At 44.5% G+C, this 288,358-nt stretch overlaps 1 protein-coding gene across 2 annotated transcripts; it reads right to left on the bottom strand.

Moving 5' to 3' along the window:
* Positions 1 to 85,926: 85,926 nt before the first annotated feature.
* Positions 85,927 to 284,631, bottom strand: YTHDC2 (YTH N6-methyladenosine RNA binding protein C2). 2 transcript variants are annotated; one of them, XM_077290493.1, is made up of 31 exons: positions 284,504 to 284,631; positions 241,139 to 241,285; positions 231,413 to 231,503; positions 230,466 to 230,662; positions 229,975 to 230,174; positions 225,285 to 225,451; positions 202,808 to 202,910; positions 196,240 to 196,396; positions 194,949 to 195,056; positions 193,817 to 193,965; positions 193,066 to 193,201; positions 192,552 to 192,678; positions 189,789 to 189,854; positions 188,712 to 188,890; positions 181,952 to 182,048; positions 180,397 to 180,484; positions 180,229 to 180,309; positions 172,678 to 172,760; positions 160,535 to 160,640; positions 151,711 to 151,830; positions 139,790 to 140,062; positions 139,083 to 139,209; positions 138,802 to 139,007; positions 131,817 to 132,012; positions 126,577 to 126,683; positions 107,201 to 107,493; positions 106,913 to 107,090; positions 105,347 to 105,550; positions 103,218 to 103,400; positions 91,563 to 91,676; positions 85,927 to 88,606 (listed from the first exon to the last, which is right to left on the bottom strand). In XM_077290493.1, the coding sequence occupies exons 2-30, from the start codon at positions 241,278 to 241,280 to the stop codon at positions 91,596 to 91,598; spliced, it is 4,245 nt and encodes a 1,414-aa protein (XP_077146608.1). In that variant the 5' UTR covers positions 241,281 to 241,285; positions 284,504 to 284,631; the 3' UTR covers positions 85,927 to 88,606; positions 91,563 to 91,595. The 2 variants fall into 2 exon arrangements, with proteins under 2 accessions (XP_077146608.1, XP_077146618.1); XM_077290503.1 differs by lacking the exon at positions 284,504 to 284,631 and adding an exon at positions 278,789 to 278,811.
* Between the last annotated feature and the right edge of the window lie 3,727 nt (positions 284,632 to 288,358).

Genomic DNA, 288,358 nt, shown 5'->3' with positions numbered 1-288,358 from the left:
CATTTAACTTAATACCATTATCCAACAGAGGAACTGCACAAAAGAGTCCACCATAGTCATTAGGTCGTTGTGCTATGTCAGCAATACATATTGTTCTCAACAGAAATCTCTGATATCAGCCTGTGTGTCCTATCTGTAATAGTTTAGTCAAACAAAAAAGGAGACTTTGGGCGCCCACACAGAACCGACATGATTCTCAGTCAGAGAGGAACCTAAACCCGGACTCATCACTACATGTATATATAGAGAAATGACAGTGGTCACCACTGCCCGGACTATTAGGTCCATTGCTAGAATAACCAGAGCTCTGGAATCATGGACGAACCTTCAGGAGATGTTCCACAGAGCAGACATTCTAGCTGAGGTGTGATAATGTGAGGGGCGATAACTGCAGAACATACAGATGCTGGGTACCAGAGTGCACAGCGGCCATCTGCACTGATAGCATCACATACACCAGCACCGCCTGCACCCCAGCACATTACTGGACAGGACTCCGGATACTCAGGGGAGAGCACATCACGTACACCAGCACCGCACTGCTGCACCCCAGCACATTACTGGACAGGACTCCGGATACTCAGGGGAGCGCACATCACGTACACCAGCACCGCACTGCCTGCACCCCAGCACATTACTGAAGAAGACTCCGGATACTCAGGGGAGCGCACATCACATACACCAGCACCGCCTGCACCCCAGCACATTACTGGACAGGACTCTGGATACTCAGGGGAGCGCACATCACATACACCAGCACCGCACTGCCTGCACCCCAACACATTACTGGACAGGACTCCGGATACTCAGGGGAGCGCACATCACATACACCAGCATCACGCCGCCTGCACCCCAGCACATTACTGGTCAGGACTCCGGATACTCAGGGGAGCGCACATCACATACACCAGCACCGCACTGCCTGCACCCCAGCACAGTACTGGACAGGACTCCGGATACTCAGGGGAGCGCACATCACATACACCAGCACCGCACTGCCTGCACCCCAGCACATTACTGGACAGGACTCCGGATACTCAGGGGAGCGCACATCACATACACCAGCACCGCACTGCCTGCACCCCAGCACATTACTGGACAGGACTCCGGATACTCAGGGGAGCGCACATCACATACACCAGCACCGCACTGCTGCACCCCAGCACATTACTGGACAGGACACCGGATACTCAGGGGAGCGCACATCACGTACACCAGCACCGCACTGCTGCACCCCAGCACATTACTGGACAGGACTCCGGATACTCAGGGGAGCGCACATCACATACACCAGCACCGCACTGCCTGCACCCCAGCACATTACTGGACAGGACTCCGGATACTCGGGAGGGCACAGGTTACACTGTGCTGGATATATGCAAAGGATTGTTATTTGGGGGAATTTATTATGTGGGATCCTGCCAAGCAGAAACAATTGTGGGTTCAGGCCTGATCATACTCAAGAATCACAGGCCATATAGCCAAATACACTCATTTATAAACAGAGACACACATACTGTACACTACACACACTATTACATACACAAGAAACCTCTGCATTCGTTCACACACAGAAAAGCAGACACTATACACACTATTACATACCCTATAAATGACATTCCATATACTCACGTGCTGCAGCAGAGCCGTCACTGCTCGCCCCATCCCAGGTCACCAGGGGCAGAGGACACAGGAGGACACAGGGAGCTGCTGCCTCCTCTAGGAGTCTGTGCGGGCAGGATCTCCCCCTCCTCCTCTGGTCCGACTGCATCCTGTGATCTCAGAGGAACTAGGAAGGAGTTATGGCGGGGACAGTGTACAGAGGCACCAGCAGGCAGCGTCAGCAGCTAGTCTCAGGAATGGTGGGGGCTGGGGGAGGGAGCAGCCCTACATCTGGAGCCAGGAGGGGGCAGCATCAATTTGTGACGCTGCCACCTACTGGCCACTGCAATTGTCACACACTGAGATTTCTGGCTCCGTGCTCCTCCCGCATTTTTTGTGCAAATGCTGCATTTTTTTCGGCAAAAAAATCGCATCGCGGAAAAAAAAGCAACATGTTCATTAAATTTGCGGAATTGCGGGAATTCCGCACACCTAGGAATGCATTGATCTGCTTACTTTCCGCACGGGGCTGTGCACACCATGCGGGAAGTAAGCAGATTATGTGCGGTTGGTACCCAGGGTGACTCTCCTCCACGGACTGGGCACCATATAATTGGTAAAAAAAAAAAGAATTAAAATAAAAAATAGTCATATACTCACCTTCAATGGCCCCCGCAGTGTTCCCGCCTCTCCGGTGCATGCTCTCTCTTCCGTTCCTATAGATGCTCTGTGTGAAGGACCTGCGATGACGTCGCTGTCTTGTGATTGGTCGCATGACCGCTCATGTGACCGCTCACGTGACCGCGACATCATCGAAGGTCCTGCACACACACACCATCTATAGGAACGGACGCCGCTGAGGAGATCGGCTGTCTGCAGGTGAGTATAACCATTTTTTTTTTTTTTTTTTAATTATTTTTAACATGATATCTTTTTACTATTGATGCTACATAAGCAGCATCTATAGTTAAAAGTTGGTCACACTTGTCAAACACTATGTTTGACAAGTGTGACCAACCTGTCAGTCAGTTTTCCAAGCGATGCTACAGATCGCTTGGAAAACTTTAGCATTCTGCAAGCTAATTACGCTTGCAAAATGCTAAAAAAACGGGAAAAAAATGCAAAAAAAAAAATGCGGATTTCTTGCAGAAAATTTCCGGTTTTCTTCAGGAAATTTCTGCAAGAAATCCTGACGTGTGCACATACCCTAAGGGTTACCCTGATCGGGTGCTGAGGAAGGTCTTTCATCATTCAGAAAAACAAGAGACGGAGGGACTCCTGGTGTCTCGAGATAAAACAGTTATCAAGGATAAATAAGTAATTTATAAGTAATAAATAATACCAATAAGGAAAAACATTATGGAAATATATAGCAATCAGTATTGTAAAATCAAGTCCTGTCTATAATTCAAGCCATGCGGTATTCTTGTGCCAAGTGAGAAGATCCTTTTGGATGTCTGTCAATGTTCTTTCTGCACATGTAATGTTGATGTTCACCGAATATATTTTTTATGGTACACCTATGGAACATTTTTAATCATGGATAAATAAATTCTATTTTTTATACAAGTACCTGCACTCTGCTGGATTATTCCCCATGTGTGCAATGATCAAAAACACACCAGCAAGTCCACCTCTGAATGGCTTAAAGCGAGCCTGTCACAAAGTTTGACCAATAGGAGCTAAGGCCACCACCTTTCAGGCCTGACATACAGCATTCTATAATGCTGTATATTTGCCCCTAAACCAACCTGAAAGAGAAGAAAGAGTTTTCATTACACTCACCTGCAGGGCGGTTCAATCCAAGGGGTGTCAATGTTCTTGGTCCGGCATCTCACATCTTCTTTCAATGCCGCCGTACTTCTTGGTTCACCCCTCCCATTATCATGTGCAGTCTTCCCAGCATCTTGCTCCTGCACAGGTGTACTTCTCTGCCCTGTTGAGGACAGACAACAGTACTGCAGTGGGCAGGCTCCAGGAAAGGTCAAAGAGCCCTGGTGTATGCCCTCACAGTGACATGAGAAAGTTGAGCGGTGTTCATACCCAGTGTCTTTATATCAAATAAAGGACTTTATTCGGGGTGTTTTTATTTACAATATAACTATGGGGTTAGTAATGGGGAAGTCTTTTCAGGGCTTGATGTCAGCTGCCAATACAAAACTGACATCAACCCCAATACTATTACCCCACCTGCCAATGCACCAGGGTAACTGGGAAGAGCGAGGCTAAGCGCCAGAATTGTCAACACAAGAGAAAAGAGTATGTATACCACCAACACAGTAGTTTAAATAGAACAACTTTTATTAGACATCTATTGTAATTACATATAACATGCTATAATAAATAAGTAGATAGAGGAAGGGACAACAACTGACACTCAAAAGGAGGAACACTGCTCCATTATAAGACCTGGGGGAGCATATATACACTCACTGGCCACTTTATTAGGTACACCTGTCCAACTTCTTGTTAACACTTAATTTCTAATCAGCCAATCACATGGCGGCAACTCAGTGCATTTAGGCATGTAGACATGGTCAAGACAATCTCCTGCAGTTCAAACCGAGCATCAGTATGGGGAAGAAAGGTGATTTGAGTGCCTTTGAACGTGGCATGGTTGTTGGTGCCAGAAGGGCTGGTCTGAGTATTTCAGAAACTGCTGATCTACTGGGATTTTCACGCACAACCATCTCTAGGGTTTACAGAGAATGGTCCGAAAAAGAAAAAAAATCCAGTGAGCGGCAGTTCTGTGGGCGGAAATGCCTTGTTGATGCCAGAGGTCAGAGGAGAATGGGCAGACTGGTTCGAGCTGATAGAAAGGCAACAGTGACTCAAATCTCCACCCGTTACAACCAAGGTAGGCCTAAGAGCATCTCTGAACGCACAGTGCGTCGAACTTTGAGGCAGATGGGCTACAGTAGCAGAAGACCACACCGGGTACCACTCCTTTCAGCTAAGAACAGGAAACTGAGGCTACAATTTGTACAAGCTCATCGAAATTGGACAGTAGAAGATTGGAAAAACGTTGCTTGGTCTGATGAGTCTCGATTTCTGCTGCGACATTCGGATGGTAGGGTCAGAATTTGGCGTAAACAACATGAAAGCATGGATCCATCCTGCCTTGTATGGAGCATCTTTGGGATGTGCAGCCGACAAATCTGCGGCAACTGTGTGATGCCATCATGTCAATATGGACCAAAATCTCTGAGGAATGCTTCCAGCACCTTGTTGAATCTATGCCACGAAGAATTGAGGCAGTTCTGAAGGCAAAAGGGGGTCCAACCCGTTACTAGCATGGTGTACCTAATAAAGTGGCCGGTGAGTATATATATATATATATATATATATATATATATACAAAAAGAGGGCCCCAGCAGATGGGAGATCTAAACTAAGTGCAAGGAAAGTTCAGAATAAGAATAATCTTATGTTTTCTGGGGTGGCTGATAGCTGATGTTTTAAGTCTGGGAGGGGGTCAATATACATGGCCCCTTCTTTGGCTGTTAATAGCAGCTCGCAGGTGTCTGTCTAGCCTTGTCTGGCTATTAATTATAGGGGGACCCTAAGTCATTTTTTGAGGGGGTCTCCCATCTTTATGACCAGTAAAAGAAGCTGTGAGCTATTAATAGCCTGGGAATCTCCATGTGTATTACCCACTTCCCTGGCTATAAACATCAGCCCCCAGCTGTCCTCTTTCCCTCTGCTGGTTAATAAAATTTCAGGGGATCCCATGCCATTCTTTTTAGAAATGTATTTATTTATTAATTAAATACATTTACAGTTAGCTACACATGAACTGGACTAATTAAATGTTACTCACATCTTTATCTATTCTATTCTCACTTGTTACGCTGTGATTTTACTGTACGCAGCTGATGAAATGTCGAGTTTTCAAGGAGATGGGTGCATAACAAATGGATAGCAAATGCATGGTCCCAGTGCCGTGCAAATTTTCTTCTCGCATACATTGACTTCTATTGATGATTGTGAGCAGAAATTCGCATCCACTCACAGAATGCTGCAATTTTCTATCAATCCGATCACAATCCTATCCGAACTGATAAAAAAATTGCAGATAAGCACTGAATTAATTAATAACATTGATCTGAAAGGAATCCGATTTTTTATTGGATTTAATTCTTCCGATTTAATCGCAAGTGGGAGCGAGCCCTTATACAAGCTTTATACGGACTACTTTACATTGTGTCAAAGTGTGATATCTTCAGTGTTGTACCATGTGAAGATATAACAAAATATTTAAAAAAATGTGAGAGGTGAATTCACTTTTGTGACATACTGTAGATTAGACCTTCACAGAGTCAACTTCTTTTGTGTGAGCTTGAAGTCACTTTTTTAATACATTCATATGAGAGCCTCGATGTATGTTCACACTGCATTTGAAGTGTATTTTGGAATAGTTAGATATAGAGTCAGAGTTTGGAAACCATTTACACAATACCAGGGGCAATTAGTGATATTTGTCCCTGACACCCCATGCTATATTTAAATGTCAGGCTTAAGTGCGATCAAGGAAACTAATTTGACAGGTGTCCAGCATTTCTCGGATACCGTAATAGAAACTAAACAGACCCTATTATAGATAAAGGGATACTTACGATGGTTTTTACATCTGTCATGTGAGAAATACAGTTTACAACAACACTGATGGTGGTTCTGGTGCTGTATTCCAGTTCTGATGGTGGTTCTGGTGCCATATTCCTGTACTGACATTGGTTCTGGGGCTGTGGATCATGCACTGATGGTGGTTCTTGAGTCATATTCCTGGTTGTTTTGGTGATGCATTTGTGTAGTGATGGTTTGTATTGGTGCTGTATTCATATAGTACTGATGGCTCTCGTGATGTATTTATATACTGATAATGATTCTGGTGCTGTATTCATCACCAGAACCATCATCAGTACAAGGATGCAAAACCAAAATCATCATCAGTATATAAATAGAACAACAGAGCCATCGATAGTACATAAATGCAGCACCAGAACTATAATCAGTACATAAATATGTCACTATAACCACCATCAATACATGTATACTGCACCAGAAGAACGATTAGTACATGAATACATCATCAGGACTACCATTAGTACATTAATGAGTGACCAGGATCAATCAGTACATGAATACATCACGAGAACCACAGTCAATAAATACAAGAGTACATGTATTTGTCACCAGAACCACCATCAGTACATGAATACATCACCAAGCTTAGTATAGCAATCAATTATACTATCACGTTAGGCCCATATACATTTGTATCTCATGAACCTATAACTCAAAGCATGTCCTTAACAAGGGTAAGAAGAGTATGGGAGTTATTTTCAGTTTTTTCAGACTGCAGACCATACAGGAACCACAGTACTGAAATGAAGTCTGTATTATATTAGCAAATAAACATTTACATCAGGTACCTTATAGATGACATCTTCTCTGATTGAGTCCTTTCTTTCTGTCTCCATCTTATCATGATGTTATGATGACTTTTCATATCAACTGCTCTTCTCCCAAGATTCCCGCTTCTCCAGTCTTCTGCGGCACATTCTGACACAGAGCCCTCAAAAATAAGAATGTCATTATAATGTCCTCCACATATTTGTCCATACTATGCCCTAAATAAGCCTCCAATGGTATATGACTTCCATATCCTCAATGGTCTATAACCACCCGACTGTGTGCCATTATCAGATATAACTGTCACACAGTCTGCCCTCATGAACCATGGCCTACAGCATGGCTGTCCCCTCTCCACTATTTTCCCTTACACTCTCTAGATCTCCACTCTGTCTCCCAGTAATGCTAACCTCTCTCCATACTGTGCCCCTATTTCACAGTGCCTGCTCTCCATATCCATTCTGTTCTTCCTTTTCACACCATACCACCACACTGTCCTCTCCAAACCCCCCTCCACACACTGTTCCCCTACACAGTATGATGGTCACCACAGCAGCCCAAACAGTAGGATATCCAAAACAGCCCACTAATATAAACTATGATATATACCACAGACCCCCATGCAGTATAATATCTACCACAGCCCCCAATATACAACATGATGTCCACCACAGCCTCTAATAAAATATGGTCACCACATATCCCTATACAGTATGATGTCCTCAACAGCTCCCTATATAGTGTAATCACCACAGCCCTATTTACGCTATGTTGTTGCCACAGCCTTCAATATAATGTCCCCCACAAATCCCTATACATTATGAGGTCCCCCACAGCCCTTATGTAGTATGATAACCCCACAGTCCCATATACAGTATGATGTCCTCCACAGCCCGCATAATAATGTTCCCCACAGCTCACTATACAAGTAGACACAAAAACCTCAGTGACATATTAAATGTCATAGAATAGGGCTATAAGTAGCCCATCCAAAAAAAAACAGAACAAGTACCCACTGGTACTACATGGTATAGAACCGGGTGTAAGGCCCCTAGAGCCAAAAGGATGATTGAGGGTGGGAATGTAGTGACTGCTCAGCAAAAGATTGTTAAGGTTTTTGGACCTCCTAGCAGTCATTGAGGGACAATCGCCAAAAATTGTTCCCAGGGAGGGCTCGGCACTCAAAATAGACCAATGTTTTTTTAAGGATTTGCCTCATATCCTCCCATCCATGGTTAAAAGTGGAAATTAATCTTATGGGCCCATCATTGGTAGTACGTGGTCGGGCCTTGGAAGGTTTGAGAAGGTCGCTGCGTGGAGTAGCCCTAGCTCTTTGATACCCCTTCCTAATGCTCACTATACAATATCATGCTGTTATCATAGATTAGCAACTCACTCGGGAAAATAGATAAACAAAAAAACTGTAACTGAGCCTGCGGCTTCCTGTTCAGACTACAGATCCTGAACCGATGTCCCTAATCGTTTCTGCATGAGCATAGATAACCCTAACCACAGACAAGAAGATGGCCATCGAGCGCTTCATGTTCCTCCTAAAGAACCATAGGGCAGAGAAGAGTGTGGATTACCTCCAAAATGAAATGTTTGCTGAGTGAGTAAAGTAAACCACAACATACAAAACAAAAAAGTATCAAGTACGTACTGTTAGATTATAAGCTGCCTTCTTCCTAAATAGAAACAGAAGGTAGGTGCAGTAAAGGACAGAAAACAGCAAGTAGATAAACCCTAGCTGGAGTTTCACTGTCTGGCTTTCAGCTACCAACAAATGATATGCAATATGTAGTGCTATAGCATGCAAACATGAAGTACATTAAATTTGAATTGCATTACTGCTCTAAATAATAGATCAAAACGAAGAAATTTAGCTCATAATTTAGCCAATTCATGCATGCCCAACAGCCACAGCAAGATGACCTTCTTTGCTGGGAATCTATCCTAATGTGCTTCCTCTTCTGGGCTGAAGTCTACATTTACATCGGCAGGTAAGATCCTGCTGTTATTAAAACTGCCAGAGGCTGATGGGTGGAGTGCTTCATGCTCAGAGCTCTGTTTTTGGGAGCTCCAGCAGTTGTACTCCAGTGATCAGCAAATTTTCCCTTATGAAAGGGAGAGGAAATAGCCCATAGCCCTTTAACACTGAATAACAAAAAAAAATCTTTTTCACACTGCCCATAATCGTCACCACTCCCGTGCACAAATTGTTCGGATACGTCAAAGCAAATGTTTATACTCCTGTGTGCTGACCATCATGTGACCATAGTGTTGTCACTACAGGAAGTGGTAATTGGACATAGTGACAAGTCATCATAGAGACAGATAAGCAAAATTCTAGAGGTAAGTAGGTATATTGAGAAACTTATCTAAACATTAGACATTAAAATCAATTTCTTTTATTACAAATTGGATCATTCTGAAGATAGTTAGAAATAAATGTAATATGTAACGAATGAATAAGGAAGCAACACTGCCATCTAGCAGCAAACATGCGATTTTCAGATTCATAGGTCCTTTTAGCTGATACTGCTTCAACACATTACAACAACATCAAATGTATCGTTAGGTTTTCTTGCTATGTTACCTTTTTTTTAATGTGTTATAACCTTGTATCACCACTGCATTTCATATACAACAAAATATTGAGAAAGGCTGTTAGCACAAAGTGGTTTCCTACAAAGCAAAAAAAAACCATCACTTTTCTGCAAAGCAGAAAAAAAGGTTGATGTGGAACCTGTGACAACAAATTTGGTGGAATTTCCCATGACCTTCCATTGTATACACACATCAGAGCCATGGCAATCCCATGAAGGGTTCTCTCCACTGATGTCTATGAGAGCAAAGAAGACAGTTAATTCAGCAATTGCTGCAGACTTCAATGTGGACTGAAGCCTAAGTCTAGGTTCACATTAGCGTTTATGTGCGCAGCGTATCATCTGCATACGCAAACACATAAAAACACAACAAAATTCACCCTAGTGAATTCATGTCCACAAATAACCATATAACCAATGTCAAAAGTGAACATATATCAAATAATCACATGAAAGATATATATATGTTAAAAAATGATTTTATTACCAAAATTTATTACAAAAAAGAAGAAAAGACAACAAATAATACTACAGTATTTTACAAAATGTATAATTAATGAGGAGACCAGATCCATATGATAAAAAAGATACTAGAAAAATATATAATTCATATACATATATGTGACCTTCCAGAGTGCAAAAACAAAAAACAATAGATGGTGCTACAATAGGCCTTCTATCCCAATAAAGTGCATATGCATCAATAATAGTAGTCTAACCCAGACAATAAAGTGCATAAATCTCTGAAAAAATACTAGTACCAGTGTGAAGATGATCTGTGGCCCTCCAGGACTCCGACCCCAACGTACGTTTCACCTGAGTGGCTTTTTCAATGAGTGAAGACAAAGTGAAAGTGTGGTGTTACTTATACATAGCCCCCACCAATCAAATGGAATCAGGGGAATCATGTGAGCTAGATAAATAACTTAACCCTGCTAAAATATATATATATATATATATATATCTCCATATATGGAATAACAAGTTTCACTCATTAAAATACATCCTAAAGCAAAAAACATCCAATAATTGGTAAGATAAAATATATAAAACACAGATTGCTGGCGAGACAGGAAGTGACATATCCCCATATGAATTAACATAAATAAACAAAGAAACATGAACCTCATATAAAAGAGATCGATACATACTTGACAATGACCGATCACATACATATACAGCAGTGAATTTAATGTGAACATTAAGTGTATATATACGTGTATACATACGGCGAAACCAGAAGTGGCAGATCATATACATAAATACACACAAATATACATACAATTACCCCATAAACAAAGGGAATACACTGCAGAGGTGACCGATCTTGTTAAAAGGAGTGAAATCATGGAACACTATGTGAAGCACAGACCCAGAGCGGTCACCGCCAGACCAGAAGTGACGTTACGGAGCCTGCACAAACACTCTGGAAACCAAGGTAACGTATTGCCACCGTAATTAGTGTTCCACATCTGAATAAAAACACCATAAATCCGGCCTATCTAAAGTGACATAGTGCTATATACAATATAACATGATATGACCCTGAAAAAAGTGCCCTAATAAAATTAAATAAATAAATAAAGCCCCTAAATATAAAAAGAGGCAAATTACTGCACTGAGTGAATTTAATCGTGCACACAAGCGGAACCATAAGACCGCTGGTGAACAGATAAAATAAAAATATAAATATTAAAAAAGCAAACATTTACATTTGGCCCTGTAATATGTATGAAAGAGAAGTGTACAGGCTGTTGAAGGACGTGAAGTGCTACAAAAGATTGACCTTTAACCCTCTGTCATCCTTCTGTATACAACTTAAAGATATTCTTATGAAAGCAGTGGGTGATTCTATAATTAGTAAGAAGCAGATGGATTATTTACTTGTAGAATATCCTACCATCGCTACTTTCTATGCACTCCCTAAAGTGCACAAAAATGCGTCATGTCCACCAGGTCGTCCAATTGTGGCAGGGAACAATAGCTTCATTGAACCCATTTGCAAATTGATTGACTTTGTTCTTCATCCTATGGTAGAGACCTTACCGTCATATCTTAAGGATACGAATTATGTACTTCGGAAAATGGATGGTCTACAACTTGAGGACGACATGATTTTAGTTACCTGTGACATTGAGTCCTTATATACGTCTATAATACATGAGGATGGGATCACGGCTGTTCAACAATTTTTGAGGATGTCCAGTGAGGATGGTGAGTTTTCTTCATTTATCGTGGATCTTCTCCAGTTTGCACTCACCCACAATTTTTTTATTTTTAATGAAAATTTTTTCCTACAGCTCCAGGGAACAGCAATGGGGGCGGCTTTTGCGCCCTCATATGCTAATTTGTTCCTGGGGCTGTGGGAGAGAAAGATCTTTACCACTGAACCTTTACCTTTGGTGGATAGAGTGCAAAACTGGGGAAGATACATTGATGATATTTTGTTCATTTGGCAGGGCTCTCTGGATGAACTACAGATTTTTATGGGACATCTGAATAATAATAATCTGAACTTACGTCTGACATATAAAGCAGGAAGATCAAATGTGGAATTCCTGGACATCCTGTTGGAAGTGGATGAACTTGGTTTCATACACACAGATGTTTTCCGGAAACCTACCTCAACAAATAGTCTTCTCCATTTTTCTTCATCACATCAACAGAGCCTTATTAAAGGCATACCGGTGGGACAGTTTTTACGGATGCGACGCATTTGTTCTGATGAGTCGTCTTTTGAAAAACAAAGTAGGGATTTAAGTGCAAGATTTGCTGAGAGGGGATATTCTTCACAGTGTATTAGACGAGCATATTGGCGAGCAAAACGGACTGACCGTTCTCAAGCACTGAATAAACAGAGACTTGAAGATGGGAATAGTGACAAGGTACGGTATATTCAAACCTTTAACTGCAGATGGTATGAGGTGAGGGATATATTATCCAAGCATTGGAAGGTTTTACAACTGGATCCAATTTTGACACAATACCTCCCATCAAAACCATCCATCACGTATAGGAGGTCACCAAATATACGAGACTCGCTGATACACAGCCATTATGTGAATAAAAAGAATGATAATCCATTTGGCTCGCAGGGCCCCAAATGGGGATGTCGCCCTTGTGGCTCCTGTGTAGCGTGCCCGAATATTGAGAGGTGTGCAGTATTCTCCAGTGCTGATGGCAATAAAACATATAACATCCTCTACCCTATTACATGTAAGACCACTGCGGTTATTTACTGCGCTAGCTGTCCATGTGGTCTTAAGTACATCGGTTTAACCTCAAGGGAATTAAGACGGAGAGTGAGGGAGCATGTTCTAGATATTCAAGCAGCTTGTACTGCTATAGACATTGAATCCCTTAAAACTCTGCCCAAACATTTTAAGCTCTTTCATCGGTGTGATGATTCCTTGTTGAGGGTAAGAGGGATTGACCATATTGTACTAAACATGAGAGGTGGGGATATGAAGAAAAGACTGGCCCAAATTGAGGCCAAGTGGATTTATAGACTGGATACTTTGGCACCCAATGGCCTGAATGAGCAGATGTCTTTTAGTGCTTATTTGTAGGTTTTTATTAATATTTATTCTTTTTCTTTCCCTGTTTTTTTCTTCTTGTTTTTATCTCATTTTATTTTTTAGGTCCTTGTTGATATTCATGTCTGGCGGTGATATTGGATTGAATTTCCTGTGTTCCGGCATATCTGAAAAATTTATTATATAAAAAATCCATTTATTATTTATTATTTTTTCACTCGTTCGCACGTGTGTTTCACTGCACTTTTTTGTTTTTTGTATATTATTATTATTATTATTATTTAAATGTTTGCTTTTTTAATATTTATATTTTTATTTTATCTGTTCACCAGCGGTCTTATGGTTCCGCTTGTGTGCACGATTAAATTCACTCAGTGCAGTAATTTGCCTCTTTTTATATTTAGGGGCTTTATTTATTTATTTATTTATTTAATTTTATTAGGGCACTTTTTTCAGGGTCATATCATATTATATTGTATATAGCACTATGTCACTTTAGATAGGCCGGATTTATGGTGTTTTTATTCAGATGTGGAACACTAATTACGGTGGCAATACGTTACCTTGGTTTCCAGAGTGTTTGTGCAGGCTCCGTAACGTCACTTCCGGTCTGGCGGTGACCGCTCTGGGTCTGTGCTTCACATAGTGTTCCATGATTTCACTCCTTTTAACAAGATCGGTCACCTCTGCAGTGTATTCCCTTTGTTTATGGGGTAATTGTATGTATATTTGTGTGTATTTATGTATATGATCTGCCACTTCTGGTTTCGCCGTATGTATACACGTATATATACACTTAATGTTCACATTAAATTCACTGCTGTATATGTATGTGATCGGTCATTGTCAAGTATGTATCGATCTCTTTTATATGAGGTTCATGTTCTTTGTTTATTTATGTTAATTCATATGGGGATATGTCACTTCCTGTCTCGCCAGCAATCTGTGTTTTATATATTTTATCTTACCAATTATTGGATGTTTTTTGCTTTAGGATGTATTTTAATGAGTGAAACTTGTTATTCCATATATGGAGATATATATATTTTTTAGCAGGGTTAAGTTATTTATCTAGCTCACATGATTCCCCTGATTCCATTTGATTGGTGGGGGCTACGTATAAGTAACACCACACTTTCACTTTGTCTTCACTCATTGAAAAAGCCACTCAGGTGAAACGTACGTTGGGGTCGGAGTCCTGGAGGGCCACAGATCATCTTCACACTGGTACTAGTATTTTTTCAGAGATTTATGCACTTTATTGTCTGGGTTAGACTACTATTATTGATGCATATGCACTTTATTGGGATAGAAGGCCTATTGTAGCACCATCTATTGTTTTTTGTTTTTGCACTCTGGAAGGTCACATATATGTATATGAATTATATATTTTTCTAGTATCTTTTTTATTATATGGATCTGGTCTCCTCATTAATTATACATTTTGTAAAATACTGTAGTATTATTTGTTGTCTTTTCTTCTTTTTTGTAATAAATTTTGGTAATAAAATCATTTTTTAACATATATATATCTTTCATGTGATTATTTGATATATGTTCACTTTTGACATTGGTTATATACGCAAACACATGCCAAAGCGCATGCAAAACGCATGTTTACGCTGTATTTTTTATCCACATAATCTTAAGCATGACGGCACAAAAACGCTGCATGTGCATGCATTTGCGTTGTTTATGCGCATGCGTACGGTATTTCCCAATGGGCATGGCTTATGGGATTTCTATATATAGACCGTGCACAGATGAAATCCTCTTCTTTTGATGCTGTATCCTACTGCAAGATTGATCTTTGCATGGAGAGCTTTAATGTGAATCTGGATTTATCATTGAAATTGGCTTTTGCTGTGGCTTGTCAGGAAGAAAGGAGAAGAGAAAGATGGAGAAGACGTCGTCATCGCTATTGGCAACATCCCATTGTTGAAGACCTAGAGAGCCGTGGAGCCTACCACTCATTGTACACCGAGCTTCGTGAAACCCGCAGAGGTTTTTTGAATACACGAGGATGTCTGAACACAGCTTCAATGAATTGCTGCATCGTGTGCGAGGATCCATCACCAGGCAGGACACGCAACTAAGTAGAGCAATTCCTGCTGAGGAACCTCTGTTGGTGGTACGTAATTTTGAAAAAGAAACACCTGTAATTAATATTCTTCTTATAAAAGCCATGTACTGACTTTTTTCCCCCATTTTCTTTACCACAGATTCCTGGCTACCGGAGAGACCTTAAGATCTTTACATTTTCAATTTAAGATTGGACTGTCCACCCTTTCTGGGATTTTTGGAGACACCTGCTGTGCATTGTGTGACATTCTGAGTGCATAATTCCTCCCTCAACCCACAACTGAACTCTGGCTGAAAAATGAAGAAAAATTCAAGGAAATTTGTAATTTTCCCAACTGTGTGGGGGCTGTGGACGGCAAACACATTTGGATTCTTAGACCTGCTGGAAGTGGATCCGAGTACTTCAATTATAAAAAAAATACTTTTCCATTGTTCTCATGGCGATTGCGGATGCTGAGTGTAAATTTGTCGCCATTGAAGTTGGCTCACTTGGATGAGGAAATTACTCAGACTTTCAAAAACTCTGACATGGTACGTTTGTTTGCTAATAATTTCAATTTTTCAAAGCCACAACCTCTTCCGAACACTGAAGGACTGCCAATGCCATTTGTTGTTGTTGGGGATGAGGCGTTTCAAATGTGTGCCAACCTCATAAAACCATACTCAAGTCGAGACTTGAATCACACCAAAAGTGTTTTCAACTACAGACTGACAAGGGCACAAAAGACTATGGAGTGTGCCTTTAGTTTGCTGGCAGCTAAATGGCTCATTTTGGGAACACCAATCAATCTTAAAATAGAGACAATTGATGAGGTTGTGAAAGCATGTGTTGTTCTGCATAATTACATCCTGGCAAAAGTGCAACCCCATTTCAAACTTGAGGAACCTGTTAACCCCCTGATTATTACAGCTGACATCCGGCACTATGTGCCAGGAGCGGTCCGTGACCGCTCCTGACACATTAACCCCCAGAAAACTGCGATCAAACATGATCGCAGCGTTCCGGCGGCATAGGGAAGCATTGCGCAGGGAGGGGGCTCCCTGCGTGCTTCCCTGAGACCCTCCTGCAGGCCCCGGATCCAAAATGGCTGCGGGGCTCCTGGGTCCTGCAGGGAGGTGGCTTGCAAGCACCTGCTCTGAGCAGGCATCGGCAAGCCTGGAGCACTGCCTGTCAGATCACTGATCTGACACAGTGCTTTGCAAAGTGTCTATACACTATACTGTGATGTCCCACACTGGGACAAAGTAAAAAAGTAAAAAAAAAAAATATTTGCATGTGTAAAAAAAAAAAAAAAAATTCCTAAATAAAGAAAAAAATATATTGTTCCAATAAATACATTTCTTTATCTAAATAAAAAAAAACAATAAAAGTACACATATTTAGTATCGCCGCGTCCATAACAACCCAACCTATAAAACTGTCCCACTAGTTAACCCCTTCAGTGAAAAAAAAAAAAAGGAGGCAAAAAACAACGCTTTATTATCATACCACCGAACAAAAAGTGGAATAACACGCGATCAAAAAGACGGATATAAATAACCATGGTACCGCTGAAAACATCATTTTGTCCCACAAAAACGAGCTGCGATACAGCATCATCAGCGAAAAAATAAAAAAGTTATAGAAATCAGAATAAAGAGATGCAAAAATAATTATTAATTAATTAATAGTTTTTATCGTATAAAAGCACCAAAACATAAAAAAATGATATAAATGAGGTATCGCTGTAATCATACTTACCCGGAGAATAAAACTGCTTTATCAATTTTACCAAACGTGGAATGGTATAAACGCCCCCCCCCCCCCAAAAGAAATTCATGAATAGCTGTTTTTTTGTTATTCTGCCTCACAAAAATCGAAATAAATGCGATCAAAAAATGTCATGTGCCCGAAAATGGTACCAATAAAATCGTCAACTCATCCTGCAAAAAACAAGACCTCTGTGGACCAAAATATGGAAAAATTATAGCTCTCAAAATATGGAGACGCAAAAACTATTTTTTGCAATAAAAAGCGTCTTTTAGTGTGTGACAGCTGCCAATCATAAAAATCTGCTAAAAAACCCGCTATGGCTACGTTCACATTTGCGTTGTGCGCCGCAGCGTCGGCGCCGCAACGCACAACGCAAATAAAAACGCAGCAAAACGCATGCACAACGCTGCGTTTTGCGCCGCATGCGTAGTTTTTTTCATTGAATTTGGACGCAGCAAAAATGCAACTTGCTGCGTCCTCTGCGCACCGACGCGGGCGCCGCAGCGACGCATGCGGCGCAAAACGCAAGTGCGCCGCATGTCCATGCGCCCCCATGTTAAATATAGGGGCGCATGACGCATGCGGCGCCGCTGCGGCGAGGACCGCAAATGTGAACGTAGCCTAAAAAAGTAAATCAAACCCCCCTTCATCACCCCCTTAATTAGGGAAAAATAATAAAATAAAAAAATGTATTTATTTCCATTTTCCCATTAGGGTTAGGGCTAAAGTTAGGGTTCAGGCTACATTTAGGGTTGGGGCTAAAGTTAGGGTTAGGTTTGGTGCTAAAGTTAGGGTTGGGGCTAAAGTTAGGGTTAGGGTTGGGGCTAAAGTTAGGGCTACAGTTAGGGTTGAGGCTAAAGTTAGGGTTAGGGTTGGGGCTAAAATTAGGGTCAGGATTTCGATTACATTTATGGTTGGGATTAGGGTTAGGGGTGTGTCAGGGATAGTTGTGTGGTTAGGATTGTGTCAGGGTTAGGGGTGTGGTTAGGGTTATGGTAGGGATTAGAGTTAGGTGTGTGGTAAGGGTTAGGATTAGGGGTGTGTTGGGGTTAGGGGTGTGTTGGGGTTAGGGTTAGGGGCATGTTCAGGTTAGGGGTGTGGTTAGGGTTATGGTTAGGGTTGGGATTAGGGGTGTGTTTGGGTTAGGGTTTCAGTTAGAATTGGGGGTTTCCACTGTTTAGGCACATCACGGGCTCTCCAAACGCGACATGGCATCAAATCTGAATTCCAGCCAATTCTGCGATGAAAAAGTAAAACAGTGCTCCTTCCCTTCCGGACTCTCCCATGCACCCTAACAGGGGTTTACCCCAACATATGGGGTATCAGCGTACTCAGGAGAAATTGGACAACTTTTGGGGTCCAATTTCTCTTGTTACCCTGGGAAAAATACAAAACTGGGGCTAAAAAATAATTTTTGTGGAAAAAAAATATTTTTTATTTTCACGGCATGCGTTATAAACTGTAGTGAAACACTTGGGGGTTCAAAGTTCTTACAACATATCTAGATAAGTTCCTTGGGGGGGATGTCATGAATCCCAATGGCTAGGGATAGCAAGGGACAAGCAAAGTAATACAAAATATCGGACGAGCTCTAGGGTGATGGAACCTGGGCTGACCGCTGCCCTACGCCTGACAAACGCAACTAGAGATAGCCAGGGAGCGTGCCTACGTTGGTTCTAGACGCCACGCACCAGCCTAAGAGCTAACTAGTACTGCAGAGAAAATAAGACCTCACTTGCCTCCAGAGGAATGAACCCCAAAAGGTATAGTTGCCCCCCACATGTATTGACGGTGAAATGAGAGGAAGGCACACACATAGAGATGATATATATAGGTTCAGCAAATTGAGGCCCGCTGTAAACTAGAAAGCAGAACGATACAAAAGGGGTCTGAGCGGTCAGCAAAAAACCCTAATCAAAAAACCATCCTGAGATTACAAGAACCCATGTGCCAACTCATGGCACATGGGGAGAACCTCAGTCCACTAGAGCTACCAGCTAGCATAGAGACATAATAAGCAAGCTGGACAAAAAACCAAACAACTGAAAATCAGCACTTAGCTTATCCTGAAAGATCTGGGAGCAGGTAGGCAGGAACCAAACAGAGCACATCTGAATACATTGATAGCCGGCAAGGGAATGACAGAAAGGCCAGGTAAAATAGGAAACACCCAGCCTCTGATGGACAGGTGGAAACCAAAGGCCGCAACCCACCAAAGTCACCCAGTACCAGCAGTAACCACCAGAGGGAGCCCACAAACAGAATCCAGAACAGTACCCCCCCCTTGAGGAGGGGTCACCGAACCCTCACGAGAACCCCCAGGGCGATCAGGGTGAGCTCTATGGAAGGCGCGGACCAAATCAGTCGCATGAACATCGGAGGCGACCACCCAGGAATTGTCCTCCTGACCATAACCCTTCCACTTAACCAAATACTGGAGTTTGCGTCTGGAAACACGAGAATCCAAGATCTTCTCAACAACATACTCCAATTCTCCCTCCACCAGCACCGGAGCAGGAGGCTCAACCGAAGGAACAACGGGCACCTCATACCTCCGCAACAACGACCGATGGAACACATTATGAATAGCAAACGATGCTGGGAGATCCAAACGAAAAGATACAGGGTTAAGAATCTCCGAGATCCTATAAGGACCGATGAACCGAGGCTTGAACTTAGGAGAAGAGACCTTCATAGGGACAAAACGAGAAGACAACCACACCAAATCCCCAACAAGAAGTCGGGGACCCACGCGGCGACGGCGATTAGCAAACTGCTGAGTCTTCTCCTGAGAACTTCAAATTGTCCACCACCTGATTCCAAATCTGATGTAGCCTGTCCACCACCACGTCCACTCCAGGACAATCCGAAGACTCCACCTGACCAGAGGAAAAACGAGGATGAAACCCCGAATTACAAAAAAAAGGAGAGACCAACGTGGCAGAACTAGCCCGATTATTAAGAGCAAATTCGGCCAGCGGCAAAAAAGCAACCCAGTCATCTTGATCAGCAGAAACAAAACACCTCAAATAAGTTTCCAAGGTCTGATTAGTTCGCTCCGTCTGGCCATTCGTCTGAGGATGGAATGCAGACGAGAAAGACAAATCAATGCCCATCTTGGCACAAAACGTCCGCCAAAATCTAGACACAAACTGGGATCCCCTGTCAGAAACGATATTCTCCGGAATCCCATGCAAACGAACCACGTTCTGAAAAAATAAAGGGACCAACTCAGAGGAGGAAGGCAACTTAGGCAAGGGCACCAAATGAACCATCTTAGAAAAGCGGTCACACACCACCCAGATACCGGACATTTTCTGTGAAACCGGGAGATCAGAAATAAAATCCATGGAAATGTGCGTCCAAGGCCTCTTCGGGATGGGCAAGGATAACAACAACCCACTGGCCCGAGAACAGCAAGGCTTAGCTCGAGCACACACTTCACAAGACTGCACAAAGGTACGCACATCCCTAGACAAGGAAGGCCACCAAAAAGACCTGGCCACCAAGTCTCTAGTACCAAATATTCCAGGATGACCAGCCAACACAGAAGAATGGACCTCGGAGATGACTCTACTGGTCCAATCATCCGGAACAAACAGTCTTTCTGGTGGACAACGATCCGGTTTATCCACCTGAAACTCCTGCAATGCACGTCGCAAGTCTGGGGATACGGCGGACAATATTACCCCATCCCTAAGGATACCAGTAGGCCCAGAGTCTCCAGGAGAGTCAGGCACAAAACTCCTGGAAAGAGCATCTGCCTTCACATTCTTTGAACCTGGCAGGTATGAAACCACGAAATTGAAACGAGAAAAAAACAACGACCAACGAGCCTGTCTAGAATTCAAACGCCTGGCAGACTCAAGGTAAATGAGATTCTTGTGATCAGTCAAGACCACCACACGATGTTTAGCACCCTCAAGCCAATGACGCCACTCCTCAAATGCCCACTTCATGGCCAAAAGCTCCCGATTACCCACATCATAATTGCGCTCGGCGGGCGAGAATTTTCTAGAGAAGAATGCACATGGCTTCATCACCGAGCCATTAGAACTTCTCTGTGACAAAACCGCCCCCGCTCCAATCTCGGAAGCATCAACCTCAACCTGAAAAGGAAGTGAAACATCTGGTTGACAACACAGGAGCAGAAGAAAACCGGCGCTTAAGTTCCTGAAAGGCCTCCACGGCCGCAGGAGACCAATCAGCAACATCAGCACCCTTTTTAGTCAAATCAGTCAAAGGTTTAACAATACTGGAAAAATTAGCAATGAACTGACGATAAAAATTAGCAAACCCCAAGAACTTCTGAAGGCTCTTAACAGATGTAGGTTGTGTCCAGTCACAAATCGCCTGAACCTTGACGGGATCCATCTCAATAGTAGAAGGAGAAAAAATGTACCCCAAAAAAGAAATCTTCTGGACTCCGAAGAGACACTTTGAGCCCTTCACAAACAGAGAATTGGCCCGCAGAACCTGAAACACCTTCCTGACCTGTAAAACATGAGACTCCCAGTCATCAGAAAACACCAAAATATCATCCAAATACACAATCATAAACTTATCCAGATATTCACGGAAAATATTGTGCATAAAGGACTGAAAGACTGACGGAGCATTGGAGAGTCCGAAAGGCATTACCAAATACTCAAAATGGCCCTCAGGCGTATTAAATGCGGTTTTCCACTCGTCACCCTGTTTTATCCGCACCAGATTATACGCACCGCGAAGATCTATCTTAGTGAACCACCTAGCCCCCTTAATGCGAGCAAACAAATCAGTCAATAATGGCAGTGGATACTGATATTTGACTGTAATCTTATTCAGAAGGCGATAATCTATACAAGGCCTCAGGGAACCATCTTTTTTTGCCACGAAAAAAAAACCTGCTCCCAGAGGGGACGAAGATGGACGAATATGTCCCTTTTCCAAGGACTCCTTAATATAATTCCGCATAGCAGTATGCTCTGGCAGTGACAGATTAAATAAACGACCCTTAGGGAACTTACTGCCAGGAATCAATTCTATAGCACAGTCACAATCTCTATGAGGAGGGAGCGAATTGAGCTTAGGCTCCTCAAAAACATCCCTATAGTCAGACAAAAACGCAGGGATCTCAGAAGGAGTAGATGAAGCGATTGAAATCGGAGGTGCATAATCATGAACCCCCTGACATCCCCAGCTTAACACAGACATTGTTTTCCAGTCCAGGACAGGATTATGAGTTTGTAACCATGGCAGACCAAGCACTAGTACATCATGTAAATTATACAGTACAAGGAAGCGAATCACCTCCTGATGAACGGGAGTCATGCGCATGGTCACTTGTGTCCAATACTGCGGCTTATTCATAGCCAATGGTGTAGAGTCAATTCCCTTCAGAGGGATAGGAACTTCCAGAGGCTCCAGACTAAAACCGCAGCGTTTAGCAAATGACCAATCCATAAGACTCAGGGCAGCGCCTGAATCCACATAGGCATCGACGGAAATGGAAGACAGTGAAAAAATCAGAGTCACAGACAAAATGAACTTAGGCTGCAGAGTACCAATGGCAAAAGATTTATCAACCCTTTTAGTGCGTTTAGAGCATGCTGATATAACATGAGCTGAATCACCACAATAAAAACACAATCCATTTTTCCGCCTATAATTTTGCCGTTCACTTCTGGACTGAATTCTATCACATTGCATAGTCTCAGGTGCCTGTTCAGAAGACACCGCCAACTGGTGCACGGGTTTGCGCTCCCGTAAACGCCGATCAATCTGAATGGCCATAGCCATCGACTCATTCAGACCTGTAGGCGTAGGGAACCCCACCATAATATCCTTAATGGCCTCGGAAAGACCATTTCTGAAGTTAGCAGCCAGGGTGCACTCATTCCACTGAGTAAGCACCGACCATTTCCGAAATTTTTGACAATATATTTCCGCTTCATCATGCCCCTGAGAGAGGGCTAATAAAGCCTTTTCAGCCTGAATCTCCAGGTTGGGTTCCTCATAGAGCAATCCCAATGCCAGAAAAAACGCATCCACACTGAGCAATGCAGGATCCCCTGGTGCCAATGCAAATGCCCAATTCTGAGGGTCGCCCCGCAGGAAAGATATTACAATCTTGACCTGTTGAGCAGGGTCTCCAGAGGAGCGAGATTTTAAAGAAAGAAACAATTTACAATTGTTCCTGAAATTCAGGAAGGTAGATCTATCTCCAGAAAAGAACTCTGGAATAGGAATTCTAGGTTCAGACATGGGAGTGTGAACAACAAAATCCTGTATGTTTTGAACTTTTGCCGCGAGATTACTCAGGCTGGAAGCCAAACTCTGGACATCCATGTTAAACAGCTAATATCAGAGCCATTCAAGGGTTAAGAGGAGGTAAGAAGCAGCTAGACAGCAATTAAGGGCTAGGCAGCAAAACTCTGAAGGAAAAAAAAAAAAAAAAAATTTCCCTTAAACACTTCTTTTTCTCCTGCTTCAGCCCAAACAATTAACACTTTGTGGGCCGGCTATACTGTCATGAATCCCAATGGCTAGGGATAGCAAGGGACAAGCAAAGTAATACAAAATATCGGATGAGCTCTAGGGTGATGGAACCTGGGCTGACCGCTGCCCTACGCCTGACAAACGCAACTAGAGATAGCCAGGGAGCGTGCCTACGTTGGTTCTAGACGCCACGCACCAGCCTAAGAGCTAACTAGTACTGCAGAGAAAATAAGACCTCACTTGCCTCCAGAGGAATGAACCCCAAAAGGTATAGTTGCCCCCCACATGTATTGACGGTGAAATGAGAGGAAGGCACACACATAGAGATGATATATATAGGTTCAGCAAATTGAGGCCCGCTGTAAACTAGAAAGCAGAACGATACAAAAGGGGTCTGAGCGGTCAGCAAAAAACCCTAATCAAAAAACCATCCTGAGATTACAAGAACCCATGTGCCAACTCATGGCACAAGGGGAGAACCTCAGTCCACTAGAGCTACCAGCTAGCATAGAGACATAATAAGCAAGCTGGACAAAAAACCAAACAACTGAAAATCAGCACTTAGCTTATCCTGAAAGATCTGGGAGCAGGTAGGCAGGAACCAAACAGAGCACATCTGAATACATTGATAGCCGGCAAGGGAATGACAGAAAGGCCAGGTAAAATAGGAAACACCCAGCCTCTGATGGACAGGTGGAAACCAAAGGCCGCAACCCACCAAAGTCACCCAGTACCAGCAGTAACCACCAGAGGGAGCCCACAAACAGAATCCACAACAGGGGGAGTAGTTTTCAATATGGGGTCACTTGTGGGGGGTTTCTACTGTTTAGGTACATCAGGGGCTCTGCAAACGCAATGTGATGCCTGCAGACCATTCCATCTAAATCTGCATTCTAAACGGCGCTCCTTCCCTTCCAAGCTCTGCCATGCGCCCAAACAGTGGTTCCCCCCCACATATGGGGTATCCACATACTCAGGACAAATTGGACAACAACGTTTGGGGACCAATTTCTCCTGTTACCCTTGGGAAAATACAAAACTGGGGGCTAAAAAATAATTTTTGTGGAAAAATTTATTTTTACTTTCACGGCTCTGCGTTATAAACTGTAGTGAAACACTTGGGGGTTCAAAGTGCTCACCACACATTTAGATAAGTTCCTTAGGGCGTCTACTTTCCAAAATGGTGTCACTTGTGGGGGTTTCAATCTTTAGGCACATTAGGGGCTCTCCAAACACGACATGGCATCCCATCTCAATTCCAGTAAATATTGCATTGAAAAGTCAAACGACGCTCCTTCCCTTCCGAGCTCTGCCATGCGCCCAAACAGTGGTTTACCCCCACATATGGGGTATCAGCATATTCAGGACAAATTGCACAACAACTTTTCGAGTCTAATGTCTTCCGTTACCCTTGGGAAAATAAAAAATTGGGGGAGAATAGATAATTTTTGTGAAAAAATATGATTTTTTATTGTTACGGCTCTACATTATAAACTTCTGTGAAGCACTTGGTGGTCAAAGTGCTCACCACACATCTAGATACGTTCCTTAGGGGGTCTACCTTCCAAAATGGTGTCACTTATGGGGGGTTTCAATGTTTAGGCACATCAGGGGCTCTCCAAACGCGACATGGCGTTCCATCTAAAAATGAGAAATTTCTGGTCAACTGTTAACCCTTATAACTCCCTAACAAAACAAAATTTGGTTACAAAATTGTGCTGATGTAAAGTAGACATGTGGGAAATGTTATTTATTAAGTATTTTGTGTGACATAGCTCTGTGATTTAAGGGCATAAAAATTAAAACTTGGAAAATTGCAAAATTTTCAAAATGTTCGCCAAATTTCTGTTTTTTTAACAAATGCAGGTAATATCAAAGACATTTTACCACTATCATGAAGTACAATATGTCACGAGAAAACATTCTCAGAATCATAAGGATCCGTTAAAGCGTTCCAGAGTTATAACCTCATAAAGGGACAGTGGTCAGAATTGTAAAAATTGGCCCGTTCATTAACGTGCAAAGCACCCTTGGGGGTTAATGTCACATTGCTGGATTATCATGATCACCCTCTGAGGACTACAGTGAAAGTTGCCCAAATGAGTGATAAATTGGCTGCCTACTTTGTCTCTGATATTGGACGTGTGTTGTGAAATTGGATTCTGGGCTCCCCCGGTGGCCACTTGTGGAATTGAACTTGTGTGCATTATCCCCTCTGTTCACCTGCTCCTATCAGGATGTGGGAGTCGCTATATAACCTTGCTCCTCTGTCAGTTTCTTGCCGGTCAACAATGTTATCAGAAGCCTTCTGTGCTTGTTCCTGCTACTAGACTACTCCCAGCTAAGTTGGACTTTTGTCCTTGTGTGTTTTTGCATTTTGTTCCTGTTCACAGCTGCTGTTTCGTTACTGTGTCTGGAAAGCTCTTGTGATCAGAAATTGCCACTCTGGTGTTATGAGTTAATGCTAGAGTCTTAAAGGAATTTCTGGATGGTGTTTTGATAGGGTTTTCTGCTGACCATGAAAGTGTCCTTTCTGTCTTCCTGCTATCTAGAAAGCGGACCTCGATTTTGCTAAACCTATTTTCATACTACGTTTGTCATTTCATCTAAAATCACCGCCAATATATGTGGGGGCCTCTGTCTGCCTTTTGGGAAAATTTCTCTAGAGGTGAGCCAGGACTGTCTTTTCCTCTGCTAGGATTAGGTAGTTCTCCGGCTGGCGCTGGGCATCTAGGGTTAAAAAAACGTAGGCATGCTACCCGGCCACTTCTAGTTGTGCGGCAGGTTTAGTTCATGGTCAGTATAGTTTCCATCTTCCAAGAGCTAGTTCTCATATATGCTGGGCTATGTTCTCTCGCCATTGAGAATCATGACAGACGTGTGTCATGGCAAGATGAAATGGTTTAAAATGTACCTGTAATGTTATGAACCTGTACTTTTTGCTGACTGTAATATTGACACCTTGAATGTTACTTTAATAATAAACACCTTAACTGTAACACCTGTTAATACTTCACTTAACAATACACCCAACAATACAAATGTTTAAATAAAGAGCTAAAGAAAACACAGTGAGAGAGTTATTGTGAATCAAAATAATTTTTATTAACAAAAATAAAAACTATTTTAATTAAAAAAAAAAAAATGTCATTACTTTCAGGTTCTGTGGGACGGAGTGACATGGTGGACCCTGGATGTGTCGGGCTGTGATGGTAGGCTTGGAGTGGTTGGGGAAGTAGGGGGAAGTGGAAGTGGCAGACAATTGGAGGATTGGGTCAAAAACATTGGCGGAGGACACATTGGGGAAGGAGGACACATTAGGAGTGGAAAACAAGTTGGAAGGGATTGACACATTGGAAGGGAAAGAACCAAGGGAAGGTGTGGACAGACTTAAAAATAAAAAGACACATTCGGAGGTGAGGGTGGAGGGGTGGGGTTAATGTTTTTTTACATTTTTAAGTTTCCTGGATTTGGCTTTGCTGCTTCCTCTGCCTTTTCCCTTCTTTTGATGCGTGGTGGGAGTGGAAGTATGGGCTGCTGCACTTAGCTGCATGGTAGAAGTGGAAGGCTAGGCTGCTGCACTTGGCTTTGTGGTGGAAGGGGAAGGCTGGGCTGCTGGGTAGTGTTGGAACAGTCCAAAAAACCATTACACAGGCAGAGATGCTTACCTGTCTGAGGCCTCCAACCAATTACACTAACCAAAGTGCAGCGGACCCAAGTTAAGATGGTGGATGACAAATGCACAGGTGCAATAATACCAATACTGCAAGCCAGCCTACAATCAGGATTTGGCCGCCTGGCACACCTGAGCAAAAATGATCTGTATGTGGCATGTTCACACAGAAATACAAAGCATATGGCTCAGGCCTATTAGTAACGCCATATAGCGGGCCAGCCATTGCTATCATGCATCCTGTGTGAACAGAGGCCACAGTATACAGAGCCATCTAGGGCCCAGCTGCACCCTGAAAAAATGACGTGTCCAAAAACATAACAATGTATGTAAGGTATTAGTTGGTATTATGGCCACAATACTTAAGCCGGCAACCCGCGTCAAGGGTCCTCACTTATTGCCGGTCCTAACGCTAACAACAAGAAAAAAAACCCATAAGAGGAAAAAAAAAATCAAGACAAAAAACCATTACACAGGCAGAGATGCTTACCTGTTGCCGGCTTAAGTATTGTTTTACTCTCTTCACTGTGAAGGGGGAAGAAAAGAAAAATTATTGTAAAAAGACACCAACATTTACAGCAAAAAAAAAAAAAGATCACATTGCAATACTTACAAAAATCCTTTCTGACTTTTGGTCTTGCATGGTCCCAATCATCCAACAGCGATCTGGCCACTTCTTCCCAGAGACGTTGGATCAAGGCTGAGTGGAAATGATTCCGATCACGGAGGTCCCACAACGCTGCTTGCTCTTGCACAGCTTGAATAAGGACTTCGTTCTCGATATCCGGTTGTCCTTCCTCACATTGTGGAACCTATAGATTAAATAAGAAAAAAAAAATTGTAAGTAAAACTGAAAACAAATTCAGTTACAACTCTGATAAAGGCTACTTACATCCTGTCTTTCCTCCTCAGCAACTTGAGGCCGACGACCCTGGGAAGAATCATTTCCACTAGACTGCTCCTGCTCTTCTGCACTGTCAGGTACCTGTAAAGAAAATACATGATTTAACATGTCTAGTATTGACAGTCAATACATACCAATCAGTAACTCAAATGTGATTACATGATCTGTGTCATGTCCACTTTCGGAACCTTCAGTGAAGGACATGTTGGAAGAGCAGGCAGCAGCAGTCAAGTGAAACATTAGAGAAAAAAAAAAAGAAAAATGTAACTTGGTAAAAGCCAAACACAATGTAGCACAAAAAAAGGACACCGATACTTACATTACAGGCAGTAGTCCAACAACACAGCAGTCAGGCAGCACCAGGACGGCAGCAGCAATCTACAAGGAAAAGAAAAAAATTAGTACAGAGTTCACAGGACGGCAGCAACAGGACTGGAGCGCAGGAGAACGGGGTTTTTGGCAGGTACCCAGCATGTGCAGAAAGAGAAGGTTGACTCCCTCTCCGCTGACGGATGCCAATTGACAAGGCCGCGTGATTCGACTACGGTCCCCGCTCAGACAGACCTTGTTTCAGAAAGGAACATTTCTATGCCACCCTCTGACCCCGAGAGTGCTTACTGGACTGTTCCTCTGGCAACCGCAGACGTACCGCGCAGTACTGACCTCACGGTGCACGCCGAGTACAGGAGTGAGATTGCAGCCTACTCTCCTGGACTGTGCACTTCACCAGTGGTGCTACAAACTTGCTCGCGGACAGCACCCCTTTGCAAAATCAGGAGACCACGTGCTGGAAGAACCGGATACTTCGCCACCGTGCAGAGACTGCTTCACCAGGACCGGATCAGACACTTTTCCCGCCACCTACGGTGCCATTGTGGGATTTTCCAGCCTTCACCGTCCAGGAACCAGAGACTTGTAAGTTAACTTGTTACTTGACCCTCTACTATTACCCTGTTGCCGTTACCGTTTTTGTGTTGTTTACATACAGTATTGTCCCCCCATTCTCCCTGTGTGGAGAGTAACTGCTGAATTGGTTAATTATAAAGAACCTGTTAACTCTTGCTCTTTCTCCTGCCTGTCACTGCATCCCTTGTTCCTGCTACAACCTTACAAAACAACCATCAATGAATCCTGTCTTCCTGTTAAAGGGTACCTGTCACCCCCCCAGGAGTTTGAAACTAAATCAGCCACCTTGTGCAGCAGTAATGCTGCATTCTGACAAGGTGGCTCTTTTAGTTATTGGTGCTGTAACTGCAGAAATAATCTGTTTTGTAATTTGTCCCAAATACCTTTCTTCAGTCAAGGAGGCAGGCCTTTCCCCCCCTGCTGCAGATGCCACACAGCCGTCACTCAAATCCTCTTGGCACCGCCTCCTCATCGCTGTTTTGAAATGAGCCGGTGCCTGCGCTCTTTTCTCCTGCCTTGGGCAGGCACAGTGAGCGCTGCCCATCCTCTGAGCTCATATGCAGTCTAGCTGACTGCGCCCGTGCAGCCGCCCTGCCTGTGAATCCCCGCCCCGCAGTGTCTTCTGATTTATTCTCGCTGCGGGGCTGGGATTCACAGGCATGGCGGCCGCACAGGCACAGTCAGCTAGACTGCATATGAGCACAGAGGACGGGCAGCGCTCACTGTGCCTGCCCAAGGCAGGAGAAAAAAGCGCAGGCGCCGGCTCATTTCAAAACAGAGCTGAGGAGGCGGTGCCCAGCGTCAAGAGGATTTGAGTGACGGCTGTGTGGCGTCTGCAGCAGGGGGGAAAGGCCTGCCTTCTTGACTGAAGAAAGGTATTTGGGACAAATTACAAAACTGATTATTTCTGCAGTTACAGCACCAATAACTAAGTTTTAAACATCTTTGACAGGTTCCCTTTAAGTGGGGTAACCAGAGGTCAGCATTGCATACACTGCTCTCACTGCCAAGGGCAGAGGCAATGATTTGGATAAATAGTACTATTTTTTTCACAATTTTACATGTTAATTCTCCTAAAAATGAATTACAAAGTGCACGGACTGGCAATCACTTCTCCGACAGAAGCATGATAGCTTTGTGTATTTCTAGGAGGCTGTCACACTCGGGATAGGAGACCCACGACCAGCATGTTTATTAGCAGTCCATGCTCAAACTGATTTGCATGGACATGTGAATAAAATGAATGCCATGTTACTGTTTTACGCAAGGGGCTACATAGTCCCACAATACCTCTAAAAACAGTACATGGATCTTGATGTAACCAGTGCAAACTATTCTCAGAAGCAGCATTGACTTTTGTTTAGGTGCCCCATACAGAGTTCATTGGGAATATTTATAAAAAAGAATTTGAGGCTCATGCTTCGTTACCACCATGATTAAATAGTCTTTCAGGCACAAGACATAATATCCTATAATTTTAGCATTGTTCCAAGTTTCATTGATCCATCATTCTGCCAAGTGCACAACCCCTACAGTCATTCCAGATTACAGTAATTATTTCCCTGACTTTTTTCACATTTCTCATGTCAGCAAGAAGGTTAATTATTGTGATTCTCATAACAGTGTGGTGCATATACTTTGATATTAAGCAGGTTTTATATTCCCAATATTCCACATTGTGATCTATGTATGGAGAGCGGGTAGTAACATACTGCATCTATGCAAGAGATCTAGCAGATCTAATACAGACTATATTAACACTGAATACATGGGTGGCAAGATAGGTACAAAAGTATGTATAAAGTAGGTATTTATTATGTACGGTACAGAAAACTCTAGAGACAGCAGAAAACTAACTGTAACTGAAATGGGATTTTTCATCAGACTGCTTAACCCTCCATCAGGAGCACCTCTGCCACTCCCGAGATCAGGGCGCCTCACAGGCACAGGTTATAAAATCACCTATAATATGTAATTATCTCAATTTCAGGACTCTAAAAGTAATCAGGGACCTTCATAGGGATGTGTTAAAAGAGACTACAGTGGGGAAAAAAAGAATTTAGTCAGCGACCAATTGTGCAAGTTCTCCCACTTAAAAAGATGAGAGAGGTCTGTAATTGACATCATAGGTAGACCACAACTATGAGTCAAAATGAGAAAACAAATCCAGAAGATCACCTTGTCTAATTTGGCAAGATTTATTTTGCAAAATATGGTGGAAAATGAGTATTTGGTCATTAACAAAGTTCATCTCAATATTTTGTTATATATCTTTTGTTGGCAATGACAGTGGTCAAATGTTTTCTGTAAGTCTTCACAAGGTTGGCACACACTGTTGGTGGTATGTTGGCCCATTCCTCCATGCAGATCTCCTCTAGAGCAGTGATGTTTTGGGTCTGTTGCTGGGCAACATGGACTTTCAACTCCTTCCAAAGGTTTTCTATGGGGTTGAGATCAGGAGACTGGCTTCATATGCTTCTTACGAAGCCACTCGTTCATTACCCTGGTGGTGTGCTTGGGATCATTATCATGCTGAAAGACCCATCCACATTTCATCTTCGATGCCTTTGCTGATGGAAGGAGGTTTGCACTCAAAATCTCACAATACATGGCCCCATTCATTCTTTCATGTACAAGGATCGGTCGTCCTCGTCCCTTTGCAGAGAAACAAACCCAAAGCATGATGTTGCCACCCCCATGCTTCACAGTAGGTATGGTGTTCTTTGTTTCTACCAAACAGTTCTACTTTGGTTTCATCAGACCATATGACATTCTCCCAATACTCTTCTGGATAAATTAAAACCACTCTAGTAAACTTCAGATGGGCCTGGAGATGTACTGGCTTAAGCAGGGGGACAAGTCTGGCACTGCAGGATATGAGTCACTGGTGGCGTAGTGTGTTACTGATGGTAGCCTTTGTTACGATGGTCCCAACTCTATGCAGGTCATTCACTAGGTCCACCCTTGTAGGGTTCGGGGATTTTTGCACACTATTCTTGTGATCATTTTGACCCCATGGGGTGAGATCTTGCGTGGAGCCCTAGAACGAGGGAAATTATCAGTGGTCTTGTATGTCTTCCATTTTCCTATTATTGCTCCCACAGTTGATTGCAGCTTGTCTATTGCAGATTCAGTCTTCCCAGTCTGGTGCAGGGCTACAATTTTGTTTATGGTATCCGTCGACAGCTCTTTGGTCTTCACCATAGTGGAGGTTCGAGTGTGACTGTTTGAGGTTGTGGACAGGTGTCTTTTATACTGATAAGTTCAAACAGGTGCCATTACTACAGGTGAGTGGAGGACAGATGAGCCTCTTAAAGTAGAAGTTACAGGTCTGTGAAAGCCAGAAATCTTGCATGTTTTAGGTGACCAAATACTTATTTTCCACCATACTTTGCAAAATAAATCTTGTTAAATCAGACAAGGTGATTTTCTGGATTTGTTTTCTCATTTTGACTCTCATAGTTGTGGTCTACCTATGATGTCAATTACAGGCCTCTTTCATCTTTTTAAGTGGCAGAACTTGCACAATTGGCCGCTGAATAAATACTTTTTTCCCCACTGTACATAAAATCAGATAAGTAAATACTCCATAAACATATTAACCTCTTAACGAATGCCAATACGCCTTTTATAGGTGGCAGTTAGGGGGTACTTAAGCCCTTTAACGGCGCTGAGAAATAAGAGTGTAGTGACCCCCCAGAGTCAGAATTTCTCCAGGGTCTTGGTTACCGGGGGTAGCTGAGACCCCAGAGAACATTAATTGGGTCGTCTATTACCGACCCCAGTGTTGGGATTGCCGAAAACAGAATATCGGCGACCGCAAAAAAGTTAGATTTCCCATTTAATTTCTCTCTCTTCTGATGTGATCGCACATCAGAGAAGAGAGAAATGGGGTCCCCCGATCACCCTCCGGTACCTCCGGTGTCCCTGCATCACCCATGAAGTCCCCTGGGCTGCCGGCATCTTCTTCCAGGAAAATGGCAGGCGCATGCGCAGTAAGCTCACCGAGATCTGCCAGCCAGCACCCGGCAACAATAGGAAATTTTTCCTCTTGTTTCATTTTGATCACTGTGATAGACCTTATCTCAGGGATCAAAATAAAAAATATAATAAAAACCCCTTTATAATCCCCTTAGTTATGGAAAAATATAATTAAAAAAAGTATTTATTTCAATTTTTCCATTAGGGTTAGAGTTGGGCTAAAGTTAGAGTTGGGCTAAAGATAGGGTTGGGATTAGGGTTAGGGGTGTGTTAGGTTTGAGGTTAGGGTTATGGTTGGGATTAGGGGTGTGTTGGGGTTAGAGTTGTGGTTGGGGTTATTGTTAGGGGTGTGTTGGGGTTAGGGTTTGAGTTAGAATTCGGGGAGATCCACTGTTTAGGTACATCATGGGGTCTCCAAACACAACATGGTGCTACCATTGATTCCAGCCAATTTTGCATTCAAAGAGTCAAACGGTGCTACTCCCTGAGCCCTGCCATGCGCCCAAACAGTGGCTTTTCCCCTACATACGGTGTATTGGCGTACTCAGAAGACACTGCACAACATATTTTGTGGTCCATTTTCTTCTGATACCCTTGTGAAAATAAAAACAATTTGTTCCAAAGTACATTTTTTGTGAAAAAAGTAAAAAGTTCATTTTTCCTTCCACATTGCTTTAGTTCTCATGAAGCACCTGAAGGGTTAACAAACTTCTTGAATGTGGTTTTGGGCACCTTGAGGGGTGCAGTTTTTAGAATGGTGTCACTTTTGTGTATTTTCTGTTCTATTGACCACCCAAACTCAACTCAAATGTGAGGTGGTCCCTAAAAAAATGATTTTGTAAATTTTGTTGGAAAAATTAGAAATCGCGGATCAACTTTTAACCCTTATAACTTCGTAGCAAAAAAAATTATGTTTCCAAAGTTGTACTGATGTAAATTGGACATTTGGGAAATGTTATTAACCATTTTGTGTGACACCACTGTCTGATTTAAGGGTACAAAAATTAAAAGTGTGAAAATTGCAAAATTTTCAAAATTTTTGCCAAATTTCCATGTTTTTCATAATCAAAAGCAAGTTACATCGAAGAATTTTTACCACTTACATGAAGTACAATATGCCACAAAAAAAACCTCTCAGAATCAGTGGGATATGTTGAAGCGTTACAGAGCTATAACGTCATAAAGTGACAGTTGTCAGAATTTAAAAAATTGGCTTGGTCATTAAGTACCAAATTGGCTCTGTCACTATGGGGTTAAAACAAAAAGAACCACATTTTCACAACTGCCACCAAACATTAAAATTAGGGAAAAAACATAATGGTAATGCACATAGATCCTAGAATAATTTGTGTAGCTGTCTTTTTTTGAGGCATGGGATACTGGCATTATGACATTCTAACACAATAAGTTTTTTTATCTTTTTTGATGGTGTGTCTTTTTGACCTGTATATAATAGTACCTATGTTGTCTACACTAGGGTTATATTTTCATCTGTATGTCTAGCAAGGACAACTAGGTCAAGTTAGGGCGAGCCACCGTGCAGCGGGGGAGCCAAATCCAGCATTATTAGGGTTCCAACCTCTGCTGCTAGGCAGGTACAATCCAGTATTGATCTCAGGGATAAATAGGCCTTATATTTGTGATGAGACCTTTAATACAGATTATCTTGTTTATCCCTTCAATGGTGATAGCAATTTCCTAATACCTTGGCATCTTTATATCATTATAATCTGTGCGTATAGTGGCTTAATTGGTACCCAAACGCTGTTTTACCTTAGTGTTTATTATCACTTTGCTAGGGGATGGGTGCTCTTTTTTTATTAAATGCTTGAATAAATTAATGTTTTAAAATGTTAAAAGGTTTTTAATGTACACTAATGATTTTTCAATTTCCTTATATTATATACCCATAAATAACCTGTCTTTATACAAAAGTTTAATTGAAATATTATGACAAATGTTATTTTCTTTATTTCTTCCAAATGTTTTATGTTCATGTCACAATTGTCTTTGTCCTTATTCTTTGTTTCTGATATAATGTGATGATGTGAAAATGCTAGGATATATTCTATTGTGATCCCAAAACAATAAATGTCCTTATTTCCTGACTATGTTAAACTATAATTAATGACAATGGGAGAAGCAAAAATTCAGCAAGAGGATTTTTAAAAACATATTTATTTTAACATGAAAATTCATGAAGAAAAAAACAACATTCAACATCAAAGGAAAATCAGATGCATTTCAGACATAGTCTTTAATCATGGTCTTTGCCTCTCCTCAGGTCTTGCAGTACAACATGTCTCAGTACAAATGGATTCCGTTATTATTCAGTTGAGCAGAACTTCCTTTTTGCTTCGTATGTCAATGAGAATTTTTCTTAAATGTTCTTTTCTGATGACCTCATAAAAGTCTTTGTAGAATTAAAATAACACCTGCCATTATTATACCTGACCGAAATAATAATGGCCACGCGGTCTTGAAGGTAAAACAGCTATTTCGCTGCAAGATTAAATGATTGTGCAGTAGCAGAGGGCTGCTGTAAATAAAAGCTACAGCATGATTGCTGCATGTGAACAAAGTCTATACAGGCTGCCGATCACCAAACAAGCAAAACACTAGTTTGTTAGGTGAAATGATCTTTTTTAAAGGGAGGGTGCCGTGATTTTAGTTTTTGTATTAATAATTATTGATTATATAATCAATTATTTTCAATACAAAAGTAAATGTACCTCTTTCATACTTTTTTATTTATTCACTTTTACTTTCACCACTGGAGGCCGCCATTTTCATTAGTGTGGGTGTAAGTGTCTGGGCACGACACTTGCACACCTCACTTACGGCAGCCATGGACATAGGAGACTGCAGTCGGGCCCGACCGCATCTCTTTCATTGAGGCCGCTCCTCCTGCCTCTCAGCTGTGACTTGGGCACGCCCACTGAGCTGCCGCATCACAGCTGTGAGAGGAGATTGCGGCCATTTTGTTTTTCCCTCTGCCATCGCACACACAGCTCAGTGCGTGCGATGGCAGAAGCTGCTGCTGGGAAGCGAGGGTCCGAGGTGAGTATCTGCAGCAAGGAGCTGTGATTGCAGCCTGTACTTAGTATTACAGTACAGGCTGCAATCACTGCTCACTACCGACCTGTTCAGAGCAGAGCAGGGAGATCGTCGCACTGCTCTGCCCTGAACATGACTCAGCATTTCCTTAGAGAGGATGGAAGGTAAGTACAGGGTTTTTATTTTCTTATGCATCTACCACTGCTACCAGCCCCTATATATCACCTAGCACTGCCTGCCCCTATATACCACTGCCTGCCTGCCCCTATATACCACTGCCTGCCTGCCTCTGTATACCACTGCCTGCCTCCGTATACCACTGCCTGCCTGCCCCTATATACCACTGCCTGCCTGCCTCTGTATACCACTGCCTGCCTGCCTCTGTATGCCATTGCCTGCCTGCCTCTGTATACCACTGCCTGCCTGCCTCTGTATACCACTGCCTGCCTGCCTCTGTATACCACTGCCTGCCTCTGTATACCACTGCCTGCCTGCCTCTGTATACCACTGCCTGCCTGCCTCTGTATACCACTGCCTGCCTGCCTCTGTATACCACTGCCTGCCTCTGTATACCACTGCTACCTCTGTCCTGTGTATACCACTGCCTGCCTCTGTATACCACTGCTACCTCTGTCCTGTGTAGCTAATCTAGTCCTGGGTAGCTAATCCTGTCCCGTGTACTGTGTCCTCAGCAGTCAGTATCACACAAGACAGGATTAGATACACGGCTCAGCAGTCGGTATCATACAGGACAGGATTAGATACACGGCTCAGCAGTTGGTATCACACAGGACAGGATTAGATACATGGCTCAGCTGTCGGTATCACACAGGCCAGGATTAGATACACGGCTCAGCAGTCAGTATCTAATCCTCTCCTATGCACTCTCCCCCCTGCGTGTCTTTTCCCATTGTGGTTTATTATTTTTGTTGTGGGAGATGTGGGAGTCGAGGATTATGCGTTCGGTATGGTTTAAAAAAGATTAATAAAGGACTTTATTCTGGCCGAGTCTTTATTTACAATACAACTATAGGATTAGTAATGGATGGGTGCCTTATAGACGCCTCTCCATTACTAAGCCGTGGGCTTGATGTCACCGGACAATATGAAGGTGACATTAACCCCACAAATATGAACCCCACTTGCTACCGCTACAGGGCAAGTGGAAATTGCCAGGCAAAGCGCCAGAAAAGGCGCATGTAAAAGGCGTCTGAGAGCTGATGTTTTTAGCCTGGGGGGACAGTATCCATGGCCCCTTCCTAGGCTATTAATGTCAGCCCGCAGCTGTCTGCATAATATTTAATGGTTATTAATTATAGGGGGCCCCACGTCTTTTTTGGGGGGCTGTCCCCCATTTTAATAGCCAGTAAAGGCTATAAGTATACAGTTGCGAGCGTGTGAGTGTGAGCACACCCTCCCACCCACAGACCAGTACACTGCTGTCCTGAAATACTGTACTCCTGTCACCCTGCTCCTTCCACCATACGTCTCTCACCTCCCTAGAGCAGCACAATACCATATGGATCACGTATAATGCCGATATATAATCACATAATACTCCCATAAAGACCACACATTATGCCGGGATATTATAATATATATATAATATCGCACATTATGCCACCAAGTATTGTGTGATCTATGTGACGGTATTATATGTGATCTATATGGCAATATTATGTTTGATCAGTGTTGTGGAATGATGTAAAAACTATATGACGGTGGTATATGAGAACTATATTGTGGGATTATGTGTGATCTATGTGGAAGTACTAGGTGAGAATTATATGGCGGTATTATGTGTGATCTATATGGTGGTATGTGAGAACTGTATGACAGTATTGTGTGATCTATTTGATAGTATTGTGTGTGATGTATATGGCGGTATTATGTGTGATCTATATAGCGGTATTATGTGAGAACACTATGGCAGTATTATCTTCAGAAAGTGGACCCATTCTATGGTGGTTCTGGCTGAGCACCTGCACGCGGGTCTGGGGTAATAGAGGGGGCAGCATGACCTTCAGTTAGGTGCAGTCAGGGGAGAGCTGGTGAGGCAGCTGAAGAGAGGGGTCTCATTTTTATCGTTACTATATGGCTACATTTCCTTCCCAGCGTCACCCCGTACTTCGCCTGACGTCTCACTTTCACACATCGCCAGGACAGGATGGAGAAGACAGGATCTGAGGAGGGGAATGGGGTCTGCATGCAAAGTCTGCATCAGAACAGGCCATCAATCCGCAGAAATGTTTCCTGGATTTCTGTGGAGCAGACGGTCCATCCATGTGTATAAAAGACTCTATGTACAATCCCTGGCTGCTCCGCGCACTGAACATGGTGCCCCCCATAGACCAGCACACTGCTCTCCTGAAATACTCTGTGCTGCTGTCACCCTGCTCCCTCCACCACATATCTCCCAGAATCCTTGCTGCCTGCCATCCTCGGTGACTGTCTACTTGTCAGTACAAGGCTGCTGTCACCCTAGCAGTATTTGGTCAGTATTTTACCTCAGTATTTGTAAGCAAAAACCAGGAGTGGGTGATAAATGCAGAAGTGGTGCATATGTTTCTATTATACTTTTCCTCTATTTGTTCCACTCCTGGTTTTGGCTTACATATACTGATGTAAAATACTGACCAAATACTGCTAGTGTGACGGCAGCCTTACTCTGCAGTCACCAACAAAATGGCTGCTCACTGGGTTCCTGAATATCATCCTCTTATCCCTTAGCAAACACATAGAAGGGAAGGTGTCATGATTCTCAATGGCGAGAGAACATAGCCCAGCATATATGAGAACTAGCTCTTGGAAGATGGAAACTATACTGACCATGAACTAAACCTGCCGCACAACTAGAAGTGGCCGGGTAGCATGCCTACGTTTTTTTATCCCTAGATGCCCAGCGCCAGCCGGAGAACTACCTAATCCTAGCAGAGGAAAAGACAGTCCTGGCTCACCTCTAGAGAAATTTTCCCAAAAGGCAGACAGAGGCCCCCACATATATTGGCGGTGATTTTAGATGAAATGACAAACGTAGTATGAAAATAGGTTTAGCAAAAATCGAGGTCCGCTTACTAGATAGCAAGAAGACAGAAAGGGCACTTTCATGGTCAGCAGAAAACCCTATCAAAACACCATCCAGAAATTACTTTAAGACTCTAGCATTAACTCATAACACCAGAGTGGCAATTTCCGCTCACAAGAGCTTTCCAGACACAGTAACGAAACAGCAGCTGTGAACAGGAACAAAATGCAAAAACACACAAGGACAAAAGTCCAACTTAGCTGGGAGTTGTCTAGTAGCAGGAACATGCACAGAAAGGCTTCTGATTACATTGTTGACCGGCATGAAACTGACAGAGGAGCAAGGTTATATAGCGACTCCCACATCCTGATAGGAGCAGGTGAACAGAGGGGATGATGCACACAAGTACAATTCCACAAGTGGCCACCGGGGGAGCCCAGAATCCAATTTCACAACAGGAAGGAGGAGTGACATCACACACGTCAGCAGACTCCGCCCATAATTACTGCAGTGCAGTAATGTGAGCTAGTTGTACACGAGGTTTTTCTGAAATTTCAGCAGCTGCTCCCCCTAGTGTTTTAAAGTGGAAATTCCAAAACTTTTCTAATTATTTTTCATATTTTACTAAATTATAAACAAATGAAAATATTTTTTAAGAAAATTTAAACATTAATTCTTTACATTTTTACAATTGCTGTAAAAAAAATTTTTTTTATGGCACCTTCCCTTTAAGCAGCATTTCTGAGGGTATTCCTCATGGGCAATCCCTTCCAATATACACCCTGTCTACAGCTTAAGGGGTTGTCCCACGAACAAAGAAGATTTTAATCAATATCATAAAAGTAGGTTCCACAATTGGAACTTATTTCTGTGAGGCAAAACAGTCAGGAACATGTTTCACCTCACAGAAAGCAGCAGCTGTGATCCCCTGCTGTGATGTCTGTATACTTTCTTTTGCTTCCTTCCCTGCCCAGGAACTATTGTACGATCAAACATGGCCATTACACAGTACAAAGCAGGTGCACATATACAAGATTACCTCAGCACTGGAACATTGTTTTAACACATACAATTGTGGAATTTATTTTTAATCCAAGATCTATTGATTAAAATGTATTTTGTTCATGGGACAACCCCTTTAAATTCAATGAGGTTTATGGGCCTTAGTTTATACACAGCTCTTTTAAAGGAACCTGTCACCAGGTTGGTCTCATGTGAGAAAAGACCACCACCTTTCAGGCTTGATATACAGTATTCTAATACGCTGTATATAAAGCCAGAAAGTTGCCATTTGAAATCATTTTAGTTTTGTGCCATGTCTGTGATCTGCTTTTTTTCTACAAAATTAAACAACTGAATGAACATCTCCCAAGGCCGGTGATTCCATAATTTATGCCAGGGGTTGTACATTGCCCACAATCCTTCCTGCAAGAGAAGAAAAACATCTTGTATTAATACTCACCTATGGGGCGGTCAGGTCGGAAGGGTGTCACTGTCTTGGTTTAATGCATCTTCTCTTCTTGCGACGCCGTCCTTAGTCTTGCTTCGTGTGGATGACGCGTACTATGTCATCCACACAGTGTCCTCCAGCACCAAGCTCCCGTGCAGGCATGCTTTTCTATGCCCTATTGAAGGCAGGGCAAAATACTGCAATGCGCATGAACCAGGAAAGGTCAAAGAGCCCAAGTACATTCACACTGTAGTACTTTACTCTGCCCTGGTCAGGGCTGTGAAATACGCCTGTGCAGGAGCGTGATGCCGCTGACACGGTGTGCATGACGTAGGACGCGTCATTCACACGAAGGAGAAATGAGGAGGACAGCATCACAAGAAGGGATGCACCTGACAGAAACAGCAATGTCCATCAGACCCGACCGCCACGTAGGTGAGATTTATAAAAGGTCTTTTTCTTGTATTGCAGGCCGGATTGGGGGCATAAGTACAGCATATTAGAATGCTGTATATCAGGGTTGAAAGTTGGTGGCCTTATCTCACATGAGACAAATATGGAGACATGTTCCCTTCCCTTTACGTTCCCATCACAGTACTTCAAGTAACTTGAAGTCTGGATTTTTACTCAGTCATTGCAAACACATTGATTCTCTTTCAACCATTCTATAATTTGCTAGTGTTCCATTGCTAATTGGCTGCAATTAGTCAATACAGTTAGGTCCAGAATATTCATCATTTGGACTCTGCTTGCCACTATTTATTTAAAATTAAACAACTGACATGCAATTGAGGTGCAGACTAGGTTTGTTTAATTAAAGTTGTTAAACAAAAATATCCTGTGAAACATTAAAGAATTGAAACCATTTTTTGCAAAGCCTCCCCATTTCAGGGGCTCAAAAGTAATTAGACAAATTAACTTAACCATAAATAAAAAGATTGTTTAATACTTTGTAGAGAATCTTTTGCAGGCAATGACTGCCTGAAGTCTGCAAACCGTGGATGTCACCAGACACTGGGTTTTCTCCTTTGTGATGCTTTAAAGGAAGCTAGTGCAGTACAGTAAATGGTCAGCACAGCCCAATGGTAGAGGTGCCTAATAGTAGGTGCCCAGACCATAAAATGTGATACAAGATATACTTAGGCACACTCTGGGGAGTCTGATGCAACAAAAGTGTTTAATACATACAGTATTCACAATGTTCACAAACGTTTCGGTCTGCAAGGACCTTCATCAGTGTGCTCTTGGAACAAACAAATAAAGTGCATAGACATAATATAAAGGAAAAAATAAACCAAAACAAAGTATATACAGGTAAATACATATGGTCAAAATAATTTAAACCAAATGGAGACCAGAGGTGACCATCCAAACAACATAGCTAGTATGGGTCATGCATGTGATACCCAGGGCGGGTATGAGGAGAGTTATACTATGTGGAAGTAGTGGGTACAGGGACCAGATATATAGAAAAAGACTACAGTATATAGAGTGCTTGTGAGACACGATAGGAATGGGGGGTACATATCTATAGCTAAGCGGAGAAGGGTGTATGATATAAACCCTTGAGAGAAGGATATTGCATCTGTAGTGAGGAAAAATTATATGTATATATGCATATAAGCTCGTGGAGTAATATAGTGACTGGGGAATATAAACAGACATACCAAAAAAATGTGGATATACAGGAGATCCTGTAGGTAGAGGGCTAAGCCAGCCGGTCTATAGGGAAATATTATTGTTGTTATGGCAGCGCCAAAGAGTTAGTATGCATGACATATCAGCGCTTCATGTGGATGGCACTTACCAAGTTGGAAAAAGCTGCAGAGCAGGAGAAGGACACGGTATCCACCGCAAGTCTGGTATCGGTAATGGCATGTCCAGAGTGCCTTAGTTTTATAGCCGAGTGCGCGCACAACAGCCGGAGTGCGGACCGGAAGTGACGCGCATGGCATATGTAAAGTGAAAATGCTCTGTGCAGCGTGTGTTCCACAGGGAGGGGGCGGTAACTAGTGCGTTCCAGGAAGAGTGGATACTGCGGAGCGCTGAAGATGAGGATTGAGTGAAGTGAAGAATTGTCACAATTAATTCAATATGGACGGCTCTGTAAACAGAAATAAAGGATTAATATCAGGCGTATAACAGTATGATAATATAGACATGGGAGAGAAAATAATGATTAAGAGTACTGTGAGGATTTAAGGGAAACAGCATGATAGTTACAGTACTCCATAGACTGGCACACATGTGCAGCATATAAGGTGCAATGACCTTCTTAACCCAAAAGAACGCGGCGCCATATACACAAAAAGGAGCAGAATAATAAATATGATACCTCATTGACTAGTACATATGTGCAGTGTATAGGATGGGGTGACTTTGTGTCCTAAAAGAGCGCGGCACCATACAGACCATAATGGTGGTTAATATACAATGAAACATATGGAGACAGGCCATACAGCAGAAAAACACATCACATAAAAGATTGTAAGTCATAATCTCTGTTAAGCCCCTTAGGGCTCAAAGTGTTCAGTTCATGGATCCAAAAGGCTTCCCTGCGTTTAAGGATAGCAATACGATCCCCACCGTGGCGTGGAGGGGTGACCTGTTCAATTATTTGGAAACGTAGTTGTGCTACGCTATGTCCTTTGGAGATAAAATGATGTGGTATGGGGAGCAGTAGGTTTTTACACCTGATAGTGGACTTATGTTTTGATATTCTGTCCTTTATCGCTTGGGTGGTTTCTCCCACGTACAATAGACCGCAAGGGCACTTGATCAAGTAAACAACATAATTTGAGTCACTGGTGAAGAAGTTGTCAATGTTGTACCGTTTGCCTGTGTGTGGATGATATATGATATCACCTTTTAGAACATTACTGCATTGGTTGCAGTTTAGACAGGGAAAAGTATCCTCCTTGGGATTACGTAGAAAGCGTTGGGTGGAAGGGACCCGAAAGGGCCAATGTCGGCGCAAACTAGAGTATCTCTTATGTTGTGAGGTCTGCGGAAGCAAAGGAGGAAAGGGTGCTTAAACTCTTCAATAGTGGGGTACGCCGTGCTTAGAATATGCCAATATTGGTGAAAGGATCTATGAATTCTGTATGCTGCAGGGTGGTATTGGTGTACAAATGGGATTCGATGTCCCATGGAATTAACTTATCTGCTGGTGGCTTGCTGTATGGTATTGAGAACCTGTACCAGAATGATGGTAAGAAGAAAATATGGAGTGGGCTTCGAATGGTTCATGATCTAAAGCACATCACATCCTCCACAGGTGGACCTTAGTTTTATCTGTCTAATGAATGCTTTTCCAGAACTGGGCTTGTTTCTTTAGATATTTTTTGGCAAAGTCTAATCTAATCTTTCATTTCTATTTTTAAGGCTAATGGTTTGCATTCTGTGGTGAACCCTCTATATTTGCTTCCATTAAGTTTTTTCGGTAGACTAGGATACTATACTGAAACACCTACTTCCTGGAGAGTGTTCTTTACTTAGGGGGGATGTTGTGACAGGGTTTTTCTTCACCATGAAATGGCAAGGCGGCGCCCTGTCTAGAGTGCGCGACCTCTTTCCATACAAGTGTATGGAGTGAGGCCATGCCCAATGGACGGGCTCTGGCCGAGAGTATGTATAACTCAAACTCCTGTCCAGGTTCACAATCCTTGCAGAATACAGAGCATGCGCTGGAGGATTCATAAGTCTGCAGTCACACAGAGTGACTGCAGACTTATCGATTTGGACTGAACAATTCCTTTAATTTCTCCAACTTCTTCATTGTCTGTGTCCGCGTAAATCAGACTTCACGCTAATGACATCTGAGTGCAGTGTGATGTTTTACATGCACACAAGGTTTGGATGGGTGCACATGATCCGATTTGCCGAATTGGAATAAGACAAAAAAAGTCCACTGCCCCATAATATAATATTGGTCCGAGTGCTATCCAATAAAATATCAGATGGCATTAGTCTGAGTCGTTGATTATATAAATGTATCTTGAACATGTTTTTGTAAAAAGCTAAAATGACAAATCTTGTGTCACTGTATATTCCACTGTATAAAGTCTTCTATATGAATAGTGTTTAAAAATTTGATAAAGTTTGGAGAAAATGGTTGTAACACCATTAAAGGGAACCTGTCACCAGTTTTGTGACATAAAAGCTAAAAATATCACATTATTCAGCATTTGCTATGCATTCCCTAAATCCTTATATAACCCAACTCCCCTTATATACTACCGAAAAACCTTTTTCATTTCTCCCGCGCTGTATGGTAATCATCTCGGTCGGTCCGATGGGCGTGGTTTCGGGCCTCTACATCACTCCCATCAGCTGTTGTTCGCCATCCTACTTCAAGGATGATGATGATTTAGGGAATGCATAGCAGACGCTGAATAAGGTGATATTTTTAGCTGCTATGTCACAAAACTTCTGACAGGTTCCCTTTAAGCAAGAGGAACCACTAATCAAATATCATGAAGACCAAGGAGATCTCCAAACAAGTAAGGGGCAAAGTTGTTGAGAACTACAAGTCAGGGTTGAGTTATACAAAAAATATCCCAATCTCTGATGATCCCCTCCCGGGAGCACCATCACATCCATTATGATCAAAAAGAAAATGGTATCACAACAAAAATGTCAACAGAGGGCTACCCAAAAAGCTCTCAGCCCAGGCAAGGAGGGAATTAATCAGAGATCCAGCACTTAAACCAAAGTTAACCCTAAAGGAGCTGAAGAGTTCCCATGTAGAGCCTGGAGTTTTTGTACTTACACACAAAAACTGTAAGACTCGTTTTGAGTTTGCCAAAAGACACGTGGGAGACACCCCAAATGTATGGAGGAAGAGGCTATGGTCAGATGAGACCAAAATTTAACTTTTTAGCCACGAAGGTAAATGCTAGGGTCTGGCACCAGACTAACACTGCTCATCACCCAAAGAACACCATCCCCACAGTGAAATATGGTGGTGACAGCATCATGCAGAAGCAGGGGCCAGAAAAATGGTCAGAGACGAGGGGAAGATGGATGGTGCAATATACAGGGATATTCTTAAGCAAAGCCTGTTTCGGTCTGTCAGTGATGAGACTGGGACGGAGGGGGGTGTTGTGAAATTGGATTCTGGGCTCCCACGGTGGCCACTTGTGGAATTGTACTTGTGTGCATCATCCCCTCTGTTCACCTGCTCCTATCAGGATGTGGGAGTCGCTATATAACCTTGCTCCTCTGTCAGTTTCATGCCGGTCAACAATGTTATCAGAAGCCTTCTGTGCATGTTCCTGCTACTAGACAACTCCTAGCTAAGTTGGACTTTTGTCCTTGTGTGTTTTTGCATTTTGTTCCTGTTCACAGCTGCTGTTTCGTTACTGTGTCTGGAAAGCTCTTGTGAGCGGAAATTGCCACTCTGGTGTTATGAGTTAATGCTAGAGTCTTAAAGTAATTTCTGGATGGTGTTTTGATAGGGTTTTCTGCTGACCATGAAAGTGCCCTTTCTGTCTTCATGCTATCTAGTAAGCGGACCTCGATTTTGCTAAACCTATTTTCATACTACGTTTGTCATTTCATCTAAAATCACCGCCAATATATGTGGGGGCCTCTGTCTGCCTTTTGGGAAAATTTCTCTAGAGGTGAGCCAGGACTGTCTTTTCCTCTGCTAGGATTAGGTAGTTCTCCGGCTGGCGCTGGGCATCTAGGGATAAAAAACGTAGGCATGCTACCCGGCCACTTCTAGTTGTGCGGCAGGTTTAGTTCATGGTCAGTATAGTTTCCATCTTCCAAGAGCTAGTTCTCATATATGCTGGGCTATGTTCTCTCGCCATTGAGAATCATGACAGTTTGACCGGCCCAAAAAAGGGTTAAATTACTGGCTGAGAAAGGAGAGAAAAAAGAAGTCTGCTACAATTTTTTTTTTTTTTTTTTTTCCTCTAGTTCTGAGTGTGCTCTTAATTGAATCACTTGCTAGTTTGCCTATGCTGCAGCCTTCCTCTCTTTCTCTCCTTCTAATCCTTGAATGGCTCTGTGTTCACCTGTTTCAAATGGATCTTCAGAGTGTAGCTACAGGTTTGAATAATCTCGCCACAAAGGTACAAAATTTGCAAGATTTTGTTGTTCATGCACCTATGTCTGAGCCTAGAATTCCTTTGCCTGAATTCTTCTCGGGGAATAGATCTCACTTTCAAAATTTTAAAAATAATTGCAAATTGTTTTTGTCCCTGAAGTCTCGCTCTGCCGGAGACCCTGCACAGCAGGTCAGGATTGTAATTTCCTTGCTCCGGGGCGACCCTCAGGACTGGGCTTTTGCATTGGCACCAGGGGATCCTGCGTTGCTCAATGTGGATGCGTTTTTTCTGGCCTTGGGGTTGCTTTATGAGGAACCTCATTTAGAGCTTCAGGCGGAAAAGGCCTTGATGTCCTTGTCTCAGGGGCAAGATGAAGCTGAAATATACTGCCAAAAATTCCGCAAATGGTCTGTGCTTACTCAGTGGAATGAGTGCGCCCTGGCGGCGATTTTCAGAGAAGGTCTCTCTGATGCCATTAAGGATGTTATGGTGGGGTTCCCTGTGCCTGCGAGTCTGAATGAGTCCATGACGATGGCTATTCAGATCGATAGGCGTCTGCGGGAGCGCAAACCTGTGCACCATTTGGCGGTGTCTACTGAGAAAACGCCAGAAAATATGCAATGTGATAGGATTCTGTCCAGAAGCGAGCGGCAGAATTTTAGACGAAAAAATGGGTTGTGCTTCTATTGTGGTGATTCAACTCATGTTATATCAGCATGCTTTAAGCGTACTAAGAAGCCTGACAAGTCTGTTTCAATTAGCACTTTACAGTCTAAGTTTATTCTATCTGTGACCCTGATTTGTTCTTTGTCATCTATTACCGCGGACGCCTATGTCGACTCTGGCGCTGCTTTGAGTCTTATGGATTGGTCCTTTGCCAAACGCTGTGGGTATGATTTGGAGCCATTGGAGGCTCCGATACCTCTGAAAGGGATTGACTCCACCCCATTGGCTAGTAATAAACCACAATACTGGACACAAGTGACTATGCGTGTTAATCCGGATCACCAGGAGGTTATTCGCTTTCTGGTGCTGTATAATCTACATGATGTTTTGGTGCTGGGATTGCCATGGCTGCAATCTCATAACCCAGTCCTCGACTGGAGAGCTATGTCTGTGTTAAGCTGGGGATGTAAAGGAACTCATGGGGACGTACCTTTGGTTTCCATTTCATCATCTATTCCCTCTGAGATTCCTGAATTCTTGTCTGACTTTCGTGACGTTTTTGAAGAACCCAAGGTTGGTTCACTACCTCCGCACCGGGAGTGCGATTGTGCCATAGACTTGATCCCGGGTAGTAAATACCCTAAGGGTCGTTTATTTAATCTGTCTGTGCCTGAACACGCGGCTATGCGAGAATATATAAAGGAGTCCTTGGAAAAGGGACATATTCGTCCTTCGTCATCTCCCTTAGGAGCCGGTTTTTTCTTTGTGTCTAAGAAAGACGGCTCTTTGAGGCCGTGTATTGATTATCGACTTTTGAATAAAATCACGGTTAAATATCAATATCCGTTACCACTGCTTACTGATTTGTTTGCTCGTATAAAGGGGGCCAAGTGGTTCTCTAAGATTGATCTCCGTGGGGCGTATAATTTGGTGCGAATCAAGCAGGGGGATGAGTGGAAAACCGCATTTAATACGCCCGAGGGCCATTTTGAGTATTTGGTGATGCCTTTTGGTCTTTCAAATGCCCCTTCAGTCTTCCAGTCCTTTATGCATGACATTTTCCGCGATTATTTGGATAAATTTATGATTGTGTATCTGGATGATATTCTGATTTTTTCGGATGACTGGGACTCTCATGTCCAGCAGGTCAGGAGGGTTTTTCAGGTTTTGCGGTCTAATTCCTTGTGTGTGAAGGGTTCTAAGTGTGTTTTTGGGGTTCAAAAGATTTCCTTCTTGGGATACATTTTTTCCCCCTCTTCCATCGAGATGGATCCTGTCAAGGTTCAGGCTATTGGTGATTGGACGCAACCCTCTTCTCTTAAGAGTCTTCAGAAATTTTTGGGCTTTGCTAACTTTTATCGTCGATTTATTGCTGGTTTTTCTGATGTTGTAAAACCATTGACTGATTTGACTAAGAAGGGTGCTGATGTTGCTGATTGGTCCCCTGATGCTGTGGAGGCCTTTCGGGAGCTCAAGCGCCGCTTTTCTTCCGCCCCAGTGTTGCGTCAGCCTGATGTTGCTCTTCCTTTTCAGGTTGAGGTCGACGCTTCTGAAATCGGAGCTGGGGCGGTGTTGTCGCAGAGAAGTTCCGACTGCTCCGTGATGAGACCTTGTGCCTTTTTTTCCCGTAAATTTTCGCCCGCCGAGCGGAATTATGATATTGGGAATCGGGAGCTTTTGGCCATGAAGTGGGCTTTTGAGGAGTGGCGTCACTGGCTTGAGGGGGCCAGACATCAGGTGGTGGTATTGACTGACCACAAAAATTTAATTTACCTTGAGTCTGCCAGGCGCCTGAATCCTAGACAGGCGCGCTGGTCGTTGTTTTTCTCTCAGTTTAATTTTGTGGTGTCTTACCTACCGGGTTCTAAGAATGTTAAGGCGGATGCCCTTTCTAGGAGTTTTGAGCCTGACTCCCCTGGTAATTCTGAGCCCACAGGTATCCTTAAAGATGGAGTGATATTGTCTGCCGTTTCTCCAGACCTGCGGCGGGCCTTGCAGGAGTTTCAGGCGGATAGACCTGATCGTTGCCCACCTGGTAGACTGTTTGTTCCTGATGATTGGACCAGTAGAGTCATCTCTGAGGTTCATTCTTCTGCGTTGGCAGGTCATCCTGGAATCTTTGGTACCAGGGATTTGGTGGCAAGGTCCTTCTGGTGGCCTTCCCTGTCACGAGATGTGCGAGGCTTTGTGCAGTCTTGTGACGTTTGTGCTCGGGCCAAGCCTTGTTGTTCTCGGGCTAGTGGATTGTTGTTACCCTTGCCTATCCCGAAGAGGCCTTGGACGCACATCTCGATGGATTTTATTTCGGATCTGCCTGTTTCTCAGAAGATGTCTGTCATCTGGGTGGTGTGTGACCGTTTCTCTAAGATGGTCCATCTGGTTCCCTTGCCTAAGTTGCCTTCTTCTTCCGAGTTGGTTCCTCTGTTTTTTCAAAATGTTGTTCGTTTGCATGGTATTCCGGAGAATATCGTTTCTGACAGAGGGACCCAATTCGTGTCTAGATTTTGGCGGGCATTCTGTGCTAGGATGGGCATAGATTTGTCTTTTTCGTCTGCTTTCCATCCTCAGACTAATGGCCAGACCGAGCGGACTAATCAGACCTTGGAGACATATTTGAGGTGTTTTGTGTCTGCGGATCAGGATGATTGGGTTGCTTTTTTGCCTTTGGCGGAGTTCGCCCTCAATAATCGGGCCAGCTCTGCCACCTTGGTGTCCCCGTTTTTCTGTAATTCGGGGTTTCATCCTCGATTTTCCTCCGGTCAAGTGGAATCTTCGGATTGTCCTGGAGTGGATGCTGTGGTGGAGAGGTTGCATCAGATTTGGGGGCAGGTGGTGGACAATTTGAAGTTGTCCCAGGAGAAGACTCAGCTTTTTGCCAACCGCCGTCGTCGTGTTGGTCCTCGGCTTTGTGTTGGGGACTTGGTGTGGTTGTCTTCTCGTTTTGTCCCTATGAGGGTTTCTTCTCCTAAGTTTAAGCCTCGGTTCATCGGCCCGTACAAGATATTGGAGATTCTTAACCCTGTGTCCTTCCGTTTGGACCTCCCTGCATCCTTTTCGATTCATAATGTTTTTCATCGGTCATTGTTGCGCAGGTATGAGGTACCGGCTGTGCCTTCCGTTGAGCCTCCTGCTCCGGTGTTGGTTGAGGGTGAGTTGGAGTACGTTGTGGAAAAGATCTTAGACTCTCGTGTTTCCAGACGGAAACTCCAGTATCTGGTCAAATGGAAGGGATACGGTCAGGAGGATAATTCTTGGGTCACTGCCTCTGATGTTCATGCCTCCGATCTTGTCCGTGCCTTTCATAGGGCTCATCCTGATCGCCCTGGTGGTTCTGGTGAGGGTTCGGTGCCCCCTCCTTGAGGGGGGGGTACTGTTGTGAAATTGGATTCTGGGCTCCCACGGTGGCCACTTGTGGAATTGTACTTGTGTGCATCATCCCCTCTGTTCACCTGCTCCTATCAGGATGTGGGAGTCGCTATATAACCTTGCTCCTCTGTCAGTTTCATGCCGGTCAACAATGTTATCAGAAGCCTTCTGTGCATGTTCCTGCTACTAGACAACTCCTAGCTAAGTTGGACTTTTGTCCTTGTGTGTTTTTGCATTTTGTTCCTGTTCACAGCTGCTGTTTCGTTACTGTGTCTGGAAAGCTCTTGTGAGCGGAAATTGCCACTCTGGTGTTATGAGTTAATGCTAGAGTCTTAAAGTAATTTCTGGATGGTGTTTTGATAGGGTTTTCTGCTGACCATGAAAGTGCCCTTTCTGTCTTCATGCTATCTAGTAAGCGGACCTCGATTTTGCTAAACCTATTTTCATACTACGTTTGTCATTTCATCTAAAATCACCGCCAATATATGTGGGGGCCTCTGTCTGCCTTTTGGGAAAATTTCTCTAGAGGTGAGCCAGGACTGTCTTTTCCTCTGCTAGGATTAGGTAGTTCTCCGGCTGGCGCTGGGCATCTAGGGATAAAAAACGTAGGCATGCTACCCGGCCACTTCTAGTTGTGCGGCAGGTTTAGTTCATGGTCAGTATAGTTTCCATCTTCCAAGAGCTAGTTCTCATATATGCTGGACTATGTTCTCTCGCCATTGAGAATCATGACAGGGGGGATACTTTCGCAAGCCACTGTAGCTATGTTTTTGATAATAATTATCTTTAATGAGGGATATATACCAATTCTTGAAAGTAATGGATGTGATGAGAATGACTATTGGAAGCAAGCAGAGATGTACACGCACACTCGGGACGAGGCTCATTTAAGTCACTCGGAACGGTGTTCATCTGGATGCATCAGAGACAACGAATCTCATCATGTAAAAGAGAGCAGCTCTGCAGGATTTTTATGATCACAAGGAAGGATCAGTCTATTATCATGGAATACCGAATTGATCATAAGTAAAAGTGTCTCTATGTAATTAGTATGAAAAATAGAATTAATCTTACCGTTAATTTGGTTTCTAGGAACCTTCCACGACAGCATCATTGGGGGATGTCTTCCCGCCCTAATGGGGGACAGGAAACAGAAGAGGTTAAATACCCCTCCCCTTCTTACAACCTTCAGTGTTTTTTTCTGGATACCCCAGCATGTACAGTTAGGTCCATATATATTTGGACAGAGACAACATTTTTCTAATTTTGATTATAGACATTACCACAATGAATTTTAAACAAAACAATTCAGATGCAGTTGAAGTTCAGACTTTCAGCTTTTATTTGAGGGTATCCACATTAAAATTGGATGAAGATTTTAGGAGTTTCAGCTCCTTAACATGTGCCACCCTGTTTTTAAAGGGACCAAAAGTAATTGGACAGATTCAATAATTAAAAATAAAATGTTCATTTTTAGTACTTGGTTGAAAATCCTTTGTTGGCAATGACTGCCTGAAGTCTTGAACTCATGGACATCACCAGACGCTGTGTTTCCTCCTTTTTGATGCCCTGCCAGGCCTTCACTGCGGTGGTTTTCAGTTGCTGTTTGTTTGTGGGCCTTTCTGTCTGAAGTTTAGTCTTTAACAAGTAAAATGCATGCTCAATTGGGTTGAGATCAAGTGACTGACTTGGCCATTCAAGAATATTCCACTTCTTTGCTTTAATAAACTCCTGGGTTGCTTTGGCTTTATGTTTTGGGTCATTGTCCATCTGTAGTATGAAACGACGACCAATCAGTTTGACTGCATTTGGCTGGATCTGAGCACACAGTATGGCTCTGAATATCTCAGAATTCATTCGGCTGCTTCTGTCCTGTGTCACATCATCAATAAACACTAGTGACCCAGTGCCACTGGCAGCCATGCATGCCCAAGCCATCACACTGCCTCCGCCGTGTTTTACAGATGATGTGGTATGCTTTGGATCATGAGCTGTACCACGCCTTCGCCATACTTTTCTCTTTCCATCATTCTGGTAGAGGTTGATCTTGGTTTCATCTGTCCAAAGAATGTTCTTCCAGAACTGTGCTGGCTTTTTTAGATGTTTTTTAGCAAAGTCCAGTCTAGCCTTTTTATTGTTGATGCTTACGAGTGGCTTGCACCGTGCAGTGAACCCTCTGTATTTACTTTCATGTAGTCTTCTCTTTATGGTAGATTTGGATATTGATACGCCGACCTCCTGGAGAGTGTTCTTCACTTGGTTGGCTGTTGTGAAGGGGTTTCTCTTCACCATGGAGATTATTCTGCGATCATCCCCCACTGTTGTCTTCCGTGGGCGCCCAGGTCTTTTTGCATTGATGAGTTCACCAGTGCTTTCTTTCTTTCTTTCTCAGGATGTACCAAACTGTAGATTTTGCCACTCCTAATATGGTAGCAATTTCTCGGATGGGTTTTTCTGTTTTCGCAGCTTAAGGATGGCTTGTTTCACCTGCACGGAGAGCTCCTTTGACTGCATGTTTACTTCACAGCAAAACCTTCCAAATGCAAGCACCACACCTCAAATCAACTCCAGGCCTTTTATCTGCTTAATTGAGAATTACATAACAAAGGGATTGCCCACAACTGTCCATGAAATAGCCTTGGAGTCAATTGTCCAATTACTTTTGGTCCCTTTAAAAACAGGGTGGCACATGTTAAAGAGCTGAAACTCCTAATCCCTTCATCCAATTTTAATGTGGATACCCTCAAATGAAAGCTGAAAGTCTGAACTTCAACTGCATCTGAACTGTTTTACTTAAAATTCATTGTGGTAATGTCTATAACCAAAATTAGAAAAATGTTGTCTCTGTCCAAATATATATGGACCTAACTGTATAGTTACCATCAAGGTGCAGGAATAATCCAATAGGTACATCCCGCTCAGGTCATCCCCACTTTCCACACTTATAGAAACATACAGGCCATTAACACCCAGAAACTTATGAAGAACTTGCAGTCTTCATTGGCCCCAATCTCCTCCATCTCTTGTCCTGATTCTGCTCTGAAGCATTACAATGAAACCCTGCAAAGTGCCCTGGAAGAAGCTGCACCTCCTATACATAGAACAACTCGGCACAGACGGCGACAACCGTGGCACACGCTGCAAACACGTTTCCTGCAGCGGTGCTCCAGGTGCGCCGAACGTCTGTGGAGAAAATCTAATCTGCCCGAAGATTTCATCCATTATAAGTTCATGTTAAAAACATACAACTCTGCCCTTCACCTCTCCAAACAAACCTATTTCAACACCCTCATCACCTCGCTGTCCAATAACCCTAAACGTCTCTTTGACACTTTCCGGTCCCTACTCAACCCAAGAGAGCAGGCCCCAACCACAGATCTCCACGCTGACGATCTGGCCAATTACTTCAAAGAAAAAATTGACCACATTCGACAGGAAATCATTTCCCAATCTCTTCATACCAAGCACTGTCCTCCCTCCCCCACTGCATCTAGTTCACTCTCTGACTTTGAACCAGTTACAGAAGAAGAAGTAAGCAGGCTCCTTGCATCTTCTCGCCCGACCACTTGCACCAGCGACCCCATTCCGTCGCATCTCCTCCAGTCCCTTTCCCCGGCTGTCACCTCTCACCTAACAAAAATATTCAACCTTTCCCTCACTTCCGGTATTTTTCCCTCCTCATTTAAGCATGCCATCATACATCCACTACTTAAAAAGCCCTCCCTCGATCAAAATTGTGCCGCTAATTATAGACCTGTCTCTAATCTTCCCTTCATCTCTAAACTCCTGGAACGCCTGGTCCACTCCCGTCTTACCCGCTATCTCTCAGATAATTCTCTTCTCGACCCTCTTCAATCTGGTTTCCGCTCTTTACACTCTACTGAAACTGCCCTCACTAAAGTCTCTAATGACCTACTAACAGCTAAATCTAATGGTCACTATTCCATGCTAATTCTCTTGGATCTCTCCGCAGCATTCGACACTGTGGATCATCAGCTCCTCCTCACTATGCTCCGCTCCATCGGCCTCAAGGACACCGTTCTCTCTTGGTTCTCCTCCTATCTCTCTGGCCGATCCTTCACTGTTTGTTTTGCTGGTTCCTCCTCCTCTCACCTTCCCCTTACTGTTGGGGTTCCTCAAGGATCAGTCCTAGGCCCCCTCCTCTTCTCTTTGTATACTGCCCCTATTGGACAAACAATCAGTAGATTTGGTTTCCAGTACCATCTCTATGCTGACGACACCCAATTATATACCTCTTCTCCTGTTATCACGCCGACCTTTTTAGAAAACACCAGTGATTGTCTTACCGCTGTCTCTAACATCATGTCCTCCCTCTATCTGAAACTGAACCTGTCAAAAACTGAACTCCTCGTGTTCTCTCCCTCTACAAACCTACCTTTGCCCGACATTGCCATCTCTGTGTGCGGTTCCACCATTACTCCAAAGCAACATGCCCGCTGCCTTGGAGTCATCCTTGATTCCGAGCTTTCATTCACCCCCCACATCCGATCACTGGCTCGCTCTTCTTATCTGCATCTCAAAAACATTTCCAGAATTCGCCCTTTTCTTACTTTTGACTCTGCAAAAACTCTTACTGTCTCACTTATTCATTCTCGTCTGGACTATTGTAACTCTCTACTAATTGGCCTACCTTTTACCAGACTCTCCCCGCTCCAATCTGTCCTGAATGCTGCTGCCAGGATCATATTCCTCGCCAACCGTTACACCGATGCCTCTACCTTGTGCCAGTCATTACACTGGCTACCCATCCAATCCAGAATCCAGTACAAAACTACTACCCTCATCCACAAAGCACTCCATGGCTCAGCACCACCCTACATCTCCTCTCTGGTCTCAGTCTACCAACCTACCCGTGCCCTCCGCTCTGCTAATGACCTCAGGTTAGCATCCTCAATAATCAGAACCTCCCACTCCCGTCTCCAAGACTTTACACGTGCGGCGCCGATTCTTTGGAATGCACTACCTAGGTTAATACAATTAATCCCCAATCCCCACAGTTTTAAGCGTGCACTAAAAACTCATTTGTTCAGATTGGCCTACCGCCTCAACGCATTAACCTAATTATCCCTGTGTGGCCTATTAATAAAAAACAACAACATAATCACGTTCCTCCATCATGTTCTCATACACTTTATGCAGTTAATAGCCTCTGTGTCTGTACTGTTACATACTTAGGCAGTTAACTGGTTCATGCAGCTTTACATGAACACCCGAGCCTTACACTATGGCTGGTCCAAATAACTAAAGCAATTGTTACCATCCACCTCTTGTGTCTCCCCTTTTCCTCATAGATTGTAAGCTTGCGAGCAGCAGGGCCCTCATTCCTCCTGGTATCTGTTTTGAACTGTGATTTCTGTTATGCTGTAATGTCTGTTGTCTGTATAAGTCCCCTCTATAAGTTGTAAAGCGCTGCGGAATATGTTGGCGCTATATAAATAAAATTATTATTATTATTATTATTATTATTATCAAATAGGGAGGGAAATTAGTGCTGTTGTGGAAGGTTCCTAGAAACCAAATTACCGGTAAGACTTATTCTATTTTCTCCAGTCACCTTCCACAACAGCATCATCGGAGTAATACCAACAACTAATTTCTTTAGGGAGGGATCACAGCCTGCAGAACTCGTCTGCCAAATGTTAAATCCCTATTGAAATTTAGTCTATAGTGTCTGGTGAACATGTGGACAGACGACCAAGTAGCGGCTCTGCATATCTGCTTGGAGGATGTGTTCCCTCTCTGCCCATGATGCAGATACTGCACACGTAGAAAGAGACTTTAGTGGAGCAGGAGGAGAAAGATTCTGCAATGAATACGCCAGACAGATAGCTTGCTTGATCTAGTTAGCAATTGTATTCTTTGCCACCTTGTTGCCCTAGTTCCGTCCCGCGAACTGGATGAATAGGTTTTGGTCAATCCTCCAATTGGTCAATCCTCCAATTTTCAGTTTGTTGGAGGTAATATAGGACCACCCTGTGGATATCAAGGGTGTGAAGGATTTCCTCCTTCGTGTTGGAAGGATTTGGGCAGAATGAGGGTAGCACAATATCCTGACATTTGTGAAAGTCTGAGACTACCTTAGGCATAAAGGAGGGATCTAACCTAAGGATAATACTGTCTGTAGTGATAGTTAGATAAGGTTCCTGCATCGACAGGGCTTGTAACTCTCCTATGAGCCTAGCGGTAGTAATCACAACTAAGAAGATGGTTTTGAGGGTCAGGTTCTTTAAGGTCATGGATGAAAGAGGTTGAAATGGATCTCGGGTTAGACTGTTCGGTACTATATTCAAATCCCAAGGGGGGATCTGACTACGAATTCTAGTTGCAGAGGTCATGAAACGTTTAACCCAGCGGTGGCCAGCTAGGTCTTGATCAAAGAAAGAGTTAAGAGATGATACCTGCACTTTTAGTGTACTGAGTGTAAGTCCTAGCTCCATCCCCTTCTGCAGAAAGTCTAAAATGTAGAAAGAGGAAGACAAGGAGCATACACAGGGAATATAAATGTAAAAGGGTAACTTTATTAATCCAAGTACAAAAGTTAAAAAATCTTTCAGTAACATGTCACATTATACAATCTTTCCAATCCAATGCAGAAAAAAACATCCACCCTTATCACCCCAAATAGCGGCTGAGAGATGAAAGAATGTGTCCACAGAGTATACACCAAGTAAGCCTATATATAGAATATAATACAATGACGCTGCCCCAAATTCCTATGTAGGGATAAATATGTCCATCATCCTGGGTGCGACAGCATATTATAAAAAATAGGCTTACTGGAAAATGGGTGGAAATGGATGAAGCCGGATAGGAACCAGACACGTGTTTCGCGGCACCGCCACGCCGCTTTCTCAAGGGGATAACAATTGGATAACACATGACCTTCAAATACCCCAGCGACCCCGGTCACATGTTCGCCCACAGACAACCAGGGTGGCACATTCGGCGTGTGCGCATTGTGATGGCCAGGTTCTTTGGTGTCAGCAGGGCATCAGGCCAAGCGCGCACGCGCCAGGGAAATTCCCCAGGGCAGACGCACAGAGCACAGAGACGCCCGCCCACAAGCTGGAGCTGGCCATTCACAACGCGACGTGCATGGCCACAACAGGAGGAACGCAATAGTATGAATATCATAATTACACAAAAAGAGGAAAAAAAAGAGAAAAAAGTAGAAAAAAGTGCACCATGAGAATTATATATCTATACATTTTAACAAATAATCCTTTTCACCCGTTAAAGCAGGAAGAAAATTAAATATACAAATACAACACCAATCAAAAAAGAGGGGCTCTGGTGCATAGCAGTACATTAATTCTGTGCAGACTGTCCTCCATCATAGAGCGAAATATGGTACATTCTTATCCATAGTCTGTGACTGTGATCCCACATGATAAGGATGATAATTTATTTCATAAGTCCGCTAAGGGCAGATGAAGGCCATGTTAGGACCGAAAGTCAAGAAGTTACTGATAATAAAGAAGGAATAAAAAAACAAATTAAAAACAGAATAAAAGCAAAAACAAATTAAATCTGCCGTGGAACAATGGAGCTCAAAGTAATGAAAACAAAAAAATAACAAGAGGAAAAGATCCTCATTAAGGAGATATTAAAGATATGGGGCAAAACTCAAAGATTCATTAAGGCCCTTCGGAGTCATAGTGTCCAACAGAACAATCCACTTGGTTTCAATCTGTGCCAAAAGTTTTTTATTGCCACCTTCCCTAATGCCCATATGAAGTGCATCAATCCCCCTTTTCCGGAGCAACCTTTCATCACAATTGTGGTACAGCCTAAAATGGCGGGGAATCATTTTGAAATCAACAGTGTCTGACGCTGTCCTGGCCGCACCAATGTCCCGTACACGAACTCTAAGTTCTCGAGTAGTAAGTTCAACGTACACCTTATGGCATGGACATGTAGCAAAATATATCACGTTCATAGTGCCACAGGTTATACGTTGTCTTATTTGGAATTCTTTAGAGCCATCGGTAGAAACAAAATTGGAGCAGCGCAGAACATTGGCGCAGGCAAGACAGTGCCCACACGGGAAGGACCCAGGTCAAGGATAGAGATGAGCCACCTCCCTAGTGTTCGGGTTCGGTTCGGTTCGTCGAACAGGGACGTGTTCCATGAACTGTTCGTCGAACCCCATTGAAACCAATGGCAGGCATACACAAACACATACAAACACATGGAAAGCACATAGAAAACACCTTAAAAGGTGTCCAAAAGCTGACAAACTGCTCAGAAGACACAACAAACACATGGAAAAGTCACAACTACACATAGTCATGCGAAAAGAGGTGGAGGAGTAAAAGGAGGAGGAGACACAGATATAGGCATGTCATGCCCTTCTAAAGTTAAGAAAGGCTGGAGTTAAAATCTAAACTCACTCTACCAACACCCAGACGTCTTGACAAAAAAAAAAAGAAAAGAAATATCTTTAGGTAGAATGGTGGCGGGTCCATTCAGAACACTTTCCTTAGAAGACGTAGTGGTACCCCCGTTGGGAGTTGTGCCAAAAAATGAACCCAATACATTCAGACTAATCCACCATTTGTCATATCCAAGGGGCAGGTCAGTAAACGACAACATTGATGCGGAACCAAGTACAGTACTATGTACTGTACCCTCCTTTGACGAGGCAATCAGGCGGGTCAAGAAGTTGGTAAGGGGCACCCTAATGGCCAAAACAGACATTGAGGGATCGTTCCGGTTACTACCTGTGCCTCCGAATAGTGTCCTCCCATTGGGCTGCTTCTGTGAAGGAGCATACTACATAGATCGCTGTTTGCCCATGGGGTGCTCCATATCCTGCTCACTATTTGAAGCTTTTAGTTGCTTCCTCGAATGTGTCGTCAAGGACGTTTGTAAGGCGGCACATATTATCCATTACCTCGATGACGTCTTATGCCTGGGCCCAAAAGATTCGCCACAGTGTAAAAACAGGCAGTAGTCCACCTGTGAGAAGGAGAGAGCTGGAGGGAGAGTGGATACCCCAGAGCCGAGGGGTTAGATTGAGTAAGAAAGAAGGCGGTGTAGCTTGCTTCATGGGTGGGGTACTCTGCTGAGTAGCAGAAATTGCTACTAGGCCCAAAAGGATTTCCTGGGCCAGATGCCGTTACAAAATAGTAGTTAGGTAAACAGGCGGTGTAGCTTGCTTCATGGGTGGGGTACGCTGCTGAGTATCACTAAATTCTACTAGGCCCAAAAGGATTTCCTGGGCCAGATGCCGTTACAAAATAGTAGTTAGGTAAACAGGCGGTGTTAGCTTGCTTCATGGGTGGGGTACGCTGCTGAGTATCACTAAATTCTACCAGGCCCAAAAAGATTTCCTGGGCTAGATGCCGTTAAAAAATAGTACTTAGGTATAGAGGCGGTGTAGCTTGCTTCATGGGTGGGGTACGCTGCCGAGTAGCACTAAATTCTACTAGGCCCAAAAGGATTTCCTGGGCTAGATGCCATTACAAAATAGTAGTTAGGTAAACAGGCGGTGTAGCTTGCTTCATGGGTGGGGTACGCTGCTGAGTATCACTAAATTCTACTAGGCCCAAAAGGATTTCCTGGGCTAGATGCCGTTAAAAAATAGTACTTAGGTAAACAGGCGGTGTAGCTTGCTTCATGGGTGGGGTACGCTGCTGAGTAGCACTAAATTCTACTAGGCCCAAAAGGATGTCCTGGGCTAGATGCCATTACAAAATAGTAGTTAGGTAAACAGGCGGTGTAGCTTGCTTCATGGGTGAAGTACGCTGCTGAGTAGCACCAAATTCTACTAGGACCAAAAGGATTTCCTGGGCCAGATGCCATTAAAAAATAGTACTTAGGTAAACAGGCGGTGTAGCTTGCTTCATGGGTGGGGTACTGTGCTGAGTAGCACAAAATGCTATTAGGTACAAAACGATTTCCTGGGCTAGATGCAGTTAAAAATTAGTAATTAGATCAACAGGCGGTGTAGCTTGCTTCATGGGTGGGGTACGCTGCTGAGTAGCACTAAATTCTACTAGGCCCAAAAGGATTTCCTGGGCTAGATGCCGTTACAAAATAGTAGTTAGGTAAACAGGCGGTGTAGCTTGCTTCATGGGTGGGGTACTGTGCTGAGTAGCACAAAATGCTATTAGGTACAAAACGATTTCCTGGGCTAGATGCAGTTAAAAATTAGTAATTAGATCAACAGGCGGTGTAGCTTGCTTCATGGGTGGGGTACGCTGCTGAGTAGCACTAAATTCTACTAGGCCCAAAAGGATTTCCCGGGCTAGATGCTGTTACAAAACAGTAGTTAGGTAAAAAGGTGGTGTAGCTTGCTTCATGGGTGGGGTACGCTGCTGAGTAGCACCAAATTCTACTAGGCCCAAAAGGATTTCCTGGGCCAGATGTCGTTAAAAATAGTACTTAGGTAAACAGGCGGTGGGTGGCTGGGCTACTCTGCTGACTAGCAGACACTGAAGCTTTGGAGCAGACCTCTGAATCCCAGGCCATAGTATGAGTAAACAACTCTGCAGACGACCCCACCCACCTGGAATTGACAATGGCAACGTCATATAAAACTCAACAAGGAGATTAAACTTAAGTGGCATCAATTTCGCCAGAGTTTTTTAAAACGGTTGGTGAGGTGATTTTCAAAAATCATCAAGCTTTTAGTCTCCCCAAGATGACACAGGGGTAGAAAAGTCCTTGCGGATCCAGGATTTGTTCATCTTGATGAACATTAGTCTGTCTACATTGTCACTGGACAGCCGCATGCGCTTATCTGTCAGCACACCACCAGCAGCGCTGAACACACGTTCAGAGAGAACGCTGGCTGCGGGGCATGACAAGATCTCCAAGGTGTGAGTGGCGAGCTCAGGCCATTTTTCAAGATTGGAAGCCCAAAATGAGCAAGGGTCCAGTTCCACAGTCATGGCATCAATGTTAACTTGGAGATACTCTTGTACCATCCTCTCTAGGCGTTGGCTGTGCGTCAGACTTCTTGTCTCGTGTGGCGTTGCAAAGGATGGTCTAAACAAATCTTGAAACAATTGGAAAAAATTTCTGTTACCACCAGATACGATGTTACTGTTACGGTTAGAGTGATGACTCGATAGTCCCACGGTTGGCAAGTTAGAACTCAGAGATTGACTACGTGCACCACTGGTGTTTTGTGGAAAAGCAGATGTTAGATTCTGTAACAGTCTCTGCTGATACTCCTGCATGCGTGAATCCCTTTCTATGGCAGGAATTATTTCGCCAAATTTGCTTTTGTACCGGGGATCTAAGAGTGTGGCAACCCAGTAGTCGGCATTACTTCGGATTCTGACAATCCAAGGGTCATGTTGCAGGTAGTGCAGCAAGAAGGCACTCATGTGTCTTGCGCATCCAGGAGGACCAAGTCCTTGTTGTCTTGGTGGTGGCGAGGTGAGAATCATGCTTCCTTCAAATGCCCTCTCCCCCCAACCTCGCACAACAGAAATTTGATCAAGGTCTCCCTCATCTGATGAGTCTTCCATGCCCAGCACCAGTTCGTCCTCCACTTCATCCTCGCCTCCGGCACCTTGTCAGCTCTTTCGGAACTCCTAAGGTGAACACACAGAACCACAACAACAAACCTCACATGGGTGAGCTGGCCAGGTAGACCTCCCCCAATACAGGGAGCGTTAGGGGCAGGCCCGAGGGAGACTATTGCCGCAGAAGCTGATACCCGGGGACAGGAAGTAGGAGCAGAAAAGACGCAGAACTGGCTATAACGGAGACACAGGACTGACTGGCAATGACCAAGACAAAGAATAGGCAGGGTATGACGGACGCCCAGGACAGACTGGATATGGCGGGAACACAGGACAGACAGCGTACGGTGGAAACACAGGGTAGGCAGGGTATGGTGGAAACACAGGGCAGGCAGGGTATGGTGGAAACACAGGACAGGCAGGGTATGGTGAATGCACAGGACAGAGCAAGGAATGGCGAATGCACAGGACAAAGCAAGGTATGGCAAACGCACAGGACAGAGCAAGGTATAGAGGGACCTGGGTCAAATGAGGACAAATGACAATCAGGCATGGAGCAAAGGAAGGAGTTACCTTAAATAGGAGAGACGCAGAAGGACTTCCGGGTCAGGATCATCCAGGGTCAGAGAGAGGAGGAAGGGAGTGTCTGTAGAGCAGAGGAAGGAAGTACGCGTGCGCAGAAGGAGTTGGAGAGAGGAGTGCGCACGCGCACCCGATGGGGGCCAGGGACCAGCGGCGAGACTGGAGAAGAGACCGGAAGGAGCGTGCACACCGCAGGAGTGCGCCGGGTCGGGTAAGTATGCTGGCGAACAGGGGGCGGAGCGGCAGGCGGGGCAGCAGGTGCAGCGGTGCTGAGTGGCGCCGTGACAGTACCCCTCTCCTTACTCACCCTCTTTCTAAGACCAGAAAGGAATCTGGCTAAAATACGAGGAGCCTGTATGTTTTCACGGGGTTCCCAAGACCTCTCCTCGGGACCAAAACCCTTCCAATCAACCAAAAAGAGAGTTTTACCTCTAGACCTTTTCATGGCAAGAATATCTTTAACCTCAAAAACATCCGGGTCAGAAACCGGCAAAGGAGTTTGAGCAGGAGAAGCATGGAACTGATTGAAAACGAAAAAGAGTTGGGTATGAGAAGTGAAGCAGGCAATTTCAATTTGTAGGCAACGTCGTTAATACGAGCAGAAATCTCGAAAGGACCAATGTACCGAAGACCCAATTTATACAAAGAAATTTTAAGACGAATGAACCTGGAAGACAACCAGACCTTATCTCCTGGCTGATATGACGGAGGATCCAGGCGTCTCTTATCGGCATGTCTCTTAATCCTGACCTGAGCCTGTTCAAGAGCAATTTTGGTCTCCTGCCAGACCCTGGAGAACTTCTCGGACAGAAGATCGGCCGCTGGCACAGCTGAGACAGGAAACACCGGCAGAGGAACTCCAGGATGTTGTCCATAAACGATGAAGAAGGGAGATTTGGACGAAGAGTCATTGATATGGTTATTGTACGTGCACTCGGCCCATGGAAGCAAATCAGACCAGTTATTATGATGACTGTTGGAAAAATGACGGAGATAAGTCATTAGAATTTGGTTAGTGCGCTCAGCTTGTCCGTTGGGACTGTGGATGGTAAGCAGTAGAGAAATCCAAAGTAACATTCATCAGCTTGCATAGAGCGCGCCAGAATCGAGAGGTGAACAGGACTCCTCTATCAGAGACTATGTGTAGAGGAAAACCGTGAATCCGGAAGATATGGGCTATGAAGATTCTTGCCAACTCTGGAGCGGAAGGTAAACCAGGCAAAGGGACAAAATGAGCCATCTTGGAAAATCGATCCACGACTACAAAAATGACCGAATGTCCAGAAGAGCGAGGAAGATCCGTAATAAAATCCATGGCGATGTGTTGCCAGGGAGCCGAAGGAACTGGAAGCGGATGCAAGAGACCGGAGGGTAAATGTCTAGGAACCTTGTTCCTTGCACAAGAAGGACAAGAGGCGACAAAACTTCGGACGTCTTATAGAAGAGACGGCCACCAATAATAGCGTGTGATGAGAGCGAGTGTCTTCTTGTACCCTACATGGCCTGCTAATTTGGAGGCATGACCCCAACGTAGAAATCGAGACCTCTTGTTAGCCTGGACAAAAGTCTTACCTGGAGGTAAAGAAGACATGCTGATCGGAGATACAAGAATGATCTTGCTGGGATCCATGATATGTGAAGGTTCTTCTACATCGGATGCAAGAAAAGAACTGGACAAGGCATCAGCTTTAAAGTTTTTATTGCCAGGACGGAAATGTAATTCAAAGTCAAAGCGGGCAAAGAATAATGACCATCTGGCCTGCTGGGGATTTAGTCTCTGGGCAGAACGGATGTATTCCAGATTCTTGTGGTCAGTATAGATCTTGAAAGGGTGAACAGCTCCCTCCAGCAAATACCGCCACTCCTCCAGCGCCAACTTGATGGCCAATAGTTCTTTGTCACCAATGGCGTAGTTTCTCTCTGAGACAGAGATTTTGGAAAAGAAACCACAAGTAGCTAATTGTCCGGAAGATGATCTCTGGGAAAGTACTGCGCCAGCGCCAATGGCAGAAGCATCAACCTCAAGGATGAAAGGCTTGTTGACCTGAGGACGACAAAGTACAGGAGCGGAAGCAAAGGCTTGCTTTAGAGACGGAAATGCTTCTTCAGCTTCCGAAGGCCAGATGTGACTATTAGACCCTTTGCGAGTCAAGGTAGAAATTGAGGAGACCAGAGGAGAGAAATGTGGAATAAACTGCCGGTAGTAGTTTGCGAACACGAGAAAGCGTTGAATTGCCTTTACCCCTTGAGGATGTGGCCAGTTAAGAACGGCAGACACTTTATCCGATCCATCCATAAGCCTGAGTCAGAGATGACATAGCCGAGAAACGGTAATGAAGATTGTTCAAAGACACACTTCTCGAGTTTGGCATAAAGATGATTCTGTCTAAGACGAGATAGGACTTGGTGGACATCTCTCCTGTGGGAAGCAAGATCCGAGAAAAACACAAGAATGTCGTCTAAATACACCACCACGCAGGTGTAGAGTAGATCCCGGAAGACATCATTCACAAATTCCTGGAACACCGCTGGAGCATTACACAGGCCGAAAGGCATTACAAGATACTCATAGTGGCCGTCTTGGGTATTAAAGGCAGTTTTCCACTCGTCTCCAGAACAAATACGGATTAGGTTGTAAGCTCCGTGAAGGTCTAATTTCGTGAAAATTCGTGCTCCCCTAATGCGATCGAACAGCTCTGGAATAAGAGGTAGAGGATACTTGTTTTTGATCGTGAGATTGTTGAGGCCTCGGTAGTCAATACATGGATGGAGGGATCCATCCTTCTTCTTTACGAAGAAAAAACCTGCACCAGCAGGAGAGGACTTGCGAATAAAGCCTTTAGCCAAATTCTCCTGGACATATTCAGTCATGCCTGGGTTTCGGTTGGAGACAACGGATAGATACGACCCCGGGGTGGAGTGGAGCCAGGTACAAGATCAATTGGGCAGTCGTATGGCCGATGTGGAGGCAGGATCTCTGCTTCTTTCTTGTCGAAGACATCCAAGAAAGACAAGTATGAGGAAGGTAAATTTGCAGGCACAGAACTTGGACAGGGTGGTTTTCGTGGCTGAACAGGAAGCAGGCAGTTACTCTGACAGAAGAGTCCCCAAGCGCAGGATTTCACCAGACCGCCAGTCAAGACAAGGCTCGTGTGTCCTCAACCAAGGAAGACCAAGCAAAATAGTATGGGACAAGGAGGGCAGCACATAGAAGACGATCCTCTCCCGATGCAGGATTCCAATTTGGAGTTCCAACTCTTCTGTAACCAACGTAATGGACTCCCGCAGAGGTTGACCATCGACCGACGCAATCTGTCGAGGAGTCTCCAGGGATCTGACCGGAATCCGCAACCTCCTAACTGCTTCGAGTTGGATGAAATTCCCAGCCGCCCCGGAATCTATGTAAGCAAAATCAGAAAAATGCTTATTACCCAGATGCAAAAGAACTGAAAGAGTGAGGGGTTGAGAGGGTTCAGGGATACCTAGGGAGACCTCTCTTACCTGTCCTAGGTTGAAGCGTTTCCCGGCCTCAAAATGACAGGAACGCAAAAGATGAGCCGCTCTGCTACAATAGAAGCAGAGACCTTGAGCCAGTCTATTTCCGGCGCTGTTCCGCCGGTTTGAGACGATCCACCTGCATGGGCTCTGGGACAGAAACAGCAGAAGTCGTCACAGGAGATGGACGGGAAGGACACAGAGTAGCCGAAGGAAGATGAGGAACTCTCCTTTCCCTAGCGGATTCTCGGGTACGCTCTTGGAAGCGTAAATCTATGCTGGTTGCCAGGGATATTAGATCTTCCAAGGTAGTCGGAGTATCCCGACCCCCCAATTCGTCCTTAATTCGAGACGAGAGACCTCGCCAAAAGGCTCCCACCAATGCCTCGTTGTCCCATCCTAACTCAGATGAAAGTGTGCGAAACCGAATGGCATATTGACCCACAGACAAAGAACCCTGATGAAGGTTAAAAAGAGACTCGGTGGTAGAGGCCAAACGACCCAGTTCGTCGAATACTTTATGAAAAGTATCTAAAAAGATGGATAATTGAGAGACAAGAGGGTCACCTCGCTCCCAGAGGGGGTTTACCCAAGCTAAAGCCCCTCCCTCTAAGTGGGAAATTACAAAGGCCACCTTTGCTCGATCAGTAGGGTACTGCATAGGGAGAAACTCAAAATGGAGTTGGCACTGGTTCAGAAACCCCGTACATAATTTTGGATCCCCACTGTAACGAGGTGGTTTAGCCAGGCGAGGCGGTGGGTGAGGGACCGAGGACTGAGAGGAGACAGGAGCAGGAGACTGGACGACACGAAGGCGATCATCCACGGAAGCCATAAAATTAAGGATGTGAGTTTGGGTGTCACGCTGCTGAGCAAGCTCCTGTTGGAGACCTGCCAGCTGCGGAGCACTCCCAGGGTCGGAGGCCTGCAGAGACGAGAGACGGGACTCCATGTATTTTAAGAAGGACATGATCCTAGACTGGTTCTCTCAGAGAAACAGTAGTTCCTTTTGGGTTAGAGTCGGGGTACCAGCGGGGTCCATGGCCTGATTGTACTGTCAGCTCTTTCGGGAACTCCTAAGGTGAACCCACAGAACCACGACAACGAACCTCCCAAGGGTGAGCTGGCCAGGTAGACCACCCCCAATACAGGGAGCGTTAGGGGCAGGCCCAAGGGAGACTATTGCCGCAGAAGCTGATACCCGGGGACAGGAAGTAGGAGCGGAAGACGCAGAACTGGCTATAACGGAGACACAGGACTGACTGGCGATGACCGAGACAAAGAATAGGCAGGGTATGGCGTACGCCCAGGACAGACTGGATATGGTGGGAACATGGGACAGGCAGCATATGGCAGAAACACAGGGCAGGCAGGGTATGGTGGAAACACAGGGCAGGCAGGGTATGGCGGAAACAGGACAGGCAGGGTATGGCGAATGCACAGGACAGAGCAAGGAATGGTGAACGCACAGGACAAAGCAAGGTATGGCGAACGCACAGGACAGAGAAAGGTACAGAGGGACCTGGGTCAAATGAGGAGAAATGACAATCAGGCATGGAGCAAAGGAAGGAGTTACCTTAAATAGGAGAGACGCAGAAGGACTTCCAGGTCAGGATCCTCCAGGGACAGAGAGGAGGAAGGGAGCGTCTGTAGAGCAGAGGAAGGAAGTGCGCGTGCGTGGAAGGAGTTGGAGAGAGGAGTGCGCACGCGCACCTGATGGGGGCCAGGGACCAGCGGCGAGACAGGAGAAGAGACCGGAAGGTGCGCGCACACCGCAGAAGCGCGCTGGGTCGGGTATGTATGCCGGCGAACAGGGGGCGGCAGGAGCGGCGGCGCTGAATGGCGCCATGACACCTTCCTCAACAGTTTGGCTGCTACCATGCGCCTTCGGTAATCTCTCTCCCCCAGCCTCCAATGCCAGCCGCCTTGGTGCTGCCAACCTTCTTGACCTTGGAGATATGATCCCTTCCGCATACGACTCCTCTTGTTGTTCCTCCTCCTCTTGTTCCACCACCTGACTCCAGACACTGTGTAGGGTGTGCTCTAGCATGTAAATCACCGGAATGGTCATGCTAATGGCATCGTCAGCACTAAACATCTTCGTTGCTATTTCAAAACTGTGCAGAAGGGTGCATAGGTCCCTGATCTGAGACCACTCCTGCAGCGTGATTTGCCCCACCTCTTGATCTCGTTGGCCCAGGCTATACGTCATAACGTATTGCACCAGGGCTCGTCGGTGCTGCCATAGTCGTTGCAACATGTGCAGAGTTGAATTCCACCGTGTGGGCATATCGCATTTCAGCCGGTGAACTGGCAGGCCCGACTTCTGTAGAGATGCAAGTCGTTGAGCTGCGGGATGCAAACGGCGGAAGTGAGCACACAGCGACCGTGCCCTCTGCAGAAGCCCATCTAGTCCGGGATAGTGGGATAAAAATTGCTGGACAACCAGGTTCAAAACGTGAGCCATACAAGGCACGTGTGTGACATTGCCCCGGTGAAGGGCCGCACCCAGGTTTGCAGCATTGTCGCACACCAGCCTTCCCTGGCTGCAGGTTGAGTGGAGACAACCATTGATGGAACTCGGTCTCCAGAGCTGACCACAACTCCTCAGCTGTGTGACTCACATTTCCCAGACATTTGAATGTAAACACTGCCTGATGCCGTTGAGCCCTGGTGACAGCATAGTGAGGAGGTGTGCAGGATTCCTTCTGCGCAGTTACAACGCGGGTGGCATTACCAGACAGGCTTTGGGTGCAGGTGGAGGACCGAGAGGAGGTTGAGGAGGCAGAAGCAGTGGAGGAACTTCTAGATGTAGAGGATCGACGAGCAACTCGTGGGGACGGCAAGGCTTGGACAGCAGCCCCTTCTCCTGATGTCGCCGTAGTTACTCGTCCAAGTGTCTGTGGTGAAATGCACCCTGTCACACACAGCTTCTCAAGAAAGTGGTGATGTTGTGTGTGACATGCTAGTGTAGCGCAGGCACAGCTTTCTTTGAGAAGTAGTGGCGACTGAGCATCTGGTACTGGGGCATTGCGACGGACATAAGGTCTCGAAAATCCTCTGTGTCCACCAGGCGAAAAGGCAGCATTTCTGTAGCCAACAGCTTGCAGATGGAGAAATTCAACCTCTTAGCTTTGTCATGGCTAGGAGGAAATGGTCTTTTACTTGTCCACATCTGAGGGACTGAGGGCTGGCTGTCGTGCTTAGACGGAGTTGAGTAGGGTGTCCCCAGCAAACTGCTGGTCTGTGAGGAAGGTGCAGGTGGAGATGTTATGTTGCCTTGATCAAAATGTGGTGTCGATGTCAGAGAGCGCTCAACACCAGCAGGTGTTTCCACTTGCAAATGTTCTGATGACCTGCCAATCAAACTGGCTGTTGCGGGTAAAGAGGTGGAAGGTCTGCATCCAAAACCATGTGCGACTGCTGTCCCCACAGTCACAGAGGATGAAGAGGACGCGGATGCACTTGATGGGGCAGATGGTGGTTGACCCGGCCCACTAGGCCGCATTGTAGAACAGTGAGCTTCCCTCTGCAACTTATGCCTCATATCCATGTGACGGTTCATGCATGAAGTACTCAAGCTAGTCATTTTTTGGCCTCTACTGAGATTTTGTTGACAAATCTTACAGACAACATGAGTTGGGTCATCCTTTGCAATGTCAAAAAATGCCCAGGCTATGCAAGGCTTAGAGCCCGTGCGACCTGAAGAGCCACCACGACTTCTGGTCTGAGGCACAGTTGGGGTTGAGGATGCAGTTTGTTGACGTGCTTCCAGTACTCCATCTCTGTCCAGGAAGGCGCACCGTTACCTCGTCGTAAGACTCGTCACTAGCATCCTCCTCCACCTCCTCTGCTGACCTCATGGACTGGCAGACTGGGGGTTGAGAGTAAGTGGGGTCTACAACCTCTTCATCATCATCCTGTGTGTTCTCACACCCGTCGTCCTCAGAGCCAACCTCTTCCTGCCCCGACCGAAAAGTCAAGTTTTCATTCTAATCAGGTATCTCAGTCTCATCCTCATCTTCCTCAATGTCCTCCACCAACAGGAGTTACAGTTTGGGAACGAGGGTCTACATTGTGCTCAGAACCTTCTTCATCTGGGCCTGGATCCGACTCACAAAGATTCTGGGCATCAGTGCAGATCATTTCCTCATCTGGATTCACAGAAGCTCTGGAGCAGACCTCTGATTCCCAGGCTATAGTATGCGTAAACAGTTCTACAGACTCAACCATTTGTGTTACCCCATGCTCAGACGGGCAGCTGGAGACTTGGGAGCTGTGAGGAAGCAAGTGCGATTGGGGTGACAACTCTGAGGACTGGAGTAGTTGTGATGTTGAAGTTGACATGGAGGAAAGCCCACTTGAACGAGCACTTGATATCCGTTCAAGCACTTGCTGTTTTTGTGCCTCATCTGGAATATTTGGCGATGCTTGTAGCGATGGTTGTAAGAAAGGGATCATATCAGATTGTCCACGAAAAGAAGTAGACATCTTACTTTGGCTGGAAGATGGTCTTTCTTCTGCAGATGTTACTGTTGCTTTACCACCTACACCACGGACACAACCTTTTTTTCCCTTTCCAACACGCCTATTCCCAATTCCACCAGCAGCAGGCCTTTTGCCACTCATTTTAGTGCTTAACTAATTGGCAACTCTGTATCTGTAGATGGATGAAAACCGAGCAGAACTGAGTGGCCAAACTGTGGTACTAGGCCCAAAACTATTAACTGGATTAGATGCAGTGGAAATTGAGATACACAGGCGGGCTACTCTGCTGACGTGCAGACACTGCTCCTAGGCCCAAAACTATTAACTGGATTAGATGCAGTGAAAATTGAGATACACAGGCGGTATAGTTTGCTTCACACGCAGGCTACTCTGCTGACGTGCAGACACTGCTCCTAGGCCCAAAACTGTTAACTGGATTAGATGCAGTGAAAATAGAGATACACAGGCGGTATAGTTAGTTTCACAGGCGGGCTACTCTGCTGACGTGCAGACACTGCTCTTAGGCCCAAAACTATTAAATGGATTACATGCAGTGAAAATAGAGATACATAGGCTGTGTAGTAAGTTTCACAGACGGGCTACTCTGCTGACGTGCAGACACTGCTCCTTGGCCCAAAACTATTAACTGGATTAGGTTCAGTGAAAATAGAGATACACAGGCGATGTAGTTAGTTTCACAGGCGGGCTACTCTGCTGACGTGCAGACACTGCTCCTAGGCCCAAAACTTTTAACTGGAATAGATGCATCGAAAATAGAGATACACAGGCGGTGCAGTTAGTTTCACAGGCGGACTACTCTGCTGACGTGCAAACACTGCTACTAAGCCCAAAACCCCAAAACGATTTACTGGGTTAGATGCAGTAAAAATTGAGATACACGGGCGGTGTAGCTAGCTTCACAGGAGGGCTACTCTGCTGACGTGCACACACTGCTACTAAGCCCAAAACGATTTACTGGGTTAGATGCAGTAAAAATTGAGATACACAGGCGGTGTAGCTAGCATCATAGGTGGGCTATTTAGATGACTATCAGACAATGCTACTAGCCCAAAAGGATTGGCTGAGCTAGATTACACCAAATGCTGCGACTAACACTTGCACAGCACTGGCTCTGACCTGCCTGGCAAACAGTGCTATGAACTGCTGTAACCTACCCTGAAAAGGGCTGATATTACAACTAGTCCCGACTCCCTAAACCTATCTCTCTGACAATTCGCTCCAAAAAAACACTCTTAGTCTGTATAGCGCCCACAGCAGCAGTGGTGCCGTCTAACACTAAGCTGCAGCAGTGAGGAAATGGTGGCGACGGGGCAAATGGCTGGTTCTTATAGGGCAAGGACATGTGACATACACAGCCAATGACACATGCCCTTGCTTGTGTGCATCACATGCACATTGCTGTGTGTGTGTGCACTGCTGATAGGCTGAGAGACTGCACCGCCCCTCTGTTAATGCAGGAAAGAAAAAAAAATGGAGATCGGCGTTATTTCAGCACAGATCTATCCCCTGCCCCCCCCCCACCCACTATACACTGAAATAGTCCATTAACAATGATAAGCAGTTTTAATGTGCAAATCAAGCTAGGCTTTTGGTGAACGAAGTTATCGAACACAAACTCGAACAGCCGAATTTTAAGCAAATTGTTCGGGTTCATCGAATGACTCGAACACCGCCCAAAACAGCTCAAATTTGAAATTGGCTAACAGTTCGACTCGAACACCGCTCATCTCTAGTCAAGGACCACTTGTGCCGAAAAAATTTTTGGGAGCGGCAATATAATGGCTCCTAACCAATAGATCATTAAGATTCTTACATCTCCTAGGAGTCAAATACACCAACAAATAAGGCTCCACACAAGAGCAATATAATGATAAAAAAATATATATTTATTTATAACGAGATAAAACAAGACCAAGCATGGTCATAAGAGAACCAAATACATAGCAGGTGAGATACACAAAAACACAGAAAAACAGATGGACAGACCTGGAAAATAACAATGCAAATACCAGTGTATGTATATCCCTCTTAGGCCATGAATGATCAATATAGTATATCAAAAGACAGAGAATGGCACTTTTTATTCATTATTAGTCAATACTACACCATTTACACAAGTAGATAGAAATATACAAAAGTAAAATTGACATATAAAGTACGTTTAGGTGTATGTACTAATATAAAGAGAGCACACATGTATTAGGTATTGAAATACTGTATAAGGCTAAATATAAAGCCAGTAAAAAAATACACGAAGTTTTAACTCGGCCATCTCAAAAACATGTCTAGTAAAATAAACACTACACCATTCAGCACCAGGAGGGATAGTAGAAATCCAGATGTCCACCACACCCGACGCGCGTTTCGCACTGAAATGCTTCGTCCAAGGGTGGATAGACGCTGGTAAGGTACCTTTTTATATTGCAAATGGCCAATCAGTAAACCCACAGATGTATAGTTCAAAAGCGCATGCGCCAAAAAGACAGGAAGTGATGTTAACGCCGTTGTCATGGAGATGACATTATCGCAAAGGATACATCAAGAATCAAAAAACACCCGCATAGAAAGAAAAACGCAGAGAATAAGCGCGGAGAAACAAGGAAAGTCCCCGCGTAGATCTGTCAAACGGAATACCAAATGGATCACACAGTGAAAACACCGAGGAACCACTTCCGGGTGACTGGCCGTAAGTCAGTCTAATGACGTGTAATAGCCGTACTATACATTGAGGTGCAGAATCACGGGTGCAGTAAGTATCCAAGCAACACAGACGCCATCTCCACGAATTGCCGCAAAAGACAAAGAAGAAAAAAAAAAACGGAATATGTTCCATAAAGAAAAACGAAGTATGTTCCATAGAGTAAAAACAGGGAAACAGCGTGATACAGATAGTGCAAAACAATAAAGAGAACTAATATTAACCACAATGGTCTGTAATATATGGCTGACAAAGGTGTTGAACGGAACATATAAGCATAAAAAATGTGAAAATATATATATATGCATATTATAATGATAAAATCACTAAAGTGAAAAAGTGCATGAATCGAAGCCCCACAAAGTCTAGTGTTGGGATAAATAGTGAATATATATTATACAAATACTCAAAAATTTATATAAGAAAAAAAAAATAAAAATAAAAAAAATATATATGTATATATATATATATATATATATATATATATATAAAAAAAGTGCAAAGTGTTTCTTGCTTGAAGAGGGACATCATCCTTCGTGCTCTATAAATATACTATACATAAGGTGCAAAGTGCTTCGTGCTTGAAGAAGGACATCATCCTGGAGAAGAAAAGGACAATAAGGCAACGTGGGTTGAGGCCAACACCTAAATAAATAAAGAGGTTACGAAAAAAGGACAACAATTATAAAAACACATTAAAAAGAACCAATGACTAGAAACAGCTCACAAAAAGCGGGTTAAAATTAAATACCAATCAAATCAATTCATATTATGGAGGAAACAGGAGAGATTGGCCATATCAAATTGATATGTATTTAGACAAAGAAAAATCTAATAAGGAGAGCCACTTATAGGAATGGTTGGAAGCTATTATGATCATTCAGTCCAGATGGAGATATTGTATTTAATTTGAAAATTCATTTAGTCTCCTTCTGTGCCAGAAGACGCTTCCAATTCCCACCCCGTGGTCCAATAAAGACCCTATCAATGCCTTTAAACTGCAAATCAGTTGGATCACAGTTATGTATTTCCCTAAAATGGCGTGGAATGGGTTTCAACATTGAAATATCAGTCGTATTTTTTGCACTTTCAATATCCAGTACATGCTCGCGGATACGTCTCCGGAATTCTCGAGTTGTTATTCCTACGTATAAGAGTCCGCACGAGCATGTAGCATGGTAACGGATGGCTCTAGTCCTACAGTTGATGTTGTACGTAGTGGTGTATTTTTTGTTCGAATCTGAATTGACAAATTCTTTGGTCCTATCAACATTTTTACAGGCCACGCACTTGCCGCACAGAGAACATCCCCAAGGTGGGCCTTTGGAGCCAAAGATGAATTTTGTTGTCTCCCCTTTGTGATAGCTATGTACCAATTGATCATGCCAATTGCGTGCTCTTCTATATGTCACAGAAGGGGTATTGCCAATAAAACAAGATAGTTTTATCAAGTGACAGGACTGACCAATGTCTCTGTAATATTTTGTAAAGTTCATCACTACGTGAGTTAAAGTCCAGAATACACCGTACCTTAGATTCAAATGCTTTATCAGGTTATTCTTCAAAAGATCGCTACGATTACTCATCCGTGCCCTTGTATATGCTTGGCAAATTGATTTTCTACCATAACTGCGTTCTTCAAATCTCACACAGAGGTCTTCAGCCTGTTTGTCGAAAAGAGTCATTAGAACATATTCTCCTTGCTCTTAGGAATTGTCCTGTTGGAATATTCCTTATCAAATGTCTTGGGTGTTGGGAGGTGGCATGCAATAAGGTATTTGCTGCAGTCTTTTTACGAAAAAGATCAGCCTGGATATCCCCAAACTCATCAACTTGGATGGAAATATCCAAATACTCAATCCTCTGTCTACTACTCTGGTAAGTTTGATATTGCGATCGTTCATATTAAGATAGTCAAAGAAGGAATGCAGGTCTGCTAGAGACCCCTGCCAGGAGATTTTTGGAGCAGCAATATAATGGCTCCTAACCAATAGATCATTAAGATTCTTACATCTCCTAGGAGTCATAAGAGAACTGCCTAGAATGGTCGCCAGGGAGGGCTCCGTTTCGAGAACAGACCAATGGTTTCTCAAAATGGAGCGCATATTGTTCCATTCATGATTGTAGGTGATGAACCGTATGGGTCCATCGCCACCTACAGTACGGCGTCTTGTAGTTGAGTGTAACAAGTCATTGCGCGAGGTTTTCCTAGCGCGATCATACCCAGCCTTTATGGATCTACGGCTATAGCCACAAGCCATGAATCTATTTTTTAAATCAGTTGCCTGTAGTTCAAATTTTGCATCGGAGGAGCAGATTCGTCGCATCCTGCGGAACTGTCCGACCGGGACAGCCCTAATAGTGGCTGGGTCATGAGCTGAAAAAGCATGCAATAGAGAATTGACAGAAGTAGGCTTCCTAAAAACGTCCGTCTGGATGCGCCGGCCAGAATCGACCTCCAGGCGCACATCCAGAAAGTCAACTGTCCTGTTGTTAGAAGTGTATGTAAGCCGGATGTTAAAGGTATTGTCATTAGGAGTTCCCATAAAATCCTCAAGCTGGTGGGCCGCCCCACCTCACAAAAAGATGTCATCAATATAGTGATATCAGGACAGCACATGGGAGGCGGCCGGTGAGCCCTCATCGCCAAAAATGAATCTCTCCCAGGCGCAAAGGAAGAGATTGGCGTACGAGGGCGCAAGGCCGCGCTCATGGCTGTGTCACGCTTTTGTAAGTGAAAAATTGTCTTTGAAAACATTCCACCCATTTTCCGGTAAGCCTATTTTTTAAAATATGCTGTGGCACCCAGGATGATGGACATATTTATCCCTACATAGGAATTTGGGGCAGCGTCATTGTATTATATTCTGCATATAGGTTTACTTGGTGTATACTCTGTGGACATTCTTTCATCAGCTGCTATTTGGGGTGATAAGGGTGGATGTTTTTTTCTACATTGGATTGGAAAGATTGTATATTGTGACATGTTACTGAAAGATATTTTAACTTTTGTACTTGGATTAATAAAGTTGCCATTTTACATTTATATTTCCGGTGTATGCTCCTTGTCCTCCTCTTTCTACATGAATTTCATGGAGCGGGTATAGGCAGTCCGGGGGTACATGACATACATGTTAATTCCCTGGTCTATCAATATGCATTTGGGATTCCTGTTATTCCAGAAAGTCTAAAATCTGCGCTATATTGGGATGGAAGGGATCAGGAGTGTTTGGGAAACACCAGGATGAGAATCGTTTCCAGACCTTGCCATAGATGGCATTAGTTACTGGCTTTCTACTTTTTTGTAGAGTTTGGATTACTTTATCCGAGAGTCCTTTAGTCTTTCAGTGTTTGGCTTCAGTAGCCAGGCCGCAAGGTTCAATTTGCCTAGATCTGGATATAGAAGGGGACCCTGATGAAGGTCGATCTTCTGAGGCAGGAGCAAAGGACCCTCCTGAACCATGTCCAGCAAGGCATCGTACCAGCTTCTCCCTGGCCACATGTATTGTTCTCACCAGCATCGGTATTGGTGGGAAGGCGTACGCCAGGCTATAAGAATGGAAGAATGGGAGACGGCGTCTATTTCCCATGCTCTGCTTGCAGGACAGAGGGAAAAGAACGTCTTCACTTTCGCATTTTGGCCATTGGCAAACAGGTCTACGTTGGGACTCCCCCATCTCAAAGTCAGGGCCAAGAAGACCGCTTGGTTCAGGCACCACTCTCCGGGATGGACATCTTTCCTGCTGAGGAAGTCTGCCTGAATATTGTCTGATCCTTTTAGATGTACTGCCGATATGGACAATAGATGTTTTTCTGCCCAAGAAAAAATCCTTGCCGCGATTGATTTTAGAATGGCATATTATGTGCTCCCTTGGTGTCGGATGTAGGCCACTGTGGTCATGTTGTCTGAATAGACACGCACATGGTGATCTTGAATCAGGGCTGTTGAGGCTTTTAATGCTTCCACCACTGCTTTCAGCTCTCTCAAATTTGAGGAGCTGGAGCTGATGTTTAGGGGCCACAATCCGTGAAAGATGCTTCTACTACTGCACCCCAGCCTCTCTGACTAGCATCCGAAAGGAGTTTCTTCAGGGGAAGCTGATCCCAGCTGACCCCCTGCTGAAGGTTTTGGTAGTCCAGTCACAACAGGGCTGATTTCACATGACCGGGAAGTGGAATTCTCCTGTTCAGTGGACCATGATGTCTTCATGAATATAGAAGTATGTGAGATTGTAGGACTCGTGTGAGCTTCAGCCCAGAATACCGCCTGGATACACACAGTCAGGGATCCCAGGACGGAGATTGAATCCCTTAAGGTAGGTGACCTCTGGTCCTTGAATCTGGAAATTGTCTGGACGAGGTCGAGTTGACAATCCCTGGGTAAGAAGGATGTCCTCATCTCTGAATCTAGGATTCCTAAAAACGTCTTCCTTGTGGAAGGATGAAGATCCGATTTTTCTAAATTCAGGATCCAGCCTAGGGATTTCCAGGGTCTTTGCCACATCTAGGTTCACACGAGATAGACGGTGCAACTATAAGAAAGCCATCTAGATACGGGATAATGCACACTCCCTGGCATCGGATGAAGATCACTGCCTCCGCCATGATCTTGGTAAACATCCGTGGTGCTGATGAGATGCCGAAGGGTAGGACGTTGAACTGGAAATGGCTGACCCGCTGACTGTGGGAAACTGCAAATCTGAGGAACTTTCTGTGGTCCGGATGGATCAGCACGTGATAGTATGCATCACTCAGATCTAATGTAGCCATCACCCCAATCCGTCCGATGAGCGGGTTTGCTGACCTGATTGATCCATTTTGATTAGTCTGTATCTGACCACTTGATTCAAGGGTTTCATATTTATAACCCGATGTTTCCTCGAGGGTTTCATTATGAAAAACAGACAAGAATGGCCTCTGCCTATCTCCTGCTGTGAAACTTGGGAGACTACCTCTACTGAAGGAGATCCTGCAAATCAGACAGCAAGGATTCTTGGAGATGTAGGTAATCCCTAGGCAGTGAGGGGGAGGACTTTCGAATTCTAACCTCAGTCTGTCCCGTATGGTACAGAGAACCCATTGGTTTGTGGAGATGAATTGCCACTGGGTGAGGAAATGCGAGTCAACCCCTGACCGGAGAGCAATCATTGTTTGTCCGGAGTTTGGTGGTAGTGCGGCACCAGAATGTTCTTGCCCTTGCCACCCTTGGGGTAACTCCATCGCGGTTTTCCTTTTCCCACTGAACTCCCTCTGCGAGGGTTGGTCCCAGGGAGGCAAAAAGATGCTTCCTAGAACTTTTCTGCTCGGGAAGGGATTTCTTTTTATCCGTAGCCTTATCTAGGATCTCGTCCAGGACTGGGCCGAACACATAGTGGCCTTGAAAAGGAATAGCGCAGTTTAGATTTGGAAGTAAAGTCGCCACCCCCCAAGACTTTAGCCATAGTGCTCTCCTGGGTCAATTGGAGAGGACGGCAGATCTCGCCACCACCCGGACGGAGTCAGCAGAAGCGTGAGCCAGGAACCCCGTCGCCTTCTGTAGGAGGGGGGAGTCCAGTATCTCCTCTCTAGAAGTACCTTGGAGTAAGGTGAAGTTCCAATGCTTGTAGCCAGAGGAAGAGATCTGGCGACGCATGTTGAGGCCACCTTAGTTTTAAGCAGATTGGTGGAGGTGTCCCAGGATCTCCATAACAAGCTCTCGATTTTCTAGTCCATAGGATCTTTGAGCTGGGAAGAATCCTCAAAGGAAAGAGCCGTGTTTTTGGAAACCCTAGACACTTGCACATCCACCTTTGGGATTTCCCATAAGGAACCATCCCCGTCCAGGGGAAAATGATTTTTTTTAGCTCCGAAGGGACACTAAGACCTTTTGTCAGGGAGGCCCCACTCCTGAAGGATAAGGTTCTGCACATTCTCATGTATAGGAAACCCTTTCTGATCTCTGGGTTTCAGCCCCCCCAAACATCTCGTCTTGTACAGTGTCTTACTTGCTCCTCCTCAACCCCCATATCACCATACTAATCAGTTCTTTCACATCTTTAGAAGAAAAGTGGGGTGGAAGTGGAACCCTCATTCTCCCAAAAATCGTCTGAACCAGAGGTACGGATTTCGCCCGAGTCTGATTCCACAGGTGCCATCTTCCTTTTTTTTAGGAGGGGGTTGTGGTACTGGGACCTGGGAAAAAGTAGCCATAGAGGATTGGACCTCCTGTTTTATGAGGTTCTTGATGCTATGCAGGAGGGATGGCTGCTCCGTACGTAACACCTCATCCGTGTACGGCTGGCCAAGCTTTTTTTTTATGTGTGGAAGGGAGCCTGGAGGCGCATATTCCACACTTGGGGCTCGCCTTATCCTTCTTCATGGCAAGGACCTTTTCTCTCCCTAACAAGAAAGAGAGAAGGTATACTAAGTAACCAATGGGTTACAAGTACCTAGATAGCAGGGAACCATCGCCCACTACTTACAGTAGGAGGGGGAATGCTGGGCTCTGCAGTCGCAGATATGGAGGGTTTATCGCCGTCCATGTCAGTGTGTCCACAGTCACAGGGGAACATAGACAATGAGTCTTACCTGGCGGAATCCTCGACCAGGACTTTAAGCAAAACTGAGGTCCCAGCGTAATTCTGTGCTCCTCCCCCCAGGTCCAATGGGGGAAACGCAAAGAGTATGCCCCACATGGCCACTGATTCCAAGGACCCAGACCCTGCCGGCGTGCGCGTGTGTTCCAGTGCGAAACGCACATGAAGTGGACCGGAAGTTTGTGCCAAAGTCACTTCCGCTGCAGGCGAACCCACGGAATCAGCAGCAAGGAGGAGGAAGCCGGGGAGCTACAGGAGGACCCTGGCCACACATCACCGCCCCGCTTTACCCCATGAGGGAGAGGAGGGGCGGGAAGGTCCCGAGTCACACGGACATGTGGAGAAGCCACTGGAGAGCAGAGCCCCCGACCTCAGCTGCCCGGCATTGAAAGGTAACGTGGGGTGCTCCAGATCGCCGGCCACGGCAGCACCATCGAAAACCTCTTAATGCCCCATAGGGGACAGGAAAAACATTGGAGGATGTTGGAAGGGGAGGGGTATTTAACCACTTCTGTTTCCTGTCCCCTATTAGGGTAGGGAGAAAGCCGATGATGCTGTCGTGGAAGGTGACTGGAGAAAATTTTAACAAGTTTTTCTCTAAGCTACTATTTTCAATTCGTTGGCCACGATATCCGCGGAACAAATTGTTCAAATGAGTAGGGTTTGTGCACATATTTTCAGTATATAAATGCCTATCATCTGTAAGAGAATCAATTTGAAATCTTTTTTTTTGTGTAATTTTGACAGATCTCCAAGTGTGCCAAAAATCGATACTCAATTTTTAGCATGACATTTTTTTTAATTTTCAAGTTTTTTTTTTAAATTCTGCTAAGATAGATGGCAACAATAATAGGAATTAAGAATCTATTTGTTTTTTTTTTTGCTTTCAGACAAGTACAACAGATGGGATTGTGGCCACTGCTCACCACCACGGTTTGTTTTCCTTGCCCACTTCACTGCTTTTTTTTACAGTATTTATACTCTTTTCATTATATGAATATTCGTAAGCATACTTCAAACATATAAATATATTGTAAAAAACCCTATCCCAAAAATCCTTGCAATTTTTTTTTTACATTTTTTGGGAAAAAAGTATAAAAATAGCATAAAAACTGGGAATTTAAACTAGAAAACCCCCTTAATCACATATAGTAGGAAGTCAGGTGGGCATGGGGTCCTGTATTGATTAGGTGCTGTGTATTAGGCCTCTTTCACACGTCAGTGTCTCCGGTACGTGTAGTGACAGTTTTCTCACGTACCGGAGACACTGACACACGTAGACACATTTAAATGAATGGGTCTATGCACATGTGCGTGTTTTCACACAGACCGTATGTCCGTGCTGAAAACACGTCGACATGTCCGTTTTCTACCGGCAGCACGGACCACAATACGGACAGCACACGTGCACACGGAGAACAGTGTGCGCTCTCCTCCGTGTGCACGTACCGCCCGCAGGAGAGACAGCGCTACAGTAAGCGCTGTCCCCCCGCTGTGGTGCTGAAGGCGGAATTCATCTCTTCTCCCCCGCGGGAGAGAAGAGATGAAAGATCAAGTTTTTTTGTGAAAAATAAAGTTTGCATGTGCCCCCGCCTCCCCCCTCAGTGCGCCGCCTGGCCCCTTGCCGCAGAAATACTCACCTAGCTCCCGCGATGTCTCCTCTGTCCTCTCCGCGCTGGCAGCTTCTCCTGTGTGAGCAGTCACGTGGGACCGCTCATTACAGTCAGGGAATATTCCCTGACTGTAATGAGCGCTCCCACGTGACCGCTCACATAGGAGAAGCTGCCGGCGCTGAGAGGACAGAGGATACATCGCAGGAGCTAGGTGAGTATTTCTGCGGCAAGGGGCCAGGCGGCGCACTGAGGGGGGGGGGGGACGCGGACGCACATGCAAACTTTATTCCCCCCCCCCCCCCCCCCCAAAAAAAAAAAAAAAAAAGATCTTTCATCTCTTCTCTCCAACGAACGCTGGGGGAGAAGAGATGAATTCTGCCTTCAGCACCACATGCGGGGGGGACAGCGCTTAGTGTAGCGCTGTCTCTCCTGCACGGTCCGTGTGGTCCTCAGGCGGCACACGGATGCCGCACGTATGTGCCACTTGAGCACACGGACATACGGACACGGATATTCCGGTACCGTTTTTTTCCGGTACCGGAAATATCAGGACGTGTGAAAGAGCCCTTAGGTTGTATATGTTGCATGTATGAATATGATTCTTTAGTTGCTGATTATTCTTTTTTTATGCTACTACATAATATCAATCTAGAATAAGAAGTATGCTATTGACATTATTATTATACTCAGGTCTTGAAAGGTTTAAATATTCTCCGATCTTCTTACTGAACTGGCTTCACTGGACATTGAGGATACTTATAACATCATTTGTAAGATTCAAATTGTTGCTTTTGTTAATATTTAATGCAAACCAAAGGAGGCAGTGTATATACCACCACCTAAATGAATTGAACCATAAGAAAAATAAAAATTAACTTTATTAGAAACAATCGGAAAAATATTAAAAAGGCCACATATCCATAGTATACGTATGCTGATGACACTCAGATCTACCTCTCTGGCCCAGACGTCACCTCTCTGCTGTCCAGAATCCCAGAGTGTCTATCAGCCATATCCTCCTTCTCCTCTCGCTTCCTCAAACTCAATGTGTACAAATCTGAACTCATTATCTTTCCTCCATCTCATAGATCTTCCTTACCTGACCTATCGCAATAAACGACATCACGCTTTCCCCGTACTGGAAGTCCGCTGCCTCGGAATAACCCCTGACTCTGCCTTGTACTTCAGACCGCACATCCAAGCTCTTTCCATCTTCTGTCACCTCCAGTTTAAAAATATTTCCAGAATCCGTCCTTTCCTCAACCGTCAATCTACTAAAATGCTTGTGCATGCCCTCATCATCGCCCGCCTCGACTACTGCAACATCCTTTACTGTGGCCTCCCTGCTAACACCCTTGCACCTCTCCAGTCCATCCTTAACTCTGCTGCCCGTCTAATTCATCTCTCTTCTCGCTACTCCTGCGCTTCCCCCTCTTCAAAATTTCTTCACTGGCTCCCATTCCCTCAGCGTATCTAGTTCAAATTACTAATACTGACCTACAAAGCCATCCATAACCTGTCTCCTCCATATATCTCTGAACTAATCTCCCGATATCTTCCCTCACGTAATCTCCGGTCCTCCCAAGACCTCCTTCTCTCCTCCACACTTATTCGCTCCTCATCCAACCACCTCCAAGACTTCTCCCGAATATCCCCCATCCTCTGGAATTCTTTGCCCCAACACGTCCGACTATCAACCACATTTGGATCCTTCAGACGGAACCTGAAAACCCACCTCTTCAAAAAAGCTTACAGCCTGCACTGACCCCGCTGCCTCCTCACCACTACCAGAGCTACAGCCTCACCAACATCAGAGCTCCTGCAACCCTCGACCTACTGTCTAATTCCCCACCATCCTGTAGAATGTAAGCCCGCAAGAGCAGGGTCCTCGCCCCTCTGTATCAGTATGTAGTTGTTAGTTTGCTTACTGTAAATAAATAATAATAATATGCGTAAGCATACCCCAAGGAGGAACAACCATATAATAAACAGACCAAAATTTAGGGCACAATATGAAACTTGTAAAAGCAGATCACAATTAAAAAAGCGGAACAAAATACAAAGAATGAAAAAATGAAAACTCACAATGGGAAGTATCTATCACTAACCAAGTGCTCACAGCATCCCTTCAAGTAATCTTCCCATGAGAGATATATATCAATATACCAATATAATTAAACCCGCCTAAGTGTGACCGCCAAAATATAAACAATGTAATCATAGCCCCAAATAGAAAACATATTCAAGGTGCAAATACCATTACCTATAAGCAGATGGAAAGCGATGAAAGCTCGTGGTCTGTGACCCAAAGTGCCCTGATTTGCGTTTTGCCCTTCAGCTTCTTCCGGGGGCCCCCTTGGGGTATGATTACGTATACTATGGATATGTGGCCTTTTTAATATTTTCACAATTGTTTCTAATAAAGTTAATTTTTATTTTTCTCATGGTTCGATTCACTTAGGTGGCCGTATACACACTGCCTCCTTTGGTTTGCATTTAATGTTTTGGAAGTGCCATTATTTCTAATTTGGACATTTATTTGAGTTTTGTTAATATTTGTATTTTGTTAAGCACTTTTGACACACTGGCCTTATGCAAATGAACATAAGCTTAATCATACTAAAAAAAATTGTTGAAAAAAAAAAGATAAACTCTGAAAATCAAACTTTATTGCAATTATAAACAGGTGCAGGAGATGTCCAAATAATATACATGTAATATGTACAGAAACTGTAAAAGAAGTGATAACATAATGATATAATGTGATAATATAATCTGACATCTTCTAAGCATACCTATAAATGTAAAGTTCATCAAAGACCAAGATCTGAAGGAGCTATAAAGTAAAGTATCTAGCTCTATGCTTAAAAAACACTCCTATGAAAATGTTTATCTTTTTAATATATTGCAATCATATTTAATGGCATTGTGTACTTATAATGGCGCATTTTGCCCTTCTACTCAGCTAATTCTTCTCTTTTCTATTAGGTCTATGACAGCACAGGATTATAAACTGATTAGCTGAATCTTTCGACGTTTCATGTAGAAAAAGGAGGTCAATTTCCGTGCATGAGTCATAAGTCAGTGCAAAAGTCCTTTATGGGGGGAGGAGCAGAGCAGCTGAGTCAGGAGTTGAAGAAAGGAATGATAAATGGAAGGACAAGAGACTTACTATTTCTACACAGAAAAAAAAGAAGAATTATTGGGGTAGAAAGGCAAAATGAGCAATTGTAAGTACACAGTGCTATATAATAAAATAATTGCAATATATTAAGAGGACAAAAATTTGGATGAGAGTGCTTCTTTAACTTTCTAGACCCTATTCAGGACCTCTGTTTAGCTTCAGAAATAAAATATACACCATTTCAGGAGTAGCATAACTTGGAAGTATGCTATGTTCTGGAGTAGCACCAACAGTAGAGAATAAAGTCTTGGTGTCAAAAGAAATCATTTTAACCAGCAGCTAAAGTACTAATTTTAAATTAATTTAGTTATCTTTCATTACTGAAAATGCTCAATGTCAGAAACAGAGCAGTACAGACTTCTGAGGTGGTGATTTGCAAAGCTCTCATAAATCTACATTTGGAGGACACTTAGCCAACTACACATTTCTGTAATATGCAGCAGCAGTCTGCAGATAAAGGGGCATGGGAGGAAATAAAAACCTCTAAAGTCAAGCTGTACATTAATAACGGCACAGTTCAGCACACTAGGTAAACAGTGAAACATGGTAGTTAAAAAAGCAACGTGTGCAATATGAACTGTACGCGATTACAGTCTTGGCTGCTAAATTTATAGCATCGGTCAACACATGAAGTAGAAGCAGAAACCATACGTGTACATTATTCTTTTATGGCAGGGACAAAACTTTACTGGCATGTGGGAGCTTCAAATAAAGTGGCTAACATGGGAAACCCCTTAAGTGGATAGAAAATAAAACTTTTAATGTATATAGTTCAAAAAGACAAAAACAACAACAAACACCATACACATAAAAAGTGCTCTCTAAGTACACCGTAAGATAAGCACCCTTGTCTAAGCATCTCAGCACCCTATATACATAATGGTGTCCCCGCTCCTCGGCAGCTGTCCCTCAATGCCGTAGATATCTCTATTGTAGTGAACCAATCACCCACTCATATATTTTGGGTGGAAAAAGGAAGAAGTACCAGGGCAGCCGCTGGACATGTGGATGTAGGTGCACAAATGTCAGAGAGATAAATGGATGAGTGAACTGACAGTCATCACTAAGATAACATTTACTGTAGATGATCATCTAAATGTTATCTTAGTGTTGCCTGTCAGTTCACTCGCAGGAAGAGCTGCTAGCGCCGGAACGAGATGCAGCGAGGGCACACAGGGAAGGTAAGTAGGATGTGTTTTTTTTTTTTTTTTATTGGGACCATGCATACAGGGATAGGGGATAAGGAGCCATGCATACAAGGACAGGGATAAGGAGCCATGCATGCAGGGACGGGGAGCCATGCATACAAGGATGGGGATAAGGAGCCATGCATACAAGGATGAGGATAAGGAGCCATACATATAGGGACGGGGATCAGGAGCCATACATACAGGGAGCCATGCATACAAGGATAGGGGATGAGGAGCCATGCATACAAGGATGGGGATAAGGAGCCATGCATACAAGGATGGGGATAAGGAGCCATACATACAAGGATGGGGATAAGGAGCCATGCATACAAGGATGGGGATGAGGAGCCATATTATACAGGGACGGGGATAAGAAGCCATGCATACAAGGACAGGCATGGAGAGCCGCCATGCATGCCAGGATAGGGATAAGGGGACAATTCATACCCAGCTTATACTCGAGTCAATAAGCTTACCCAGTTTTTCGTGGCAAATTTAGGTGCCTCGGCTTATACTCGAGTATCTTAGGTATATAAGGTGCCAACCTCCACTGATAGGCAGCTGCGGAGACAAGGGTACTGATCGCAGGGTGTACTTAGCACTTTTTATGTGTATGGTGTTTGATGTTGTTTTTGTCTTTTTTAACTATTTACATTAAAAGTTATATTTTATATTAACTAAGGGGTTTCCCATGTTAGGCACATACATATTTTTTTGGCCTTAGTATTCAAATACAAGTGAAAGTTGTATTTTTATACAATTTGGAATATTTCTTCTACTTAAATAACTACTCTGGGACAAAGTTCATCACATTAAGATACACCCAGCCATACAGATGCACCTCGTGTCAATAGATAAGTAAGTAAGCAGTACTCCCTACCTTATACCAGCAATGGTCCATTTATCAATCCTAGAGGACCGCAGTTAATCAAGTTATTGTAAAACATCGAGGTTGGAAACAGATGGGACTGATCCAATGCAGACTCTTCACAGATATTGTATTGTGCTGGGTAAAACCTAATCTACAGCAAGGATAATAAACACGAATCTGTGTATCCACCCTGTGTGCATGTACCATTTGTTCCCATTTATAGTTTCCTAAATAAATGCTACTATATTTAAGTGTTTACATCTTACTATAGCATGTAGGATCACTATCCCTATAGTGTTTCTCTGGTTGTGTTTATATAATAATGTGCCAGAAGCAAATATTCTATAACAGATCAGCTGCATCTACAACGTGGTAGATATACCTTGTACAGCAGTGTAACAAATACATGCATGGACTATGGTCCAAATAATAATATTACTATTTAATACTATAACACTTCTATGATCAACTACCTAACAATGTATTGACATATCAAATAAAGGGATGATATATCTCTAATCTTTGATGTTATTGGTCTATGCTGAAAAAACTATTAAAAGGAAACCAGGGAACCTTAACTAACGCAGCACAATTCACATACTGGTTGTGTTATCGCAGCTGTATATGTTTTACTCTGAAACTCTGCGGCGTTTCAGAGAAACAACACTTTTAAAAGCTGGCCAGCCATCCTGCGTCTTGGATGACAAGTCCAAGAGGTATGTCCCTGGTGGCTACTCCCTGCATCCTTAGAATGACAGGTGTCTACCTATTCACAAAAATAGGTAAGGAAAGACTTGTCAGTCAAGGGCTGTAGAGTGGAGAGAAGTCACTGATGACTTACCTCTTGGATTAGTCAATCGAGATGCATCATTCACAGCCGGCTCTTAAAAGAATGTTTTCCCTAAAACGCTGCAGCATTTCAAAGTTAATCACATGACTGCAATAATGCAGCCAGTGGCTAATTCATGTTGCCCATGGCTTAGGCAGTCTGAATCTGCTGTTAGGTTCCCATTAAACCTATGAAGGCAACAGAGTGCTACAACAATGTTTCATTCTGATCGGTTCCCAGTCACTAGACCCTATGAAGTGTATAGGTACCAGCTGCAGTTCCCTACACAGTCGGCAGGGGGTATCACAACTTTTACAGAAACAATAAGGCCGCGCGGTGCTACAATAGCACTGAATCGTCATCATTCAACACAGAGTCCAAAAGATGAGAAGGCATATCCTTGTAATATGCTATTATTAAAAGGATGTGTCCGAGGTTTGGAGTGTGCCGAAGCCCAAAAGCGTCGGCTGAGCCCCAGGAGACCTGGCACCAACATAGCTGTGCCAGTATTAGAGGTGATTGTTATTTTTACTTTATAAGGGAGACTACTTTATTTGAAGGGAGTTTTCCCATTTAATTCATAACCCTTTTAATAAAATAGGAATACCTCTTAAAACCAAGGCTGAATACAACAGACTTCCCCTAACTTCTGCAATTTTATCCCCCATAACATTCAATAAAAAAAATAATTAATAAACATTGAACATTATTGTTCAATGCAATTTGCTTTACAACAGTAAAAACCAATAAAGTATATTTTGTTCTGAAACCCTGGCTGGGCAACCATTCATAACTTATCACTACATCTCCTATTATGCTTCACTAGAACTATATCAATCCTGTCTCGGTCCAGTGTGTTCTTCATAAACCTTCTGATGACGTCGGCCTTTTAGAAATGAGCTGCCTGTAAACAATTAAGTGCAATTAACGGAAACCACAGATAAATTATCTTTTCTAAAAATGGTGTAATTCCAAATATTCATCGCCATTTCTGGATATCAAACCTGTTCAAAAGAGGAAAGGAGAATGGGTTACTTCAGCAATGAACACAAGAAAAGCTTTCATTTCTATGGTTCTTCATTGTTAAGTGACAAATCTAACATGCCTTCTACACTGGGCGTTGACTGCCCCAACGTACTAGTATGCGCATTTGAACTTGAGGAGATGTGCTGCTGACAATAGTGGAAAGAATCTTGCGCAAATATTCTTGGAAAACCATTGTGATAATTGCAGAATTTAAAATAGAATGAAATAAGTTAGTCTTTCGGCACAAGATGTGGGCAATTTGTCCGACCATGTACTACTAATGTTCTCTTAAAGGGGTTATCCAGCCTTAGAGCACAAGTCTGCAGTCACTCTATGGGACTGTGAAACTTTGCATCACGAGCACTGCGCACTGTGTAGATTCTCCAGTTCCGGAAGAGGCAGGCACGTGACCGCAAGTATGAGATTTGTACACATGCGGTCACGTGAGTACTGGATGTGGCAGCATTGCTTAATGCAAGTGCACTCATCGAGGCTGGTCACATCTAGTCGAATGCAGTCAGAAGTATGGAAATTGCACACTTGTGGTCACATGACTGCCATCTACCTGCAGTGGCATCGGAGAATTCTCACTTTGCGCCTGCAGACTTGTAGCCTAAAACCAGACAACCCCTTTAATGCCCATCAGTTAAAATCCATAGCTTCTAATACAAAAAAGAATAGCTATCAAAATTGTTTTTCTGGTAACAATCCTTTATTGATCTGATGAAACATAAGCACAGCTTGAAAATAAAGTGTGCATACATATTAGTACCAGTACACATGGATTACCATAGAAGCAAATAATGGCCACCTTACACTTAGACTAAATTACTTACATATTCTAATGAAGAAACTTAATTAAAAAAGCATAAAACGTAGAAAAAAACAGCCATGGATGGGGTTAAAGCACAACACTAGCCTCTCATCTCTACCTATTGATTTCACACACCAAGAAATGTCAGGGGACATGGAAAAAGATCATTACTGTGAACAGACTGGAGGAAAATCTGTTCATTTCCCCACGAGGATGCTGTTCCTGTCATTTCAGCTGTCAATGGATGCTATAATTGAGGAGTAAAGCCTTTTCGAGACTATCTGGATAAAGCCTCGTGTTGTAGATTGATTTGTCAATACTAATAACAAGACTTGTGTTCCTGTATTAATTACTTGATGAGAGCCTGTAAAGATTGTGCCAATAGCGTCCTGCCAGATGCTGCGTACGGGGGCTGCATATTTTTGCCAGAAAGCAATATAATTTTTTTTTTTTAAACTGGCTTCAAAACTTGTTCTCAAAGATCATAAAATCTGGCCTTAATGAAGTTGTCCAGGATTGTGATAATGATGAACTATCCTTAGTATAGGTCATCAATATCTGATCATTTGGTGTTATGACACCCGTCACCCTAATTATCATCTTCTAGAACCTCTGCTATCAGCTGCATGTAAAAAGTAGGATGACAGCGCCAAACACTGTAGTGTCCGTTCCTGGGTACTGCAGTTCAGCTCCTATTCAATAGGAGCTGCACTGTTTATTCTTCATATCCCTCACATGATCAGAACGCCCTCTGTGTGCAATTCATTTGAAAAATGTATATGTAAAGTCAATCATTATTCTGGGGAATGTATCAACCAGGCAAAAAATGTAACCTTTCTGGCAGACCTTAAGGTATAATATCATACCCGTCCTTCATATCCACTGGAAACGGTTCGTACGAAATGACAGCAGAAAACACCTTAGGAAAAAAAGGCTGACTAGAGACCGAGTAATCCACTCAAAGGCTTCAATTGTATACAAAAGTAGAAGATAAGCTCCCCTGAATTCTGGGGTGCACTTTGGACTAGTGGGTGTTATCAGAGTTTTCACTGAATCGGTGTGGGATGAGGGCCAGTGCAGCTGAGTTTAGCTGTGTCACAGTGAAAACACCCTCAGTGAATAACACCCACTTAAAAGAAAAAAAAAAAGAGGGTGTTAGGCTACGTTCACATTTGCGTTGTGCGCCGCAGTGTCGGCGCCGCAACGCACAACGCAAACAAAAACGCAGCAAAACGCATGCACAACACTGCGTTTTGCACCGCATGCGTCCTTTTTTTCATTGATTTTGGACGCAGCAAAAATGCAACTTGCTGCGTCCTCTGCGCCCGGACGCGGGCGCCGCAGGGACGCATGCGGCGCAAAACGCAAGTGCGACGCATGTCCATGCGCCCCCATGTTAAATATAGGGGCGCATGACGCATGCGGCGACGCTGCGGCGCCCAACGCTGCGGCGCCCAACGCTGCGGCGCAGGCCGCAAATGTGAACGTAGACTTATTCACTGAGGGTGTTTTCACTGTGACACAGCTAAACTCAGCTGCACTGGCCCTCATGCTACACTGACTCATACAGGAGGTTAGACCAAGAGACCAGGGTTGTTTGTCATACATCTCACACACTTAGAAACCAGCTCTATGCTATTGGAGGGGTGTGTTATTCTTTCCTTTGATTGTTGCTTCCTGCTTATGATTGGTCAGTATCCAACAAAAAGGAAAAAAAAAAGGACGTGACAAAGGCAAATTAATAATACAAGGAAAACGTTTTATTCTTTCTTGCAGACATTATTACATTGTGTGTCCACTTCATAATGAAAAATTTGGTGAGGCCCTCTTAAATACGAGAGGCATTTTCCTCCCTACCCTGAAAAGGGTTTAATACCTGTTTTTGTGTGTTCTTTTTTTTTATAGTTTGGCGATTTATATACTATTAAAGGGCTCCCACTCATCAGTTTTCTGGCATAAAACTGCTAAAATTTGTTACATAATTTTGGTGCAATTTTACACCAATGTCAGCCAGCTCCGCCCATGTTTTATAACCAAGTCAAGAGAGGCATGTACATGTGCCACCTAAACATCAATAATCCTGGTGGTCAACAAGTGGCGCATTATGGGAACATACTCACTTAAATAAAATGGCACACGAGATGAGAATCCAATCAATGAGACACACTTCGATCACCCAGCAGAACTCTGTCCCACTGAAGCAGCAGCTGTTCTCCAACCTGAGGCTCCAGTTCCTAAAAATAAGAATAAAATTAAACTTGCACAAGAGGTGCAAGAGAAGGTGTCACAGACATCACAGATGTCCTTATCACAGAGAGGACAAATAAAGGTCACAATCCCTGAAATCAGTGATTTGTGAAAAACATAAGGGTACTGTCACACAGTGCAATTTTGATCGCTACGACGGTACGATTCGTGACGTTCTAGCGATATCCATACGATATCGCAGTGTCTGACACGCAGCAGCGATCAGGGACCCTGCTGAGAATCGTACGTCGTAGCAGATCGTTTGGAACTTTCTTTCGACGCTTAATCACCCGCTGACATCGCTGGATCGTTGTGTGTGACAGCGATCCAGCGATGTGTTCGCTTGTAACCAGGGTAAACATCGGGTAACTAAGCGCAGGGCCGCGCTTAGTAACCCGATGTTTACCCTGGTTACCAGCGTAAACGTAAAAAAAACAAACAGTACATACTCACATTCCGGTGTCTGTCCTCCGGCGTCTCAGCTTCTCTGCACTGTGAGCGCCTGCCTGCCGGAAAGCGAGCACAGCGGTGACGCGGTGACGTCACCGCTGTGCTTTCCGGCTATGGTGCTTACACAGTGGAGAGAAGCAGAACGCCGGGGGACAGACACCGGAATGTAAGTATGTACTGTTTGTTTTTTTTAGGTTTACGCTGGTAACCAGGGTAAACATCGGGTTACTAAGCGCGGCCCTGCGCTTAGTAACCCGATGTTTACCCTGGTTACCCGGGGACTTCGGCATCGCTCCAGCGCCGTGATTGCAACGTATGACCGCTGGAGCGATAATCATACGACGCTGCGACGTCACGGATCGTGCCGTCGTAGCGATGAAAATGGTACTGTGTGACAGTACCCTAAGAGTAGAACTACAGCTGGATCTGTAATACGTGAATGATCTATATAATGCGTAAAAAAGACCCAGTGAAAGTCTACAACAGTATTTTTGACATTTGTATAAACGTATACAATTCATACCATTATGAGTTTTTTTAATTTTGTTTTGCCATTTCCTATTTTGTCCTAACATATATTTTTAAAGGGGTTCTCCAAGACTAAGATATCTTGTGGATATGTTGTTAGTATCTGGTCATAAAGATAATGTGCTATGCATACAAATGCCGGTATGGGGGGAAAGTTACCCCAAGTGTATCGCCATTTTAAGACGCCTTCCTCGGGGCTAATACCAAGTTACCTATTGCCTTCTTACATACCTGCAAATAATTAAGGTTCATCATCCATGTCTAGGATTAGTACAAATATATGTAAGAGATGTGAAAAAAGTACTTTGGTACTCACCTTAAGTTCTGTTTCTCATAGTCTTCATTGGTTTTGCAGCTTTGTAAAGCAGCTACTTGGGCATCGGTACATACATTTTCCAGGTTTTACAGGGTGCACCCTTTTACCTCGGCAGATGCAAGTCTTGGTAGGAAGATAATGCAGGTGGCAGTCCAGACTACCGCTTGAGTTACAGCAGAAGACTAGGTGGTAACGGTAATATTTCATTCTTACCCACCCTAAAGACAACTTTAGGACGTCCCAAGGTTCTGTGTGCCTCAATGAGACGAACAAAAAAATAGATTTTTGATACCTTAAAGGGCCACTGTCACCCCCCTCCAGCCGTTATAAACTAAAAGAGCCACCTTGTGCAGCAGTAATGCTGCATTTCTAACAAGGTGGCTCTTTTAGTTTTAGGTTCAAGTATACCCCAAATAAAGCGTTTTTATACTTAGCCACAATTCCTGTCTCTAGCCAGGTAGGCGGGTCCTCGCTCCCCAGCTTGGCCAGCTCCTCTGCCGTCACTCCAATCTTCCTGCGCTTTCGGCGCCGCCCCCTCAGCGCTGTTATCGTTTCAAAACCGGCGCCTGCGCTGTGTACTGGTGTCCTGCGCAGACGCAGTAAGCTCTGGCCGTCTGATGTCCCAGCCAGGCTTGCACACTGCGCCTGCGCGGGCACTGCGGCCAGCCACCTTTGGAATCCCCGCCCCGCACTGTGTTATGCATTATGCACAGTGCGGGGCAGGGATTCCAAAGGTTCCACCTATACAGAATATTCCCTAATCACATGGCAGTGACGTCATCGCAGGTCCTACAGCTATTTGCTGTGCAGCAGATCCATCCTGGTGTTCTGTGGATGTCTTTTGTTCTCTGGTATCAGCCATTACACGGAATATTCTGTATAGGTGAAACATAAATATATACTGATAAGAAGACGTTTTCCGGGGATTCCAAAGGTGGCTGGCCGGCGGCCGCAATGCCCGCGCAGGCGCAGTGTGCAAGCCTGGCTGGGACATCAGATGGCCAGAGCTTACTGCGTCTGCGCAGGACACCAGTACACAGCGCAGGCGCCGGTTTTGAAACGATAACAGCGCTGAGGGGGCGGCACCGAAAGCGCAGGAAGATGTGAGTGACGGCAGAGGAGCTGGCCAAGCTGGGGAGTCAGGACCCGCCTACCTGGCTAGAGACAGGAATTGTGGCTAAGTATAAAAACGCTTTATTTGGGGTATACTTGAACCTAAAAACTAAAAGAGCCACCTTGTTAGAATGCAGCATTACTGCTGCACAAGGTGGCTCTGTTAGTTTATAACGGCTGGAGGGGGGTGACAGTGGCCCTTTAAAATCTGTTTCTCATAATCTTCATTGGTGGACACAGCTCCCTTCCATGGTTTCCCGGTTGGGCGTGCATTTATGTTTCTTCTTACCTTAATTCTTTTCTCCTTCTACTACATTCTCACAAAACTGAGGAAGCCTGACTCCAACAGGCGAGGTATAGTCTGCAGAGGAGACAATTTTATTTAAATGCAACAATAATGTCAGCCTCTAGGTGGCAGCAGACTATCCCATGGTTCTGTGTCCTTCCATGAGACGAATGAGAAAATGGAATAGGTGTAGCACCAGATGTCCTATTGATCCACTCCAGAGATTCAAGCAATCCCCAAATAAGAGCACCAAATCAGGTGCAATATATTATAGGTAATATTGTACTGCAAGTAGTTGCCTCGCCAAACATGGCAGAGGTCCATTACTCAGAGTGAACCCCTATGGACTTTTTACTACCTATCTTTGCGGTAGCCCAGGATATTTTGGCGGATTGTGCTTTAAAATCCCTCCTTTACTATAAGGATATACACCAAAAATAGCTTGTTAGACTGTAAACAACTGTTTACTTATGTCTTTTCATCACAGCCTGTGATTCTTCTATTTGACCGATCCGCTGATGACATTCTCGCTCTGGTGAAATGTTGTGTTTTTACATAGACCTTTTTATTGTGTTCATTTTATTTTATATATTAAATTTTGTGTTCACCGATTTTGTATTATATTCTTTTGTTCCAATTTGTGTGCCTTATCGTTCACATATATATGAGAATTAAATGGTCTGGAACGGAGTTGTTTTGCAAATTAGTATGCCCACTATAGAAACCTGTTTGGCACATTATACACTCATCTTCTGACTGTTATTTTTACATACTATTTTTTTTTTTAATTTAGTAATTTTTTTCGTGATTTCTTACAAATGTTCTTTTTTATGTTATTTTATTATATTTATCTTTATGTATATGCATTGATTTATTAGACCTTTTCTTCACCATTAAATATAGAAGTATTTCCTTTCATTATAGGTCATTGGACTTTTTTTTTTTCTTCTTTAAACGTCTATATCTATATGTAATCACTCGTTTGTTATCCTTACAACAGTGATTCCGGCACTACCACCCTAATATCAGCACTTCTGCTGCAGCTTGCGGCAAGAAATTTACTATCTTCCTGTCTGTAATAGTTTAAAAAGGTAAAACAAGTTATGTGGCAAACTATGCTGTAGCGCATAAGACAGGCTACCACACAGTAAATTTACTGCTGCAGTACTACTGCATGACGTGCTGCATGATAACTTGGATGGCTGAAAATCCACATCCAGAGATGCCTACAAGCTGACTCGCCCCGAGCGACTAGCATCACCGGCGGATCATTAAGTGGACATCACCTATCCCTTTCTCTGGAGCTACTATTTGACCATAACAGTTGGACTTATCAGAGACAGAGTGCAGGGTTCGCAACTACTGTATATACATAGGATCTACGTTTATTGCGCAGCAGTATGCACTAGCAACTTTCAGCTTTCAGGCTCACTGCTACTTGCATGCACTTAGCACATGATTTTCATTTCATCTGTGTAGGCCACTTTCAGCCATGTTTGATGGGGTAGCAGGGGTATTCGTGCAATCACGGATCTCTATCTGGAGTACAAGTGCGTGTGTTCTCCATATTCATCTGCAATGTTTGGCGCGGCAATTACTTGTGGTAAGACATTACCTTATTATATTACACCAGTTTTGGCGTTTTTATGTTATTTCCTCTTCTTTGGAGATTACTTGAATATTTGGGGTAAATCAATTGCTATACTTAAGTATGTATTTCATTTCGTCTTGTGTCTCCATATTTCGACACTAATCCTATACATGGGGGGTGAACCTACAGTAATTTATTTGCAGGCAGCAATAGGTCACTTGGAATACCCCTGATGAAGCAGTCTTAGAATGGCAATACACTTGAGTTAACTTCTCCCCAATAGTGGTGTTTAGTGCTTAATACATACTACCTTTTTCACTTACCATTTATTGCATGAGAATATTTTTATAGAAATTTTTTGATAGTAGTGCTTTCATGAAGACTTGTACATGATATTCTATTGTTACTTATTAACTTATCATTACATTCTATGATTTTTGCATTGCTCCTTCGGATGTCCGAGTTTCCAGTATGTATTTTTCATGGATCCCACATGTACCCATTATAGCCTATGGTGCTTTGCACATGTCCGTGTTTTTACAAGGAACGTATGTCCGTGCAAAATACAAGGAAACATGTCCGTTTTTTCCCCAGAAGCACAGATAACAAGGGCCAATACAAGTATATGGGTGAGTGAAAAACACATTCAGCTCACTGATGGCATCCATGTGCTGCCCCTGTTTAACATTGCAAAGTATATAGAAAAAGCTTTGTAATTTATTTATTTCTTTATCCACACTGGAAAAACACTGATGGCACACTGATGGAAAACACTGATGACACCATCACCCATTTTTCACATAGGTGTTGTATACGGACATGTGAAGGAGGCCTTACTATGCATGTGATGAGACCCTTGTAGGTCTTGGACCAAAGGGTTAAGTCTTTTGCAGTTTTTGTTTTTATATGTTTTTGGATTACGTTGTCTTCAAATACATCCATCTGCTTTCTTAATTTCTGATGGATGTGCAGCTTTCTAAGTGGGTGCTTCTTTCCCTACACTACCCAAGAGTTGCAGAGACCAAGGAGGAGAGCAGGACTGCTATTATAGGTCTCATAGAAAAAAGCTGGGTCTAAGCTTCTTTGTGGCGGTGTTCCTTTAGTTTTTTTTTCTCTGATTGGGCAATATCATGAAGGGGAAAAAGTAACCATCCCTATAGACAAATTTCTGTTAACATCCCTTGGTTAAAGAGAAAAGTAGGAGCTAAACTTTACACGATAATATCTTCACAATGTTGATGAGAAATTAAAAAAATAATAATAATAATTTTGGGGGGACACAGATAACCGTGGGTGTATGCTGCTGCTGCTAGGAGGCTGACACTATGCAAAAAAGGAAAAGAACAATAGCTCCTCCCCGGCAGTATACACCCACGACAGGCACTGAGCACCTCAGTTGGTGAAAAAAGCAGTAGGAGAAACAACCATAACTGAGAACACACGAGTACCAACTCAATCAGGACTTGTAGGCCCAAACACGGTACCAGGAACGAATAACCAGGGAGGGTGCTGTGTCCCCCAGAGAAGGCTCCAAGAAAGAGATTTTACGGTAAGTACCAGAAAATCCCTCTTTCTTTATCGCTTCATTGGGGGACACAGATAACCGTGGGACGTCCAAAAGCAGTCCCAGAAAAGGGTGGGTAGAAAGGAAACGAGAAAAGGGCTCAGGTCGGCCGATGTGCGACCGCCGCCTGCAGTACCTTCCTACCAAAACCTGCATCTGACGAGGCCTGGGTATGAACCCTGTAGAACCTCGTGAATGTATGCAAAGACGACCAGGTTGCAGCCTTGCAAACCTGCAAAGCGGAGGCTTGGTGACAAACAGCCCAGGAAGCACCGACAGCTCTGGTGGAGTGGGCCCGTACCCCAGGAGGGGGCTGTGTCTCTCGAGGACGGTAGGATTCCGTTATAGCAGAATGAATCCAGCGAGAAATCGTGGATTTGGACGCTTGAAGGCCTTTCCGGCGACCCTCAGCAATGACAAACAGAGAGTCGGATTTGCGAAAATGGGCAGTTCTAGAAAGATAGATCCGAACGGCCCTGACAACGTCAAGTTTGTGAAGAGACTTCTCCAAAGGATGAACATGAGAAGGGCAAAAAGAAGGAAGAATGATATCCTCATTCATGTGGAAAGTGGAAACCACCTTGGGAAGAAACTCAGGGACAGGTCTGAGAACGACCTTGTCCTGATGAAGAATCAGGAACGGGGAGCGGCAGGATAATGCTGCCAACTTGGAAACCCTTCTAATTGAAGTGATGGCAATGAGGAAGGCCACCTTCCAGGAAAGAAAGGAAAGGGAGACGTCCTGAAGAGGTTCAAAAGGAACGGTCTGAAGGGCACTGAGAACCAAATTGAGGTCCCAAGGTTCCAGCGGAGGACGAAAAGGAGGAGCAAGATGAGCAACTCCTTGCAGAAAGGTCTTTACTTGAGAGATGAAGCCAAGTCCCTTTGGAAAAGAATGGACAAGGCGGAAACTTGACCCTTTAGGGTACTGAGGGCCAAACCCGAGTCGAGACTCGACTGCAGGAGATCCAGAAAGTCCGGAAGGGAAAAAATCATCGGAAAGACGTCCTGTGTCTTGCACCACCGGAAGAAAGCCTTCCAGTACCTGTGGTAAATACGAGAAGGTGGCGGCTTCCTGGCTCTGATCATAGTCTGTATGACCTGATGAGAAAAACCAGACTCCCTCAGAACCGCGGCCTCAACAGCCATGCCGTTAAATGCAGGGACTGAGAACTCTGGTGGAAGAGTCGGCCCTGTGAGAGTAGATCTGGGCGGTCTGGGAGTCTCCAAGGGGTATATGCGAGCATGTTGACGAGCTCCGCGTACCAGGGGCTCCTTGGCCAGCTGTGAGTATGACCGGAATCCCCTCTAACTTTATCTTTTTTACTACCCTTGGGATCAAGGTGAGAGGGGGAAACAAGTAAGGAAACTGAAACTGCGGCCATGGGATTACCAGGGCGTCGTGGTCAATGGCCAGAGGGTCCCAGGATCTGGCCACGAATAGAGGAACCTTGTGGTTCATCCGAGACGCCATGAGGTCGACGTCTGGGGTGCCCCAACGAAGAAAAATCTGGTCGCAGACTGAGGGATGGAGAGACCACTCGCCCGCCACCAGGCCCTGGCGGCTGAAGAAGTCGGCTGCCCAATTTTCGACCCCCGGAATGTGGACGGCTGAAATGGCCGGAACGTGATGTTCCACCCAACGAAGTATCTTTGCTGCTTCTGCTATTACCTGACTGCTGAGCGTCCCATCCTGGTGGTTTAAGTACGCCACGGCCGTGGCGTTGTAAGACTGGATGCGGACGGGACGACCCGCCAGGAGTGATTGCCAGTCGAGTAGGGCAAGGAAGATTGCTCTGATCTCCAGTAAGTTTCTGGGAAGAAGAGCCTCCTGGGGGGTTCAGCGACCCTGCGCTGTGAGATGTCAGAAGACCGCTCCCCAACCGAGCAGGCTGGCATCTGTGGTGATGACCTGCCACTGAAGCGGAAGGAAAGACCTCCCTCTGAGGAGCGATGAAGACAGGGTCCACCAAGTCAGGGACTGCCGAACTTGCCGAGGCGGACGAACAGGGCGGTCCAGTGAGGTCGTGGATCTGTTCCAAGTGGAGAGAAGAAACAGTTGGAGGGGACGGGTGTGGAACTGGGCAAAGGGAACGGCCTCCATGGAGGCAACCATCTTTCCCAGGACTGCCATGCAGAACCGAAGTGAGTGAGGAGCTGGGTGTTTGAGAGATCGGGCTGCCTTGCGGAGACCGGAGAACTTGTCCAGCGGGAGGAAGACCCGAGCCAAGTTCATGTTGAATTCCATGCCCAGGAAGGACAGGCGCTGGGAGGGAATCAGAGAGGATTTGTCCAGGTTGATGATCCAGCCGAGGAGAGTCTGAGTGTCCAGAGAGATCTGGAGGCTTCGCGCACAGTCTCGATGATGAACCCTTGATCAAAAGATCGTCCAGGTAATCCTCCTGGAACAAAGGATGGCCACGACCGCCGCCATGATCTTGGTGAAGACCCTGGGTGCCGACGCCAGGCCGAACGGAAGGGTCGTGAATTGGTAGTGCTCTTCCTGGATAGCAAACCGAAGGTACCACTGGTGCCGTACGCAGATAGGAACATGAAGGTACGCATCTTGAATGTCCACAGAGCACAGAAACTCCCCGGGCTCCATGGCGGCAATCACAGACCGCAAGGACTCCATCCTGAAGTGGCGGAGCCGAACATGGCGGTTCAAAAACTTGAGATCCAGAATTGGACGAAGGGAACTGTCCTTCTTGGGGAGGTTCGAGTAGAACCCCGAAAAACGCTCGTTTGAAGGGACAGGAAAGACTATGCCAGCTGCGACCAGGGAAGAGACGGCCTGAAGAAAACTGGGCAGTTGGGACGGTTGCTTTGGTGGACGAGAGAGGAAGAAAAGATTTTCTGGAAGGGAAGAAAATTCGATCTTGTAACCGGAGGTAACGATCTCTCTGAGCCAGGCGTCGCTGAATACCGACAACCAGGCGTCCTGGAAGGAAAGAAGTCTGCCTCCCACCCTGGAAAGGATTCCAGGTGGGGGCGACCCGTCACTTGGAACAAAATCTATCGGAACGGGAGCCAGAGGACCTGAAAGGTTGGCTCTTAGGCTACGTTCACATTTGCGGTCAGCGCCGCAGCGTCGGGCGCCGCAGCGTCGCCGCATGCGTCATGCGCCCCTATATTTAACATGGGGGCGCATGGACATGCGTTGTGCTGCGTTTTGCGCCGCATGGCCGCAAGCGTTGGACGCAAGAAATGCTTCAAGTTGCATTTTTTTTGCGTCCAACTTTCGGCCAAAAAGGACGCATGCGGCGCAAAACGCAGCGTTTTAGCGTGCGTTTTGCCGCGTTTTTGTTTGCGTTGTGCGCTGCGGCGCCGACGCTGCGGCGCACAACGCAAATGTGAACGTAGCCTTAGTTCTCCATCTGGGGGCTGGCTTGTAAGAGGGTCTACTCCGCTCACCTGAAGCAGAGGGTCGCTCCTGCTGGGAAGAGGAGTCAGAGGTCCGAAATTGGCGAAAGTGCCTAAAAGACCTAGGGCCCTTTTTGATGAAGAAACGTCTTGGTCTAGGCTGAGGGAGGGAAGTACTTTTTCCTCCCGTGGCATCAGAAATGATCTGGTCTAACCGAGAGCCAAAGAGTCTGGAACCCTGAAAGGCTAGGTTGGTGAGACTTCTTAGAAGTTGTATCTGCGCTCCATGCTTTGAGCCAAAGAATGCGGCGTATAGCAATGATGTTGCTACTTGCCCTTGAGGAGCAGGCCGCTGCATCCAATGGGGCAGCCAAAACGTATTTGCCCGTGTGAGCAATCTGGTCCGCCAAATCAGCCAGTTCCTGTGCGGAAGCCGAAGACAAAATGCCTCGTCGAAGAATCTTGGCCCAGGCGGAAATGGCCTTTGCCACCCAGGTGGAGGCGAAACTTGTGCAGAGAGAAGCACCTGATGCCTCGAAAGCTGACTTGGCTAGTCTCAATTTGTCTGTCAGTAGTGTCTTTAAGAGACGCACCGTCTGGTAAGGATAAGACCGTCTTGGATGAAAGACGGGAAACCGGCGGGTCCACCTTTGGAGATTCTGCCCATTTGGCAAGAAGGTCGGCACTAAAAGGGTATAATACGTCCAGGTGTTTTCTACCTGGGAAGCGCTTCTCAGGATGTTCCCAGTGCTTAAGACAGGGTAGACTCAAATTCCTCGTGATTTGGAAAGGCGCGAGAAGGACGCTTGACTCGTTTGAAGGAGACAGAAGGATCCTGTAAGTACATGGTAGGCGGACTGCAGGATTGGCAGAAGGGTGACGACTGACCTGCTGACCACTTTTTCTTGCAGCGTGAGCAAGCGTAATGAATGATGGTGGGTTTGGAAACAGAAGCCCCAATAGAGTTGGACATATGTAGGCTGTGAGCTTATAGTAAGAAAAAAAGGTTGGAAAGCACTGCCTGTGGAAGTCTAAACTACTGCAGCACTGCCTCCGGAGAATGATATACTGCAGGGGAGGCTGCTAGGGTACGGTTGAAAGCCTACCGTACAGGAAGGAAAGAGCTGCAGCCGAACCGGTATTTGTGTCCCCCAAGCGGTGTAGCGTCCGGATAGGAAGCAGAATCCAAGATGGAGGAATAGAGGCCTAGTGGGGAAGGGGGGAGTGGTTAAGCGCACAGCCAATGACCGGGAAGAGAGAGAAACCCCTGATAGGTCAAGCAGCAGAAGGGGGCGTGTGAGCTGTATTAAAATATTGCTGGGGGCCAAGAAAGCGCGGGCGATAAGGAGGCGTGGCCGACCGGCCCGAACTGAGGGAAGGTGAAAGTAAAAAGGGAAGCCGCGGCGCTGAATGGAGGCAAGTGGATACTGATTCGCTAGAGCTTGTGCACGAGGACAACGCATGGAATAGACGGCAGGGCAGCGCAGACAGGTCCAGGGGAGGGAAGGGAGCCAGCGTGGAAATTGCGCGTAATACAAGCACAATCCCCTTCCCCCCGGTATATCTTCATTACCTTGATCTTCAGCACTGTATGGTGAGGGTTGTCCAGGGGCCCAAGGGAAGGCAGGGACGCTGGAGAGTAGAACCCTCTTCCAGGAGACGGCATCAACCCTTAGGGAAAAGGGGGGGAGGTCACCGCTGGTGACTACCGTCTCCCTCTCAGCCCTCTCCGAGGAGAGGGGAGAGGAGGAAATTCGGCAAGGACCGGCCACCAAACTCACCCTGAGGCACCAATGAAGGCGCATGGGAGAAATGTCCTGCCAGCAGGCCTGAGTGTTGCGATGTGGGTGACACCACACTGCTCGCTCAGCCGCTAATAATGGAAAGGCAGAGTGAATTAACACTCTGATTCCCTAAAAGTTGAACATGAAAAACAAAATAAATAATTAGTAAAACACAACAAACCTGCAAAAGCAAAAAATGGTTAGCTGCAGATCTGGGAGATCCAGATCCGCCTCCTACAGACACTAAGCACAAACTGAGGTGCTCAGTGTCTGTCGGTGGGTGTATACTGCCGGGGAGGAGCTATTGTTCTTTTCCTTTTTTGCATAGTGTCAGCCTCCTAGCAGAAGCAGCATACACCCACGGTTATCTATGTCCCCCAATGAAGCGATAAAGAAAATACATTACAAACAATGTATAAAATACATCCAAACAATGTATTCCCAAGAGCTGTTCAGCTACAGCAAAACTAACTCGTGCTGTATTCATTATATACACAGAAAGGTTCTCTGCAAAGTCTCTCAGGAAACCTTACCTGTCCATCACGACTTATCTGGACCTTCTTGTTTTCATTCCAAGGGTTCAGTAAATGATGTGTACTCTGAAAAGGAACACTCTCCTTTCGTATCCATTCCACTTTAAAGACTCCGCCAAGAGTGATGGACCCCCAATCTTTACTCTTCTCCTGCCCGATCTCGGAACACATTCTAGCAAAGCCCTACACAAAAAATACAAAACAAAGAGACAAAATAAAATGATACAAGCATATTATGTGTTACTTCAGTAATTTAATGGAGATCAATTATATGAAGAACAGATTATTTAAAGGGAACCTGTCACCAGCAAAAACCATAATCTGCAGGTTAATAGTGTTACTAAGTTGCCCGATGCCCACATGTAGCTGAACGCTCTGGAGAGAAAATTAACTTTATTCTCCCCGGCAGCATTCAGTTTCAGTCCAGGGGTGGCACTGGCATTGGTTCAGTCACCGCTCTGGCAGCTGTATCCGCGCCCCTGGCACTGAATGACATCCGGCCCCAAAGCAGAGGAAGTGTCAGTAAGGGCCAGGGCACGGCTACAGCCCCCGCTCTGTGTTCTCAGAGTGGTGTCTGAACCCGCGACGGCGCCACCCCCGTGACTGGAACCCGAATGCTGCTGGGGGTAGAGGGGGATAAAAGTACATTTTCTCCCAGGAGCAAATTAATAGCCCTCCCTCAATTGAATATATAGGCATGCAGGTCTTGGAAATCAATGAAGCTAAATGCCCACAGCACTTAATGACTTTTTTGCGTATGAATGAAAATGTCCATTGTTTAAGAAGGTGATGATGGATTTACATTTCAAAGACAAGCATGCCCAAAAAAGCAGTTTGGGTAGGAGTTGATCTTACTGATAATTCCCTTTAAGAGAAGCATATTATGATATTATGACAGTCTGTTGTACTATTACTAAATGCAGCACAAAAAATACTTGATCTCAGTTTAATAGAGCCCTGTTAGCCTCAGTAATGAGTCCGCTGAATTCACAAAAGGCCATTCTCCTGCATCATCCACCCTTCTCATCAGTGAATATTGGCCGCTATGTAAACTTTACCTTTTGTAAAATGTTACAGTTTGCTAGATAGTGTCAGTGAGTGTGATTAGCTTTTCTAAATACTTTATTAAACCCTCCTACATCTTCATTTAGAAAAGCCCAAAACATTTCTCCCTTTAGAGGTCTCTTTTCAGGACTGAATAAATATTAGCATTTACTTATTTTTCCTAATAACTTCATATCAGTTTTGTTTAAAAGGAACCGCCCTGACCATAATCTCATGAAACAGCAACAGGCTCCCTTTTTACAGAGAATAATGGGGAGCCATATATAAGACTGCCAGCTTAGATGTCAGTCTCAAACCCATATATTTTCTTAAGGTAAACAACTGGCCTAAAGGGAATCTATCAACCCCCGCCCCACGGGACGTATATGACCTATTAATATGGGCACCCAGGTAATAGAAAGAGAAATCGGGTCCCCCGATTCTCCCCCAGGTACCTCTGGTGTCCCTGCCTCCCCCATGAAGTCCCCCGGCAACAATAGCAAATTTTTCCTATTGGTTCATTTTGATCACTGTGATAGATCCTAAAAAGAGAAAACACAGTAGTCTGTCAATAAATGGCTTCACCCAACCACTAACCTTGAGTGGAGAAAAAGTTTTGGTGCTATCTGCCGGGGTATGTAAACTTTTGAGCACAACTGCCATTGTTCTCGGTAGTGCAAGTCCTGTTTACAAAAGACAATGTGCTGCCGAGAACAAGGATCTTTTGTGCAGCACAAAAGATCATTACACAGGATGAACAAGCTTTTTCCTGGGAACACTTGTTCAAGATAATCGTGCAGTGTAAATGGACCTTTAATGTAGAACCTGCAGTCCGTACAGTCTTTCAAGAATCCTGCACTACCTTTTAAACCAATTTTTGAGACATTTGATAAGTAATGTAAATATAATATAATGCATTTATGTGTAGTCCATCAATCAAGTTAAACTATTGCAAAATAACCTGGGGGTCACCCATCTTACTTTTACCCCTTATAGAACATAAACATAAAATAAGCATAATCATCTTTTTCTGCATACATTTGACACTAAATAATTCTATTATAAGCAATATTGTATATTTTTACCTGAAAATGGCCAGATCCTTGAACAGAAAATACCAGATAAACGGTGCTGCTCTCCCAGAATGCTCTATTCAGCTTACACTCATTGCTTGGAGTTGTGGACCAGATTCCTTTTTGCTGGGAAATGTCAAGGTTTCTCAGGTTGCTACTCTTCATTATAAAATACCTGACAGGTAAATTTGGTTGTGGTGATGGAGATTTTGGGTTCTGCGAGGCATAAACAATATTTGTACTTTGTTAATTTCCTCTCATCAGCATGGAGTAGCTAATAAAAGGGTTTCCAAACTCTGCTTATTATTTTGTGCTGTTAACAACTACATGTCTGATTTCCCAGTGCCGATATTTGCCGGCTCAGAGTGTTCATGCACTACGGCAGGAGATTCCCGTGCTTCTACTGACGTCACGTTGACAGAGCAGTGTCTTCTCTTCTGCTCTGCTCTGTTTAAGGGTCATCATGGTCAATGTCATGCCGATTGCCAAAAAGACATCTGCAGTGACGACTTGTCAACATAGAATACCAGAAGATGAAGATCTGCTTTGCTGGCAAGGGATGAAATGAAGATGGGGTATTGCCAACTGAGCCGGCAGAGATCGTCCCCATGCAGAACAGGCAGGTAATTAGCAATCCTCTGCCTGTTTGCTCTTAGCCCCATACAGGAAAATAATAAAAGGCCTGGATAACCCCTTAAAGAGCAAGTGCAATGGTTTTATAAATTACATTTGCTAACTTTAGGGTTCTTACTGTTCATACTAGCGATTTTTTTATGCTTATTGTCAGGCTGTATTGTCACTCCATCTCCTGAAAGAAATCTAAAATTCCCAATTATAGATCACAAGGGTTTTTTAAGGATATAGTTGACGGTGAATGTAGATGTTAATGGAAACCCTAAGGTTTAAGACGCTATCAAGCCTTTTAAAACTGATTCCCTAAAATACATCAATATAAGATACAGTAGGTGGAGATCCGAATTTCACCCACCACACACAAGACTAGCTGTTTAAATGTGAAGTGACATTATTGCAAGAGAGACAGCTCCTTCAATGTTTACACCAGTTGCAGTTTGGTTTGAACTTTTAGTAGCCATACAGCAAGGTATTGCACCAATGCCTTATTTAAGTGAATGGTGAAAGATGCAAAACCTTGTACCTCTGCTTCCAAAAGTACAGCATTTACAAGTATGAACTGGCCTGAAAAAGATGCAGAAATTCAGATGATTGTTAAGAATCAGACCCACCCCATCGCTGTTGATAGCTTATGCTATCATCAATTTTAAAAGAACGGATACCAACTTAAATATGAATACAGATTTGTCTATAACGTCAGGTAAGACAATACATGTCTCTTCACGGACATTTATGGCATGTTCACAGCGGCTGTGACACCAGTTGGTGGCTCAGGATTGGGGACCCTATTCAAGAGATAGATGTAGTTCGCAGAAGTGAGACCTACAACTATCATAAATTTGTACATTTTTTTTACAGTTTGTACAACTTTGCATGACATTCTCAGTGTAAAAGTTGCTACCCAATCTGTGGGTCTGGCTGATTTCAGTTACTTAAAAACACTACCTTAATAGAAGCAGGTAGAGAAGGGCTTGCACAAGGGCTGGAGTAGCTACTGCCTTCAGGAAATTTTGCAGACATCTGTTGTATTTTGTCTTCGAGTCGTTTTGGATGCTGTAAAACCCTCTCTTTAAGTTTGGGTTGTTGAGAAAAAGTCATAGGTGGAGACTTTATAGTTCTGCCGCTATAAAAAAACAAAGGGAAATGCTCATATTTACAATGGATCACACAACTCTGGTCAATTTTCTTCTTATGCCTTAGTTTTCCAGAGTTTTGGGAATAAGAACAAAATACCTGTCCAAACTATACAAATCATCGGAGAAGTCTATTTCTGCTGAACTCCTATGACTTGGATTGGTCCTCCAAGAAGACGATGCTGGGAGCTCTTCAGAAGACATTGGCCTTGGTCTTTGTCCGATTCCAGAAGGCTGCTGTAGACATGCTGACTGCTCTTCATTAGTTAACACAGTTATCACTGCTCGGATGGTGGCCTCATCCACTTGAGACCAAGGTTTTGAGGGTGACTTCATCCTTCTTAGAAATAAACTGTACCACTTTTGCCTCAGATGTACTAACAAATTAGCAGACTAGAAAATAAAGCAGATCAGTCACCCACCAACAGCCATGTGACACTTAGCATTAATACTTCATAGGTAAAGACAAATCCACTTTAATGTTTCACCAAGAAGAAAAAGAAGCCCAGAATGTAGTGTCATTATTCCTAAACAAGTTTTTCAATTCATGCCCTCCCCAAAACACATATGAAGATCAATTCCCTAACGTTTTAGTCCAATAATTTCTGGGATAGGATCTTTAACTGAACGTCTGAGTAGTCAGATACTTTACTACACCCCCTGGTGACACATACACTGGCTTTATTAAAAATACCAAAATTGATTCAAAATATAAGAGTGGTGGTGCAAATTGTCACCGTTATTCCCAGTACCTGCTGCAATACCAACAAACCTCCACCTAGGTTTGTAAGAATAAAAACAAAGCAGATATATGTATATATATATACACAGAGTATATATAGGTATGCGCTGGTAAAGGTAGCGGAACAGATAATCGAGACTTAAATAGTGCTATTAAAAGGGCTGAAGGACCTTTAAAAAACAACTTAAAATTATGAATAACCCTGAATAAAGGTCTGACATTCAAGTGGGTGCTACTAAGAACCAGGTGTCTTCACGGAGCAAAGAGCGTAATAGAAGCTTTCAGAAAAAGTTCTTTCCTACCTCCGTTGCTGGCTGACAGTCTTAGACTTTGATTCTGTTCCAGAAGCTTTCCGACAAGTAAAATGTGAGATGTGAGCGGGTGGCTGCCCCGGCCGGCGGCAAGCCACCACCAGAAGTCTTCCGGGTGGGAACGGGATCCTGCAGAGCCACCGCTGTGTGCAGTGGCAGCGGTGAGTAACTTACCAGCGCATACCTATATATACTCTGTGTATATATATACATATATCTGCTTTGTTAAAAATACCAAAAAGTTGCTAATATAAGAACTCGTGGTTTGTATCCTGCTTTTTTCCATATTGATTATTTACTTTAATAACGATGGACACAATTACATACCTGTGAATGCAAATAACCGTATTTGACTTGCTCATAGCAGTTTATGGACATTGGATAGGAGTAGGATAGGGCTGGAAAGGGGGTGGTGGGGAGGGATTTGTGTGGGGTCTAACTGTTTGTAATATGACTTTTTCTAAAATGTTTAAAAAAGGCATCTAACAAAAAAAATAAAGATATCCAAAGTCACTAAAAAAAAAAAATCTAAAAAACTTCAGTTAGGAAGATAACTTCTACTGGATTCTCTGCGATATTGTTTCTTTGAAAAAAATACATATGGTACCTCATTCTGGAGCATTACGAGCCCTATCTTAACCATGTCATTAAATAAAGTAATTATTCGTCTGAACTTTGAGAATATTTTATATCAGTTACTGAGTTTTTATTAACCCATTTTTTCTATTTTATTTATTTTATTTAAACCCTTAACGACCGCCGATCTGCCTTTTATCGGCGGCAGTTAAGGGCACTTATGCCTCAGCGCCGCTTTTTAATGGCGCTGAGAAATAACTGTATAGTGCTCCCCTGAGCCGGAATTTACCCAGGGCCGCCGACATCTTCTTCCGGGAAGAAAATAGCGGGCGCATGCGCAGTGAAGGGCAAGAAGGAAGGGTACAGTCTGAGAACCACTTTGTCCTGGTGGAAAATTAGGAAAGAGGCTCGACAGGACAGGGTGGCTAGCTCCAAGACCCGCCTGATTGACATCACAGCGACAAGAAAGGCGACCTTCCAAGAAAGTTAGGTCAGCGAGACGTCCTGTAGCAGTTCGAAAGGAGTCTTCTGTCGAACACCCAGGACTAAGTTCAGGTCTCAGGCCTCCAGCAGCACTCTATAGGGGGGTACCACATGGGAGACCCCCTGAATGAAAGTCCCCACTTGCAGTTTGGATGCAATCCTGCGCTGGAACAAAACCGATAAGGCAGCCATCTGACCCTTGAGGGAGCTAAGCGCCAGGCCTGAATCCATGCTGGTCTGGAGGAACTCCAAAATGGTGGGGACGGAGAAGACGAGAGGAGGACACCCGCGGTCTCTGCACCATGCAAAAAAGACTTTCCAGTTGCGGTGATAGATGCGCACTGATGTAGACTTCAAGGCGCTAATCATGGTGGAAACCACCTGTTGGGAGAACCCAGCTTGGGTTAGAACCCAGAATTCAACAGCCAAGCCGTTAAACACAGGGCCCCCAATTTCTGGTGGCAAATCTGGCCCTGGGAGATCAGATCTGGTCAATCCGGTAGTCGTCAGGGAACATCAACGACGCGCTGCACCAACTCCGCATATCACGCTCGGTGTGGCCAGTCCAGAGCGACTAGGATCACTGGAACACCCTCCGCCTTGATCTTCCTGATGACCCTTGGAAGTAACAGAAGCAGGGGGAACACTTACATAAGGCTTCTTTCACACTTCAGTTGTTTGGCGTCAGTCTGCTCCGACATAGTGACGGATCGACGGATCCGTCACAATTGTTAAGAAAATGATTCCAACGGATCCGTTGTTTTGACGGATCCGTTACTTGGGGGTTGTCTGGGAAAAGTATTTACTTTTTGGAGCATGCGCAATTGAAAAGCGGATTGGGGCGATGGATCCGCCGAAATGACGGTCGCGACGGATCCGTCGACCATAGGCGGTCATTCTATGGAATGGCGGACGCGACGGATCCGTCGCGAACCGCCATTTCGGCGCAGACAAAAAACGTTATAATGTCCGTCTATGTCTAGATGACGTCCGTCAAATTTTGACGGATCCTTCACATGGCGGATGGAACGGACGACCATCCGTCACAATCAGTCGCTAATGCAAGTCTATGGGAAAATAGCGGATCCGCCAAAAAAAAAAGGCGGATCCGTTATTTGTTGAAAACGGCGGATTCAAACTGACGCCAAAAGACTGAAGTGTGAAAGAGGCCTAAGACGAAACTGGCGCCACAGAAGGACAAGTGCATTCACCCCAATGGCTTCTGGATCTCGAGACCGAGCTATGACTTCAGCCACCTTTAATTGTGAAGCCATCAGATGCACGTTCGGAGTCCCCCAGCAAAGACAGATCTGTTGGAAGAGCTCTGGATGAAGTACCCACTCTCCCGATGTGAGACCCTGACGGCTGAGGAAGTCTGCTGCCCAGTTTTCTACGCCCGGGATGTGAACTGCTGAAATGACCAAATGGTTCTTCTCGGCCCAGCAAAGAATGCGAAACACCTCGCGCATTGCCGCCCTGCTGCGGGTGCCCCTTTGATGGTTTATATATGCCACGGCCATGGCATTGTCCAACTGTATTCGGATGGGACGACCCGCCAGAAGATGATGGAACCGCCGCAGGCATAATCGAATTGCCCAAATCTCCTGGACGTTGATTGAAAGGCATGACTCCCGAGGTGACCAGCGTCCCTGGGCAGTGTGGAGATGGAAGATATCCCCTCAGCCGAGAAGACTGGCGTCGGTGGTGACCACCAGCCATTGAACCGGAAGAAAGGTTGAGGGAAGACCACAACGTCCACCACCTGAGTGGCTGCTTGACCCGCGGAGACAAGCGGCACAGCCAGTGGATGTAGAACGGGTTCCTGTCCCAGGCCGTCAGAAGCGCATGCTGCAGTAGAACCCCTCGAACCTCTCGTTTTCTGGGACCAGAATAATGACTCCGTTTTGGTGTAGCGAATCGATGGCTCAGTAAAAAAACCATGCCTGCGCCTCTGTTTTGGGGGAATTAGAGGGGAAGAACCGTGCCGGAGGACGAGAAGAAAATTCTATTTTGTATCGGGAGGACACCAGGTCCCTCTGTCCCATTCATCGTGAACGACAGAGTCAGGCATGACGAAACAGAAATAGGCGACCGCCTACTCTGCAGGTGTCGACCGGATAATGCCACGAGTCATTGAGTCGAGAATCTATGGGACCTGTATCCTTTAGATCTGGACTGGTTGGGTTTGGCTCTTCCACGACTGATTGGACTTATACGAAACCTGGAGAGTGCCCCGATCTGGAAGAGGCAGTTGTAGTGGACCAACCAGGATTACTAGGACTGGAAACGAGTCTGTTGCTGATGGCGAAAGGGTCGCCTGGTCTTTTGCTGGGGAAGGAATTTACTTTTCCTTCCTGTAGCATCAGAGATAAGCTGATCCAGCTTCTCTCCAAATAAACAACTGCTCTGGTATGGCAGAGAGATTAGGAACTTTTTGGATGCAGAGTCTGTTAGCCATTCCCTGAGCCACAGTGCCCTTCTAATGGTGATGGCGTTTGATGCTGCCAGTGCAGCGCAGTTAGCCGCATCCAGGGAAGCGTGCATCAAATAGTCCCCGACCAGGGAGATCTGATTGGCCAGATCCGCTGCCTCCGGGGGGAAGGTTACTGTCTTGAATGTTTTGGTCAGGGTATCCGCCCAGGAGACCATCGCTTTAGCAACCCATGCAGAGGTAAAAGAGGGGGAGAGTGCAGAGCCAGAGGCTTCAAACACTGAGAAAGCAAGATTCTCTATCTGGCGGTCCGAGGGATTTTTAATTGAGGATCCATCTGGTAAAGATAGGAAGGTTTTGGAGGCCAGGCGAGATATAGGTGGATTCAGCCCATTCCTTCCGCATATCCAATGAAAAAGGTTATCTCGCCTCAAGAGGTTTCTGTCCTGTGAAGCGTTTGTCCGCCGCTCCATATGCAGCTGAACTATGTCCTGAAATTTGGGATGGTTGGCAAACACCCTGTGAGGACGTTTGGTCCCCTTGAAGGACACAGCATGGTCCGGGACAGAGGTAGAGTCCTCGTCAACCTTCAAAGTCTGGTTGACGGCCTCAATGAGAGTATCCACCGTCACCTGATACTCCGGTGAGTCCAGGTCGAGAGACCAGTCAGACTCGTACTCAAGAGCTCTAGTCGCTGCAGACTCCTGGCTAGCGGGAGCGAGAAACGGAGCTCATGGATGCCGGGGCACGAGAGGGCCCGGGAGACGTGCTATGGGTCAGTTTTCTAGATGCCTGTGTATTTTGTGACTGAGAGCGGCCCCTGCTGGCCGAGGGTTCCCTTGTAGTAGAGGAACCTTCTAAGACAGGCAGACGAATGCCCCGACCCGTGGAGGGATCTTGGAGGGACTCAATCGCTTTAGCCAATGAAGCCATGGACTGCAACAGTGACGAAGCCCACTCAGTAGGGCAAGGGAGGGCTCCTGAGCGCATTCAGGATCACAGGCCTTGCAGACTCTGTACTCTGTCTCCATGGCAACGAAGTCTGGCAGGTGGTACATGAGGAGAAAAACACATGGTGTACCTCAGTATATCTCCCTACAAATATGTCTTAATAGGAAGGATCGTGCTAATAACCCAGGGAATTACTGCAGAAAAGGGCCAAAGGGTGTATTGCAGCTGAAATCTTACCCAGGTCCTGTGGCCCTTTGATGACGACCCTCCCGATCCTCTGCACTTCTGAACAGTCCACTCAAGTAAAAAAGACGGATGGAAGATAAACATGTCCGCCGAGAGTAGCTCAGGGAGAAAGCACCGTGAGCAGTCACGTCCAGAGTCCCCCACAAGTGTAGAAAAGGCAGCTGGTATGAAAAAAAAATGGCAGCCGGGAATACCAGAGGGCGGTCTCATCCTGAACGAGAAGCGCCAAGTGCGTAGGCAGAGCCACCGATGTGACACAAGCAGGTGGGTGAGGCTTCCAGGTTACAGCCTGGCATGGCCCGAAGTCGGGGGGGGGGGGGGGGGGTGGGGGTGGGGGGGGGGGTGGCTAAATTTTCAGCCCCGGTCGGAACGCACCCGGAGGAGAGGAAAAGCCAAGAAACGGAGAGCAGGGCACCATCAAGAAGGTTATTGACAGGCAAGGACTGCTTACCGCGATACAGGAGCCCTGCTGCCGAAGCTGACTCGGGTACTTACCCATAGTGAAGCGCAGAGTTGCTCTGCCTGCAGGTCAGCCGCTGCATTGTGGACGGTGTAGGGAGCCCTCCATCAATCATCCCGTTGTCCGCGAGTTGGAGAGGGACTATCTGCCTCCTTTCATCACCGGTGTTTGTCAGTGGTGATGCAGTGGAGGCCGCACGGATGCCATAAGAGCCTCTGGACATCTTAAGGGTTAGCTCCCCTAGGATGGAGCAGTGCTGGTGGTCCAGCTGTAATAAGCCTGGCTGCAGAACGGGGGTACATGGAGGCAACACTTTATGTTGCTGTCTGTTGTTGATGTGGGGAGATCGGTGCCCTGAAGAGACCCGTTGCCCCTAAAGAGAGCTCAGGCATACCTTTCAACTGTGCAGGAGGGGGTACGTGGAGGCAACACTCCACGTTCCCGCCTATTTTTGGTTTGGGGAGATAGGAACTGTGAAGAGGATCTGTCGCCCCCTGTAATCCATGAAAAGGAATAAGAAAAATAAGAATAAAAAGTAAAAATAAAAATTAAGATAAAAAATTTTGGTCTGAAGACCAGACCCATGTGCCTCCTACAGACACTAAGCATCAACTGGTTCAGCTGGAGCCAGCATGTGGGTGTATACCGCAGAGGAGGAGCTAATCTTTTTGTATTCACTTAGTGTCAGCCTACTAGTGGCAGAATAACACCCATGGTCCTGTGTCCCCCAATGAGGCGAAGTAGAAAAATGGTTTTGTAAATTTTTGTTGTAAAAACGAGGAATTGCTGGTCAACTTTTAACCCTTATTACTTCCTAACAAAAAAAAGAGGGATTTTTGGTTCTTACCGTAAAATCTCTTTCTTGGAGCCTTCATTGGGCTGCTGCTGTCACTAGGAGGCTGACACTATGCAAATAAAGAAGGAGTAACTCCTCCCCGGCAGTATTACACCCTCCGACAGGCACCAGGCAACTCAGTTGGTGCAAAAGCAGTAGTAGGAACAGGTAATATAAAACTCAACCTATGTACCAACCCACAACAATGGCCCGTTGGCCAACACGGTACAACTTAAAGGGAGGGTGCTGTGTCCCCCAATGAAGGCTCCAAGAAAGAGATTTTACGGTAAGAACCAAAAAACCCTCTTTCTTTCTCGCCTCATTGGGGGACACAGGTAACCATGGGACGTCCAAAAGCAGTCCCTAGGGCGGGATATTCTGCAGAAAAAGAGGAGTTGAGAAACCGCCGCCTGCAGTATCCTCCTACCCAGGCTCGCGTCCGCGGAAGCCTGAGTATGCACCTTGTAGAATTTGACAAAGGTGTGAATGGATGACCACGTTGCAGCCTTGCAAACCTGCGAGGCCGAAGCTTGGTGATGAACTGCCCAGGAAGCTCCCACAGCCCGGGTAGAGTGAGCCTTCACCCCCGAAGGAGGCTGTTTGTCTTGGACACGGTATGCCTCCAGAACCCCCGAACGGATCCAACGAGCAACTGTGGACTTGGAGGCGGGGAGCCCCTTTCGACGCCCTTCCGAGACGACGAACAGAGGATCGGCCTGACGAAAAGAGGCAGTTCTGGCGAGGTAAATCCGGATAGCCCTGACCACATCCAACTTGTGAAGAGATTTCTCCAAGGGATGAACAGGGGAAGGGCACAAGGAAGGGAGGACAATGTCCTTATTGATGTGAAAAGCCTAAACTACCTTTGGTAGGAAAGAAGGAACCGGACGAAGAACCACTTTGTCCTGATGCAGGACTAGAAAGGGAGAACGACAGGATAATGCCACCAGCTCCGACACCCTTCTAATGGAGGTGATGGCGACCAAAAAGGCTACCTTCCAGGATAGAAGTGAGAAGGAAATGTCTCGAATCGGTTCAAAGGGCGCACGCTGGAGAGCGTCTAAGACGAGGTTGAGATCCCAAGGCTCGACAGGAGAAAGATAAGGGGGAGCTATATGAGCGACCCCCTGGATGAAGGTCCTCACCTGAGGCAGGGAGGCCAGGTCTCTTTGAAAAAGAATTGATAGAGCGGAGATCTCACCCTTCAAGGTGCTAAGGGACAGATCCGAATCTAGGCCCGCTTGAAGGAAGTTGAGAAGGGAAGGAAGGGAAAAGGTCATAGGAAACAGATTGCTGTCCTGACACCACCGGAAAAAGGCCTTCCAACATCTGTGGTAAATACGCGAGGAAGCCGGTTTTCTCGCTCTTATCATAGTCTGGATGACGCTATGAGAAAAACCCGCGTTCTTCAGGACCGCGGCCTCAACGGCCATACCGTTAAATTCAGAGACCAAGAATTCGGGTGGAAGAGGGGCCCCTGCGAAAGAAGGTCCGGAAGATCCGGAAGTCTCCACGGAACGTCCGATAGCATGTTCACCAGTTCCGCATACCAGGCCCAGCGAGGCCAATCTGGAGCTACCAAGAGCACAGGGACCCCTTCTGTCGTGATCTTTTTTACGACCCTTGGGAGCAAGGGGAGGGGTGGGAATAGATAGGGCATCTGGAACTGGGCCCACGAGATCACGAGAGCGTCGCATCCGACGGCCCTCGGATCCCGAGATCTGGAGACGTACTGGGGAACCTTGTGGTTTGCCCGGGAGGCCATTAAGTCGACGTCTGGGACGCCCCACCGCTGGCAAATCTGGCTGAAGATTGCGGGAAGAAGAGACCACTCGCCAGCCACGATGCCCTGGCGACTTAGAAAGTCGGCTTCCCAATTGTCCACCCCTGGGATGTGGACGGCTGACAGAGAGGGAACGTGACCCTCCGCCCAACGGAGAATTTTTGCCACTTCCATCAGCACGGTGGCGCAGTGGTTAGCACAGCAGCCTTGCAGCGCTGGAGTCCTGGGTTCTAATCCCACCTTGGACAACATCTGCAAAGAGTTTGTATGTTCTCTCTGTGTTTGCGTGGGTTTCCTCCGGGCACTCCGGTTTCCTCCCACATTCCAAAGACATACTGATAGGGAATTTAGATTGTGAGCCCCATCGGGGACAGCGATGATAATGTGTACAAACTGTAAAGCGCTGCGTAATATGTTAGCGCTATATAAAAATAAAGATTATTATTATTATGACTTGACTGCTGCGAGTCCCTTCCTGATGGTATATGTATGCCACGGCTGTGGCGTTGTCCGACTGAATGCGGACCGGCTTTCCCGAGAGGAGGGACTCCCAGCGGATGAGGGCCAGGAAGATGGCTCTGATTTCCAAGAGGTTGATAGGGAGGCATGCCTCCTGAGCAGTCCAGCGGCCCTGGGCCGTGAGGTGGAGAAAGACCGCTCCCCAACCCTGGCGACGGTGGTGATCACCTGCCAGCGGGGAGGGAGAAATGACCTCCCGCACAGAATGGAGGTGGACAGCATCCACCAAGAGAGAGACTGCTTCACCTTGGGAGAGAGGCGAAACGGATGGTCCAGGGAAAGCGGGTTCCTGTCCCAGGCAGTCAGAAGGGCCAGCTGGAGGGGACGAGAGTGGAACTGAGCATAGGGGACCGCTTCCATAGAAGCGACCATTTTCCCCAGAACCCTCATGGCGAGGCGGAGGCACAGAGGGTTCGGGCCCTTTAGCACTCTGACACCCCGACGAAGAGAAAGGAACTTCTCCTTGGGGAGGAAGACCTGAGCCCGAGAGGTGTCGAATTTCATGCCCAGGAACTCCAGATGCTGGATTGGAATCAAGGAAGACTTCTGGTAGTCGATTATCCAGCCGAGGCGAACCAGCATGTCCAGAGTAAGCTGGAGGCTCTGGCTGCAGTCCCGACAGGATCAGCCCTTGATCAAGAGGTCGTCGAGGTATGGGATTACCAGAATCCCTTTCGAACGCAGAATGGCCATGACAGCTGCCATGACCTTCGTAAAGACCCTGGGCGCAGACGCCAGACCGAAAGGGAGGGCCGTGAACTGGTAATGATGCCCTTGGATAGCGAACCGGAGGAACCTCTGATGCTGTACGCAAATCGGAACATGAAGGTACGCATCCCGAATGTCCACGGAGCACAGAAACTCTCCCGGTTCCATGGACGTGACCACCGAGGGTAGAGATTCCATTCTGAAGTGACGAATCTGTAGATTGCGGTTCAACCGCTTGAGATCCAAAATTGGACGGAGAGAGACGTCCTTTTTTGGAACCACGAACAGGTTTGAGTAAAAACCCGAAAACCGCTCGCGATAAGGCACCGGCACTACGACTCCTGAGGCGAGGAGCGAATTGACGGCCTGGAGAAGCCCTGTGAGATGAGAGGGCTGTTTGGGAGGACGAGAGAGCAGGAAACGACTTCCTGGGGGCGAAGAAAATTCTATTTTGTAGCCTGACGTGACGATCTCCCTGACCCAGGCGTCGTCGACTACTGATAGCCAAACCTCTGAGAACAGAAGAAGCCGGCCTCCCACCCTGGAGGGATTTCCAGGTGGGGGCGACCCGTCATTTATTAGAAGACCTGTGGCCCCGAGATCCAGATGATTTTGTGGGGTGGCTCTTAGCTCTCCAGCGCGGTGGAGGCCTGAAAGAAGGTTTTCTTCGGTCCCCTTGTGAGGAGGAACGGTCCTGGTTGGGGTTTCCTGAGGGGGCGAAAGACCGAAAGGGACGAAAGGACTGGGGGCCCCTCCTGTTGAAGGGACGTTTCGGTTTGGACTGGGGTAAGGAGGTACTCTTACCACCCGTAGCGTCCGAGATCATTTGATCCAGCTGCGTGCCGAAGAGTCTAGAACCCTGGAAGGGCAGACCAGTGGGAGATTTTTTAGAAGCGGGGTCAGCGTTCCTCGCCTTTAGCCAGAGAATCCGGCGAATGGCCACAATGTTGCTGTTAGCGCTGGTGGAGCAGGCCGCTGCATCAAGGGAGGCATTCATGAGGTATTTTCCTGCAAGAGAAATCTGATTCGCCAAATCAGACAGTTCCTCAGCAGGAGCAGAGGCCAAAATGCCCCTGCGCAGGGTCTTGGCCCCGGCTGACACAGCCTTGGCTACCCATGATAAGGCGAAACTAGGGCAAAGGGAGGCTCCGGAAGCCTCAAATGCCGATTTTGCTAGTGCCTCGATCTGTCTGTCCGTGGGGTCCTTAAGGTAAGCCGCGTCCGGGATAGACAGAACCGTCTGTGAGGATAGCCTGGACATGGGCGGGTCGACCTTAGGAGACTCGGACCATTTGGAGGCAAGGTCGGAGTGAAAAGGGTATAACACGTCTAGCCGTTTTCTGCCAGGGAAACGCTTACCAGGGTTTTCCCAGTGAGTGGAGGTAGTGTTGTCAAACTCCTTGTGATTAGGAAAAACCCTAGAGGGACGTTTAATCTGTTTAAATGCAACGGAGACGTCCTGAGAGCTTGCCTCATCCTCTAGTTCAAGCGTCTGAATGATAGCAGAAATAAGGCTATCGACCATCTCCTGTGTTCTGGAAGTCTGATCTGCATCTGAGTCAGATTCCGACTGAGAGGTTAGGTCAGACCCGACGTCCGCCTGCGAGGAGGGGAAACGGGCAGATAGGGGAATCCCGATGTGGTCCAGGGAACTGGAAGAGGATCTAGATAAGGCCCTTTTTCTGTCTCTTTTGTCCGGTCTGCCTCTGTGAGGATCTAGGACAGGTGCGAGTGAATCGCCGTGTGAGGCGTTCGTGGCACTGGTGGCGTTAGAGAGAAGCGGGATACGTTCAAGTGCCTGGACCAGGGACTGAGAAACCTTAGTCAGGTCAGACACTGATTGAGACATTGCAACAGCCCACTCCGGGAGAGGGGAGGTGCACTCATCCCGGGAACTAGGAGCTTCCAGAGGAGCTGACATGGTGGGAGGAACGCAGGACGGGCAAAAAGGAGGAGGCTGACCTGAGGCCCACTTTTTCTTGCAGTGAGCACAGGCGTAATGGATGGAAGTAGTGGCAAAGGCCGGAGTGGGGTCGGACATAGGTGGATATTACCTTGTCCAGGAGCAGAGAAATACTGCCGAGAGGAGTAGAGCCCGAGAGAGCAGTAGCGGTGAGCCTGCTGAAGGACAGCGACAGTGGTAGCCGCAGGAGTCTGTGCCTGTGTTCCCCCGAGAATCCTGTGTCCCACGCGGTGAGCAGACGCTGACAGGGAGCAGGAAGTCGCAGAAAGAGCGCGGAGACAGCGCGACGCTGCGGGCGTGCACAAGCACCGAAGGGGGGATGCATAAGAAACGCCCCCAAGAGCGCTGAACTCCCGGCCGCAGTAATGCAGGCCGCCACAAGGGGGCGCGTAAGCGCCGAACGAAGGAGAAGAAAAAAGCTGGGAGAGAGAAAAAAAGGCGGACGCGCGCGCCCGCAGGTTTGAATAAAAAGGAGGGAGAACAAAGGAAGTGCCAGCGTGTGTTCCCCCGCGGCGATAGCGCATCTAGGTTTCCCCGAAAAAACTGCAGCCCACTCCCCTATTAAAAAGAGGCCCTGGTAAGATCTAGGAGATCGCTTGCCGGACAGGGGGGATGGGGGGGGGGGGGGGGGGGGGAGGGGGGCGTACTGTTGCTTGAAGACTCCCTACCTGGAGATGAGGAACGCATCAGGATCCCTGAAAGAGTAGAGGGTCCTGGAAGAAGTCCTCCTTCCCGCGCCACGAGCTCCGGCACAGAAGATGGCGTCGACCCCTAACCAGGGGGAGAGGGTCACTGGAAGTGACCGCTGTCTTCCTCTCAGCCCTTTCCGAGGAGAGGGATGAGGAGGGGAAACGGGCAGGACTGGCCACCGAAGAAGAAAGTCACCCTGAACACCCGAATGGGTGACAGGGGACAAAGTCCTGCCCAGCGGGTCCGAGAGGGTGCAATGTGGGTGATACCACACTGCTCTCTTGGTCGCTCAAAGAGGGGAAAACAGGGTGAGACGAACTGCACCCTGTTACCCTGAAGAAAAAGTCTGAAAAAGAAAGGGGAAAAGGTTAATAAAACACAACAAACCCCTGTAAAAGAAATGCGGATCTGGTGTTAGATCCAGGTCCGCCTCCTACAGACACTAAGCAAAATCTGAGTTGCCTGGTGCCTGTCGGAGGGTGTATACTGCCGGAGAAGAGTTACTTCTTCTTTATTTGCATAGTGTCAGCCTCCTAGTGACAGCAGCATACACCCATGGTTACCTGTGTCCCCTAATGAGGCGAGAAAGAAGTTATGTTTCCAAAATTGTGCTGATGTAAAGCAGGCATGTGGAAATGTTATTTATTAACTCTTTTGTGTGACACCACTCTCTGATTTAAGTATTCAAAAAATAAAACTTTGAAAATTGCAAAATTTTTGCCAAATTTCCGTTTTTTTCATAAATAAAACGAAAGCCATATCCAATAAATTTTACCAGTAACATGAAGTACAATATGTCATAAACAATATTTTCAAACTTTGAATTTTTATGTCCTTAAAATACGGGGATATGTCACACAAGAAAATTAATAAATAACATTTCCCATGCCTACTTTACATCAGCACAATTTTTCTCATTTTTACAACAAAATTTACAAAACCATTTTTTTAGGGACCACATTCCATTTGAAGTCACTTTGAGGGGTGCACATGACAGAAAATACCCAAAAGTGACACCATTCTAAAAACTGAACCCCTCAATGTGCTCAAAACCACATTCAAGAAGTTTATTAACCCTTTACGTGCTTCAAAGGAACTGAAGCAATCTGGAAGGAAAAAATGAACATTTAACTTTTTTTCAGAAACATTTTACTTCAGAACCAATTTTTTTATTTTAACAAGTGTAAAAAGAGAAAATGAACCACAAAAGTTGTTGTGCAATTTCTCCTGAATACGCCGTTATCCTCCATATGTGAGGGGGTAAACCACTGTTTTGGCGCATGGCAGAGCACGGAAGGGAAGAAGTGCCGTTTGACTTTTTCAACGTAGAATTGGCTGGAATTGAGATCGACGCCATGTTGCGTTTGGAGAGCCCCTGATGTGCCCAAACAGTGAAAACCTCACACGTGACATTTTGGAAACTTGACCCCCTAAGGAACATATCTAGATGTGTGGTGAGCACTTTGATCTCCCAAGTGCTTCACAGAAGTTTATAATGTAGAGCCGTGAAAATAAAAAAAATCATATTTTTCCACAAAAATGATCTTTTCGACCCTAAATATTTATTTATATAGGAGAAATTAGACCCCCAAAGTTGTTGTCCAATTTGTCCCGAGTATGCCGTTACCCCATATGTGGGGATAAACCACTGTTTGGGTGCATGGCAGGGCTCAGAAGGGAGGGAGCACCGTTTGACTTTTTGAACGCAAAATTGGCTGGAATGAATGGTGGTGCCATGTCGCGTTTGGAGAACTCCTGATGTACCTAAACAGTGGAAACCCCCCCAATTCTAACTCCAACCCTAACTCCAACACACCCCTAACCCTATTCCCAACCCTAACCCCAACACACCTCTAACCCTAATCCCAGCCCTAACCATAACCCTAACCACAGACCTAACCTATTTTTGGAATGTTTAAAAAAGTGAACATTTAACTTTTTCACAAAAAATTTACTTCAGCTCCAATTTGTTTTATTTTACCAAGGGTAACAGGAGAAAATGGACCACAAACGTTGTTGTACAATTTGTCCTAAGTACGCCGATACCCCATATGTGGGGGTAAACCACTGTTTGGGCGCATGGCAGAGCTCGGAAGGGAAGGAGCGCCATTTGACATTTCAATGCAAAATTGCATTGGAGAGCCCCTGATGTGCCTAAACATTGAAACCCCCCAAAAGTGACACCATTTTGGAAAGTAGACCCCCTAAGGAACTTATCTAGATGTGTGGTGAGCACTTTGACCAACCAAGTGCTTCACAGAAGTTTATAATGCAGAGCCGTAAAAATAAAAAATCATTTTTTCACAAAAATGTTTTTTTTCTCCCCCAAATTTTTATTTTTCCAAGGGTAAGAGAAGAAATTGGACCCCAAAAGTTGTTGTACAATTTGTCCTGAGTACGCTGATACCCCATATGTGGGGGTAAACCACTGTTTGGGTGCAAGGGAGAGCTCGGAAGGAAGGAGCGCCGTTTGACTTTTCAATGCAAAATTGACAGGAATTGAGATGGGACGCCATGTTGCGTTTGGAGAGCCACTGATGTGCCTAAACATTGAAACCCCCCACAAGTGACACCATTTTGGAAAGTAGACCCCCTAAGGAACTTATCTAGATGTGTGGTGAGAGCACTTTGACCCACCAAGTGCTTCACAGAAGTTTATAATGTAGAGCCGTAAAAATAATTTAAAAAAATGTTCCCACAAAAATTATTTTTTAGCCCCCAGTTTTGTATTTTCCCAAGGGTAACAGGAGAAAATGGACCCCAAAAGTTGTTGTCCAGTCTGTCCTGAGTACGCTAATACCCCATATGTGGGGGGAACCACCGTGTGGGCGCATGGGAGAGCTCTGAAGGGAAGGAGCGCCATTTGGAATGCAGACTTTGATGGAATGGTCTGCAGGCATCACATTGCGTTTGCAGAGCCCCTAATGTACCTAAACAGTAGAAACCCCCCACAAGTGACCCCATATTGGAAACTAGACCCCCCAAGGAACTTATCTAGATGTGTTGTGAGAACTCTGAACCCCCAAGTGTTTCACTACAAGTTAATAACGCAGAGCCGTGAAAATAAAAAATCTTTTTTTTTCCACAAAAATTATTTTTTATCCCCCAGTTTTGTATTTTTCCAAGGGTAACAGTTGAAATTGAACCCCAAAAGTTGTTGTCCAATTTGTCCTGAGTACGCTGACACCCAATATGTGGGTGGAAACCACTGTTTGGGCGCATGGCAGAGCTCGGAAGGGAAGGAGCGCCATTTGGAATGCAGACTTAGATGGATTGGTCTGCAGGCGTCACGTTGCATTCGCAGAGCCCCTGATGTAACTAAACAGTAGAAACCCCCCACAAGTGACCCCATATTGGAAACTAGACCCCCCAAGGAACTAATCTAGATGTATTGTGAGAACTTTGAACCCCCAGGTGTTTCACTACAGTTTATAATGCAGAGCCGTGAAAATAAAAAAAATAAAAAATTCCACAAAAATTATTTTTTAGCCCCCAGTTTTGTGTTTTCCCAAGGGTAACAGGAGAAATTGGACCCCAAAAGTTGTTGTCCAATGTGTCCTGAGTACGCCGATACCCCATATGTTGGGGTAAACCCCTGTTTGGGCACATGTGAGAGATCGGAAGGGAAGGAGCACTGTTTTACTTTTTCAATGCAGAATTGGCAGGAATTGAAATCGGACGCCATGTCGCGTTTGGAGAGCCCCTGATGTGCCTAAACAGTGGAAACCCCCCAATTATAACTGAAACCCTAATCCAAACACACCCCTAACCCTAATCTCAACGGTAACCCTAACCACACCCCTAACCCTAATCCCAACCCAATCCCCAACCATAAATGTAATCCAAACCCTAACTTTAGCCCCAACCCTAACTGTAGCCCTAACCCTAGCCCCAACCCTAACTCTAGCCCTAACCCTAGCCCTAATGGGAAAATGGAAATAAATACATTTTTTTAATTTTTTAATTTTTCCCTAACTAAGGGGGTGATGAAGGGGGGTTTGATTTACTTTTATAGCGGGTTTTTTAGCGAATTTTTATGATTGGCAGCCGTCACACACTAAAAGACGCTTTTTATTGCAAAAAATATTTTTTGCGTTACCACATTTTGAGAGCTATAATTTTTTCATATTTTGGTCCACAGAGTCATGTGAGGTCTTGTTTTTGCGGGACGAGTTGACGTTTTTATTTTCGGGCACGTGACATTTTTTGATCGCTTTGTATTCCGATTTTTGTGAGGCAGAATGACCAAAAACCAGCTATTTATGAATTTCTTTTGGGGGGGCGTTTATACCGTTCTGTGTTTGGTAAAATGGATAAAGCAGTTTTATTCTTCGGGTCAGTACGATTACAGCGATACCTCACTTATATCATTTTCTTATGTTTTGGCGCTTTTATATGACAAAAACTATTTTATAGAAAAAATAATTATTTTTGCATCGCTTTATTCTGAGGACTATAACTTTTTTATTTTTTCATGATGACGCTGTATGGCGGCTCGTTTTTTGCGGGACAAGATGACGTTTTCAGTGGTACCATGGTTATTTATATCCGTCTTCTTGATCGCGTGTTATTCCACTTTTTGTTCGGCGGTATGATAATAAAGCGTTGTTTTTTGCCTGTTTTTTTTTTTTTTTTTTTTTACAGTATTCACTGAAGGGGTTAACTAGTGGGACAGTTGTATAGGTCGGATCGTTACGGACGCGGCGATGCTAAATGTGTGTACTTTTATTGTTTGTTTTTTTATTTAGATAAAGGAATGTATTTATTGGAACAATATATATTTTTTTATTATTATTTATTTAGGGGTTTGTTTTTTTTTCACACATGTATTTTTTTTTTTTTTTACTTTGCTCCAGGGGGGGACATCACAGTAAAGTGACAGATCGCTGATCTGACACTTTGCTGTGTACTGTGTCAGATCAGCGATCTGACATGCACAGCAGGGAGGCTTCCCGGCGCCTGCTCTGAGCAGGCGCTGGTAAGCCACCTCCCTGCAGGACCCGGATGCAGCCTCGCGGCCATTTTGGATCCGGGCCTGCAGGGAGGAGGAGGTAAGAGACCCTCGCAGCAACGCTATCACACCGCGTTGCTCCGAGGGTCTCAGGGAAGTACACAGGGAGCCCCCTTCTCTGTGCGATGCTTCCCTGTACCGCCGGAACACTGCGATCAAACATGATCGGGGGTTAATGTGCCGGGGGCGGTCCGTGACTGCTCCTGGCACATAGTGCCGGATGTCAGCTGCAATAGTCAGCTGACACCCGGCCGCGATCGGCCGCGCTCCCCCCGTGAGCGCGGCCGATCGCTGTGGACGTACTATTCCGTCCTTGGGAAGTAAGGCCCACCCCACATGGACAGAATAATATGTCCAATGGCAGAAAGGGGTTAATAACGGCGATCGCAACACCGAGGTAATAAAAAAAGACCCGAATCATGTTCTCTGGGGTCTCAGCTACCCCCAGTAGCCGAGACCCCGGAGAAATTCCAACTCGGGGGCGCTATACACAAACCTCAGCGCTGTTAAAAAGCGGCGCTGTGGTTTAAGTACCCTTAACTGGCACCGTTAAAAGGCGTATTGGCGGTCGTTAAAGGGTTAAGTATCAAATTGTCTCTGTCACCAAGGGGATAATAATTGTGACAAGACTGACAACATGGTGAACATAACTTTTGTTTACCCCATGCAATGAAGATTTTTATCAAATTTCCAGTATCTTTAGGAAATATCTAACTATACTTTATCAAAATGAATCTCTCTCTTGCATAATTGAAAATGGAGTTAACTTTGTAGCACGTAGATTGCGTACTATATGCAACATAATCCCACCCAAATATTGCTCTATTATTGACAAATATACTAGTAACAAAAATAATTGGTTGAGCACACAAGGTTGCTATAATGTGCAAAGTAGGTTTACACTTTGCCCCCAGTTATTTGTAACAAAGCTATCTTTTTTCCCAACATTATCTATAATTTATCCCTATCGCATGTGGTCCGTTCACTACAACACCACGTACGTAGCTTACATTATAGAATAAACCCAGTGGAAGCTCCAATGTGTGGGATGTACATCCTGCAAAATGAAAATTTGAATAGTAGAACATGTTGATAGATCCATTACCAAGATGTCTGATGACATTAATACACAAATTTTAAAACGTAACATCTCAGGTGCATGCAAACATTTTTTTGAGAAACAATCAGGTGATAAGGGTTTTCAGGATCGAAAGAGCACATAAACCAAGTAGGAGGAGGGAATTGGCTGGGAACATTAAAAGCACAAGAGGCTTTTTGGATTTGTAAATCAAATACCAATTCACCCAATGGTCTTAATTACAGAGATGAACTTAAGGATTTTTTCTTTACTAATTATTGCAACTAAAATTCATTATTTTGTGACTATTTAAATACACCTTTATGGAACACATTTGTATCGGTGAATAAATTTTCCTTATTTATCCCACCCATATTTACGATTTAATGAAGCACCCCACATGGGGTTGTGAGCTTTGATTACAGGTTTTTCTACCCAAAATGCATAAGCATAATGTTTTGGGTCATTTTTAATATGTGCACATTCTAACAATGCTTTTATTCTGTATGATTAAAGGCCAAGTTTTAACCTAGTGTTCTATTGGTTCTGGAGAACATCCTATTTCAGACCGTTGAGATTCATAAATAGGACTAAATCCACTGCCCCTTGGGTTTTTCAATTTCCTATAGTAAAGAGAAAGTGCCAACTTATTAGCCAGAAGTCAGTACATGTGTTATTTTTACTATTACCTCCTGATCAAACTTAAAATGTAACCACTCGTCCAGCTTTAATGTAGCTAACGTAGCCGTGCTTCTGTCCTCCATCTCACTGTCACTGCTCTCATTATCATCCAGCGCTGCGGAAATAAAGATACAAGAAAAATAAACCTCTCTATACCAAATCCTAACAGTTGTCACAAGCAGGAAAAAGCCTGTATGAAAAGCAACATACACCAATCATCAATTAATACCAGATGTCAAAAAAGACAGGCAGAAAATGTGTTGGCAGGGAAATATGACTTGCCATTATGTCATAATTGTCATTAATTTAGAACTCTGGCGTGGCCATCAAGAGGTTATTAAAAAGGCAAAAAAAAAATATATTAAATAGAGAAAGTCTGGGCGCAAATGTATAAGTAGTTTAGAAAGGCTTACTCTACAAATTGCATGTGCAATAGCTGTGGATGGTATGATGAAGCATTAAACTTTCTGCTGGGAAACTAAAGAAATCCTATGAAGTGAATTAAGCCAAATTCATTAATATTATTATTTAGTTTTAGAGTACCATTGATTCCATGGTGCTGCACATGAGAAGGGGTTACATACAGGATACAAGTATAAAACACAGTGTACAATTACAGACTGTCACAGAAAGAAGAGGGCCCTGCCCTTGCAGACTTACAGTCTACAGGATAATTGGGGAGGAGACAGTAGGGTAAGGGGTTGAAACAGCTTCGGTGGCAGCAGGGTCATTGCAGCCTGTAAGCCTTCCTCAAGAGAAGGGTTTTCAAATTCCGCCTGAAGGTTCCAATTGTGAATCAAGTGACCCACCTATCCCTGCTACATTATAGCTATACAGTGCGCCAAGAGCCGAGACCTGTACTCTAAGAGTGTCAACAGATGAACCTCAACTCTCAGCCTTTCTGCAAAAATTACAGAATTGCCGGAACCAGAACATGGTCCCATCGAGGTGGCCTCGCAACTTCCTCTCTGCCTCGAGCACCTCGTTCTGTAGTGCCCTGGTGTGAAATTGGGCCCACTGTACAGCTGGTATACAAGACGTCATAGTACCTAGCAGGGACATTGCATCTCTCAAAGATAGCTCTGGATTGTCCATTATCTTCCTGATTTTGCCAATGATGCCTAGCTTTTGGTCTTCTGGAAGAAAGCAATGTTGATCTACTGAATCCAAAATGAGGCCGAGGAACCTTTGAAGGGTCGAGGGAACTAGCCTTGATTTATTGAGATTGACAAACCAACCCAAATCCTGTAGGGACGATTTTATATGGTTCAGCCATATGCTACACTGGACGGCCGACCTCTCCACTATAAGGAAATCATCCAAGTACGGAATAACCAGGGTATCTTGTTCCCTCACAGGTGCCATCACCTACGCAATCACCTTGGTGAACACACGTGGTGCCATGGACAGACCAAATGGTATAGTAGTGAACTGAAAGTGTCTAACCTGATCGCCCAGGCATACAGCCACTCTGAGATATTGTTGGTGGTCCTGGTATATAGGCAGGTGGTAATAGGCGTCCTTTAGGTTCAGGACTGTCATGAAATAACTGGCAAACAGAAGTTTGGTTACAGACTTAATTGACTCCATTTTAAAGGTACGAGACTGCAGGAATGAATTCAGCTTCCACAAATTAATAATGGTTCTGAAAGAACCATGTGGCTTGGAGATCAAGAACAGAGGTGAATAAAACCCCCTCCCCTCTTGGACCTTAGGAACCTCAATTAGGACCCGTTTCTCTATCAACTGTACAATTTCCAATTCCAGGGCCCGTTACCGATCGGGGGAGTCTCTTAAGGTTGTTAATAGGAAGGAGTCCGTAGTACTCCGGAACTCTAATTTCAGCCGGGGTGATATTACATCGAGGATCCAGGTGCTGGACGTTATACGGACTCTGACTATAAAAATATCTTAATCTACCGCCCACCGGGAGATCAGGGCTAACGATACTTGCGCCTATAATAGGAGGATGAGGCCCCACCGAAGTAGGCACCTTTTCTTTTTGACTCTGCTGGCCCCGTCTCGGTCTCTATACTTCCTCTGGAAAGATGACTGTCTCCTAAAGGTGTTCCTGCAAGTAGGGGTAAATAGTTTAGGGAACCCTTTTTTCCTGTCACCTGACTTTGTGAGGATTTCATCTAGCACAGGGCCAAACAAGTACTCACCCCGGTATGGAATAGCACATAAAGTGGTCTTAGCGTGCGCATACCCCTTCCAGCTCTTTAACCAGCGGGCCCGGCTGGCAGCATTGGACAGGCCAGCAGACCTGGCAGCTAAACGCAATGAGTCGACTGAAGCATCTGCCAGATAGGCTGCCCCTCCACGGATCTGTGAAAAGGAGACCAGTAACTTATCCCTAGGTGTTCCAGACAATATTTGGTCTTTCAGTTGGTCCAAGCAGACCATGATCGATTTGGCGGTACAGGTACTTGCAATAGCCGGTTTGAATGCCCCGGCCGATGACTCCCAGGCCCGCTTCAGAAACATCTCTCCTTTTCTATCGGATGGATCCTTTAGAAGACCTCCTTCTTCTAGGGGCAGGGCTGACTGTTTTGAAGAAGAGGCTACCGCCGCATCGATTTTGGGAACTTTAACCCATTCTGCTAGCAGGTCATCATCAAACTTCCGGCTGTCCTACGTCTCCCACTCCCTACTAACAAGGCTTTAAGGGACCTTCTAATCGCTCTGATGAATGACCTAAGATCAGACATACGTACAGGAGCTTACTCCTCCAAGGTCTGACATATACATGACTGAGAGAGCCTTTTAAGATAAGCGTCAAGCAGGGGCTCTGTGCACAAAGCACACTGATTGTGCTTGGTTTTAACGGATTTCTTTACCTGGTAACACACAGAACAGAAAGGGGGTTTCAGCTTACCTGGTGATCATTGTACGCACTCAGTATATGAAGCTTGTTAGCAGGGTACCGGTTTAGGAGGTGGAGAAACATTGCACGATTTGGAGGCCATAGGTTTTTGCTAACCACGTTCCTTTCTGACCTCAGTGGTGTCACTCCCTCTAGAGCGACCTCTGTTGCTGCCTTTGCTTCTGCGCTCCCTCTGCAGGCGGTGGGTGCTCCTCAGCATCTCTTGGGGAAGACATCTCTCAAGCACACTGCTGCTGCACGGTGCCGGCCACGCCCCTTCACATCCTCATCCACGATGCACATCCCCGGTCCCCCCAGAAGTCAAGAGGAGGCACTTCAAGCGCACATACCTGGATGCCGACCGGAAATGGCCCGCATGCGTCCCGGATGAACACGGGGAGCCTCATCTCCACCTGTGCCACGCCCAAGCAACCCAGGGCAGCACCACCCAGACACTGGGATTGCACCATCCATGCCAGATGAGGAGGGGCCTGAACAGGCAGGGCACCCCCGACGCTGCTGCTTCTGGGATCCCAGGCTCTGCCGTTCCCAAAGACAACGCGCAGAGGCTAATTGGACCCAGGTAAGATTCTCTCTGCAGGTTCCCATCAGGACAGGAACCCAACTGAGAAGGTGAGGGGGATCGCCCCCTTTATAACATGTAGGTTCCTGTCCTGGTGGGTGGATCCCCTCTCTCAGTGGGATGCTGTCGTGTCGAAAGGAAAAATGTTGTAAAAACGCTGAAAGAAGTGACATGCTGCAATTTTTAAACATGCAGCAATTTTCCAATTCAGTTAGGAAAAAAAAGTCTCATAGCTTTTACTAGCACTATAAAAAGGAGCTTTTCAATTTGCATAAATGTGCATAAAAAAGCAGTAAAAAAAAACCTGCAGCAGAAATGCAACGTTTGAACATAGCCTTAATTTGTTTTCAATAAAGAAGTATCACCATCTTCTAAAGTGATGACATATTACAAAGATGTATCATTATTTTACGATTGGTAGGCTTCTGACCTCTGGGACTCCCACAGTGTGGAGAATGAAGGGGATGCAGAATTGCATTAACAGGTGCTCTCATTCACCCAGGTGCGCAGGGAACTGCAGCCGGCACCATTCAGTTGAATAAAATCATGCTGCAGTTTCCATGCACAGCTGAGGTGCCGCATTGCACAGAAATACTGTTAAGGGAATGTAGAGGTGATCTAACACTGTGACCCCTTCATTTTTAGGACCAGTGGATTTCTCAAAGTCCTTTGCCAATATTAAAGAAGCACTCCCTTAGATTTTTTTACTTGCTTACCCAGTGTAAACATGGGTGTTGATTACTTTAAGTGCAATCCAATATTTAAAGATAGCCATCTTCCCATTTCCACCATCATTCTGGTCCTCTTATTACTCACATGACTACAATTTCGACTAGCTGGTCTATGTGTGATCTGGGATTCGCTTTAACAATGTAAGTCTGTGCAGTGTGCGAATCGCAGTCACGCAAGCGAAAAGAAAACCGGAGCGGCGCTGAAACATGGAGAAGACGACGATCAGTAAGTATTTGATTATACTTACAGTACACACATTTCCACAAGTTTAACAAATAAATAAAATCATGGGAGTGAGTCTTAAAGCACCACTCCAGCATTTTTTTTTTTATTTCAGAGCTGGACTGGTGACACGAATGTTTATACTTGCCAGCCGCTGTCTTCAGATATTCTCGATGCCACTCCAGTTCCGATCTGCCATCTCATGACAACAACTTCTGACTGAACGGAAGTCGGAGGTAAAAGTTACAAGCTCTCAATGCAAGTCTATGAGAGCCTTTTCAATGCTTACATTGACTTCCGGCTCATCCAGACAATACTCGAGCAATCCAGCAGGTCACTACCTGCAGAATAAGACAGATGCAGCGCCGATAATAGATGTGAAGATGGCGGCTGTTGAGTATAACACTAGAGATAGGGATCTTACATTACTGATACCACTGCAGCAGTAAAATAAAAAATGTAAAAAAAAAACTGAAAATGTGCTTTAAGCGATGGCATATCGAGGCAGCATGCCATCAGGTTAAGATACAGGAATACGCCATACTCACATCTGTTTTGATTAGTACAGGCTTGATTTTTATAGGCTAATTTTTCTAGAGGTCCCACAATATATGATCATAGAAAACGTTAAAGTAAATTAAAATGGAAGAAATTAAATAATTAAATGATAACTAACTTCCAGCATGCAGCCAGACAGACAACATTGCAAAGAGGGAAAGAAAGGGACAAGATGTGATATCTGGTGCTTATTCTCCGCTGCTTCCATCCATAATACAATGTGTTTAAAGTTTCATATATTTACATGCATTACGTCCCTTATTAATTCATACCTGATATTTCCTCACCTCTACATGATGATGGCTCTTGCAGAGCATTACTCGGCAGTCTCGCAGGTCCTGAGAAGATGGCTATGGCAGCAGGTGTAACCACTGAACAGCATCTAATATTAGAAATCCTGTGAGATCGGGTCATCTCATCATAGATCAGCCAGTCTGTAGGCAACACTTGGATAGCAGCAGCCTGTCCATTTTCAGATGGAATCTGATTGGATAAAAGAAAGTTTATGGTAATTATATATGTATGAAATCACAGGAGCGGAAGGTAGACACACCGCATGTGCAGCTGCACCTGCAGGGCGGCAGACACTGAGGACAATCTGGCCCGAGGGGGGCCCCTGGACAGATTGCCCTCATGTGCGACGGGCAGGGAGCGATCCCTGCAGCTCCGCTACCTACAAAATGGCAGTGGAGCGGAGCTACACGGATCTGTCCTGCTTCCTGTCTGATACAGCAGCGGGCCGGATGACGTCAGCATTCAGCGCGCGGCTGTGCCAAAGAGAAAGGTGCCGGCAACGAAGATGCTGCGGCTGCCAGGGAACGCCTAACATCATAGCTTGACATTTCAGGTAGAATATGAATGTACTAGTCCAATTACAAATACAGGGACGGGCAGGGACGGCCCGAGAGATTACGGCGCCCTAGGCGAAACTATTTTGTTGCGCCCCTACTACTTTTAATATACCTCCCAACTTCTGAAGATGGGAAAGAGGGACAAAGTTTGCGGCGCACGAAGCGCGCTGCGGCAAATTTTAGGCCACGCCTCTGACCACACCCATTCATAACTAGCCACACCCATATCCACATCCCAACCACACCCATTTAGCACTGCTGATCACACTGTTTCATAAAGAATAACTATAAACAAAAAAATATGGCCACACAGTGCTCCATACTGTATAATGGCCACACATGGTGCTCCATACTGTATAATGGCCACACATGATGCTCCATACTGTATAATGGCCACACATGATGCTCCATACTGTATAATGACCGCACATGATTCTCCATACTGTATATTTGCCGCACATGATACTTCATACCGTATAATGGCCACACATAGCTACTCCTACACATGCGGCTGCGCTCCGTACACACGCGCTCCGCTCCATACACCTCGTACACACGCGGCTCCGCTCCGTACACCTCGTACACATTTAGCTCCGCTCCATACACCTCATACACACACGACTCCGCTCCGTACACCTCATACACACGGCTCCTCTCCGTACACCTCATACACACACAGCTCCGCTCCATACACCTCATACACATTCAGCTCTGCTCCATACACCTTTTGCCTTTTGAAAAGATTTTTTATAATTTTTTCTATTTTTTCTCTGGCGCCCCCTTAGGGTCGGCGCCCTAGGCGGCCGCCTAGTTCGCCTATACGTTCGGGCCGGCCCTGGGGACGGGGCTATACTGCAGTGGTGTGATAGAGCCTTAACACGACTCGGCACCTCGGGTAGATTGTAAATATTATTCCCATTCAAATGAAAGAATAGCATGTGCATGAGAGGTGACATCCATGGACTGATTACACTGGTTTACAAAAAAAAATAAAAAAATTCTGGCATGGACTTTAAGAACAGTTTTACACAAATTTGAGGGTGCTGAATTCAAATCTGATCTTATAATTTCTCTATCACATCACGTTTTTGCGCTAGAGGTATATAGCCCATTTTCAAGAATTCCATGATAAATATAAGTAAGTGTATGAAAAGTGCCGGTTTATACGGTTCACTAAGGTAAATTTAGTCTCCCAATAAATGTGAGAATATCTTTGTTTTCTTTGAACATGCATAATTCCCATTTGTTATGATAACACCCTTGTTTTCTGTGCTACTGGACAGTAGAGCTACAGCAGAGCATTGGTTGAAAACTGGATGGCCTCAGCGACAGAGTTTGGCATCTGGCGATAAGAATGTCATCCATGATCCTCTAGTGGATAGGAAGGACACGGTCTTTCCTCCCTTACACATAAAACTTGGATTGATGAAGCAGTTCATCAAAGCTCTCTATCACAGTGGAGAATATATATGTTCAACTTTTCCTGGTCTTAGTGAAGAGAAGAAAAAGGCTGGAATATTTGATGGACCAAATTTTATCACATCAATGAATGAGACAGAAGAAAGAGCTTGGAATGCATTTTGTAATGTGGTGCAGAATTTTCTAGGGAATAAGAAAGCAGACAACTATGAAGAGATTGTGGAAGAGCTACTAATGAGTCTGCGAAATCTTGGATGTAGAATGAGTATCAAGATTCACTATTTACACAGCCATTTGGACTTTTTTCCAGAGAACCTTGGGGATGTGAGCGAGGAACAAGGGGAGCGTTTTCATCAGGACATTAAAACAATGGAAGAACGGTATCAAGGCCGGTGGGACTCACATATGATGGCTGACTATTGCTGGAGCTTGATGAGAGACAACCCAGAAGCTGTACATCACAGATCAGCCAAGAAAAGAAAGTTAACCCCTTCATGACCCTGGGATTTTCCGTTTTTCCGTGTTCGTTTTCACTCCCCTCCTTCCCAGAGCCATAACTTTTTTATTTTTCTGTCAATTTGGCCATGTGAGGGCTTATTTTTTGCGGGACGAGTTGTACTTTTGAATGACATCATTGGTTTTACCATGTCGTGTACTAGAAAACGGGAAAAAAATTCCAAGTGCGGTGAAATTGCAAAAAAAGGGCAGTCCCACACTTGTTTTTTGTTTGCCTTTTTTGCCAGGTTCACTAAATGCTAAAACCGACCTGCCATTATGATTCTCCAGGTCAGTACGAGTTCATAGACACCTAACATGACTAGGTTATTTTTTATCTAAGTGGTGAAAAAAATTCCAAAGTTTGCTAAAAAAAAAAAAAAAATTGCGCCATTTTCCGATACTCGTAGCGTCTCAATTTTTCATGATCTGGGGTCGGTTGAGGGCTCATTTTTTGCGTGCCGAGCTGGCATTTTTAATGATACCATTTCGGTGCAGATACGTTCTTTTGATCGCCCGTTATTGCATTTTAATTCAATGTTGCGGCGACCAAAAGAACGTAATTCTGGCGTTTCGAATTTTTTTCTCGCTACGCCGTTTAGCGATCAGGTTAATGCTTTTTTTTTATTGATAGATCAGGCGATTCTGAACGCGGCGATACCAAATATGTGTAGGTTTGATTTTTTTAATGTATTTATTTTGATTGGGGCGAAAGGGGGGTGATTCAAACTTTAATATTTTTTTTTTATTTTTTTCACTTTTTTTTAATTTTTTTTTTTACTTTTGCCATGCTTCTTTAGCCTCCATGGGAGGCTACAAGCTGGCACCACTCGATCGGCTCTGCTACATAGCAGTGATCTGATGTTCGCTGCTATGTAGCAGAAATGCAGGTGTGCTGTGAGCGCCGGCCACAGGGTGGCGCTCACAGCTGCCGGGGATCAGTAACCATAGAGGTCTCAAGGACCTCTATAGATGCAATGCTGAAGCATCGCCGACCTCCGATCATGTGACGGGGGTCGGCGATGCGATCATTTCCGGCCGCCCGGCCGGAAACGGTAGTTAAATGCCGCTGTCTGCGTTTGACAGCGACATTTAACTAGTTAATAGGCGCGGGCCGATCACGATTCTGCCCGCGCCTATTACGGGCACATGTCAGCTGTTCAAAACAGTGTAAAAAATGAGAGCGTGTGCACAACTGATGGTGGTGCAAAGGTAGGTTCCCACACCATATAAATCAGAAAAGAAAAACCTTGCACTCAACGTAATGCTCTTGTGATTTTTTAATGTAGTACCAAAACGTTTCGGTCCAAAACCAGGACCTTCATCAGTTACGTACTAACAGTGAAATTGTGGTATAGGAGACACTAGTGTCTCCAGGCAGGCACACAATGGTCAGCGTCTGTATAATACGCTGGACAGGAATAGGAACACACTTTTGTTATAAGGAGAAACGATGTGTGCCGGCATCAGATGCGGATTCCCCCGCTGATCTGTTCAAAACAGCTGACATGTCCCGGCTCTGATGCGGGCTCACCGCCGGAGCCCGCATCAAAGTGGGGCTTCTGACCTCGGACGTACTATCCCGTCCGAGGTCAGAAAGGGGTTAAAATAACTGACATTTGTCATTCATCTGTGTGCCATATATATGTGTTTGTATATTTTGTAGTTTTTTATAGTAAGTATATTTGATTTGCTGTACATAGAATTGTAATCTTGGTTATTCCTTGATTAAAAATATACAATGTAGTATCAAAAATCATGTGTTTTTATCATAAAACATCAGATAGGAGTAATTTTCATCAAAAATTGAAAATCTCAAAATCCTGATGTGATAGCCAAAAACGGAGTTCATATTCGTAATCAGCAGCCAAAATTGACTTAAAATATGTTTTAAAACCTTTTGCCAGAAAAATTGCGTTGACCAGTGTTATATGAGTGTATCCATTTCAGTCACTGGATGTCATTCGATTATATCTAACAGGCATTGGAGCCTTTGTGTGATTAATGAATTAACACTGTATGAGGGAGAACTACACATGCGCTGGGGACAATGTGCAATGGCATAAGCACTTTAGTCTACTGACAGTTTGTCTTGAATATGCTGTTTAGTTAATAGGAGTGATGCGATGTTATATCTTCAGCACAAGGGTATAGTGAAATAATTACTGAGCACTTCCCTTGAGAAATGGTACTTTGTGATGTTTCCCTATGAATTGAAAGGGATGTCCATGAATCTGTAAATACAGTGCTATTTATTTATATACTAGTGTCCTTTGTGACCCCCTTTTGATAGGAGTCTTATCGGACAGACTGCACACAAGCACGGTGGATTAATTGTTTCATTATTTAATCACGATTTATTAAAAATTAAGTTTTAGATTTTATCCACTACAGTCAGTGATTTATCAGATACAGGGATGTAGCCTTATTATGTATAGCACAGTCCCTTAGCATACAGTGTACTCACTTAATATGTATAACAGTGTCCTTAGTTACATAGTTTCCTCTTTTATTATGTGTCACACCGTCCCTTATTGCATACCATCCTCTCTAGTTATATATTGTACTGTCCCTTTTTATATAGCTTCGCCTGCATTTATGTACAGTGCTGTCTCTTACATAGTGTATTCTTCTTATTGTTGTTATTCACAGCGCCTTCTCTTATTGCATAGTCCCCTCTCTTGTTAGGATATAAATTGACAGCTGATGGAGCAGCCGGTGACCAGACGACCAGTCCATCAGCTCCTCCATTAGAAAAGAAGCTTCCCCATGCTCTATCAGCCGTCATTGCATTATAAATCTAACAAGACAGGACGGTATGTAATAAAGACAGGGTTCTATATAATCCGATATGTAAGGGACAGTGCTGTACATAATAAGAGGGGGCACTGTGTAATAAGTGACGGTAATATATATAAAGCAGACTATGTAATATATATACACATGTATGTGTGTGTGTGGAGATAGATGAGATATATATATATATATATATATATATATATATAATTTTATTTATTTATTTATTTATAAAAGTGGGGGGCCCAGACACATTTCTTGCACAGGGGCCCGAAGCTTTCAGTGTCTGCACCTGAGGAGCGGACAATGGATTGCTTATATATGGTATATAATAAATATAATAGCTGAGCTAGCGCACAATGTCCAACATTCTGTGACTGGACAATCTATGATAATAGCTGAACTAGAGCACAAGGTTCAACATTCTGTGACTGGACAATCTATGATAATAGCTGAATTAGTGCACAAGGTAGAACGTTCTGTGACTGGACAATCTATGATAATAGCTGAATTAGTGCACAAGGTAGAACGTTCTGTGACTGGACAATCTATGATAATAGCTGAACTAGCGCACAAGATAGAACGTTCTGTGACTGGATAATCTATGATAATAGCTGAACTAGCGCACAAGGTAGAACATTCTATGACTGGACAATGTATGATAATAGCTGAACTAGTGCACAAGGTAGAACGTTCTGTGACTGGACAACCTATGATAATATCTGAACTAGCGCACAAGGTAGAACGTTCTGTGACTGGACAATCTATGATAATAGCTGAACTAGCGCACAAGATAGAACGTTCCGTGACTGGACAATCTATGATAATAGCTGAACTAGCGCACAAGGTAGAACATTCTATGACTGGACAATCTATGATAATAGCTGAACTAGTGCACAAGGTAGAACGTTCTGTGACTGGACAATCTATGATAATAGCTGAACTAGCGCACAAGGTAGAACGTTCTGTGACTGGACAATCTATGATAATAGCTGAACTAGCGCACAAGATAGAACGTTCCGTGACTGGACAATCTATGATAATAGCTGAACTAGCGCACAAGGTAGAACATTCTATGACTGGACAATCTATGATAATAGCTGAACTAGTGCACAAGGTAGAACGTTCTGTGACTGGACAATCTATGATAATAGATGAAGTAGTGCACAAGGTAGAACGTTCTATGACTGGACAATCTATGATAATAGCTGAACTAGCGCACAAGGTAGAACATTCTATGACTGGACAATGTATGATAATAGCTGAACTAGTGCACAAGGTAGAACATTCTGTGACTGGACAACCTATGATAATATCTGAACTAGCGCACAAGGTAGAACGTTCTGTGACTGGACAATCTATGATAATAGCTGAACTAGTGCACAAGGTAGAACATTCTATGACTGGACAATGTATGATAATAGCTGAACTAGTGCACAAGGTAGAACGTTCTGTGACTGGACAATCTATGATAATAGCTGAACTAGTGCACAAGGTAGAACGTTCTGGGACTGGACAATCTATGATAATAGATGAAGTAGTGCACAAGGTAGAACGTTCTGGGACTGGACAATCTATGATAATAGATGAAGTAGTGCACAAGGTAGAACATTCTGTGACTGGACAATCTATGTAATAGAAAATGTGAACAACATTCAAGAGCAAATAAATAAAACAATTCTATGATATCTGTGTGAAGAAACAACTTTACCTTCTTGTATTGTGGCAGGCTGAGGACTGAGGTAGGATGGAAGCGCACGCGCTTCTCTTTATGGCTAGTAAGCAGCATATTCTCCCGGTCTACATGGATCAGATTTGGATACATGCCAGCAACAAGGGCAGCTTTTACCACGGCCCAATTCTCAGAATTTGTATTCACGTCCCTTATGTCACCAGGTCCACGAGCCCTAACAAACCCTGCAAGACACAAGCCACGTATTCAGAGCAGCTGCGGTGACATTATTCTTAATGTTAGACTTATCATATGACTACCTGAAGCCCTGAGCTGCCCAAGAAGTTGAGTTCTCATGCCAATGATAATTTCCATTGTAGCCTGAGACAGAAAATTCTTCTCACAAAAAGCTCTCTCCCATCCATCACTTCGAGCCTTCTGCCAGGCCTGTAAGACATTACTAAGCGTATTAACTTTTAGTATGTGACACTGACATCTAAAAAGGGTAGTAACTTACTTTATAATTTTAAAGGAATCACTTATCAGGTTTTTCCAAGTATAATGTAGAGACAGAAATCCTGATTCAAGTGATGTGTCACTTAGTGCGCCGCTTCCTCTAGTTTTCATACAACCACTGTTGTATCAGCAGGAGTCATCACTTAAGAACTAGTAAACCTGCTGCCAGGTAGTCCTCCATATTCATGAGCTCTGAATAATTCCGTGCCCACCACTAATTTGCAGCTTTCTGCCTATGTACAGTGTACACAGCTTTCAATCAGTGGTTTGGGTGGGGTTATACAGAGTTCAGCAATCACACAACTGATAGATCTGAAGCAGAGAAAACAGTTTTTCATCAAAGCTTGAAGCCACCAGCAAAGTAAGTGCCACTTCACTGCAACCAGGTTCTCTGTCTCTACATTATGCTGCTCCTAGTAGGGTTAACAAAAACCCAGGGACATATTCCATTTAAACAAAACAAGGTTACGATAAAAAAAATAAATGAAAGAAAACTGAGGCAGTTCTGTACCTGAAAAGCCCGAAGCAAGGCCATATGATCACTAAAAGTCGCTGCGGTAAACCGCTTTCTGCATAGCATAGCAGCACGTTTTTGGGAAGCCTGAGTTGGTAAGACAAATGGATCTCGATATGCTAAAGCACAAGCAATAGTAAGGATTGGGTCCAAGCACTTTAACACCACTGCACAGAGCACCATTTTTCCAAGATGAGGTTCCACTGGTAAGTCAGCCAGGTGATAACCAACTTCAGTCAGATCCTCCCAGGAGTCCATGGCATCAATTGTCTGCAAACAAAAATCAAGCCAAACAATTAAATCTAAAACAATATACACAAAGAAAACAGATATAAAAGTAATGTCTAAAGGTGCCGTTACACTAAGCAACTTACCAGCGATCGCGACCAGCGACGTGATCGCTGGTAAGTTGCTGTGTGGTCGCTGGGGAGCTGTCACACAGACCGCTCTCTCCAGCGACCAAGCGACTTCGGCATCGCTGAAACTGTCTTCAGCGATGCCGAAGTCCCCATGTAAAAAAAAAAAAAAAAACACTACATACGCACCTTCTGTCGTCCTTCATGTCCCTCGGCGCTTGCCGCACTGACTGTGTCTCAGCGCCGGCCGGCCGTAACAGCGGTGCCCAGCGGTGAACCGCTGTTACTGCAGGTTCACCGCTGGGCTCTGCTTTACGGCCGGACGGCGCTGAGACAGTCAGTACGGCAAGCTCCAGGGGACGTGACGGACAACAGACGGTGAGTATGTAGTGGTTTTTTTTTTACTTTTACCATGGTATCCATGGTAAATATCGGGTTACTAAGCGCGGCCCTTCGCTTAGTAACCCGATGTTTACCATGGATACCAGTGAAGACATCGCTGGATCGGCGTCACACACGGCGATCCAGCGGTGTCAGCGGGAGAGTTGCGACGAAAGAAAGTTCGTCCACTCTCCCTGCAACCAGCGATATCCCAGCAGGATCCAGATCGCTGCTGCGTGCCAAACATAGCGATATCGCTATGCAGGACGCTGCAACGTCACGGATCGCTGGCGATATCGCTGCAACCTCGCCTAGTGTGACGGTACCTTAAGGGTATGTGCACACATGAGTATTTGCTTACAGAAATTCCTGCAAGGTTTCTGCATCACTTGGCAGCAAAAACGCACGTTTTGCTGCAATTTTTGCAGAGGTTTTGTATGCATTTTTTGCATACTTTTTTGTATGTGTTTTTGTACAGCAACCAAGGCTTTTTTGAGCTAAATAAAGATATTTTTTTAAAAAAGTTTTGGAATGTAATTTCTTGGTTCAACACCATCTTTTTCATTCTGATGCAGTAACATCAGAGTAATGTGGATAGGACGTGGTGCCAGTAGCTGTGGTTGACACCAAGCCCTAGGCTTAGTAATGAAATGGTGTCAGCCAGACACCCTCATTACTAAGTCAGTAAGTAAACACAAACACACACATTGCCATCAACCTACAGCATTAACCTACATAGGCTGTAACCAAACCACAACTCTTCATTTAAAAACGAAAAATGAAATAAAAAAAAATAAAAAAAATGTGCGTGGGCTCCTGCGTAATTTTCATACCCAGCAGAGGGCGAGCCGATGAATGAGATCCGATGTTAATATTCTGGGAAGGAGCCAATTAAGGTTCCCAGGCTATTAATATCAGCTCACAGCTGTCGGTTTAGCTTTTACAGGCTAGTTTACAAGGAAACCCCAGAAAAAAATTAACATAGGGTCCCCCTATAAAATCTAACCAGCAGAGGCTAGGCAGACACAGTGGCGTATCCAGGGGGGGGCAGCCGGGTCATGTGCCCCGGGCGCAGCCGACAGGGGGGCGCCAGCGGGCCGCCTGATGATGCGGCGGTCCAAGGAGGCTCCTCGTCGGCGGCATTCTGCCGCCCCCACACTGAGATAGTCCCGTTCTCTGAGCCGGCTGTCAAATTGACAGCCGGCTCAGAGAAAGTGCTGCGCGTGGAATCCCAAGTGTCAGCAGCGTAACTACCGCGGTCGCAGATGGGACTGCACTTGTCCCGAAGCAGAGCCCCTCCACCGCAGAGAGCCGCACACCACAACTATGGCTGCTGATGCTCTGTGCGCACAGGACCTAGGATGAGGTCACAGGAGGGGAGGAGTCAGAGTCACATGATCGGGACGGGAGGACCTCTGTGTAGTGCAGGACTCTGCTGGTTTTCATGGTGCTGGACGAGAGTAAGGTGGATGTAGCAGAGCCGTGTGTATGAGGTGTGCGGAGCGAAAGCCATGTGTGCAAGGTGTATGGAGCGGAGCTGGGTGTGTACGGAGCGGAGCCGTGTGTGTACGAGGTGTACAGAGCGGAGCCGTGTGTGCAAGGTGTATGGAGCGGAGCTGGGTGTGTACGGAGCGGAGCTGTGTGTGTACGAGGTGTACAGAGCGGAGCCGTGTGTGCAAGGTGTATGGAGCGGAGCTGGGTGTGTACGAGGTGTACAGAGCGGAGCCGTGTGTGCAAGGTGTATGGAGCGGAGCTGGGTGTGCACGGAGCGGAGCCGTGTGTACGAGGTGTACAGAGCGAAGCCGTGTGTGCAAGGTGTATGGAGCGGAGCCGTGTGTGCAAGGTGTATGGAGCGGAGCTGGGTGTGTACGAGGTGTGCGGAGGGAAGCCGTGTGTGCAAGGTGTATGGAGCGGAGCTGGGTGTGTACGAGGTGTACGGAGCGGAGCCGTGTGTGCAAGGTGTACGGAGCTCAGCCGCGTGTGTAGGAGTAACTAGGTGTGGCCATTATACTGTACGCAATATGTGCGCGTGTGTTTGTGCGTGCATGCGTAGCGCTGCGGGTGAATGTGCAGAGAGGTAAATGGTTTTGCATGAGTGTGTACGGGGAGGAGAGGCGAGGGCAATGATGGGGCTGACGGGGAGAGTGCAATAATTGGGATGAGGAAGAGGAGGAAATGATGGATGTGGTGGAATGGGCAATGATGGAGGTGGAATAGGCAATGATGGGGGGAGGAAATGATGGAGGTGGTGGAATGGGCAATGATGGAGGTGGAAATTGGAATGGTCGATGGTGGTGGGGGGAGAATGCAATGATGGTGGGAGGAGGAAATCATGGAGGTCAATAATGAGGGGGGGAAGAAATTATGGACGTGGTAGAATGGACAAGGATGGTGGTGGTGGAAACCACACTGATGATTGAGGTGGTGGAATGGGAAATTATGGGGTGGTGGGGGAGAAAGCAATGATAGTGGTGGTGGAGAAGGCGAAGATGGAGGTGGTGAAGAGAGCAATGATGGGGTGGGGTAGAGGAAAATAATAGGCATATATGAGGAAACAGTACAGGAGAATGGGGGGCATGTATGGGCAATGGGGGGCATGTATGAGGAAACAGTACGGGGGGATGGGTGCAGACAGTATGGGGAGCGAATGGGGGAATGTATGCGGGCACAGTATGAGTAGCGATGTGAAAAATGCATGTTTACAGAGTACGGGGAGTAAGGGTGATGGGATGTGTGCAGACACAATGGGGAGTCAGGTGAGCAGGCAGTATAGAAAGTGAGGGGGTAAATATATGAGGAGACAGTATGGTGAACAGGAGGGATGTGAGAGGAGACAGTATGAGGAGGGAGGGGAATAGTGTGAGGAGACAGTATGGGGGGAGAAAAGTGATTGGGCATAGAATAGAAACTGAGTAGTGGGGGCGTAGCATGGAGGGACAGTGTAAGGGCACAGCCAGGAGGGGACAGTATACCAAGGAGGGGGAGTGTGATGAGAGAGTACAGCATAAATACTGGGCCCTATAGGGGGACACAGTGTGAGAGGACAGTGTGAAGAGCATGTACCATAAGAGGGACAGTGTGGGGGTCATATTTTGTGCAGACAATATAGTGAGGGGCAATTTTTTATTCAGGAGCATTATAATGACACTTGTATCTTTAAGGGCGTCATGTGGAGATTTTCTGCAAAAGAGCAGAGAAGATGGAAGTCTGCAGAGACGGCTGTGGATGAGAAAACTCATCATGGGATCTGGACAAGATGAAGAAAAGAAGGAGAACGGCTCCAAAGACGACGTCATCTATAAGGTACCTGGATGTAAATGTTATTTGTGATACTGACTAATTCTCATGTTTTTTTTTATTTATATTAGGAGCATTAAAGGGGATGTCCAGGTTTGTAATGAGTCTGCAGTCATTCTTTGTGACTGCAGAGTGAGCACTGCACGCTGTCAGGATTCTCTGGTGCTGGTGATTTACATACATGCGGTCACGTGCTGACTAGACATGTGTGGCCTCACTCTATGAAAATGAACTGAGTGAGGCCGGGCACGTCTGGTCGGAATGTGTGGTCAGAAGTATACAAATCACATACTTGTGCTGACATGACCGTCCACCGGCAAAGGAGAATCCTAAAAGTGTGCAGTGCATGCGTTGTGAGAATTCAGAAGCTGCGATGTCAGGATTCAGCTCTGCAGGTTCCAGTAGTCGTCACATGGACACTTCACTCATATGTGATTTTCATACTTATGGTCCTGTGACAACGAGCTTCTCTTCTGCTTCTCTCAGTTTTTCACTGAATATTGAGAACATTAAGGAGAGCGGCTCGTGGGTACATGACTAAGTGTGCAAATCGCATATGTCCTGGGGGGGGGCGCCAAAATGAATTCTTGCCCCGGGTGACAGAAACCCTAGATACGCCTCTGGGCAGACAGCTGAGGACTGATATTAATAGCCTAGGAAGGGGCCATGGATATTGGCACCCTCCCAGACTAAAAACATCAGATCTCAGCCACCCCAGTAAAGGCGCCTCTATAAGAAGCACCAAATCTTGGAGAAGCGTCTATAAGATGCCCCCATTACTAACCCCATAGTGATATTATGAAAACACACACAGAATAAAGTCCTATATTTGAAATAATGACACCGACTCCTTTGTCACAGTGCAATTACCTCCTGTCAGTGTATCGCCGGCGGCCGGGTAGAGCAGTCACATCTCCCGATGTGACTGTTCTACAGATGAGATTGCCATGGGACACTCTGGATTACTTGGAATACGGAGGACAGGTGAGTATATGGTGGTTTATTATTTTTGATTTTTTTTCTAGGAGACATGGGCATCGGGGATTTGGTGTTAGGCGAGTATAATGTGTTTTTTATTTATATTTGAATATGCATGTAATTACCGTTTATACTCGAGTATAAGCCGACCCGAGTATAAGCCGACCCCCCTAATTTTGCCACAAAAAAACAGGGAAAACTTAATGACTCGAGTATAAGCCTAGGGTGGAAAATGCAGCAGCTACCGGTAAATGTCAAAAATAAAAATTAGGTACCAATAAAAGTAAAATTAATTGAGATATCAGTAGGTTAAGTGTTTTTGAATATCCATATTGAATCAGGAGCCCCATATAATGCTCCATACAGTTCAAGATGGGCCCCATAAGATGCTCCATATTAACCCCTTCATGACCCAGCCTATTTTGGCCTTAATGACCTTGCCGTTTTTTGAAATTCTGACCAGTGTCCCTTTATGAGGTAATAACTCAGGAACGCTTCAACGGATCCTAGCGATTCTGAGATTGTTTTTTCGTGACATATTGGGCTTCATGTTAGTGGTAAATTTAGGTCGATAATTTCTGAGTTTATTTGTGAAAAAAATGGAAATTTGGCAAAAAATTTGAAAATTTCGCAATTTTCACATTTTGAATTTTTATTCTGTTAAACCAGAGAGTTATGTGACACAAAATAGTTAATAAATAACGTTTCCCACATGTCTACTTTACATCAGCACAATTTTGGAAACAATTTTTTTTTTTTGCTAGGAAGTTATAAGGGTTAAAATTTGACCAGTGATTTCTCATTTTTACAACAAAATTTACAAAACCATTTTTTTTAGGGACCACCTCACATTTGAAGTCATTTTGAGGGTTCTATATGGCTGAAAATACCCAAAAGTGACACCATTCTAAAAACTGCACCCCTCAAGGTGCTCAAAACCACATTCAAGAAGATTATTAACCCTTCAGGTGTTTCACAGCAGCAGAAGCAACATGGAAGTAAAAAATGAACATTTAACTTTTTAGTCACAAAAATGATCTTTTAGCAACAATTTTTTTATTTTCCCAGCGGTATAAGGAGAAACTGGACCACGGACGTTGTTGTCCAATTTGTCCTGAGTACGCTGATACCTCATATGTGGGGGTAAACCACTGTTTGGGAGAACGGCAGGGCTCGGAAGGGAAGGAGCGCCATTTGACTTTTTGAATGAAAAATTGGCTCCAATCTTTAGCGGACACCATGTCACGTTTGGAGAGCCCCCGTGTGCCTAAACATTGGAGCTCCCCCACAAGTGACCCCATTTTGGAAACTAGACCCCCCAAGGAACTTATCTAGAAGCATAGTGAGCACTTTAAACCCCCAGGTGCTTCACAAATTGATCCGTAAAAATGAAAAAGTACTTTTTTTTCACAAAAAAATTATTTTAGCCTCAATTTTTTCATTTTCACATGGGCAACAGGATAAAATGGATCCTAAATTTTGTTGGGCAATTTCTCCTGAGTACACCAATACCTCACATGTGGGGGTAAACCACTGTTTGGGCACATGGTAAGGCTCGGAAGGGAAGGAGCGCCATTTGACTTTTTCAATGAAAAATTATCTCCATCGTTAGCGGACACCATGTCGCGTTTGGAGAGCCCCTGTGTGCCTAAACATTGAAGCTCCTCCACAAGTGACCCCATTTTGGAAACTAGACCCCCCAAGGAACTCATCTAGAGGCATAGTGAGCACTTTAAACCCCCAGGTGCTTCACAAATTGATCCGCAAATATGAAAAAGTACTTTTTTTTCACACAAAATTTCTTTTAGCCTCAATTCTTTCATTTTCACATGGGCAACAGGATAAAATGGATCCTAAAATTTGTTGGGCAATTTCTCCTGAGTATGCCGATACCTCATATGTGGGGGTAAACCACTGTTTGGGTGCACGGCAAGGCTCGGAAGGGGAGGCGTGCCATTTGACTTTTTGAATGGAAAATTAGCTCCAATCGTTAGCGGACACCATGTCGCGTTTGGAGAGCCCCTGTGTGCCTAAACATTGGAGCTCCCCTACAAGTGACCACATTTTGGAAACTAGACCCCCCAAGGAACTTATCTAGATGCATAGTGAGCACTTATAACCCCCAGGTGCTTCACAGAAGTTTATAACGCAGAGCCGTGAAAATAAAAAAATAATTTTTCTTTCCTCAAAAATGATTTTTAGCCCAGAATTTTTTATTTTCCCAAGGGTAATAGGAGAAATTGGATCCCAAATGTTGTTGTCCAGTTTGTCCTGAGTACGATGATACCCCATATGTGGGGGTAAACCACTGTTTGGGCGCACGGCAGGGCTCGGAAGGGAAGGCACGCCATTTGGCTTTTTGAATGGAAAATTAGCTCCAATCATTAGCGGACACCATGTCGCGTTTGGAGAGCCCCTGTGTGCCTAAACATTGGAGCTCCCGCACAAGTGACCCCATTTTGGAAACTAGACCTCCCAAGGAACTAATCTAGATGTGTGGTGAGCACTTTGAACCCCCAAGTGCTTCACAGAAGTTTATAACGCAGAGCCGTGAAAATAAAAAATGTGTTTCCTTTCCTCAAAAATATTTTTTTAGCCCAGAATTTTTTTATTTTTGCAAGAGTAACAGGAGAAATTGGACCCCAAAAGTTGTTGTCCAGTTTCTCCTGAGTACGCTGATACCCCATATGTGGGGTTAAACCACTGTTTTGGCACACGTCGGGGTTCGGAAGGGAAGTAGTGACGTTTTGAAATGCAGACTTTGATGGAATGCTCTGCGGGCATCAGGTTGCGTTTGCAGAGCCCCTGATGTGCCTAAACAGTAGGAACTCCCCACAAGTGACTCCATTTTGGAAACTAGACCCCCAAGGGAACTTATCTAGATGTGTGGTGAGCACTTTGAACCCCCAAGTGCTTCACAGAAGTTTATAACGCAGAGCCGTGAAAATAATAAATGTGTTTCCTTTCCTCAAAAATATTTTTTTAGCCCAGAATTTTTTATTTTTGCAAGAGTAACAGGAGAAATTGGACCCCAACAGTTGTTGTCCAGTTTCTCCTGAGTACGCTGGTACCCCAAATGTGGGGGTAAACCACTGTTTGGGCGCACGTCGGGGCTTGGAAGGGCGGGAGCACCATTTGACTTTTTGAACGCAAGATTGGCTGGAATCAATGGTGGCGCCATGTTGCGTTTGGAGACCCCTGATGTGCCTAAACAGTGGAAACCCCTCAATTCTAACTTCAACACTAACCCCAACACACCCCTAATCCTAACTGTAGCCATAACCCTAATCACAACCCTAACCCCAACACACCCCTAACCACAACCCTAACCGCAACACACCCGTAACCCTAATTCCAACCCTAATCCTAACCCTAATCCCAACCGTAACCCTAATCCCAACCCTAACCACAACTGTAACCCCAACACACTCCTAACCCTATCCGTAACCCTAACCACAAGCCTAATCTTAACCCTATTTCAAACCCTAGCCCTAATTCCAACCCTAACTCTAATTCCAACCCTAACCCTAAGGCTATGTGCCCACGTTGCGGATTCGTGTGAGATTTTTCCGCACGATTTTTGAAAAATCTGCAGGTAAAAGGCACTGCGTTTTACCTGCGGATTTACAGCAGATTTCCAGTGTTTTTTTGTGCGGATTTCACCTGCGGATTCCTATTGAGGAACAGGTGTAAAACGCTGCGGAATCCGCACAAAGAATTGACATGCTGCGGAAAATACAACGCAGCGTTTCTGCACGGAATTTTCCGCACCATGGGCACAGCGGATTTGGTTTTCCTTAGGTGTACATGGTACTGTAAACCTGATGGAAAACTGCTTCGAATTCGCAGCGGCCAATCCGCTGCGGATCCGCGGCCAATCCGCTACCGATCCGCTGCGGATCCGCGGCCAATCCGCTGCGGATCCGCGGCCAATCCGCTGCCAATCCGCTGCGGATCCGCGGCCAATCCGCTACCGATCCGCGGCCAATCCGCTGCGGATACGCTGCCAATCCGCTGCGAATCCGCGGCCAATCCGCTGCCAATCCGCTGCGGATCCGCTGCCGATCCGCTGCGGATCCGCTGCCGATCCGTGGCCGATCCGCTGCGGATCCGCGGCCGATCCGCTACCGATCCGCGGCCAATCCGCTGCGGATACGCTGCCAATCCGCTGCGGATCCGCGGCCAATCCGCTGCGGATCCGCTGCGGATCCGCTGCCGATCCGTTGCGGATCCGCGGCCGATCCGCTGCGGATCCGCGGCCGATCCGCTGCGGATCCGCGGCCGATCCGCTCTGTGTGCACATGCCATAACCCTACCCCTAACCCTACCCGTAACCCTAACCCTACCCCTAACCCTACCCCTAGTTCTAACCCTAGTTCTAACCCTAGTGGAAAAAAAAAAAAAAAAAAATTATTTATTTTATTATTGTCCCTATGGGGGTGATAAAGAGGGGGGGGGTTATTTATTATTTTTTTTATTTTGATCGCTGTGATAGAACCTACCACAGCGATCAAAATGTACTTGTAAGGAATCTGCCGACTGGCAGATTCGGCGGGCGCACTGAGCATGCGCCCGCCATTTTCCAAGATGGCGGCGCCCAGCGAGGAGACGGCCGGACACCGGGAGGATCGGTAAGTATGAAGGGGTGGTGGGGGGGTGGATCGGAGCACAGGGGGGGTGATCGGAGCACAGGGGGGGGGGATCTGAGCAAGGAGGGAGCGGACAGGAGGACGGGGGAGCCGGCAGGCGGACGGAGGGGACCGGACCCCATAACGGAGGACTGGGGGGGCGATCGGTGGGTGTGGGGGGGTCACTTTAGTATTTCCAGCCATGGCCGATGATATTGCAGCATCGGCCATGGCTGGATTGTAATATTTCACCAGTTTTTTAGGTGAAATATTACAAATCGCTCTGATTGGCAGTTTCACTTTCAACAGCCAATCAGAGCGATCGTAGCCACGGGGGGGTGAAGCCACCCCCCCTGGGCTGAAGCACCACTCCCCCTGTCTCTGCAGATCGGGTAAAATGGGAGTTAACCCCTTCACCCGATCTGCAGGGACGCGATCCCTCCATGACGCATACGCTGCGTCACAGGTCGGGAAGGCACAGACTTTCATGACGCAGCGTATGCGTCAAAGGTCGGGAAGGGGTTAAAATATGCCCCATATAATGCTGCACAAAGGTTAATAAGGCCCCATAAGATGCTCCATAAACACATTTGCTCCATACAGTACTGCATAAAGGTTAATAAGGGCCCCATAAGATGCTCCATAGAGACATTTGCCCAATATAATGCTGCACAAATGTTGATTATGGCCCTATAAGATGATCCATAGATATTTGCCCCATATAGTGCGGAACAAACGTTGATTATGGCCCCATAAGATGCTCCATAAAGATATTTGCCCCATATAGTGCTGCACAAACGTTGAATATGGCCCCATAAGATGCTCCATAAAGATATTTGCCCCATATAGTCATGCACAAACGTTGAATATGGCCCCATAAGATGCTCCATAGAGATATTTGCCCCATATAGTGCTGCACAAACGTTGATTATGGCCCCATAAGATGCTCCATAGGGATATTTGACCCATATAGTGCTGCACAAACGTTGAATATGGCCCCTTAAGATGCTCCACAGAGATATTTGCCCCATGTGCTGTTACTACGATTAAAAAAAAAAAAAAAAAAAAAGACATACTCACCTCTCATCGCTCAGGCCCCGACACTTGCAATACTCACCGGTCCTCGTTCCGGCGCCGCTGTGTCTTCCGTGTCCTCTGCACTGACGCTCAGGCACAGAGGGCGAAGACTAACCACGTTATTGCGCCCTCTGATCTGAGCGTCACTGCAGAGGACGCGGAAGACGGAGCGGCGCCCGGAACTCGGACAGGTGTATATTGCGCAGTGCTCCCCCTCTCCGTTATACTCACCTGCTCCTGGCGCGGTCTCTGCATCTCCGGTCGCTGACAGCTTCTTCCAGCGTTGAGCGGTCACCATTACCGCTCATTACAGTAATGAATATGTGGCTCCACCCCTATGGGAGTGGAGTCGTGTCCATGTTCATTACTGTAATGAGCGGTACCATGTGACAGCTCAACGCTGGAAGAAGCCGTCAGCGCCCGGAGATGCAGGGACCTCGCCAGGTGAGTATGTCACAGCCGCCGCTCCCCCTCCCCTGCCGACCCCCCTGGGACAATGACTCAAGTATAAGCCGGGAGGGGCACTTTCAGCCTAAAAAAATGGGCTGAAAATCTCGGCTTATACTTGAGTATATACAGTATTTTACATATATAGTTTTTATTTCCTTTAGAAGTGAGCTACACTTCGAAACGTGTACATTTTTTACATTATCTCCAGGATTTCATGTTTCTTCATCACCTGGCAGTGTGGATACAGACCACAAACTTTCCATTTTTTACATATCTCTCTGGTGAAATCACCAGTGGATCTGCGGCAGCTATACAACCTGGGATCAGGTCAGCATATATTGATACAATTTTTAGTAATTACTATTGGAGAAGAGCCTATTTTGCGCTATTTTTTCTCCTAAGCCGTTTATATCTCTGCACATCATATAGGATACACTGAGACTGCTGTATATACATCACATAGGAGACACTGAGACTGCTGTATATACATCATATACGGGACGTTGAGACTGCTGTATATACATCATAGACGGGATACTGAGACATGGCTGTATACATGAGGGAACAGCAGCTTTATGTCACTGATCTATCACTGGCTGCCATTAGACAGACGGAAGATTATTATTATTATTATTATTATTATTATTATTATTATTATAATGAGATTCTGGCATCAAGGAAAATAGAGTCTATATAAAGGGCACAACATTACAATATACACCTACATCATACTCATACATATTTTACTCACCTTTAGCATCTGCACTGCGTTGCGAACGATTAAAGCTGGTGGTGGCTCGGGAGCTTTCATTAAGAAATCAGCAATCGGACAGTTTACTGGCGCCAGCAATTTTGTATGCAAGCAAAGCTCCTTTGAATAAAAAAAAATGTACATAGTTTGAATGGCCTTCTAATATAGAAAACCTATTCAAAGTATTTGACACAATTTTACAGAATAATCTATAGATTCTACATTAAAAGCAGAGCAGCAATTTATATGACCTATCCTGCATTCAGTTAATGTCTGTGTTGTTACCCAGAGCTGCATTCACAGTTCGCCTTCTCATTGTCATAAATAACCATAAACAAACTTGTTAACAAACATTCCTAACAGACTAGCTAAGGCTTCTTTCACACTTCAGTTTTATGCGTCAGTCACTTCCGACATAATGACGGATCGACGGATCCGTCACAATAGTTGAAAATACGGATGTAACGGATCCGTTTTTTTGACGGATCCGTTACTCGGAGGTTGTATATACTTTTTGGAGCATGCGCAATTGAAAAAAATAGAAAAAACGGATTGGGGCGACGGATCCGCCGAAATGACGGTCGCGACGGATCCGTCGCCCATAGGTGGCCATTCTATGAAATGACGGACGCGACGAATCCGTCGCGATCCGCCATTTCAACGCAGACAAAAAACGTTGCAATGACCGTCAATGTCTAGATGACGTCCGCCAAATTTTGACGGATCCGTCGCATGACGGATGGAACGGACGACCATCCGTCACAATCCGTCGCTAATGCAAGTCTATGGGGAAAAAAACGGATCCGTCGAAAAAAAAAAACGGATCCGTTTTTTGAGGAAAATGGCGGATTTAGACTGACGCCAAACAACTGAAGTGTGAAAGAGGCCTAAGCCTCGATAATGCCGTGCTGAGCTAGCTTCATCATCTACCTATAAGAGTATGATCCCATGAAGAAATTCTGTTGGGTAAAATGCTGCAATGAAACTCACAGCTACTGAAGTTACAGTGTTGATGCAGTCGATGGAGTGTGTGTAAGATCTCTATAATAGTCATACTCAGTATTGTAAACCACAGAGGGAGAACCGGACGAAAAATCTGCTGCGTTTACACCCTACGCCTGGTGTAAGAACTATGGCCCCAATTCATTAAGACTTGTGTTTGTGCAGGAATAAGATGCGCCAAACTCATTAAGAGACGAATGCCACTTCATGGAACTGGAGTAATATTTCTGGAGTATAAAACGGAAGCACTTTTACTGCTGCTCCATCCTACCCCAGCCAATCCCCAGCTCCATCAGCTTCACATTGACGTAAAACTACTAAAAGTCACTAAATTTGTTGCACAACACTTTTGCGACTTTTCAAAGGGATTTATGTTTTCTAGTGTAAATGCTATGATGAATCGGGACCTATATTTCCCAGACTGCAATAAATCACCAAGAAAGCTCAGTGTAAACAAGGAGAAGGATATTCAGCATTGAACCCTGCAGTACTACATATGCTTCTCAGGAATATACTACAAGGGTCAAGATGGGCAAAATAGTCCAGTCAAAATACGAAAAAAAAAATACTTTACCCTGAACAAATTCCAAGAAAGCGTTTTATTGGTTTTTTTGGTAGTATTACATGTAGGGAAAAACATACTAAAAGTTTACCAAGATAGGGTTACCACAAAGGGTCCAAATGTGACGTCAAAGAATATGGCCGCCAAAGCTGTAAAATGTTAAATGCGACTCGCCTTTCAGTGTCTATCATATTTCTTTTACAATTACTACTATTATTATATTTATTATTTAACGATTTATTTATCTTCTTTTACAGAGCTGAGAATGATGGAAAGTCAAGAAACTTGCCCCTTATGCAGCCATGAAGTAGAAGATGACAGAGAAAGAGTGGTGATTGGTGCGAAAGGAGCTGAAGGGATCAATATAGCCAGTAATGAGAGGGGCGTTAGCACTGTGGTAGCTTCTGGAGCAGTGGTGCACAAGAGATGTTGTATGAACATAAACAAAAAGCAAATAGACTTGCATAAGAAAGCTACTTCCGTTCCTCGTTCACCTGCCAAGAGAGGTACACGGGTGTCTACTGGATCCTATGATAGCACGACGCAGTGTTTGTTCTGTGGACATGACGTGGTGAAGACAAGATCTAGTAGTGATTTCGATGACTATAGCTTTGTTAAAACGGATGGATTTGTAAGGTCCATCATGCCACATTGCAAACAGCGTAATGATGACTGGGCAATCACCATTCAAGGGAGAATCGCGTACTTTGGGAAGGACTTACATGCTGCAGACTGTATCATCGTTCACGTGACATTAACTTTCGGACAAATTACGGAATTCCTATGCGTCATGGTGGTGGATCTACTACAAAGAAACCGCGGAAGGCAGGGAGGCCGATGAACATGGACCAAGAGCAAGCGTTCTTGAGAATGTGTGCATTTCTCGAGGACAACGATGAAGAGCCACTGACTGTCACAGATCTTGCAAAGAAAATTAAGGAGTATCTTGTAGAAGGAGACAGTGCTGCCTATAGTAATAAATGGCTGAGGAATAGGCTGGAGGAGAGGTATGGCGATTCGCTATTCATAGCAGAGTGTGAAGGGTTGCCTAACATTGTAACGTTCCGTGAAAAGACCAGAATAATCCTGAGGGACTATTTCCGTAGTCAGGAAACGGATGAAGAAGCCCAGAAGAGAGCCATCATAGAGACTACAGCTAAACTAATCAAGAGCGATATCAAGTCTAAGATCCCATTTTCAACCGATGAATATCCGAAGACTTCTTCGCTTGAATGTCAGTCTGCCTTAGATTATCTCCCCGAGTTTGCTTTGCTTGCTTGAAACCCTCTTCATTGGAAAGGACATTCACAGGAAGGTCGAAAGCATTGGACAATCAGTTGTTCAGGCTGTATGTCCCAGGGCTGTAGTAGCTCAATTGCAGCTTGGGTTAGCAGTCATGCTCCATCATCATTTCAGGTCTCGATTTCTTGTAGACAGTCTCTCAGTCATGGGATATTGTTCATCAAATTCAGAAGTTCAGCGATTCAAGGAAAACGCTGCCGCTTCTGTTGGCCAAGATGTACTCGATGGTACCATAGACAGACTGGATAAGGCACTGCTGTTCGCTGCGGACAACGTAGATCATAATATTATCACGTTAGATGGGAAGGGGACTTTCCACGGCATTGGGATGGTAGCTACTGTGACTCCAGGAAGGAAGGTCAGTCGCACTGTTCTCAGACGGAAGACTGCGGACTTGGAGATAGTTGAACAAAGCAGAGTTGATGTAAGGGAATACCGTTTCGCAAAACACACTCGCCGAAACATAAAATTCAAGCCCTTGCCATTTCTCGACGCCATTGACCATCGTGTTGATATATTGTGGGAGATGTCTTTACGATTCAAACAGCCTGCACCGAGCTGGAATGGAATGATGCACATGCTACATAAAGACTGTGATCATCCGGGGTCGTCTTCGAAAATCTTCCTGCCCATCACTGACATGTATTCCGGAGACAAGTGATGCATCTTCTCTACTCTTGAGTATCTGTGCAACATTGCGGATAAACACCGATCCGCTGCAGTTGTTACATTCGATCAGCCACTCTACTGGAAAGCATCAGAAATCAAACACGAGGTGCCTGAAGACAGCCCGGTTCGAGATGTTTTCCTGATGCTCGGGAGCTTCCACACATTGATGAATCTTATGGGTGCCATAGGAACGTTGATGGATGGGAGTGGAATCAAAGAGATCTTGGGAACAATTTATGGTGACAATGCTGTGCAACACATCATGACTGGAAAGGCAGTTCAGCGTGCAGTTCGTGGCCATCTCCTCCTTGATCAGTGTCTTACTCAGCAAGTTGCAGACAAAGTACTTTGCGACCATCCCGGTTTTGAAGACCTGTTGCAAGAACTTGAGCAGTTGTATGCTCGGACACTGACAGGGAAGAGTGACTTGAATTCGGTCATCACTTCTACCTGCCTTAATGAAATTGTCCACCTCTTGTCCACCAAAAGAAACGGATTATCCGCTCACACTCACACCAGTAAACTATGGCTGAATTACCAACAGATGGTTGGAATTGCAAGGGAGCTTATCAGGGCCGATCGTACAGGATCCTGGCTGATGCACCTTCATGCTGTAGCTGAATGTTTGCCTATTCTTGCAGCTGCTGGGCATGGGAACTATGTGAAGGCCGCCTACCACCTCCAGTCTATGACCACTCTGGAAGATGATATGCCATCAGTCTTCCATAGATTTATGAATGGCTTGCATGTTGTAAGGCGGACTGATCAGTACTGGGCAGGCCTGGGTTGCGACCTAGTCATCGAGCAACCTCTGATACGCTCCCTAAAAACTGCAGGACTCACCAGAAGAAGTGGAATGTCCAAACATCAGAAGGCTTTGTGGACTCTGTCTGTGCCAGTGTCCTCTTCCAACAGTGATGCAATGCAGGGTTTCACTCACCAGAGCTTTGTCACCAGTGAACAACACAAGGAGGCAAAAACGTCAAGGACGAGAAGAGATTGTGAAGACCTGGAGAAAATTGCAGATAAACTCAAGACCTTTTCACCTTTCTCTGATGAAGTGTCTCTTCGCAACATTATCACCGGTGTCAATGCAAATAAGGATGTGAATGTCCATAACCTGTTCACCATTGGCAGAGAAATAGTGGCAACAATGGAGGGTCAATCACTGTTTTCAGTTAAAGGTACCTTCACACTAAGCGACTTTACAACGATACCGCTAGCGATCCGTGACGATGCAGCGTCCTGGCTAGCGATATCGTTGTGTTTGACAGGCAGCAGCGATCAGGATCCCGCTGTGAGATCGCTGGTCGTTGCTGAAAGTCCAGAACTTTATTTCGTCGCTGGATCTCCCGCTGACATCGCTGAATCGGTGTGTGTGACACCGATCCAGCGATGTCTTCACTGGTAACCAGGGTAAACATCGGGTTACTAAGCGCAGGGCCGCACTTAGTAACCCGATGTTTACCCTGGTTACCATTGTAAATGTAAAAAAAAAAAACACATACTCACATTCCGGTGCCCGGCGTCCGCTTCCCTGCACTCCTCCTGCATCCTGTGTAAGTGCCGGCCGTAAAGCAGAGCGGTGATGTCACCGCTCTGCTCTGTGGGAGATGCCGGAGATGTTCGGCGCTGACACAGGATGCAGGAGGAGTGCAGGGAAGCGGACGCCGGGCACCGGAATGTGAATATGTGTTTTTTTTTTTCAATTACGCTGGTAACCAGGGTAAACATCGGGTTACTAAGCGCGGCCCTGCGCTTAGTAACCCGATATTTACCCTAGTTACCAGGGGACTTCGGCATCGTTGGTCGCTGGAGCGCCGTCTGTGTGACAGCTCTCCAGCGACCACACAGCGACTAAACAGCGACGCTGCAGCGATCGGCATCGTTGTCTGTATCGCTGCAGCGTCGCTTAGTGTGAAGGTACCTTAAGTACAAGCGGTCAATGAAAGCCAAGACCCTGGCATCCAGTGAGGTTATTGACATTGCTAAGGACAAAACAATAGACCCCGCTCTTTTGTTCCAAAGGTTTCTTGTGGTGTCTCAAACTGCTGATCTTTCCGTTGATGAGGTGATGGCCTATGAACTTTCACCACACCCACCATCCCTCTTTGAGGCAAAACATCTCTTACGCAAATCAAACAAAGCACAACTGATAACTGCTATAAAAGAACAGAGTTCAGATGACGCAGTACTCAAGGATGTACCAGAAGTGGAACATTATGTTCTTGACGGAGGTTCTCTTCTCCATCGACTGAAGTGGTCAGAAGGAAAGACATATTGTTCAATCGCTGAAGACTATGCATCTTTCACACTAAAGCACTATGGTAAGGCTACGATAGTATTTGATGGTTACATTGGAGGACCAAACACATTACCCATCAGTGACGACGCAAAAAACGAAAAAGTAACAAAGTGAACATTGCTGAAGGAACGAAATTTGTCGGGAAAAAGGAGGACTTCCTTTCGAATGTGGAGAACAAACAGTCTCTTATCAATCTCGTTTCATAGCGCATGAATGACAGAGGTTGCCACGTAATACAATCAGAGGGGGATGCAGATGTGGAGATTGTTAAGGCAGCAGTGTCAATGTCATCCAACAAAAGTACTAGTCTCATTGGCGAAGATTCAGATCTTCTGGTGTTGTTACTTCATCACGCGTCAACCAGCGATGGCAACAAGCTATATTTCTACTCGGATAAAGGGAGTCCTGCAACAGTATACAACATTAAGGTTATGACGAAGTTCCTGGGAAACCATGTCTGCAGCAGTCTTCTGTTCCTTCATGCATTTACGGGTTGCGATACCACTTCCGCGGTTTTTGGAATCAGAAAAAAACTCGGTCTACACAAGGTTTTGAATGGAGACTCGGTCTTAAATAGCTGTGCTAAAATCTTTTCCACACCTAACAAAAATAGAGCTGAGATTGAAGACGCTGGGTGTAAAGCGATGGTGGCATTGTTCGGGGGCAAACCTGGAGACAATCTGTCTGCAATGAGGTATTCTACTCTCTGCAAAAAAGTTGGTTCAGCCAAAATCTTTGTTACACCTGAACGACTGCCACCGACCTCCTCTGCAATGAAGTATCATGCCCTTCGGAGTTACCTCCAAGTGATGCTTTGGATGGACAATGGTGAGGCAATGGACACTACTAAATGGGGATGGGAATTGCAGAACAACAGCCTAGTTCCAGTGATGATGAATACTTCACCCACGCCAGAAACACTTCTGAAAATAATTCACTGCAATTGTTCTCGTGGTTGTAGTAAACAAGAAAAGAGACTATGCATATAGGGCGCACACCCAGAATATAATTAAGTTGAAAAAATACAAAAAACTATTTATTAATGAGGAAGACAGAAAACACCAATAAAAACATATTAAAATACAACCAACACACCAATGGTCCTATACAGAGTATAGAGTTTTCCCTCTTTTTTTTTTTTTTTGAGGGGATTTACACTTATCTCCTCTTGCTGCAATTTAGTAGGCTTATTGAGGCCCCCTTGCTAGCATTAGCCTTTTCAATTATATAGGGGCACTCCTGCACTATATGATACTCTGCGGACGCCCAGAGTTTACCTGCTACCTTGCTCTGTGCACATAAGCCATTGTGCACATAAGTCACCGTTTGTGCATATGTGTTGTGCTATTTATGCTACATCTTTGTATCTTACATTTACGAAAGTATATCAAGGAAAAACTACCAATCCAATAGTTAGCAGTAGCAGCAGGGTAGTAGTGTTAAATAAAAAATAACTTTTAATAAATATCTTAAAAGAGGACTCAAGCCCCAAGCAACACCAAAAGCAAAATAACAAAACAATAAACCACACACAGTATCACGTATAAAGCCAGACGCTCCTGTCTAGCGCTGTAGTCCTTATAGCATGGTGACAAGCATTTTCTTATTACACCATAATGGCAATACCCTATCAAAATCTTGCACAATTACTTGTGCCTAACATACTATTTGTGCGCAAAAAACAGCATGTTTTTAATAGTCAAGGGTATAAGCAGGAATGGTCTTACCAAACTTCAGGGACCTTCCTTACAGCGTCATTCCATGCGTCCGATGCATAAAAAACCGGGGGAGGATTTTCCACGGATCCTACTTACAACCCCTTTTCTCTCTGATGCAAACGGACCCTATGGGAAGCCTCCTTGTTAATCGATCTCCCAGAGACAAGTAATTGTGCAAGATTTTGATAGGGTCTCTTTTAAGATATTTATTAAAAGTTATTTTTTATTTAACACTACTACCCTGCTGCTACTGCTACATTTACGAAAGTACCAGCAGTGTGTTGGTGGCGTGACTCACCATATATTATTGTGTCTTTAGCTGTCTCCATATATTTACTCTGTATAGGACCATTGGTGTGTTGGTTGTATTTTAATATGTTTTTATGGGTGTTTTCTGTCTTCCTCATTAATAAATAATTTTTTGTATTTTTTCAACTTAATTGTATTCTGGGTGTGCGCCCTATATGCATAGTCTCTTTTCTTGTTTGTTTGGTATATGCTGCTGCTATGCATTGAGCTGCACCCCTTATTATACTTACCTTATAGGTCGCAATTGGCTCCTCGCCCATTGGTAGTGCTCCCTAGCTCTCCCTCTTCCTTTGCTCGTGGTTATAGTACACTTCGGTGCACTTGCAAAAGACACAGACTTACCTGTTCACGGGTATGTGGACCATCTCAAGAAGGGCACTGTGACAATATGAGTGAGGAAGCAGTGTCTGATGATGAAAATAGTGACTATTGACCTGACACGCTTATTCAGTGATGAAGTAGGTCTTAAAATGCACTGTGTATTACTTCTATAATTTCTAGAAATGTACATATATGTAATGAAGTCATTGATGACGTCATGACCTCGCCTGTCCATGTAGTTAGTATAAACCTTTGTATAAAAATTGTTAGATGAAAATATATAGTATACAAAATGCAAACTCTTCTGTAACCTAAAGCTACAGCTTTGAAATAGGGAAATATTCGTTATTTTTAGTGCAATGGCTGTAATCGTCTTATGACGTCATAGTTAGGACCTTTGTGGTGATAAATTTTTGGAAAACTTTTAATATGTTGTTCCCCACATATAATAGTAATCAAAAAAATCATAAAACGCTTTCTTGGAATTTGTTCCGGGTCAAACCGTATTTTGACTGGACTAAAAAGTAAACCATTGTGTTTATAAAGTTTCAACATATTTAGGCAGATTCATTCTACAAGAAAACTGTAGTGTTTTATTAGGACATGTCTCCATGACTTGTGTACAGTGACTCTTACGTGAAGCGGCATTCGCAGTAGTTCAGGGGTCTGGAACTCCAACATATTCTGAAAGCGAAGTCTGCTGAAAAGGCGGAAACAGACGCCAGGACGGCAGCGACCAGCCCTGAAACACATTGGATCATAAACTGATCAGCATACATAGTAGAAAAGTCATGACTTACAGCCCGGTCAAGTTATAATCTATCCTGCAAGAGGAAGCATCCACCAGATTCTAACCCAATAGATCACACATACAATCCATACCTCCGCAGGCTTGTCTGACATTCACAGCTGCCTTGGGTATAAACGCGTCAATTGATTTCTACACATTCTCAGATGTATGAAAAGAGATTAGCTTCCATGTCTACCAGCAGGGAATAGGGGGAACGTGATCACATAATGGAGATAACACAACGGTCCTTTAGACCAGAGGTGTCAAACTGCATTCCTTGAGGGCCGCCAACAGGTCATGTTTTCAGGATTTCCTTAGCATTCCACAAGGTGCTGGAATCATTCTGTGCAGGTGATTAAATTATCACCTGTGCAATACAAGGAAATCCTGAAAACATGACCTGTTGGCGGCCCTCGAGGAATGCAGTTTGACACCTCTGCTTTATACAACCTATTACATCTCCCACAATTGTCAGCTGGTATCGTGGTGATAGGTAGACCCTGAATTACACACCCAGCTTCTGTAATATAACCATCCATACAATCACTTACAGTAATAGTTGCTAGTATGTACAAAACCCAGAGCAATTTAGCATTTCTGCCAGCTGTAACGTGGACATTGGAACTTTCCATTCTAGTAGACCACGTACATTTTGTATAATCTGTTTCAACGGCATACATTATAGGAGTTGGTCACTTATCAGCCACATTTCTACAATTACCTAAACAGTTGTGTTTTAACCTCAGAAATCATAAAAATCATCACAGCATTTTGCTGCCTTTGTTGCATTTTACAAATGGTGCAGCAACATAAGCAATGGATGGTGACACTGCCACATCAATACCGATAAGGGGGCCGTAAATCACAGACAAGGGTTGAGAAATAAGGGGAGTATGACTGTTTAGGTCAAAACACAACAGTTTAGCGCAAAGTAAAAATCTGACAAAGTTGATAAAACCTTTAATATTTAGAGATCGGCAGGGGTCACATCATTCACCAGCATAAACAGCAGCAGAGCAAGAAGTGGAAAAAATGTGTACATTTGTTAAAAAATAAACACACAAACTAATATATTTCAGTGTGGCCATTTTCTGAAACCCGTAACCTTTTATTTTTAGTTTAATGGAGATGTAGGAGGGCTTGTTTTTATGTCGGGAAAGCTGACCATTATATTTGTACCATTTTGGGATAAATAGGATGTTTTGAAAACCTCCTAGTACATTTATTTCGGCGACACAAAATAAAGCAATTTTGGAGTTTTTAAAATTTCCCTGTTTACAGTGTTTACCGATCGAGTCAATTATTTTTATATTATGATAGATCGGACATATTCTGGACGTGGTTAGACCACGTGTGTTTTTTATTATTAGCAGGGTTGTAGAGTCGGTAAGCCAAAGCTCCAACTCCTCAATTTCCCTGACTATACAGCTCTGCCTCACTACTGAGCATGTACATAAAGTGGAGCACAGATTCATCTCCGCTAAAACCTGATCCTTAGATCAGGGGCAGAACAGACATTTATAGGACATTTTATAACTTTCCTAAATTCTTATGAAAAAAATATTCAGCACATCCTGGATTGTACTACTGTATCCAATTTATACAGTGAGTATGGAAAGTATTCAGACTCCTTTAAATTTTTCACTCTTTCTTTCATTGCACCCATTTGGTAAGTTCAAAAGGTTCATTATTTTCACATTAATGTACACTCTGCACCCCATATTGACTGAAAACATTTTTGCAAATTTAATAAAAAAGAAAAACTGAAATATCACACGGTCATAAGCATTTACACCCTTTGCTCAGACACTCATATTTAAGTCACATGCTGTCCATTTCCTTGTGATCCTCCTTCAGATGGTTCTACTCCTTCATTGGAGTCCAGCTATGTTTAAATAAACTGATAGGACTTGATTTGGAAAGGCACACATCTGTGTATATAAGATCTCACAGCTCACAGTGCATGTCAGACCAAATGAGAATCATGAGGTAAAAGGAACTGGTCAAGGAGCTCAGAGACGAAGGTCGTGTCCTAGCTGGCCATGTGAGCGGACGCAGAGAAGAGCGCTCCCGCTGCTAAAAGGACAAATATCCTGTGTAAACGTTGATTACCGGACTTTTTTGCCACAAACCGGTTAGCTGAAGGTCTGGGGAGCAAAGCGGTGCTGAGTGGTGGGACCGGCATCAGAGGCAATGACCAGACGGCGGCCGAAGGACGCAGGTGCTGGCGATGCAGGAGCCAGCCAAGATGGCGCCGAGGTCAGAGAAGACACTGACAGGGAGAACGCCGCATGTCAACGGCGTATGGAGGTGGCGGCGAAGCTTCAGTAGTATGCCAGAGTGGAGGCTGTGGAGGAGGCAGAGCAAGGAACCGGAGCTGGAGCTGATAAGGAGGAGGAGGATACAGTCCTGGATGCAAAGCATGAGGTACAGAGGGGGAAGGAGAGAGGAAGCATGGCGGGGGCAAGAGGGGGACCTGAAGGTTTAATGCAGGAAGAGGAGCCGACCCTTAGAGATGTTGTTGTGTTGATATCCCCGTGCCAGCAATCCTTGAATTCCCTGGCCCTGCAGATGCAGGAGGTAAAAGGGGACGCAGCACAAATTAATGCAGCCCTACAAAAGATGGACAGACGTATGGGAGCAGTGGAGGAGAGGGTGAGCACGGCAGAAGATCATATAGTTAAATTGCAAAAAGCTGAGAAAAAAATTCGCCCAAGCAATATCAGAGCTCGCTGCCAAAAATGAGGATCTGAAAAATAGATCCAGAAGGAATAATATACAGTCATATGAAAAAGTTTGGGCACCCCTATTAATCTTAAGCTTAATGTTTTATAAAAATGGTTTTTTTTGCAACAGCTATTTCAGTTTCATATATCTAATAACTGTTGGACACAGTAATGTTTCTGCCTTCAAATGAGGTTTATTGTACTAACAGAAAATGTGCAATCTGCATTCAAACAAAATTTGACAGGTGCATAAGTATGGGCACCCTTATCATTTTCTTGTTTTAAATACTCCTACCTACTTTTTACTGACTTACTAAAGCACTTTTTTTGGTTTTGTAACCTCATTGAGCTTTGAACTTCATAGCTAGGTGTATGCAATCATGAGAAAAGCTACTTAAAGTGGCCACTTGCAAGTTGTTCTCCTGTTTGAATCTCCTCCGAAGAGTGGCATCATGGGCTCCTCAAAACAACTGTCAAATGATCTGAAAACAAAGATTAATCAATATAGTTGTTCAGGGGAAGGATACAAAAAGCTGTCTCAGAGATTTAACCTGTCAATTTCCACTGTGAGGAACATAGTAAGGAAATGGAGGAACACAGGTACAGTTCTTGTTAAGGCCAGAAGTGGCAGGCCAAGAAAAACATCAGAAAGGCAAAGAAGAAGAATGGTGAGATCAGTCAAGGACAATCCTCAGGCCACCTCCAGAGATCTGCAGCATCAACTTGCTGCAGATGGTGTCACTGTGCATCGGTCAACTATACAACGCACTTTGCACAAGGAGAAGCTGTATGGGAGAGTGATGCGAAAGAAGCCGTTTCTGCAAGCACGCCACAAACAGAGTCGGCTGAGGTATGCAAAAGCACATTTGGAGAATCCAATTTCTTTTTGGAAGAAGGTCCTGAGGACTCATGAAACCAAGATTGAGTTGTTTGGTAATACAAAAAGGCGTTATGCATGGCGGCAAAAAAACACACTGCGCTGTATAGTTGACCGATGCACAGTGACACCATCTGCAGCAAGTTGATGCTGCAGATCTCTGGAGATGGTCTGAGGATTGTCCTTGACTGATCTCACCATTCTTCTTCTCTGCCTTTCTGATGTTTTTCTTGGCCTGCCACTTCTGGCCTTAACAAGAACTGTACCTGTGTTCTTCCATTTCCTTACTATGTTCCTCACAGTGGAAATTGACAGGTTAAATCTCTGAGACAGCTTTTTGTATCCTTCCCCTGAACAACTATATTGAATAATCTTTGTTTTCAGATCATTTGACAGTTGTTTTGAGGAGCCCATGATGCCACTCTTCGGAGGAGATTCAAACAGGAGAACAACTTGCAAGTGGCCACTTTAAGTAGCTTTTCTCATGATTGCATACACCTAGCTATGAAGTTCAAAGCTCAATGAGGTTACAAAACCAAAAAAAGTGCTTTAGTAAGTCAGAAAAAAGTAGGTAGGAGTATTTAAAACAAGAAAATGATAAGGGTGCCCATACTTATGCACCTGTCAAATTTTGTTTGAATGCAGATTGCACATTTTCTGTTAGTACAATAAACCTCATTTCAAGGCAGAAACATTACCGTGTCCAATAGTTATTAGATATATGAAACTGAAATAGCTGTTGCAAAATAAACCATTTTTATAAAACATTAAGCTTAAGATTAATAGGGGTGCCCAAACTTTTTCATATGACTGTACATATAGTGGGGCTGCCTGAAAAGACTGAGGGGAGAAACCCCACAGAGTTTGTTGAAAGCTGGCTGCTGGAGAAAATTGGGGGCACAGTGCTGACAAAAGTTTTTGCTGTTGAAAGAGCTCATAGGGTCCTGCCGCAGCCGCCTGCCCCAGGAGCGAATCCCCGTACCATGCTTGCCAAAATACTGAACTACAGGGACAGAGATATTATCCTCAGAAAGGCTAGAGAAATGGAGGATCTGACGGCTGGAGGTCAAAAGATTGCCATCTACCCGGATTATTCTGCTGCAGTTCAGAAACAACGGATGAAGTTCACTGGGGTCAAGAGACGGTTGAGGGAGCTGGGAGTGCAATACTCTGTGTTGTTCCCCGCAAAGTTGAGACTGGTGGCTTTTGATAAGACCCACTTCTTCCTGACACCAGAGGACGCTACCCAGTGGATTGATACTAATGCAAAAAAACTTAAAGGAAAGGGCGATTGACATTTCGGCAAGATCCGGACGGGAGTTGTTTCTCTGATGCTGAAGGAGGGATCTGCGTTTAATAGCACATTGGTTAAAGGGTTGAGCAGCTGTTGAGGGTTTAGCTGGGCCATATTGAGTGATTGGCCGGATGGGCCGGATGGGGCAGTAACGATTAATAAGTATGGGGGAGGTGGGTTATGCCGGGTACTGCAAAATGGTTTGGTAATTTTTCTACATGTTTATTTAAGTTGGAATGTTGGAAAAACAAAAATTGTGGGAAATTCGGAATGTTACGGCAGCGGGAGGCGAATGGAGAGGGCTAAGTAAGGGAGAGTGTTCGCAATGGGCAGTGGAGCCCCACTCTTGATAAGAGGTAGAATGTGTTGTATTGGGTGGGTTAGGGGGGGCAAGTTGGGGGTTGGCAGGGGGGTGGGATGGATTAGACAGCTCATACTTGGAAAAGTGGATACTATGAAGGATGATGAGCCACATGATGGGGGACCGCATTAAAATATTGAGTTGGAATGTAAGAGGCCTAGCGGATAAAACCCGGCGGGCGGCAAGTCTGCAGTATGTTCGAGAACAGAGGGTCTCAATGATATGCCTGCTGGAGACACATTTGGTGCGGGAAAAGGTGGATGTATTGAATAGGCGCTGGATACAGAGGGCATACCATTCTACCTTCTCTACGTACTCTAGGGGTGTGTCGGTGTTGGTACCTTTGGGAGTGCAGTATGAAGAGGTGATGGTGCAGGAGGATGTGGATGGTCAGTATGTGGTGGTGCAATGCAAAATAAATGGAGTGTTGATGTGTATAACGGCAATGTATATTCCGCCCCCATACTCAAGTAAGAAAATTAGAGAGGTGCTGGAGAGGGTGGAACGCTGGGGCCCGATACCATTTCTAATTATTGGGGATCTTAATAATATATGTGATGACTTTTGGGATAAAAATAAAAACTCCCAGAATAGGACAGTGGGACACATTACTACGTTTGGAACTTATATTCGTGTAGTAGGTATGACTGATCTATGGAGAGTTAGACATGTTGGGGAAAGGGGGTACTCATGTTATTCACCGGCTCATGGTACTCTATCCAGAATTGATTTGGCACTGGGCAACCGTCTATTGGACACGATGGTAGGGGATGTGAGATATTTGCCTAGGGCCCTCTCGGACCATAGTCCAATTGAGGTGGAGTTTCGACTGATGGGGACACGGGCCGTGAACAGGAGAGAGTGGAAGATTCACCCTAACTGGCTGCACAGTATAGATTTAGATAAGATAAAACAGGAGTTGGCGGAATTTTTTGAGCTGAATGATGGGAGTGTAGATGCTCTTACTGTATGGGAAGCCATGAAGGCGTACTTAAGAGAGCTGTTGTTTAGAGATATTAGTAGATGTAAGCGGAAGTCGAGAGAGGCAGAGAAGGAAGCGATTGATGGGTTGAGGACAGCGGAGGATGAGATGGTAACACTGGGTACTCCGGAAGCTGGGAAGAGATTAAAGGCAGCTCAAAGTCATCTGGAAGAAATTTTGTTGGGTAAGGCTGAAAGGAAGCGGGAATTCATGAAGCTGGCTTATTATCAGGAGGGTGAAACTGTAGGTCGCATGCTGTCGCTGGTTGCTTCTGCCCAGAGAAATACTTAGTTTGTTCATTCTCTGGTTTCCGGGAGTGGTACGCGTGTCTCTGAGACTCCAGAGATTTTGGAGGTTTTTGCAGATTTTTATGCGGACCTATACTCCTCTCGGGTAGATGGGTAGGTGGGAGACACAGTGGTGTTCCTTGAGGGACTGGAGCTCCCGAGGCTGAGTGACACAGATAGAGAGGGCTTAGAGGCTCCCATCACAGAGGAGGAACTGAGTCGGGCATTGCAGTCTATGGCTAATGGAAAGGCGCCTGGAGTGGATGGGTTTCCTGCTGAGATTTATATGCATATGGGGGAGGTGCTAATTCCCAGATTAAAGGCGGTCCTAGAGGAGGCTAAGAGTAGAGGGTGTCTGCCTACATCCATGAGAGAAGCCATAATAGCGGTGATTCCTAAGGATGGGAAAGACTTGGGGCAACCTGAGTCTTACCGGCCAATCTCCTTGCTCACTGTAGATGTCAAGCTTCTAGCCAAGGTGTTGGCGACGAGGTTGACGAGTGTCATCTCTGGCCTGGTGCACCCAGACCAATCTGGCTTTACGCCTGATAGATCCACGGCGGTCAACCTATGGAGGCTGTTTATGAATCTGCAGCTTAGGTCCGACAACTGTGGCCAGAGAGTTATTGCATCTTTAGACGCCCATAAGGCGTTCGACAGTGTGGAATGGGGATATCTCTGGCAGGTGTTGCAGTATATGGGGTTTGGTTCGCGGTTCGTGTCCTGGATTCGGCTGCTGTACTCGAGGCCAATGGCCAGGGTCCGGGTGAATGGGGAGTTATCACGGACTATACAATTAGCTAGAGGGACAAGGCAGGGGTGTCCGCTCTCTCCTCTTTTGTTTGCTCTGGCTGTGGAGCCATTGGCTGCTAAACTTCGACAGTCTAACGAGGTGTCTGGGTTTAAATATGGGATGATTGAAGAGAGGGTGGCGTTGTATGTGGACGATATTCTACTGTTTCTAGCTGACCCGGTTGCTTCCTTGGGGGGACCATTGGGCTTATTGAAAGAATTGGCTCATTGTCAGGACTGACGATAAACTGGAGTAAGTCTATTTTGTTTAAAGTGGATGGTGTAGGGGAGGAGGGGAGTGAGCCGCTGGAGGATGGGCGACTGAAGGTGGAAAGTCAATTTAAATATCCTGGGATATGGGTTTCTGTGCCTGTTACGGATTACATACATAGGAATCTGACTCCGATCTTAAGTGTTCTTAAGGCAAAAGTGGATGCTTGGATTAAGCTGCATTTATCTGTGGTGGGCAGGGTGAATCTTATCAAAATGATTTTGATGCCGAAAGTTCTGTAAGTTCTTCATAATGCGCCAGTTTGGATACCGCGCGGGAAATTTAGGTAGATTAACTCCCTGTTCAGGAATTTGGTATGGGGGAGACAACATCCACGTATCAGACTGGAGACACTTCAGCGACCCAAGGAAGATGGGGGCTTGGCATTGCCTAACCCTGAAGTATATTTTCTTGCAGCCCAGAGTCAGCACTTAAAGGGCTGGGCGCATGAAGGGTCGTCCGGGGCGGTACAGAAATTAATGGAAAAGGTGACAAAAAAAAGGCCAGCAATACAATGTCTGGAGGATGGCTCCCTGGGGGCTTTGGGGAAATGGTATCCGACTAAGTTATTGATATGTAAGCTGTGGGGTAGATTGAAACATATACGTGGGATTACGGGTCTGACCACATTCTCCCCGTTATGGCATAATAATAATTTAAAGGAGTTTGTGGCACTGGGGGTACTACCAGAATGGCAGGCCAAGGGGATTCAATATGTGTATCAGATAATTGAGCAGGGAGAGTTGAAATCCTTTTCCCAATTGCAGGTGGAATTTGATCTCGGGCCTGCGGGGGAATATCAGTATTTGCGGATGAGACACGCATTTGGAGCTCAGAATAGGGACGGAGGCATCAGAATTCAAATTGATATAGTGTTAGAGTATGTGTGTAATGAAGGGACTACTGGGGGGGTTATTTCCACTCTTTATAAAGACTTGCTGCATACTTTCCTATTAAGGTTTCCAATACTGGCGAGAGCTAAGTGGGAGAGGGATCTGGGCCCAATGGAGAATGAAACTTGGGAGTCGGTGCTGGAGTGGGTTCCACGGCTGTCACTGAGCGAACCGTATAGGCTGTCACAGCTTTATGTAATACACAAGAGTTTACAAATCTCCGAAGGTGTTATATAAGGCAGGTTTGCGTGATGATTCTGAGTGCCCGAGGTGTAGGTCTACAGATGCTGATATATTTCATATGATGTGGACGTGTCCGAGACTGGCTGCTTTTTGGTTGGTAGTTTTGAGTCGTGTGGAAGGAACATACAGATGCACGGTGCCAAGGGACCCGATGGTGTGCTTGTTGGGGTGCGTGGATGAGATTGAAGTGGATAACAACCTGAAGACAGCTATTGCCAGATTGCTGTACATGGCCCGGAAGGTAATAGCGCGAAATTGGATTAAGGACGAGCCGCCTTCAAGGAGAGAGTTCCTCCAATATGTGAAGCAGGGCCTGATACTGGAAAAGGGGTTTTATCAGAAAAGAGGGAAAATTGAAATGTTCGATAAATTGTGGTCTCCGTGGCTTGCCATGGGATAGGTTTGTTATAGAGGACGGGCGAATCAAGGCCCTGAATTGATGAAAACATAACATGTGGCCTACAGTCCTAACTGAGGGGATAGTCATCCTATAGATTTGATTGTGGAGCTATCAAACAAGGTGGGCTGTCTTACTGGGAGGGGGCGGGATAAGTTGGAATTGCGGGGGTTCATTGGGGGAAAAACTTTGTATTGAAAACAAGAATGTAACATGTCAATTGTAATGTTATTCTTAATAAAAATTTATTTGAGTAAAAAAAAAGGAGCTCAGAGACAAAATTGTGGCAAGACACAGATCTGGCCAAGTAACAACAGAATTTCTGCAGTAATCAATGGTCCTAAGAGCACAGTGGCCTCCATAATCCTTAAATGAAAGAAGCTTGGGACCACCAGAAGTCTTCCTAGACCTGGCCGTCCAGCCAAACTGAGCAATTTTGGGAGAAGAGCCTTGGTGAGAGAGGTAAAGAAGAACCCCAAGATCACTGTGGTTGAGCTCTAGAGATGCAGTAGGGAGATGGGAGAAAGTTCCGCAAAGTCAACTATCACTGCAGCCCTCCACCAGTCGGGCCTTTATGGTAGAGTGGCCGGACGGAAGCCTCTCCTCAGTGCAAGACATATGAAAGCCCGCATAGAGTTTGCTAAAAAAACATATGAAGGACTCCCAGACTTTAAGAAATAAGGTTCTCTGGTCTGATGAGACGAAGATAGACCTTTTTGGTGATAATTCTAAGTGGTATGTGTGGAGAAAACAAGGCACTGCTCATCATCTGCCCAATACAATCCCAACAGTGAAACATGCTATGGGGGTGTTTTTCAGCTGCAAGGACAGGATGACTGGTTGTCATTGTCACTGAAGGAAACATGAAGGCGGCCAAGTACAGAGGTGTCCTGGATGAAAACCTCTTCCAGAGTGCTCTGGACTTCAGACTTGGCCGAAGGTTCACCTTCCAACAAGACAATTACCCTAAGCACACAGCTAAAATAACAAAGGCGTGGCTTCAGAACAACTCTATGACCATTCTTGACTGGTCCAGCCAGAGACCTGACCTAAACCCAATTGAGCATCTCTGGAGAGACCTGAAAATGGCTGTCCACCAACGTTCACCATCCAACCTGACGGAACTGGAAAGGATCAGCAAGGAAGAATGGCAGAGGATCCCTAAATCCAGGTGTGAAAAACTTGTTGCATCATTCCCAAGAAGACTCATGGCTGTACTAGCTCAAATGGGTGCTTCTACCCAATACTGAGCTAAGGGTCTGAATACTTATGACCATGTGATATTTCAGTTTTTCTTTTTTAAATAAATTTGCAAAAATTACTACAGTTGTTTTTTTCAGTCAAGATGGGGTGCAGTGTACATTAATGAGAAAAAATATGAAGTTTTTTTAATTTACCAAATGGCTGCAATGAAACAGAGTGAAAAATTTAAAAGGGGTCTGAATATTTTCCGTACCCACTGTATATTTTAAGAGATAGTCCATTTTATATCAACTCCAACAAAATGGACACTGGTTACGACTCAGACTCCAAAGTCCTGATTATTACTATTATTATCATCATCTTTACTTATAATAGAGGATAAAAGGAGGGTGATTTGAAATTCATTTTTTTTACTTATATATGTTCATATTTTTAAAAACTTATTTTTTTTTTTTTTTACTTTTCACTGTATTTATTAGTTCCATAGGAGAATTGAACAGGCAATTGTCTGATCACTTGTGCTATATACAGCAATATAACACAGTTACTTTCCTAGCCATTATCAGCCTGGTATGGGGAGGGCTCCATACAACTGCTACTGACTTGCACCATAACTGTACAGTGAATGTCAGTAAGGTGTTAATATCTATTTTTAATTTTTCAATTTTTTTTTTAAATTATTTTAATATTTTTTTTGTTCCTTAGGAACCTGTGATTGCCTGATTAGTTTTACAATATACAGCAATACTTCAGTATGAATGTACACAGTCTCCTTTGAAGTCCAGCTACAGGTTTGGTTTCAACGGAGAACTATAATAGCAGACACATATCATAGCCATTCCATGTGTCATTGTAACCCATTGGCACCCAGTGACTACGTCGCGGTGGTCATGATGCCCACATAGAATGGTGCGCACCTTATTCATGCGCTTTAAATGCCTCTGTCATATATTGTGGGATCTCTGGTTGCAACCATCAATCTCCATCTGCCACACTCTTCACTTGTGGTCCCTTTGACTGCAGAAAGCAAAGAATTGAGAACCGCAAACATTAGTGACACAACTCCCTTTGCTACATCTCTGCTCGGCAGAGATAACCACAGAAGAACGATCCCGGTGTGAATAATCACTGGCTTTTGATGTTCTAATGGAAAGTGATACTGTCTATTAGTACATGAAATGTCAGGACAGTGATGAGAGATGGTTAATAATTATTTATACATAATGGCTTAATGGAATATTTGGAGACAGGGAAAGTTTTTCTATATAATAATATTAACCCCACATGCAGTTTCGTTTTCACTTTCTTTTGTTCTAAAATAAAATTAAACTAACAAGGGGTTTTCCAGGATCAGAATACTGATGGCTTACTGTTATATAGCAGCGGTGCAGGTACTGCAGTGTTCTCTTATTAATGTACATGGGACAATGCTACAATTCCCTGCATCTCTGCTAATAAGTAGACGGCTTGGAGGTAAACAGAGGTTTATACACTGAGAAGGCTGTAATGCTCATACAAGTGACACCGCCTATTTAAACAGGTGATTGGTGATAAGCAAAAATATTATGATCCTGGAAAACTCCTATAAGTTAAAGGTCTTTTCTCAACCCTGCTAAGCAAGATTCAAGATTCTATCCACATGTAACGGCACAGAATAAAATACCTTCCTTTCCTTTGAGTAGCACTGGCTTTAGAAATCCAAACCATTTTAAGCATTGTCACATGGTTTAGCGCATCATAAGATTTCTGAAAAACAAAGATGAACAATCAGGAACACTGGTATTTCTCACTAGTAGTATAGGAGTACACCTATATTGTTTCACGTGTTTGTTCAGCGAGTCCTTAGTCCAGTGTCTAAGCTTTTCTAGAACTATGATTCAGTAATTGAAACACTGAACTCAAAAATAAAGTTATTTAATGGAAAATCAAGAAACATTTTAATGTGTGCACTAAACTACAAATGTAATTTCTTGTGCTTATCATACAGTATGCTGTGCAGCCATACTCTTCAGGGCTGACAGATATTAGGATGTGTGCCCATGTTGCGTTTTTTTTATGCGTTTCTACTGCATTTTTTTGCCGCAGCGGAAATGCTTAAAATTGCTTAAAAACCCCATTCCCATGCAATCCTATGGGATTCCGCAGTTGCTGTGCCCATGCTGCGGAGTTCCCCGCTGTGGAATCGCATAGCGGTAAAATCAGCAGCATGTTCATTATTTCTGCGGAATCGTGGAGATTCCTCCACCGTAGGATTGCATTGAAACACTCACTTTATGCATGTGGCTATGCCCGCTATGCGCAAAGTGAGCGCTTCATATGCGGATGGTACCCAGGATCTGGAGGAGAGGAGACTGTCCCCCAGGCCCTGGGATCCATATTCATGCAAAGAAAAAGAATTAAAATAAAAAAAAGGGATATACTTACCTTCTGATGGCCCCCGGAGTCCTCCAGGCTCTCAGCGGTGCACGCGGCGGCTTCCGTTCCCGGGGATGCATTGCGCGAATCACCTGGGATGACGTTGCGTTCACGCGACTGTGACGTCACAAAGGTCCTTCGCGCAAAGCATCCCTAGGAACGTAACGCACCGGGAGCGTCGCCGTCGGAAGGTGAGAATAACCATATTTTTTATTTTTTTTTATTATTTTTAACATTCTATCTTTTACTATTGATGCTGCGTAGGCAGCATCAATAGTAAAAAGTTGGTCACACTTGTCAAACACTATGCTTGACAAGTGTGACCAACCTGTCAATCACTTTTCCAAGCGATGCTTCAAATCGTTTGGAAAACGCAAGCATTCTGCAAGCTAAAAACGCTTGCAAAACGCTTGTTTTGCGGGAAAACGCATGCAAATTCCGCATGCGTTTTACCCGTGGCAGGGAGTTGCGGAAATGCTGCGGACATTTAAGCAGCAATTCTGCAATGTGGGCACATAGCCTTACTATGACCTACATATAGTGTGTTAATTGTATTATTATGCTTGTTGTTTGTTGTCATTTGCTGACATCTACTGGCCATTGTTATTAAATGTTCTCATGTATTGCAGCTGTAATTTCCCACCATGCCTCTCTCGCTCTGCTCTATAACTCCTAATATCTTCTTTCCTCACATCGTCTCTTTCTGGTCAGTGCCATCTTGGCAGAATCGTGCGTAAGAGCTGGAGAGAGAATTCTCATTTTACCTCTATCCTCCACTTTCTACCTCCTCCTCATCTCTGACATCTCTACCTCAAAATTTATCAAGGTACAGTCAATAAACTGCCTAAAAGTTCATCCAGTACATCTGCCTTTCTGGAACATCTACATCAGGGCTGTCAAACTCTTTTTTACAGAAGGCTATATCAGCATTATGGTTGACTTCAAAAGGCCACTTGTAATTCAAAAATGGAACCAGATAAAAAGTGATGGCTGATTGCATTCACTTTTTGTGCTGGCCGCGATCACTGAGTTCACCACTTGTGCAGAATGACTGTGATCACTGTATGTGCAGGCTGACTGTGATCACTGCATTCACCATTTGTGCAAGCTGACTGTGTTCACAGCGTGCACTGTTTACTCACAAAGACGGCACCTGCTCCTTGTGCTGGCGCAGCTCCCTCTACTGGCTACATCTCTCTGGCTGAAGATCGCATCAGCTTCCTGTGAAGTCTCTGCACCCTCTGCTACGCACTGGCTGTGCCAATGTAGAACAGCACAGGGGTCAGCTGATGTCTTGGATTTTGAGGTCCGGCGCACACTTCAACACTGCACAGACCGGCTCTTCACTTTCCTCGTATGGAGAGCAAGTTGGAGCAGTGTTGAAAAGTTAAGAGAAGGGATTACATCAGCTCACCCATAGATTGCAATGATTAAGAGACTTGAGGGTCTGAAATGCGTCTGTCTATCAGCTCCCCAAGCCAAGGCTGTGACTCCCATGCTGTTGTCTTATTTTTAATTTACCCAAAAAATGTCATACTTTCATATACACTGGATTTCTAAAGCTGGATTTGCCTTTTTCGTCTTTCGAGTGTTGAAAAGTGTCCTAACCTCGTGAGCCGCATAGAATGACATGGCGGGCTGGATTCGGCCAGCGGACCTTCAGATTGACACCTATGATCTACATGCAGCTGGTCAGGCAAGTGAGGAGAGGATAGCGGGTAACCTATCTACCATTGCTTGTACAGAGATCCGTGCTCACATTCCTCAAATACATCTCACATTGTGTACATAAGCGGCAGAATATGCTTATTTACAATAGTGGTATCAACAGTCATACAGGCAGTCTTTCAATTAATTTATGGATCTCAGGAATCTAAGATATTATTTTCTACTGAAATAAGAAGCTCCTCTGATCACTTCTGCTGACAACAAGCATAGCATCAACATGCACAAGGCAGAAAATAAAGACTGGTTTTAATCATAGCGAAGTAAGGTTGGTTCATACTGTTCCACACTTTATTAGAAACCTATATACAGTGGGTATGGAAAGTATTCAGACCACTTTAAATTGTTTGTTTGTTTCATTGCAGCTATTTGGTAAATTCAAAAAAGTTCATTTTTTTCTCATTAATGTACACTCTGCACCCCATCTTGACTGAAAAAAAAACAGAAATGTAGTAATTTTTGCAAATTTATTAAAAAAGAAATACTGAAATATCACATGGTCATAAGTATTCAGACCCTTTGCTCAGTATTGAGTAGAAGCACCCTATTGAGCTAGTACAGCCATGAGTCTTCTTGGGAGTGATGCAACAAGTTTTCCACACCTGGATTTGGGGACCCTCTGCCATTCTTCCTTGCAGATCCTCTCCAGTTCCGTCAGGTTGGATGGTGAACGTTGGTGGACAGCCATTTTTAGGTCTCTCCAGAGATGCTCAATTGGGTTTAGGTTAGGGCTCTGGCTGGACCAGTCAAGAATGGTCACAGAGTTGTTCTTGTTCTGAAGCCATTCCTTTGTTATTTTAGCTATGTGCTTAGGGTAATTGTCTTGTTGGAAGGTGAACTTTCGGCCAAGTCTGAGGTCCAGAGCACTCTGGAAGAGGTTTTCATCCAGGATATCTCTGTACTTGGCCGCCTTCATGTTTCCTTCAATGACAACCAGTCGTCCTGTCCATGCAGCTGAAAAACATCCCCATAGCATGATGCTACCACCACGTTTCACTGTTGGGATTATATTGGGCAGGTGATGAGCAGTGCCTTGTTATCTCCACACATACCGCTTAAGGTACCTTCACACTAAACGATATCGCTAGCGATCCGTGACGTTGCAGCGTCCTGGATAGCGATATCGCTTAGTTTGACACGCAGCAGCGATCAGGATCCTGCTGTGATATCGCTGGTCGTTGAACAAAGTTCAGAACTTTATTTGGTCATCAGACCGGCGTGTATCGTCGTGTTTGACACCAAAAGCAACGATACCAGCGATGTTTTACACTGGTAACCAGGGTAAACATCGGGTTACTAAGCGCAGGGCCGCGCTTAGTAACCCGATGTTTACCCTGGTTACCAGTGTAAAATGTAAAAAAAACAAACACTACATACTCACCTTCGCGTCCCCCGGCGTCCGCTTCCCACACTGACTGAGCGCCGTAAAGTGAAAGTGAAAGTACAGCACAGCGGTGACATCACCGCTCTGCTGTTAGGGCCGGCGCTCAGTCAGTGCAGGAAGCGGACGCCGGGGGACGCGAATGTAAGTATGTACTGTTTGTTTTTTTTACATATTATGCTGGTAACCAGGGTAAACATCGGGTTACTAAGCGCGGCCCTGTGCTTAGTAACCCGATGTTTACCCTGGTTACCCGGGGACCTCGGCATCGTTGGTCGCTGGAGAGCGGTCTGTGTGACAGCTCTCCAGCGATCAAACAGCGACGCTGCAGCGATCGGCATTGTTGTCGCTATCGCTGCAGCGTCGCTTAATGTGAAGGTACCTTTAGAATTATCACCAAAAAGGTCTATCTTTGTCTCATCAGACCAGAGAATCTTATTTCTCAAAGTCTGGGAGTCTTTCATATGTTTTTTAGCAAACTCTATGCGGGCTTTCATATGTCTTGCACTGAGGAGATATAGAATATACTCAGCACACTCCAGGGAGTCTGATGCAAATAGGGTGTTTAATACATACAGTATTCACATTCACAAACGTTTTGGTCTGCAAAGACCTTCATCAGTGTGCTCTATTGTTTGAGCCAAAGGGTGTATGCTATTCACCCTTTATATTGGAGATTTGCATCAGGTACTGGAGTTAAACAGGGTCAGCTGTTTAAGAATAGAGGGCTGACACTAGCCGGTCGAGCACTATCGGTAACACAGGGGAATCTTGAAAATAGAGGGCTAAGCTAGCCGATCACGCCTGCAGCAGGCTGGAGGGTAGGAAAGGAGATGCGGTATCCACCTCAAGTCCGATACCGCATCTCCTTTCCTACCCTCCAGCCTTCTGCAGGCATGATCGGCTAGCTTAGCCGTCTATTTTCAAGATTCCCCTGTGTTACCTCCAGTGCTCGACCGGCTAGTGTCAGCCCTCTATTCTTAAACAGCTGATCCTGCTTAACTCCAGTACCTGATGCAAATTTCCAATATAAAGGGTGAATAGAATACACCCTTTGGCTCAAACAATAGAGCACACTGTAATAATTATAGGGGATAACTCAGGAGACTCTTTGCGTGGAACAAGACAACTACAGAACACAGTTTTATAAGTGGTAAAGTCTATATTATCACACGGTGATTCAAACAGGTGCAGAGAGAAACTCAAGTCCACAACACTTGGAGTAAATATTAACCGCAGCTTAGCAGTCTATAGGAAACTTCAGAGGAAAATGCAATCACGCAGAAAGTCTATGAAGCACAATTATTCTTGAGGATACTTGACACGAATAAGTCCTTGCTTAGTCCAAAACACAGATAGATATGCTTATAAGGCAGTTCAAATAATATCTTAGCTCAACCAGGGAGGTCTGGGTAATAGTCTCAGGTTCTTGCAGAGCAGAAACACCTTACATGTCCAGCAAATGCAGATGGAAGCAAACACGAGCAGCAGATAAAGGAGGATTACTGGAACTGGTGTATGCAGCAGGAACTCAGAGCAGAGTAGCAGGATAACCCCACAGGTTCACAGGAGCAGGTATATAGCCAGGGAGTCACCAGAGGTCAGGAGCTGATGCAAGGCAGAATACTCTAGCACAGACTGAAGGCTGGGGTGGAGTTTTAGAGCAGGAAGACACAGTGCACATGAGACCAAAGACGCCATCTTGGAAAAGGGCAGTAATGCATAAAAAGGTAATAAAAAATGTTCACAGTCCTGACACACACTGATGAAGGTCTTTGCAGACCAAAACATTTGTGAATGTGAATACTGTATATATTAAGCACCCTTTTTGCATCAGACTCCCTGGAGTGTACTGAGTATATTCTATATCACGTTTAAGGTCTGGGGACCTACTCTTATGCACCTCCACCCCGGGCTGTGCTGAACATTTACTTTATTGCACTGAGGAGAGGCTTCCGTCGGGCCACTCTGTCATAAAGGCCCGACTGATGGAGGGCTGCAGTGATAGTTGACTTTGCAGAACTTTCTCCCATCTCCCTACTGCATCTCTGGAGCTCAACCACAGTGATCTTGGGGTTCTTCTTTACCTCTCTCACCAAGGCTCTTCTCCCACAATCGCTCAGTTTGGCTGGACGGCCAGGTCTAGGAAGACTTCTGGTGGTCCCAAACTTTTCCCATTTAAGGATTATGGAGGCCACTTTGCTCTTAGGAACCTTGAGTACTGCAGAAATTCTGTTGTAACCTTGGCCAGATCTGTGCCTTACCACAATTCTGTCTCTGAGCTCCATGGCCAGTTCCTTTGAACTCATGATTCTTGGTCTGACATGCACTGTTAGCTGTGAGGTCTTATATAGACAGATGTGTGCCTTTCCAAATCAAGTCCTATCAGTTTAATTAAACATAGCTGGACTCCAATGAAGGAGTAGAAACATCTGAAGGACGATCACAAGGAAATGGACAGCATGTGACTTAAATATGTGTTTGAGAAAAGAGTGTAAATACTTATGACCATGTGATATTTCAGTTTTTCTTTTTTATTAACTTTGTGAAAATTTCTACATTAATGTTTTTTTCAGTCAAGATAGGGTGCAGAGTGTACATTAATGTGAAGAAAAAAAATGAACTTTTTTTAATTTACTAAATGGCTGCAATGAAACAAACAGTGAAAAATTTAAAGAGGTCTAAATACTTTCCGTACCCACTGTATATAGAGAGGAGAGTCTGTAAAATTAGGATCACAACTGAAAGAGAAAAAGGTTACCTTGATGTAGGTAAATGGGCATATACACTGAAGCTCAATTTTGGTGGTTTTGTCTTTGTATTTTTGCATTTTGTGCAAGCTGGGGTGTGGCCTTCCTTTCCTGAGCTGGAAATCACATTTAAAGGATTTCCCAGACTGGTATCCACTGGTCGGGACTCAGTCTTTTTGTCTGCCCTTATTCACACACTGAGGTCAACTTTGAAACATGGTATGTAGGACCTCCCGATGAGAGTCACCTTATTGATGGTGGGATGGCTTTTATGCAATTTTTGATCAAAAACAGTATTACTAAGAACTCTGTGTTATTTAAATGCACTTTTGCTTTTTACTTATTTAGTTACAGCAGGGTTTTTGCTCATTTAATTTCTTGTAGGTTTTGTATGTTTTATTGCCAATGTGAACATGCGTTTATGTGCTGCATGCATACCAACTCAACTGTTTTTTCTTTGTATTTTTACATTCTGTGCAAGCTGGGGTGTGGCCTCCCTTTCCTGAGCTGGAAATAACACTTAAAGGCTTCCCCAGATTGGTGTCCACTGGCTCGAACTCGGCCCTTTTTCTGCCCTTATTCACACACTGAGGTCAACTTTGACACATGGTTAGGTTTTTAAAATTAAACAGTGTAGGACCACCCGATCAGAGTCTCCTTGTCAATGGTGGGATGGCTTTTATGCTATTTTTGATCAAAAACAGTAATACTAAGAACTTTACTTTTTATTTATTTAGTTACAGCAGCGTTTTTGCTCATTTTGTTTCTTGTAGGTTCTGATGTACAGTGTACAAATACATACAAATACAATATATACAAACAAACACAATGAAAGAAAGGTGCCGTTAACATTAAAAGTTCTAGCACAATATAAAGCAATCCTGATACACTATCCTTACCACTGTATGCCTCTCAGAATACAGTTTCTCTCACCAATGCTTACCTCCTTCACTTTTCCAGAGTCAATCACAAACACAACATCATTTACTGTGATGCTGGTCTCTGCGATGTTGGTTGAAAGTATCTATAAAACATACAAACAATGAATGTTCCCACCACTGTAGCTTTCACACTTTCAAGCCATATGTTATATTCATGTCATTCTACGTACAATTTTCCGAATGCCAACTGGCGGGTTCTTCAAAACCTTCTTCTGGTCAGTAGTTTGCATGTTTGAGTGCAGCATGAATATTTGATACCTGCAGAAAGCATAAAACCTGACCTGTAACCAGCCCGTAAAACTGTAAAATGTATCTCTCCTCACAGGTGCCATCGATATATATATCTGACTGCCATAGGTTACTGACATGGACCCGGGACTTGATCCTTTAAAATAATGTGTGTGTGTGTGTGTGTGTGTGTGTGTGTGTGTGTGTGTGTGTGTGTGTATATATATATATATATATATATATATATATATATATATATATACACACGGTATATATACTGCATATATAGTAGAGAAGGTGCAAGTCACTTTAAAGGATCAAATCCAGGGTCCACGTCGGTAACCTACGGCAGTATGGCAGCCAGCAGTAGTCCTCCTAACTGAAGCTCTCATTTTGGCTAGCTAGCCTGTCCCAAAATCACAAGTGTGTCATACTGCAATAATGATATTTTTCCCAGGCCAGCTTATCAAAAGTGGATCCAAGGATACCATCAGTTAAGAGGGGGTTTAAGGCCCCGTCACACTTAGCGACGCTGCAGCGATACAGACAACGATGCCGATCGCTGCAGCGTCGCTGTTTAGTCGCTGTGTGGTCGCTGGAGAGCTGTCACACAGACCGCTCTCCAGCGACCAACGATGCCGAAGTCCCCGGGTAACCAGGGTAAACATCGGGTTGCTAAGCGCAGGGCCGCGCTTAGTAACCCGATGTTTACCCTGGTTACCAGTGTAAAATGTAAAAAAACAAACAGTACATACTCACCTTCGCGTCCCCCGGCGTCCGCTTCCTGCACTGACTGAGCGCCGGCCCTAACAGCAGAGCGGTGACGTCACCGCTGTGCTGTGCTTTCACTTTACGGCCGGCAGTCAGTCAGTGCGGGAAGCGGACGGCGGGGGACGCGAATGTGAGTATGTACTGTTTGTTTTTTTTTTACTTTTACGATGGTAACCAGGGTAAACATCGGGTTACTAAGCGCGGCCCTGCGCTTAGTAACCCGATGTTTACCCTGGTTACCAGTGAAGACATCGCTGGATCCGTGTCACACACACCGATTCAGCGATGTCAGTGGGACCTCAACGATCAAAAAAAGGTCCAGGCCATTCCGACACGACCAGCGATCTCACAGCAGGGGCCTGGTCGCTGGTACGTGTCAAACATAGCGAGATCGCTACTGAGGTCGCTGTTGCGTCACAAAACTTGTGACTCAGCAGCGATCTCGCTAGCGATCTCGCTAAGTGTGACAGGGCCTTTACAGGGCTCCCACCCAGGATCCACAGATTATTGCTGTGCTTGCTGGAACGGGTCCTGCAAGTCAATTTGCATCATCTCTACTACATACAATTTATAAAACTCAATAATAAAATGGTATCCACTAAGATTCCATGATACAATTTTATGTCCTGGACAGCCTATTTAATCTGATTTTATCCCAGGAACATTTAGCTTTTTTACATTATTACTGTCTATAATGCCTGACAACTTAAAATAAGGAACATTTACCCGTGAGAGTTTTCAGAAAATCTCTTGTCATCGTACAAGATACGATCTCGTAACCCTACTATTTCATCATACCCTGGGAGAAATATTAGTATGGCCCCTAAAAAACAGAAATTATTAGCTAATCAAACAATATTACATTAAGAACATTTGGAATTTAAATACAGAAACATTCAATTACTATTGTTCCACAACCACAACCCCTCAGATAGTTCAGGGATTGCAAATTAAATGTAATCATTACATCCTCTCTACCGCTGATCTGAACAGACTTTAGCTTAGATATCTCAAATTTACAGTAAATCTCTGATCAATGGCAAAGGGGTATAAATTATCTAAAGACCCTCATTCCTGATATAAGTCTTAGTCCCAGATCAAACAAATAATGTGAATCTATTACCCATAAAGAGGTAATTTTAACTCCTTCAAGACGGAGCCCTTTTTCGTTTTTGCGTTTCTGTTTTTCGCTCCCCTTCTTCCCAGAGTCATAAATTTTTTATTTTTCCGTCAATATGGCCATGTGAGAACTTGTTTTTTGTGGGACAAGTTGAACTTTTAAACGATACCATTGGTTTTACCATATCATGTACTCAAAAACGGGAAAAAAATTCCAAGTGCGGTGAAATTGCAAAAAAAGTACAATTCCACAATGGTTTTTTGGATTTTTTTTACCATGTTCTCCAAAAGCTAAAACTGACCTGCGATTCTGATTCTCAAGGTCATTACGAGTTCATAGACACCAAATGTGTCTAGATTCTTTTTTATTTAAGTGGTGAAAAAAAAAACAAAGTTTGTTAAAAAAAAAAAAAAAACATAAGGTGCTCCATATTTAAATTATGCCCCACAAAGGTTAATGATGGCCCCATAAGATGCTCCATACAAAAATATGCCCCATATAATGCTGCACAAAGGTTAATGATGGCCCCATAAGATGCTCAATACAAAAATATGCCCCGTATAATGCTGCACAAAAGTTAATGATGGCCCCATAAGATGCTCCATATTAAAATATGCCCCATATAATGCTCCATAAAGGTTAATGATAGCCCCATAAGATGCTCCATATTAAAATATGTTCCCTACACTGCAGCTGCTGCGATTAAAAAACAAACAAACATACTCACCTTTCGTCGCTGCCCGCTGCTCCTCAGCGTCGCCGGTGCTCTGCAGTGACTGTTCAGGCAGAGGGCGCGCACCAACCACGTCATCGCGCCCTCTGACTTGAACGTCACAGCCAGGGGACCCGGAAGACACAGCGCGGCGGTGAAACGGGGACAGGGTAATATTGCATGGCTCACCCTCTCCCAGTCCTACTCACCCTCCTGGCGCTGCATATCAGTCCCAACATCTTGGGTGCTGGCATCCTCTTCCTGTCTTCCTTCCTTTGCTGAGCAGTCAGTGATACAGCCTCAATGCATTTACCTAACTATTCCTGTGTGGCCCATTTAAAAAACTTAAACCATAATCAGGTTCCTCGCATCATGTTCTCATACGCTCTATGCATTTAACAGCCCTCTGTGTCTGTACTGTTACATATACATGGGCTGCACAGTGGCTCAATAGTTAGCACCAAGGACAACATCTGCAAGGAGTTTGTATGTTCTCCCCGTGTTTTCGTTGGTTTCCTCCGGGTACTGATAGGGATTCGAGATTGTGAACCCCATCGGGGACAGCGATGATAATGTGTGCAAACTGTAAAGCGCTGCAGAATGTTAGCGCTATATAAAAATAAAGATTATTATTATTGTTATATTTCGGCTGTTAACTGGTTCATGCAGCTTTACATGAACACCTGATTCTCACACTATGGCTGGTCTGAACAACGAAAGCAATTGTTACCATCTATCTTTCGTGTCTCCCCTTTTTCCTCATAGTTTGTAAGCTTGCGAGCAGGGCCCTCATTCCTCTTGGTATCTGTTTTGATCTGTGTTAATTGTTATGCTGTAATGTCTATTGTATGTACAAGTCCCCTCTATAATGTAAAGCGCTGCGGAATATGTTGGCGCTATATAAATAAAATTATTATTATCATTATTATTATTATTATTATTAAAGTAATGAATATGCACTCCACGCCTATGAGAGTGGAGACGCGTGCATATTAATTACTTTAATAAGCGGTACCACGTGACCGCTCAGCACAGGAAGGAAGACAGCAAGAGAGATGCCGACTTCAGAGATGCAGGAACTGATATGCAGCGATGACACCAGGAGGGCGAGTATGTCTTCTGCTGCCCACCGGCAATGACTCATGTATAAGCCGAGAGGGGCGTTTTCAGAACAAAAAATGTACTGAAAATCTCGGCTTATACACGAGTATATACAGTAATCCTTTTTTTTTTTTATTGATAGATCCGGCCATTCTGAAAGCGACGATACCAAATATGTGTATGTTTGGGGTTTTTTTATTGTTTTATTTTGAATGGGGCGAAAGGGGGGTGAGTTGAACTTTTATATATTTTTTTTTTATATTTTTTAAAACTTTTTTTTCACTCACGGCATTCTTCAATAGTCTCCATGGGAGACTAAAAGCTGCCATAACCTGATCGCCTCTGCTGCATGCAGGCGATGATCAGATCACCTATATGTAGCAGAATTGCTGACTTGTTATGAGCACCGACCATTGGGTGGCACTTATAGCCAGCCAGCAAAGACAACCATAGAGGTCTGTAGAAGACCTCTGGTTGTCATGCCAACCCAGAGTTTGACAGCAACATTTAAAAGGTTAATAGCGGAGGGTGGATCGCGATTCCACCAGCGGCTGTTCCGGGCACATGTCAGCTGTTTAAAACAGCTGACATGTGTCGGGAAAGATATGGGCTCACCGCCAGAGCCCACATCAAAGGGGGAGATACAAAATGTGCAGTACATGTACGGCACATGTCATGGAAAGGTTAAAGCACCACTCCAACATTTTCGTTTATTACTCTGCTGGAGTGGTGCTTCTAATCTAAGGTCCCTGCACTTAGTCTCATACTTCCATGGACTTCACCTTTTATCACCGCGTCTCTTGTTGGTCTCCGGCAGTTTGTGACCTGCTGGATCGTTCCAGTGTTTCATGGAGTGAGCCGGAGGTCACAACTCAATACAAGTATATGATAGCCTCATTCTGGGTCTCATAGACTTGCACTGAGAGCTTTACATGTAACTTCTAACTTCTGGCCAGTCAGCAGTTGTGGTCACAAGATGGTGCTGTAGGATCGAAGCAGTGAAGAAAAACGGTGAAGACACTGGAGTGTGAGTATAAGAGTAGGGGGGCAGGGACCATAGATTAGATGCACCACTTCAGAACTGTAAAAAAAAAAAAAAAAAAGTAGTGGAGCTTTAAATGGACTCATTTATATTCCTTAATTCTCTTCTTTTACTGTAAAATCATATGTTTCCTAAATACTTCAAAAGCATAAGCACTTTAGAATAGTTTGTTATATAGTAATATAACTAACCCCTTAAAGACCGCCGATACGCATTAAAACGGCGGCCATTAAGAGGTCTTATTCCCTCATTGCTGTTTTAAAACAGCATCAGAAATTCTCCGAGTTTCAGATACAAGGGGTAGCGGAGACCCTGCAGATCACGATCAAAGAATAACGGCGATCATGTAAAACAAAAAAAAAGAAAAAAAAAAGTGTGCCAGGTATTAGAAATATTTCTCTCTTTTCTGACATGGTATACATGTCAGAGAGAGAAATGAGGTCCACAAACCAATCCTCCTGTACCTCCGCCATCCCCTGATCCCTCCAGCTCCATCCCCGGCCATCCACAACTCTTCCTGAAAAAAAAAACAGTGGTGGTGGGTGCATGCGCAGTCTGCCTGCCAAGATCTGCCGGCCGGCACCCAGCAGCAGCGGGAATTTTTCTTATTGATTAATTTTGATCACCGCTATAGACCCAATCACAGTGATCAAAAGCCAGTAATTAGTATGTCCCTAAATAGGTTCTGCACCTATCACCGAACAGGAACCTAACCCTGCCTGACCACAGAAACAGGCCCTGGCTAGGGAGGTGATGATGTAAGTGCTAGTCTGCCACCAATACAACTAAAGAGAGAGAGGGTGAACGAATGAAGGGATACACTTAGCTTGAGAAGACCACCGAGATATCACGCCAGCAATCCTCCAAGAGTACTCCATACTCCAAGGAGGCACTAGCTGACTGCTTGTACTTCCAATCAGACAAAGGAAAACTGAACTAACAATGGCACCCTGCTGCAGAAACTGAATGCATTTAAACCTTCAGTAAAGGTGTGTTAATTAGCAGCAGAAGGTGGAGGTAACTGCTAGAGTGAGAAGGATATCACTCCAAAACAGAGATGCAAAAATCAAACAGGTGCTTGCAGAGCTAAACACAAAGACCTTCTACAGCAGGATCCCTTTGGAGCTGTGCAGTGCGCCAAAACAGTAGTTTTCCCGCACATATGGGGGTATGGGCATACTCTTGAGAAATTGCACAACAAAGTTTGGGGTCCACGTTCTCCTGTTAGCCTTGGGGTTCTGTTGAAGCGTTTCAGAGTCATTGCCACAGAAAGTGACACTGGTCAGATTTAAAAAATTGGGCCTGATTACACAGGTCAACAAAAAAAATTTTTTTTTCTGGTGTCCAAAATATTTTAATGAATTTGGGGTATTTTTGGGGTGCTGATTCTGAATATGCTATCAGTTTTGCCAGATTGGCTCAAGTTTTTGACATTTTTGGTATCTTATTTATAGCACTTGTTGGTAAATGCGACGCATCATCTCATTAATTTCTTTGGATTAGTACTTGAACTGAGCAGTTCTCAATATAGTTTTGTGTTAATTAGTGTTCTAAAAGTTTGTTCATAGCTTGATTTTTGCACTAACTTTATGTTGTTGTCTGTTTTCCAGTGAAAAGCATGAACTCATCAAGAAGAAGTTGTCTTAACGATCCAGACTCATTCTGTTACATTTGTGGTGAATACACACTGCCAAAACATAGAAGAAACATAACAGACTTCGTAAAAAAAGTGTATTTTGCCTATTTTGGGGTTATGCTTGGGGACCAAGACAAGTTTTGGGCACCACACATAGTGTGCAAAGCATGTATCGAATTATTACGAAAATGGAGCAAAGGACAAAGAAAAAGCTTCAAATTTGGTGTTCCAATGGTGTGGAGAGAGCCAAAAAATCATCATGATGACTGTTATTTCTGTGCAGTGCAAGTGCAAGGATTCAATAAGCATAAGAAACGAAAATGGGAGTAACATGGAATCTGCAAGAAGGCCTGTCCCTCATTGTGAAGATGTGCCTGTACCTGTGTTTACCATAAATAACAGTCATCATGATGATTTTTTGGCTCTCTCCACACCATTGGAACACCAAATTTGAAGCTTTTTCTTTGTCCTTTGCTCCATTTTCGTAATAATTCGATACATGCTTTGCACACTATGTGTGGTGCCCAAAACTTGTCTTGGTCCCCAAGCATAACCCCAAAATAGGCAAAATACACTTTTTTTACGAAGTCTGTTATGTTTCTTCTATGTTTTGGCAGTGTGTATTCACCACAAATGTAACAGAATGAGTCTGGATCGTTAAGACAACTTCTTCTTGATGAGTTCATGCTTTTCACTGGAAAACAGACAACAACATAAAGTTAGTGCAAAAATCAAGCTATGAACAAACTTTTAGAACACTAATTAACACAAAACTATATTGAGAACTGCTCAGTTCAAGTACTAATCCAAAGAAATTAATGAGATGATGCGTCGCATTTACCATCAGGTGCTATAAATAAGATACCAAAAATCTCAAAAACTTGAGCCAATCTGGCAAAACTGATGACATATTCAGAATCAGCACCCCAAAAATACCCTAAATTCGATGAAATATCTTTGGCACCAAAAATGCTGTTGACCAGTGTTATCAAGGTCAGAATTAGCTCCGTCACTAAGGGGTTAAAAGCATTGCACACTTTCGTAACCATTTTTTCATTGACATAAGATAGTAAAAAATAAAACTAGAGTTATTTTCCTACCACTCCCATGGAAACTGATGCAAATTTCATGGTAACAGACTACACCTACACTCTCCTACGGTGCCTACGTAATTCCAGCAGAGTTGGTACTAGCTCTCCTGGGAATCGTGTAACAAACAGGCTATCCCTGTTGCTGTGGAACAGCCGTGAGACATGCAGCCGCGGGACTCGAACATATTATTCGAGCACGCTGAAGATACTCGGTTTGCACACGAGCATGCTCGGATGACAACTTATTCAAGCACCTTTGCTAATCATGACCCTTTTAAATTGAATTGGGGCATGGTGCAGTTACTTATAAAGATGTATGGCAAGAAGCAGCTGTGCATGGAATGAATAGTAGGGGGGCATTCATTCCCAAGATCCGTACATTGTGTCATAACTCAATGAAATAGTAAAACCCTTTTAAAGGGGTTGTCCACTACTCAGACAACCCTTGAGAATCCCTATGTTTCTGGCTTCTAACACAATAACACCTTTTCTCACCTACAGTGTCGTTCCACCTGTGTCGGCAAATATGTCCTGCGATCCCTATAGCCATTCAGCTCCTGGCTTTGCTGTTCTCTCCTAGGGACGTATCACATAAGCAACATGTCACACGATACCCAGGAGAGCCAGTACCTACTCCTCTGGAACAGCGTTGGCACCAGAGCAGAGTATAGGTGTTATTATTTTACAAGGGAGAAACATAGCTAATGAGAAGGGGTTGTGGACAACCCCTTTAATACAACCTAATTGTTCCTTAATTTAATTCTATGCAATAAAATTGTTGTACCGGAGTCAGAATTTTGGCAGATATTATAAAGAATATGCATTATTAGGTCAAGATCCACTTTTTCATCATCAAAACTGTAGTGGTAAGCTTTCAGGAGTTCTTGTTCTTCCACACTCAAGTTGCTGCTTTCTTTCTGCACCAGGGAGCTCTCATCTAGACTGCCAGGCTCCAAGGAGGCGCTACACAGAGAAAAGAGACAGCTTAATAATAACACAGAACAATGAATGTGGTGACATCCAGATCACTATCACCAACCAGGATAAGGTGCAGTGAATCCAAGCTTCCCCACATGTGCATGCTCACTATCATATTGCTATAGGTGTAGGGAGATCACCTCTGACAGAAACCTCCCAAATAGTTCCAAACCAACGTTCAGACTTCTCCCATACCCATTACATTATTGGTGGCATTTGATTATAAGTTACTGAATCAGAATCTGAACGGTCATCTTAAATGGGTTGTGTCTTTTCACATTTTATTGTACCTTAGGGTTTCAGGGGTCTAAAATAGACAGAGCTGTTACTCATCATCCCTGAGTGATGAGTCTCCATTGCTGCTCCAGTCTTTACTGATGTCGTGCCTCCAATCCTTGTAAGCAATCCCCAAGTTCAGTGTCTTATTCTTGCTCGGAGATGGGCTGCAGCACTGCAGATGTGACTTCACTACTGCAACAATCAACAAAGACTGGAGCAGCAACAGAGAGGCAGCACTGCACCAGGAAAGGATAGTAGCAGATCCTTTAGTTAGTTTAGACCACAGCAACCCTATGGTACAATACAATTTTAAAGGGCCTTTAAAATGCTGTAATCATTATGTCCTCTGAGGGCAAGTCAATGGAAGTTGTCTATTACTGTCTATTACACAACGCTGGAAGTCTCAAGTATTTTCCTATGGGAAGAAAAGTTGTTAGGAAATTGGAGCATAATGGATATTTGGAGATTTTCACACACTAACTTATTTCCATAGTGAACATTAGTGTTGCTCGAGAAGGCAGACCTATCATACAATTAACACAAGTGAAAATGTAGTATTAAAATTTCTTGAGGAGAAACATTAGTACTAGTAAATCCGGTTTACCTGTATAATTCCAAGAGGTCAACAACTTCTACCTGACCAAAATGTCTCGCCCAGTCCAGAGCCGTCCTATTGGAAACAAATTTGGAAATATTTCTGTTTAAGATGTAGACGGATAATCTCATACAAGTGTATAGCAGTGCTACACTGACAAGTGACCACCCTACACCTACTCATGTACATGTGAAGGCACCGAGGTCATGTGTAAATAGTGCAGCTTTTACATATTAGTTTTCAGTGCACTGCTGCAAATCTTAGGATGCAAAACTCCCCACCCCCCCTCACTATTTTTTAACTAAAATTAACAAAATATACATCTAATGAATTTGACCATGATAAAGTTGTTTTCCAAGAATACATGTTTTAAGTGATAAGGACTCCAAAGGTTTAAAATGACAAACTATATAGCTTACTTGCCCACTGCTGCTCCAGTGCTCCCCCAGTCTTTGTTAAAAGGCTGCGGCATTGATGCCACAACTGCAGAACACGTGGCACCTGCAGCCAATCACTGGGCTGAGAGGTGATGCAGAACAAGTGGGTACACAACTGGTAAGTATAGTGATTGGCTGCAGGGGTCACACATGTTATAGCCGAGATGTCATTGTTGCAGCCTGTCAATAAAACACAGGAGAAGTGGTGAAGAGACCATTCTAGAGCAGCAGTGGGGCAGTAAACCTTAGTTTGATGTTTTTAACCTTTACAACCCTTATTTAAAAATGCATTTTAGAAAATCTTTGTTTTTTATCAGGCTTCCACTCAAACCTCAGGAAATTAATAAGAGACAATTATGAAAGAAAAAATATCTTCAAAAGAGCAATCCACAATTTCAGTCAATTAAGGTTACTAATGTAGGGATACAATTGTCTCTTAAGGTGCAAATGATGCATCTGTGAGGATAGACGGCTTATGTCACATGTCCTACAGCCACAATCAGTGAGGATAGATGGCTTATTTCACGTGTCCTGTAGCCACAATCAGTGAGGCTAGACGGCTTATGTCACGTGTCCTGTAGCCACAATCAGTGAGGCTAGACGGCTTATGTCACGTGTCCTGTAGCCACAATCAGTGAGGCTAGACGGCTTATGTCACGTGTCCTGTAGCAACAATCAGTGAGGATAGACGGCTTACGTCACATGTCCTACAGCCACAATCAGTGAGGATAGATGGCTTATGTCACATGTCCTATAGCCACAATCAATGAGAATAGATGGCTTATGTCACGTGTCCTGTAGCCACAATCAGTGATGATAGAGGGCTTATTTCACATGTCCTACAGCCACAATCAGTGAGGATAGACGGCTTACGTCACATGTCCTGTAGCCACAATCAGTGAGGATAGAGGGCTTATTTCACATGTCCTACAGCCACAATCAGTGAGGATAGACGGCTTACGTCACATGTCCTGCAGCCACAATCAGTGAGGATAGACGGCTTATGTCACATGTCCTACAGCCACAATCAGTGAGGACAGACGGCTTATGTCACGTGTCCTGTAGCCACAATCAGTGAGGATAGACGGCTTATGTCACATGTCCTACAGCCACAATCAGTGAGGACAGACGGCTTATGTCACGTGTCCTGTAGCCACAATCAGTGAGGATAGACGGCTTATGTCACATGTCCTACAGCCACAATCAGTGAGGATAGACGACTTATGTCACGTGTCCTGTAGCCACAATCAGTGAGGATAGACGGCTTATGTCACATGTCCTACAGCCACAATCAGAGAGGATAAACGGCTTACGTCACGTGTCCTACAGCCACAATCAGTGAGGATAGATGGCTTATGTCACATGTCCTACAGCCACAATCAGTGAGGATAAACGGCTTACGTCACGTGTCCTACAGCCACAATCAGTGAGGATAGATGGCTTATGTCACATGTCCTACAGCCACAATCAGTGAGGATAAACGGCTTACGTCACGTGTCCTACAGCCACAATCAGTGAGGATGGCTTATGTCACATGTCCTACAGCCACAATCAGTGAGGATAAACGGCTTACGTCACATGTCCTACAGCCACAATCAGTGAGGATAGATGGCTTATGTCACATGTCCTACAGCCACAATCAGTGAGGATAGACTGCTTACGTCACATGTCCTACAGCCACAATCAGTGAGGATAGATGGCTTATGTCACATGTCCTACAGCCACAATCAGTGAGGATAGACTGCTTACGTCACATGTCCTACAGCCACAATCAGTGAGGATAGATGGCTTATGTCACATGTCCTACAGCCACAATCAGTGAGGATAGACTGCTTACGTCACATGTCCTATAGCCACAATCAATGAGAATAGACGGCTTATGTCACGTGTCCTGTAGCCACAATCAGTGAGGATAAAGGGCTTATGTCACATGTCCTACAGCCACAATCAGTGAGGATAGACGGCTTATGTCACATGTCCTACAGCCACAATCAGTGAGGATAGACTGCTTACGTCACATGTCCTACAGCCACAATCAGTGAGGATAGATGGCTTACGTCACATATCCTATAGGCACAATCAATGATAGACAGATTATGTCACGAGTCCTACAAGCACAATCCGTGAGGCTAGACGGCTTTTGTCACATGTTAAACAGCCACAATCAGTGAGGATAGACGGCTTCTGTCACTTGTCCTACCCCAGCAATTAGTGAGGATAGACGGCTTATGTCATGTGTCCTACAGCCACAAACTGCTCAAAAGGTAAAGTGGGATGAACACTATCTGTGGATATTTGTAGTCAAAATAAAATGAATACAGTAAAGGGTAATTACCATCCATTGGAAGCTTTGCTGTGGACGTTGGCTCCCATGCCAATAAGTTGCTCTACCTGGCTCAGAAAACCTCGACCAGCAGCCACCATTAACGGTGAAGCGCTTGTTTCACTGTGTCTGTAGTCAACTAGTAAATAAGAAAAAAAAACAGTCTCATACTTAATATGTAAATGTATATGATGCAAACAAATTAATATGTAGAAAAAATGCTCTCAGCAGACAATAGGCACAAATTAATGAAAATTATGAATAGAGGGGCCTAGAAGCCTCTCAACTTTTCAGAGGTTAAGCCAAACTGGAGAGAGAGTAGAACTTTAGGGCAAAGTTTAAATAATGTTTATGGTCAAACTTGTGGGAGAATGAGCAGTAGGGAGTTTATAAAACAAAATCCAGTCCCAATATCATGTAAGAAATCACAAAGGTCCTTAACTGAGGATGCTCAATAGGCAAAAGAAAAAAAATGTATGTGACCAACCTAGACATATTACTACTAGTAAATAATATGGGAACTTACCACTGACATTTTCTGTTAATATTAATTGGAACAGTTGTGCAAAGGCATCTAGGTCTCTATAGAGCCAAATATCAGAGAGGCACGAGTCCATTTCCTTTATCAGCCACGGCTCTAAACAATTCACATCCTTCTCCGTCTTAATGACCAGAGACAGAGAGCAGAAGTTAAAGTTGGCAAGTTCCTACGTGCACTGTATGTCTTCCATCATACATTTTGTCAAGCATCAAGTACATTTTATTATATATCAGAATCAAACCATTCTGCTTTATGTACAGACAGCCGACTATAGAGACAAGTTCACTCTATTATCCAAAGCAACACAGAAATGTCATTTGGCTAATAGAAGCATTCAAAGAACACAAAGGATAGTTGAGAAGTCTGGCGCTGGTGTATTCATGACGAGAGCGCTCCAACGCTATACTCGGGGTCTGATGGGCTGCAGAGTATGCAGATCCATAGCTGTCAGCCATCAATAATAGGTGAGATATACGGAAGGCGTTCTTCTCATAAGCACCAGACTTATTCACTATATTCCCAGTGTATTCCTTTTACAAATGTTAGGAGAGTAAACCTGTCGCCATACTATGCTATGCTTACATAGACCAGCATATGACAGATGTACTTTAAGACTAGTTCAAAACGTAGAAGTAGAAGATACCCCTTATGTTCTAGCCATGAGTTAAAAGAAAAAAATATTACAAAAGACTATCAAGTTTTATTTTGGCGGCCTAAGAAAAGAACTCCACCATACCAGCTGACTGAATACAGTGTACTCTCCTTCATCCAGCAGATGATAATCCTCTGCGGTGCTGGCAATGCTCCTTTGCCGTTGGGGGTTGCGCTTTATGCTGTTCTCTTTTGCAGAGTGCCATTCAGACAGGGTTGTCTTTTGTTTTTCCTCTGTGACAAAGACATTGTTATAAAGAATACACATGTAATGTAAGAGTATGATTATCAAGATCAAGATGTTCTCCTATTTATCTATGAAATTTAGAATGTAGTAGCTCAGGACTAAATCTGGTGCTCAGTTCCTTATACCATACACAAAGTGTCCCACCCCACTTTTAAGATGAAGGTTTAGTTGTACACCCAAAGACATTATTTTGGATATGATATATGCACCTTTAAAATATGTATTAGCTTTTCGTTTTATTTCAAATCTTTTCATGTTGCTCTGTCTTTTAATATTCAGGGTGACTCCTGAGAAAATTTAGAAATTCCCTTTGCCACAAATCTCAGCCATACTGTCTCCTTAGATTTCCCTTTCTTCCTTCCCACACCTCTCAGCTGTAATGTCTCCTTAGATTTCCCTTTCTTCTCAAAATGATTGTTCTCAGTCACTGCAGCCTGCTGTGTGACACCCGGAGGTGTAGCTGCAGGATCAATCACTACACTCCAGTCTTGTATCTTCTAGTTCTTGTTTTTTCGTGTTTTTTAACTCCCTACTAAACTTGTATATACAAAATGAGTATGCCATGCAGTAATTTGCTACGTAGAAATAAGACTAAGGCCTCTTTCACACTTGCGTCGGTACGGGTCTGTCGCTATGCGTCGGGCCGACGTACCGACGCACGTTGTGAAATTTATACAAGACATGGGCAGCGGATGCAGTTTTTCAACGCATCCGCTGCCCATTCTGAAGTCCGGGGAGGAGGGGGCGGAGTTCCGGTCGCTCATGCGCGGTCGAAAATGGCGGAAAAAGACAGACAAAAAAACGTTCACTTGAAAGTATTGCCATACGTCGCGATCCGTCGGCACTACAAGTCAGTGGGAAAAAAAACGCATCCTGTGAGCACGATCCGTTTTTTTGCCCCAAACGACGGATTGCGACGGATTGTAAAATAGGCTAGTGTGAAAGTAGCCTAAGGAGTATCAGCACTTACCACACTGCTTCTCTTTCTTGTATGTCAGCATGTCCTTATTTCTGTATCCCGTAGTTCTTAAAATATCCTCTAAAAACAGTTCTTTTACTTCAAAGGGTCGGCCTTGTACTTCAGGTGACATAAACATAATAGGTGAAAATCATAAACACTTTCTTTTAGAAATAAAATTAGAAAGCATTTGCTCTAAAGACGGGTTTGACTCCCCCCCCAACCCCCTCCACATCCACAACCAACTACATGAGCTTATGCATTGGGGAAACAAACAATAATTGACTGTTCCTTATCTTATACCTGTTCAGAGGAAGGCAGGGTCCCATTGATGAGAATAGGACCTGTGCATGAAGCCTATGGAGCATCGGACGGCGACTATGCAACCATCCTGCCCAGTCTGCAGTTACGTCTCTCAGCATCCGATGTCAGACCCAACAGCAGAATATAAATATTCCAAATCTCTGGCACTGTCACATAATTAGGCAAGACCCTAAGAAGTATACTACCATCACTCTATGCACTCTATAATCTAAAAAGTGTCTGGATTTTACAATCCCAATATAAGGTACAAGAGGAGATATATTGTACAGCTGACTCTGAATACATAAAAGATACAACCAAGTATTTGACAGACCTGCTGGCCATCTTCACATTCCCGATTTTCTTTATTGTATGGGTTATCACAAGTGTAAAACAGCACCAGATATCACCAACAAAGAGGCCAATCCCCAGTTACAACCCAACTGCACTGTCCACAGCTTTCTTTAAGTACTCAACAAATTTATAACATGAGGAGCCAATTTTCGATACATGATGAAGGCTTTCCTACTGCCATCTACAATACTTAGGGTACAATGACAGTTGTGCTTACTCAGACTTTGCAATGTGACCATTAGCAAGAATGAAGTCTTCCCATAAGTAAAATTTCCAGTTACAAAACAAGGACTCCTGTATTGCTACTGGCACTTCCCATAAAAATTAAAAAGTGTAACAAACTATTTTGTTAAAAAAAGAAACTCGAAATCAAAAGAGATTGAAAATAATATAATGCAATGTGATGGCACAGGTGATGCCTTAGACAGTCATAGCAGAGAACATAAAACTTCACTAAGTTTCACGAAATTGTCAAGAAAGCAGAGCAAAATAAAATGCTAACATAAAATGCAGAAGACCGCACATAGCATAAAGGATAGAGATCTCAGAAATTAATTAATATAGCTAAAAAAAAAAAGACAGATGATCAGGATTATTTGGACATTTATAATTTGAATGACAAGGTTCCATTTGGAAAGCTACTTACTGTACAAGACCGGGCACCCTCCAAAGTATCTCAAAAACAAGTTTACGTCCAATGCAGCACTGGAGAGAATCAGTTTCAAAGTTGGATGTTTCTGAATTAAATCTCGGAGTTTAGTTAGCAGGAAGTCGCTGAACCGATCACGTTCATGAACTTCATCCTATTACGTGAAATAAAATTGAAAACAGCTCAGCAGCACAATTAACTTACAGAGATTATGTGGAAATTGTAATAAAGTTCTCACATTGTGTCATCCCTCTGAACTAGACTGGTGAAAAAGTAGTACCATCTCTGCCTTGTCTATGGCGAGTCTGGATGTTTCTGACAGTCTGTTCCCCACTCCTGCAACTGCTTACTTTGCAGTGATGTTTTAGAATGTTACTGCGAAGTAAAACGCGGACCTCAGTGTCTGTCTTTGCAATGATATCTTAGACTGTCACTGCAGAGTAAAATGCAGACCGCCCAGACATTTAAAGTGTATGCTCAGTCCAGAAGCAGTTAAAGAGGTTTTATAATTTAATAAAGTAATAAATCGCTAGAATAAGTCTTGAGTTTAACCTAAGTGAGTGTCCCACTTCTGAGCTCTCAACTGAGCCTTAAAAACAAAGGGCCACAACACCAGCAAAGTGACTTTTTTGCTGCAGAGGTGCCTTGTACACAGCTGTAAGGGGGAATTGGAGCTCAAATGTATTCTAGTGAATGTGACCAGATACAGTTCCCCGCAAAGACCTAAATTCTCCCCGTTCTCAGGATTAGTGAGGGTCCTAGAGGTCAAACTACTATCAAAGTGAAGGCATGTCCTATCAATAAGTTATCACTGCTCTAAAACATTAATACCCCTTTTGAACATGAACATGTCCTATTTTAAAGGGGCTATGCAAAGTATAATTAAACTGTTTGTACACTAATAGGACAACCTCTTCTCAATCTGAATGTTTATTCCTGTGAAAATAAATACACTTATACTCACCTCCCATGTTAGCGCCGTTCCACCGGTATTGGCACTCACACTCCCGATGTTCACGTGTGGTTGTTATGAAACATGAACCCTACGCCCACTTCTTCTTGATTACTAATACGTCCGAAGGTGGGGCAATGATACCAATGTCTTGAATGCAGTGTAGAATTTTAATGTGCAATACATACAGTAGTCACATCACAAATGTTTTGGTCTGTCAAGACCTTCATCAGTGTGCAAATAGATTAGCCTTGATATGTGCGGTAGGCACAAATGTAATGGTAGGCAATAGAACAGGTATGATGGTGGTACGACAGTTACTTCATATGGAGGATCAAAAAGGGTGTGAGGGGCGTATATGCCTTGGGACGCGGTGTTCACCGCTTGTCACGGAGCCTACTAACACATTAAAATTCTTCACTGCATTCAAGAGAGTGTGCCCGGTCTTCTATATCACATTCTACGGTTTGGCAACCTACCGGAGACACCTCCATCTCTGACTGTGCTAGCAATTTTCCTGTTGTAGTGATGCCATAACAACCGCATGTGAACCCCAGGAACGCAAGTGCCGACGCCACTGGAACTAAGTCGCCACTAGAGGCAAGTATAAGTGTTTTTTATTTTCACGTGACAAATATTCAAATAGAGAATAGGTTGTCCTCATAGTTGACAAGCCCTTTAATTTATTAAATCACTAGTATTTATGTCATTTATTTATAGGATCTTTGCAATGCAGTCACCTGACCAGTTCCCCACTGACTCCAACTTGTTTCTCTGAATGAAACCTAATACTGCCCTGAAGATAACATCACAGGGGAAGAAACTACAGGAGGTGTTGAGGAGACCCAGAGACGGGGAGTGGAGATTCAGAGATATAAATTAAAAATCTTGGAAAATTTAGTTTTTGCGTAATTAATTGTTCCACGAGGCAGCAAAAATATACATCTTCATAAACAATTACAGCAAAAATACACTTGTGTATACATATATTCATCTATGATGAATATATCTCTATCTATAAAATAAAGTATTAAATAAAGCTCTGCAGCTTTAATGAATAAATAACATGAGACTGTAATGGTGTCCTACTTATAATGCAGCTGCCCTACGGAACAACCAAGAAATCACTGCATCTGGATTTACTGGGCAAAATGAGAGCAATAAACAAGACTGATAGAAACTGCCATGTGACACTAGCGACATTTTAATTATTAGATCGATGGCGATGGATTTGATTGTGGTAAGAACATCAATCATCACTTCATGAAACAAACAAATATAAAGTTCAAGGTGTCCTTAGGCTTCATATACAATACCCTGCATGATCCCAACCACGGCAGTACATCATTTACCAGCTTGTAGTTTGAGGCTACATCTGCTTTACAGGTAATTATCGCTGTAAATATGGATTGGATTTTTATCTACAATGCTTATTTCCTTTACCTAATGGAAAAAATCCAGAGCTGCCTCTTTATATAGTGGTTCATAAAGTTTTATCATTTAAGAAACATGAGCAATGTTACGTTAGTGTGGGGTTTTTTTTCTGTTAACCAGTTCAAGACCAGGTACATTTTTGTTTTAATTTTTTTTTCAGAAATGTGGTTTTAAAGAGAGGTAAATTGTTTTCTCGTTCGGATATTCAAATCATCTTTGCATCTTTTTTTTGTTATACATGGGGCATAAAATTCAATACAACACTCATATTCTTTTTTTTTAGGTTTATATCGGGAGGTATAGGTGACAAAAAAAAAATGGAAAATACGGGTCTGTTTTTCCAATTTTTTTTTTTATCTGGTGACAAAAGACTACTAAAATACATTTATAAAGTTTTCCCGTCTGTAACAATTATTTTTATAGATCCAACTTTCTTTTTCCATGGGACAGGGCTAGAACAGTGATCTGGTTTGGCAGCATTTGTTGTTTTTTTTTTGTTTTTTTAACTTCCATTTCATTTTTTTATTTATGTATTTTTCATTTAGTTCATATATTGTGCCCCATGTAAGGTCAAAATGGCATTTCAATATTTAAGTACTTTTTTTCTTATTTACCCTGTACCTGGGGCTAGTAGATTAGCCCCAGTAAGGCTACTTTCACACTAGTCCGTCGGTACGGGCCGTCGCAAACCGTCGGCCCGACAGACAGTGTGTTAATGTAGCACAACGTGGGCAGCAGATGCAGTTTTACAACGCATTCGCTGCCCATTGTGATGTCCGGGGAGGAGGGGGCGGAGTTTCGGCCGCGAATGCGCGGTCGAAATGGTGGACTCGACGCACAAAAAAACGTTACATGGAACTTTTTTTTGTGCCGACGGTCCGCCAAAACACGACACATCCGTCTCACGACGGATGCGACGAGTGGCCATACGTCGCAAATGTAAGTCTATGGGGAAAAAACGCATCCTGCATACAACTTTGCAGGATGCGTTTTTTCTCCTAAACAATGCATTGCGACGTAGGCAAAACGACGCTAGTGTGAAAGTAGCCTAACAGTAGAGATGCAGCTTCCTAGCTGCTTATCAGAGCCAACTGCATCTCCTAGGACCCAGCAGCTCCTATTCCCTCCTTACACCTAGTGAACAAATGACCTGTCCACAGGGTCAGGAGAAGGAAGCGCAGTTAGTGCTGTGTATACAGTGATAGGGAAAGTGTAGACAGTAATGAACAATCTGCGCCTTCTCTATGAGGAGTCTGGCTGTCTCTGACACGTGGATCCCTGCTTCTTCAGCTGGATGATCGTGTGGATATGTACTGCAATGTAGCAACTTATTGGAACGTCAACATTTATGGTCTATAGGCAGTTTGGAAGTACCGTATATACTAGTGTATAAGCCGACTCGAGTATAAGCCGGGTATGTATTGTCCCCTAATCCCTAATCTGGTATGCATGGCTCCTTATTCTCATCCTTGTATGTATGGCTCCTTATTCTCATCCTTGTATGCATGGCTCCTTATTCCCATCCCCATCCTTGTACACATGACTCCTTATCCCCATCCTTGTCTGTATGGCTCCTTATCCCCATCCTTGTACACATGACTCCTTATCCCCATCCTTGTCTGCATGACTTCTTATCCCCATCCTTGTCTGCATGGCTCCTTATCCCCATCCTTGTCTGCATGGCTCCTTATTCCCATCCTTGTCTGCATGGCTCCTTATTCCCATCCTTGTCTGCATGGCTCCTTATTCCCATCCTTGTCTGCATGGCTCCTTATTCCCATCCTTGTACACATGACTCCTTATCCCCATCCTTGTCTGCATGGCTCCTTATTCCCATCCTTGTCTGCATGGTTCCTTATTCCCATCCTTGTCTGCATGGCTCCTTATTCCCATCCTTGTCTGCATGGCTCCTTATTCCCATCCTTGTCTGCATGGCTCCTTATTCCCATCCTTGTCTGTATGGCTCCTTATTCCCATCCTTGCCTGCATGGCTCCTTATTCCCATCCTTGTCTGCATGGCTCCTTATTCCCATCCTTGTCTGCATGGCTCCTTATCTCCATCCTTGTCTGCATGACTCCGTATCCCAATCCTTGTATGCATGGCTCCATATTCCCATCCTTGACTGCATGGCTCTTTATCCCCATCCTTGTATGTATGGCCCCCATGAGAAAAGCATAAAAAAAACCATCCAACTTACCTTCCCAGCGCGACCTCGCAGCATCTCGTTCCGATGCTAGCAGCTCCTGCAGCCGAGCTATCACGTGTCCCCGCTCATTAAGGTAATGAATATTCACCTCTTTCCACGCCTAAGGGAGAGGAGAGAGGTGAATATTCATTACCTTAATGAGTGGGCAACTGTGATATCCCAGCAGCCGCTTTAAAGCCTGTGAATGCTGCTGACACTGTGCGCACTATAAGAGAAATGAATGTTCACTGCAAATGCGGTGAATATTAATTTCTTTTTATGAACGGGCACATGCTTTAGACGCAGCAGCCGATATCTGCCTCCTGTCACCCGCTGATCTGCAATGACTTGTGTATAAGCCAAGTGTGGCATTTTCAGCACAAAAAATGTGCTGAAAACCTTGGCTTATACACGAGTATATACAATAGTTAAAGATCTGCAGAATAAACAAACTCAATAACTAGGATATCAGAGGAGCCCTACAAATCTGCAACATATACATATTGAGTGCAAATTAAAGGGAACCTTTCACCCCCCAGGGCCTATTAAGGTAAAAGAGTCACCTTCAGCAGCACTAAGGCTGCATTCTGTGAAAGTGGCTCTTATGTTTAGCATCCCTAGGAATGCAGAAATAATCACTTTTATAAATTTTGCGCCATACCTCTACTGAGTAAGGGAGGTAGGATTTCTCTCTGACTCAAGCGCCACGCAGCCGTCCATCATCCCACCGGGCACCGCCTCCTCTCTGTCTTGTGCCGTCACCCTCGCCTGCGCTCTGCAATTATTTCTCGGGCATGCGCCGTGCGCGCTGCCCAGGAACTTACATCAAGTGATGTAAGTAGATCTTCACATATTATTTCATTTATGAGATCAGAGACCAAATGAATTTTATTCACCAGGACTTTCCATAGTAGGTACATTAAGGCTATGTACACACATTGCGGATTGTTGTGCAGAATTTTCCGCACATAATCTGCATCTCCTGGCAGAAACCGCAGGTGCGGATATGCCGCGGATTTTATGCGGATTTGCTGCGAACTTTGTGCGGTTTTTCCCCCTGCGAATTTCTATTATGGAAGGGGTTAGAAACGCAGCAGTTCTGCACAAAAGAAGTAGCATGCTACTTCTTTTGTTCCGCAGCGGTTTTCATGCGGATTTTTCAGCACCATTAGCACAGCCTTTTTTTCCAATTGATTTACATTGTACTGTAAATCACAGTGCAGAACTGCAGCGTTTCTGCGAGGAAAAATCCGCTGTGGATCCGCACCAATTCCGCATCGTGTGCACACAGCCTAATTAGAAAAAATAAATTCTCTCTCCCTCAGAAGGAAAGAAACAAGCTCTACAGCCACCTATACTTAGCTGTTCTCTAAAGGTGGCACTGAAAAGAAAATTTCTTTCTGGAGGAGAGATAATTTGCAGATTTGCCCAAGGAACTTTGCCTGAAATATTTTCTACAGCAGCTGGATCCCCAACATGAGAGGCACTACTTCCTGAATCAAGGGAGAATAAAGAAAGATTACTATAGCTGAAGAACACTGGCTATAATGGAAAATCCAAGTAAACAGTAGTGAGGATTAATAATCAGAGAGACACCATGTTGAAAAGCATGAAAAAATGTCTAAAGTTTGTTGTTACTTACTGTATGCTTAATTTGTATAATGGGATTCAATGCTAACGCATGCAACATTATACATATGCAGTGGAATATATGCTGGTAAAAGCCTGTCAATGTGTACAAAAGCGAAAAACCTGGAACAACAGTGCTGGGGCTGAAACACTGGCTATATATATTCAATTTGCAGTTATCCACTTCTCCTGAATGAAGACTCTTATGTAGATTCTTTTTCTAGCTGCTGATGGGTGGAGGGGGTCACACTGCACAGATCCCAACCATTTCACTGGATGTCACCTTATATCACTCATGTGCCTCCAATTTATCAGCATTATATTAATATTTCCAGTGCAGCTGCAGCTAAGCAGTATATCTTACCACAATGACGTGAGTTACAGTTGAAAGTGTAGTATCTCCAGCCATCAGAGTACGCAAGAGAACTCCATTAGTGCAAAAGGTGAGGAGAGTCTTTGGAGAAACCCTATTTAAGAGAGTGCAAAATATTTTTTATACAGGACAACTTATGAAATTACTTTTAATATATTGCAGTAACGTATACCTTGTGGTGTCAATAAATACAGATGTTTTACAACCCCATGAATAATCCATTTATCCCTGTTGCTGAATTTCTCATGTATTTAACTTTGCCATATCATTACGTAGTTCCCACTTATATAATGCAAAAATATCAGTAACCCATCACAGCATGGACTCCACGAGACCTCTGAAGGCGTCCTGTGATATCTGCCTCTAAGACAATAGAAGAAGATCCTTTAAGCCTTGTAAGTATGAGGTGTGGCCTTTAGGCTAAGTGCACACGTCCAGAATTGCTGCGGAAATTTCCGCGGCAATTCTGGAACTCCCTGCCGCGGGAAATACGCATACGGAATTGGCATGCGTATTCCCGCTAAACACTAGCGTTTTGCAAGCGTAATTAGCTTGCAGAATGCTAGCGTTTTCCAAGCGATCTGTAGCATCGCTTGGAAAACTGATTGACAGGTTGGTCACACTTGTCAAACATAGTGTTTGACAAGTGTAAACAACTTTTTACTATTGCATCAGTAGTAAAAAGATATAATGTTAAAAATAATTAAAAAAATAAAAAAATGGTTATCCTCACCTTCCGACGGCCTCCGATCTCCTCAGCAGTGCACGCGGCGGCTTCCATTCCCAGGGATGCTTTGCGCGAAAGACCTTTGTGACGTCACGGTCGCGTGACCGCGACATCATCCCAGGTCCTTCGCGCAATGCATCCCTGGGAACGATAGCTGCCACGTGCACCGCTGAGAGGTGGGAGGACTCCGGGGACCATCGGAAGGTAAGTATATCACTATTTTGTATTTTAATTCTTTCTTTTTTTTTTTTTTTAACAGGTATATGGTGCCCAGTCCGTGGAGGAGAGTCTCCTCTTCTCCACCCTGGGTACCAACCACACATGATCCGCTTACTTCCCACATGATGGGCATAGCCTCATGCGGAAAGTAAGCGGATCAACGCATTCCCATGTGTGTCGAATCGCCGCGATTCCGCAAAATTAATGAACATGCTGCGTTTTTTCCAGAATGCATTTCCACTCCGGAAAAAAACGCAGCATGTGCACAAAAAATGCGGAATGCATTCTAATAATAGCATGCTTAATGTAAGCTTTTTTTTAGCGGTTTGGTCGCGTTTTTATACCGGAAAACCGCCGAAAAAATGCAAAAAATCCTGAACGTGTGCACACAGCCTTTGGATTCAAACTTGTTTTCCCGCCTAACAATGGCTGCAGTGTGTAACATCCTGCTAGAACAGGCAACTTCTACTAGGGAACACCACTATCATGTACTTGTCCTGGCAACGTGCTTAGGTATATGGAACACGCCAACAAAAACATGAATGCAAGGTCCCAAAGTTTTCCAGTAAAGTAGAAGAGCATCACACTACTTCCACCAGCATGCCTTCTTCATGTAGTGAATGTTTATTGCAGGTAAGCAAAGCACACACCTGGCCATCCTCATTATGTATAAGAAAACGTGATTCATCAAACCAGACAACTTATTCTATCGTGGTCATAGTCCAAGTTTGAAGTTAATTTTCTCACTTCAGACACTTGTCAGCATGAGCACAGGTTCTTATTCCTTGAACCACTCTTGGTTGGTACTAACCAGTACATGCTGGGAATACCCCCGAAGATATGCCATTTAGGAGATGCCAGTCCTCTAGCCAACACGATTTGTTAAATATGCTAAAAACCTTATCTTTCCCCACTTTTGCTCCTTCCAGGACATCAACTTCAAGTACTGTTCATGTGCTGCGTTTTATGTCACCCCTTGACACGTACCCTAGTAACAGCATAATGAATGTTATTCATTTCAACTTTAGTAGTTTACGAGGAGTTCACACTTTCAGGTTTTTCAAAGCAATTTTAAATTTCAAAGCCAAGAGAGGATTCAAAGATACTGTATTTTCCGGACTATAAGACTCACTTTTTTTACCTCCAAAATTGTGGAGGAAAATGGGGGGTGCGTCTTATAGTCCGGATGTACCGGCTCTGGCTGTGGTGGGGAGGTGGGGGAGCGGCATCGGCAGAGCAGCGGGTCACTGGAGGCTGGAGCTGGCGGCTCTGGCTAACTCCTGTGCCCGCTGCTAAAGAGAAATTAATATTCGCTGCATTCCATGCCCATGGGCGTGGAGGGCAATGAATATTCATTTCTCTTTAATAGCGTCTTGGTATCATTGGCCCCCTACCGGGTCCTGGCATGCATGGCACCATCCTTATGATTGGCCCCCATCCTGGAATGCATAGCCCTATCAGAAAACATTAAAAAAAAAATTCCACTTACCTTCCCGGCGCTCCCTCGCAGCATCTTGTTCCGATGCCAGCAGCTGCTTTATGCTTGTAAGCAGCACATGGCAGTGACGTCTTGCGCTGCTTGCAAGCCAAAGGGCAGCTGTCGGAATACTCACTGCTCCCCATGCCGTGACTGTGCGCACAGAGAGCAGTGAGTATTCATTGCTATTCAGTAGTGCGCACAGTGTCAGCCTCCGGCTTCCTGCTGCTGCCGGAGGTCACGTGTGTTGCTACTTAAGAGAAACGAATATTCACATCTCTCCTCTAACAGAGAGGTGAATATTCATTTCTCTTAAGTAGCGGCACACGTGCCCTCTGGCAGCTGCAGAAAGGCTCCGGCTGACACTGTGCGCGCTACTGAAGAGCAATGAATACTCACTGCTACAATCCCGGCATGCGGAGCAGTTAGTATTTAGGCAGCTGTGCTCTGCTTGTGAGCAGCGCATGACGTCCCTGCCATGCGCTGCTTAGAAGCATAAAGCAGCTGCTGACACCGGAACAAGATGCTGCGAGGGAGCGCAGGGAAGGCAAGTGTAATGTTTTTTTTAGTAAATGTTTTCTGAAGGGGCCATGCATACCAGGACCGGGATGGAGGCCAATCATACCAGAACAGGGATGGGGGCCATGCATACAAGGATGAGATGGGGGTCCTGCATACCAGGATAGGTATGGGACCATGCATACAAGGACAAGATGGGGGTCCCGCATACCAGGATAGGGATGGGGCCATGCATACTAGGAAGAGATGGGGGCCCTGCATACCAGTATAGGGATGGGGCCATGCATACTAGGATAGGGATGAGGGCGTTCATTCCTGCCAGGCTAGGGATGAGGTGGACCATTCCTTCCAGGATAGGGATGAGGGTGCCAATCACACCATTATAGGTATGAGGGGGTCATCCATACCAGGATAGGGATGGGGGATCCATGCATACCAAGATAGGGATGAGGGGGCCATGCATACCAGGGTAGGGATGAGGGGACCATATATACCAGGATAGGAGATATTAAGTACAGAACTGACCACATTCTTGCTTCAATTTTTTTTCTTAATTTCCTCCTCTAAAACCTAGGTGGGTCTTATAGTCCAAAAAATAGGGTAATATGTTCTTGGTCTTTGCTTCACACCAGCCTATTGGGTCCAGCATAAAAGGCTGACAAAGCCAGAAGAAAATGGTCAAAAAGATGTTGCAAATTTTAGACTCTATTTATAGTATTATAGCTAGTCAGGTCCAAATCACATTTTCATGGGCTTCAAAAACTAGTGTGAACCAAGAATTCCAGTGGATTGCAATGAGATCAGGTTTGCCCGAGATATACAGGTGCTTCTCACAAAATTAGAATATCATCAAAAAGTTAATTTATTTCAGTTCTTCAATACAAAAAGAAAAACTCATTATATAGAGTTGCTACAAAAAGAGTGGTCTATTTCAACTGTTTATTTCTATTAATGTTGATGATTATGTAAGCCAATGAAAACCCAAAAGTAATTATCACAGTAATTTAGAATACTTTATAACACCAGCTTGAAAAATGATTTTAAAATCCGAAATGTTGGCCTACTTAAATGTACAGTTGTGCTCAAAAATTTACATACCCTGGCAGAATTTTTGCTTTCTTGGTCTTGTTTCAGAGAATATGAATGATAACACCAAAACAATTTCTCCACTCATGGTTTGTGGTTGGGTGAAACCATTTATTGTCAAAGTACTGTGTTTTCTCTTGTTAAAGGGCCACTGTCACCCCCTCCAGCTGTTATAAACTAAAAGAGCCACCTTGTGCAGCAGTAATGCTGCATTCTAACAAGGTGGCTCTTTTAGATTTTGTTGCTGTTATTCTCAAAATAAAGCGTTTTATAATTTTGCCCAAATACCTATCTTTATACCTGGAGGCAGGTCTTTGAAGCGCCCAACTGCCGTCAGTCATCTCTTCTGCGGCGCTGGTCGCCGCCCCCTCAGCAATGTTTCCCTCTGAAATCCGGCGCCTGCGCTGTGCTCAGCATTGGCCATCATAGCTCAGATGCCGGGTTCCGGACTGCGCCTGTGCCGTGCCTAGGAATCCCAGCCCCACACTGTGCATAATGCATAACACAGTGCGGGGCGGGGATTCAGTAGCTGGGTGGCAGCACTGCCCGCACAGGCGCAGTCTGGAACTCGGCATCTGAGCTATGACGGCCAATGCTCAATGCGCCTGCCCCAGGCAGAAGAGCACAGCGCAGGCGCCAGATTTCAGAGGAAAACATCGCTGAGGGGACAGGCGACCAGCGCCACAGAAGAGATGACTGATGGCAGTTGGGCGCTTCAAAGACCTGCCTCCAGGTATAAAGATAGGTATTTGGGCAAAATTATAAAACGCTTTATTTTGAGAATAACAGCAACAAAAACTAAAAGAGCCACCTTGTAAGAATGCAGCATTACTGCTGCACAAGGTGGCTCTTTTATTTTATAACGGTTCAGGGGGTGACAGTGTCCCTATAAATCATAATGACAACCCAAAACATCCAAATGACCCTGATCAAAAGTTCATATACCCTAGTTATTTTGGCCTGATAACATGCACAGGAGTTGACAAAAATGGGTATGAATGGCTACTAAAGGTAACATCCTCACCGGTGACCAGTTTTCTTGTAATCAGTGTGTGTGCATAAAAGCTGAGTGAGTTTCTGGGATCCAGACAGACTCTTGTATCTTTCATTCAGGCATTGACGTTTCTGGATTGTGAGTCATGGGGAAAGCAAAAGAATTGTCAATGGATCTACGAAAAAAGGTACCGTATTTTCCGGCGTATAAGACGACTTTTTAACCCCTAAAAATTGTCCCAAAAGTCGGGGGTCGTCTTATACGCCGGGTACGGCGTGTGCAGGGAGCAATCCTGGATGTTCCCAGGGTCTGAAGGAGAGGAGACTCTCCTTCAGGCCCTGGGATCCATATTCATGTAAAAAATAAAGAATAAAAATAAAAAATATGGATATACTCACCCCTCCGAGAACCCTGGCTGTCACCGCTGCAAGCGTCTGCCTCCGTTCCTAAGAATGCAGAGCGTGAAGGACCTTCGATGACGTCGCGGTCAGGTGACCGGTCACATGAGCGGTCACGGACCAATCACAAGACCGCGACGTCATCGAAGGTCCTTTACCCTCTGCATTCTTAGGAACGGAGGCAGACGCTTGCAGTGGTGACAGCCAGGGTTCTCGGATGGGTGAGTATATCCATATTTTTTATTTTTATTCTTTATTTTTTACATGAATATGGATCCCAGGGCCTGAAGGAGAGTCTCCTGTCCTTCAGACCCTGGGAACCACACGCCATTGTGGAGATCAGACTGAACCAAAGAATCCATCTTGTCTTCCTCCTGAGAAATCTGGTTTACAACAAGAAATTTGAGCAAACTTGACATTTTCTTTTATGGAAGTAATCACGCGCGCATTTCTCCTTGAAATTGTAGCCTTTCATCCACATACCAGATATTGTAACTTTTCACTAGAATAGATTTGCTTTGTAAGTGATTGTGAAATATGAGCGCATGTGCGCATGTCTGTAAAATGCCTAACTTTTTTACTATATAAAGAAGGGGCAGCGCCCAGTGAGGGAGGCGTGCTCCAGGGCTAACCCTGTTTATGACCACACAACCTTTGTGCTGCGTGTCATTTACTTGGATCCCTACATCCAGGAAGCCAGGGACGGAAGAGGACTCAACATTTCTTGGCCGCCCGAACAGGGACCCGAGGCGAGAGTATCTGCTCGAGATTCACCTGCGGATACGGACAACGGAGATCTGGGATAATGGACGGCAAATGAACTGAAAAACCTGGCCAGGTAAGAGACATTATTAGTTCTCTTTTATCTGCCCTGTATTATCCGGAAGATCTCTACGAGCCGTGTCACGCTGGGTTAGTCTAGTAGTGAGTAGATACCTATAAAACTCGGGTTACCATATTGTATAGATTTATGAGTCTTGTCCCTGGCAGTGTGTGAACAGTGTGAAGGTTGTGGCATGTTGTGAAAGAAGAGCAAAAGTACGTAGAACAATAAGCCAAAATATTTGGGACACAAGCCTTATACACGAAAGTCAGCCTAACTGGGTCATGTGGTTGCGTCCTTTCGGGGAGACCTCCGCCCATGCTTGACTCTCTCTAAGTGCTTGAAACCCTTTATTTCTGGATAAGGTTTGATAGAATGAGCCCAGGACGCGGACCCATGAGCCTGGGACAAGTATGATATCTGAGACTGAGAGTTTTGTGATCTGTATGGTGTTGCTAGGTCTGTTTGCGTGCATAATAGCACTTAAGTACGTTTTACACGTTAGAAAAAACGGAGCAGACAAGCCCTTCAATATTTTAGCTCCTTAGGAGAGAAGGCAACGAGACGCCACCAACAGAGGAAGTGGTTGTCCAAACGTCACCTAGGGTAGTCATAGCTAGTATTGGGACAAAATGGGAAATAAACAGACAAAAACCGTCTTAGGACAAGTGGAAGCAGCAGATATCATACAGGAAAGATGTGGAAAGACAGTCAGAAGGCAGATTAGAAGGGTAAGAGAAAAATTGGGAATTTCAGAAGCACTTATGTTCAGTACAGAATGGGAAAGACTGAGTAAAGAACGAGGTGGAATTATCAAAGACAATGGGTGGGAAGAAATCATACACTGTATGATAAAGGTCTCAAAAACAGCTAAAGAGGAGAATTGGAAGTACGATCCAGACACTTCCAAATGGATCATGGGGGAGGGAAAATGTTGTGACATAATCCCGCCACCTTACCTAGATCCAAATGCCCAATCATTTGTACCATCTGGAGGAGCAGAAGGAGGAAAACAATTTCCAGCCTTGTATCCCAATCTTGGTGGGGTAGGAGGATGGGTATGTTCACACTGTGGACAACAAAATCCAGATTGGAGGAATGATTGCCTAGCCTGTGGTGCGCCTAGACATGGCACTGTACTTGCTCCTGTTAGGGTAGTACCAAGACCTTTTAGGGAAACAAATGCTGACGGGGTAATGGGAACTAGGTATCATCAAACTCGGCAATATTTCCCTTGGTCCCCTGCTGAAGGTATGTCTCTCTTGCATAACGCGCCAGACCCCACCCAGTTTCCAGTCAGATTTGCACAATATATACAGCAAATTATGCAGACTCACGCAGGAGTCTGGGCGGATGGAGAGGAATTATGTAGAATGAAAATTACTCCTGGTCTCTTCCAGGAATTACTGGCATATCTACAGGGACATAGGCCACAGGCAGGACAAGTGGGACAGGCAGGACAAGTAGGACAAGCAGGAGAAGGTGCCCTACAAACGGTAGAATCAGGCAATCAGTTCGTAGACCACTTAATAATTTTCATGAGGCAGAAACAGAGGCAGAGAGGAACAACGGGAGTGGTGGCTCAGAAACCTGGTCAATCAGTAGATGAGTATTATCTAGGGGTAGAAAATAGCTTTAGAGATGAAGGAATAGATCTGACCACTCCAGGAATGATGAGGTTAATTACAAAAACCTTCATAGATGGATTGTCTCCAAAAGTGAAGGAGAAACTTAAGGCCGCAACTCCTGATTGGAGAACCTTGGAAGACTCACACTTGGCTAGGCAAAAAGCCGTAGGGATAGAGTTGGATTTAAGAGAAAATCATAAGCCTGTCAGAATAGCGCAAGCAAACACAACAGGAGGGAGAGCAAGACATAATTTTCCTTGTCATTACTGCAAGAAACCAGGACATTTCCAGAGAGAATGTAGAAAGAAGCAGGCAGACATAAAATCAGGAAAATTTGTACCAAAGAATAAACCCTCAGACATCCAACAGACATCCATAGTGGATGGTCCCATACCAGATTCAGATTGACTCAATGTGTTACAAACCTCCCTACCAGCTAGAAGACCTATGATACAGGTGAATGTAGGGGAGAGAGAGATTCCATTTTTGATAGATACAGGTGCAACTTCCTCAATTTTGAATCAAGATTTTCTTCCGAATCCGGAAGATATTTCACAACAAACAACTTTTGCTGAGGGTTATGATGGGGTAATTCGAACACTGCCATATACTGTGCCCCTAGAGGTCTCATTAGGACCTAAATGTTTTGCATCCAGATTTTTGTATGCCAGAGGTGCCCCAACATGTTTGTTAGGAACTGATGTCCTAAAGAAATTAGAAGCTAATATCAATTTTAGGGAAGATGGCACAGTTATGCTGACTATCCCTGATGATGCAGAAACATTAGAACAATATGTCAGAATTCAGGCTTTTGAGGATCATACTGAAGAAAAAGAGTACACCACAGATCTAGACCTCTCAACGGTCCCAGAAACACTGTGGGCACAGGGTGACACTGATGTGGGATTATTGCATATCTCTCCTGTAAAACTATCTGTGCAACCAGGAACTGTTCTCCCACAGCTCAGACAATACCCTGTGAGTGCCCAGCAGGAACTAGCGATCACAAAACAGATAGAGGAATATAGAGAGAAAGGAGTTTTGGTAGAGATACAATCACCTGCTAACACTCCTCTGTATCCAGTCAAGAAGAGAACTCTTGATAAGAGTTCTATGCCCAAATATCGTATGGTACATGATCTAAGAGAAATAAACAAAGTTCTAGATCCAATCACCCCAGTTGTACCCAATCCTCATACGTTACTATCACAGATACCAGCCAGTTCTCAAGTGTTTACTGTAATAGATCTTTCAAATGCATTTTTCTCGGTTCCTTTACACCAAGACAGTTGGCATTTGTTTGCATTTACATTTAAGGGCAAACAGTTGGCGTGGACACGCCTTCCACAGGGAATGATACACTCCCCTACTCTTTATTCAAATGCCCTACAAACAGTCCTTCAGAGGTTTGAACCCGAACCACAGGTAGTAATTTTGCAGTATGTGGATGACCTACTACTTTGCTGCCCAGACCTAGAAACTGCAGAAAGGTCCACTGTGAGTTTACTATGTTTTCTAGAAAAAGAAGGGTGTAAAGTGAATAGACAAAAGTTACAAGTTTGTCAGACCAAAGTGGTCTTTCTAGGTCATTGCATTTCTCAAGGTAAAAAGCATCTTACACCTCAAAGAACTGAAGCAATAAGACAGATGAATGAGCCTAGAAATCATAAACAGCTACGAGCATTTTTAGGAATAGTGTCTCATTGTAGACAATGGATTATACATGCCAGTCAACTAATGCAACCACTGTATGACTGTGTAAAAAGTGAACCTTACCTGTTGACAAAAGAAGGTCAGATTTCGTTCCAACAATTAAAAGATGCCCTTGTTTCAGCTCCAGCGTTAGGGCTACCAGACTACACTAAACCATTTCAGCTTATGGCTGCAGAAGTTGATTCCCATGCTACAGGAGTTCTTACCCAGAAGCATGCAGGGAAACAAAGACCAATTGCATATCTTTCAGCAAGGTTAGATCCCGTAGCTAGAGCAGCGCCAACCTGTGTACGTGTAGTTGTTGCTGTCTCACTATTGTTGGACAAAGCATCAGAAATTGTCCTAGAGCATCCACTCACAGTTCAAACTACACATGATGTTTATGGGATATTAAACCAGGTCCAACCAAAACACATTTCCATGGCCAGACATTTGCGGCTGCAGTGTTCTTTGCTGCTCCCCTCTACTATCACATTTACAAGGCTTCAGACTCTCAATTTAGCTACACTGCTACCTCTCGAGTCTGAAGGGGGGAATAAGGACACTGATCCACACGCAAATTTTTTCCCTACAGACACACATGACTGTACAGAGCTCATTTTACAAGAAACAGTAGGCTTACCCAATGTATCCGAAACACCACTTCAAAATCCAGATTTAGAGCTGTTTATAGATGGTAGTAGGTTTGCAGATGACACAGGTAACTTTCATACAGGGTATGCAGTTGTGTCAGAATCTGAAACTCTCAAAGCAGAACCACTTCCACCGAAACAGTCTGCACAAGAAGCAGAACTAACAGCATTGATTGAAGCGCTAAAAATAGCTGAGAATCAGACAGCTAATATATACACTGATTCTAGGTATGCACATGGTATTGTGTTTGATTTTGGAGTAATCTGGAGAGCTAGAGGTTACATGACAGCGTCAGAACAACCTGTAAAACATGCTTCTCTGATCAAACAGATCTTAGAGGCTGCACAAGAAACAAAAGAAGTAGCAGTAATCAAGGTAGCTGCACATGTGAAACTCGACACTAGGGAATCTAGGGGAAATGATAGGGCTGATAAAGCAGCCACAGCAGCAGCAGTCAAACCCTTACAACAGGTTCATACTGTAAACCCCACAGAAAATACTGAAGATAGACTGAGACAAGCACAGGAAGATGCAGGAGAAGAGGAGAGGGACAGGTGGAAAAAGGAAGGGACAGAAGAACAAGCAGGAATTTGGAAGAAAGATGGACTAATATGTCTACCTAGAGCCTGGTACCCGATTGTAGTTGGTGGATTGCACCACCCTACTCATGTGTCTGCAAAAGCAATGACACTGCTGGCAAAGCAAGTCTGGTTGGCTCCAGGTTTTGGCAACTATGCAAGAGACTATTGTGCTGCATGCGTTATATGCCTGGCACATAATCCCGGACAGACAACAAAGACCCCTATGAAGCACCACGTCCGACCTCTCTACCCGTTTCAGCGATTACAGATAGACTTTATCCAGCTGCCAAAAAGTAATGGGTATGAGTATGTGTTGGTGTGTGTGGACATGTTCTCGGGGTGGCCAGAGGCCTATCCAGTTCGGAAGGCTTCAGCTAAAAACACTGCTGTAAAGCTAGTTGCCGAACTGGTGCCCCGTTATGGTCTCCCTGAAGTGATCGAGTCAGATAGGGGTACTCATTTCACTGGAGAAATATTTCAAAATGTACTAAAAATGTTGGGTGTTGAAAGTCAGTTACACACTCCGTATCATCCACAAAGTTCTGGTAAGGTGGAACGCATGAATGGAACTTTAAAATTAAAAATACAGAAAGCCATGGCTGAAACAGGAAAGCCTTGGACAGAATGCCTTCCACTGGCCCTTTACTCAATACGCAATACCCCAAGGGGTAAGACTAAACTGTCTCCATATGAAATTTTGTTTGGCAGGACTGCCAATTTAGGATGTTATTTTCCACAGCAACTTGTGTTAAATATTGAGTCATTGACTTCTTATGTGCAAAATCTTCAGAAACAATTAACTAAGGTGCATGCACAAGTTTTTGCTTCCCTTCCAGATCCTGACAACACTGAAGGAAGTCACAAGTTGGAACCAGGTGATCAAGTCTATGTAAAAAGACACACCAGAAAGGCTCTTGAACCAAGATTTGACGGACCCTTCCAAGTCCTGTTGACAACACCTACATCAGTCAAGCTTGAAGGAAAGGCATCATGGATACATGCAAGCCATTGCAAAAAAGCAGTACAAAACTCATGATATTGATGTTAATAATGTTAATCTCAACGGAGGCATGGGATAGACTGAATTCTCTAGCCCCTTTGAACAATAGATTTGTACAACATCATAGAAAATTAGTACATGACTTGTTAAATAATACGCAACCCCTGGCAGATTGTTGGATCTGTACCCATTCACCAGTATCAGCCACAAGTATACCTTTTCTAGCAGTTCCCGTGTCAGTTGAAGAAATATTCGCTTGGCCTAATTGTTCAGACAACCTGGCCAACAACCAAACTGGTAATACTAGGCTGTGGAATACTACAATCGCCATACCAATTGTGGGATGGGTAGAATTTCCTTGGTGGCAGGGTAATCTCTCAGGGACTGGTACACATCTACAATATTTGGCCTATAAGGGTGGGGCCTGGGTACCTAGGAATAAGACTGGATTAACTAATTTAGGACAGGTCCCCACAGAAAATCTACAGCTCAGTTTCAGTACAACCGCCGATCCCTCTGATGCTTTCAAACCTGTAGTATTGGAAAGATACATACATAATAGAAAATGGGAACATTCTGAGTTGTTCCCCCAAGGTGATGCAAACAGTTGTACAAGTAAGCCAGGGAACCTGGTTTGTAATGAATCCGATGAGTATGTCAACGGAATGCCTGTATGTGGGAATCCCGCAGCCGGGTACTTTAGCCCCTTGGGACAAAAACCCTCTTGGTGTATGCTTCAGAATGTATCTAGTTTTGTGGATTTGGCTCACAGATTGGTATTGCAGCACTCAGCTCTATGGGATCTGCCTGAAGGTACATTTTGGATATGTGGAGAAGGAGCATATAAATGGCTTCCCGTAGGTATAAAGGGTACTTGTACATTAGGACGCCTAACCCCGGCTACTTTCATAATTTCAAATAAACAAGTAAATATGCAAGCCGTGCCCAAGCACACACTGTATAAAAGAGCTGCAGATAACTCACCACGCCCCTCGGGGAGGCCACATATAGTACAAATGGGAATTCCCAACAAAATTGTTAGTACCATTTTTATTTATCCTATGTTAACACAAATGTGGGATAAATTAGTTAGAGCCACAGATTATCTAGATGATCAGATCTGGGATATATTGGATATACTAAACACTAGTATAGCTGTACAGAATCAGCTTATAATAGTCGTCAACCAACATACCCTGGTATTGGATTACCTAACTGCCTCACAAGGGGGTATGTGTCAAATCATTGGACCCACCTGCTGTCATTATATAGACCCGAATAGTACTATGAGTATGACATTTAAATTAAAGGACGTACAACGACTCAGAGATCAGTATGACAAAGACAATGACCAGAATAAGGATAGCTGGTGGTCAGATACCTTTTCTTTTCTCAACCCAGCCAACTGGTTCAGAGGGATTGGTGGGTGGGTTGCCGGGATTATGCAGAGCATTATACATATAGTTATGATTATTGTAATCATATATGTATTATTCAAGATTGTGCTCAAGGGTATCTCAGTATGCACCGATAAATTTTGTGTAATAGATGCAAGAGTATAAAGTTTTTATGTTATCTTTTAGTGATTCTAATTATTGCCGAACTAATTTTTGTTTTTATATTTTAGTATACTGCTGTATAAAGAAGAAAATGCATAGACTTTATGCAAGAATTTGTGATAGATTATAAAAGAATATGTCAAAGGGGGGAATTGTGGAGATCAGACTGAACCAAAGAATCCATCTTGTCTTCCTCCTGAGAAATCTGGTTTACAACAAGAAATTTGAGCAAACTTGACATTTTCTTTTATGGAAGTAATCACGCGCGCATTTCTCCTTGAAATTGTAGCCTTTCATCCACATACCAGATATTGTAGCTTTTCACTAGAATAGATTTGCTTTGTAAGTGATTGTGAAATATGAGCGCTTGTGCGCATGTCTGTAAAATGCCTAACTTTTTTACTATATAAAGAAGGGGCAGCGCCCAGTGAGGGAGGCGTGCTCCAGGGCTAACCCTGTTTATGACCACACAACCTTTGTGCTGCGTGTCATTTACTTGGATCCCTACATCCAGGAAGCCAGGGACGGAAGAGGACTCAACACCGTATAAGATGACTGAGCGTATAAGATGACCCCCGTCTTATACGGCGGGCATATCCCAAATTCCATATTTTATATGGAAAAGTTGGGGGTCGTCTTATACGCCCAGTCGTCTTATACACCAGAAAATACGGTAGTTGAACTGTATAAAACAGGAAAGGAATACAAAGAGATATAGAAAATATTGATAATGTCAGTCAGCAGCGTTCAAACTGTGATAAACAAATGAAAAATCAGGGGCTCTGTAAACACAAACCAGGTAAACCAACAAAAATGTCATTCACAACTACTAGGAAAATTGTGCAGGTTGCAAAAAAAAAAACCTCAAATAGCATCAGCTGAAATACAGGACTCTCTGAAAACTAGCAGTGTGGCTGTTTCAAGATACACAATAAGGAGGCACTTGTAGAAAAATGGGATGCATGGACGAGTCGCCAGAAGAAAGCCATTACTGCGCAAATGCCACAAAGTATCTCGCCTAAAGTACACAAAACAGAACAGAGAAAAGCCTCAAAACTTCTTGAACAAAGTAATTTGGAGTAATGAGACCAAAATTGAACTTTTTGGCCACAACAATAAACGTTACATTTGGAGAGAGGTCAACAAGGCATATGATGAAAGGAACACCATTTCTACTGTAAAGCAAGGAGGTGGATCGCTGATGTTTTGGGGATGTGTGAGCTATGAAGTCACAGGAAACTTGGGCAAAGTTGAAGGAAAGATGAATGCAGCACGTTATCAGCAAATACTGGAGGCAAATTTGCACTCATCAGCCCGGAAGATGCGCATGGGACGTGCTTGGACATTCCAACATGACAATGATCCAAAACACAAGGCCAAGTCGACCTGTCATTGGCTACAACAGAACAAAGAGAAGTGGCCATTTCAGTCTCCTGACCTCAATATCATTGAGCCCACTCTAGGGAGATCTCACGAGCGCAGTACATGCTACAAAGCCCAGGAATTTACAGGAACGGGAGGCTTTTTGCAAAGAAGAGTAGGCAGCTTTACCATCTGAGAAAATAAAGAACTTCATCCACAACTACTACAAAAGACTTCAAGCTGTCATTGACGTTAGAGGGGGCAATACACAGTATTAAGAAATGGGGTATGTGAGCTTTTGATCAGGGTCATTTGGATGTTTTGGGTTGTCATTATGATTTAAAAAGAGAAAGCACAGTAGTTTGACAATATAAATGGCTTCATCCAACCACTTACCATGAGTGGAGAAAACTTTTTGGTGTTATCACTCATATTCTCTGAAAAAAGGCCAAGAAAGCAAAAATTCTGCCGGGGTACATAAACTTTTGAGCACAACTGTATGTTCAGTAAATGCACTCAATACTTGAGGGACTATAACTAGGGGCACTGACATGCCAGAAACGCGTCAGGTCTTGTTTTTAGTCATGTTTTTCACTTAATACATTTTTGAAATTGTATTTACTGGAAGTTTCTGCTGAGCTTCATCCTCCCCCTCCTGTTCTACGTTACCGCAATCACCGGCTGGACTAGCACCTTCCAGGAACATATCGAACAAGAAATTCACATTGAACGGTGTAGTCAGCTGTTTTTTCTTTCTATATTACCGCACTAAATACTGGGTCGGGGCTCTTTTTGCATCAATGCGGCATGGAGGCGATCAGTCTGTGGTACTGCTGAGGTGTTATGGAAGCCCTGGTTGCTTTGATAGCAGCCTTCAGCTTGTCTGCATTGCTGGGTCTGGTGTCTCTCATCTTCCGCTTGACAATACCCCATATATTCTCTATGGGGTTAAGGTCAGGTGAGTTTGCTGGCCAATCAAGCACAGTGATACTGTTGTTTTTAAATCAGGTATTGGTACTTTTGGCAGTGTGGACAGGTGCCAAGTCCTGCTGGAGAATGAAATTTCCATCTCCAAACAGGTTGTCAGCAGAGGGAAGCATGAAGTGCTCTAAAATTTCCTGGTAGACAGCTGCACTGACTTTGGTCTTGATAAAACACAGTGGACCTACACCAGCAGATGACATGGCTCCCCAAACCATCACTGATTGTGGAAACGTCACACTAGACCTTGGTAATCAAGGTCCCTGTGTCTGAAGGAAGAGTGGAGAGGCACGCAATCCAAGCTGCTTGAGGTCTAGTGTGAAGTTTCCACAATCAGTGATGGTTTGCGGAGCCATGTCATCTGCTGGTGTAGGTCCACTGCGTGTTATCAAGACCAAAGTCAGTGCAGCCGTCTACCAGGAAATTTTTAGAGCACTTCATGCTTTCCTCTGCCGAAAAGCTTTTAGGAGATGTAAGTTTAATTTTCCTGCAGGACTTAGCACCTGTCCACACTGCCAAAAGTACCAATACCTGGTTTAACCCCTAAGTGACTGAGACAATTTGGTACTTAATGACCAAGCCAATTTTTTCAAATCTGACCACTATCACTTTATGAGGTTATAGCTCTGGAACCCTTCAACGTATATAACCGATTCTGAGAATAGTTTTTCGTGAGATAATGTACTTCATTGTTAATGGTAAAATTTGATATAATTTCTATTTATAAAAATGGAAATTTGGCAAAAAAAATTTAAAATGTTGCAGTTTTCAAACATTCAATTTTTGTACACTTAAATCAGAGAGTGGTTTCACACAAAATAGTTAATAAATAACATTTCCCACATGCCTACTTTACATCAGCACAATTTTGGAAACAATTTCTTTTTGTTAGGACATTATAAGGGTTAAAGGGAATCTGTCACCCCATTTTTCGCCTATAAGCTAAAGGTACCTTCACACTGAGCAACTTTCCAACGAGAACGACAGCGATCCGTGACGTTGCAGCGTCCTGAATAGCGATCTCGTTGTGTTTGACACGCAGCAGCAATCAGGATCCTGCTGTGATATTGCTGGTCAGAGCTAGAAGTCCAGAACTTTATTTCGTCGCTGATCACCCGCTGTCATCGCTGGATCGGCGTGTGTGACGCCGATCCAGCGATGTGTTCACTTGTAACCAGGGTAAATATCGGGTTACTAAGTGCAGGGCCGCGCTTAGTAACCCGATATTTACCCTGGTTACCATTGTAAAAGTTAAAAAAAAAAACACTACATACTCACATTCTGATGTCTGTCACGTCCCCCGGCATCCACAGGGTTAAAACTACTTTCGGCAGGAGCGCTTGCTAATGCTGCGCTGCTGCCGAGAGCTTCCTGCACTGACTGTGTCAGCGCCGGCCATAAAGCAGAGCACAGCGGTGATGTCACCGCTGTTACTGCCGGCACTGACACATTCAGTGCAGGAAGCTCTCGGCAGCAGCGCAGCATTAGCGAGCTTTAACCCTGTGGACGCCGGCGGGGGACGTGACAGACATCAGAATGTGAGTATGTAGTGTTTTGTTTTTGTGTTTTTTACTTTTACAATGGTAACCAGGGTAAATATCGGGTTACTAAGCGCGGCCCTGCACTTAGTAACCCGATGTTTACCCTGGTTACCCGGGTGCTGCAGGGGGACTTCAGCATCGTTGAAGACAGTTTCAACGATGCCGAAGTCGTTCCCCTGATCGTTGGTCGCTGGAGAGAGCTGTCTGTGTGACAGCTCCCCAGCGACCACACAACGACTTACCAACGATCACGGCCAGGTCGTATCACTGGTCGTGATCGTTGGTAAGTCGTTTAGTGTAACGGTACCTTAAGGCCACTGCTATCAGAGGCTTATCTACAGCATCTACATGAGGTGACAGATTCCCTCTATCAGTTTCTTTCTGACATATGACGTACTATCCCGTCATGGTGGTATGGGCCCGTATGACCACCGACGGGATAGTACGTCATCACCGATCAGCCGCGCTCTCGGGGGGAGCGGGGCCGAGTGTCAGCTGACTATAGCAGCTGACATCTAGCACTATGTGCCAGGAGCGGTCACGGACCGCTCCTGGCACATTAACCCCCACAACACTGCGGTCAAAAATGATCGCAGCGTTCTGGCGGCATAGGGAAGCATCACGCAGGGAGGGGGATTCCTGTTTGCTTCCCTGAGACCCTCGGAGCAACGTGATGTGATCGCGTTGCTCCGAGGGTCTCCTACCTCCTTGCAAGCCCGGATCCAAAATGGCCGCGGGGGACCTTCCGGGTCCTGCAGGGAGGTGGCTTCCAAGCGCCAGCTCAGAGCAGGCGCCGGCAAGCCTCCCTGCAGTGCCTCTCAGCTCGCTGATTCGACACAGTGCACTGCAAAGTGTCAGATCAGCGATCTGACACTATATAGTCATGTCCCCCCCCTGGGGCAATGTAAACAAGTAAAACAATATATATATTTACATGTGTACAAAAAAGAAAATCCTAAATAAAGAAAAAAAGATATATATTGTTCCAATAAATACATTTTTTTGTTTAAATAAAAAAATTTAAAAAAAACCAATAAAAGTACACATATTTAGTAGTGATAAGTAAATATACTCGTTACTCTAGATTTCCCGAGCATGCTCGGGTGTTCTCCGAGTATTTTTTAGTGCTCGGAGATTTAGTTTTTATTGCTGCAGCTGAATGATTTACATCTGTTATCCAGCATAAGTACATGTGGGGATTCCCCAGCAACCAGGCAACCCCCACATGTATTTATGCTGGCTAATAGCTGTAAATCATTCAGCTGCGGCAATAAAAACTAAAAAATACTTGGAGGAAACCCGAGCGTGCTCGGGAAATCTCAAGTAACGAGTATATTCGCTCATCACTAATATTTAGTATCGCCGGGTCCGCAACGACCCGACCTATAAAACTGTCCCACTAGTTAACCCCTTCAGTGATCACGGTAAAAAAAAACAAAAAAAGAGGCAAAAAACAACGCTTTATTATCATACCGCCGAACAAAAAGTGGAATAACACGCCATCAAAAAGAGGGATATAAAAACAATGGTACAGCTGAAAACGTCATTTTGTCCCGCAAAAAACGAGCCGCCATACAGCATCATTACCAAAAAAATAAAAAAGTTATAGTCCTCAGAATAAAGAGATGCAAAAATAATTATTTTTCATATAAAATAGATTTTATAGTATAAAAGTGCCAAAACATAAAAAAATGATGTAAATGAGGTTTCGCTGTAATCGTACTGACCCGAAGAATAAAACTGCTGTTCAATTTTATCAAACGTGGAACGGTATAAATGCCCCCCCCCCCCACACACACACACAAAAAGAAATCCAAGAATTGCTGGTTTTTGTTCATTCTGCCTAACAAAAATCAGTATAAAAAGCGATCAAAAAATGTCACGTTCCCGAAAATGGTTCCAATCAAAAAACAACTCGTCCTGCAAAAAACAAGACCTCACATGACTCTGTGGACCAAAATATGGAAAAATTATAGCTCTCAAAATGTGGAGATGCAAAAACTATTTTTTGCAATAAAAACTGTCTTTTAGTGTGTGACAGCTGACAATCATACAAATCCACTAAAAAAAAAAACAGTTATAAAAGTAAATCAAACCCCCCTTCATCACCCCCTTAGTTAGGGAAATATAATAAAATGTAAAAAACGTATTTATTTCCTTTTTCCCACTAGGGTTAGGGTTGAGGTTAAAGTTAGGGTTGGGGCTACAGTTAAAGTTAGGCTTGGGGCTACAGTTAGGGTTAGGTTTGGGGCTACAGTTAGGGTTGGGGCTACAGTTAGGGTTAGGGTTGGGGCTAAAGTTAGGGTTAGGGTTGGGGCTAAAGCTAGGGTAGGGGCTACAGTTAGGGTTGGGGCTACAGTTAGGGTTAGGGTTGGGGCTACAGTTAAGGTTAGGGTTGGGGCTAAAGTTAGGGTTAGGGTTGGGGCTAAAGTTAGGGTTACAGTTAGGGTTGGGGCTACAGTTAGGGCTAGCGTTGGGGCTAAAGTTAGGGTTTGGATTACATTTACTGTTGGGATTAGGGTTAGGGGTGTGTCAGGGTTAGGGGTGTGGTTAGGGTTATGGTTGGGATTAGGGTTACGGGTGTGTTGGAGTTAGGGGTGTGGTTACGGTTGGGATTAGGGGTGTGTTGGGATTAGGGATGTGGTTGAGATTGGGGTTAGGGATGTGGTTGGGATTAGGGTTAGGGGCATATTTGGGTTAGGGGCGTGGTTAGGGTTATGGTTAGGTTTGGGATTACGGTTAGGGGTATGTTTGGGTTAGGGTTCCAGCTAGAATTAGGGGGTTTCCACTGTTTAGGCACATCAGGGGCTCTCCAAACGCGACATGGCGTTCGATCTCAATTCCAGCCAATTCTGCGTTGAAAACATAAAACAGTGCTCATTCTCTTCCGAGCTCTCCCGTGGGCCAAAACAGGGGTTTACCCCAACATATGGGGTATCAGCGTACTCAGGACAAATTGGACAACTTTTGGGGTCCAATTTCTCTGGTTACCCTTGGGAAAATAAAAATTTGGGGGGCTAAAAAATCATTTTTGTGGGAAAAAATGATTTTTTATTTTTAGAGCTGTGCGTTATGAACTGTAGTGAAACACATGGGGGTTCACAGTTCTCACAACACATCTAGATAAGTTCCTTGAGGGGTCTAGTTTCCAATATGGGGTCACTTGTGGGGGGTTTCTACTGTTTAGGTACATCATTGGCTCTGCAAACGCAATGTAACGCCTGCAGACCATTCCATTTAAGCCTGCATTCCAAACAGCGCTCCTTCCCTTCCGAGTTCTGCCATGCGCCCAAACAGTGGTTCCCCCCCACATATTTTGTGGTCCAATTTCTCATGTTACCCTTTAGAAAATAAAAAATTGCGGACTAAAAATCATTTTTGAGGAAAAAAAAAAGATTTTTAATTTTCATGGCTCTACGTTATAAACTTCTGTGAAGCACTTGGGGGTAAATAGTGCTCACCACACATCTTGATTAGTTCCTTGGGAGGTCTAGTTTCCAAAATGGGGTCACTTGTGGTGGAGCTCCAATCTTTAGGCACACAGGGGCTCTCCAAACGCGACATGGTGTCCGCTAACGATTGGAGCTAATTTTTCATTCAAAAAGTCAAATGGCGCTCCTTCCCTTCCGAGCCCTGCCGTGCGCCAAAACAGTGGTTTACCCCCACATATGAGTTATCGGTGTACTCAGGAGAAATTGCCGAACAAATTTTAGGATTCATTTTATCCTGTTGCCCATGTGAAAATGAAAAAACTGAGGCTAAAAGAATTTGTAAAAAGAAAGTACTTTTTTATTTTTACGGATCAATTTGTGAAGTACCTGGGGGTTCAATATGCTCAATATGCATCTAGATAAGTTCCTTGGGGGGTCTAGTTTCCAAAATGGGGTCACTTGTTGGGGAGCTCCAATCTTTATGCACACAGGGGCTCTCCACTAAAGATTGGAGCAAATTTTTCATTTAAAAAATCAAATGGCGCTCCTTCCCTTCCGCACCCTGCCGTGTGCCCAAACAGTGGTTCCCACAACATATAGGGTATCAACGTACTCAGGAAAAATTGGACAACAACTTCCTTGGTCCACTTTCTCCTTTTACCCTTGGGAAAATAAAAACATTTTTGCTAAAAGATCATTTTTGTGACAAAAAAGTTAAATGTTCATTTTTTCCTTCCATGTTGCTTCTGCTGCTGTGAAACACATGAAGGGTTAATAAACTTCTTGAATGTGGTTTTGAGCACCTTGAGGGGTGCAGTTTTTATGGTGTCACTTTTGGGCATTTTCTGCCATTACAGACCCATCAAACTGACTTCAAATGAGAAGTGGTCCCTAAAAAAATGGTTTTGGAAATCGCTGGTCAAATTTTAACCCTTATAACTTCCTAGCAAAAAAAAAAATTTGTATTTCCAAAATTGTGCTGATGTAAAGTAGACATGTGGGAAATGTAATTTATCAACTATATTGTGTCACATAACTCTCTGGTTTAACAGAATAAAAATTCAAAATTTGAAAATTGCTAAATTTTCCGATTTTTTCACAAATAAACGCAAAAATTATCTACCTAAATTTACTACTAACATGAAGCCCACTATGTCACGAAAAAACAATCTCAGAATCGCTAGGATCCGTTGAAGCGTTCCTGAGTTATTACCTCATAAAGGGACAGTGGACAGAATTGCAAAAAATGGCCAGGCCATTAAGGTCAAAATAGGCTGGGTCATGAAGGGGTTAACCCCATAGAGAATCTATGGGGTACTGTCAAGAGGAAGATGAGAGACACCAGACCCAACAATGCAGACAAGCTGAAGGCTGCTATGAAAGCAACCAGGGCTTCCATTACACCTCAGATGTGCCACAGGCTCATCGCCTCCATGCAACACCGCAATGATGCAGTAATTGATGCAAAAAGAGCCCCGACCAAGTATTGAGTGCATTTATTGAACATACATTTCAGTAGGCCAACATTTCGGATATTAAAATACTTTTTCAAGCTGGTGTTATAAAGTATTCTAATTTACCGAGATAATGGCTGTTGGGTTTTCATTGGCTGTAATTCATAATCAATAACAGAAACAAACACTTGAAATAGATCACTCTGTCTGTAGTGACTCTATATAATACATGAGTTTCACATTTTTGTATTAAAGAACTGAAATAAATAAATTTTTTGATGATATTCTAATTTGGTGAGAAGCACCTGGAACTTGGGACAATTAGTAAAGTAATGCACATACCGGCTCTCTAAACGAATCTGGTAACCAATAGTTTGACCAATTTTCTCCCCCCTTTCGGCAGCAACCCTTTCAGCAACAGCAATTGCAGCCAGGCGCCTTGGCTGGGTGCAGAAGATTCGACAAGCAGTTCCATTTCTGTAGCAGTCATCAAGAAGGAACTGGGAAATCTTACAGATAAAACATTTATACAAAGAGGTCAGTCAAAGGCAAAAAAGGGGTCACTGTGCTAAATAATAAACATAATAATAAATATCGCCGTCCGAGGGGCGTCGCTGGTCTTAGTCCGGAGCCTCCCTTTTTTTTCGATGCAGTCCTTCTTCCTGCTTCACAAGGATAACGCGTCCTTAACGTCATCCACACAGTCTCCCTGGCATCGCGATCCTGCGCAGGCGTCATCCACAATAAGCAAGAAGGACGACAATGCAAGAAGGAAGGCTCAGGACCAAGACCCGCGACACCCCTTGGAAAGGACCACTCCATTGGGGACTATAATAAAAGGTATTTTTCTTGCCTTTCAGGTCGAGTTGGGGGCAGATACAGCCTTATAGAATGGTGTATATCCACCTGAAAGGTGGTGGCCTTATCTCATATCAGTCAAACTTGGTGACAGGTTCCCTTTAAGCAGATTTATGGCAGATAGAAAGAAAAACTTTGCCAACAACTATTGAAGAAATCATATTTGGACAAAGTTATTGAAGCTATCCTTAAACCCCCGGAGGTATTTCCGTTTTGTGCTCCCCTTGTTGTTTTGCAGGACGAGTTGTATTTTTGAACAACACCATTGGTTTTAACATATCGTGTACTGAAAAATAGGAAGAAAATTCCACGTGCGGTGAATTTGCAAAAAAAGTGCAATCCCACAGTTGTTTTTTGTTTTGCGTTTTCACTATGTTCACTAAATGTTAAAACTGACCTGCCACTATAATTCTCCAGGTCATTACGAGCTCATAGACAACAAACATGTCTAGGTTCTTTTTTATCTACCGCATATACTCGAGTGTAAGCCGACTCCAGTATAAGCCGAGGCACCTACTTTTGCCACGTAAAACTGGGTAAGCTTATTGACTCGAGTATAAGCTGGGTATGCATTGTCCCCCTCATCCCTGTCCTGCTATGCGTGGCTCCCCCTGTCCTGTCCTGCTCTGTGTGGCTCCCCGTCCTGTCCTGCTATACGTGGCTCTCGTACTGGTATGTGGGTCCTATACTGGTATGTGGCTCCCCCTGTCCTGATATATGGCTCCCTCGTTCTGTCCTGGTATGTTGCTCCCCTCGTCCTGGTATGTGGCTCCCCTGTCCTGTCCTGGTATGTGGCTCCCCTTGTCCTGTCCTAGTATGTGGCTCCTCGAACCTGTCCTGGTATGTGGCTCCCCCGTTCTGTCCTGGTATGTGGCTCCTGTCGTCCTGTCCTGGTATGTGGCTCCCCTCCTCCTGTCCTGGTATGTGGCTCCCCCTGTTGTCCGCATTGCCAGCTCCCCCGGTCCTGCATTGCTCAGCTCCCTAGGTCCTGCTTTGCTCAGCTAGCCCCAGTCCCGCATTGCTCAACATCCCAGGACCCGCATGGCTCAGATATCCCATTCCCCATGGCTCGGCTCTCCCGTGCCATGGTTGCATGCATGGCTCACATTGCCCCTTCCCCCTCCCCATCATACTCACCCTCCTTGCACCTGAATTTCCGTTGTCCCGGCGCCAGCAGCTCTCCTCTCCTCAGCGGTCACGTGGTACCGCTCATTAAGGTAATGAATATGTGATCCACGCCTATGGGAGTGGAGATGGGTCCACATTCATTACCTTAATGAGCAGTACCACGTGACCGCTCAGCAGAGAAGAGGAGAGCTGCCAGCGCTGTGACAACGGAGATGCAGGGACGGAGATGCAGCGACGGAGGGTGAGTATGATCTCTTCTGTTAGCCAGCGGCTGCAGCTGTCACTGTGCCGCAGTTGTCGGCTCCTGTCACCCGCTGCTCCACTGACTTTTTGGACCGTGACTCGTGCATAAGCCGAGGGGGGCGTTTTCACCAAAAAAAAGTGTGCTGAAAATCTCGGCTTATACAAGAGTATATACGGTAAGTGGTGAAAAAAATTCCAAACTTTGTTTAAAAAAAAAAAAATGTGCCATTTTCCATTATCCGTAGCATTTTTCGTGATCTCAGATTGGGTGAGGGCTTATTTTTTCTGTGCCGAAATGACGTTTCCAATGATACCATTTTGGTGCAGATATGATCTTTTGATCGCCTATTATTACATTTTAATGCAATGTCGCAGTGACAAAAAAAACTTAATTCTGGTGTTTTTACTTTTTTTCACGCTACACCATTCAGAGATCAGGTTAATCCTTATTTTTATTGATAGATCAGGCGACTCTGAACGCAGCCATACCAAATATGGGTATGTTTAACTTATTTTATATTTATTCATTTTGAATGGGACGGAAGGAGTTGATTTGAACACATATATATATATATATATATATATATATATATATATATATATATATGTGTATGTATGTATGCATGTATGTATATATGTATATATTGTATGTATGCATGTATGTATATATATATATGTGTATAGACACACACATACACTGCTCAAAAAAATAAAGGGAGCACTTAAGTAACAGTATATAACTCCAAGTAAATCAAACTTCTGTGTAATCAAAACTGTGCACTCAGGAAGCAACACTGTTTGACAATCAATTTCACATGCTGTTGTGCAAATGGAATAGACAAGTGATGGAAGTTATTGGCCATTATCAAGACACACTCAATAAAGGAGTGGTTCTGCAGGTGGGGACCACAGACCACATCTCAGTACCAATGCTTTCTGGTTTTTGGTTGTGCTTTCACACTGGTAGCATGAGACGGACTCTACAACCCACACAAGTGGCTCAGGTAGTGCAGCTAATCCAGGATGGCACATCAATGCGAGCTGTGGCAAAAAGGTTTGCAGTGTCTGTCAGTGTAGTGTCCAAAGGCTGGAGGCGCCACCAGGATAGGCCAGTACACCAGGTGACATGGAGGGGGCCGTAGGAGGGCAACAACCCAGTAGCAGGACCGCTAACTCAGCCTTTGTGCAAGGAAGAACAGGAGGAGCACTGCCAGAGCCCTGCAAAATGACCTCCAGCAGGCCCCAAATGTGCATGTGTCTGCACAAACGGTTAGAAACCGACTCCATGAGGATGGTCTGAGTGCCCGGCGTCCACAGATGGAGGTTGTGCTCACAGTCCAACACCCTGTACGATGCTTGGCTTTGGCCACAGAACACCAGGTTTGGCAAATTCGCCACTGGCGCCCTGTGCTCTTCACAGATAAAAGCCAGTTCACACTGAGCACGTGACAGACGTGACAGCGTCTGGAAACGCCCTGGAGAGCGATCTTCTGCCTGCAACATCCTTCAACATGACCAGTTTGGCAGTGGGTCAGTAATGGTGTGGGGTGGTATTTCTTTGGAGGGCCGCACAGCCCTCCATGTGCTCCCCAGAGGTAGCCTGACTGCCATTAGGTACCGAGATGAGATCCTCATACCCCTTGTGAGACCATATGCTTATGCGGTTGGCCCTGGGTTCCTCCTAATGCAGGACAATGCCAGATCTCATGTGGCTGGAATATGTCAGCAGTTCCTGCAAGATGAAGGCATTGAAGCTATGGACTGGCCCGCCCGTTCCCCAGACCTGAATCCGATTTAACACATCTGGGACATCATGTCTCGCACCATCCACCAACGTCACGTTGCACCACAGACTGTCCAAGAGGTGGCAGATGCTTTAGTCCAGGTCTGGGAGGAGATTCCTTAGGAGACCATCTGCTGTTTCATCATGAGCATGCACAGGCATTGTAGGGAGATCATATAGGCACGTGGAGGCCACACACACTACTGAGCATCATTTCCTTGTCTCGAGGCATTTCCACTGAAGTTGGATCAGTCTGTAACTTCATTTTCCACTTTGATTTTGAGAATCATTCCAACTCCAGACCTCCGTGGGATATTAGTTGTGATTTACGTTGATCATTTTTAGGTTTTATTGTTCTTAACACATTCCACTATGAAATGAATAAAGATTTACAACGGGAATATTTCATTCAGTGAGACCTAGGATGTGGGATTTTAGTATTCCCTTTATTTTTTTGAGTATACATTTCTTTTTTTTTTTTTTTACTCTTGGCATGCTTCATTAGTCTCCATGGGAGACTAGAAGCTGCCGTAACCCAATCGCCTCTGCTACATACAGGCAATGATCAGATCGCCTGTATGTAGCAAAATTGCTGACTTGCTATGAGCGCCGACCTGCGATCACGTGATGGGGGTCACCGATGGGCGAATTTCTGGCGCAATTGCCAGAAGCGCATGTTAAATGTCGTGGTCAGCGTTTGACAGCGGCATTTAACGGGTTAATAGCCACGATAGCGGCTGTTTCGGGCACATGTCAGCTGTTCAAAACAGCTGACATGTGCCGGGAAAGATGTGGGCTCACATCAAAGGGAGGGTGTCCGACATCGGCGTACTATTACGCCCGATGTCGGAAAGGGGTTAACGCGCAATGACCAGAAATGTTAAAAATAAATTTGGTAACTGCTATAAATGAAAAACCCACATGATATAACAATGCATGGATGCTAATAATGTTAGAAGATTTTTGGATGTATGTACACAAAGGTTATTTTGATTTTTCAATGAAAAATTTATGTCCTACCTGGGTGGTTTTTCCTGATCCCGTTTCTCCAACAATCAGAACAACTTTATTTTCCTTAATAATCTGAACAACTTCCTCTTGCTTTTCAAATACTGGTAAAGACTGACGGAAAGAGTCAAAGTCTGATTCTCCTCTTCTCACAGGGACTTGGGGGATGCCATTGTTTAACCGTCCACTGGATTTGTTCATTTCACGGCTCTCTAAAAACAAAAATGTAAAATTCCTAAATCTGGCAAACTCCATCAGATCCCAAACTAAATCCAGAACCTGAGAAGAATCCTTTCAAAATCATATGTTCAAGGCTTACCTCTATCATACAAAGCTTCACAGAGTTCACATAACTCTTAGATCTTGAAATTACCAATTCCATGCATGTGTCAGTAAATTGCCTTCCTCTCTTCAACACATATATGCATTTGAAACGCAAATAGTGAAAAGTGCAGCAAAACCACAGCATTTTCAAAACAAAAAAAATTACGGTAAACACTCACCAGCCTCTAATAAAAACACATTTCCCCGCTCTGTCTTTGGAAGCAGGTCGGTCCTTTCCTTATTAGTCACAGGAAACCGCTGCAAGAGGCTTCTCATGGCGTGTCTTGTGGTCTCTGTCAGGTAGCAGGTCATGTGAGCTCTGAGACCTTCAGAGCCATCCTTCTTCCTTACAGTTAAAAATCTATTATAGCCTTTGCTGAAAACAAAAGCACAAAAGAATTCAGATCTAAATTGACTTTCTTTTAACAAAACCTTAAAAGGAACGAGTTGCTAGGAGAAACTGCCAATAAATCAGGACACACTCCAACCTTTAAAGGTGGCACAGGGCGATCTAAAATATCACAGCCTTAGAGGCGACTCTCTGGTGCTCCCACAATCATTGTTTAACAGTTTAGCTGTAGCAAAAAGTGCCATCGGCACCAGTGCCCAGTGCAGCCAATCAATGCCATCAGAAGTGCATGGCATGTGATGGCTGAGGCCAGTGACAGGCTGCAGCAATCGTGTGCAGAAAGGCAAGTCAAGTTAACAAAGATTAGAAGGACCTCAGTAAAATGTAGGCAAAATCTTCAACATCAGAAATAAAAATAAATAGTGACTTTCCTCTAAGCAAGAATTATTCCCAACAATTCTGCCAACTGATGGTATGTGTTACATGAGTTATCCCATTGAAATATGTGGATCTATGGATCAAAACAATTTTCAGTTTTTTCAGTAATGGAACAGAAAAATAAAGAAATATATAGAATGTAGAAGTGAACCAGTGATCTCTTTGTCATTTCGTTCTGCGTTATAATTGAGGAAAGATATTTTCTACCAAATTGTCACATTCAAAACTGAAATAACATTTCACCAAATTAAGTCCAACAAAGTATTTAATATTCGGAGGCTAGATGAACCTTTTCATTACGAATAAAAAATTATGTGTAAAGTAAAAGCAGTAACTTACCCTTTACTCTTAGATATTAGTCCAAGTGATTGGGCAAGACGATGGATGAACGCTCTCTCAGTGCTGGTCAGGGAAGAAGGGAACTCAATCTCTGAATCAAGCAAAAAGTACAATAATTTAAACTCAGTTGGTACATTTAAAAAAACTCTTTGTGTAAGTAATGTCCCATTATAACAGTTGCTATTGAAAGGATTTTCTCACGATCATAAAGGAGGAAAATTGTTAAGTTCTTGTAAAAACAAGCAACTTTGCAATTCACTTATTATTAACAATCCTCTCCGTAATGAAGAACAAAAGGATTGTTACCGTATTTTGTGGACTATAAGATGCATTCTTTTTCCTCAAAATTTCGGAGCTAAATGACGGTGCGTCTTCTAGTCTGAATACAGCTTACTGGGGGGGGGGGGGGGGGGGAGCCGTGAGAACGGGGTCACGGGAGGCAGGTAGGGCCGTCGCTGTAGGAAGCCAGCGGCAGCAGGAGTGGGGTGATGCTTTGCAGGCCCTGGACTGGGAAGAGGGGGTGATCTGGTAGTGGGCTTCATGAAAATCTTGGTAGTAAGACATAAAAGAGGAGTCACCGTGCTCTGCACATTGATCTACCAGTGGTGGGTTTCAGGAAATGTGCAGATCAATGTGATCAATGAGATCAATGTGCAGAGCAGGGACTCCGCTCCTGCCTGCACTGTCAACATTTTCTTGAAGTCCACCGCCAGAAGACCACTGACTCCTGGCTCACGCTGCCAGGACACCTACTGCTCCCTGCCAAGGCCCGCAGAATCGCCCCACTCCTGCCGCCAACTTGTTGCTGTGGCAATCCTGCCTCTTGTGCCTCCACTAAACCACCAACAAGCCTCCCCCGGTAAGCTAAATTTGGACTATAAGACAAGACACTCATTTGGCACATTAAACAGAGATTTTTGTGTACTCACCGTAAAATCCTTTTCTCCGAGTCACTCATTGGGGGACACAGACCATGGGTTGTATGCTGCTTGCCAATAGGAGGCTGACACTAAGTTAACACAAAAAAGTTAGCAGTATACACCCTCGTGCTGGCTCCCAGAGAACCAATTCAGTGCAAAAGCAGTAGGAGCAAATAGTAATGACATAGAAAAGTACATGTCAACTTAAAAGAACAGGCAAAAACCATATAAGCCGATAGCACCCACCCTGTTAGCCTATCGGCTTATATGGTTTTTGCCTGTTCTTTTAAGTTGACATGTACTTTTCTATGTCATTACTATTTGTTCCTACTGCTTTTACACTGAACTGGTTCTCTGGGAGCCAGCATGAGGGTGTATACTGCAGAGGAGGAGCTAACTTTTTTTTTGTGTTAACTTAGTGTCAGCCTCCTATTGGCAAGCAGCATACAACCCATGGTCTGTGTCCCCCAATGAGTGGCTCGGAGAAAAGGATTTTACGGTGAGTACACAAAAATCCCTGTTTCTCCTTCGCCTCATTGGGGGACACAGACCATGGGACATCCCAAAACAGTCCCTGGGTGGGAAAACAGCAAAGTATTAGGCTTCATGCAACAACTGTCTAAATGTGCGCCACCACTGCCTGCAGAATTCTTCTGCCCAGACTCGCATCCGTTGAAGCCTGAGAGTGAATATTATAGCGCTTTGCGAAGGTATGTAAACTGGACCAAGTCGCAGCTTTACAGACCTGCTCCACCGCCTGATGCCTATTGGCCCAAGAAGCCCCCATCACTTTAGTGTAGTGTGCTCTGATCCCCGTTGGGATAAGCGGACTTCTCACTCGGTGAGACTCCTGGATGGTGGAACGAATCCACCTGGCAATCATGTCCTTAGAAGCGGCAAGACCCTTCCTGTGACCTTCCGAGAGAACAAACAGAGCATTTGTTCTTCTGAAAGATGCCGTACTTGACATGTACCTTTGCAGAGCTCTGACCAGGTCCATGGTGTGGAGAGCTCTTTCAATTCTGTGAATAGGGGTCGGACAAAGGGAAGAACAATGTCCTCATTGAGATGGAAGGACAAAATTACCTTTGGCAAAAAGGACAGCGACGGCCTGAGGACAACCTTGTCCTGATAGAAGTTAAGGAAAGGCGCCCGGCAGGATAAGGCGGCTAATTCCAAAACCCTTCTGATCAATGTTATCGCCACAAGGAAGGCAACCTTCCAGGACAGAAACACCAGCGAAATCTCTTGAAGCGGTTCAAAGGGAGGTTTCTGAAGGGCACTTAGCACCAAGCTGATGTCCCAAGGTTCTAAAGGCATGCGATAGGGAGGAGCGACATGTGACACCCTCTGAAGAAAAGTCTAAACCTGAAGTCTTGATGCGATGCGTCTCTGAAATAAGATTGATAGAGCGGAGATTTGGCCCTTGAGAGAGCTTAGTGCCAGCCCGGATTCCAGACCGGCCTGTAGGAACTCTAAAAGGGTGGGAAATGAGAATAGGAGAGGAGAAAGACCACGATCCTTGCACCAATCAAAAAATGTCTTCCAGGTACGATGATAGATGCGTACCAATGAGGGTTTACAGGTACTAACCATGGTGGAAATGACCCGTTGAGAAAACCCTGCCTGGGTTAAAACCCAGGATTCAACGGCCATGCCGTTAAACACAGGGCCCCTGAGTTCTGTTGGTAGATGGGGCCCTGGGAAAGTAGATCTGGCAGTCTCCAGGGTATATCGGCGATGAGGCGTACCAACTCTGCGAACCACGCGTGTCGCGGCCAATCGGGAGCAACCAGGATCACTGGTACTCCTTCAGCCTTGATTTTCCTGATTACTCTGGGGAGTATTGGTAGAGGAGGAAAAATGTATGGAAGGTGAAATTGGCACCATGAAAGAACCAGAGCGTCGACACCAATGGCTCTTGGATCTCGAGATCTCGCTATAAACTGGGGAACCTTGGAATTCCGTCTGGACGCCATGAGGTCGACATCTGGGATCCCCCAGCGAAGACAGACCAGGGAGAAGACTTCCGGATGGAGCTCAGACTCCCCCTATGTGAGACCCTGGCGGCTGAGGAAGTCCGCTGTCCAGTTTTACACTCCTAGTGTGCACCGCTGAGATCACAGAGTGGTTGTTCTCTTCCCATCGAAGGATGTGAGTTACCTCGGACATGGTCGTCCTGCTGCGGGTACCCCCCTTATGATTGATGTGTGCCACAGCCGTGGCGCTGTATTATATGATACGGATGGGGTGATCCACCAGAAGATGATGGAAGTGCTGCAGGGCCAGTCAAATAGCACGGATCTCCAGAACGTTGATCGGTAGCTTCGATTCCTGAATTGACCAGCGGCCCTGAGCAGTGTGATGGCAGAAGACTGCTCCCCGGCCCGGAAGACTGGCATCGGTAGTCACCACCAGCCATTGAACAGGTAGAAAAGACCCCCCCACCCCCGGTTGAGGGGAGAGTTCAATGTCCACCACCTGAGAGCTTGTCTGACGTGCAGGGACAAGCGGCACCTTCGGTCGAGGGAGAAAGGGTTTCTGTGCCAAGCTGCCAGAAGGGAATGTTGTAGGAGACGAAGGTGCAGTTGCGCAAAGTGGATCACTTCATTGCAAACCGGATGGACTGAGGGTAAGACTGACAAAGCGCCCGGGCTCCTTATTGAAGGGCGAAGACTTTGTCTAGAGGGAGAATTACCAACCCCCGAGACAAGTCCAGGGACATTCCTAGAAAGGAAATCTGCTGGGCTGGGACCGGGGAGGATTTGCTTAAGTTTATCAGCCAGCCCAGGAGAGAAAGGGTATCCCAAGTAATGTGAACGGACTCCACGCAGTCGTGGAAGAATGGACCTTTGATGAACAGGTCGTCCAGATAGGGCAGAACGATCACGCCCCGAGAGTGCAGGATGGACATGACGGCCTCCATGACCTTTGTGAACACTCTGGGGGCCGTAGCAAGGCTGAAGGGCAGGGCTGTGAATTGGAAATGCTGGTCGTGAATGGCGAAGTGCAGGAATCTCTGGTGAGGAGGAAAAATTGGAATGTGCAAGGCTACTTTCACACCTCCGTCTTTTCCCGACCGCCACAATGCGTCGTTTTGTGGAAAAACGCATATTGCAAAGTTGCCCGCAGGATGCGTTTTTTCACATAGACTTGTATTACCGACGCATCGCGACGTATGGACACACGTTCCTTACGTCGTGCACTGGATGCGTCGGTATTTGGCGGACCGTCGTAGCGAAAAAACGTTCAAGGGAACGTTTCTTCGTACGACATGTCCTGCATTTTAAACTGCGCATGCCCGGCCGTAACTCCACCCCCTCCTCCCTGGGAGTTTACTATGGGCAGCGGACGTGTTGAAACACTGCGTCCGCTGCCCACATTGGGCAAAAAATCGCCAACGTCCGTCGGTACGTCGCGCCGATGCTTAGTGACGGCCGCATACCAACGGAGGTGTGAAAGAAGCCTTAGCGTCTCGGATGTCGATTGAGGCCAAGAATTCCCCTTCTTCCAGGGAAGTGATAACTGAAAGAAGAAATTACATGCAGAAAAGACGGACCTTGACTAACTTTTTTAGAGGTTTGAGGTCCAGTATGGGTCTCACCTTTCCAGCCTTCTTTGGGACAACGAAAAGGTTTGAATAGAAACCGTGAAACCTTTCACTTTCTGGGACGGGGACAATGACGCCATCGTCACGCAACGGGTCAATGGCCCGGGAGAAAGAGTTTGCCCTTGCCTCTGAAGAGGGAGGACAGGAGGGAAAGAAACGTGAAGGAGGGTGAGTAACAAAGTCGATTTTGTATGCGGACGACACCAGATCTCTGACCCACTCGTCGGAGACGACGGAAAGCCAGACCTGACGAAAGAGAAGTAGGCGGCCGCCTAGCCTGCCAGTGTCGACCGGATAGCGCGGATAGTTAAAGTGAGGAAAATCTCTGGTACCTAGGTCCTTTAGGCCTCGACAGGCGGTCTGGGGGGGAGAAAGATGCCACCCGAGATTTGAGTGGTGCTTCTCGTGCTGAGCAAGAAGCGCCAGGATCGGTGGGCGGAGCCTCCGCATTGCGCCATAGCGTGGGCGGAGTCGGGGGTTGCGGCCTAGAACAGGGCTGAAGCCGGGGACTAAATTTGCAGCGCCAATGCACGCCCCCGCAATGAGGATGGCTTCCCCTTACCCAGTGCCACCCCAGACCGCCTGAAAGGAGCCCTCCAGCCCCGACACTTACCCGGAAAAGCTGCCGGGTGGCAGATAAGGCAGCTTGCTGCAGGTCCTCCTGTGCTGCTACTGGTTTGGACGGTGCAGGGAAAGGGGGGAAAAACCCTCAATCCACCATCCCTTTAGGAGGGAGATGGAGAGGGACCGTCCGCCTCCTTGTACCATCCGATTTAACAGTGGTGGTGCAGTGGGGGCTGCTCGGACGCCACGAGGTGGGCCTCTGTACATCCAAGGGGTTAATCCCCTCGGATGGGACAGGGCTGAATGTCTGGCAATAGGCCTGGCTGCGGAAGAGGATACATGGAGGCGACACTCCACGCGCTTGCCCGTTGAAGGTGTGGGGAGATCAGTGCCCTTGAAGGGACCAGTCGCCCCAAAGAATCAGCTCAGGCGTGGCATCCCACATCGCAGGAGAGTATACGGAGAGGCGACACTCTCCGTGCTCGCCTGTGGATGGTTCGGGAAGATCGGTCCTTGAAAGGATCTGTCGCCCCTTCGTCCATTGTAAAAAATAAAATCAAAAATGTAAAAATTGTAAAATGAAAAAATAAAATAATAAAAAGAGTTTTGGGTCTGAATAGCAGACCCGTCCATGTGCCTCCTAAGGACACTAAGCAAGAACTGGTTTTCTGGGAGCCAGCACGAGGGTGTCAGCCTCCTACACTGTGTGCAGAATTATTAGGCAAGTTGTATTTTAGAGGATTATTTTTATTATTGATCAACAACTATGTTCTCAATCAACCCAAAAGACTCAAAAATATCAAAGCTTAACATTTTTGAAAGTTTCAGTGGTTTTTTTTTAGATTTGGCTATCTTGGGGGGATATCTGTTTGTGCAGGTAACTATTACTGTGCAGAATTACTAGGCAACTTAATAAAAACCAAATATATTCCCATCTAACTTGTTTATTTTCACCAGGTAAACCAATATAACTGCACAAAATTTAGAAATAAACATTTCTGACATGCAAAAACAAAACGCAAAAAAATTAGTGACCAATATAGCCACCTTTCTTTATGATGACACTCAACAGCCTTCCATCCATAGATTCTGTCAGTTGCTTGATCTGTTTACGATCAATATTGCGTGCAGTAGCCACCACAGCCTTCCAGACACTGTTCCGAGAGGTGTACTGTTTTCCCTCCCTGTAGATCTCACATTTTATGAGGGACCACAGGTTCTCTATGGGGTTCAGATCAGGTGAACAAGGGGGCCATGTCATTATTTTTTCTTCTTTGAGACCTTTACTGGCCAGTCACGCTGTGGTGTAGTTGGAGGCATGTGAGGGAGCATTGTCCTGCAGGAAAATCATGTTTTTCTTGACCGATACCAACTTCTTCCTGTACCACTGCTTGAAGAAGTTGTCTTCCAGAAACTGGTAGTGGGTCTGGGAGTTGACCTTCACTCCATCCTCAACCCGAAAAGGTCCCATAAGTTCATCTTTGATGATACCAGCCCATACCAGTACCCCACCTCCACCTTACTGGCGTCTGAGTCGGAGTGGAGCTCTCTGCCGTTTACTGATCCAGCCTCTGGCCCATCCATCTGGCCCATCAAGAGTCACTCTCATTTCATCAGTCCATTAAACCTTTGAAAAGTCAGTCTTAAGATATTTCTTGGCCCAGTCTTGACGTTTTATCTTATGTTTCTTGTTCAAAGGTGGTCGTTTTTCAGCCTTCCTTACCTTTGCCATGTCCCTGAGTATCGCACACATTGTGCTTTTTGTTACTCCAGTAACGTTACAGCTCTGAAATACGGCAAAACTGATGGCAAATGGCATCTTGGCAGCTTCACGCTTGATTTTCCTCAATTCATGGGCAGTTATTTTGCGCCTTTTTTGCCCAACACGCTTCTTGCGACCCTTTTGGCTATTTGCCATGAAACGCTTGATTGTTTGGTGATCACGCTTCAAAAGTTTGGCAATGTCAAGACTGCTGCATCCTTCTGCAAGACATCTCATAATTTTGGACTTTTCAGAGCCCGTCAAATCCCTCTTCTGACCCATTCTGCCAAAGGAAAGGAAGTTGCCTAATAATTAAGCACACCTTATATAGTGTTTTGATGTCATTAGACAGCACCCCTCCTCATTACAGAGATGCACATCACCTGATTTACTTAATTGGTAATTGGCTCTCAAGCCTGAACAGCTTGGAGTAGGACAACATGTATAAAAAGCATCATATGATCAAAATACAACTTGCCTAATAATTCTGCACACAGTGTATAGTGGCAAGCAGCATACAACCCATGGTCTGTGTCCCCCAATGAGGCGAAGGAGAAAAAAAATGTTTTTCCTATTTTCCTCCACAAAAATATGGTAATTCTATAATTTACTGCTCATTGCCCAATTACTGACAACATCTGTAGCCTACCAGCATTGACCAGTTTATTAGGAAGTAGGAAAAAAGCACATGCTTCTTCACTGGATTCAGCCAGCTTCAGAGGCAGTGAGCTCCTTCAATAAGCACAAATTCTCTAACATCCATTTATTACTTGAGTCACTCACTTTACTCCCTTGTTCGTCCTTTCCTCGTAATGACATAGAAGAGGAGTCAAGCATGTAAACCATATACTGTATGTGCATCTATTTTTACTGTACAATTAAGCGTTCATATAATGAAACTAGCTGTTTCCAGCCAGCTAACGCTCGGCATGCTCATTGCTATCTAATTAACGCTGCTAGTGATTAAACTAAAGTAAATAATGACAACATTCAATAGCACTTACGCAGGTGGTAAATTAACTTAAAATGAAGTTAATAACAATAATAATAATTAAAAATCAGAATAATACTAATACATTTTATTCACAATGTAAAATCAAAAGCAAACTGGATTCGTGTGGTAATGTGTGGGGACAGAACCTCGTGTGGTAATGTGTGGGGACGCAGCCTCATGTGGTAATGTGTGAGGACGGAGCCTCGTGTGGTAATGTGTGAGGACGGAGCCTCGTGTGGTAATGTGGAGGGATAGAGCCTCGTGTGGTAATGTGTGAGGACGGAGCCTCGTGTGGTAATGTTGAGGGACGGAGCCTCGTATGGTAATCTGTGGGGACAGAGCATTGTGTGGTAATGTGTGGGGACGGAGCCTCGTGTGGTAATGTGTGAGGACGGAGCCTCGTATGGTAATGTGTGGGGACAGAGCCTCGTGTGGTAATGTGTGAGGACGGAGCCTCGTGTGGTAATGTGTGGGTACGGAGCCTCATGTGGTAATGTGGGGGGACGGAGCCTCGTGTGGTAATGTGGGGGGACGGAGCCTCGTGTGGTAATGTGTAAGGACGGAGCCTCGTGTGGTAATGTGGAGGGACGGAGCCTCGTATGGTAATGTGTGGGGACAGAGCCTTGTGTGGTAATGTGTGGGGACGGAGCCTCGTGTGGTAATGTGTGAGGACGGAGCCTCGTATGGTAATGTGTGGGGACGCAGCCTCATGTGGTAATGTGTGAGGACGGAGCCTCGTGTGGTAATGTGTGAGGATGGAGCCTCGTGTGGTAATGTGGAGGGACGGAGCCTCATGTGGTAATGTGTGAGGACGGAGCCTCGTGTGGTAATATGGAGGGACGGAGCCTCGTATGGTAATGTGTGGGGACAGAGCCTCGTGTGGTAATGTGTGGGGATGGAGCCTCATGTGGTAATGTGTGAGGACGGAGCCTCGTATGGTAATGTGTGGGGACAGAGCCTCGTGTGGTAATGTGTGAGGACGGAGCCTCGTGTGGTAATGTGTAGGTACGGAGCCTCGTGTGGTAATGTGGGGGGACGGAGCCTCGTGTGGTAATGTGGGGGGACGGAGCCTCGTGTGGTAATGTGTAAGGACGGAGCCTCGTATGGTAATGTGTGGGGACAGAGCCTCGTGTGGTAATGTGTGAGGACGGAGCCTCGTGTGGTAATGTGTGGGTACGGAGCCTCGTGTGGTAATGTGGGGTACGGAGCCTCATGTGGTAATGTGGGGGGACGGAGCCTCGTGTGGTAATGTGGGGGGATGGAGCCTCGTGTGGTAATGTGGGGGGACGGAGCCTCGTGTGGTAATGTGGGGGGGCGGAATTATGTGTGGTAATGTGGTGGGGGCGGAATTATGTGTGGTAATGTGGTGGGGGCGCGATTGTGTGGGGTAAAGTGCTGGGGGTGGGATTATGTGTGGTAGTGTGGTGGGGGCGGGATTGTGTGGTAATGTAGTGGGGGGGTGGGATTATGTGTGGTAATGTGGTGGGGGGCTGGATTATGTGTGATAATGTGGTGGGGGGCGGGATTATGTGTGGTAATGTGGTGGGGGGCAGGATTATGTGTGGTAATGTGGTGGGGGGGCGGGATTATTTGTGGTAATGTGGTGGGGGGGCGGGATTATGTGTGGTAGTGTGGTGGGGGCGGGATTGTGTGGTAATGTGGTGGGGGGCGGGATTGTGTGTGGTAATGTGGTGGGTGGGCGGGATTATGTGTGGTAATGTGGTGGGGGCGGGATTGTGTGCGGTTATGTGGTGGGGGCGAGATTATGTGTATGTGTGGGGCAGAGCTACTGCAGGGGGCGGGATTAGCGAGTAATCACGATGCCTTTTATATATATAGATGACTAAATAAAAGAATAATGGTCCTAAGTATATACCTTTCTCGTCACCATAACAAAATCTGTCCAACGCGAGATTAACAGCAATCTTCACCTCTTCATCTATACGAATGTCCTTCAGCCCTTTCGCTTTTCCAGATTTGGAAGTGCTAGATTTCAAAGTTGCACCAGTACGTGACATTTTTACTACAAAAAAAAAGTATTTATAGTCCATAAACTGTCACATAGAAATGTATCTACTTTACTAAAAAAAAACAACACCCAACAAAGGCATAAGACAACTGTGTAATCAACTTTACTGGAATGCTATGATTAAAAACATTCTAGAACATATGAGATATCGTTACAGCAATGCAATTACTGCAAGAATTTAGGAGGTCTGTACTTGTCAAAGGACAAAAAATATTAGAATTGTTGTAATCATACATCTATATTGTACAGGGTGGGCCATTTATATGGATAAATCTAAATAAAATGGGAATGGTTGGTGATATAAACTTCTTGTTTGTGGCAAATTAGTATATGGGAGGGGGAAAACTTTTCCAGATGGGTGGTGACCATGGCGGCCATTTAAAAGTCGGCCACTTTGGATCCAACTTTATTTTTTTCCAATGGGAAGAGGGTCATGTGACACTTATTGAGAATTTCACAAGAAAAACAATGGTGTGCTTGGTTTTAACGTAACTTTATTATTTCATGAGTTATTTACAAGTTTATGACCACTTATAAAATGTGTTCAAAGTGCTACCCATTGTGTTGGATTGTCAATGCAACCCTCTTCTCCCCCCCTTGACACACTGATAGCAACAACGCAGAAGAAATGCTAGCACAGGCTTCAAGTATCTTGTTTCAAATTCTGCACATCTCGTATCTTCACAGCATACACTGTGTTCCAAATTATTATGCAAATAATATTTCCTCATATTTTCTCTAAATTACCTATCTGAATTGCAGACATTGTTATTTTCCAGTCATCTACTATTCTAGTATAATTGCAATGTTTTGGAACAAACTGCCTATGAAAACAGTATCTTTTAAAAAAAAATAAACACTCAAAATGCATGTTCCAAATTATTATGCACAGCAGTTTTCATCCTTTTTTTTTTTTATTTTGAACAAAAAAATGGTCAATTGTGAAGTTATAAGCATTATCAGCTTATTACAAAATGAAATCAAACAGTTTTCAAGTGAAAACTTTATTCCAGGTGATGTTACATTTGCACATAGGACCCCTCTCTCGTCCATTGAATTTGTCAGTTTTTGGATGGTTTCTGCTTCAGTTGTTTTGCATGTGGACAGAATACCCTCCCAGAGCCGTTGCTTAGATGTGAACTGCCTCCCGCCATCATAGACACTCCTTTTGATGATGCTCCAGAGGTTCTCAAAAGGGTTGAGGTCAGGGGAAGATGGTGGCCACACCATAAGTTTGTCCTCTTTTATGCCCATAGTAGCCAGAGATGCAGATGTGTTTTTTGCAGCATGAGACGGTGCATTATCATGCATGAAAATGATCTTGTTGCGGAAAGCAAGGTTCTTCCTCTTGAACCATGGCAGGAAGTGTTGTTTTAGAAACTCCACATAGATTATGGAGCTCATCTTTACCCCTTCAGGGATCATAAAGGGGCCGACAATCTCTCTCCCCATGATTCCAGCCCAAAACATTACTCCACCTCCTCCTTGTGGGCGCCTTAGCCGTGTTTTCATGGGGTGTCCATCAACCAGCCATCCTGCACTCCATCCATCTGGACCATCGAGCGTTGCACGGCACTCATCGGTGAACAAAACAGTTTGGAAGTCAGTCTTCATGTATCGTTTGGCCCACTGGAGCCGTTTCTGCTTCTAGAGGTGGTCGACAGGATGGCTTACGCACAGCTGCAAACCTCTGAAGGACCCTGCATCTTGTTGTTCTGGGGACGTTGGAGGCACCAGCAGCTTCAAAAACGTGTCTGCTGCTATGACAAGGCATTTTTGCAGCTGCTCTTTTAACCTTACGAAATTGCCTGTAGGAAAGAGTCCTCAATTTTTCCTTATCAGCACGCACACGTGTGTGCTGGGAATCAGCTACATACTTCTTGATTGTGCGATGATCACAATGAAGTGTCTTGGCAATGTTGATTATAGTCATGCCTTGACCTAAATACTCCACAATTTGTTGCTTCTCAGCAGCCGACACATCCTTTTTCTTTCCCATTTTGGCAAAAAAGGTAGGCTGCTTAATAATGTGGAACAGCCTTCTTAAGTAGTCTTGCCTTTATTTGGACACACCTGCCAAACTAATTTGCACAGGTATCTGCAATTGCTTTCAGTGATATAAAGAGCCCTGACACACATCACCATCAATGAGTTTAAATGACAAACAAAAAAATTCTAACCTTATCACTCCTAAACTCTTTGTGCATAATAATTTGGAACACAGTGTAGACAATTGCCTTCAGATGAGCCCAAAGATAAAAGACTAAAGCTGGAGTCACACTAAACGACTTACCAACGATCATGACAAGCGATACAACCTGGCCGTGATCGTTGGTAAGTCGTTGTGTGGTCGCTGGGGAGCTGTCACACAGACAGCTCTCTCCAGCAACCAACGATCAGGGGAACGACTTTGGCATCGTTGAAACTGTCTTCAAAGATGCCGAAGTCCCCCTGCAGCACCCGGGTAACCAGGGTAAACATCGGGTTACTAAGTGCAGGGCCTCGATTAGTAACCCGATATTTACCCTGGTTACCATTGTAAAAGTAAAAAAAAAAAAAAAACACTACATACTCACATTCTGATGTCTGTCACGTCCCCCGCCGGCGTCCACAGGGTTAAAACTGCTTTCGGCGAGAGCGCTGCTAATGCACGCGCTGCTGCCGAGAGCTTCCCTGCACTGAATGTGTCAGCGCCGGCAGTAACAGCGGCGATGTCACCGCTGTGCTCTGCTTTACGGCCGGCGCCGACACAGTCAGTGCAGGGAAGCTCTCGGCAGCAGCGCGTGCATTAGCAGCGCTCCTGCCGAAAGCAGTTTTAACCCTGTGGACGCCAGGGGACGTGACAGACATCAGAATGTGAGTATGTACTGGTTTTTTTTAACTTTTACAATGGTAACCAGGGTAAATATCGGGTTACTAAGCGCGGCCCTGCACTTAGTAACCCGATATTTACCCTGGTTACAAGTGAACACATCGCTGGATCGGCGGGTGATCAGCGACCAAAAAATGGTCCTGATCATTCCCCAACGACCAACGATCTCCCAGCAGGGGCCTGATCGTTGGTCGCTGTCACACATAACGAGATCGTTAGCGGGATCGTTGCTACGTCACCAAAAGCGTGACGTTGCAACGATATCGTTAACGATATCGTTATGTGTGACTCAGCCTTAAGGGGGTCAGATCGGGAGACCTTGGTGGCCATTCAACTGGCCCACGGCGACCAATCCACTTTCCAGGAAACTGTTCAAGTAGGAATACTCAGACCCGACACCCATAATGTGGTCTAAGGATACGAGACCCAGCACCCTCGCCGATCAGCTGTTCTCGGTGTCGGCAGCCGCTGCAGGAGCTGCTCAATTGTGGTGCTGCTCTGTCTTCTGATAGAGACCACAGTGGGGTAATGCACATCTCCCTCCTAATGATTTGAACAGGAGGCGAATGTGCAATTCTTGGCAGCATCCACTATCAGAAGAAGCAGCTTCGCAATTGTCAGTTAAGATAGATATATCTATACACTGTGTTCCAAATTATTATGCAAATTGGATTTAAGTGTCATAAAGATTTAATTGTTTTGTTTTTCAAATAAACTCGTGGATGGTATTGTGTCTCAGGGCTCAATGGATCACTGAAATCAATCTTAAACACATGTGATAATTGGTTTTCCAGGTGATTCTAATTAAAGGAAAACTACTTAAAAATGATGTTCCACATTATTAAGCAGGTCACAGTTTTCAAGTAACATGGGAAAGAAAAAGGATCTCTCTGCTGCCGAAAAGCATCAAATAATGCAATGCCTTGGTGAAGGGATGAAAACATTAGAAATTCCCCGAAAACTTAAGCGTGATCATCGTAGTGTTAAGAGATTTGTGGCTGTACCCGAGCACAGATGTGTTTATGCTGATAAAGGCATAATGAGGAAGATTTCTGCCAGGCAAGTTCATCGGATTAATTGCATAGGTACCTAAAAGATAGAATACCTGAGTAGGTTGGAAATCCCTTCTCTAACAGAGAGCAGCTGCTAAAAAGCCATTACAAAGCAGCAAACAGATATTTGAAGCTGCTGGTGCCTCTGGAGTCCCTCGAACCTCAAGGTGTAGGCTCCTTCAAAGGCTTGCTGTGGTGCATAAACCTACTATTCGGCCACCCTTAAACAGTGTTCACAAGCAGAAATGCTTGCATTGGGCCCACACATACATGAAGACTAATTTCCAAACAGTCTTGTTTACTGATAAGCGTTGAGCAACCCTGGATGGTCCAAATGGATTGAGTAGTGGCTGGTTGGTGGATGGCCACCATGTCCCAACAAGACTGCAACGTCAGCAAGGAGGTGGAGGAGTCATGTTTTGGGCCGAAATCACGGAGAAACAGCTGGTAGGGCCCTTTAAGGTTCCTGAAGGTGTGAAAATGACCTCTGCAAAGTATACTGTATGGAGTTTCTGACTGACAACTTTCCTCAATGGTATAAAAAGCAGAAACATGCCTTCAGGAGCAAAATCATCTTCATGCATGACAATGCACCATCTCATGCTGCAAAGAATACCTCATTGGCTGCTATGGGCATAAAAGGAGATAAACCCATGGTGTGGCCACCATCTTCCTCTGACCTCAGCCCTATAGAGAACCTTTGGGGTATCATAAAGCAAAAGATCTATGAGGGTGGGAGGCAGTTCACATCAAAACAGCAGCTCTGGGAGGCTATTCTGACTTCACGCAAAGAAATACAAGCAGAAACTCTCCAAAAACTCACAAGTTCAATGGATGCAAGAACTGTGAAGGTGATATCAAAGAAGGGTTCCTATGTTAACATGTAACTTGGCCTGTTAGGATGTTTTGGAGTTAAATAGCATTTTTGTTCAGTTAATGTGACCTCCTAATGCTGCAAATTCCACAAATGAGCATTTTCAGTTCTTTAAAACATATCAAATGTTTAGAAATTCCACTGTGCCTAATAATTTGGAACAGTGCATTTTAAGTTTTTATTCATTTTGGAGATTATACTGTTATCATTGGGAGGTTTCTTCAATAAAATTCGATGTATACTCTAACGGGTGATTACTTTTATTACTTTTACTGTCATTTGCACCAACCATTTAGGAAAATCCGAGAAAAATGTCAGTTGCATAATAATTTGGAACATAGTGTAGATAGATGGATAGATATATCTATAAATAGATAGATATATCTAAAGATAGATAGTTAGATATATCTATAGATAGATAATACCAAGCCCGATGTTTAGTAATAAACATAATAAAATGGTACATAAAGAGCCAAATTAAGACACACACACAAAATCTGCGTTAGGCCAGGGTCACAATTGCCAGAAACTCGCACGAGTCTCGGACCTCAGTACCCGGCACTGCCACCGACACTCGGGACTGGAACTTCAGCTACATAGAAATACATGCAGCCGCACACTCAGGTCCCGAGTGCCGGCGGCAGTGCCGGGTATTGAGATGCGAGACTTGTGCGAGTTTCTCGCACTTGTGACCCCGGTCTTAAAAGCAGTATCTGTTTCATTTTTTTTTTCTTTTTAAATGTGAAAAAAAATGGCGTGGGCTCCTGCACAATTTTCTGCACCAGAGAGGGAAAGCCAGCGACTGGGGGCCGATGTTTATAGCCTAGGAAGGGGTTAATACTAGTGATAAGCGAGTATTCTCGTTGCTCGGGTTTTCCCGAGCACGCTCGGGTGGTCTCCGAGTATTTGTTAGTGCTCGGAGATTTAGTTTTCCTTGCCGCAGCTGCATGACTTGCAACTACTAGACAGCTTGATTACATTCCCTAGCAACCAGGCAACCCCCACATGTACTCAGGCTCTGTAGCACCCGTAAATCATGCAGCTGCATCAACAAAAACTAAATCTCCAAGCAGTTACAAATACTCGGAGACCACCCGAGCAACGAGTACACTCGCTCATCACCAGTTAATACCCATGGATCTTCCCAGGCTATGAATATCAGCCCACAACTGTATATTTAGCCTTTACTGGCTATTAAAATAGCGGGACCCCCCCAAAAAAATGAGGTGGGGTCCCCCTATAATAGCCAGAAAAGGCTATGCCACCAGCTGCGGTCTGATATTAATAGCCTAGGAAGCCGCCATGGACATTGGCCCCCCTGGCTACAAACACCAGCTCACTGCCACCCCAGAAATGGCGCATCTCTAAGATGTGCCAATTCCGGCACTTAGGCTAGGTTCACATTAACGTTTCTGTGCGCAGCCTATCATCTGCATGGGCAAACGAACGCCAAAACGCATGCAAACGCATGTTTACGCAGCGTTTTTTATCTGCATCATCTTAGGCATGACAGCAAAAAAAAAACGCTGCATGTGCATGCGTTTGTATGTGTTTTTGCCTGTGTTTGCGTTGTTTATGCACATGCGTTCAATATTTCCAGGAGGGCGTGTCTCAATTGGTGTGTCTCAAAACATTTCCTGGACATGCGCAGTCCGAAGTACACAAGAGCATCGATCGCATGCGTACGCATGTCCTTGTGTACCAATGCGTTCCCTTAGACAGTAATGCGTTGTTTTGATGCACTCCATCCGCAATCATCTGCATTCGGATGACTGGGCATAATTGACGCCTCAAAAAATGCAACATGTTGCCTTCGCCGGACCCTGCCGCACACCACGAAATGAAGCATACGTACGCATCCTCATGCGAACTGATGCAGACACATGTCCCTCCGTACACAATGTTAAAGATAGGTACACAAGACGCATGCGGATCAAATGCTGTGCACAGATACGCAAATGTGAAATCGACCTTAGCCTTTCTCTTCCCACTGCCCTGTAGCGGTGGCATATGGGGTAATATTTGTGGGGTTGATGTCACCTTTGTATTGTAAGGTGACATCAAGCTGACTTAGTAATGGAGAGGTGTCAATAAGACACCTATCCACTACTAATCCTATAGTTGTTAAGGGGTTAAATAAACACACATCCAGAATAAAGTATTTTAATGAAATAAAACACCAGTTTGCAACCTTTATTATACGTCTAATCCCTGAAACACCATCGATCTCATGCAATAAAAATAAAATATTAAACCAACAGTATTCCTGTTCCGACATAGTCCATTTAATAACGAGTGTCCCAGGATGATCTCCCCTAAAGAGATGTCCCATCAGTAGATGTGACCGCTGTACAGGGCCTCCAGTGACACATTGACAGGATTATAATGGCTCCTGCAGTGTTACAGCACTGCTGCGTGAGAATTTTCCCATGCAGCGGTGCCACAAGTGTCTGCATGAACTCCAGTGACCTCTGACGGCGGAGTGATACACTGCGGAAGAATACCAGCCGTCATTGTATCACCAGAAGCTGCTGGAGAGCAGTCACATCTACCGATGTGACAGCTCTACACGGGAGTTCGTAGTGGGACAATCATTATTAAATGGATTACGTTTGAACAGGGAGTATACTGTTGGTTTATTATTTCATTTTTATTTTACAGGTGATGGAGGGCGTCGGGGATTAGCTGTATGATGAGTATGTACTGTATGTGTGTATGTGCTATTTTGTTTTGTTTTTTTTAACACTTGAACACAGTAGCCGAATGATGGGACTACTGTCCCATCATCGGCTAGCTGTCACTGTAGCAGGCATTGCCAGATGGGACTAGTAGTCCCATCGCACGATGCCTGCCTACATACAGCCCCGAACACACACACAGCCCCACAGACCCCCGCACACACATACACCCGCACATATTCAGTGCAGTCTCCGCCCACACACAGTCTCCGCCCACACACTCTTCCTCCTCCCGATCTGCAGTGTGTCTCACACGCAACTCTGCAGGAAAACTGCAGATCTTTTTAAACCTACGGTTTTGCCTGATTCAATGGTAGTCAATGGGTGCAGAAACGCTGCAGACCCGCAAAAAGAATTGACATGCTGCGGAAAATATAACGCTGCAAATCAGCGCGTTTTTTCCGCAGCATGTGCACATCAATTCTGAATTTCCCATTAACTTACATTGGTGGTGCACTACGCTGCGGATTTGATACAATTACGTGCGTCCAAAAACGCTACGGAAACGCATCAAAATCCGCAACGTGAGCATATAGCCTTAAAAATACATTTAAGGCTTCTTTCGCACTTCAGTTTTTTGGCGTCAGTCACTTCCGACATAATGACGGATCGACGGATCCGTCACAATAGTTGAAAAAACGGATGTAACGGATCCGTTTTTTTGACGGATCCGTTACTCGGGGGTTGTATATACTTTTTGGAGCATGCGCAATTGAAAAAAATTGAAAAAACGGATTGGGGCGACGGATCCGCCGAAATGACGGTCGCGAAGGATCCGTCGACCATAGGTGGCCATTCTATGAAATGACGGACGCGACGGATCCGTCGCGATCCGCCATTTCAACACAGACAAAAAACGTTGCAATGACCGTCAATGTCTAGATGACGTCCACCAAATTTTGACGGATCCGTCGCATGACGGATGGAACGGACGACCATCCGTCACAATCCGTCGCTAATGCAAGTCTATGGGGGAAAAAACGGATCCGTCGAAAAAAAAAACGGATCCGTTTTTTGAGGAAAATGGCGGATTTAGACTGACGCCAAACAACTGAAGTGTGAAAGAGGCCTAACACAAATATCTTGATTTCAACAATAGTTAATTTCCTGATTAATAGCTTCTCATGCAGATGTCCATGCAAATCTGTCCAAGAACTGACTGGTCACAGCTCTCCCAACTCAAGTGTGATGGCCTTATAGAAATATAAGAAACTGTCACACTTGGTTTAGGAGCAGGGATGAGAGGACAAGTGAAAGTTGTTTCAGTTCTGGTACCTGACCCCGACTTTACTACAAAGTTCAGTTCAGATACCAGAACTGTATGCAAACGTGAACCTAAACCTCCCTGAAAACAATGAGGAACCGAACTTTGGAGCTGGAAAATGCTCTCGCTGTTCGGGTTCACTCATCTCTAGTCATGCATTGTGGACAGAGTTCGGAATGAGATATATGGATGTCTGCATGAGCCATAAAATAGTTTTAGTAGACTGGGGTCAAAAGTCAGACTCGTTTATCAATAATGCATCAATGATTACAAGCTTTATGAAAACCTAATGCTATTTATACATTAATTTACTTTAAAAAAAAAAAAAAAAAAAAAGCAAACCCACAACTTGTCTCCTTTATTTTTGGGGATTTCATTCTGCAGATTGTCTAGCCCAGCCCTGAATGCATTTACCCCCTGCAAATAGCAAACAGCGTATTCTGGATGAGTAGTCCAGCGATTATACCATCTTTCCTGCATTCATGGAAAGCTGCCAACTGTGTCTGGCACACTGCCGCTATCGGGATATCTGGAGTTTATGCTTAGGAATTCTGTCAGTGAAAAAAAAATGTCACTACTGGTTACGGCAAGTGATAAGGATTATTGCACCTCCTTGTGAATTTTAAGCACAGAGGGAAATACTAAGCCAAAATATCAGGTATCAAATGAATGAAAAGGAGAATATGTGCAGATAGACAGTTCGTGGTCGTGGAACCACTGCACATGAGGCCAGAAATCCCTAACACACCTGAGACAAACAAACCCACAGATACATTGCCATGCAACATTTCAGAAAACCCCTCTCTCCTGAATACAGTTTGTTTAAAAAAAGCAATGTGCTTTATCCGACTCTCCAGGTCCGGTCTCCTCCACTTCTCCAGATGTCTGTTATTGTCTGCAGCGCTGTCATCACATGGATAACGCTGCAGCCATTAACTCAGCTCAGTGGCTCTGCCAGAGTTGGTGACATAAGCAGTACTGTGGAAAAGCTCGACAGGTCTGAAAAAAATCTAAGAGAAGAAAATGTCCACCTTCACCGAATTTGTGAAAAAAAGTTTTCTTTATTCACAAACTTAAACATGGAGGATACAAACTTCAGCACAAACCATATGGGTAAGACGTAACGCGTTTCTGGAGACTAAGCTCCCTTAATCATGACAAGCCATGATGTCATGATTAAGGGAGCTTAGTCTCCAGAAACGCATTGAGATTCTTACCCATATGGTTTGTGCTGAAGTTTGTATCCTCCATGTTTAAGTTTGTGAATGAAGAAAACTTTTTTTCATGGATTCAGTGAAGCTGGCCGGCAGATTCATTACAGGTACATTTTGATCACTGTGATAGAACATATCACAGTGATCAAAATAAAAAAAATAAATAAATAAACCCCCTCCTTTATCACCCCCATAGGTAGGGACAATAATAAAATAAAGAAAATATATTTACTTTTATTTTTCCACTAGGGTTAGAACTAGGGTTGCAAATAGGGTTAGGCTTAGGGTTGCAATTAGGGTTAGGGTTAGAATTAGGGTTGCAATTAGGGTTAGAATTAGGCTATGTGCACACGGTGCAGATTTGGCAACGGATCCGCAGCGGATTAGCCGCTGCGGATTCGTAGCAGTTTTCCATTAAGTTTACAGTACCATGTAAACCTATGGAAAACCTAATTCGCTGTGCCCATGGTGCGGAAAATACCGCGCGGAAACGCTGCATTGTATTTTCCACAGCATGTCAATTCTTTGTGAGGATTCTGCAGCGTTTTACACCTGTTCCTCAATAGGAATCAGGTGAAATCTGCACAAAAAACACTGGAAATCCGAAGTAAATCCGCAGGTAAAACACTGCCTTTTCACCTGCGGATTTTTCAAAAACGGTGCGGAAAAATCCTCACACGAATCCGCAACATGGGGCACATAGCCTTAGGGTTGGAATTAGAGTTAGGGTTGGAATTAGGGTTAGGGTTGGAAATAGGGTTAAGATTAGGGTAAGGGGTGCGTTGGGGTTACGGTTAGTCTTGTGGTTAGGGTTATGGTTGGGATTAGGGTTAGGGGTGTGTTGGGGTTAGGGTTGTGGTTAGGGTTGGGATTAGGGTTAGGGGTGTCTTAGGGTTAGGGTTGTGGTTAGGGGTGTGTTGGGGTTAGGATTGTGATTGGGGTAAAGGGAACCTGTCACCCCCAAAATCGATGGTGAGGTAAGCTCACCGTCATCAGGGGCTTATCTACAGCATTCTGTAATGCTGTAGATAAGCCGCCGATGTTACCTGAAAGAGGAGAAAAAGACGTTAGATTATACTCACCCAGGGGCGGTCCCACTCCGATGGGCGTCTCAGGTCCGGTACAGCGCCTCCCATCTTCATTTCATTACATCCTCTTCTGGTCTTCACGCCGCGGCTCTAGCGCAGGCGTACTTTGTCTGCCCTGTTGAGGGCAGAAAAAGTACGCCTGTGCCGGAGCCGCGGTGTGAAGACCAGAAGAGGACGTCATGGAATGAAGATAGGAGGCGCCGTAGCGGACCTGAGACACCAATTTGACCGGACCGCAGCGGGACCGCCCCTGGGTGAGTATAATCTAACCTCTTTTTCTCCTCTTTCGGGTTACATCAGGGGCTTATCTACAGCATTACAGAATGCTGTAGATAAGCCCCTGATGCCGGTGGGCTTACCTCACCATCGATTTTGGGGGTGACAGGTTCTCTTTAAGGCTAGAGATGGGATTAGGGTTGGGGTTAGTGTTGGAGTTAGAATTGAGGGGTTTCCACTGTTTATGCACATCAGGGGTCTCCAAACGCGACATGGCACCACCATTGATTCCAGCCAATCTTGCGTTCAAAAAGTCAAATGGTGCTCCCTCCCTTCCGAGCCCCGACGTGCGCCCAAACAGTGGTTTACCCAAACATATGGGGCAAAGGCGTACTCAGAAAAAATTGCACAACAACTTTGGGGGGCTAGTTTCTCCTGTTACCCTTGAGAAAATAAAAAATGGGGGCTAAAAAATTATTTTTGTGGGAAAAAAATGATTTTTTATTCTCACGGCTCTGCGTTATAAACTTCTGTGAAGCACTTGGGGGTTCAAAGTGCTCACCACACATATAGATAAGTTCCTTGGGGGGTCTAGTTTCCAAAATGGGGTCACTTGTGGGGGGGTTTATACTGTTTAGGCACATCAGGGGCTCTGCAACGTAACATGATGCCCGCATTCCATCAAAGTCTGCATTCCAAAAGTCACTACTTCCCTTCCGAGCCCCGACGTGTGCCCAAACAGTGGTTACCCCCCCCCCCCCACATGTGGGGTATCAGTGTACTCAGGACAAACTGGACAAGAACTTTTGGGGTCCAATTTCTCCTGTTACCCTTGAGAAAATAAAAAATTGCAGGCTAAAAAATAATTTTTGAGGAAAGAAAAATGATTTTTTATTTTTATTGCTCTGCGTTATAAACTTCTGTGAAGCACTTTAGGGTTTAAAGTGGTCACCGCACATCATGATTAGTTCCTTGGGAGGTCTAGTTTCCAAAATGGGGTCACCTGTGGGGGAGCTCCAATCTTTAGGCACACAGGGGCTCTCCAAACGCGACATGGTGTCCGCTAACGATTGGAGCTAATTTTTCATTCAAAAGTCAATTGTCGTCTCCTTCCCTTCCAAGCCTTGCCGTGTGCCCAAACAGTGGTTTACCCCCACATGTGAGGTATCGGTGTACTCAGAAGAAATTGCCCAACAAATTTTAGGATCTATTATATCCTGCTGCCCATGAGAAAATAAAAAAAATTGAGGCTAAAAGAAATGTTTTGTGAAAAAAAAAGTACTTTTTCATTTTTACGATCAATTTGTGAAGCACCTGGGGGTTCAAAGTGCTCACTATGCATCTAGATAAGTTCCTTGGGGGTCTAGTTTCCAAAATGGGGTCACTTGTGGGGGAGCTCCAATATTTAGGCACACAGGGGCTCTCCAAATGCGACATGGTGTCCGCTAAAGATTGGAGCCAATTTTTCATTCAAAAAGTCAAATGGCGCTCCTTCCCTTCCGAGCCCTGTCATGCGCCCAAGCAGTGGTTTCCCCCCACATATGGGGTATCGGCGTACTCAGGACAAATTGTACAATAACTTTTGGTGTCCAGTTTCTCCTTTTACCCTCGGGAAAATAAAAAAATTGTTGCTAAAAGATCATTTGTGTGATTAAAAAGTTAAATGTTCATTTTTTCCTTCCATGTTGCTTCTGCTGCTGTGAAACACCTGAAGGGTTAATAAACTTCTTGAATTTGGTTTTGAGCACCTTGAGGGGTTCAGTTATTAAATTGGTGTCACTTTTGGGTATTTTCAGCCATATAGATCCCTCAAACTGACTTCAATTGTGATGTGGTCCCTAAAAAAAATGGTTTTGTAAATTTTGTTGTAAAAATGAGAAATCGCTGGTCAAATTTTAACCCTCATAACTTCCTAGCAAAAAAAGATTTTGTTTCCAAAATTGTGCTGATGTAAAGTAGACATGTGGGTAATGTTATTTATTAACTATTTTGTGTCACATAACACTCTGGTTTAACAGAATAAAATAACAGAATAAAATTTCAAAATTTGAAAATTGCGAAATTTTCAAAATTTTTGCCAAATTTCCATTTTTTTCACAAATAAACGCAAAAATTATCAACCTAAACTTACCACTAACATGAAGCACAATATGTCACGAAAAAACAACCTCAGAACCGCTAGGATCCGTTGAAGCGTTCCTGAGTAATTACCTCATAAAGGGACACTGGTCAGAATTGCAAAAAATGGCCAGGTCATTAAGATCAAAATAGGCTGGGTCATGAAGGGGTTAAAACTACTACAACCCCTGGCAAAAATTATGGAATCACCGGCCTTGGAGGACGTTCATTCAGTTGTTTAATTTTGTAGAAAAAAGCATGGCACAAAACTAAAGTCATTTCAAATGGCAACTTTCTGGCTTTAAGAAACACTTAAAGAAATGAAGAAAAAATGTGGTAGTCAATAATGGTTACTTTTTTTAGCCAAGCATAGAGGAAAAATTATGGAATGACTCAATTCTGAGGAAAAAATTATGGAATCACCTTGTAAATTTTCAAACCCAAAAATAACACCTGCATCAAATTAGATCTGCTTGTTAGTCTGCATCTAAAAAGGAGTGATCACACCTTGGAGAGCTGTTGCACCAAGTGGACTGACATGAATCATGGCTCCAACACGAGAGATGTCAATTGAAACAAAGGAGAGGATTAGCAAACTCTTAAAAGAGGGTAAATCATCACGCAATGTTGCAAAAGATGTTGGTTGTTCACAGTCATCTGTGTCTAAAATCTGGACCAAATACAAACAACATGGGAAGGTTGTTAAAGACAAACATACTGGTAGACCAAGGAAGACATCAAAGCGTCAAGACCGGAAACTTAAAGCAATATGTCTCCAAAACAGGAAATGCACAACAAAACAAATGAAGAACAAATGGGTGGAAACTGGAGTCAACGTCTGTGACCGAACTGTAAAGCTAAGTGTACACGTCGCAGCATTGCCGCGGAAATTTCCACGGCAATTCTGCAACTCCTGACGCGGGTATATCTCATGCGGAATTGGCATGCGTATTACTGCTAAAAACTAGCATTTTGCAAGCATAATTAGCTTGCAGAATGCTAGCGTTTTCCAAGCGATCTGTAGCATCGCTTGGAAAACTGATTGATAGGTTGGTCACACTTGTCAAACATAGTGTTTGACAAGTGTGACCAACTTTTTACTATTGATGCTGCCTATGCAGCATCAATAGTAAAAGATATAATGTTAATAATAAAATAATTAAAAAAAAGGTTATTCTCACCTTCCGAAGGCAGCTGATCTCCTCAGCGGCTTCCGTTCCTATAGTCATCGCAGGTCCTTCACACAAAGCATCTATAGGAACGGAAGCGGCCTTGTGCATCGCTGAGAGGCGGGAAGACTCCAGGGGCCATCAGGTTAGTATATCACTATTTTTATATTTTAATTCTTTCTTTCTAACAATTATATGGTGCCCAGTCCGTCGGGGAGAGTCTCCTCTCCTCCACCCTGGGTACCAACCACACATGATCTGCTTACTTCTCGCATGGTGGGCATAGCCCCATGCAGAAAGTAAGCAGATAAATGCATTCCTAGGTGTGCAAAATCCCCGCAATTCCGCAAATTTAATGAACGTGCTGCGTTTTTTTCTGGAATGTGATTCCGCTCAGCATGTGCACAAAAAATGCGGATTGCATTCTATTAAATAGGATGCTTAATGTAAGCATTTTTTTCACGGTTTTATAGTGTTTTTATAGCGAAAAAATCTGCTACGTGCGCACACAGCCTTAGAAACCGCCTAAAGAAAATGGGATTTACATACAGAAAAGCTAAACGAAAGCCATCATTAACACCTAAACAGAAAAAATCAAGGTTACAATGGGCTAAGGAAAAGCAATCGTAGACTGTGGATGACTGGATGAAAGTCATATTCAGTTATTTATCGCGAATTTGCATTGGGCAAGGTGATGATGCTGGAACTTTTGTTTGGTGCCGTTCCAATGAGATTTATAAAGATGACTGCCTGAAGAGAACATGCAAATTTCCACAGCCATTGATGATGTGGGGCTGCATGTCAGGTAAAGGCACTGGGGAGATGTCATTACATCTTCAATAAATGCACAAGTTTATGTTGACAATTTGGACACTTTTCTTATCCCATCAATTGAAAGGATGTTTGGGGAGGATGAAATCATTTTTCAAGATGATAATGCAAAAACTGTGAAAACATTCCTTGAAAAAAGACAAATAAGGTCAATGTCATGGCCTGCAAATAGTCCAGATCTCAATCCAATTGAAAATCTTTGGTGGAAGTTGAATAAAATGGTCCATGACAAGGCTGAACAAAGCTGATCTGGCAACAGCAGTCAGAGAAAGTTGGAGCCAGATTGATGAAGAGTACTGTTTGACACTCATTAAGTCCACACCTCAGAGACTGCATGCTGTTCTAAAAGCCAGAGGTGGTGCAACAAAATACTAGTGATGTGTTGGAGTGTTTTTTTGTTTGTTTTTCATGATTCCATATTTTTTCCTCAGAATTGAGTGATTCCATAATTTTTCCCCGGCGCTTGGTTAAAAAAAAAAGTAACCATTACTGACTACCACATTTTTTGTTCTTGATTTCTTTTAGTGTTTCTTAACCCCTTCATGACCTTGCCGTTTTTTGCAATTCTGACCAGTGTCCCTTTATGAGGTAATAACTCAGGAACGCTTCAACGGATCCTAGCGATTCTGAGATTGCTTTTTCGTGACATATTGGGCTTCATGTTAGTGGTAAATTTAGGTCGATAATTTCTGAGTTTATTTGTGAAAAAAATGGAAATTTGGCAAAAATTTTGAAAATTTCGCAATTTTCACATTTTGAATTTTTATTCTGTTAAACTAGAGAGTTATGTGACACAAAATAGTTAATAAATAACATTTCCCACATGTCTACTTTACATCAGCACAATTTTGGAAACAAATTTTTTTTTTGCTAGGAAGTTATAAGGGTTAAAATTTGACCAGTGATTTCTCATTTTTACAACAAAATTTACAAAACCATTTTTTTTAGGGACCACCTCACATTTGAAGTCAGTTTGAGGGTTCTATATGGCTGAAAATACCCCAAAGTGACACCATTCTAAAAACTGCACCCCTCAAGATGCTCAAAACCACATTCAAGAAGTTTATTAACCCTTCAGGTGTTTCACAGCAGCAGAAGCAACATGGAAGTAAAAAATGAACATTTAACTTTTTAGTCACAAAAATGATCTTTTAGCGAAATTTTTTTTATTTTCCCAAGGGTAAAAGGAGAAACTGGACCACGAACGTTGTTGTCCAATTTGTTCTGAGTACCCTGATACCTCATATGTGGGGGTAAACCACTGTTTATGCGCACGGCAGGGCTCGGAAGGGAAGGAGCGCCATTTGACTTTTTCAATGAAAAATTATCTCCATCGCTAGCAGACACCATGTCACGTTTGGAGAGCCCCTGTGTGCCTAAACATTGGAGCTCCCCCACAAATGACCCCATTTTGGAAACTAGACCCCCCAAGGAACTTATCTAGAAGCATAGTGAGCATTTTAAACTCTCAGGTGCTTCACAAATTGATCCGTAAAAATGAAAAAGTACTTTTTTTTCACACAAAATTTCTTTTAGCCTCAATTTTTTCATTTTCACATGGGCAACAGGATAAAATGGATCCTAAAATTTGTTGGGCAATTTCTCCTGAGTACGCCGATACCTCATATGTGGGGGTAAACCACTGTTTGGGTGCACGGCAAGGCTCGGAAGGGGAGGCGTGCCATTTGACTTTTTGAATGGAAAATTAGCTCCAATCATTAGCGGACACCATGTCGCGTTTGGAGAGCCCCTGTGTGCCTAAACATTGGAGCTCCCCTACAAGTGACCCCATTTTGGAAACTAGACCCCCCAAGGAACTTATCTAGATGCATAGTGAGCACTTATAACCCCCAGGTGCTTTACAGAAGTTTATAACGCAGAGCCGTGAAAATAAAAAATTATTTTTCTTTCCTCAAAAATGATTTTTAGCCCAGAATTTTTTATTTTCCCAAGGGTAATAGGAGAAATTGGACCCCAAATGTTGTTGTCCAGTTTGTCCTGAGTACGATGATACCCCATATGTGGGGGTAAACCACTGTTTGGGCGCACCGCAGGGCTTGGAAGGGAAGGCACGCCATTTGGCTTTTTGAATGGAAAATTAGCTCCAATCATTAGCGGACACCATGTCACGTTTGGAGAGCCCCTGTGTGCCTAAACATTGGAGCTCCCGCACAAGTGACCCCATTTTGGAAACTAGACCTCCGAAGGAACTAATCTAGATGTGTGGTGAGCACTTTGAACCCCCAAGTGCTTCACAGAAGTTTATAACGCAGAGCCATGAAAATAAAAAATAATTTTTCTTTTCTCAAAAATGATTTTTTAGCCCACATTTTTTTATTTTCCCAAGGGTAACAGGAGAAATTGGACCCCAAAAGTTGTTGTCCAGTTTCTCCTGAGTACGCTGATACCCCATATGTGGGGGTAAACCACTGTTTTGGCACACATCAGGGTTTGGAAGGGAAGTAGTGACGTTTTAAAATGCAGACTTTGATGGAATGCTCTGCGGGCGTCAGGTTGCGTTTGCAGAGCCCCTGATGTGCTTAAACAGTAGGAACTCCCCACAAGTGACTCCATTTTGGAAACTAGACCCCCAAGGGAACTTATCTAGATGTGTGGTGAACACTTTGAACCCCCAAGTGCTTCACAGAAGTTTATAACGCAGAGCCGTGAAATTAATAAATGTGTTTAATTTCCTCAAAAATATTTTTTTAGCCCAGAATTTTTTATTTTTGCAAGGGTAACAGGAGAAATTTGACCCCAAAAGTTGTTTTCCAGTTTCTCCTGAGTACGATGATACCCCATATGTGGGGGTAAACCACTGTTTGGGCACATGCCGGGGCTCGGAAGGGAAGTAGTGACGTTTTGAAATGCAGACTTTGATGGAATGGTCTGCGGGCATCATGTTACGTTTGCAGAGCCCCTGATGTGCCTAAACAGTAGAAACCCCCCAGAAGTGACCCCATTTTGGAAACTAGACCCCCCAAGGAACTTATCTAGATGTGTGGTGAGCACGTTCAACCCCCAAGTGCTTCACAGACGTTTACAATGCAGAGCCGTGAAAATAAAAAATCATTTTTCTTTCCTCAGAAAAGATGTTTTAGCAAGCAATTTTTTATTTTCACAAGGGTAACAGGAGAAATTGGACCCCAATATTTGTTGCCCAGTTTGTTGTGAGTACGCTGATACCCCATATGTGGGGGTAAACCACTGTTTGGGCACACGACAGGGCTCGGAAGGGAAGTAGTGACATTTGAAATGCAGACTTTGATGGAATGGTCTGCGGGCATCACATTGCATTTGCAGAGCCCCTGATGTGCCTAAACAGTAGAAACACCCCACAAGTGACCCTATTTTGGAAACTAGACCCCCCAAGGAACTTATCTAGATGTGTGGTGAGCACGTTCAACCCCTAAGTGCTTCACAGAAGTTTATAACGCAGAGCCGTGAAAATAAAAAATAATTGTTCTTTCCTCAAAAATTATGTTTTAGCAAGTAATTTTTTATTTTTGCAAGGGTATCAGGAGAAATTGGACCCCAACAGTTGTTGCCCAGTTTGTCCTGAGTATGCTGGTACCCCAAATGTGGGGGTAAACCACTGTTTGGGCGCATGTCGGGGCTTGGAAGGGAGGGAGCACCATTTGACTTTTTGAACGCAAGATTGGCTGGAATCAATGGTGGCGCCATGTTGCGTTTGGAGACCCCTGATGTGCCTAAACAGTGGAAACCCCTCAATTCTAACTTCAACACTAACCCCAACACACCCCTAATCCTAATCCCAACTGTAGCCATAACCCTAATCACAACCCTAACCCCAACACACCCCTAACCACAACCCTAACCCCAACACACCCGTAACCCTAATTCCAATCCTAATCCTAACCCTAATCCCAACCCTAACCCTAATCCCAACCCTAACCACAACTGTAACCCCAACACACCCCTAACCCTATCCGTAACCCTAACCACAAGCCTAATCTTAACCCTATTTCTAACCCTAGCCCTAATTCCAACCCTAACTCTAATTCCAACCCTAACCCTAAGGCTATGTGCCCACGTTGCGGATTCGTGTGAGATTTTTCCGCACGATTTTTGAAAAATCTGCAGGTAAAAGGCACTGCGTTTTACCTGCGGATTTACAGCAGATTTCCAGTGTTTTTTTTGTGCGGATTTCACCTGCGGATTCCTATTGAGGAACAGGTGTAAAACGCTGCGGAATCTGCACAAAGAATTGACATGCTGCGGAAAATACAACGCAGCGTTTCTGCACGGAATTTTCCGCACCATGGGCACAGCGGATTTGGTTTTCCATAGGTGTACATGGTACTGTAAACCTGATGTAAAACTGCTACGAATTCGCAGCGGCCAATCCGCTGCGGATCCGCAGCCAAATCCGCACTGTGTGCACATGCCATAACCCTAACCCTACCCCTTACCCTACCCCTAACCCTAACCCTACCCCTAGTTCTAACCCTAGTTCTAACCCTAACCCTAGTGGAAAAAGAAAAAAAAATATTTTCTTTATTTTATTATTGTCCCTACCTATGGGGGTGATAAAGGGGGGGGTTTATTTATTATTTTTTTTATTTTGATCGCTGTGATAGAACCTACCACAGCGATCAAAATGTACTTGTAACGAATCTGCCAGCCGGCAGATTCGGCGGGCGCACTGAGCATGCGCCCGCCATCTTGGAAGATGGCGGCGCCCAGGGAGAAGACGGACCGACTTCGGGAGGCTCGGTAAGTATGAGGGGGTAGTGGGGGGGTGGATCGGAGCACAGGGGGGGGGGATCGGAGGACGGGGGAGCGGACGGGAGCACGGGGGAGCGGACAGGAGCACGGGGGAGCGAACAGGGGGACGGAGGGGGGTACCGGACAGAACGGAGGACTGGGGAGGAGATCGGGGGTGGGGGGGGGGCAGAACATGATTTCCAGCCATGGCAGATGCTATTGCAGCATCGGCCATGGCTGGATTGCAATATTTCACCATTTTCATAGGTGAAATATTGCAAATTGCTCTGATTGGCTGTTGCACTTTCAACAGCCAATCAGAGCGATCGTAGCCACGTGGGGGCAAAGCCACCCCCCCCCCTAGGCTGAAGTACAACTCCCCCTCTCCCTGCAGATCGGGTAAAATAGGAGTTAACCCTTTCACCCGATCTGCAGGGATGCGATCATTCCATGACGCCACATAGGCGTCATGGGTCGGGAAGGGGTTAAAGGGAACCTGTCACCCCCAAAATCGAAGGTGAGCTAAGCCCACCAGCATCAGGGGCTTATCTGCAGCATCCTCCCGATGTAACCTGAAAGATGAGAAAAAGAGGTTAGATTATACTCACCTGGGCAGGGGGTCCGGTCCGATGGGTGTCGTGGTCCGGTCCGGGGCCTCCCATCTTCATAGGATGACATCTCTTCTTGTCTTCACGCTGCGGCTCTGGCGCAGGCGTACTTTCTCTGCCCTGTTGAGGGCAGAGCAAAGTACTGCAGTATGCAAGCACCGGGAAAGGTCAGAGAGGCCCGGCACCTGCGCACTGCAGTACTTTGCTCTGCCCTCAACAGGGCAAACAAAGTACACCTGCGCCGAAGCCGCAGCGTGAAGACAAGAAGAGGACGTCATCGTAAGAAGATGGGGGGAGCTGGACTGGACCGCGACACCCACCGGACCAGACCGTAGCGGGAACGCCCCTGGGTGAGTATAATCTAACCTCTTTTTCTCATCTTTCAGGATACATCGGGGGCTTATGTACATTATTACAGAATGCTGTAGATATGCCCCTGATGCCGGTGGGCTTAGTTCACCTTCGATTTCAAGGGTGACAATTTCCCTCTAAAGACAGAAAGTTGCCATTTGAAATGACTTTAGTTTTGTGCCATGTCTGTGATCTGCTTTTTTTCTACAAAATTAAACAACTGAATGAACGTAGTATATTGCACAGCCCACGTAGTATATTGCCCAGCCACGTAGTATATTGCCCAGTGACGTAGTATACAGCAGAGCCACATAGTATATTGCCCAGTTACATAGTATATTGGCCAGTTACATAGTATATTGCCCAGTGACGTAGTATATTGCCCAGTGACGTAGTATATTGCCCAGTGACGTAGCATACAGCACAGAGCCACGTAGTATATTGCACAGCCCACGTAGTATATTGCCCAGCCACGTAGTATATTGCCCAGTGATGTAGTATATTGGCCAGTTACGTAGTATATTGCCCAGTGACGTAGTTTATTGCCCAGTGACGTAGTATACAGCACAGAGCCACGTAGTATATTGCCCAGCTACGTAGTATATTGCCCAGCCATGTATGACACAGGTTAAAAAAATAAAAAATAAACATATACTCACCTTCCGCAGGCGCCTGTGTGGGGTGCAGGCGGCAGCTTCCGGTCCCAGGGTGTGATGACGTTGCGGTCACGTGACGACGTCGCGGTCACATGACCGTGACGTCACGGCAGGTCCTTGTCGCGCAGGACCTGTGATGACGTCGCGGTCACATGACCGTGATGTCACGGCAGGTCCTTTCCGCGCAGGCACGCAGGACTTGTGATGACGCATTCCTTTCATTAACTGCTCAAACAGATGTGAGTAGTGAGGTCTCGGTAGCATAACTTTTCCTTTTTGGCAGCATTGAGTAAACTGATTGTCAGATGGTTTTTCATCAATGAAATTCAGAGAGTCGCATTTAGAGCAAACTGCATTCATATTCCCACAGTAGTGTTCATGAATTGTACTTTCATTGTCTGTTACGTAATGTGCAAGTTGTTGAATATTGTCCTGGTCATGCCTTAGTTGGTAGAGCATTCGTTTTTTATGAATTTGGCGATCATGTTGTTCCTGTCGTACAACAGTTTGTTGTGGTGTCTCCGGTTGGCGACGGTGTCTGTGAGATTCCGTATCCTGGGCTTGTCTAGCAGCAGTTTGTTGTGGTGTTGTCTGTTGTGAATTAGACTTTTTGGCTCCCTCTTGTGGTCACTAGTGATATGACACTTTGATATTCCTTCCCTTGCTTGGTACCCACCTGGCCTCGTTAGTCCAGGGGTGTCGCTATTTGAACTTCCTGGATTTTCAGTCTGGTGCCTGGCATCGTTGTAATCAGATCCTTCTGTTTGCTCCTTTCTGCTGGTCCTGGTTCTTTGCAAAATTAAGCTAAGTCCTGCTTTCTTGTTTTTGGTTATTTACTGTGCTCTTATTTTTGTCCAGCTTGTACTAAATGTGATTCCTGATACTGCTGGAAGCTCTAGGGGGCGGATGTTCTCCCCCCGTGCCGTTAGACGGTTCGGGGGTTCTTGAATATTCCGCGTGGAGTTTTTGTGAGGGTTTTTGCTGACCATATCTTCCTATATTCTGCTATTAGTTAGTGGGCCTCTCTTTGCTAGAAACCTAGTTCATTTCTTGCATTTGTCTTTTCTTCTTACCTCACCGTTATTATTTGTTGGGGGCTTGTATCCTACTTTTTGGGGTATTTCCTCTGGAGGCAAGAAAGGTCTTTCTTTTCCCTGCTAGGGTTAGTTAGTTCTCCGGCTGGCGCGAGACGTCTAGAATCAACATAGGTACGTTCCCCGGCTGCTGTTATTTGTGTGCTAGGTTCAGGTATATGGTCAGCCCAGTTACCACTGCCCTATGAGCTGGGTTTTATGTTTGCAGACTTCGCTATTTGTCTTTGAGACCCCCTGCCATTGGGGTCATAACAGTATGATGCGTTTTTTCTGGCGCTTGGGTTGCTATACGAGGAGCCCAATCTTGAAATTCAGGCAGAAAAGGCCTTGCTGGCTATCTCTCAGGGCCAGGATGAAGCTGAAGTTTATTGCCAAAAATTTTGGAAATGGTCCGTGCTTACTCAGTGGAATGAGTGTGCTCTGGCCGCAAATTTCAGAAATGGCCTTTCTGAAGCCATTAAGAATGTGATGGTGGGTTTCTCCGTTCCTACAAGTCTGAATGATTCCATGGCGTTGGCTATTCAAATTGACCGGCGTTTACGGGAGCGCAAAGTCGCTAATCCTCTGGTGGTGTTGTCTGAACAGACACCTGAGTTAATGCAATGTGATAGAGTTCAGACTAGAATTGAACGGAAAAATCATAGACGTCAGAATGGGTTGTGTTTCTACTGTGGTGATTCTACACATGTTATATCAGCATGCTCTAAACGCTTAACAAAGGTGGTTAGTCCGGTCGCCATTGGTAATTTGCAACCTAAATTTATTTTGTCTGTGACTTTAATTTGCTCATTGTCTTCCTATCCTGTTATGGTGTTTGTGGATTCAGGTGCTGCCCTGAGTCTTATGGATCTGTCGTTTGCCAAGCGCTGTGGTTTTGTTCTGGAGCCTTTGGTTAATCCTATTCCTCTGAGAGGTATTGATGCTACGCCATTGGCGGAAAATAAGCCGCAGTTTTGGACACAGGTGACCATGTGCATGTCTCCTGAACATCGAGAGGTGATTCGTTTTCTTGTTTTGCATAAAATGCATGATTTGGTCGTTTTGGGTCTGCCATGGTTACAAACTCACAATCCAGTTTTGGATTGGAAGGCTATGTCTGTGTCAAGTTGGGGCTGTCAGGGAATTCATTGCGATTCCCCGCCGGTGTCTATTGCTTCCTCTACTCCTTCGGATGTTCCTGAGTATTTGTCTGATTATCAGGATGTATTCAGCGAGTCCAGGTCCAGTGCTCTTCCTCCTCATAGGGACTGTGACTGCGCTATAGATTTGATTCCAGGTAGTAAGTTTCCTAAGGGAAGATTATTTAATCTGTCTGTACCTGAGCATACCGCAATGCGTTCGTATATTAAGGAGTCTCTGGAGAAGGGACATATTCGTCCATCCTCTTCCCCTCTTGGTGCGGGATTTTTCTTTGTGGCCAAGAAGGACGGATCTTTGAGACCTTGTATAGACTATCGACTTCTGAATAAAATCACTGTTAAATTTCAGTATCCTTTGCCTCTGTTGTCGGACTTGTTTGCCCGGATTAAGGGTGCCAAGTGGTTCACCAAGATAGACCTTCGTGGTGCGTACAACCTTGTGCGCATTAAGCAGGGAGATGAATGGAAAACTGCATTTAATACGCCCGAAGGTCATTTTGAGTACTTGGTGATGCCTTTTGGGCTCTCTAATGCTCCTTCAGTGTTTCAGTCCTTTATGCATGACATCTTCCGGAAGTATCTGGATAAATTTATGATTGTTTATCTGGATGATATTCTGTTTTTTTCTGATGATTGGGACTCCCATGTAAGGCAGGTCAGGATGGTGTTTCAGGTTTTGCGTGAGAATGCTTTGTTTATTAAGGGCTCAAAGTGTCTCTTTGGTGTGCAGAAGGTTCCCTTTTTGGGTTTTATCTTCTCCCCTTCTGCTGTGGAGATGGACCCAGTCAAGGTCCGAGCTATTCATGATTGGACTCAGCCCACGTCGGTTAAGAGTCTTCAGAAGTTCTTGGGTTTTGCTAACTTCTACCGTTGTTTTATCGCTAATTTTTCTAGCGTTGTTAAACCTTTGACGGATATGACCAAGAAAGGTTCTGATGTTGCTAACTGGGCTCCTGCAGCCGTGGAGGCTTTTCAGGAGCTGAAGCGCCGGTTTACTTCGGCGCCTGTTTTGTGTCAGCCTGATGTCTCGCTTCCCTTTCAGGTTGAAGTGGATGCTTCTGAGATCGGTGCAGGGGCCGTTTTGACGCAGAGAAGCCCTGGTTGCTCAGTAATGAGACCATGTGCTTTTTTTTCTAGGAAATTTTCGCCTGCTGAGCGGAATTATGATGTTGGCAATCGGGAGTTGTTGGCCATGAAGTGGGCATTTGAGGAGTGGCGTCATTGGCTCGAGGGTGCTAAGCATCGTGCGGTGGTTTTGACTGATCACAAAAATCTGATGTATCTCGAGTCTGCTAAACGCCTGAATCCTAGACAGGCCCGTTGGTCATTGTTTTTCTCCCGTTTTGACTTCGTGGTCTCGTACCTGCCTGGTTCTAAGAATGTTAAGGCTGATGCTCTTTCTAGGAGCTTTGTGCCTGACTCTCCTGGAGCCTCAGAGCCAGTTGGTATTCTTAAAGAGGGAGTAATCTTGTCGGCCATTTCTCCGGATTTGCGACGTGTGTTGCAGAGATTTCAGGCTGGTAGACCTGACTCTTGTCCACCTGACAGACTGTTTGTTCCTGATAAATGGACCAGTAGAGTCATTTCCGAGGTTCACTCCTCGGTGTTGTCAGGGCATCCGGGAATTTTTGGCACCAGAGATTTGGTGGCTAGGTCCTTTTGGTGGCCTTCCTTGTCACGGGATGTGCGGTCATTTGTGCAGTCCTGTGGGACTTGTGCTCGGGCTAAGCCTTGCTGTTCTCGTGCCAGCGGGTTGCTTTTGCCCTTGCCTGTCCCGAAGAGGCCTTGGACACACATTTCCATGGATTTCATTTCGGATCTTCCAGTGTCTCGGGGCATGTCTGTCATCTGGGTGGTATGTGATCGCTTTTCCAAGATGGTCCATTTGGTGCCCTTGCCTAAGCTGCCTTCCTCTTCTGATCTGGTTCCGTTATTCTTTCAGAATGTGGTTCGTTTGCACGGCATTCCTGAGAATATCGTGTCTGACAGAGGATCCCAGTTTGTTTCCAGGTTCTGGCGATCCTTTTGTGCTAAGATGGGCATTGATTTGTCGTTTTCATCTGCCTTTCATCCTCAGACTAATGGCCAAACTGAGCGAACAAATCAGACTCTAGAGGCTTATTTGAGATGTTTTGTTTCTGCAGATCAGGATGATTGGGTGACCTTCTTGCCGTTGGCTGAGTTTGCCCTTAATAATCGGGCTAGTTCCGCTACCTTGGTTTCGCCATTTTTCTGCAACTCTGGTTTCCATCCTCGTTTTTCCTCGGGACATGTGGAGCCGTCTGACTGTCCTGGGGTGGATTCTGTAGTGGATAGGTTGCAGCGGATTTGGGATCATGTGGTGGACAACTTGAAGTTGTCACAGGAGAAGGCTCAGCGTTTTGCCAACCGCCGCCGCGGTGTGGGTCCCCGACTTCGTGTTGGGGATTTGGTGTAGCTGTCTTCTCGGTTTGTTCATATGAAGGTCTCCTCTCCTAAATTTAAGCCTCGCTTCATCGGTCCTTATAAGATTTTGGAAATTCTTAATCCAGTGTCCTTTCGCTTGGAACTTCCTGTGTCGTTTGCCATTCACAACATGTTCCATAGGTCTTTGTTGCGGCGGTACGTTGTGCCTGTGGTTCCTTCTGTTGAGCCTCCTGCTCCGGTGTTGGTTGGGGGCGAGTTCGAGTACGTGGTGGAAAAGATCTTGGATTCTCGTCTCTCCAGGCGGAGGCTTCAGTATCTGGTCAAGTGGAAGGGCTATGGTCAGGAGGATAATTCCTGGGTGGTCGCCTCTGATGTGCATGCGGCCGATTTGGTTCGTGCCTTTCACGCTGCTCATCCTGATCGCCCTGGTGGTCTTGGTGAGGGTTCGGTGACCCCTCCTTAAGGGGGGGGTACTGTTGTGAATTAGACTTTTTGGCTCCCTCTTGTGGTCACTAGTGATATGACACTTTGATATTCCTTCCCTTGCTTGGTACCCACCTGGCCTCGTTAGTCCAGGGGTGTCGCTATTTGAACTTCCTGGATTTTCAGTCTGGTGCCTGGCATCGTTGTAATCAGATCCTTCTGTTTGCTCCTTTCTGCTGGTCCTGGTTCTTTGCAAAATTAAGCTAAGTCCTGCTTTCTTGTTTTTGGTTATTTACTGTGCTCTTATTTTTGTCCAGCTTGTACTAAATGTGATTCCTGATACTGCTGGAAGCTCTAGGGGGCAGATGTTCTCCCCCCGTGCCGTTAGACGGTTCGGGGGTTCTTGAATATTCCGCGTGGAGTTTTTGTGAGGGTTTTTGCTGACCATATAAGTCATCTTCCTATATTCTGCTATTAGTTAGTGGGCCTCTCTTTGCTAGAAACCTAGTTCATTTCTTGCGTTTGTCTTTTCTTCTTACCTCACCGTTATTATTTGTTGGGGGCTTGTATCCTACTTTTTGGGGTATTTCCTCTGGAGGCAAGAAAGGTCTTTCTTTTCCCTGCTAGGGTTAGTTAGTTCTCCGGCTGGCGCGAGACGTCTAGAATCAACGTAGGTACGTTCCCCGGCTGCTGTTATTTGTGTGCTAGGTTCAGGTATATGGTCAGCCCAGTTACCACTGCCCTATGAGCTGGGTTTTATGTTTGCAGACTTCGCTATTTGTCTTTGAGACCCCCTGCCATTGGGGTCATAACAGTTGTCATGTCGGACATTGTCCAGACCAGGTCGTCTGACAGACAGCGGTAATTCCGCGTTTGACCACTGTTTGCTCATTGGCGTCGGCTAGTTTTCGTCTGGCTGCTCTGGGGTTAATTTATCTGATCCTCGGATTGGAAGCTGGGCCATGCCCATTTCCTTTAAATGGTTCTCCTGATCTTTGGGCGTCGCCGATTATAGCTTCTGTCTTATCCGTAGTTATCTCGGTCCGGAGTGGAGAGCTGGTTGTTGGAGAATCGTTGCTGGTGGTGTATTTTCCTTTGTCTTATTTACTCCTTCCTATATTTGTATTTATTTTGCCCTGCACCTTTATAGTGTATTCCTGATTGAATGCGGCGTGGTGTATATTTTCCTTTATCCTTGTTTGTCTTAACTGTGGGTATTGGTCTATTGCATTCACAGGGTGGTGGGCGGTGGTGTTCAGTCTAGGGCTGAATCAGGAGTTAGGGTGAGGGTGGAGGCATGAACATGCACACCTTCAGTGTAAACTTCAGGTAGAGGGTCAGACAGGGTTTCCCTAGTCTGAGGGAAATTGCAGGGGCCCGGGTTATTAGCTCTCGCCCTCCTTGTATCCCCGTGACATTATAATCGGCCTAACAACAACAAAAAAAAGGGGTTCCTTTTTTTTTTTTCTCTTCTCTGTGTTTTGTCATGGATCCCATGACTTCCATAACCCGCCAGTTGGAGGCGCTGTCCCTACAGGTCACTGAGTTGAAGGGAGCAGTGCAGCAACAGGGACTAGCAGTATCTAATATACAGGCTGGAGCGACAGGAGGAGTTAATGAGCCCAAGTTTCCTTTGCCTGAAAAATTTGCTGGGGAACGCAGTAAATTTGTTTCTTTTCGTGAAGCTTGCAAACTGTATTTCCGTATGCGCCCGATCTCCTCTGGTAATGAGGCTCAACGTGTGGGCCTGGTGTTGTCATTATTGAGCGGGGATCCCCAAGCATGGGCATTTTCGTTGCCATCTGATTCTGTTGCATTTAACTCAGTGGAGAGTTTCTTTTCTGGTCTAGGACACATTTACGACGATCCAGACAGAATGGCTCTAGCAGAATCTAAGTTATGCACTATTTGCCAGGGGGAGCGTGTTGCAGAGGATTACTGTTCTGAATTTCGCCGCTGGGCGGTTGACACTCAGTGGAACGAGCCAGCATTGCGGAGTCACTTTATTCATGGATTTTCTAATAGGGTTAAAAAAGCCCTCCTGATGTACGAGACTCCTGCTTCACTAGATTCCGCTATGAGTCTTGTTGTCCGCATTGATTGCCGTTTGCATCAGGGGAATCATGAGACGCCGCCTGTGGGTGAAGGTTTAGGTTCACGTGAGGTTGCTGCAGGTGAGCCCACAGAATCTATGCAAATCGCAGGGGTGTCACATGTTAAGAATCGTACCCCTGTACTCAGGAAGCAGGGAGCCTGTTTTTTCTGCGGTAAAACTGGTCATTTTATTAATATCTGTCCTCTGCTGTTAAAGAAAATCGCAACAGCGGAAAACTTCTGAGCTCAGAGGGTGTGGAGGAGTCCAATCTGAGCTTATGTATATCCTCCATGATGATTTCTCAGTGCATGCTCCCTGCCAAAGTTGTTGTCGCTGGCAGAGAGATACCAATCACTATTTTTGTGGATAGTGGTTCTGCCACAAATCTCATTGATGAGGAGTTTGCGCGCACTGCTGGTTTTAAGATTGAAAAACTGCCTCATCCTATCCGTGTGGTCACCATCAATTCTGCTCCTCTTCCACAGGGGGAGATTACTGAGTTCGTGGCTGAGGTTAAACTCCACATTGGGGTTCTTCATTTCGAGCAGGTCACATGTAAGGTGCTCAAGAGTCTTCCGGCACAATTGGTTCTGAGTTTTCCATGGTTGTCTACACACAACCCGGTGATTGACTGGAAAACTCAGGACATAATCCAGTGGAGTGATTTCTGTCAGGAGAATTGCCTGGCCACATGTGTGTCTGCTGTGACTTCAAGCGTTCCTGAGTCACTTCAGGATTATGCGGATGTGTTCTCTGAGAAGGGTTGTTCAGAGTTGCCGCCACACCGCTCCTATGACTGTTCTATCAGGTTTAAACCAGGGGCCAAGTTGCCTAAAGCAAGGATGTTCAACATCCCCGGTCTGGAGAGACAAGCGCTCAAGGATTACATTTCTGAAAGTTTGAGCAAAGGGCACATCAGGCCGTCATCCTCGCCGGTGGCAGCAGGGTTCTTCTTCGTGAAGAAGAAAGATGGCGGATTACGCCCGTGTTTGGATTTCAGGGAGTTGAACCAGATTACGGTTCGTGATCCGTACCCTATGCCACTGATACCTGACTTGTTCAACCAGGTGGCAGGTGCTAAGTGGTTTACCAAGCTTGACCTCAGGGGGGCGTACAACCTCATAAGAGTCCGTCAAGGTGATGAGTGGAAGACGGCTTTTAATACCCCGAAGGGTCATTTTGAAAATTTGGTGATGCCTTTTGGGTTAACTAACGCACCTGCAGTGTTCCAACATTTCATCAATGATGTGTTCTCGCATGTTTTGGGGAAATTCGTTATCGTGTACCTAGATGACATCCTCATATATTCTTGCGACCGTGATGCTCATTTAGATCATGTCAGGCAGGTGTTACAGCTTCTCAGAGAGAATAAGCTGTATGCTAAACTTGAGAAATGTGTATTTTTTGCTCAACAGTTGCCGTTCTTGGGTTATATTGTGTCTGCTTCCGGTTTTAAAATGGACGCCACTAAGGTGCAAGCGGTGCTGCATTGGGAACGTCCTGATAACCTGAAAGCACTTCAGCGGTTCCTTGGGTTTTCTAACTACTATAGGAAATTTATCAAGGATTTTTCTATCATTGCTAAACCGCTTACTGACATGACTAAAAAGGGTACCAATTTCTCCGTTTGGCCTGAGGCTGCTGTTCGCGCATTTGAATTTCTCAAGAACAGTTTTGTTTCAGCCATTCTTGTGCAGCCAGACGTATCTAAACCCTTTGTCGTGGAAGTCGATGCGTCTGAGGTTGGTGTGGGGGCGGTACTATCTCAAGGCTCATCCTTGAGTGGTTTGTGTCCGTGCGCCTATTTCTCCAAAAAACTGTCGTCCGCTGAACGTAACTACGATATCGGCAACAGGCTATTAAGTTGGCCTTTGAGGAATGGCGACACTTCTTGGAGGGGTCGGTACATCAGGTCACTGTTATTACCAACCATAAGAATCTGCTGTATTTGGAGTCTGCCAAGCATCTGTCTCCCAGGCAGGCTCGCTGGGCATTGTTTTTCACGCGGTTCAACTTTGTTGTCACTTACAGACCAGGGTCTAAAAACACTAAGGCGGATGCTCTGTCCAGGTGTTTTCCGGGGGGAGAACCGCGGGAAGATCCAGTACCCATCTTCCAAAAGGGTGTTGTGGTTTCGGCTCTCACTACCGAGGTTGAGGCTGAGATTGCCGAGGCTCAGGAGGAGGTACCATCTGACCTTCCCATCAACAAATCTTTTGTACCGCTTCATCTCCGCCTAAAGGTGTTGGCGGAGCACCATGATACTGTCCTGGCTGGCCACCCAGGGGTTAGAGGTACTTTGGAGTTGGTGTCACGTCGGTTTTGGTGACCCAAAATCCGACAGGACGTGGTCTCATATGTGTCAGCTTGCACCACGTGCGCTAGGGCGAAGACGCCCCGCTCCCGTCCTGTTGGCACACTACTTCCTCTGGAGGTACCTAGTAAGCCATGGACGGAAATCTCCATGGATTTCATCACTGATTTGCCTCCCTCAGCTGGGAACACGGTCATTTTGGTGATTGTGGATCGGTTTTCAAAAATGTTGCACTTTGTGTCTTTGCCTTCTTTACCTAACGCTAAGACTCTTGCTCAGGTGTTTGTGCAGGAGGTGGTCAGGCTTCATGGAGTTCCGTCTGACATCGTGTCAGATAGGGGTACTCAGTTTGTAGAAAAATTTTGGAAAGCATTTTGCTCACGGCTGGGGATCAAGTTGTCTCATTCGTCTGCGTTTCATCCCCAGTCAAATGGTCAGACCGAGCGTATGAACCAAAATTTGGAGCAGTACTTGCGCTGCTTTGTCTCTGATAACCAGGAGGAGTGGTCTACCTTTCTTCCTTTGGCTGAGTTTGCCATCAATAATCACCGCCAGGAGTCGTCTGGCGAGTCTCCGTTTTTTTGTGTTTACGGGCTACATCCTCAGATTTGTACTTTGAGTCAGAGAGGCTCTTCCGGTGTTCCAGAGGCAGACCAGTTAGGAACACAATTGTCATCAGTCTGGAGGAGAGTGAAACAGCACCTGTTGAGTGTGGGTGCTAGGTACAAACGTGTGGCTGACAGTAGGCGTGTGCCAGGTCCGGACCTGAGTGTGGATGACTGGGTGTGGTTATCCACAAAAAACATAAGACTCAAGATACCATCCCTTAAATTGGGTCCACGGTTTATTGGTCCATTTAGGATCACCGCCGTCATTAACCCAGTAGTGTACCGACTGGAGCTCCCTACGGTGTATAAAATACACGTGTTCCACAGGTCTCTTCTTAAGAAGGTGGTGGGTTCTGTGGACGCGGCGCCTATGCCACCTCCAGTCTTGGTGGATGGTAACCTAGAATTTGAAGTCTCCAGGGTGGTTGACTCTCGTGTGGTGCGCCGCACTTTACAATATTTGGTACACTGGCGTGGTTATGGGCCTGAGGAGAGGTCCTGGGTACCAGCCTCGGACATTCATGCGGATCGGCTGGTCAGGTGTTTTCATCGTCGCCATCCGGACAAGCTGGGTCCTATAAGCTGTGAGGGCCCTGGGGTCCCTCGTAGAAGGCGGGGTACTGTCATGTCGGACACTGTCCAGACCAGGTCGTCTGACAGCGGTAATTCCGCGTTTGACCACTGTTTGCGCATTGGCGTCGGCTAGTTTTCGTCTGGCTGCTCCGGGGTTAATTTATCTGATCCTCGGAATGGAAGCTGGGCCATGCCCATTTCATTTAAATGGTTCTCCTGATCTTTGGGCGTCGCCGATTATAGCTTCTGTCTTATCCGTAGTTATCTCGGTCCGGAGTGGAGAGCTGGTTGTTGGAGAATCGTTGCTGGTGGTGTATTTTCCTTTGTCTTATATTTACTCCTTCCTATATTTGTATTTATTTTGCCCTGCACCTTTATAGTGTATTCCTGATTGAATGCGGCGTGGTGTATATTTTCCTTTATCCTTGTTTGTCTTAACTGTGGGTATTGGTCTATTGCATTCACAGGGTGGTGGGCGGTGGTGTTCAGTCTAGGGCTGAATCAGGAGTTAGGGTGAGGGTGGAGGCCTGAACATGCACACCTTCAGTGTAAACTTCAGGTAGAGGGTCAGACAGGGTTTCCCTAGTCTGAGGGAAATTGCAGGGGCCCGGGTTATTAGCTCTCGCCCTCCTTTTATCCCCGTGACAGGTGTCTCCTGTTGGCGACGTCTGTGAGATTCCACATCCTGGGCTTGTCTGGCAGCAGTTTGTTGTGGTGTCTCCTGTTCCCGATGTTGTCGTTTTCTTGCTGCTGCTTTTCTGTCATCCTCATTGGCGTATTTTCGTTTACGACCCATCCTAAGATAGAAACACAGGGAGACGCAGGCACACACCCTACACAATGGCGGCACTTGACAGCAGTGGAGGACAATGATGATTCCAGAATTCGCGGCAGACTGTGCCCGTCGCTGATTGGTCGAGGCCGGCTGGCCTCGACCAATCAGCAAGGCGGGATTTCCGAGACAAACAGACAATTAGACCCTTAGACAACACAATGGCGGCACTTGACAGCAGTGGAGGACAATGCCCGTCGCTGATTGGTCGAGGCCGGCTGGCCTCGACCAATCAGAGACTGTGCCCGTCGCTAATTGGCCCGATGCTAACGCATCGGGTATTCTAGAATATGCATGTCCCCGTAGTATATGGACAATGATGATTCCAGAATTCGCGGCAGACTGTGCCCGTCGCTGATTGGTCGAGGCAACCTTTATGACATAATCGTCGCCATGGCAACCATTATGACATCTACGTCAATACTGTGCCCGTCGCTATGCAGCATCAATAGTAAAAAGATATAATGTTAAACATAATAAAAAAATAAAAAATTGTGCTATTCTCACCTTCCTGCAGCCCCCGAAGCCTTCCCCATCCTCGCGACGCTCTCGGCAACTCCGTTCCCAGTAATGCTTTGCGAAATGACCCCAGATGACGTAGGATCACACGAGACCGCTAAGTCATCACGGATTATTGCCTCAAAGCATCACTGGGAACGGACCTGGTGAGAGCATCGCTAACTCTTGGGCTGGATACGGGGGCCGCCGGAAGGTGAGTATAACTATTTTTTATTTTAATTATTTTTTTTAACAGGGATATGGTGCCCACACTGCTATATACCATGTGGGCTGTGCTATATACTATGTGAGCTATGTTATATACTCCGTGGCTTTGCTATATACTACGTGGCTGCTATATACCACGTGGCTCTGCTATACACTACGTGGGCTGTGCCTGTGCTATATACTATGTGGATTGTGCTATATACTACGTGGACTGTGTTATATACTACGTGGGCTGTGTTATATACTACAGAGTGTCATGCCCTCAGCCGCAGGTACAGTCTCCGCAGTGCAGGGAGACCGGCGCCTATCACACAGCCTTACTCACCCTGTCCGTGGCTCCAGACGATCAGGGGCTTCTTTCTCTGCTAAGAACCTGCATCCTCTTGGCAGGTCTCCTAGAAATGCTCTTAGGAGCCGCGCCCTGCTTCCTGCACATACTTGAAACAGCAGGACACCTGTTCGCTATTAGGGCTGTCTGTCTTGTGATGCTCTGTGCATAAAAAGCACCCTCCCCTTAAGGGAGGTGCCTGGGCAATGTGTTCATTCCATTGTTTGTGGCCTTCTGCTCAGGAAACACTCTGCTGTGCTCTGCAAAGTGTAGTTTATTACTTTTGGTTTGCTAATCCCTCTGTCTCCTCAGTATCCTCCGCTGGCCGTTCTCTATTCTGGATTCTCCTGGACTCTCCGGTTTCCACTCCAGGCTATACTACGTGGACTGTGCTATATACTATGTGGACTGTGCTATATTCTATGTGGACTGTGCTATATACTATGTGGACTGTGCTATACACTACGTGGGCTGTGTTATATACTACGTGGCTGTGCTATACACTACGTGGGCTGTGCTATACACTACGTGGGCTGTGCTATACACTACGTGGGCTGTGCTATATACTACGTGGACTGCGCTATATACTACGTGGGCTGTGTTATATACTACGTGGACTGTGCTATATACTACAGAGACTGTTATACTATGTGGACTGTGCTATATACTATGTGGACTGTGCTATATACTACGTGGCTGTGCTATACACTACGTGGGCTGTGCTTGTGCTATATACTACGTGGCTGTACTATATACTACCTGGACTGCACTATATACTACGTGGGCTGTGTTATATACTACGTGGACTACTATATACTATGTAGATTGTGCTATATACTACGTGGACTGTGCTATATACTACGTGGGCTGTGTTATATACTACGTGGACTACTATATACTATGTAGATTGTGCTATATACTACGTGGACTGTGCTATATACTACGTGGCTGTGTTATATACTACGTGGACTGTACTATATACTACGTGGATTGTGCTATATACTACGTGGACTGTACTATATGCTACGTGGGCTGTGTTATATACTGCGTGGGCTGTGTTAGATACTACATGGCTGTGCTATATGCTACATGGGCTGAGTTATATGCTACGTGGCTATGCTATATACTACGTGGGCTGTTATATGCTACGTGGCTGTGCTACATCCTACGTGGCTGTGCTATATGCTAAGTGGCTGTGCTACATCCTACGTGGCTGTGCTACATCCTACGTGGCTGTGCTATATGCTAAGTGGCTGTGCTATATACTACGTGGGCTGTTATATACTATGTCGCTTTGCTATATGCTACATGGCTGTGCTATATACTACGTGGGCTGTTATATGCCACGTGGCTGTGCTATATGCTATGTGATTGTGTTATGATACGTGGCTGTGCTATATACTACATGGCTGTGTTATATACTACGTGGCTGTGCTATATACTATGTGGCTGTGCTATATACTACGTGGCTGTGCTATGTGGGCTGTGTTATATGCTATGTGGCTGTGCTATATACTACGTGGCTGTGTTATATGCTACGTGGCTGTGCTATATGCTACATGGCTGTGCTATATACTACGTGGGCTGTTATATGCTACGTGGGCTCTTATATGCTACGTGGCTGTGCTATATGCTAAGTGGGCTGTGTTATATGCTACGTGGCTGTGCTATATGCTACGTGGGCTGTTATATGCTACATTTACTGAACAAGTTCTGTCATACATATTCTAGAATACCCGATGAGTTTGAATCGGGCCACCATCTAGTGTGGTAATAACTCTGGAATGCTTCAACATATCCCAGTGATTTTGAGACTGTTTTTTCGTGACACATTTTACTTTATGATAATGGTAAATTTAGGTTGATATGTTTTGTGCTTATTTATTTAAAAAAATCAGAAATTTGACAAAAATGTGAAAAAGATAGGAATTTTCAAACTCTGAATGTTAATCCATATAGTTATACCAGTAAAATACATTAATAAATAACATTTCCCTCATGTCTGATTTAACATAACATAGTATAACATAGTTAGCAAGGCCGAAAAAAGACATTTGCCCATCCAGTTCAGCCTATATTCCGACAGAATTAATCCCCAAATCTATGTCCTTCTAAGAACCTAATAACTGTAAGATGCAATATTGTTACGCTCCAGGAAGACATCCAGGCCTCTCTTGAACCCCTCGACTGAGTTCGCCATCACCACCTCCTCAGGCATGGAATTACAGATTCTCACTGCCCTAGCAGTAAAGAATCTTCTTGTATGTTGGTGGAAAAACCTTCTCTCCTCCAGACGCAGAGAATGCCCCCTTGTGGCCGTCACCTTCCTTGGTAAAAACAGATCCCCGGAGAGATACCTTATTTGTATTGTCCCCTTATATATGGTTAATAGATCGCCCCTCAGTCATCTTTTTTCTAGACTAAATAATCCTAATTTTGCTCATCTCTCTGGGTATTATAGTGCCCCCATCCCCTTTATTAATTTTGTTGCCCTCCATGTACTCCATGTGCAGTCTAACCAGAGATTTGTACAGAGGCAGTATAATGCTCTCATCATGTGTATCCAGACCGCTTTTAATGCACCCCATTATCCTGTTTGCCTTGGCAGATGCTGCCTGGCACTGGCTGCTCCAGGTAAGTTTATTATTAATTAGGAAACCCTAAGTCTTTCTCCATGTCAGATTTACCCAGTGGTTTCCCATTCAAGGTGTAATGATATTGATTTGTTCCTCCCTTGTGTATAACCTTATATTTATCCTTGTTAAACTGCATCTGCCACCTCTCGCCCCAAGTTTCCTACTTATTCAAATCCGTCTGTAGCAAAATACTATCTTCTCTGGTATTGACTGGTTTACATACCGTAGTTTTGTATCATCTGCAAATATCGATATTTTACTGTGTAAACCTCCTAGCAGATCATTAATATGTTGAAGAGAAAAGATCTCAACACCGACCCCCGCAGTACCTCACTGGTCACAGCGACCCAGTTACAGAATATACCATTTATTATATATATTATAAATTTTATAACCACCCTCTGCTTTCTATCTACACACATTTTCCCCGAGACCCAGCATTCTCATTTTGCGTACCAACCTCGTGTGGCACGGTATGAAAAGCTTTGAAAAAATCAAGATATACCACGTCCAATGACTCACCTTGGTCCAGTCTATAGCTTACCTATTCATAAAAACTGATTAGATTGGTTTGACAGGAGCGATTCCTCATAAACCCATGCCGATATGGAGTTAAACAGTTATTCTCATTGAGATAATCCAGAATAACAGTCCTCAGAAACCCTTCAAAAATTTTACCAACAATAGAGGTTAGAGTATAATTTCCAGGTTCACTTTTAGAGCCCTTTTTGAGTATTGGTGCCATATTTGCTATGTGAGCAGTCCTGTGGAAAAGACCCCGTCACTATAGAGTCCCTAAATATAAGAAATAACTAGATGTTTCCAGCCAGCTAACGCTCGGCACGCTCATTGCTATCTAATTAACACTGCTGGTGATTAAACTAAAGTAAATAATGACAACATTCAATAGCGCTTACGCAGATGGTATATTAACTTAAAATGAAGTTAATAACAATAGTGTGGTGATGTGTTGGGGGCGGGATTATGTGTGGTAATGTGGTGGGGGGGTGGGATTTTGTGTGGTGATGTGGTGGGGGGCGGGATTATGTGTGGTGATGTGGTGGGGGGCGGGATTATCTGTGGTAATGTGGTGGGGGCGGGATTGTGTGTGGTATTGTGGTTGGGAGGCGGGATTATGTGTGGTATTGTGGTGGGGGTGGGATTATGTGTGGTAATGGGGTGGGGGGGCGAGATTATGTGTGGTGATGTGGTGGGGGGGCGAGATTATGTGTGGTGATGTGGTGGGGGGCGGGATTATGTGTGGTGATGGGGCGGGATTATGTGTGGTGATGTGGTGGCGGGAAGGATTATGTGTGGTAATGTGGTGGGGGGGCGGGATTATTTGTGGTAATGGGGTGGGGGGGCGGTATTATGTGTGATAATGGGGTGGGGGGATTGTGTGTGGTGATGTGGGGGGGCAGGATTTGTGGGGGGGCGGGATTGTGTGTGGTAATGTGGTGGGGACAGGATTATGTGTGGTAATGTTATAGGGCGGAGCTACTGTGCAGGGGGCGGGATTAGCGAGTAATCACGATGCCTCTTATATATATAGATGGTTTGCTATTGCTTTACTTAGATCTCTTAGCACTCGTGGGTGTATGCCATCTGGACCCGGAGATTTATCTGTTTTAATCTTATTTAGCCGGTTTCGCACCTCTTCTTGGGTTAGATTGGTGACCCTTAATATAGGGTTTTCTTTGTCTCTTGGCATTTAATCTAGCATTTTATTTTCCACCGTGAATACCGTGGAGAAGGTGTTTAATATATTATCTTTTTACTCGTCATCTACAACGATGCTTTCCTCACAATTTTTTAAGGGGTCTACACTTTCACTTTTGATTATTTTACTATTGATGTAGCTGAAGAACAGTTTGGGATTAGTTTTATTCTCCTTAGCAATGTGCTTCTCTGTTTCCTTTTTGGCAGCTTGAATTAGTTTTTCAGATAAAGTATTTTTCTCCCTATACTTTTTTTAGAGCTTCATCCTTCTTTAGTAGCTTAAATTCTTTCTTTTTACTGTTAATTCCCCCTCTTACTTCTTTGTTTAACCACATTGGGTTTTTCCTATTTCTTATTGGGTTTTTCCAAATTAAATGGGCACCATTTGTAAAATATTATTTTATTTTGTTAGCCAGTTAGGAGATTTAAAAAGGGAGGAGCAATTTTTCCTTTTTCCAAGGAAATTTACAAAATTAATTTTTTTAGCAACCTACTCAGGAAACCCCCAAAAAGTGATACCATTTTAAAAATATCAACCCTCAACATATTGAAAACTGCTGTCAGACCCTTCAGGTGATTTTCAGGAATTAATGCAAATTGACATGACAGGAATGCAAACGTGTATTTTTACTGCCTAACTTATAATTGGGCTACTACAGGCAGCAGACTCTAAGGGTACTGTCACACAGTGGCACTTTGATCGCTCCGACGGCACGATCTGTGACGTTGCAGCGTCGCTTGATTATCGCTCCAGCGTCGTAGACTGCGGTCACACTTTGCAATGCACGGCGCTGGAGCGATAATTTCATGACGTAGTTGCGATGTAGAAGTCATACGGGACATTGGGAATATCGTGCACACCTTTGTTACACGCTGCGATCATGCCACCACAGCGGGACACTTGACGACGAAATAAAGTTTCAAACGATCTGCTACGACGTACGATTCTCAGCGGGGTCCCTGATCGCAGTAGCGTGTCAGACACAGCGATATCGTAACTATATCGCTGGAACGTCACGGATCGTGCCGTTGTAGCGACCAAAGTGCCACTGTGTGACAGTACCCTTAGGCCGCTATTTGGTCATGAATTGCCATGGCAAACATAAGGACCACACAATCATAATCTCATGGCGTCGATGGGGGATAAAGAGAAGACCCCCAAACTCTGTTAACCATTTATATGGAGTGGTCACTATTGACAGCGGCATCTAAAGGGTTAAATAGATATGGACAGTGCCAACACTGATGGTGACTGATGCAGCAAGTTGTCAGCTATAGTGTGAGCCAACAGCTCCTGGATTGTCACCAGTCGGTGGATGCTAGTGTCTTATATCTCAGGTTAGTAAAAAGACGTATTGGCCGTCATTAAGGGGTTAATGTCACTGGCTGTTTGTTTAGAGTCATAGTCCTGCTGCAAAAAAAAAATGAAGCCAATCAGATGTCTCCCAGGTAGTATAGTATGATGGGTAAGTATCTGCCTGTATTTCTCAGAAATGAGGAAACCAAAAAAACTGGACCACTGAGAACCATCAACTTAGGAAACTTAGTGCAGCAGATGAAACACAGATCATGTTTACTTCCCTTCAAAACAGGAAGATGTCCAGCAGTGCCATCAACTTAATTTTGGCATCAGTCAGTGGCACCCAGCTACACCTAACCAATGTTCAGAGAAGTCTGGCTAAAAGTGGTCTTCAATGAAGATTTGCAGCGAAGAAGCAAACCTCCCACATGCAATCAAAACCAAAACTTAAAAATACAAAAAAACCATAGGAACTGTGATGAAGAAAAAGGTAAACAGGTTCTCTGGACTGAAGAGTAAAAGCGTGAAATATTTGGCTGTAAAAGAAGACAGTTTATTCTCAAATGGCTGGAGAGCAATGCAATAATGAGTGCCTGATGGCTACAGTGAAACATGGTGGAGGTTCCTTGCAAGTTTAGGTTTCCACAATGCTGAGAAACACGGGCAGCTGCTTATCTATTATACAATACCATCAGCGAGGATTATAATTGGTTCCAAATTTATGCTTAAAACATTTGCATAGTACTGTACAGCGTGCGCCAGTCAAGTCCACATCCATAATAGCGTACACCCCCCTACGTCCACATCCATAACAGCGCGCGCCCTTCACGTCAACATCCAAAATAGTGCGCACGCGCCCCTCACATACACATCTATAATAATGTGCGCCCCTCACATACACATCTATAATAATGTGCGCCCCTCACATGCACATCTATAATAATGTGCGCCCCTCACATGCACATCTATAATAATGTGCGCCCCTCACATACACATCTATAATAATGTGCGCCCCTCAAACACACATCTATAATAGTGTGCGCCCCTCACACACACACACCTATAATAATGTGCGCCCCTCACATACACATCTATAATAGTGTGCTCCCCTCACATACACATCTATACTAGTGTGCTCCCCTCACAGACACATCTATACTAGTGTGCTCCCCTCACAGACACATCTATACTAGTGTGCTCCCCTCACAGACACATCTATACTAGTGTGCTCCCCTCACAGACACATCTATACTAGTGTGCTCCCCTCACATACACATCTATACTAGTGTGCTCCCCTCACAGACACATCTATACTAGTGTGCTCCCCTCACAGACACATCTATACTAGTGTGCTCCCCTCACATACACATCTATACTAGTGTGCTCCCCTCACAGACACATCTATAATAGTGTGCTCCCCTCACATACACATCTATACTAGTGTGCTCCCCTCACATACACATCTATACTAGTGTGCTCCCCTCACATACACATCTATACTAGTGTGCTCCCCTCAGACACCTCTACAATAGTGTGCTCCCCTCACATACACATCTATACTAGTGTGCTCCCCTCACATACACATCTATACTAGTGTGCTCCCCTCACAGACACATCTATACTAGTGTGCTCCCCTCACAGACACATCTATACTAGTGTGCTCCCCTCACATACACATCTATACTAGTGTGCTCCCCTCACATACACATCTATACTAGTGTGCTCCCCTCACATACACATCTATACTAGTGTGCTCCCCTCACATACACATCTATACTAGTGTGCTCCCCTCACAGACACATCTATACTAGTGTGCTCCCCTCACAGACACATCTATACTAGTGTGCTCCCCTCACATACACATCTATACTAGTGTGCTCCCCTCACATACACATCTATACTAGTGTGCTCCCCTCACAGACACATTTATAATAGTGTGCGCCCCTCACATACACATCTATACTAGTGTGCTCCCCTCAGACTCCTCTACAATAGTGTGCTCCCCTCACATACACATCTATACTAGTGTGCTCCCCTCACATACACATCTATACTAGTGTGCTCCCCTCACATACACATCTATACTAGTGTGCTCCCCTCACAGACACATCTATACTAGTGTGCTCCCCTCACAGACACATTTATACTAGTGTGCTCCCCTCACATACACATCTATACTAGTGTGCTCCCCTCACAGACACATCTATACTAGTGTGCTCCCCTCACAGACACATCTATACTAGTGTGCTCCCCTCACAGACACATCTATACTAGTGTGCTCCCCTCACAGACACATCTATACTAGTGTGCTCCCCTCACAGACACATCTATACTAGTGTGCTCCCCTCACAGACACATTTATACTAGTGTGCTCCCCTCACATACACATCTATACTAGTGTGCTCCCCTCACAGACACATCTATACTAGTGTGCTCCCCTCACATACACATCTATACTAGTGTGCTCCCCTCACATACACATCTATACTAGTGTGCTCCCCTCACATACACATCTATACTAGTGTGCTCCCCTCACAGACACATTTATAATAGTGTGCGCCCCTCACATACACATCTATACTAGTGTGCTCCCCTCACATACACATCTATACTAGTGTGCTCCCCTCACAGACACATTTATAATAGTGTGCGCCCCTCACATACACATCTATACTAGTGTGCTCCCCTCAGACTCCTCTACAATAGTGTGCTCCCCTCACATACACATCTATACTAGTGTGCTCCCCTCACATACACATCTATACTAGTGTGCTCCCCTCACATACACATCTATACTAGTGTGCTCCCCTCACATACACATCTATACTAGTGTGCTCCCCTCACATACACATCTATACTAGTGTGCTCCCCTCACAGACACATCTATACTAGTGTGCTCCCCTCACATACACATCTATACTAGTGTGCTCCCCTCACAGACACATTTATACTAGTGTGCTCCCCTCACATACACATCTATACTAGTGTGCTCCCCTCACAGACACATCTATACTAGTGTGCTCCCCTCACAGACACATCTATACTAGTGTGCTCCCCTCACAGACACATTTATAATAGTGTGCGCCCCTCACAGACACATTTATAATAGTGTGCCCCCCTCACAAATCCCCCGAGTACGGCAAAGCTGCGATATCACCACCACAGGACCCCCCACACCAGAGGACCCCCCCACATATGTACGCGCACCCCTCAGCGATACCACACGCCACCCGCGCTCACCTCCAGGACCACAGCGGCGAGTTTCTTTTCTCTGTAAGGACTGTCTGACGTCAGCCAGTCACGTGACAGGCAAAGTCACGTGGTACAGCGTCTTAAGCGACCTGACGTTCGGCATAGCTGCTGCAAAGCTGTGCGGGCGGGGAGTGAGGGGTTAATGGTTTTGCATTGAAACTTCGTGATAAGGATATGTTTAGTGTCCGAATTTTTCGAAATAGCATGGGGGAGAGTGGGCGGTGTAGGGTTAATGGGTTACATGAGAGCATAGCCTTATAACTAGGGAAATGTGTCACGAGGGGCTTCAGTGTTATTGGGGGGAAATGTGTCACATGAGAGGGATCAGTGTTATTGGGGGGTAATGTGTCACATGAGGGGATCAGTGTTATTGAGGGGTAATGTGTCACGAGGGGGGGGATCAGTGTTATTTGGGGTAATGTGTCACATGAGGGGATTAGTGTTATTGGGGGGTAATGTGTCACATGGGGGATCAGTTTATTGGGGGGTAATGTGTCACATGAGGGGATTAGTGTTATTGGGGGTCATGTGTCACATGAGGGGATCAGTGTTATTTGGGGTAATGTGTCACATGAGGGGATCAGTGTTATTTGGGGTAATGTATTACATTCATCTTTTGAAGTAACCAGGGAAATAGGGCAAGCTAGAGCGCCCCCTAGTGTTAGGGACAGGGAAGGAGCCCCTGTCCTGGGTCACCTGACAACAGAGTCATGACAGATGTTTAGTCATCATACCGCAGAACAAAAAGTGGAATAAAACGAGATAAAAAAGATGAATATACATAAACATGAAGTGAAACACGAAAACATCATTTTGTCATACAGCTCCATCAGCCAAAAAAATAAAAAAAGTTATACCTCTCAGAATAAAGCGATGTAAAATAATAATTTTTTCTATAAAACTTTTAGTTGTGTAAAAGTGCAAAAACATTAAAAAAAATATAAACGTATCACTGTAATCGTACTGACCTGCAGAAGAAAGTTGACTTATCAATTTTACCATACGCGGAACGGCATTAAAAAAAAACAAAAAACAATTCCTAAATTGGTTTTCTTTTATTCTGCCTCTCAAAAATCAGAATAGAAAGCGATCAAAAAATTTCATAAGCTTGAAAATGGTACCAATAAAAACGTAAACTCATCCCGCAATAAATAAGCCCTCACATGACTTTGTCGGCCGAAATATGGAAATATTATAGCTCTCAAAATATACAGATGCAAAAATTAGTTTTAGAAAAAAAAGCATCTTTTAGTGTGTGACTGGAGCCAAATATAACAAAACTGTTTAAATGTGGTATTGCTGTAATCGCACTGACCCAAAAAATAAAGTTGCCTAATCACTTATACCGCACGAAGAACGGTGTAAAAGATAAAACCAATTCTTCACCTGCTGTTGATTTTTTCATTTCAACTGTAGCGTGGGAACGTTTCTGAATATTTTCTCACTCTACAGTTCATATGAGTTCATGCCGCCAGGGGGTGGCGCTTCAGTGACAGCACCTTATTACCCCATATGCCAATGCCACAGGGCAGTGGGAAGAGAGAGGCTAAGTGCTGATTTTCTGGGGTAGCTGGGGGCAGATGTTTTTAGCCAGGGGGCCAATAACCATGGTCCCTCTCTAGGCTATTAATATCTGCCCTCAGTCACTGGCTTTCCCTCTCTGGCGGAGAAAATTGTGCGGGAGCGCACGCCATTTTTTTTCTGTGAATTAACCCTTTAACACCTACAGCTACCACATTTTACACATAAACACCACTAACATTACTAGTGAGGGATATGTAAAAATCTAACGGATATGAAATGGTTTACTGTATGTAAACCATGTCTCATATCCTGTCGGGTTCGGTAGTGATTTAGCAAAAGCCGACAATTGAATTATCGGCTTTTCTGCTATCTAGCTCTGTAATTATATATATATATATATATATATATATATATATATATATATATATATATATATATACATAAACAGTACAGACCAAAAGTTTGGACACACCTCATTTAAAGATTTTTCTGTATTTTCATGACTGAAAATTGTACATTCACACTGAGGGCATCAAAACTATGAATTAACACGTGGAGTTATATACTTAACAAAAAAGTGTGAAACAACTGAAAATATGTCTTATATTCTAGGTTCTTCAAAGTAGCCACCTTTTGCTTTGATGACTGCTTTGCACACTCTTGGCATTCTCTTGATGAGCTTCAAGAGGTAGTCACTGGAAATGGTCTTCCAACAATCTTGAAGGAGTTCCCAGAGATGCTTAGCACTTGTTGGCCCTTTTGCCTTCACTCTGCGGTCCAGCCCACCCCAAACCATCAGGTCATCTGGCGTAGCACCCCATCACTCTCCTTCTTGGTCAAATACCCCTTACACAGCCTGGAGGTGTGTTTGGGGTCATTGTCCTGTTGAAAAATAAATGATGGTCCAACTAAACGCAAACTGGATGGAATAGCATGCCGCTGCAAGATGCTGTGGTAGCCATGCTGGTTCAGTATGCCTTCAGTTTTGAATAAATCTCCAACAGCGTCACCAGCAAAGCACCATCACACCTCCTCCTCCATGCTTCACGGTGGGAACCAGGCAATGTAGCGTCCTTCCGTTCACCTTTTCTGCGTCACACAAAGACACGGTGGTTGGAATCAAAGATCTCAAATTTGGACTCATCAGACCAAAGCACAGATTTCCACTGGTCTAATATCCATTCCTTGTGTTCTTTAGCCCAAACAAGTCTCTTCTGCTTGTTGCCTGTCCTTAGCAGTGGTTTCCTAGCTGCTATTTTACCATGAAGGCCTGCTGCACAAAGTCTCCTGTTAACAGTTGTTGTAGAGATGTGTCTGCTGCTAGAACTCTGTGTGCATTGACCTGATCTCTAATCTGAGCTGCTGTTAACCTGCGATTTCTGAGGCTGGTGACTCGGATAAACATCCTCAGAAACAGAGGTGACTCTTGGTCTTACTTTCCTGGGGTGGTCCTCATGTGAGACAATTTCTTTGTAGCGCTTGATGGTTTTTGCAACTGCACTTGGGGACACTTTCAGAGTTTTCCCAATTTTTCGGACTGACTGACCTTCATTTCTTAAAGTAATGATGGCCACTCGTTTTTCTTTACTTAGCTGCTTTTTTCTAGCATAATACAAATTCTAACAGTCTATTCAGTAGGACTATCAGCTGTGTATCCACCAGACGTCTGCTCAACACAACTGATGGTCCCAACCCCATTTATAAGGCTAGAAATCCCACTTATTAAACCTGTCAGAGCACACTTGTGAAGTGAAAACCATTCCCGGTGACTACCTCTTGAAGCTCATCAAGAGAATGCCAAGAGCGTGCAAAGCAGTCATCAAAGCAAAAGGTGGCTACTTTGAAGAACCTAGAATATAAGACATATTTTCAGTTGTTTCACACTTTTTTGTTAAGTATATAATTCCACACGTGTTAATTCATAGTTTTGATGCCTTCAGTGTGAATTTACAATTTTCATAGTCTTGAAAATACAGAAAAATCTTTAAATGAGAAGGTGTGTCCAAACTTTTGGTCTGTACTGTACTTATTCTATGTGTAGACATTTATTTTATCTATTCTATTCAAACCTGTCAGTGTGATTTTACTGTACACCGCACTGAATTGCCGACTTTTCTAAAGACACAGGTGCGTATTTCTCGCAAGTCACACTGATGGTCCGTGTGGTGTGCGATTGTGCAAGTTTTTCTCACCCCCATAGACGTATTTTTGCAGGAATACGCTGACAATCGCAGAATGCTGCGATTTTCTCAGCCCGTAAAATATGGCCGAGAAATATACGGCTGATGGGAGCTGCCCCATAGAGAAACATTGGTCCGA

The sequence above is a fragment of the Ranitomeya variabilis genome, chromosome 1, assembly GCF_051348905.1.
Source record: "Ranitomeya variabilis isolate aRanVar5 chromosome 1, aRanVar5.hap1, whole genome shotgun sequence".
NCBI classification, from domain to species: Eukaryota; Metazoa; Chordata; class Amphibia; order Anura; family Dendrobatidae; genus Ranitomeya; species Ranitomeya variabilis.
This window is presented reverse-complemented; position numbering and strand designations above follow the sequence as displayed.

What these genes read in the sequence shown, in the direction of transcription:
- YTHDC2 (XM_077290493.1), bottom strand. Translation starts at nt 241,280, where the DNA reads ATGTCACGTACTGGTGCAACTTTGAAATCTAGCACTTCCAAATCTGGA. An exon ending in CCTTGCTTCGGGCTTTTCAG is followed by an intron (nt 139,210 to 139,789) that starts GTACAGAACTGC and finishes AATGTCTTACAG; the next exon opens with GCCTGGCAGAAGGCTCGAAG. An exon ending in GATTTGTATAGTTTGGACAG is followed by an intron (nt 107,091 to 107,200) that starts GTATTTTGTTCT and finishes GTTTTTTTATAG; the next exon opens with CGGCAGAACTATAAAGTCTC.